This window comes from Rhodamnia argentea, chromosome 7 (genome assembly GCF_020921035.1).
Source record: "Rhodamnia argentea isolate NSW1041297 chromosome 7, ASM2092103v1, whole genome shotgun sequence".
Lineage (NCBI taxonomy): Eukaryota > Viridiplantae > Streptophyta > Magnoliopsida > Myrtales > Myrtaceae > Rhodamnia > Rhodamnia argentea.
This window is the reverse complement of record NC_063156.1, coordinates 28,665,884-28,950,111: the sequence shown is the minus strand read 5'-3', so window position 1 is coordinate 28,950,111 and position 284,228 is coordinate 28,665,884. Positions and strand designations below refer to the sequence as shown.

Genomic DNA, 284,228 nt, shown 5'->3' with positions numbered 1-284,228 from the left:
TCTCACAGGAGCCACTTCTTACTATCCCCAAAGGGTAGTCCGCCAATACCAAGCCCTCCAAGATTTGCCATTTCCTCTCAAGACAGAGTTATTTCAAGTCCGTTTTGACCATCCAGGCTATGATTATCTTGATGAGATAGGTCACATTGATGCCGTATGGGTTGAGTGCCATCCCGAGAAGATCCTCGTGCCTAAAAGGTTGAAGGGGGATGAAGAAATTTATCATGCATCGGCATTCTACATCCAAAAACATCATATCCCGTTTGCCATACGCCCAGTAGTGCTCGACGTGACCAAGAAGCTTACTTGCCAAACACAAATTGAGCATCTTGAAGGGGAGTTGGAAATGAGTAGGAGTCGCACCTCCGGGTTGGCTCGGAAGAATAAGCGGCTCCGCAAGACTATCGCCTCCCTCTGTATAGATCAAGCTAAATAAAAATAGCTTGAATCTTTATTTTATTTTTTCTTTTTGTTCGTTTATGACTACTCGTTTGTTTAAGTTTCTTCTTTTGAGTTGATGAGTTTTGTAAGAACAATTTCTTAAATGAATAAATAGACATTTCAACCCTTGCTGTGGACCAATCTTTGTCGGCTTTTGTACTTACATTTGCTTTACCTGTTTCAACTAGGTTATTACGGAACATCCACGAGCACCAATCATTACTCGGTCCAAGGCAAAACAAATGGCCGAGTAAGCTGAAGTGTTAGCTCAAATGGAACAAAGGATGAAGCAACAAATGGATGAGCAATTAAAAGCGCAACAACCGGATGGCCCAGATGAGACTCATGATGGCTAATTTCATAACTAGCCAACGACAACCGCCACTACTGCCCCAATAACACCTATGTTTCAAGCCCAAACAAGCTTTGATCCTTAGATTATCGCTCAAGGCGATGGGACCTATAATGACTTGGCTCATCTTGAGAATGCTGGAGTTACAAGCACCGTCCCACCCCCCGCGAATGTTATTCCACCTGGAAGTTGTGGCACCACTCAACATTTTGCGTACACTAGCTTGCCCACGGCTTAGATCATTACATCACCCTCGATGACCATCTCACAGCCTAGTGCTCCTGTCGAGCTAACGAATGAAGAATGCACCAAGCTCTTGGCCAAGATGGAGCAAAGGCTGCGAGAAGTTGAGGGGACTCAAAGCATTGCGCTGATCGACTTGTCGGTATTTACTAGGGTACAGGTGCCGGACAAGTTTAAAATGCCGACCTTTGAGAAATATGAGGGTACCGCTAACCCGATCCAACACATCGAGATGTACCAAGGTTTGATGAACAAGTATGTCTCCAATGGTCTGCTTATGGTTCAAATGTTTCAAGCCGGTCTGAAGGGCGCAGCCATGCGGTGGTACACCAACCACAAAATTAATCGCATGGATTTGTGGGAAGATGCAGCAAATGCTTTCATTAAGCATTTTAAATTCAATCTAGATGTCATGATCTCTCGTGAAGACCTTGAGCGGACTGAGCTGAAGAAGGGGGAAACCTTGAAGGAGTACGCTACTCGATGGAGAAATATGGCGGGACAAATTATGCTTGAGCCACCGGAGCGAGACTTGATGAAGCTGTTTGTATCTACTCTTTCGCGGGCAATCCGTTCATGCATGTTGGTTACTGCAGTTCGGACATTCAGTGAGCTCATTTCCATGGGAGAAGAGATTGAGTCTGGATTGAAGAAGGGATGGTATGGCGAAACCACTTCTTCTAGAAAGTGATTTACGAGTAAGAAGGATAAAGAGCATGTCCCCGAAGTCAACATGACTTATGTCCAAAAGGCACCAACCGAAGTCCGGAAGATGCGGTTTGTTCCTCGACAAACATTGAGCTATGGTCAACAGAATCAGAGGACAAACTAACGCAAGAACCGAACGTTTACTCCACTTCCTGGGACACTTTCCCAAGTCTTGATCGTCCTACCCAAGAAGGGTCTATTGTCCTCCGAGCCCCAACATCCCAATCCTACGAGGTATCCTAGGTATGATTCCACAAAGAAGTGTGACTATCATTCGGGAGAGCAAGGTCACTCGGTCGATGATTGTCCCGTACTCAAACACCGTATCCAAGATCTACTTGAGACTGGAGCATTTGTACTTCAACCAACCAGCAAGCCCAATGTGCAGAACAATCCACTCCCTAATCATTCGAGTGGTGTGAATGTTATTTTTGGTTAGGAGGTCAAGCTAGTTCAAGCTTTCAAGGTTCCTTTCGACGATATGTTCGATGCATTGGTACGGGCTGGTTATTTTTTGACCGACGGGGTGGTGTCGTTATCCGAAGTGGAAGAGAAGGTTGATGAGCTGATTAGAGAAGGCATGATCGGAAGGACTGATGAGTTTGGGGTGGTCGCCACTATATCTCAAGTCATTATTGATTGGGATGAAGAGCTAGCCATGTTGACGAATGAGCAAATCAAGCTAGATCCCGAGCTAGCCAACATGCCTCCTCTCGAGGATGCTTCTGATGATGATTTAGGGATTATCGTACCCGATGCTTCTGAAGGGTTAATGCTTGCATTACCCCAATCATATGCTTATGAGAATGACAAGGCAGTCCCTTGGTCTTACGATGTCGATCTAATAACAAGGTCGGAGCGTGCTTATGCAGATAATCAATCAGCCAAGCATGTGGACGAGAAAGAGGTGAAAGAATTCCTGGTTGTATTCAAGGCTAGTGAATACAACGTGGATGATCGATTAAGAAAGTTACCTGCGCGGGTTTCCTTGTTAGAACTCCTTCGGACATCTAACAAGCATCGAGGTGCTCTGATGAAAGTCTTGAGCGAAATTCGTGTGCCCGAGAATATAGAAGAAGATAAGCTTGAAGGCTTTGTTGGGGGCAATCCTTCTTCAGGATCAAGTGGCATTTTCGACGAGGAGATCCCGAGTTGAGGGACGGGGTCACAACAAGGCACTTCATATTTCAGTGAAATACAAGGAGACTCATATGGCAAGGGTACTCGTTGATAACGGGTTAGCTCTAAATATATGTACATTAGCTACCTTGAAGCGTATGGGAATTGATCCATCTACTATGCAAGCGGCCAAGACCTCCATCCGAGCTTTTGATGGAGTGAAGAAGGATGTAATGGGCCAGATTAATTTGGAGCCACAAATCGGACCTTCAATGTTCGTTATTCTTTTTCATGTGTTAGATATCCCTTCTGCTTTCAATTTCTTGTTGGGACGGCCATGGATCTATAATGCGGGTGCGGTGCCCTCCGGTTTGCATCAGAAGATCAAATTTGTGGTTGGGGCAAAGTTAGTTACGCTTTATGGAGAAGAAGATTATCGAATCTCCAATGCGACATCGGTCCCGCATATAGAGCCCGATCACGTCGAGGAGGATAGCTATCATTCGTTCGAGATAGTCCATGTTGTTCAAGCTTCTCCCGATGTGCTATTACCCATTCCGGAGGTCTCCAATACGGTGATTATGGTAGCCAAGATCATGGTTGGTAATGGTTTCAAACCAAACATGGGACTTGGAAAGGAAGGCCAAGGCATCCGAGTCCCGATTCGGACTAGTGGACGATCTCACATAGCTGGTGCGGGTTACCATGGAACAGAAAACCGTGGCGGAGGCCGTGGTCGACATAGAGGACGAGAGAGAGCAGGTCAAAGCCCTTTACCACCTCCCATTGATCACACTTTCTGCTCAGCTAGTAGGGGGTACAAGCACTTAGAACCGAGTCCGACTGAAGATGATCTTGGGCTCATCTTTCCCGAGTGGCCTCAAGCTATGGCTAACCAACCCAAGCACAATGGCAAGGCGATCTTGTTTAGTTTATCCGATGATTCTGACGATGATAGGCCTCCGGGCATTTTCAAGAAGCTTGAACCAGAGATCGTCGGGGTTGATTTCGATGATGGCATCTCGTACCTCATTGGATGGCTTGCTGGGACCTCCATCAATACGGCTATCGAAGAACCACTGCATGGGATGGGTAATGGCCCTCAAGAGTAATTGTTTCTTCTAAGTTTTTCGTGCTCCTCTACGTGGGAATCTTTACAGACTTTTTAAAAAAAGGTGTAATTGATTGATTTAATCAATAAAATAATGCAAGTTTCTTTTATCATTTTGAATCTTGTTGAAGTACCTCAAACTAACCTGATGATGATAACCAACGATCGAATAATATTGTCATCCATGGTAAGAACCGAGGGTTGGGCTTCTCCAAGCAATTCTTGTCTCGAGGTTTTCAAAAAAAAATCTCCAAAAAGGCATATAACTTTTGAAAGTCCAACACATATTAAACCCTGTTTGTTCCTCCGATTCCGTTACTTTGTGTCTCAAGGGCAAACATGAGGAAGGAGATACGATGGATCTAGACATATGCCATGCCGACGATTTGGACGGTCTCCAAGAATCCGATCTTGATGTTGAAGAAGTAAGACTGAATTTTGAAAAGCACGAGACGGCCGAACCTCCGACCGGGGAAGAGACTGTTTTAATTAACCTTGGTAATGCGGAAAACCCTAGAGAAGTTAAGATCGGGGCAAACCTCCCCGATGATATGGTCGAGCATCTGACTAAACTCTTGAAGGATTACCAGGATATCTTCGCTTGGTCCTATGCAGATATGCCTGGTCTCGATCGGCCGATCGTCAAACACTATCTACCGACCGATCTTTCGGCTGAACCCGTCAAGCAAAAGACACGGTGGGATAAGCTAGAGTTGGCACAAAAGATTAAAGAAGAGGTTATGAAGCTTCTCGATGTGGGGTTTATTGAAACTACCCAATACTCTGATTGGGTTGCTAACATAATCCCCGGTACTAAAGAAAAACGGTCGGCTTTGCGTTTGTGTTGACTATTAAGGCTTGAACAAAGCTAGTCCTAAGGATGATTTTCCACTTCTGCACATTGATGTGCTTGTGGATAGCACATCCGAGTTCGAGCTATTTTCATTCATGGATGGCTTCTTAGGGTATAACCAAATCCTTATGAATGTGAACGATAAATTGAAGACTGCATTCACCACCCCGCTAGGGTATTCCATTATAAGGTGATGCCCTTTGGCCTTAAAAATGCTGGTGCAACCTACCAACAAGCCATTGTCACATTATTCCATGATATGATGCACAACGAGATTGAGGTTTATGTCGACGACATGATCGCGAAAAGCAAACGTGGAGAGGATCATGTCAAGACCTTGACAAAGTTGCTCGACGGACTCAGAAAGTTCGGGTTACGCCTCAACCTAGCCAAGTGCGTCTTTGGTGCCAGCTCGGGTAAAATGCTTGGGTTCATTGTCAGCAACAAGGGCATTGAGATTGACCCTTCAAAAGTGAAAGCCATTTGTGAAATAAAATCTCCCTCTTCGGTGAAGGAAGTTCGCGCCCGATAGGCGCGATCGAACTATATAGCTCAATTCATTTCCCAATTATCCGAGACAGCTAAGCCTTTCTTTAAACTTCTCAAGAAGAATGAGTTGGTTAGATGGGATGAGGAGTGTGAACAGGCATTCAACAAGCTTAAACAATACTTGATGAATCCACTGGTGCTTGTTCCGCCGACACGGGGCAGCCTCTAGATCCTCTACCTTACGATTCACGGCGAGTCTCTAAGTGCCATGCTCGCTCAAAAAAGTGAAGAGGACGGAAAAGAGCGTGCGATTTATTATTTGAGCAAGAAATTCACCGCATCCGAGATGAACTATTCTAAAGTAGAAAGAACGTGTGCAGCACTCGTGTGGGTGCTTCACAGGCTTTGGCAATATACCTTGCACTATCAGATACTCCTTGTGACGGAGTGTGATCCTATCAAATATTTGCTCAATCAGCCCACTTTGGTTGGAAAATTGGCAAAATGGCAGATTCTCATTTTGGAGTTCGACGTTCAATTTTTGTCGTAAAAATCAATCAAGGGGCGAGTAATTGCCGATATCCTAGCCAAAAATCCGGGGACAAATGAAGAAACAGATTCTCCAGAAGATTGAATTATGCCAATCGATGATTATGTATGGACCATGTATTTTGATGGAGCTGTAAACTTGTCTAGGTCGGGCATTGGAGCAATTTTGATTTCACCTGGTAGCCAGCATTACCCTATTGTTGCGAAATTAATTTTCCCTTGCACAAACAATATTGCTGAGTATGAGGCGTGCATTCTCGGGTTGCAAGCTGCAATCGAGATGGGGATAACCAGGCTCAAAGTATTCGGAGATTCAGCTTTGATTATTTTTCAGACCGTAGGAAAATGGCAAACTAGAGATGCCAAGCTGCAGCCGTATCACATCTATTTGGAAGAATTGGTAGAGCAATTTGAGGACATTTCCTTTGAGTACTTGTCAAGGACTCAAAATAGGTTCGTTGATGCATTAGCCACGCTATCGGCTATGTTGCAAGTTACTAGTGGACTAGAAGTTGAGCCTTTGAAGTTAGAAGTGTTGCAGAAGTCGGCTTATTGTATGTTCACGATCGAAGAGCCCGATGGAAAGCCATGGTATCATGACATCAAAACTTATATTCAGAAGCGGGAGTTTCTCGAGAAGAGCACGATATCTGATTAAAAGTACATCAGGAAAATGGCATCGAAATTCTTCTTGAATAGAGAATGCTTATATAAGCGATCATACGATTTAATCTTGTTGAGATGTGTTGACTCAACTGAAGCTGTTCGTTTAATGTTAGAAGTTCATGAGAGGATATGCGGTCCACACATGAATGGACATATGCTTGCAAGGAAGATAATGAGGTTGGGCTATTATTGGCTCACACTAGAAAGTGACTGTGTCCAACATGTTCGGATTTTTCACAAATATCAGATTCATGGTGATAAGATTAATATTCCTTCGAACGAGTTGCATCAGATATCCGAACCGTGGCCATTTTCTATGTGGGGTATCGACATAATCGGCCCAATCAATCCTAAAGCATCAAATGGACATCGATTCATTTTGGTTGCTATTGATTATTTTTCGAAGTGGATCGAAGCCATATCCTATAAGACAGTCATGGCGCGGAATGTGGTGAAATTCATCCGCCGTGACATTATTGCTCAATATGGAGCACCGGAGGCCATAATCACCGATAATGGGTCAAATCCGAACAACAAGCTCGTGGATGAACTGCTCAAGGAATTCAAGATCAAACATTTGAATTCATCCCCTTATCGCCCACGAATGAATGGAGCGGTCAAAGTGACCAATAAAAATATCAAGAAGATCTTAACCAAGACAGCTGAGAATTACCGTAATTGGCATTAGAGGTTTACACTTATGGCATATCGAACTTCTATCCGAACGTCTACTAGGGCAACTCCATATTCCCTTGTATATGGCATGGAGGCCGTTCTACCCGTTGAAATCGAAATTCCTTCATTACGTGTTCTTTCGCAAGTACAATTGACAAAAGCTGATTGGATCCAGCAGAGATTAAACCAGTTAAACAAGATTAATGAGAAGAGGCTCAGAGCTTTATGTCATGGCCGGTGCTATCAATAGAGAGTGGCTAAATCCTTCAATAAAAAGGTTAGGCCTCGACATTGTTAGGTGAATGACCTCGTCTTGCGAAAGTTGTTACCAATAGTTTCGTTGCCGGAGGGAAAATTCGCTCCGAACTACAACGGCCCTTATGTCGTAAAGAAAGCACTCCCTGGAGGTGCTTTAATTTTGGCCGAGATGGATGGTCGTGTTTTTTCCAATCCGGTTAATTCCGATTCTGTGAAAAAATATTACACTTGATTTGTACTCATCATTGTTTCTAATCAATCGGTTGGTGATAATTTTCATGAATCATTGATTTTCTATGCTATTAATCTTCGTTAAGAAAAGGATTTGGTCAGGCAATCTGTTTAGTTCTTGTGAAATGATCTTATTGAATGAGAAATGTCAGGATGATAAAAGGCAAGCCCATTTCCATATGCGTCCCAAGTAATAATTCCCGGTGCGAATGGAGTGAAAAATATCCCGTGCTGACAAGGTAAAAGGGTTCTTTCGAGAAAAGTATGCGACCAAAGTGAGGAGAGGCATTCGTTTCCTCTATCCTAAACACTATAGGTTGTCCCTCTTAGCCCCTTTGAGTAGAGCTTTGTTTCTTATCCCTATGAGGAACAACCCACGTTGGGCAATTTCTCATAAAGTTTAGAAATGATTAGGATTTTCTTGCTTTCACTTGCATCAATCTTCAAGCATATTTATTGCATGCAAATTCTTTGTTAACTTGAGTGCCTTAAATATGACGAAGAGCATTTCTTTCCATATTCCTACACACTATATCCTTTGTGTACCCATTTTGAGTGGTAAATTCATTTGCTATAACCCGATTGGTGATCATTCCCACGATGAAACAAACAGAATCATTTCAAAGCAATTTCAAAATGGTTTGGAGAGAATGGAAGGAGAGAGAGAGAGAGAGAGAGAGAGAGAGAGAGAGAGAGAGAGAGAGAGAGAGAGAGAGAGAAAATTTCAGAAAGGATACAAAAGGACTCCATTAAGCGAGGTTCTCTCTCAAAGAAAATCTTTCTCTAAAAAATGAGTTCTCTTGAAAAAAAAAAGAGAAGAAAAGAGAGAGAGTCAATAAAAAATTCTGTCGAAAAAATGGGGGCAAAAGAGAAGAGAAAAATGAGAGAAAGAGAGGCTTCGACAAAAGCAAGAACACTCTTCGGAGGAAAGAGATCACTTGAAGATTCATTAGTGGAACAATTGCCAGAGCAAGATTGATGGCAAAAGTGTGAAGAATGGATGGTCACCAATTCCCCTGACTCATGATACACCCCTTTTGTTATAAATAGGCCATTCATTTCAAGCCTACCCGAGCCCACGTTACAACCCTTACCGAAGTCTCTTCAGATTATGGCACTTGAGTTAACGTAGGGTTTCATATGCTTATAAATGGTGCTCGAAGAAGTGCGAGCAAGACTTTTCTATCTCATTTTGCAGAGTTCTTGGCTCGTAAAACCTAATGCAGCTACATCAATTCTTTCGAATGTTTGACCCTTAGGGGTTCCCATGCTTAAATTTTTATCAAGCCTGTAAAGACCTCTCGGATTGGTTAGGCCATACTAATTTCGAGAACATATGGACCCTTGTCAAGCACGATGAAGTAAGTTGGAGTAGTTCTCAAACCCGTATCAATGGTCGGGTGAAATAGCCTTTTAATGAGAGATTGAGTGGAAGTCCTTTTTAACTGAAATTTCTCATTCAATACCATCAAATTGTCAAAGGGACAAAATAGATTTCCTTGATTGATATTTTGTCTCATTAAAGCCCGATGACATGAGCTAATTTTGTTAAGAAAGCACATTGCGTGAACTTGTCTTGCATATGAAATGAAAAGTCGGGTGTAATGCGATCAGCCAGGCTATTCTTGACCGAAGAGAGAAGAATTCAGGTATGTTCCCTGATTCCCTTTTAAAAAATCTTGCTTTGACGCTTGATTAGCTCAAGCTATCCCCCTTGTGTTCATTTTGATCAGCTTAGGCATCACTTCTCTTTTGTGTTTACACCGATTAGCTCGAGTTTCACATTTTTACCAACTCACGGTTTATAGTCCACATGGTGACTTACCGAGAGACAAAGTGTTCGTACCGATTAGCTCGGGTTTCACATTTTTACCAACTCACGGTTTATAGTCCACATGGTGACTTACCGAAAGACAAAGTGTTCATACTAATTAGCTCGGATGTCACCCTTCTTTAACATCTCTACCGACTCACGGTTTATAGTCCACATGGCGACTTGCCGAGAGACAAACATTAAACTCTTTGAAACCTGATTTTTCATCAAAATGAAAAATGGGGAATTAAAGAGGCCCCTTAGCATTACTAGTTATCAAGGATAAAAACCTAATATTCCGTATGCGATTCATGTGTAGCTACTTTTCTGCTCTGCCGGCTTAGAAGTGGAAGTCACCACGCATGTTAATTTTGTCATTTGCATTTACATTTCATACATCGTTTCTTTTCTCATAGAAAATGGGATTGGTAGTCCCCAAAAAAAAAAAAATTCATCATTTATGGTCAAAATCTAGGTTCCATGAAGTCTTTGAGCGGAACCTCTGCGAGCCTCCACTCAAAGAGGGACAGCTGTTGACATCTAAATTTTGACTACTTTTTTAGGATTCTAATTTTGCATATAAAATTAGAGAATGACATTTATTTTATTTGCATAAATTTCGTATTTAGATCAATCTAATTTCTGCATGCATCACATTTGTATTTGATTGGCGGCGGTGGATATAGTTCTCGTGAACTTAATTGACAAGGTGGACTAAGCCCCAAGTGAGACAAAATTTGATCATGCCCGTGCACGTTGCGAGTGCCGAAATACATATGGGAAAGTGGTCCAATGATGAACTTTGGTTGAAATTCATTGAACGTGTTCACTGCAAGGGGAAGGTTTCGGATGGAAAGTGTATAGTTGAAAAAAAATGATTAGTCGGCATGAGGCTGTAAGTTGATTATTCTTTGAGCAATCGAGGTTCATGCTCATGATTGGTGGGAATCATGAACAAAACAAGGAAGAAATCATAGCATGTACTTTCGCGGCTCAAAAGAAGCAAGTTGAGATCAGAGGAGTCATTGTGGGAAAGAAAAAGGAAGGATATCACCGTATTTCGCTTCAGCAGATGGGCGCAATATATTTTGGGAAGGTCAGCAGTGAAAATATATCTATACGTGTCCATGGGCGTGGATCAAGAAAAGAATAAGAGGAAAGATCAATCAAGATTTCTCTCGAGGGAAGAACTGGCGCGTGAATAAGCAAGAAATGGTCTGATGTGGATAGGTTCAGTCGGTCAAGAAAGGATATTTCCTTGAAGCAAAGGAAAGTCCGATATCAATAAAGAGAGATCCAATCAGCGAGCAAGAAAAGGGGAAATCAGTTCTTTCCATGAGTGAGCCCCATCTCTACGCACAAACGGAAGTCTTGTTCTGCACAAGGGGATTTGGACTGGAAAAAGCTAAAAAACAAAGGATCACGTGAAGTCTAGACAAAGAGGGCTTTTACCATAGTGACTTGCGAGAATCATTAGTCACAGTCCGAGTCATCTACATTGGAAATTAAATTGTTCAACTAGGTGATTACTTGATCTCATTTTAAATTCCATTTTTTTGTACTGATATGGTTTTTACGTGATTTTAGGCATCATACCATCAAGGGTTACCGCACAATAATCAAATTTGATTATTAATTTGAGCCGCGAGACATGGGTCATTTCTCTAAGCAAGCTTGAATTTACCGCGGTCGATACTTTGTCAAGATTATGATATCCATTAATTTATGACACTAGGCACGGATTATTTTTTCGGATATTGTAATCTTTTCCCTAAAATTCCGAAATGTCATGCAATGGATTGAGTTGCATTCTTATCCTATACTGAGCATTTTTTTTAAAAGGCATAAAAGAGAAGGTTACATTACCAATCTGATAAGGTGCATGTCAAATTATGTTGATTGTAGTTGGATAAATTTTTTTTATATACCACGTGACATATTAGAATAGCTGCATTTAATTTTAACCGTGCATCTCATGCATTGCATCTTAGCATAGTCATCACTTAAAAAAAAAACTAAAAAAAATTAATTAATATTGCATTCTTGCATTAACAGTTTAGTTTGCATGTTAAGACCGAACAAAAAAAAAAAAAAAAAGAAACTTGTTTTGCTTGACTTTTTTTTTCTTTTCTCTCTTGCAATTTATCTATCGTTTATTTTTATTGGTTGTATTGCATACCTGCATGGATATTTTCACATGTTAGGAGATAGGTTCTCAAATGAATCCAAACTGCCAGCCAAACATTTTTTTTTAAAAAAAGAGAGGTACCGAAAGAGCGTTAGGATAGTCTACCGTAACCAAGTTCCCAAACTTGTAATCTCCGGTCCATAGGAATAAAGTATTTCTCCCGATACTTTATTTAGGTGTCTAATCAGCCTACCATAAAATGATTAGTGGCGACTCCAATTCGAAATTCTTTTTGCTTAATTATTTGAACAATAAGTTGCGAGTTGGTAGAGTTCGGGAGGGCTCGAGCTAGGTTAGTTAATTTAATTAACCTAGTAATCCATTAACCTAGGAAAATTCTGATTTTTTTAGGTCACGACAACTTAGCGACTCAGCTGGGGAACGTAAGAGGACTTAGGCCTGGAAAATTTCATGAAATTTTTGGTTTGGCAATTTTGGTTGAACGTAAGAGGATTTTTCTGAATTTTGTCAATTTTTTTAGGAGACTATTTGCCGGAAGGGCAAAATCTTCATTTTAAAAAAAAAAAAATCGGAGGGCCAAAATACCTAAATTAGGATTTGGCCAGTTTGGGACTTTTTTGGGAATTTCTCAGAATTTTTTCAAGTTTTTTTGGGAGACAATTTCCCAAAAGGGAAAAATTGTCATTTTCGAAGTAACGGGAAGTCAAATTACCCAAATTAGGATTTGGCCAGTTGATTGTAGCCATTTCCTTTTTTTTTTTTTTTGGGATATTTTACTCTTTCTCAGAATTTTTTCAATTTTTTTTGGGAGACAATTTGCTGGAAGAGCAAAATTGTCATTTTTTTTTAAATCAAGGGCCAAATACTTACAATAGTCCATCACTATTTCCTTTTCTTTTTTTTTTTATTTTTAAAGATATTTTCTGATTTTTTTTTGAAATTTTCTACATTTTTAATCAATTTTCATTTTTCTGATTTTTTTTATTATTCGAATTTCTAAATTATTAAAAAAAATTTCGAACCTAGTCAAACTCGGCCCACGCTTCTCTGGCCATCCGATCACCTTTTTTTTTTTTTTTTTCCTAAAAATTCATTTTAAACTCCTAAAATTATTTTTAATATTTTGAAAATCACTAGATCGTGACACATGACCATAAATATTTTTAAAGAATACCAAAATTCGTAATTATTTTAATGAATACGTAAACATAAATACTTTTAATATTTTGAAAATCGCCGGATCGCAACATGTAATGATTTTTCTCGTTCCCAAAACAGTAAATATTTTTAAAGAATACCTAAATTCGTAAACATTATAACTATTATCAAAACATGAACAAATAATTAAAACATATTATTAACAACCTATAAGTAACATAGATGATTTAGGTATAAATAATAACCAAATAAATAAATCTATATTTACGAAACTGCAAAAAATAACTACAACGAAATTTACCTCAAACTACCGAGGGAGAGCATGCACCGAATGAGAAGCTCAAACTGCCAAGAGAAAGCACCGAGTAAGGAGGTCGACTTTGCTTTTGTGTCAAATTCTGCAAAATAAAAAATTCACAAATTAATTTAAACATTACAAAAATATTAACAATAAAATAAAAACATAGTACTAACAACCTATAATAACATCAATTTACATAAAAATGTAACACTTAGTTGAAAAATTATTTAATACCAATAAAGACGCCCGAGGTGAGGGGGATCTCCTTCAATGAGCAAATGAGGTCGACGAACAAAAAGTATCGAGCGAGGAAAAATGAACGACAGCAACAAAAGAGCTATGCTTTTGATGCGAGGGAGAGTGCGAGGCAAGGGAGAGCCCGAGGCGAGGAGCTTATGAGGCGAGGGAGAGCCTTCAGCGAGGAGCTTATGAGGCGAGGGAGAGAGTTTCTGACCGAGGGTTTCTGAGAACCTTCGACGAAGAGCTTCTGAGGCGAGGGAGAGGATTTCCGAATGAGGGAGGGAGAGCCTTCGACTACGCTTAAAAAAGCAGAGTTGAAGGCTTTGCAGCTCCCGTGAAGGCGCTGTAGCACCTTTAATAGGGCGTTGCAGGTGCTGCTATGCTTGCAAAGGTGCCATAGCACCCATGAAGGGGATAGGGGGGCACTACCCGCGAGCCAATGACCGAGTGAGGCCTAAAATGGTAAAAAAAAAAAATTAACCTATTTTGGTAATTTTTTAATCCTAATTTTGAAAAAAATCCCGAAAATTTCTTGAAGACTATTTGCCCCAACGCAATACCAAACTTCTAGGCCACAAACAACTTCCCTAGTGTCATAATATAACGATCTTGTCTCGACGAGTGATAAAAAATAATAATTTTTATTGAATAAAATTCCAAAAAAAATGCTTAAAATGTGATACGAGATCTAAAACACGTAGGCTCTGATACCACATGTAAATTGCAATTATAAACCTTAAGCGGTGATCCAATATCATCACGTTTAGTTATACGAATCACAAATCATAAAGTAGAGGAATTTACGCACATTATTTCGGATCCATCGTTCTTGATGCAAAATTGCAATGAATCGATGCTCAAGAGCTTCTCTTCTAGAACCCCTTTAGACACTTTCTTCAATGAAACAGCGCCTCACGTATTGCTTCTGACGACTCTTTATGTAAGGTTATGTGAGCATTATATTTTAGAGGAGGAAGTTGAGCTCTATTTATAGAGTTTGTAACTTATCCACGCATTGTAGATAATTTTTAACTCAGCTCATACTATTCAGTCCCATATCCAACTGGATTAGAAAACTTTATATCTTTTCTTTATTAGATCAATAATAATTAATAAAACCCATATAAAATATATTCTAACACTCTCTTTCTCACCTTGAAGTCCTATTTGCCCGATGAACATGGCACTCTTGGAGTCGCCATTGGAAGTCCAAGACATCCATCAAATCATGGAACTCGTGGAGCAGAAATTTTTGAAATTTCCACACCATTCCTTTGACGTTGTCAGATAAAGATACTTCTGGCCTTTTATAGCCCTTGTGATTGCATTGCATCCTTCTTCAGCTAAACTGCTAAGCAGACTTTGAGTTTGAGCCATGTTCTTCAACATTCTTCTTGTGCTCTCTCTGCTGCCAGTTTTGGCTTACGCGCAAGATACCAGGTTTGTGTACAGCGGTTTCCGATCAGCCAATCTGAGCCTTGATGGGATTGCCAGGGTCACCTCCAATGGCCGCCTGAAGCTGACCAACGGCACCACACAGCAGAAGGGCCATGCATTCCATCCCGAGCCGGTCCAGTTCAAGAACTCGCCGAACGGCTCCGTTTTCTCCTTCTCCACCACATTCGTCTTCGTGATTCAACCGCAGTATGCGACTCTAAGCGGCCATGGGATCGTCTTCGTGATCGCGCCCCAAAGAGGCCTCCCTGGGTCCCTGCAGGGCCACTACCTCGGCATGTTCAACGAAACCAACAGTGGCAGCGACACCAATCATGTGTTTGGGGTGGAACTTGACACGATCCAGGACAGCGACTTTCAGGATATTAATGACAATCATGTCGGAATCGACTTGAACGGGTTGATATCAGCAAACTCAACTCCGGCAGGGTATTATGCAGATGGTGGGGAGTTCAAGAATTCAACTCTAATCAGCGGCAAAGCAATGCAAGTTTGGGTGGACTACAATGCAACTGAAACGCGGATCGATGTCACATTGGCTCCGGTCAATGTGCAAAAACCGAAGACTCCCCTTCTCTCTCGTAGGCAGGATCTCTCGTTGACCATCAACCAGAGCATGTATGTTGGCTTCTCGTCATCGACCGGTTCAATCCAAACTTCTCACTATGTTCTGGGCTGGAGCTTCAGGGTAAATGGAGAGGCTCGGGCACTTGTCCTGTCCCAACTTCCTAAGCTTCCTCGGATTGGCAAGAAGACGTCGAGAGTACTGACTATAGGGCTCCCGCTGATGGTCCTTTCGTTGTATCCATGCTGATCTCGAGCGTAGTTTATGTAATAAGAAGGAAAAGGAAATTCGCTGAGGTCCCCGAAGATTGGGAGAGGGACTACAGCCCGCACCGGTTCAAGTACAAGGATCTCTATATCGCGACAAAAGGATTCCAGGAGCAAGAGCTATTAGGGACGGGTGGGTTCGGTCGAGTCTATAGAGGGATCTTACCCACATCGAAGATAGAGATCGCAGTGAAGAGGGTCTCCCATGAATCGAGACAAGGGATGAGGGAATTCATAGCGGAGATCATCAGCATCGGTCGGCTCCGTCACTGCAACATAGTGTTGCTCCTTGGTTACTGCCGCCGGAAAGGGGAGTTGCTCTTGGTATACGACTACATGCCCAATGGGAGCCTCGACAAGTACCTCTATAACCAACCAAAGGTCACCCTCAATTGGAGGCAAAGATTCAGGGTGATCAAAGGAGTGGCATCTGGGCTGCTTTATCTGCACGAAGGGTGGGAGCAGGTGGTGATCCACAGGGATATAAAGGCGAGCAACATCTTGCTAGATGCTGACTTAAATGGAAGACTTGGAGATTTTGGGCTTGCGAGACTATACGACCATGGATCCGACCCTCAATTGACTCACATAGCAGGAACGCTTGGTTATCTCGCCCCTGAGCACATGCGAACCGGCAAGGCCACTAGGAGCACTGACGTGTATGCCTTCGGAGCATTTTTGCTCGAAGTCGCTTGCGGGACAAGGCCGATAGAGCGTCAGGCGGAGGACGTGATACTAGTGGACTCGGTATTTGCTTGCTGGGACCGAGGTGCCATTCTCGAGGCAAGAGATCCGAATTTCGGGGCGGAGTTTGTGGAAGAAGAGATGGAGTTGGTGCTGAAACTCGGATTGACGTGTTCCCACTCGGACCCGTCGATGAGGCCGAGCATGCGTCAAGTTTTGCAGTACCTGGAGGGCGATCTCCCCATGCCGGAATTGTCGTCCGTCGGCCTGTCCTCCGGTGGGCTAACGTTCGCTCATCGTGAAGGTTTTGATGATGTAACCGTGTCTTATCCGTCCACCATGTACAAGGCATTCGCGCATTCCTCTTCTTCTGTCGCAGAATCGCATCTCTCAGGTGGACGATGAGCCTCATGGTTTAGTTCCTAATTTAAATTCTATCCTTTTGTAGAAATCGATCAGGTGTAAGATGAGATCATGTGCAGATGTAGAATACGTAGGGTCTACGAGTCTAGTCTGTGTAAGTATCGCTAAAGTACACGCTCTTATTCTTGATATGGCTCAAATTAGCTTCCGGCGGCAGCCGCCGTTGGCTGCTGCTCCGCAGGTGTAGTTCACTGGTTGGTGTTCTTCGTTTTTGCTCTGCAGAGCTAATCACAATTCCACACATCAATCGGAAATGCTTTTTTATATTTTGTCTCTTTCTCTCTCCTCCTCCTCCTCTGTTTTTCCTTTACTCCGTCTCAGTTTCTTCATTGTTTTGGCCGCCCTGCAACTATCTGGTGTCTCCCTCCTCTGTTACAAGATCGAGTCCCCGTCATAGTCCGCTCGTCTTCGCACTCTCTCACAGCCACGTCGGCCCCCGCCGGCCACCAAGCACCACGACGGCCGAACGTGTTGGGGAGAGAGAGAGAGTAGAGGGCGGTGGTTGTGGGAGGTCTCAAGTTGCAGATCAAGAGCAGAGGTGGAAGACGGAAACGACCGAACAGAGAGAAGAAGAAAGAGAGAGAACAGGTTACGTAACGGCACCGTTGTCTTTTGTTTTTCTCTAACCAGCAACGTTGTAAGCTTACTTGGTTCACTGATGGCATGACGTCTGATCTTTTACGTATTCTCTTGGCCTGTCATCGACGCATTGTACTTCTGTTCTCGAAAATAATTTGATAACATTAAAGGCTAATTTGATAATAATTCTGCCCTCAAAAATAATTTCTGAGCAGAAATTATTTTTTCTAATTCTGTTTTCGAGAATAAAGAAGTAGACTTTTTTTTTCTTCTTATTTTTATTTCCAAATATGTTCCCTAAGCACCGATCTGCTCTCCGGAACAAAAAAATTAACTGACTATCAAACAGATTTCTATTCTTCTTTTTGTTTTTGTTTTCGGAAACAAAAGAATATGAGTTGGAGAAACATGAGCGTTATTAAACAGGCTCTAAACTTCTCAAGGCACATTACTATGTATATAATAGATTAACATAGTCTAAGAGAATGTCTTGTAGCATACGTTTGGGCAAATTCAAATTTCGAAAGCTGAACTTGTGACATCCCCGTCCCACATCGCCTAGGAGGAGAGCCTTGGGTTGCTTTATAAGGCTTGGGTGCCCTTAGACTTGCAAGACGCGTTTTCCGGGCGTTGTATGGGCGACGCTCGGAGGAACAAAACCGTGAGGACTGTGTGTCCAAAGCGGACAATATTTTGCAGAGTGGCGCAGTTGAAGCGCGTGGGGCCCAAGGCCGTTTAGTTGGTATCAGAGCCGACCTCCGACCGCATGTGGGGCCGCAACGGGCGCCAGCGAGGACGCTGTGCCGCTAAGGGGGGGATTATGTGACATCCCCGTCCCACATCGCCTAGGAGGAGAGCCTTGGGTTGCTTTATAAGGCTTGGGTGCCCTTAGACTTGCAAGACGCGTTTTCCGGGCGTTGTATGGGCGACGCTCGGAGGAACAAAACCATGAGGACTGTGTGTCCAAAGCGGACAATATTTTGCGAGTGGCGCAGCTTGAAGCGCGTGGGGCCCAAGGCCGTTACGGAACTCGTGGCGTGAACTTCTAGGAATTAGAAAATGAATGAACCTTCCAATTGTTTGGTAAATAGAGGACAAGTTTGTGGACTTGCTACGGAACGTTTCAGGATTAATTTTTATTTTTCCTGAAAGACAACAAATACCACTATTGTTTGACAATTTTTTTGTTCTTAATTTAAGAAGAGCCTCCTTCTGGGTTCATTTTACCGAGCCAAACAAGCTCCAACCTTCACAAATTAGTCAATGTGGAACAATATGGAGATGGAAGGCATGAAAAGCAATTGCCCCACGTTGCTTACCTAGAATTAGAAGTCTTTCAAAGCTTGAATCTTCTATAAAAAGCAAATTCCTCCCATCCTGGACCCGTCCCCATTAAAATCCTCAACCTTTTTTTTTTTTTTTCTAAAAGTATGTTTAGCCAAATATGTCAAATCTCACCTAGAAGCAAGAAGCAGCAGACAGGTAATAAACCTTCCTCGAGACAACTAAGAAAAATTACCAAAATAATCCTAAATTTATTACACTTACATCAATTTAGTCATAAACCTTTTAATTATCTCGATTGAATCCTAAATATTTTCACGTTTTATCAATTTGAGTCTATCCGGTCAATTTAAACTGGAAATCGCTAAGGTAGATGCTGACTGTCCTACATGGCGGGACCAGTGCCGGTGTAGAGAATTTTTAATATTTTTTCATTAATTTTCTTTTTATTCTAGTTCTTCTTTGCTCCTTTTTTTACTATGGCTAGGGAGGGCTAGGCAAAGGCATTGCTGGGTGAGGATCCGACGACCCTCACTAGCTACGTAAAAAAAAAAATGAAAAAGAGAAGAAAAGGAAAAATAAGTAAAAAAATAAAAAAAAAATTGTCCAGGTCGGCGCGGTCTTGCCACGTTGGTTGGTGGCGTCCGCATCAACAATTTTTGATCAAAATTGGCCCAGTTGACTCAATTGGTAAAACGAGAAAATGTTTAGAACTGCATTGACAAAAGTGCAATGGGTTTAGGATTTTTTGGTAATTTTTTCGGCATTACTATGAATCTAAACCAAATGTCATAACAGTTTGAGTTGTTTGCCAAATATCTGTAAAAGCTGCAATACCCATTTTCACAACTGAAATTGCAGAGGAAAAACTGTACCAAATAATCACTGAGGTTTGTTTTAATTCATTGTGTGGGCTGAAGTGAGTCATTGAGTTGAGTTTATGTGTGAGTGTGGATGTTTTTTTTTTTTTTTAAATTTGAGTTTAAAGTAATTTAGTAAGATATCTATAGACAGGTTTAGAGCCTATTTTACCGGAGAGCCGAACTTAGCCTATTCCCACGTTTTGAACCCATGAATCTACTCTATCCTCTTAGGAATCGGGCTTTGATTGGACCGGACTGGCTGTTACCTGTCAATTCGTGAGTTGAACGGGGATCGTTGCTCAACCCTATCTGTGGATAATATCTCATTGAAATATTATGTTTAAAAATGAGTTGTTTATTACACTGTTTATTTAGTTACTGTTACTTTTCAAAAACTTACACGAAAATCCTTTTCTTTTTAATAATTCACGCACTTAATGGACAGCAACACCAAATACATTATAAACAAAAATACAGATAAAGTTACATGTATCCATACGTGCACTACTTATAAGTGTTGACTCACGAAGATATGTTACAGACTTCTTGAAATACATAAAACTTCGTTCAGCTCAGGCTAGCCTTCTTTCTTATGTTGTCCCATAGAACGTTTAGGCAAATAATTTTTCCATATCAGTCTATACCACGCCTAGCTTAACTCGGGCATCCATTACATCGAGCGAGATGAGCAGACTCCTTTTGGCCCCACAACCGATTTCGGCTTGTCATGGCCTCATCGGGAGAGCGGCATCAGCTACTGACTAGTTTATACACGAGAGGCCAACCCACCTTCAGAAATAGTATAACCACATAAATGGACAAACTTAAGTACCACATTGAATGATGCGAGTTTCTATGCATACTAACGTGGATAAAAATTGATTAGGGCCCATATTTTATTTGAGGCCCGAAACTTCATGGATAAGCCCAACTCAGGCATGATCATATTCTGTTTTTTTCTCTCATCTCACGTATGTCTAACTCAATAATTGGATGGTCCTCCTAAGGAAAAACCCTGGAGGACATTCTCTTTGTGGTGCGCAGGTCCGACCATCAGAGTGCTGAGATGCACGTGTGAGTTGTATTTAAAAAGTCTCACATCGGAGAATTGATGTGATGTTGAGTAGTTAATATATTTTAGTTGACTCATAACTCATTGGCTTAAGCTTTTGAGTGAATGTGGTTCCAACTGGATATGTTGACGAGCTCGAACTTGGGATCCCTCTTGATGATCTCCCCGAGTGAAGATATCGGACTTCTGCTGCGAGCTGCAAACAAATGATATCAGAGCCAATGATTGATTGGTGGTCCACTCCCAATATGTATCGGTGTTTAATAAATATCTCAAGCAAGGAATCTGATGACTCGATTGGTGGCCTACTCCAAATATGTATTGGTGTTTGTTGAATATCTCAAGAAAGGAATCTGGTGATCAACAAGTTTTTCGAGCCAGTGGGCGTTGTGGTGTAGCAACGCGGACCCGATGGGCGTTGATGAAGATTCAAGTTGAGATATGCTGGTGCAGAATGATATTTGAATTAAGGAGGAGCAAACCTAACATTGGAACTCACATGTGAAGGGAATATTGTTGAAATGCACGTGTGAGTTGTGATGGAAAAGTCTCACATCGTAGAATTGATGCGGTGTTAAGCAATTAATATATTCTAGTTGGCCCATAACTCATTGGCTTAAGCTTTTGAGTGAAGGTGGGTCCAATTGGATATATTGACGAGCTCGAACTTGGGCTTCCTCTTAGTGATCTCCCTACGTGAAGATATTGAACTTATGTTGCGTGCTCCTAACATAGAGGAGCTCATCAACGTTGAACACAGACCCGAAAACAATTGGAGCCACCCATCGAAAGATGACGTGGCTAAACTCAACGGGTTTGTTGAAGTATTGTTCCATGTTGTTTGATAACAGATTCTATATGCTCTATATATTCGTGAGTTTTTGGGTTGGACCTTCTAGTATAATATCTTCACCCTCCACTCATTTCATGTCGTTAGTTCGTTCAAACTTCAAGTGTAAGAAATTATGTCCACATTTATCTCACCTCCCTAACAGGATACTTTTATCCAAATTATGTCCCTCCGCTATCCGATCTTATAGTGTCTTATGCAAATCTTTGACTTTTTTCCTAACTACCAAATGTAACCTTAAAATTTCTAAGGTTCCACGTGACTTTGCTGGTCATTGATGTGTTTGGCATTGGAACCGTTAAAATGTCAATTGGTAAAGTTTAAAGTGTAAAAATTTAAAAAAAAATAGAACGAAAAAGAAAAGGAAACCGCCAAAAATTCAAATTATGCTCATTATGACATATTTATCAAAACTTTTATGTACCCCAAACTTATATTAGTGCAACATACTTATCCTCCGTCACGGTTTCGCCCAAAACCGCCGTTAGAAATCTTACGTGGCAGCATACATGGGCAAAAGAAGGCAAAGAGAGTTGACAATCGCTTCATAATGTATGTTTTTCTTTTCATTTTTTCAATTTTCTTTTTCCCCTGCCTTGAGTAAGTCACCGACGCAGGAATTCAAGGGGTATTGCGAGTTTAGAAATAGTTCTGGAATGGCATTTCTTGACACACGGTTTCTTGACTACCAACACGCCCGCATTGGGACAGTCGAAACCACATAAAATGCTAGAACAGTGTTTGTTATCCTATTCACTAATTTCAACACAACTCTTTCAGATCCCCGTCTACTTAATGCCTCGAAAATGCAGCTGAAAATTACTAGAGCACCTCAGACTCCGAGGTTTATTGTAGCAACACTCCACTCATAGATAGTGTACCGGTCCAGAACCTTGCTTTGATGACAAAGCAACACCAGTGGCGTGACGGCTGACCTTGATCTCGAATGAAGAATGATTCGTCAAATCTTAGGTCTTGACATCTTTGATGGATAGCGAGATCAATGGTGAGATCAATGGCTATAGCCGATGAAGCGGGAACAACAGTTTTGTCACCAAGTGCAATCTGTCTCTCTCCTCTGGTTCAAATTTTCTTTTTCCTAGTTATTTTTTGTTAATCTTTCGCGGAGCTTGTGTGGCGACATATTAGCGCCACTTGTCCTTAAATAACATTAATAATGCCACAATTGGATTTGTTTAACGCAACCACCACAAACGGTTTATGTGTCTTATAAGAGTACAAGTTTAGGGCTTTTGATTTCACAAAAAATATGTTTATTAAACGTTTCACAATAGGCATAGCTTTAATTTTCGTGGATTAAATGTTTCACTAATGAACAAATATTTTCTGTACTGAAAAGTGTTTTCTTTGATATATATTGGACGATAATTTTCAAAATTAATAAATTTTACAGAAATCAATGGTTAAGATCATTGAGGCATCACACGTGAGCGTAAATTGAATGGAGGATCTCTTTCCAATATGTAAATAGTTACAGTCAACTTGAGATCTAATGAGAATGCCTCATTCTAGCCTCCCAAAACTTGGGCTATATCTAGAAAACAATCTTAAGATAATATGTTTGGCTTGCAAGATCTTACGGCAAGATAAAGGGTCAATGTGCTGTACTCACATAAAGCAAACGTCGAAGTCGCTGTTGTGTATGCATTAGATGGAAAGACACCAACTTCTATTTTCGTCAGGCCATTGACTTGTGCCTAAGGTAATAAACCAATCAAGAATTCATGATTACTCAAGAAATCCAGGATCGATTTGCAAAATCACCAAACTTTATTGGAAAGATTCACGAGGCGAAGTCATGTTCCCCAGAGACCAACATGGTACTCAAAACAACGCGGAAAAGCTCAGATAAGTTCAGCAATCAACATGACGGATGTCTCCGATATAGACCTAAAAGAAAGTTGAACAATTAATTGACTGTAACCTTGAGGTTTTGTTCAACTGCATCTTGGCCATCCATAGTTTTCAGCTACAAAATAGAGTCCATTGAATTGAGAGGTAGTTGACTTAGGAACGTGTCGCGACCTTCAAAAAATAAACAAGTTAATTTTCGGGCTAATAGATTATCAGGTTAATTAATTAACTAACCTAACTCGGACTCTCCCAAGTCCATACCAAATCGCAACTTAAGGTTCAAATAATTAACATGCAATGTGTTTTGAATTTGGAGTCGCCACTAATCATTTTCGGTAGGTTGATTAGAAACCTAAATAAAATAGCGGGAGAAAACTATTTTATTTCCGCGAACCAGAGATTTTGAATTCGGGGATTTGGTTACATCGGATTTCTCTAACGCCCTTTCGGTACCATTTTCATGAAAAATATTTGATTTGGCAATTTTGATGGATTTTACTTGAAATTCAAAGATGCAATTTTTTTGGTTTTTTCTTCCTTTTTATGGGGATGTAAAACATTGAACTTTGTACGATATACACCATGGGTGATTTAGAAAGAAAGAAAACGCAGCCGATCACGAGTATTTATAAAAATAAATTAACATGTAATAATGCTAAAATTTGGAACACGTGGCATGTCTAAAATAAACAAACAAATGTTCAAACCAAACGATTACATTTTTGTAGATCGAGATGGAAAGGATTACCTTCTATTACACAAAATCTTACTCACATACACGTTATAGTTCCCTTCAAGATCTCGGAGCTGGAAGAACGCGGCTGTCATCGAAAATGGCAAGCAATGGCGTTGTTGGGTGGCGAGAGGCGAAATATGTGTCGGGACTCGTCGAATATGATGCTCGACTAAAACTCTTTTCTTCACTCTCGAATTTTCTCTTCTAATTTTTCTCAAGAACTCTCTTTTTCCTCTCTAAAAATTCCTCTCAAAAACTCTCTCAAAACTCTCTCAATTCTCTTCCACTCTTCCCCCCTCAAACTCTCTCAATTCTCCTCCTCTTTTATAGGCAAAGTTCTCCATCATTCATTCTTCATCTTCACTTTTTCACCTTCCATTTTCATCTTCTCTTCTTCATCTTCATTTCTTCACCTTCCATTTTCATCTTCCCTTCTTCATATTCATCTTCTCTTCTTCATCTTCCCTTTACCATCTTCCTTTCATTATCTTCTCTTCTTTATCTTCTCTTCATCACCTTCCCTTCATCATCTTCCCTTCTTCATCTTCTCTTGGTATTTGCAATGCAGTCCCTGGAGTTTCAAGTATTTGCAATACGATCCCCAAGGTTTTAAGTATTTGCAATACAGTCCCTGAAGTTTCAAATCTTTTCGGTGTATTTTTCCATCCCGTGCCCAGTCTAGACGCATGCTAAATTAAGTGTTCTGCTTGCCCAATTATATGCCAATGCAATGTACGCTAAAAATAAATATGTGAGATGATTTTTTATAATTTTTATGCAAAAAATAGATTAGTCAAAATTTAGGCGTCAACGGAATGGAGAAGATTGTGCGACTTGGCTTAGGAGCCCGCTGTATAACCACCATCCACAGTAATGACCTGCCCCGTGACATATGAAGCCACGGGAAGGCAGAGAAATGCGGCCACGGACGAGATCTCGTCGGGCTCTCTCAACCGACGGATAGGCGTTCGCAAAATCAGCTCCATGAACTTGTCTCTCATTTCTGGCTCCTAAATGGTAAAATGTTCAATGACAGTAAAGTTGATGCATCAGTCCATGATCCTATGATCTCTATTTTGGGTAATCGGGTGTCTAAGAAGGCATTATATAATATATCATGCTTCTCATCTCTGTGCCTGCTTCAGTATTAATCAGTTTCCTATATTTTGTCTCACTAGACCAATATGTCGAGAGTATGATTTATATCTCAGCAGCTTAAGATAAACAAATTTGCAGGGTCATTGTAAAGCACACATGAAATCCAGATAGAGAGAACAGGAAGGCTTTTACGGGGTGTGCGATGGAGGTTTTCACGCCCCACGGAGTGACGGTGTTGACCCGGATATTGTGTTTGGCCCATTCACATGCCAAGTTCTTTGTTAGCCGATTGACAGCACCTGGAATAGTGACATGATTTCATGAGCTTTGTGCAGAGTACGGTGGAGCCTGGACAAAAGCATCATCTTACCTTTGGAAGCGCAGTACATTGAGAGTGCGGGTAGAGATAGATAAACACAATGTTGCCGTCTCCTGAAGCTTTCGGGAGCGGATGTGCGAGTTGGCGCAGATGGTAAGGGGACTCGAGGTTGGCTTTCAACATGTAGGAGCAGTCCTCCGGTGTGTGATCTAGTGCTTTCTTAATAACAAGCGCCGCCGCATTGTTCACCCGCATTAACGGGACCAAGCATCAAAACCGAGTGGGGAACAAGACAACGAGAATATTGAATGAGGGCGAGTAGTAGCGAGAATATCGAATCAAATGTCGAACATCCATTTTCCATTGATTCAAAGACAACCTAAAACAATGTCAATCGGAGATCGGATTTGAGACAGCTATAGGACTTTTCACTATAATATCCGATTAATCTACTGCATCCGGAACCCTTTTCTTTCGGTGGATTCGGTGCCATAAAATAGTACGAATGCGACTAGTGGCGCCCGACTAGTTATGTAATTTCCTATGTTTATGAATGCTTTTCATGAGATCACCGATGTTACTTGAACAGGAGATCGGTTGCCAAGTACAGGACACCATCAAAGCAGTAGATATTAAACGAGAATTTTGCAGAATTGTCCATCTATCTTGTATAGCCAAAACCACAAACCACTCGAAATAAAGAATTCTAGTTCTTGCTAGACTTTAAACAAGAGATGGATAGAGACAAAAGTTGCTTCCATAGCAACTCCTAGACGATGATTATTGAGTGTTACTAACCGGAATGTTCGGTTTGCCATCAAAAACAGGGGAGACAGTCTTAATCGGCTCTTCGTTTTGGGTAATGCCACCGAGGTCGCAAACCGAGCCGCTCACTTGAAGCCCTTTACCCCGCCACTCTGCCACTCGCTCGTTGAGCTCTTTCTCATTGCAAGAACACGGGTGAACGCTCGCGCCGAGCCCCGCCAGCTCTTCTACGATCGCATACCCGATCCACAGACAGATTGATGAAGACTCGAATTGAAATTGGACAAGACAGATTGAAAGTGAAAACCGAGATCGACCCAATCCCTCCGGTTCCCCAAGTGACCAAAGCGGTCTTGCCTTTCAGCGACCACCTTCCACTTTCCATGATTGCTCCCTCCGAGTTTTCATTTCCCTTTGGTGATCTTTATATAGAGGGCCACATGATTCTCGGGTTAAGAAATGGGAATGTGATGCGGAATGTATTAGTAGTGCGTTTACGGATCGATTGGACAGGCAAAAATCCAATTGAAAGATGAATCGGCGATATGCCAAGAATTGGCGGATCGGGTCGACGATATCAGATCGGGCTCAAATTCGGTCGGCTGAAGGGAAACGATGTTCGGATCAATATTCACCGCCTTTGGCTGTGACTAACGATGGATTTTAGAGATTCGGGATTGTCTAGATTGGTTTTCAGATTCATTTTACTATTAACGGCAATTATGTAATTTTGGATTTTGATGTTTAGAATCCTACTAAGGTTAGGATTAGGGTTAACACCTATAAAAGGTGTGTTTTTGACGTTTTGGCAGGAACATTATTATCTTTATTATCAAACTTTTCGAGATTCCTCTCTTAAGCAAAGATTTGCTTGTTATCTTCGCTGAACATTGCGTCGGGTGGTATCAGAGCCTATGGCGACCGGCGGTGGTCTTCGTGACGATGCTCGGGAGACTGGAGCCCCAATTCTTGGGGACGATGCATTGCAACGTTTGGAGCATCGTTTAATGGAAGGCATGGATCAACGATTTGATCAAAGACTTCGTTGTTTCGAAGAGCGATTTGACGAGATAGCAGATCGATTCGAAGGTCTCGACGTTGATGTGAACCGGAATCGGCGGCATGGTAGAAGGCCAGGTGCAGATTTTGCTCGCAGTGACCCCGTTGATATGCCTGTTCCTATCTGCGGGCAGAATAACCCTCTATATTCAGAGAGTTCGGTAGAAGAGAAGAACGAATTTTCGGATGAAGAACGTGCTGATTATGCAAATAGAAATCACTATGGAGGAATTTGAAGGGGACGTTACGACGAACGTGATAGAAGAGATGGCGGACGACGCTACGAGGATTGTCAAGGTAATGACTTTAAACTAAAAGTCGATATACCTTATTTTAATGGAGGTTTAGGGATAGAATATTTTCTGGATTGGATTGTGGATATTGATAAATTCTTCGATTATATGGAGACCCCTAGTGAGAAACGGGTGCGATTAGTAGCCCTGTAGATTGAAGGGGGTGCATATGTATGGTTGGAGAGATTACAGAATAGGAGAGAGCGAGAAGGAAAAGAACGGGTTCGAACTTGGCAGAGGATGAGGAGATTGCTGAAGTAGGAGTTCCTTCCTCCCGATTATGAGCAGATAATGTTCTAGCAATACCAATGTTGCCGGCAGGGCAACCGAACTGTTCATGAGTATACGACGGAATTTATGAGATTGGCGGAACGGAATAATCTATCGGAGATGGATGGGCAATAGGTGGCCAGATATCTTAATGGGTTGAAGCCCTTCATACGAGATGAAATTGGAGTGCAATTCTTGCGAAATTTATCCGAAGCAAAAAACATGGCGATGAAAGCAAAATTGATGCAGCAAGATAGGGGAAAAAGAGGCTACGAAAATTATTGAGATAGCGGTTCGAATAGTTCGATAGAAAAGGGTAGTTTCAACAACCGCTATAACCCAGGGTATAGTCGGGAAGATAAGGCGGCAGAAAAGCGCCCTATGAACGAGTCGAGGGATAAGGGAACGCAAGCACGTAAAACTGCGAACCCTAACCCTTATGCTAAACCAGGGGCAATAAAGTGTTACAGATGTAATCAGCCGGGGTACATATCTAATGAATGTCCTCGGCGAAAGACAATCAATGTGGTAGTGAGAGAAGAGGAGGAAGATGGATATTGTTGTGAACCGGATGGCGACGAAGAAGGTTTTGAGGATGACGAAGAGGAGGAAGTAAATTGTGTGGTGCGTAGGATGATGTTAGCCCCAAAATAGGAGGATGATTCGCAGCGCTATCAATTATTCCGAACCGGATGCACCATTCTGGGAAAGATCTTTGTTGTGGTCATTGACAGTGGGAGCATGGAGGACATTATTGGGAAGGAGGCAATGAAGAAGCTGGGAATATCTCAGGAGAAGCATCCTAACCCATATACGTTAGGATGGATTAAATCTGGAGCGAAAAGCATTCGGTGGACTGAGTGATGTAAAATTCCATTCTCCATTAGAAAATATCACGATGAGTTGTATTGTGATGTGGTAGACATGGATGTATGTCACGTGTTGTTTGGGAGGCCATGGCAATTTGATGTAGATGCTCAGCATTCGGGGAGGAGCAATCGGTATCTCGTGAAGGATGGAGTGAAGTATACATTGCTGCCCTTGAAGAACAAAAGCAAACAGGTTGCCGGCAGTAATTTTCTTACCCTTACAAGGAAATTTGAGTCTGAAATTAAGGAGACCGGGCAAATTCATATTTTCATAGTGAAACAGGCAATTGAGACAGATGCTGAACTACAAGTGGAGGAGCAACCTGAAATAGTTAGGCCTTTAATGAAGGAATTTAGTGAGCTGATGCCCAAAGAGATTCCAGACGGGTTGCCTCCTATACGCGATATTCAACACCATATAGACTTAATTCCTGGAGCTAGTTTGCCTAATCTACCTCACTACAAGATGAGTCCGAAGGACAACAAGATTCTAAATGAGAAGGTAGATGAGTTGCTACGGAAAGGGCATATTCAGAATCGTATGAGCCCATGTGTTGTTCCTGCTTTGTTAACTCCTAAGAAAGATGGAAGTTGGAGGATGTGCGTAGATAGCAGAGCCATCAACAAGATAACTGTGGGTTACAAGTTTCTAATTCCGAGATTGGATGACATGTTGGATAGGTTGCATGGAGCTTTCAGCAGAAATGTAGGCATGTGACATTCTTCTTGACCACGCTTCGGTCCACAAAAGTGAAGATAAGACTATTCCAATTGGAATTGTGATGATTTTTCGTTTCCTTGAATAGACTTTGATTGAGCTGACCCATTGCAATGGGAATGCCATTAATCAACCATTATAGTTTGACTCTTCTACTCCTCTCTCTCTCTCTCTCTCGCAATGTCATAAATCAACCTTTATAGTTTGACTCTTCTACTCCTCCCTCTCTCTCTTAATCAACCATTATAGTTTGACTCTTCTACTCCTCTCTCTCTCTCTCTCTCTCTCTCTCAATGACTAAGGACAGATGCTACAGTCCAATTTACAAAACTCAACCATCACCCTTACTTTTCCTAGAATTAGAGTTCTCTTCAATGGCTACCACAAGTTCGTCTTCCCTTTCAAAGAAATTAAGCAAGTCTCGTACTCTTCTCATCTTCATTAGCTGGTCAAGCCAAGGGCTATGGCCCTCCCTCGAACCGGGGTGAGAGTCGGTGGGGTGAGGGTCAGCGGCCTTCACCCTGGTCCGGCCTAGGGCCACAGCCCTCCCTCGGACCTAGGCGAGGGCCGGCGACCGGCAACCTGGACTCCTTAAATTATTCTTTATCCTAGTTTTTTTTTATATCGTTTATATTTAAACCACCACAAATGATGTATCCGTTAGCACTAGATTAATGTGAATTCGATTGGCCAAAGATATTGATCACGTCGACCTTCCTCACAAGAGAAAAAGTATTCTGTGTGACGGATACATCATGTAACAGTGATGATATTGTGTAAACAATCAATTATTATTAGCTCATACACTGTAAATCGCATCATACTTGGCACTATACGAGTATTTAGTCGCAGACCTAGGGGTTGGTGGTGGCCTCGTCCCCTCGTTCCAAAAGTTTCCTTCATTTTGGGGAAACAATTATCATAAAAGAAACTTACATGTATTATTTTTTATGAGTATTTCGTGTCTCACTCCACTTATATCGAATTCTTGGTTCTTCATTGTCTATATGCATCTTACCTCCGATTGATTGAATACACCACGTGACGGTCCATCACATGAAATGCATTTTCTTCATATGGGGGCCGCACCTTGCAATATGTGATCAACCAATTGCACATACACCCCATTAACAACTTGTATAATTATGAAAACGAGTGAGAGAAAAAAAAAATCAATTTTTTTTATAAATTATTAAAATATTAAAATAAAATTAAAAAATATTCATGTTAATGTCGGTTGTGCCATGTAGGACAATATTCAGCCAAAATTGGTCGGATTGACTCAATTGGCACAAATGCAAAAGGTTTATTACTAAATTTGTACTAATCCAAAAGGTCTAGGATTGAATTGGCATCAATAAAAGATTTAAGACTAAATTGGCACAAATGCAATGGACTTTCTTGATACTTTTCCCTACAATTATGAAAACCAGTGGTTTGTAACTTGCTACCGATTATTGAAACACGAGTTCTCATAGTATCCATCATCACTTCTTTAAATATTTCGATAGTTAACATGGCAATTTGAGTTTATTGGATAATGAAATATCGTGCACATGACAGATTTTCTTACGGAGAAATTATCAAAGACTAGTCTAATTAAACTACTCGACCCAAAAAAAAAAAAAAAACTACACAGATTTGTATCTATGTCTATCTAGGATTACAAATTACTGCAAAATCTGTGTAATTTGTTTTTTCTACAAATCGTGTATCCATTACTATTACTAAAACAACCCACATCAACGATGATTGATGAGAGGTCTAATTCTCTTCCTTGAATCTCCAAAATACCCTTAAAAATATTGTCATACTTTCCCCATTTCTTTGGCGCCACTGATTTGAACAAGGTTGTAAATTATGGGGACGTAGAAACAGATTGTCCACCAATGATCCGACGTCGAAACTATCGTGTTCCTATCTTTGAATTAAGCCGCATAGCTTGTGACATGGATTGGAGTGTCAAAATGAATCTTCGGATCTACACTGACACCATCATGCTCGTTAGAAGAGATTGGGAGGGAAGAAAAAGGGTTCCAAAAGCATAATTGTGCTCGGCTGGAGGAGAAAAGACGGGAGGAAATGATTAGGAGGGATTATGAGGGATTGATCCGATTAATCTCATGTACATCCTAAAATCATATGAAGGGATCCGTAGGTATTTGAACGGATTTATGCGTTACTCACCATCCTTCCTTCCTTTCTTTCTTTCTTTTTTCTCCTAAAATTTATCTAAATCCCAATTTTTTTCTAATCACCTCATTCAAACTAATCCAAATCTAAGAAATACATATAACTTCTCTCGTACCATAAGATGTGCCCATGCCCTTTCTCTCGTTACGTGTACGCAAGAAATTTTTTTGGGAGGCACATCGAGAAGACCAGGAATGAGGCAGCCATTCATTATGGACCACTAAACGCGCAAAAAACGTTTGAACAGGAACTTCTTCTTCTTACCCGAGCTTTACGCATGGTCCAGAAATGGTGACCGGAACGGTGGCCTTTCGGAGTCTTTCCTCCTCCCGCCATGTGTGTTTGTCCTCCATCAAATATTCCTATGGACCCCATGTCTTACAAGTGGCACGATCACATGTTTGTTTTATTAGGGCAAGGTAATTGACAGGCTCTTTGATTCTATCAAACCCACCTTCCTCCCATCTTCTCTCTCCCCGAGATTTTATTTTTGCAAAAAATCTGTTACTTCTTGCTAAGTCCAAAGCAGTCAGATTGCGAACTACTCGGCCGCATCCGGCGGATTTGTTTATTCAGAGTCACCGCAAAGGCAATTGCAATATGAAATCGAAGATCTCTATGTAAGCTGCAGTTATAAATCTTAAGCAGCAATCCAATATCATCACGTTTAGATATGCGAATCACAAATCATAAAGTGGAGGAATTTACGTATTTTGTTTTGGATCTATCGTTCTTGATGAGGAATGAACCGATACTCAAGAGCTTCTCCTCTAGAACCTCGTTTATCTCACTTGGGCCATATTAATTAAAATTGTATTGTATATGCGCATCTTTATGTTGGTTTACATATAATTCATAATAGTCAGTTCGATCCCATAATATCTTAAACACCGAATCATGGCAGTAATTGCATCAGAAGATACAAAGCCATCCATGGTCACAATTGCTCTTAACTTTACTGATATGGATTTGATATGGTAGTTTGGCAAATGGATAACATCTCAAATATTAGAGAAACTTTATATGTTATCCTCCTTGTCAATCACCATTCTCTTACTTTAAGTGTCGCGAAACTTGATGTGTCACTAGAAAATATCCTTATGATTTCAGCGAACCCATATATATCTTACCTTTATAATTAACTGTACTTTATATGTAACAAGACATACGTATATAGCTAAAAAATAAATGCCGCAGCCATCACTCAAGGTTTACACAATACCTTGAGATTTTAAATAGATATGTATTCAGTATGAAAATAACACATTCATAAACACTTCGTTGAATGTAAAAGAGTCAATACATATCAAAACTGTTACTAAATGTAGCATAATACAAATATAAACTTTATTAGAGTAAAAAAATGAAGAACTCCCACTAAATAATAGAATCCCACGATACTTCTAAGCTCATGTTAATGACATGTCATTCAAATACACATGGATGCAAATCTTTAGTTAGTGGATCGGTAATTATATCATCTGTAGAAATATGCTCTACCGCAACGTAACCATTATGTACAGATTCATTTATGGTAGAAAACTTGACCTCCATATGCTTAGACCCCTTCGGACCTCTATTGTTGTTAATGAAAGACACTGCAGAATTATTATGACAATATAATTGTATGGGCATATTGATAAAATCAAATATGGTCAACTCCCTAATAAGATTTCATAGCCACATAGCCCGAGTAGTAGCCGAAAAGTATGCTATAAACTACGCTTGGTAGAGGATGATACCATTTTCTGTTTCTCACTTTTCCATGATATTGCATCACCTTCCAGCATAAAGATGTATCATGTTGTTGACTTCTTGTCATCCCGACAACTAGTATAGTCTGAATCTAAATACCCTACTAGCTACAGGTTTTGAACATATATATAAATCAACATATAGTCTACAGTCTTTTTTAAGTACCTCAAAACCTTCTTGGCAGCAACCCAGTGATTGTATCCTAGGTTTGATCGATATCTGCCTAGAAGTCCTATTGTAAAAGCAATGTCCGGTCTAGTACAAACTTAAGTATACATGATACTACCAAGCGCACTAGCATAAAGTACATTCTTCATACAATCTTTCCCAATATCTGAATGAGGACATTGTTAAAGATTCAATTTATCACCTTTGTAGATAGGAGCAATTATTGACTTGCATTGCTGCATATTGAATCTTTCCAAAATACGATCAATATATGCCTTCCGAGATAAGCCCAAAATGCGGCGAGAACGATCCTTGTGGATCTCAATGCCAAGGACAAAAGATGTCTCACTAAGGTCCTTCATGTCAAAGTTCTCGGACAACATTCGCTTTGTCTCCTATAGTAATTCAATATCGCAGCTTGTAAGTAAGATGTCGTCAACATAAAAAATGAGAAAAATAAATTTCCTCCTACTAACCTTATAGTATGTGTGTGTGTGTGTGTGTGTGTGTGTGTGTGTATGTGTGTGTGTTGATCTAGCTTGTTCTAAATAAACCCAAAAGAAGTAACAACACTATGAAACTTTAAGTACCATTGTTTAGAAGCTGGCTAAAGAACACCAGAAATGTCAAAACTTGTGTACGACGCTCACTTTAGTGCTAAAACTTTCAAAACGATCACTTAAGTGCCAACTTTTTTAAAAAATGATCACTTAAGTGTCAACTTCTTTTCAAAACGACCACTTCGGTGCCAACTCCAATTTGAGTTTGGCACTCAAGTGATCGTTTTTCAAAAAATTTGGCACTTAAGTGATCGTTTTGAAAGTTTTGACACTAAAGTGAGCGTCGTACATAAGTTTTGGCACTTGTAGTATACTTAAACCTTTAGAAGCTTGTTTCAAATCATAAATAGACCTTTTCAATCTACAAACCAGATTAGATGAATCATCTATTGCGAAACCTTTGGGTTATGCCATATAGACTTGTTCATCAAGGTTTTCATTCAAAAATGCAATTGTAACATCCATCCGGTGAAGCTCCATATCAAAATGAGCTACTAAAGTCATTATCACTCTGAAAAAGTCTTTAGAAGAGACTGAAGAAAAAGTTGCCTCATAATCTGCTCCTTCTCTCCGAGTGACTCCCTTTGCTACCGGCCTGGCTTTAAATTTCTCAATCTTTCATTTGGAGTCTTTTAGTCTTATACACCCATTTACAACCGATAGGTTTTTAAACTTCAGGCAATTCAATAAGCTCCCAAACTTCATTATATTTCATAGATAGCATCTCATCTTTCATCGCATCTAACCATAAATTGGACTGAGAACAAGAAACAACTTATGTATAAGTTACCGGATCAACAACACAGCCGATATTATAATCCTGCTCTCCCGGAGATACTATATAGTCTGGTGGTATAGCTGATCGTCTCTTCCCGACAGATCTCATTATAGGAGCATCTTCAACCTCATTCTGTTCTTAAGAGGCTTGATGAATTTCATCGGAAACTGCTTCTATAACAGGTTCCTGAACTTCAACAAGCTCAGTCTATGGTGTAGGGACCTCTACAATTGTCTGTATAGGTAGAGAAAATAACATAGAAGTATCCACCATACTATTATCCTCAATAGTCCGTAAGCAATCACCTTTTTTGGCCACATAAAATTCTAGAAACTCTGTTGTCTATGAATTCACAATTCTTGTGTCTCCGTTGGGATTATAAAATCGATATCCCTTCAAATGATTTGGATAAGACATGAAATAACACCAAATGCTTATAGAGTCCAACTTACTCAAAGTTGGATTATATAATTTTACTTCAGCAGGGCATTCCCAAATCTTTTGATGATTTAGACTAGGCTTATGTCTAGTCCATAATTCGAAAGGAGTAAGTTGCGAAGATTTCGTAGGAACACGATTTAAAATATAAATTGATGTTTTCAAATCTTCACCCCACAGAAATTCAGGTAAATTAGTTTTGCTAATCATGCTCCTCAATATATCCATAAGAGTGTGATTACACCTTTCAGCTACACCGTTCTATTCAGGACTCCTAGGCATAGTAAACTAAGCCACAATCCAAGAATCCTCTAAGTATTTGGTGAATGGCTCTTTAACATGTTCGAAATTGCTATGTCGACCATAATACTTACCATTGCGGTCAGATCTGTCAATTTTTATGATTTTTCCCAGCTGGTTCTCGACTTTAGTTCTAAAAATCTTGAACTTGTCAAGAGATTCAGACTTTTTCTTAATCAAATACTAATAATTATATCGGGAATAATCATCAATAAATGTGATGAAATAAAAATTTCTACACTACATTATTGTATAGGGCCCACTTATATCCGTATGAATGATCTCTAACAAGTGAGAACTTTGGACTGTAATTTCCTTCTTTATTTTAGTCATCTTATCTTTACAGTAGTTTACACATGTGTTTAGGTCACTTTTAAGAGTGGGTAGAATGCATGCATTTATCAGTCTTTCCACTTTTTCCTTAGAGATGTGACCGAGACTTTTGAAAATAACATTTTCAGCTATATAAGAGACATATATTTCGTTGGGAGATAAACATAATCTGTACAATCCATTTGATATAGTGCAATACCCAACTTTATTAGAATTAAAAGTAACAGAAACTTCATTGTTTGAAATCTTAAAAGAGTAACCACACATGTCCAAACTTGATACGAAAATTAAATTCAGTCTAAAAAAAGGTACATAAATTGTATTCCTTGATATCAAATTAAAACCGGAGTCTAGAATTAAAATAATATCTCCCACGAACTCAACGTCGCCTTTATTGTTGTTTCCTACGATGAGCTTTGATTCTTCCTTATTTGTCTTCCTCCAGTTTATGAATCCATATATAGTAAACGCAACATGATTAGTTGCACCACTATCTAGCCACCACAAACAAGATGGGGCTTCTGATAGATTAGATTCACAAATCAATGCCAAAGAATCATTACATTTAGGTTCATGCTTAGACATCCAATTTTTATATTTAATGCAGTCTTTCTTTATGTATCATCTCTTAAACCATCCTTACCATCATTAGCATCCTTTTTAAAGATCGATTTCTTTGGACCCAAGTTATCAAAAGGACTGGAGGGATGAATGAGTTCCTCTATAAGTACGATTTTTGTGTACCTTACCCTTCTTAACACCAGAACCGAAGGAAACATACAGAGCTGTTGAGAAAAAATCCCTAGACGGTTTTGACGTTGACAAAACAATCCTAGTACTCTTGTATTTTGAGATAATGCTGTGATTTACTTGTTTTGCATATTATCCTTTGGTGCGGGGATGCACAGGATTGAATCTAGCAAAAGGATTTGGCTCAGATGTTGTTCCCGAGAGTCTCGGATGCTGGTTCGAGGTCGGACGTTGAGTGAGGATAGCTCGGACGTTGGAATGACGCTCAAGCTCCGAGAGAAGTACTTCACTAACAAGAATCAGAATTTCAAGAGGAATACAAATTGAGCTTAATTGATGCATATCAACGGACGCCATCGAGCTGGATCATCCTTGAAGATTCTCATCGATTGAGATCAATCAAGAATGCAGAACCAAGAAGACAAATCAAGACTTTCTAAATGGAAGAAACCATCTTTGGAAACCCGGGATCATAATTGTATAGGCGATTTGATCCAAACGGGGAAGACTTTCCTTTGGCAATCCCCAACGGCTAAGAGATCTTCTTTTTGCAAACATCTCGTCTAAAAGGGTAGATTTGGAGAGATCTCTTCTGGATGCCTTGCAACGGCTAGATTGGAGGCGGAAGAGTATAAAAGACATCTCGAAGACGAAGGGAAACGTGATCAGCGTAAAGAGGGAAAAATGTTAATAATTCCTAGATAGAGTGTACTCCATTTTAAACACACTTCTTGATTCATCCATTGTAATTGTGAGGAGGTGTACACAAGAGTGTTGAACGCTAGGTGTGAAGTCCCGCGTGTCAAGGAGATCACCGATCCGTAACCTCCGAGCGGATTAATAGTGGAATCCAGCCGATTGGTCGTCGGCCGAAGAAGTGGACGTAGGCTTAACCAAAGCCGAACCACTATAATCCCTCTGTGCAGTTTTCCTTATCTCTTACTCTAATCACTCTAAATACTTTGTGATAGCTAAACTGCACAAGGACAATACGCATCGATCCTATTAGATATCTTGCATCAATTGAATTGCTTGAGCATCCGAGATTTCTGTTTTACACCTCTTGATTTGAATTCCACAATAAAATCTTAAAATCACACGTTATCACCTATTCACCCCCGTCTAGGTGAATTCACTAGCCACCAACAATAGCAATATGCACTTTGCCTTTCTTCATCTTTATCTCCTTTGACACCACCCTTGTAATCAAGTCATTGATGTCAGCTGCGAAATCACTTATAAGATGTTCCTGTGTGGATCGCTTCATAGACAATAAGCAAATCCTATTGCTCTTTTTCCGAGAAGCAAAGTGTGCTTTCTTGGGTTATGCACCGGCTTCAGTGAGAGCTATGTCCTCATTAAAAGCAACATGAACATCCGCTAGTTCCATACCAAATAGAAAATCCTCTCTCCACATCTTAAAATTAAAACTAGTAAGAATCTCAATAGTTATGGAGTTGTCGTTCACAAAAAAGGTAACTAAAAAATAATCAATGCTTATAATTAACATAATGTGAAAATTTACCTTGAGAGTTACATACATCATCATACAATCACCTCCGGGTAGAAAATATGATATGCGGTTGTATACTCTCCGCACTACAACGGCCATAAGAACTTATTTTAATCTTCGTTAAATCACCACCTTTGGGTGTATGAAAATACTTGGATTGGACAATTCTCAACCATAAGCTGTATATGTATCTCTCCATTTAACAATATGCAATTACCTCATTTGGGAGTATGACTACATATTAAAATAGGAGATATCCAAATACTTTATAAGGCGTTATTTATTAAATCCAATCAAGTGTGTCACTTTGACAGTCACAATCCAATTGAATTTACTGAAACTGGAATATAAACTTTATATTTCACATTTACCGTATGTATGTAATTTCAAACTTAAAATTAGGGGCAATTATCCGCAAAAATTACATGTGCTAATTTACATTGATCTACTTAGCGATACATGTTAAACCATATACATGTAGTTGATAAGTTATGCTCCACACAATCAGTATGTGGTCATAAACATGTGAGCTTGTTGTACCTATATCTCAAAAACCAGAGAGAAATATATAGAAAAATACCAACAAAAAAAAAAAAAACCACAATACCCTCAACCTACAGATGTGTTTAGGGTTCTGTATGTATTTTCATTCCATAAAAGCAACAAAAATGTAAAATAAATATACCACTTGGTAGAGGATAAGCATACAAGCATGTTGGTACCTGGAACACCTCATTTGGACCTCTCACGCGCCATCATGCGAGCATTGAAGCCTCTACACGTGGTCCCTACGCGCTGACATGTGCGATGTACGTGTTCGATCCTCAAGCGGTCCTTGAAAACAGTTCGACTGGTTCTCCGATTCGATCGCTACCCCCTTAACCAACCGGCGAACTAGGTCATGCAATCCGATTGGACCGATCAACGACCAATTCGACCGGAGAGCCCGAGTTAATAGTCAACTAGTTAGGTCGGGTCATCCAGGTCAGCCTAGGTCTACCCGGTCTGAGATGACGCCGCTTAACGTCGCTACACGTGTGGGGTCGGGTCTAGCAAGCGTGGGACCTATAGCAGGCACGTGGCCCATACAATCCAAATACATGTCTTTTCCCTTTTTTATTTTCATTTTTATTTTGCTCCTTTTGTCGTTCTCAAGGCCGAACTTTCCTTCATAGCAAACGCGGAAGTCTTGATTTGTTCAGACTTGTTTAGAAGGGGGAAAAAATCATGAGAAAAGTGGATAGCCCACTATGACGGATTCTGTGTGCAGAAAATTCAATGTAGAAGAAAATTCAAAAATCGAAAGAAAATTTCGGGCTTTTTTCCAAAATAGGATTAAAAAAATTTACCAAAATAGGTTAATTTTTTTTTACCATTTTAGGCCTCTCTTGGCATTTCAACTGCCGAGCCCGTCCCACTCGGCAATCCAACAAATTATCCCATACACACTAACAAATTAAAATTATAACTATTAATATATCAAATGAAATAAATGTCCTAGAATAGCCCTAAGGGCTTAGAGAATGTGTGATTAAGGTCCACGGGAAAATCGAGAAAATTTGGGAGGCAATTCGCCAGAAGGGTAAAATCGCCATTTTTGAATGTACAAGAAGTCAAATTACCCAAATTAGGATTTGCCCAGTTGATTGTGGTCGGTTCCTATTTTTCAGGATTTTTTTTAAAAAAAATTCAATTTTTTTGGGAGACAATTTGCCAGAAGGTTGAAATTGTCATTTTTTTAAAATTCGCCGACCAAAATACCCAAAATAGTCCATGGCCAGTTGATTGTGGCTATTTCCTATTTTTTCGAATTTTTAAAAGATTTTTCTGAATTTTTTCAATTTTTTTAGGAGACAATTTGCTAGAAGGGCAAAATCTTCATTTTTTTTGAAAAATAGGGAGGCCAAAATACCCAAATTTGGATTTGGCTAGTTTGGGAATTTTTTTGGGAATTTCTCAGAATTTTTTTTTTATTTTTTTGGGAGACAATTTTGTAGAAGGGCAAAATCGTCATTTTCAAAGTAACGGGAAGTCAAATTACCCAGATTAATATTTTGTCAGTTGATTGTAGCCATTTCCTTTTTTTTTCGGGATTTTTTACTCTTTCTTAGAATTTTTCAATGTTTTTGGGAGACAATTTGCTAGAAGGAAAAAATCGTCATTTTTTTAAATCGGGGGCCAAATACTTACAGTAGTCTATGGCCAGTTGATTGTGGCTATTTCCTATTTTTTCAAAATTTTAAAGAATTTTTCTGAATATTTTTGAAATTTTCTACATTTTTAATTAATTTTCTATTTTCTGATTTTTTTATTATTCGAATTTTTGAAATTATTAAAAAAAAAATTCAGACCAAGTCAAACCCGGCCCGCCCTTCTCGGGCCATCTGATCACCTTTTTTTTTTTTCCTAAAAATTCATTTTAAACTCCTAAAATTATTTTTAATATTTTGAAAATCACCGGATCGCGACACGTAAACAGAAATATTTTTTAAAGAATACCTAAATTCGTAATTATTTTAACGGATACGTAAACATAAATACTTTTAATATTTTGAAAATCGCCGGATCGCGACATGTAATGATTTTTCTCGTTCCCAAAACAGTAAATATTTTTAAAGAATACCTAAATTCGTAAACATTATAACTATTATCAAAACATTAACAAATAATTAAAACATATTATTAAAAACCTATAAGTAACATAGATGATTTAGGTATAAATAATAACCAAATAAATAAATCTCTACTTATGAAACTGCAAAAAATAACTACAATGAAATTTACCTCAAACTACCGAGGGAGAGCGCGCACCGAATGAGGAGCTCAAACCGCCAAGAGAAAGCACCGAGTAAGGAGGTCGACTTTGCTTTTATCTCAAATTCTGCAAAATAAAAAATTCACAAATTAATTTGAACATTACGAAAATATTAACAATAAAATAAAAATATAGTACTAACAACCTAGAATAACATCAATTTACATAAAAATGTAATACTTAATTGAAAAATTATTTAATACCGATAAAAGCACCCGAGGTGAGGAGGATCTCCTTCAATGAGCAAATGAGGTCGACAAATAGAAAGTATCGAGCGAGGAAAAATGAACGACAGTAACGAAAGAGCTATGCTTTTGAGGCGAGGGAGAGGCTTTCTAAGTGAGGTGAGGGAGAGCTTTTGGCGAGGAGCTTATGAGGCGAGGGAGAGAGTTTCCGGGCTGAGGGTTTCGAGAGCGTTCGACGAAGAGCTTCTGAGGCGAGGGAGAGGATTTCCGAGTGAGGGAGGGAGAGCCTTTGGCTCTGCTTAAAAAAGCAGAGCCGAAGGCTTTGCGGCTTCAAAGAAGGCGCCGCAACGCCTTTAATAGGGCGCTGCAGGTGCTGCTGCCCTTGCAAAGGTGCCATAGCGCCCGTGAAGGGGACAAGGGGGCGCTACCCGTGGGCCAACCGCCGAGCGAGGCCTAAAATGGTTTAAAAAAAAAAACTAACTAAAAAAAAAAACTAACCTATTTTGGTAATTTTTTTTAATCCTATTTTGAAAAAAAGCCCGAAATTTCTTGAAGACTATTTGCCCCAACCCAATACTAAACTTCTAGGCCACAAGCAACTTCCCTAGTGTCATAATATAACGATCTTGTCTCCACGGGTGATAAAAAATAATAAATTTTATCCAATAAATTTAAAAAAAAAAAAAACTAAAAACGTGATACGAGATCTAAAACACATAGGCTCTGATACCACATGTAAATTGCAATTATAAACCTTAAGCAATGATCCAATATCATCACGTTTAGATATGCGAATCACAAATCATAAAGTAGAGGAATTTACGCACCTTATTTCGGATCCATCGTTCTTGATGTGAAATTGCAATGAATCGATGCTCAAGAGCTTCTCTTCCGGAACCCCCTTTAGACACTGTATTCAATGAGACAGCGCCTCACGTATTACTTTTGACGATTCTTTATGTGAAGTTATGTGAGCATTATAGTTTAGAGGATGAAATTGAGCTCTATTTATAGAGTTTGTAACTTATCCACTCATTGTAGATAATGTTTAACTCAACCCAGACTATCTAGCCCCATATTCAACTAGAAAACATTATATCTTTTCTTTATTAGATCAATAATAAATTACAATAGTAATTAATAAAACCCCTATAAAATATATTCTAACACTCTCTTTCTCGCCTTGAAGTCCTATTTGTCTGATAAACATGACACTCTTGGAGTCGCCATTGGAAGTCCAAGACATCCATCAATTCATGGGACTCGTGGAGCAGAAATTTTTGAAATTTCCACACCATTCCTTTGACGTTGTCAGATAAAGATACTTCTGGCCTTTTATAGCCCTTGTGATTGCATTGCATCCTTCTTCAGCTAAACTGCTAAGCAGACTTTGAGTTTGAGCCATGATCTTCACCATTCTTGTTGTGCTCTCTCTGCTACCAGTTTTGGCTTACGCGCAAGATACCAGTTTTGTGTACAGCGGTTTCCGATTGGCCAATCTGAGCCTTGATGGGATTGCCAGGGTCACCTCCAATGGCCTCCTGAAGCTGACCAACGGCACCAGACAGCAGAAGGGCCATGCATTCCATCCCGAGCCGGTCCAGTTCAAGAAGTCGCCGAACGGCTCCGTTTTCTCCTTCTCCACCACATTCGTCTTCGTGATTCAACCGCTGTATGCGACTCTAGGCGGCCATGGGATCGTCTTCGTGATCGCACCCCAGAGAGGCTTCCCTGGGTCCCTGCCGAGCCGCTACCTCGGCATGTTCAATGAAACCAACAATGACAACGACACCAATCATGTGTTTGGGGTGGAACTCGACACGATCCTCAGCAGCGAGTTTCAGGACATCAACGACAATCATGTCGGAATCGACTTAAACGGGTTGACATCAGCAAACTCAACTCCGGCAGGGTATTATACAGATGGTGGGGAGTTCAAGAATTTGACTCTAATCAGCAGCAAAGCAATGCAAGTTTGGGTGGAGTACGATGCAACTGAAACGCGGATCGATGTCACATTGGCTCCGGTTGATGTGCAAAAACCGAAGACTCCCCTTCTCTCTCTTAGGCGGGATCTCTCGTTGATCATCAACCAGAGCATGTATGTTGGCTTCTCGTCATCGACCGGTTCAATCCGAACTTCTCACTATGTTCTGGGCTGGAGCTTCAGGGTAAATGGTGAGGCTCAGGCACTGGCCCTGTCCCAACTTCCTAAGCTTCCTCGGATTGGCAAGAAGAAGACGCCTAGAGCACTGACCATAGGGCTCCCACTGATGGTCCTTTTAGTTGTATCCATGCTGATCTCGAGCGTAGTTTATGCAATAAGAAGGAAGAGGAAATTCGCTGAGGTCCTCGAAGATTGGGAGAGGGACTACAGCCCGCACCGGTTCAAGTACAAGGATCTTTATATCGCGACAAAAGGATTCCGGGAGCAAGAGCTATTAGGGACGGGTGGGTTCGGTCACGTCTATAGAGGAATCTTACCCACACCGAAGATAGAGATCGCGGTGAAGAGGGTCTCCCATGAATCGAGACAAGGCATGAGGGAATTCGTAGCAGAGATCATCAGCATCGGTCGGCTCTGTCACCGCAACATAGTGTCGCTCCTCGGTTACTGCCGCAGGAAAGGGGAGTTGCTCTTGGTTTACGACTACATGCCCAATGGGAGCCTCGACAAGTACCTCTATAACCAACCAAAGGTCACCCTCAATTGGAGGCAAAGATTCAGGGTGATCAAAGGAGTGGCATCTGGGCTGCTTTATCTGCACGAAGGGTGGGAGCAGGTGGTGATCCACAGGGATATAAAGGCGAGCAACATCTTGCTAGATGCTGACTTAAATGGAAGACTTGGAGATTTTGGGCTTGCGAGACTATACGACCATGGATCCGACCCTCAATCGACTCGCATAGCAGGAACGCCCGGTTATCTCGCCCCCGAGCACATGCGAACCAGCAAGACCACTAGGAGCACCGACGTGTTTGCCTTCGGAGCTTTTTTGCTCGAGGTCGCTTGCGGGAGAAGGCCAATAGAGCTTCGGGCGAAGGACGTGATACTAGTGGACTGGGTATTTGCTTGCTGGGACCGAGGTGCCATTCTCGAGGCAAGAGATCCGAATTTCGGGGTGGAGTATGTGGAAGAAGAGATGGAGTTGGTGCTGAAACTCGGGTTGATGTGTTCCCACTCCGACCCGTCGATGAGGCTGAGCATGCGTCAAGTTTTGCAGTACTTGGAGGGCGATCTCCCGATGCCGAAATTGTCGTCCATTGGCCTGTCCTCCGGCGGGCTAACATTCGCTCATCGCGAAGGTTTTGATGATGTAGCCATGTCTTATCGGTCCTCCATGTACAAGGCATTCGCGCCCTCCTCTTCTTCTGTCGCAGAATCGCATCTCTCAGGTGGACGATGAGCCTCATGGTTTAGTTCCTAATTTAAATTCTATCCTCCTGTAGAAATCGATCAGGTGTAAGATGAGATCATGTGCAGATGTAGAATACGTAGGGTCTACGAGTCTAGCCCGTGTAAGTATCGCTAAAGTACACGCTCTTATTCTTGATATGGCTCAAATTAGCTTCCGGCGGCAGCCGCCGTTGGCTGCTGCTCCGCAGGTGTTGTTCACTGGTTGGTGTTCTTTGTTTTTGCTCTGCAGAGCTAATCACAATTCCACACATCAATCGGAAATGCTTTTTTTATATTTTGTCTCTCTCTCCTCCTCCTCCTCCTCCTCCTCCTCTGTTTTTCCTTTACTCCGTCTCAGTTTCTTCATTTGTTTTGGCCGCACTACGAGTGTCTGGTGTCTCCCTCCGCTGTTACAAGATCCAGTCCCCGTCATAGTCCGCTCGTCTTCGTGCTCTCTCGCAGCCACGTCGGCCCCCGCCGGCCACCAAGCACCACGATGGCCGAACGTGTCGGGGAGAGAGAGAGAGTAGGGCGGTGGTTGTGGGAGATCTCAAGTTGCAGATCAAGAACAGAGGTGGAAGACGAAAACAAACGAACAGAGAGAAGAAGAAAGAGAGAGAACAGGTTACGTAACGGCACCGTTATCTTTTGTTTTTCTCTAATCAGCAACGTTGTAAGCTTACTTAGTTCACTGATGGCATGACGCCTGATCTTTTACGTATTCTCTTGGCCTGTCATTGACGCAATGTACTTCTGTTCTCGAAAATAATTCGATAACATTAAAGGCTAATTTGATAATAATTCTGCTCTCGAAAATAATTTCTGAGCAGAAATTATTTTTTCTAATTCTGTTTTTCAGAATAAAGAAGTAGACTTTTTTTTCTTCTTATTTTTATTTCCAAATCTGTTCCCTAAGCACCGATCTATTCTCCGGAGCAAAAATATTAACTGACGCTACCAAATAGATTTCTTTTCTTTTTTTGTTTCCGCAAACAAAAGAATATGAGTCAGAGAAACATGGGCGTTACTAAGCAGGCCCTAAACTTTTCAAGGCACATTATTATGCATATAATAGATTAACGTAGTCTAAGAGAATGTCTTGTAGCATACGTTTGCTCAAATTCAAATTTCGAAAACTGAACTCGTGGTGTGAACTAGTAGGAATTATAAGATGAATGAACCTTCAAATTTAGTGGTAAATAGAGGACAAGTTTGTGAACTTTTATTAATTATGGCACGACGAGACCTGCGTGCGCGGGCACATATCAGAATTAATTTTTATTTTTCCTGAAAAACAACAAATACCACTATTGTTTGACAATTATATTTATTTTTTCTTAATTTAAGAAGAGCCTTATGGGTTCATTTTACCGAGCCAAACAAGCTCCAACCTTCACAAATTAGTCAATGTGGAACAATATGGAGATGGAAGACATGAAAAACAATTGTCCCACGTTGCTTACCTAGAATTAGAAGTCTTTCAAAGCTTGAATCTTCTATAAAAAGCAAATTCCTTCCATCCTGGACCCGTCCCCATTGAAATCCCCAACCTTGTTTTCATAAAGTATGTTTAGCCAAATATGTCAAACCTCACCTAGAAGCAAGAAGCAGCAGACCGATAATAAAACCTTCCTCGAGACAACTAAGAAAAATCACCAAAAAAATCCTAAATTTATTACACTTATGTCAATTTAGTCATTGTTGACACCTAAATTTTGACTATCTTTCTAGTCATTTATTTTGCATAAAAATTAGGAATTATTTTTAATTCCTACCAAAAATAATCAAATCATTTTTCATATTTATTTTTAGCATCATATTGCATTACATTGCATTTACATTTAATCGGATGAGCGGTGGAAAATGGATTCCAATCGAAGAGCGGTGGACCAAAGCTCAAAGAACAGAATTCGGCTAGCTAGGGGGCAACCCTGAAAAATTCATTAAGGTCTTGAGGTCTAATTTGAGTTTAAACCAACCCATTTAATGTTTTATTTGGGAAAAAGCCTTTTAATTAAGGATGCTCGTTAATTGAGAAAAAGACTCTATGAAATGGAATATTTTGTCTCTGGATCAAATTGCGATTACCTGAAGTTAAGGGACTACTTGGTAATTAAACGAAAGTCGCGAAACCCTAGTTTGTTCTATAAATAGGGAGCTTGTTCACAACACAAAGGAGGCCAATGGATATGATAATACACGGCATTATCAGGGGGTACTCTTCATTCTTCATCCAGAATTGTGAAGGGAGAGCACAGATTTCTTTTCTTTTTGCAGGTCCCAAGATCTATTGAACAGGGAAGAGTACATGAATCAAAGGCACAAAAAGTCAGAAGAGAAGGTGCAAAAGACACCAAAGAAGAATACACTCGAAGAAGGCCAACGCAAAGGAAAAAGACGTGAACATCCAGAGAGAGAAAAGGCTCCTTTTCTTCTTTCTCTGGAGGAATCACGTTGGGTAAAAGAACCCAAGATAAGAGGCATGTGAGGGGATCCAAAAGGGAAGTAAAAGGAATAAAAAAGGGTTTTCTTATTGGATGTTTTGTTTCTCGTGTCCCAACCTGCAGGTGAATTAGAAAGTCCAAAGGTGATTCAATGGAGAGAGAGGGGTCCAAGAGGAAGAACTCACGTTCGCCATAAAGCCACATCAGAGGGAGTTCTCAATTCTTTAGATAACTTCGTCTACTTTCGTTTCTCTCTCTGAATCACATCTGAGCACTCGAAGACAAAAGAATTAAAAAAAAAAAGTAAAAAAAAAAAAAAAAGAACAACAGAGTAAAGAACAGCCAATTGCCAAACCCGTATATGTCAAATTCTAGCCTGAGGCGTTGATTTGTTTTCTTTTGATTTTTGTCTAGGTGTGGTGAAATCACTCCAACAAGTCCAGCGAAGCAAATCATCTCCCACACCTGCTTCATGGATGTCGCGAAGCTGCAGTCCACCACCCCATAGCAAGACAGCCCCATCGAGAAGCAAAATCTGTCACCGTACCGAGGCTACACGTCCTTACGAGACCAGCCTTGCCATTGTCCAATATCGACCCCGAGCCGATCACCCATCTGCAAAGCTTGATCCGCAAGCCGGTTTAAGATCGAGCCGATTCGATATCGGTTCAAATTTGGAAAGTCGATCTTCGAATAAGGTAAAAATTCTGATTTTTAGAATCAGAATATTTATTTGCCTTATATCATATCTTGTCATATTTTATATATCTTGCATATTTGCATCAAAGTGGATATCTTTTAAAATACAGGTTGATTAGGAATTTTTCCTAATCAGCAACTTGCCAAATGATCGAGAAAGTCCATCTTTAGGATTATTGAAGGAATACTCAATTAGGCAAGGATTTGCGTTCAATCGTTAATCGTAAGATTACGAATTAAATGTTGGATTCAGATATTTGCAAAATCTTTTCAAAAATTGATTGATGTATCCACTTTCTTGATTGAATTGATTGGCATATTCACTTTCCCAAATTGATTTGAATTGCTCGGTTGTCATATCTTTCTTTACAATATATCCGTCGCATGATGTAATCTCGAAAATTCTAAAAAATTTGCATTCATCCATTTTCCATATTTAAAAATTGCATATCTTTTAACAATAGCATCATGTAGATAATTGCATATCTAATATTTTTTGTAAATAATTAGATTAGATTTCATTTTAGGATAGAAATTTCCTTTTTAAATAGAATTTTATGCCTAAAATAATCTATCTTAATATATTAGGGTTTAGGTCAATTTAAACTCCAAAATATGCAAGATAATTATTGTTTTGGCATAGTTCTATTTTAGGAAATTAATTCATCCGAAAATATAAAAAAAATCATTCATCCTTGCCATGTCATCCATGCCACGTCATACATACCATGTCATCCATGCCACGTCATCTTTGCCACGTCAAATTAGGTTGCATTTTAGCTTATATTGCATATTAGAATTACATGTCTAGATTTTAATTAATTTACATGGCACGTAGTTAATTTAATTAAACCATGGTCTCACTTGTATGTTAATTTAATTTAATTTTCATGTCATCTTGTTTAGTCTTGCATTTAATTCATAACATTGCATTGCATATAGCATAGTTTTTCATGCATTCATATAAAAAAAATCGAAAATAAAAGAACTATCTTGTGTGGCGCATGCTCCCTTGATTATATTGATTTCTGGATGTTCATTAATTGATTGCGCACCCGCATGATAACCTTTGTTAGTGACTTAGGTTAAAATCAATTAATGTTGCCTTCTCAAATGATTTTTCATGAAATAAAATGGTATCAAAAGGGCGTTAGAGTAATCTGATGTAATCAAGTCACCGATCTCTTAATCTCTAGTTCGTAGGAATAAAATAGTTCTCCCACTATTTTATTTAGGTTTCTAATCGACCTACCATAAATGATTAGTGGCGGCTCCAAAATTAAAATATATTGCATGTTAATCAATTGAACCTTAAGTTGCGATTTGGTATGGACTTGGGAGAGTCCGAGTTAGGTTAGTTAAATAATTAATCCGATAATCCATTAGCCTGGAAAAATTCTCGAATTTTTTAGGTCGCGACAGTCATAAACCTTTTAATTATCTCGATTGAATCCTAAATATTTTCACGTTTTATCAATTGATTCCATCCAATCAATTTAGCTGGAAATCGCTAACGTAGATGCTGACTGTCCCACATGGCACGGCCCGGTCTGGCGTAGAGAATTTTTAATATTTTTTCATTAATTTTCTTTTTATTCTTTTTCTTCTTTGCTCCTTTTTTTACTGTGGCTAGGGAGGGCTAGGTGAAGGAGTTGCTGGGTGAGGGCCCAACAACTCTCGCTGGCTATAGTAAAAAAAATGAAAAAAAGAAGAAAGGAAAAATAAGTAAAAGAAAAACATATAAAGAAATTCAAAAAAAAAATTGTCCAGGTCGGTGCGGTCTTGCCACGTAGGTTGGTTGGCGTCCGCATCAACGATTTTCGGTCAAAATTGGCCCAGTTGACTCCATTGGTAAAACGCGAAAATGTTTAGGCTGCATTGGCAAAAGTGCAACGGATTTAGGATTTTTTGGTAATTTTTTCGGCATTACTACAAATCTAAGCCAAATGTCATAGCAATTTGAGTTGTTTGCCAAATATCTGTAAAAGCTGCAATACCCATTTTCATAGCTGAAATTGCAGAGGAAAAACTGTACCAAATAATCACTGAGTTTTGTTTTAATTCATTGTGTGGGCTAAGGTGAGTCATTGAGTTGAGTTTATGTGGGTGTGGATTTTTTTTTTTAATTTGAGTTTAAAATAATTTTGTAAGATATCTATAGCCGGTTTAGAGCCTATTTTACCGGAGAGCTAATATGGTCTATTAGGTTTTTAAGTACAATATTGGGTTTGGGTCCTTTGGGATCCAAACTTAGTCTATTCCCACGTTTTGAACCCATGAATCTACCCGATCCTCTTAGGAATCGGGCTTTGATTGGACCGGACAGGCTGTTACCTGTCAATTCGTGAGTTGAACGCGGATCGTTGCTTGGCCCTATCTGTGGATAATATCTCAATGAAATATTATGTTTAAAAATGAGTTGTTTATTGCACTGTTTATGTAGTTATTGTTACTTTTCAAAAACTTACGAGAAAATCCTATTTTTTTTTTCAATAATTTAGGCACTTAATGGACAGCAACACCAAATACATTATAAACAAAAATACAGATAAAGTTACATGTATCTATACGTGCACTACTTATAAGTGTTGACTTACGAAGATATGTTACAGGCTTCTTGAAATACATAAAACTTCGTTCGGGTCAGGCCAGCCTTCTTTCTTATGTTGTCCCATAGAAAACTTAGGCAAATAATTTTTCCATATCAAAACATACTACGCCTAGCTTAACTCGAGCATCCATTACATCAAGCAAGACGAGCAGACTCCTTTAGGCACCACAGCTGATTTCGGCTTGTCATGGCCTCATCGGGAGAGTGACATCGATTCTCGACTAATTTATACACGAGAGGCCAACCCCGCCTTCAGAAATAGTATAATCACATAAATGGACAAACTTAAGTACCACATTGAATGATGCGAGTTTCAATGTATACTAATGTGGATAAAAATTGATTGGGCCCCATATTTTATTTGAGGCCTGAAACTTCAAGGATAAGCCCAACTCATGCATGATCATATTCTGTTTTTCTCTCTCATCTCACGTATGTCTAACTTAATAATCGGATGGTCCTCCTAAGGAAAAATCCAGGAGGACATTCTCTCTTTGTGGTGCGCAAATCCGACCATTAGAGTGTTTAGATGTACGTGTGAGTTGTATTGAAAAAGTCTCACATCGAAGAATTGATGTGGTGTTGAGTAGTTAATATATCATAGTTGGCTCGTAACTTATTGGCTTAAGCTTTTGAGTGAAGGTGGGTCCAACTAGATATGTTGACGGACTCTAACTTGGGCTCCCTCTTGGCGATCTCCCCGAGTGAAGATATCGGACTTTTGCTGCAAGCTCCAAACAAATGATATCAGAGCCAATTGTTGATTGGTGACCCACCCCCAATATGTATCGGTGTTTGGTGAATATCTCAAGGAAGGAATTTGATGACTCGATTGGTGGCCCACTCCAAATATGTATCGGTGTTTGTTGAATATCTCAATGAATGAATTTGGTGACCAACACATTTTCTGAGTTAGTGGGCGTTGTGGTTTAGCAACGTGGGCACGATGGGCGTTGATGGAGATTCAAGTTGAGATATGCTGGTGCAGAATGATACTTGAATTAAGGGAGAACAAACCAAACGTTGGAACTCACACATGAGGAGGATATTGTTGATATGCACGTGTGAGTTGTGTTGGAAAAGTCCCACATCATAGAATTGATGCGGTGTTGAGCAATTAATATATCATAGTTGGCCCATAACTCATTGGCTTAAGTTTTTAAGTGAATATGGGTCCAACTGGATATGTTGAAGGGGTTGAACATGGGCTTCCTCTTGGTGATCTCCCCGGGTGAAGATATCGAACTTCTGCTGCGCACTCCTAATATAGAGGAGCTCATCATCGTCGAACACCGACTCAAAAACAATTAGAGCCAGCCATCGAAAGATGATGTGGCCAAACTCAACGGAATTTGTTGAAGTATTATTCCATGTTGCTTGATAACGGATTTTATATGTTCTTTATATTCGTGAGTTTTTGGGTTGGACCTTCTAGCACAGTATCTTCTCCCTCCACTCATTTCGTGTCTTTAATTTGTTCAAACTTCCAAGATTCATCATATATGGTCATGGCACATCTTGAGCCGTCGATTCTCAATTGAGCTTACAATTGACGAGATGAACGGATAGAAAATTGACGTGATTGCCGTTGAGCTGTTCATCAATATGATGGTCAAGTAAAAAATTGCGCCTAACTATAATTCGTGTCCTAGGTCGTACTCTTTATTATGCACTTAAGCTAGGTTTGGTTTTTGAATTTTTAATTTAGATAGGATATGATAAAACAACTCAGAGATTTTGTATATCTCATCGATTATTTATCGGTGTGTGAAGCCAAAATATTTCATTAAGGGCATTTTTGTCTTTTCTCCTTTTTTTTCTCCTAGGTTAAAAGCTATACCTCTTATATTAGCGATGAAAAGGCAATAGCCATCATAAGAGCAGAGAGAGAGAGAGAGAGAGAGAGAGAGAGAGAAGTGCAAAAGTAGTGAAGCGAAAAGTAGTAAATAAAAAGAAAAAGAAAAGAGAGGCCGTGACGGCATTCTTGAGTATTCTCGATTTCTTTTTGCTCCAATCTTGTGAGAAAATCATCAGTTGTATTCCTACTTTTCTCGAAGATTAGTGGATTTGCAAAGTGCCTCTACGTGGAGACGTAGCCCAAGTTTGGGTGAACTTCGATAACAAATTCTTTGGTGTGTTCTTCTGATTCTGTTCTTTTATTATTACATTCCGCTAGTGTGGATTATTTGCTTGGGTTATTTTTCTGGAATTGAGACGCAATTCCTAACATTATTTAGTGAATCACAATAACAAAGTCATATACTTTCATATCCTACCATGTCGAATGTTTATAAAGGACATTATTTTAAACAAACCTGAAAATGCATAAACAAATCTGAGAAGAATCTCTCATAATTCACTGTTAACCACAAATGCACAAATGGAAATTCGTCAATTAATCTAGGATTGTTATCTTAAATAGCAAATGAGCTCATTCAACATTCCGGAGTCATAAGTTAGATTATAGCAAGAAATGTAAATGAGCATCAGCAACATCGAGAGGTAGATCGGCCAACCAATGATAAATCTATCAAAAGGGAGAAAATATCATCATCTACTTTCGTAATTCCAAAATATATAGTGCTTTTACTTTCTTGCCACTTTCATGAAGCTTCAATGTGAATCATAGAGCTACGGAAGGGAAGGAGTTTTCACATTCTTGCTATTTTTGTGAACTTTTGAGGTGAACCAGAGAGTTATTGAGGAGAAGGTGTTTCGACTCTCTCGCTGTTTTCATGAAACTTTGATGTGAACTAAAAAGCTACGAATGAGTCGTGAAGTTTCAACATGATACGGTGATATGGAGGAAAATGAGAGGAAGAGTGTAATTTTTTTTCTAAGAAATCTCATTATCCCCACTCTTCGAGAATTAGAAAGATCATTTTCAATTTGAGTTTTTCATTTATAATTTGGCTTCTTCTATTTCATTTGTATTCATTGATTTTTTTTTTTATAGTTCTTCACTCTATTTTTTAATCTGTTCTTTTTTTACTTATATCATTCTTCAATAAAATTTTTATTAAATAAAAATTTATACTAATATACCTAAAATATGTAATAAATATCAGCACTAAATATATACATAACATATATATATATATATATATTCTAGAATAAAAAGAAATTCAAATATGTATGAATAAAAATGAAATTTATTCTTTTGTTATTTTGAAGCTTCTTGATTTATATTAAAGTACGATTTATATTTGATTATTCTTTAATAAATAAGTTTTTTATTCGAGAAAAATAGTTTTATATCATGAATTTAAGAAATTATATCCACATTTACCTCACGTCCCTAACGGGATACTTCTATCGAAGTTATATCCCTCCTCTATCCGATCTTATAGTGTCTTATGCAAATCTTTGACTTTTTTTGTAACTACCAAATGTAACCTTAAAATTTCTAAGGTTCCTTGTGATTTTGCTGGTCATTGATGTGTTTGGCATTGGAACCGTTAAAATGTCAATTGGTAAAGTTTAAAGTGTAAAAATTTAAAAAAAAAGAAAGAAAGAAAAAGAAAGGAAACCGTCAAAAATTCAAATTATGCTCATTATGACATATTTATCAAAACTTTTATGTAGCCCAAACTTATATTAATGCAACATATACTTATCCTCTGTCACGGTTTCGCCCAAAACCGCCGTTAGAAATCTTACGTGGCAGCATACATGGGCAAAAGAAGGCAAAGAGCGTTGGCAATCGCTTCAGAATGTATGTTTTTCTTTTCATTTTTTCAATTTTCTTTTTCCCCTGCCTTGAGTAAGTCACCGACGGATGAATTCAGGGGATATTTGCGAGTTCAGAAAGTGTTCTGGAATGGCATTTCTTGACACACGGTTTCTTGACTACCAACACGCCCGCATTGGGACAGTCGAAACCACATAAAATGCTAGAACAATGTTTGTTGAAGGGATTTATCGGAACCGAATCAGACGATCACACAGAGAATTAAGAAAAATTGGAATGATGCACGAGATTACCCAGGTTCACCCCAAGATTAGGGCTACGTCCTGCAAATAGATTTCACTATATTTTTCGGTTTATAGCCAATTCGACTAATACAATGATAAAACCGAGCAAAACATATATGTCCCCAAAACGGGCTAAAAAACCTAAAACCTCTTAATTCCAACCATACGGGCCAGCTTAAATAAAAACCCAAACCCGTCGAGGTTTCGAGGGCGTTGCCCCCGAACCACCGCCCGCTGACCGGCGAGCGGGGCAGCGGAACCCCCGTCGGGAGGCGCTGCCCTCGAACCCCCGCATCCCGCGCGCAGGGGTCACATGATGTTGGGTAACACTTCAGTTTCCCTAAGCTCACGTGGGCGTACCCGGTGTGAGAAAGAAGGGTCCCCGAAGTATTCGCCAACTCCAACATTTGTTACCCTATTCACTAATTTCAACACAACTCTTTCAGATCCCCGTCTACTTAATGCCTCGAAAATGCAGCTGCAAATTACTAGAGCACCTCGGACTCCGGGGTTTATTGTAGCAACACTCCACTCATAGATAGTGTACCGGTCCAGAACCTTGCTTTGATGACAAAGCAACACCAGTGGCGTGACGGCTGACCTTGATCTCGAATGAAGAATGATTCGTCAAATCTAAGGTCTTGACATCTTTGATGGATAGTGAGATCAATGGTGAGATCAATGGCTATAGCCGATGAAGCGGGAACAACAGTTTTGTCACCAAGTGCAATCTGTCTCTCTCCTCTGGTTCAAATTTTCTTTTTCCTAGTTTTTTTTTGTTAATCTTTCGTGGAGCTTGTGTGGCGTCATTTTAGTGCCACTTGTCCTTAAATAACATTAATAATGCCACAATTGGATTTGTTTAACGCAACCACCACAAACCGTTTATGTGTCTCAAAAGAGTACAAATTTAGGGTTTTTGATTTCACAAAAAATATTTTTATTAAACGTTTCACAATACGCATAGCTTGGATTTTCATGGATTAAACGTTTCACTAATGAACAAATATTTTCTGTATTGAAAAGTGTTTTCTTTGATTCTCAATGAATTTCATCCATTAGTATATTGGACAATAATTTTCAAAATTAATAATTTTTACAGAAATCAATGGTTAAGATCATTGAGGCACCTAACGTGAGCGTAAATTGAATGGAGGATCTCTTTCCAATATGTAAATAGTTAGAGTCAACTTGAGATCTAATGAGAATGTTTGATACTAGCCTCCCGAAACTTGGGTTATATCTAGAAAACAATCTTAAGATAATATGTTTGGCTTGCAAGATCATACGGCAAGATAAAGGGTCAATGTGCTGTAATCACATAAAGCAAATGTCGAAGTCGCTGTTGTGTATGCATTAGATGGAAAGACACCAACTTCTATTTTCTTCAGGCCATTGACTTGTGCCTAAGGTAATAAGCCAATCAAGAATTCATGATTACGCAAGAAATCCAGGATCGATTTGCAAAATCACCAAACTTTATTGGAAAGATTCACGAGGCGAAGTCATGTTCGCCAGAGACCAACATGGTGCTTAAAACAACGCGTGAAAGCTCAGATAAGTTCAGCAATCAATATGACGCATGTCTCCGATGTAGACCTAAAAGAAAGTTGAACAATTTATTGACTGTAACCTTGAGGTTTTGTTCAACTGCATCTTGGCCATCCATAGTTTTCAGCTACAAAATAGAGTCCATTGAATTGAGAGGTAGTTGACTTAGGAACGGAGAAGATTGTGCGACTTGGCTTAGGAGCCCGCTGTATAACCACCATCCACAGTAATGACCTGCCCTGTGACATATGAAGCTGCAGGAAAGCAGAGAAATGCCGCCACGGACGAGATCTCGTTAGGCTCTCCCAACCGACGGATAGGCGTTCGCAAAATCAGCTCCATGAACTTGTCTCTCATTTCCGGCTCCTGAATGGTAAAATGTTCAATGATAGTAAAGTTGATGCATCAGTCCATGATCCTATGATCTCTGTTTTGGGTAACTGGGTGTCTAAGAAGGCGTTATATAATATATCATGCTTCTCATCTCTGTGCCTGCTTCAGTATTAATCAGTTTCCTATATTTTGTCTCACTAGGCCGATATGTCGAGAGTATGATTTATATCTCAGCAGCTTAAGATAAACAAATTTGCAGGGTCATTGTAAAGCACACATGAAATCCAGATAGAGAGAACAGGAAAGCTTGTACAGGGTGTGCGACGGAGGTTTTCACGCCCCACGGAGCGATGGTGTTGACCCGGATATTGTGTTTGGCCCATTCACATGCCAAGTTCTTTGTTAGCTGATTGACAGCACCTGGAATAGCGACATGATTTCATGAGCTTTGTGCAGAGTACAGTGGAGCCTGGACAAAAGCATCATCTTACCTTTGGAAGCAGAGTACATTGAGAGTGCAGGTAGAGATACTAGACCAGCAACTGCGGAGATAAACACAATGTTGCCATCTCCTGAAGCTTTCAGGAGCGGATGTGCGAGTTGGCACAGATGGTAAGGGGACTCGAGGTTGGCTTTCAACATGTAGGAGCAGTCCTCCGGTGTGTGATCTAGTGCTTTCTTAATAACAAGCGCCGCCGCATTGTTCACCTGCATTAACAGGACCAGCATCAAAACCGAGCTGGGGAACAAGACAACGAGAATATTGAATGAGGGCAGTAGTCGCAGAATATCGAATCAAATGTCGAACATCCATTGTCCACCATTGATTCAGCACAGCTAAAACAATGTCAATCTGGAGAACGGATTTGAGACAGCTATAGGACTTTTCACTATAATCTCTGATTAATCTACTACATCTGGAACCCTTTTCTTTCAGGTGGATTCAGTGCCATAAAATAGTACGAATGCGACTAGTGGTGCCTGACTAGTTATGTAATTTCCTATGTTTATGAATGCTTTTCATGAGATCACTGATGTTACTTGAACAGGAGATCAGTTGCCAAGTACAGGACACTATCAAAGCAGTAGATATTAAACGAGAATTTTGCAAAATTGTCCATCTATCTTGTATAGCCAAAACCACAAACCACTCGAAATAAAGAATTCTAGTTCTTGCTAGACTTTAAACAAGAGATGGATCGAGACAAAAGTTGCTTCCATAGCAACTCCTAGACGATGATTATTGAGTGTTACTAACCAGAATGTTCAGTTTTCCATAAAAAACAGAGGAGACATTCTTAATCAGCTCTTCGTTTTGGGTAATGCTACTGACGTTGCAAACCGGGCTGCTCACTCGAAGCCCTTTACCCCGCCACTCTGCCACTCGCTCGTTGAGCTCTTTCTCGTTGCGAGAACACAGGTGAACGCTCGCGCTGAGCCCCGCCAGCTCTTCTACGATCGCATACCTGATCCACAGACAGATTGATCAAGACTTGAATTGAAATTGGCCAAGACAGATTGAAAGTGAAAACCGAGACTGACCCCAATCCCTCTGGTTCCCCCAGTGACCAAAGCGGTCTTGCCTTTCAGTGACCACCTTCCACTTTCCATGATTGCTCCCCCCGAGTTTTCGTTTCCCTTTGGTGATCTTTATACAGAGGGCCAAATGATTCTCGGGTTAAGAAATGTGAATGTGATGCGGAATGTATTAGCAGTGCATTTCTGGATCGATTGGACAGGCAGAAATCCAATCGAAAGGCGAAATGGTGATGTGCCAAGAACCGGCGAATCAGGTCGATGACATGGATCGGGCTCAAATTCGATCGGCTAAAGCGAAATGGCATCCTGAACAATATTCACCGCCTTTGGCTGTGACTAACGATGGATTTTAGCGATTCGGGATTGTCTAGATGGGTTTTCCTTTTTTTTTTAGTATTTTCGGGATTTATTTTACTATTAATGGCAGTTATGTAATTTTAGATTTTGATGTTTAGAATCCTACTATGGTTAGGATTAGGGTTAACACCCTATAAAAGGTGTGTTTTTGACGTTTTGGCGGGAACATTATTATCTTTATTATCAAACTTTTTGAGATTCATCTCTTAAGCAAAGATTTACTTGTTATCTTCGCTGAATGCCGCGTCGGGTGGTATCATAGCCTATGGCGACCGGCGGTGGTCTTCGTGACGATGCTCGGGAGACTGGAGCCTCAATCCTTAGGGACGACGGGCTGCAACGTTTGGAGCAGCGTTTAATGGAACGCATGGATCAACGATTTGATCAAAACCCTTCGTCGTTTCGAAGAGCGATTTGACGAGATAGCAGATCAATTCGAAGGTCTCGGCGTTGATGTGAACTGGAATCGGTAGCATGGCAGAAGGCCGGGTGCAGATTTTGCTCACGGTGACCCTGTCGATAGGCACGTTCTTGTCCACAGGCAGAATAACCCTCTATATTTAGAGAGTTTGGAACAAGAGGAGAACGAATTCTCGGATGAAGAACGTGCTAATTATGCAAACAGAAATCACTATGGAGGACTTCGAAGGGGACGTTACGACAAATGTGATAGAAGAGATGGCAGATGATGCTACGACAATCGTGAAGGTAACAACTTTAAACTAAAAGTCGATATACCTTATTTTAATGGAGGTTTAGGGATAGAAGATTTTCTGGATTGGATTGCAGATATTGATAAATTCTTCGATTATATGGAGACCCCTAATGAGAAACGGGTGCGATTAGTAGCCCGTAGATTGAAGGGGGTGCGTGCGCATGGTGGCAGAGATTGCATAATAGGAGAGAGTGAGAAGGAAAAGAAAGGGTTTGAACTTGGCAGAGGATGAGGAGGCATCTGAAGTAGGAGTTCCTTCCTCCCGATTATGAGCAGATATTGTTCCAGCAATACCAACATTGCCAGCGGGGCAATCGGACTGTTCATGAGTATACGACGGAATTTATGAGATTGGAGGAGCGGAATAATCTGCCGGAGACGGAGGGGCAACATGTGGCCGGATATCTCGATGGGTTTAAGCCCTTCACATGAGATAAAATTGGAGTGCAATTCTTGCGAAATTTATCCGAAGCAAAAAACATGGCGATGAAAGCAGAATTGATGCAGCAAGAGAGGGGAAAAAGAGGCTACGAAAATTATCGAGGTAGCGATTCGAATAGTTCGATAGAAAAGGGTAGTTTCAACAACCGCTATAACCCGGGGCATAGTCAAGAAGATAAGGCGGCGGAAAAGCGCCCTATGAACGAGCCGAGGGATAAGGGAATGCAAGCATAGACAACTGCGAACCCTAACCCTTATGCTAAACCAAGGGCGATAAAGTGTTACAGATGTAATCGGTCAGGGCACAGATCTAATGAATGCCCTCAGAGAAAGACAATCAATGTGGTAGCGAGAGAAGAAGAGGAAGATAGATATTGTTGTGAACCGGATGGTGACGAAGAAGGTTTTTAGGATGACGAAGAGGAGGAAGTAAATTGTGTGGTGCGCGGGATGATGTTAGCCCCAAAACAGGAGGATGATTCGCGGCGCCATCAATTATTCCAAACCGGATGCACCATTTTGGGAAAGATATTTGCTATGGTCATTGATAGTGGGAGCGTGGAGCACATTATTGGGAAGGAGGTAGTGAAGAAGCTGGGAATATCTGTAGAGAAGTATCCTAACTCATATACGTTAGGATGGATTAAATCTGGAGCAAAAAGCATTCGGGTGAGCGAGCGATGTAAAATTCCAGGAAAAGTACACTAGAAGTGCAATAACTTTTGTACAGCGTTCACTTGAGTGCCATAACTTTCAAAACGTTCACTTAAGTGCCATAACTTTCAAAAATCGTTCACTTGAGTGCCATGTTGACGTGGACGCCGGAAAAGCTGATTTGGCAGCTGGAAAAGTTCTTGTAACACACCGAAAAAGTTACTGTAGCACGCCGGAATGTTGATGTGGTATACCAGAAAGTTACTGTAGCACGGCGGAAAGGCGACGTGGCACGCGCGGAAAAGTTCTTGTAGCACTCAAGTGAACGATTTTGCTTCGACGTAGCACTCAAGTGAACGATTTTTGAAAGTTATGACACTCAAGTGAACGCCGTACACAAGTTATGGCACTTCTAGTGCACTTTTCCCTAAAATTCCATTATCCATTGGAAAATATCATGATGAGTTGTATTGTGATGTGGTAGGCATTGATGTATGTCACGTGTTGTTTGAGAGGCCGTGGCAATTTGATGTAGATGCTCGGCATTCGGGGAGGAGCAATCGGTATAATCTCGTGATGGATGGAGTGAAGTATACATTACTGCCCTTGAAGAACAAAAGCAAACAGGTTACCGGCAGTAATTTCCTTACACTTACAAGGAAATTTGAGTCCGAAATTAAGGAGACCAGGCAAATTCATGTTTTGATAGTGAAACAGGCAATTGAGACAGAGGCCGAACTACAAGTGGAGGAGCAACCTGAAACAGTTAGGCCTTTATTGAAGGAATTTAGTGAGCTGATGCCCGAAGAGATTCTAGACGAGTTGCCTCCTATGCGCAATAGTCAACACCATATAAACTTAATTCCTGGTGCTAGTCTGCCTAATCTACCGCATTACGGGATGAGTCCGAAAGAGAGTGAGATTCTAAAGGAGAAGGTGGAGGAGTTGCCGTGGAAGGGGCATATTCAGAATAGTATGAGCCCATGTGATGTTCCCGCTTTGTTAACTCCTAAGAAAGATGGGAGTTGGAGGATGTGCGTAGATAGCACGGCCATCAACAAGATAACTGTGAGTTACAAGTTTCCAATTCCGATATTGGATGGCATGCTAGATAGGTTGCATGGAGCTATGTGATTTTCGAAGCTGGATTTGAAGAACGGGTATCATCAAATTCGTATTCGACCTAGAGATGAGTAGAAGACAACTTTCAAGACAAAAGAGAGGTTGTACGAGTGGTTGGTGATGCCATTCGGGCTTTCTAATGCTCCAAGCACTTTTATGAAGCTTATGAATCAGGTTCCGAAATCTTTTATTGGCAAGTTTGTCGTAGTTTATTTTGATGATATCCTGATTTATAACACGACCGAGGAAGATCACTTGATGCACTTGAGGGAGGTTTTGATAGCTTTGCAGATTAATAAGCTGTATGTAAATCTTAAGAAGTGCAGTTTTTTGACTAATAAGTTGCTATTCTTGGGATTTATTATCACCGCTGAGGGAATAGAGGTGGATGAGGCGAAAATAAGAGCAATAAGAGAGTGACCAACTCCTAAAATGATTTCTGAAGTTAGGAGTTTTCATGGGTTGGCTACCTTTTATAAGCAATTTATTAAGAATTTCAGTACTATTGCAGTCTCAATTACATAGTGTATGAAGAAAGGTCGGTTTGTATGGGGGAAGAAGCGAGAGAACGGTTTTGCTATACTAAAAGAAAAATTATGTATTGCACCTGTTCTTGCCTTACCCGATTTTGATAAACTGTTTGAAGTGGACTGTGATGCTAGTGGAGTGGGCATAGGAGCTGTTTTATCTCGGGAGCGCAAACCAATTTGCTATTTCCGTGAGAAGCTTAGTGATGCGAGGCAAAAATGGAGTATTTATGATAAAGAATTTTATTCTGTCATAAGGGGTTTAAAGACTTGGGAGCATTATTTGATTGGGAAAGAATTGGTGCTTTATTCCGATCATGAAGCTTTGAAGTATCCGAATAGTCAGAAGAGGATTAGTAAAGATACGCATGCACAATGGTGTCAATTTTTGCAAAAGTTTCCTTTCAAATTACAGCATAAGTCGGTTGTGCAGAATGTAGTAGGCGATGCGTTGAGCGGGAGAACCGGCTTGTTGATTACGTTGAGCCAAGACATTTTGGGGTTCGAGCAACTGAAAGACTGTTATGTCGATGATGATGACTTTGGGTAGATTTGGGAGTCATGTACTGCTGGTCAACTCGTGTAAGAATTTTATGTGCGGGATGGGTATTTGATGTGTGGCAATCACCTTTGCCTTCCTCGAACATCATTACGAGAGAAGGTAATTCGTGACTTACATGATGGTGGTTTAGCTACACATTTGGGACGCGACAAAACTATTGCTGCGATTAGGGAGCTATTTTATTGGCCCCGATTGCGTACGAGACATCAGCGGTATGTGCAAAAATGTTATTTTTGTCAGATCGCTAAGGGGCAATCTAAGAATATAAGCCTGTACATGCCTTTACCTGTTCCCGACAATATATGGGAAGATCTGTCTATGGATTTTGTTCTTGGTTTGCCACAAACCCAAAGAGGTGTGGATTCTATTTTTGTTGTGGTAGACAAATTTTCCAAGATGGCACACTTCATTCCTTGTAGAAAAACGTCCGATGCAAGAAGTGTGGCGAGATTATTTTTCAAGGAAGTGGTTCGCTTGCATGGAGTGCCTAAATCTATTACTTCGGATAGAGATAACAAATTTCTAGGGCATTTTTGGAGGACTTTGTGGAAGCTGTTTGACTCTTTTTTGAATTTTATTAGCACAACACACCCATAGACTAATGGACGGACAGAGGTGGTCAATAGACCTCTGAGCAACTTGATTCGAAGCATCTGTGGAGACAAGCCGAAGCAATGGTATATTGCTTTATCTCGAGCGGAGTTTGCTTATAATAATGCGGTCCATCGCTCTACTAGCGGATCGCCTTTTTCTGTTGTGTATACAAAGGCGCCTCAGCATACTCTAGATTTGGTTCAATTGCCTAAGCAAGTAAACAAGAGTGTCGCAACGGATCATATGGCTAAACAAGTTGTAAAGGTGCATCATGAAGTCAAACAGAATTTGGAGGAAGCTAATAATAAATATAAGGCAGCTGCAGATAAACACGGACGAAAGCGGGTGTTTGGTGTAGGTGATTAGGTCATGGTATTTTTTCGTAAGGAGCAGTTACCGATTGGATCTTATAGCAAACTACGGCGGAAGAAGTACTGGTCTTACACTGTCGGCAAGAAAATCAACGATAATACTTATGTTATAGACCTTTCACAAAGCATAGGCATATCCAACACTTTCAATGTTGCTGATTTGTCGCCGTTTCATGAGTCCACCGAACCAATGTATCCGGATTCTAATTCTAACTCGAGGTCGAGTTTTTCTCAAGTGGAGCAGAATGATGCGAAATGTATTAGTAGTGCGTTTTTGGATCTATTGGACAGGCAGAAATTCAATAGAAAGATGAAACGGTGATATGCCAAGAACCAGTGGATCGGGTCGACGACATCGGATGGGGACTCAAATTCGGTCGGCTAAAGCGAAACGGCGTACTAATCAATATTCACCGCCTTTAACTGTGACTAATGATGGATTTTAGCGATTCGAGATTGTCTAGATGGGTTTTCCTATTTTTTTTAGTATTTTCGGGATTTATTTTACTATTAATGGCAGTTATGTAATTTTGAATTTTGATGTTTAGAATCCTACTGGGGTTAGGATTAGGGTTAACACCCTATAAAAGGTGTGTTTTTGACGTTTTGGCGGGAATATTATTATCTTTATTATCAAACTTTTTGAGATTCCTCTCTTAACCAAAGATTTGCTTGTTATCTTCGCTGAACGCCGCATCAGAATGTTTATTCGCAAAGCAAGGTTAAAAAAACCTGTGAATGAGTCCAGACATGAAACGACGAAATTGTGGTCAATTTAGGTAACTGTAAAGTGTAAAATAATATTCCGTGGGTAGCCGGTTGTTGATGATGCTGAAGGTCAACCAGCTTCAAAAGTCAAAGGTGCGAAATTCAACCGCCTAAAATGCGACAATCTATGTGTTCCCAAAAAAAAAAAATGAGACAATCTAGAGCAGGGGACTAAGCCAAGGTTGGGTAAAAAAGTCAATAAACTGCTGCACTCTTTGACGTTGGTTGCTCAGCACCAAGTACTTGTTGAACTAAAGATAGGCTGTCAGATTCAACTACCCATTTATGATCAGGCTGAGACAAAGCATACCGAAGACCTTGCAGCGAGTCGAGGGTTTCGGCTTGAAGAGCTGTCCTAGTTTTCACCGCCCGAGCAAATCCCCCGATCAGCTTACCCGTTGAGTCCCGACATACACCAGCGATGGCGCCGGAGTTTGATTCTTCACGGAAAGAGCCATCGGCGTTGAGCTGCAGAGACCCACACACCGGCGGTACCCAATTCGAAGGTAAAATTGCTGCGAACTGTTGGGACTTTCTTTCTCTTTTTAGTTTGGGTGGGGTCTTACGCTGCCAGATTTTGCACCACAGAGAGCGAGGTGTTCGATGAGAGGGTGATGGCTGATGTATGTCTGGTTTATCTTCGATTACCCCGGTTTGGTTATTCTCGCTCTTTACTGTACACCCACCTGTTGTAGTCCCCGTCCACACCACTTTATCTTTCTCATTTGTCAACGAGAGGGGGATAGCAACGATTTCGTTTACTATTGGTTCCTTGAAGAGATTCTGCAGTTGCTGTTCATCCCAGCTGAAAGTGGTTTTGTCCATCAAATCAGCGACCAAACATGGCTCATTCCGATTAGCAGGTCCTCCTTCCACCCCAGATTTTTAACCATTTATCCTTTCGGATTTGATTGTCTTCTCCCTTTCCCACTGCACTGACCATTGAACTGAGTTAATATGATTTCTCTTCCGATCAATAAACTCTGCCATCCCCATGAAGCTCTGTTTCCCATTCCCGCAGGCCACAATTCTGAGTTAGCGTAGTAGTGCCCTTTAAAGAGCTGACTCCACAGTGTTGATGAAGATTGTAGCAACCTCCACGCCTGTTTGCCCAGCATTGCTCTGTTGGAGCGAAGGCAATTAAATCCTTGAAGCCCATACCGCCATTGTCTTTTCTTCTTTTGATCATGCTAGTTTTACCTAACGCCTATTATGGGTATCTTTTTTCGTGCGATCTTTGCAACTCTTGTTCCTGACACGCAAATTTATCGGGCAAAATGAGTACAAGACCTTATTGTTACGCCCCGGTGCAGGACCCTATGAGCATTTTTATAAAGATGAACACTTTAAGGATGCAAAGTAAAACGTGTAAATCACCTAAACTTCTTATGGGAAATGAAAATGTAGATGGAAAGATAGCAACTTCTTTTTTCGTTAGGCCATTGACTTGTGCGTAAGGTAGTACTAACTGATAAGCCAATCAGGAAAGCATGATTAATCCAAAAACAAGGATTGAATTGCATAATCACCATATCTTATGGGCGAAGATGCAATGAGGCGAAGTCACATTCCCCTAGAGACCGACACGGCGGTTAGACTTTTTCTATCGTGACAACGAGGGAAAGTTGAAATAATTTCAGCAATCAATTACGATGACGTCTCGACTTAGACCGCATAACCACCGTCCACGCAAATGACCTGCCCTGTGACATATGAAGCAGCAGGAAGGCAAAGAATGCGACCATGGATAAGATCTCGTTAAGCTCTCTCATTTAGATCGCGTTTGGTTCCGCGTTCCCAAGGAGTTTTGGGGTATAATTAATGAAATTTCGCTAGTTTTCTTTTTTGCCATCAAAAGCTTATTGGAAATCCGATTTTACCCCTTTTGAAAAAAACAAAAACAAAACAAAACCCTAAGTTTTGTTCGGTTCTGTTCGCGTCACTCTCACTCTCTCCTCTTCTCAAATGGCCACCCACAACCGTGCTGTGATACTCCGGAGCTCATCCAGCGGGCGGCCTCCGAGTTCGGGCGACCAGGAGTACGATGTCCACGTCGATTCCGATCTCTGGGACTTGCCCTCTGCTCCGTTGAGGCCCCTCACGGGGACAGCTGGGCGAGCTCCGCATTTGCATCGAAGACGAGGCTGCGTGCTCGGAGAAGGTCGACTTGGGACAATTCGATGTGGATTCTGCCGTCATCGAGGTACTTGATGAACTGGTAGCACTGAGACTGGAATAATTATTGTTATTTTGGTAAAGTGGAGCTGAATTGCTGCACTTTGTGGTCGGATAGGGTCCGGGGTTTGTTGGACTGGAGGTCTCCGATGTGGGTGAGTGGAGGTTCTTCAAGTATGCCAAAGAAGCAGAGTTTGGATCGGGATTACCTGTTAATACGGTCTTCATTGAGGGCAAATTGATCTTCGGGGACTGTAATTCAGTCTGCATATTGTTGCACTCTGCAACCTTGTGATGGACGTTATAAACTCACATGGACTGCGGCATATAATGGGGTTGTTTCAAGTTAGAAGTGCTTGGAATTGTCTTAAAGAGAAATGACGAAAGCTCCGTGTTGGAAAACACCTAGTATCTCAAACACTTATTTATTTCAGGCGTGTTGCATTGTACTTACTAGTACACAGTCTCGCAGATGGATACTTGATATGAGTATTATTGACTGTTTATCTGTGGTAATTTCGTTGATGGCGAGATCCTTAGTTCTTCCAAATGTTAGTCTACTGCAGTTTAGGACACCTGTCAAAATGGCTCCAAAAAATTTATAAGTTAAAAAAATTCATATATTTTTAATAGGTTAGTACCACGAAAAACCCCAAACTAGTATACCTGCGATAAATTTATCCCAAAAAATTTTTTACCATGAAAAATCCCAAATTGGTACATCTATGATAAATTTACTCTCAATTAAATTGAATTAATACCACAAAAAATTCAAAATTGATATACTTGTGACAAACAGAGGGTAAAAATCTCAAATTGGTATACTTGTCAACTGCCACGTATTATCAAACTCAGCAATTTGACCATTAGATTTAATGAAAACTATCATAGGGAAAATTTATTGCAGATGTACCAATTTGGGATAAATTTATCACAAGTGTTTCATGGACAAAAATATAAATTTAGGGTAAATTTGTCACAAGTATATCAGTTTAGGACTTTTTGTGATAAAAAAATAGTTTGGAGTAAATTTATTATAAATATATTAATTTAAGATTTTTCATGATATTAATTCAAAATAGAATAACATATAAATAGAATAATTATCATGTACGCTCTTACTTTTCAGCAAAAACATAGGCGTGTGACACTCTTCTTGACCACGCTTCGGTCCACAAAAGTGAAGATAAGACTATTCCAATTGGAATTGTGATGATTTTTCGTTTCTTTGAATAGACTTTGATTGAGCTGACCCATTACAATGGGAATGCCATTAATCAACCGTTCTAGTTTGAGTCTGACTCTTCTACTCCTCTCTCTCTCTCTCTCTCTCTCTCTCTCTCTCTCTCTCTCTCTCTCTCTCTCTCAACCATTGACTCTTCTACTCCTCTCTCTCTCTCTCGGAATGTCATTAATCAACCATTATAGTTCGACTCTTCTACTCCTCTCTCTCTCAAAGACTAAGGACAGACGATACAGTCCAATTTACAAAACTCAACCATCACCCTTACTTTTCCTAGAATTAGAGTTCTCTTCAATGGCTACCACAAGTTCGTCTTCCCTTTCAAAGAAATTAAGCAAGTCTCGTACTCTTCTCATCTTCATTAGCTGGTCAGGCCAAGGGCTATGGCCCTCCCTCGAACCCGGGTGAGAGCCCGCGGGGCGAGGGTCGGCGGCCTTCGCCCTGGTCCGGCCTAGGGCCACAGCCCTCCCTCCGACCTAGGCGAGGGCCGACGACCAGCAACCTGGACTTCTTAAATTATTCTTTTTCCTAGTTTTGTTTATATCGTTTATATTTAAACCACCGCAAATGATGTATCCGTCAGCATTAGATTAATGTGAATTCAATCGGCCAAAGATATTGATCACGTCGACCTTCCTTACAAGAGAAAAAGTGTTTTGTGTGACGGATACATCATGTAACAATGATAATATTGTGTAAACAATCAGTTATTATTAGCTCATACACTGTAAATCGCATCGTACTTGGCGCTCTACATGTATTCAGTCGCAGACCTAGGGTTTGGTGGTGGCCTCGTCCCCTCGTTCCAAAAGTTTCCTTCATTTTGGGGAAACAATTATCATAAAAGAAACTTACATGTATTATTTTTTATGAGTATTTCGTGTCTCACTCCACTAATATCGAATTCTCGATTCTTCATTGTCTGTATGCATCTTACCACCGATTGATTGAATACACCACGTGACGGTCCATCACATGAAATGCATTTTCTTCATATGGGGGCCGCACCTTGCAATATGTGATCAACCAATTGCACATACACCCCATAACAACTCGTATAATTATGAAAACGAGTGAGAGAAAAAAAAAAAAAAAAAGGAAGAAAAAAACCAATTTTTTTTAAATTATTAAAATAATATTAAAAAACATTTACGTTAATGTCGATCGTGCCACGTAGGACAATATTCAGCCAAAATTGGTCGGATTGACTCAATTGGCATAAATACAAAAAGTTTATTACTAAATTTGTACTAATGCAAAAAGTCTAGGATTGAATTGGCACCAATAAAAGATTTAAGACTGAATTGGTACAAATGCAATGGACTTTCTTGATACTTTTCCCTACAATTATGAAAACGAGTGGTTTGTAACTTGCTACCGATTATTGAAACACGAGTTCTCATAGTATCCATCATCACTTCTTTAAATATTTGGATAGTTAACATGGCAATTTGAGTTTACTAGATAATGAAATATCGTGCGCATGACAGATTTTCTTACTTGGAAATTATCAAGGACTGGTCTAATTAAACTACTCGACCCAAAAAAAAAAAAACTACACAGATTTGTATCTATGTCTATCTAGGATTACAAATTACTGCAAAATCTGCATAATTTGTTTTTTCTACAAATCGCGTATCCATTACTATTACTAAAACAACCCCCATCAACGATGATTGATGAGAGGTCTAATTCTCTTCTTTGAATCTCCAAAATACCCTTAAAAATCTTGTCATACTTTCCCCCATTTCTTTCGCGCCACTGATTTGAACAAGGTTGTAAATTATGGGGACGTAGAAACAGATTGTCCACCAATGATCCGACGTCGAAACTATCGTGTTCCTATCTTTGAATTAAGCCGCATAGCTTGTGACATGCATTGGAGTGTCAAAATGAATCATCGGATCTACACTAACACCATCATGCTTGTTAGAAGAGATTGGGAGGGAAGAAAAAGGGTTCCAAAGACATAATCGTGCTCGGCTGGAGGAGAAAAGACGGGAGGAAATGATTAGGAGGGATTATGAGGGATTATGAGGGATTGATCCAATTAATCTCATGTACATCCTAAAATCATATGAAGGGATCCGTAGGTATTTGAACGGATTTATGCGTTACTCACCATCTTTTCTTTCCTTCTTGTTTCTCCTAAAATTTATCTAAATCCCAATTTTTTTCTAATCACCTCATTCAAACTAATCTAAATCTAAGAAATACATATAACTTCTCTCGTAACATAAGATGTGCCCATGCCCTTTCTCTCGTTACGTGTACACAAGAATTTTTTTTGGGAGGCACATCGAGAAGACCAGGAATGAGGCAGCCATTCATTATGGACCACTAAAGCGCCAAAAGCGTTTGAACAGGAACTTCTTCTTCTTCCCCGAGCTTTACGCATGGCCCAGAAATGGCGACCGGAACGGTGGACTTTCGGAGTCTTTCATCCTCCCGCCATGTGTTTGTCCTCCCTCAAATATTCCTATGGACCCCATGTCTTACAAGTGGCACGATCACATGTTTGTTTTATTAGGGCATGGAAATTGACAGGCTCTTTGATTCTATAAAACCCACCTTCCTCCCATCTTCTCTCTCCCCGAGATTTAACTTTTACAAAAAATCTGTTACTTCTTGCTAAGTCCAAAGCAGTCAGATTGCGAACTACTCGGCCGCATCCGGCGGATTTGTTTATTCAGAGTCACCGCGAAGGCAATTGCAATATGAAATCGAAGATATCTCTGTAAGCTGCAATTATAAATCTTAAGCAGCAATCCATTATCATCACGTTTAAATATGCGAATCACAAATCATAAAGTGGAAAAATTTACGCACCTTATTTTGGATCCATCGTTCTTGATGCGGAATGAACCGATGCTCAAGAGCTTATCCTCTAAAACCTCGTTTATCTCACTTGGGCCATATTAATTAAAATTGTATTGTATATGCACATCTTTATATTGGTTTAGAGATAATTCATAATAGTCAGTTCGATCCCATAAAATCTTAAACCCCGAATCATGGCGAGAATCGCATCAGAAGACACAAAGCCATCCATGGTCACAAATGCTCTTAACTTTACTGATATGGATTTGATATGATAGTATGGCAAATGGATAACATCTCAAATAATAGAGAAACTTTATATGTTATCCTTCTTGTCAATCACCATTCTCTTACTTCAAGTATTGCGAAACCCGATATGTCACTAGAGAATATCCTTATGATTTCAGCGAACCCACATATATCTTACCTTTATAGTTAACTGTACTTTACATGTAACAAGACATACGTATATGGCTAAAAAATAAATGCCATAGCCATCACTCAAGGTTTACACAATACCTTGAGATTTTAAATAGATATGTATTCAGTATGAAAATAACACATTCATAAACACTTCATTGAATGTAAAAGAATCAATATATATATCAAAACTATTACTAAATATAGCATAACACAAATATAAACTTTATTAGAGTAAAAAAAAAAACTGAAGAACTCCCACTAAATAATAGAAACCCATGGTACTTCTAAGCCCATGTTAATGACATGTCGTTCAAATACACATGGATGCAAACCTTTCGTCGGTGGATCGGCAATCATATCATCCGTAGAAATATGCTCTACTGCAACATCACCTTTCTGTACAGATTCATTTATGGTAGAAAACTTAGACCCCTTGAGACCTCTATTGTTGTTAATGAAAGACACTACAGAATTATTATGACAATATAATTGTATGGGCATATTGATAAAATCAAATATGGTCAACTCCCTAATAAAATTTCAGAGCCAAATAGCCCGAGTAGTAACCGAAAAGCATGCTATAAACTCTGCTTGGTAGAGGATGATACCATTTTTTGTTTCTCACTTTTCCATGACACTGCATCACCTTCCAGCATAAAGATGTATCATGTTGTTGACTTCTTGTCATCCCGACAACCGGTATAGTCTAAATCTAAATACCCTACTAGCTGCGGGTTTTGAACATATATATAAATCAACATATAGTCCACAGTCTTTTTTAAGTACCTCAAAACCTTCTTGGCAGCAACCCAATGATTGTATCATGGGTTTGACCGATATCCGCCTAGAAGTCCTATCGTAAAAGCAATGTCCGGCCTAGTACAAACTTAAGTATACATGATACTACCAAGCGCACTAGCATAAAGAACATTCTTCATACAAGCTTTCCCAATATCTAAATGAGGACATTATGAAAGATTCAATTTATCACCTTTGCAGATAGGAGCAATTCCTTATTTGCATTGCTGCATATTGAATCTTTCCAAAATACGATCAATATATGCCTTCCGAGATAAGCCCAAAATGCGGCGAGAACGATCCTTGTGGATCTCAATGCCAAGGACAAAAGACGTCTCACCAAAGCCTTTCATGTCAAAGTTCTGTGACAACATTCGCTTTGTCTCCTATAGTAATTCAATATCGCTGTTTGCAAGTAAGATGTCGTCAACATAAAGAACGATAAAAATAAATTTCCTCCCACTGACCTTATAGTATATATGTATTGATTGATCTAGCTTGTTCTCAATAAACCCAAAAGAAGTAACAACACTATGAAACTTTAAGTACCATTGTTTAGAGAAATATATAGAAAAATACCCAAAAAAAACCCAATACCCCAAACCTATAGACGTGTTTAGGGTTCTGTTCGTATTTTCATTCCATAAAAGCAAAAAAAAAAAGTAAAATAAATATACCACTTGGTAAAGCATAAGCATACAAGCACGCTGGTACCTAGAACACCTCATTTGGACATGTCATGCTCCTTCATGTGAGCATTGAAGCCTCTACGCGTGGTCCCTACGCACCGACACGTGCGATGCACGTGTTCGATCTTCAGCCGGTCCTTGAAAACAGTTTGATTGGTTTTCTGATTCGATCGCTACCCTCTTAACCAACCGGCGAACTAGGTCATGCGATCCGGTTGGACTGATCAACGATCGATTCGATCGGAGAGCCCGAGTTAATAGTCAACTAGTCAAGTTGGGTCATCTAGGTCGGCCTGGGTCCACCCGGTTTGAGATGACGCCAATTAACGTCTCTACACATGCGGGGTCGGGTCTAGCAAGCGTGGGACCTATAGCAGGCGCGTGGCCCATACAATCCAAATACATGTCTTTTCCCTTTTTATTTTGATTTTGATTTTTCTCCTTTTGTCGTTCCCAAGGCCGAACTTTCCTTCATAGCAAACGCGGAAGTCTTGATTTGTTCAAACTTGTTCAGAAGGGGGAAAAAAATCATGAGAAAAGTGGATAGCCCACTGTGACGGATTCTGTGTGCAGAAAATTCAATGCAGTAGAAAATTCCAAAATCGAAAAAAAATTTCAGGCTTTTTTTCAAAATAAGATTAAAAAAATTATCAAAATAGGTTTTTTTTTTTTTTTACCATTTTAGGCCTCGCTTGGCGGTCAAGCTGCTGAGCCCGGCCTGCTCGGTAGTCCAACAAATTATCCCATACACATTAACAAATTAAAATTATAACTATTAATATATCAAATGAAATAAATGTCCTAGTCTAGCCCTAAGGGCTTAGAGAATGTGTGATTAAGGTCCAGGGGCAAATCGAGAAAATTTGGGAGACAATTCGCCAAAAGGGCAAAATCGCCAATTTCAAAGGCACGGGAAGTCAAATTACCCCAATTAGGATTTGGCTAGTTGATTAGGACCATTTCCTATTTTTCGGGATTTTTTTTTTTTAAAAATCAATTTTTTTGGGAGACAATTTGCCAGAAGGTCAAAATCGTCATTTTTTTAAAATTCCCTTGCCAAAATACCCAAAATAGTCTATGGCCAATTGATTGTGGCAATTTCGTATTTTTTTTTTCGAATTTTTAAAGGATTTTTCTAAAGTTTTTCAATTTTCTTAGGAGACAATTTGCCATAAGGGCAAAATCTTCATTTTTTTTTGAAAAATCGGGGGGCCAAAATACCCATATTAGGATTTGGCCAGTTTGGGAATTTTTTTGGGAATTTCTCAGAATTTTTCTATTTTTTTGGGAGACAATTTCCCAGAATGGCAAAATCATCATTTTCGAAGTAACGGGAAGTCAAATTACCCAAATTTGGATTTGGACAGTTGATTGTAGCCATTTCCTTTTTTTCTTTTTGGGATTTTTTACTTTTTCTCAGAAATTTTTCAATTTTTTTGGGAGACAATTTGCAAGAAGGGTAAAATCGTCATTTTAAAAAAAACAATCGAGGGCCAAGTACTTACAATTGTCCATGGCCAGTTGATTGTGGATATTTCCTATTTTTTCGAATTTTTAAAGAATTTTTCTGAATTTTTTTGAAATTTTCTACATTTTTTAATCAACTTTCTATTTTCTGATTTTTTTTATTATTCAAATTTTGAAATTATAAAGAAAAAAATTTCGGACAGGGTCAAACCCGGCCTGCTCTTCTCGGGCCATCCGATCACCCTTTTTTTTTATTTTCCCAAAAATTCATTTTAAACTCCTAAAATTATTTTTAATATTTTGAATATCAGCGGATCGAGGCACGTAAACATAAATATTTTTAAAGAATACCTAAATTCGTAATTATTTTAACGAATACGTAAACATAAATACTTTTAATATTTTGAAAATCGCCGGATCGCGACACTTAATGATTTTTCTCGTTCCCAAAACAGTAAATATTTTTAAGGAATACTGAAATCCGTAAACATTATAACTATTATCAAAACATTAACAAATAATTAAAACATATTATTAACAACCTATAAGTAACATAGATGATTCAGGTATAAATAATAACTAAATAAGTAAATCTATACTTACAAAACTACAAAAAATAACTACAACGAAATTTACCTCAAATTACCGAGGGAGAGCACGCATCGAATCGGGAGCTCAAACTACCAAGAGAAAGCATTGAGTAAGGAGGTCGGCTTTGCTTTTATCTCAAATTTTGCAAAATAAAAAAATCAAAAATTAATTTAAGCATTACGAAAATATTAACAATAAAATAAAAACATAGTACGAACAACCTATAATAACATCTATTTACAAAAAAATGTAATACTTAATTGAAAAATTATTTAATACTGATAAAGACGCTTGAGGTGAGGGGAATCTCCTTCAATGAGGAAATGAGGTCGACGAACAGAAAGTATCGAGCAAGGAAAAATGAACGATAGCAACGAAAGAGCTATGCTTTTGAGGCGAGGGAGAGTGCGAGGCGAGGGAGAGGGTTTCTGAGTGAGGTGAGAGAGAGCCTTTGGCAAGGAGCTTCCGAGGCGAGGGAAAGTACAAAGCGAGGGAGAGAGTTTTTGAGTGAGGATTTCTGAGAGCCTTCGACAAAGAGCTTCTGAGACAAGGGAGATGATTTCCGAGTGAGGGAGGGAGAGCCTTCGGTTTTGCTTAAAAAAACAGAGCCGAAGGCTTTGTAGCTCCCGTGAAGGTGCTGTAGCGCCTTTAATAGGGCGTTGCAGCCGCTGCTATGCCTGCAAAGGTGGTACAGCGCCCGTGAAGGGGGCAAGGGGCGCTACCCGCAAGCCAATTGCCGAGTGAGGCCTAAAATGGTAAAAAAAAAAAAAAACCTATTTTGGTAATTTTTTTTAATCCTATTTTGAAAAAAAGCCCGAAAATTTCCTGAGGATTATTTGCTCCAACGCAATACCAAACTTCTAGGCCACAAGCAACTTCCCTAGTGTCATAATATAACGATCTTGTCTCGACGAGTGATAAAAAATAATAATTTTTATCGAAAAAAATCCAAAAAAAATACTTAAAACGTGATTCGAGATCTAAAACACGTAGGCTCTGATACCACATGTAAATTGCAATTATAAACCTTAAGCAGCGATCCAATATCATCACGTTTAGATATGCGAATCACAATCATAAAACAGAGGAATTTACGCACCTTATTTCGGATCCAACGTTCTTAATGCGAAATTGCAATAAATCGATGCTCAAGAGCTTCTCTTTTGGCACACCCTTTAGACACTGTCTTCAATGAAACAACGCTTCACGTATTGCTTCTGACGACTCTTTATGTGACATTATGTGAGCATTATAGTTTAGAGGAGGGAGTTCAGCTCCATTTATAGAGTTTGTAACTTATCTACTCATTGTAGATAATGTTTAACTCAGCCCATACTATCCAGCCCCATATCCAACTAGGATTAGAAAACCTTATATTTTTTCTTTATTAGATTAATAATCAATTACAATAATAATTAATAAAACCCATATAAAATATATTCTAACACTCTCTTTCTCACCTTGAAGTCCTATTTGCCTGATAAACATGACACTCTTGGAATCGCCATTGGAAGTCCAAGACATCCATCAATTCATGGGACTCGTGGAGCACATATTTTTGAAATTTCTACACCATTCCTTTGACGTTGTCAGATAAAGATACTTCTGGCCTTATATAGCCCTTGTGATTGCATTGCATCCTTCTTCAGCTAGACTGCTAAGCAGACTTTGAGTTTGAGCCATGTTCTTCAACATTCTTGTTGTGCTCTCTCTGCTACCAGTTTTGGCTTACGCGCAAGATACCAGTTTTGTGTACAGCGGTTTCCGATTGGCCAATCTGAGCCTTGATGGGGTTGCCAGGGTCACCTCCAATGGCCTCCTGAAGCTGACCAACGGCACCAGACAGCAGAAGGGTCATGCATTCCATCCTGAGCCGGTCCAGTTCAAGAAGTCGCCGAACGGCTCCGTTTTCTCCTTCTCCACCGCATTCGTCTTCGTGATTCAACAGCAGTATGCGACTCTAGGCGGCCATGGGATCGTCTTCGTGATCGCGCCCCAGAGAGGCCTCCCTGGGTCCCTGCCCAGCCAATACCTCGGCATGTTCAACGAAACCAACAGTGGCAGCGACACCAATCATGTGTTTGGGGTGGAACTCGACACGAACCTCGACAGCGAGTTTCAGGACATTAACGACAATCATGTCGGAATCGACTTGAACGGGTTGACATCAGCAAACTCAGCTCCGGCAGGGTATTATGCAGATGGTGGGGAGTTCAAGAATTTGACTCTATTCAGCGGCAAAGCAATGCAAGTTTGGGTGGACTACGATGCAACTGAAACGCGGATCGATGTCACATTGGCTCCGGTCAATGTGCAAAAACCGAAGACTCCCCTTCTCTCTCTTAGGCGGGATCTCTCGTTGATCCTCAACCAGAGCATGTATGTTGGCTTCTCGTCATCGACCGGTTCAATCCGAACTTCTCACTATGTTCTGGGCTGGAGCTTCAGGGTAAATGGAGAGGCTCAGGCACTTGCCCTGTCCCAACTTCCTAAGCTTCCTCGGATTGGCAAGAAGAAGACGCCTAGAGTACTGACTATCGGGCTCCCACTGATGGTCCTTTCAGTTGTATCCATGCTGATCTCGAGCGTAGTTTATGTAATAAGAAGGAAGAGGAAATTCGCCGAGGTCCTCGAAGATTGGGAGAGGGACTATGGCCCGCACCGGTTCAAGTACAAGGATCTTTATATCGCGACAAAAGGATTCCGGGAGCAAGAGCTATTAGGGACGGGTGGGTTCGGTCACGTCTATAGAGGAATCTTACCAACATCAAAGATAGAGATCGCGGTGAAGAGGGTCTCCCATGAATCGAGACAAGGCATGAGGGAATTCGTAGCGGAGATCATCAGCATCGGTCGGCTCCGTCACCGCAACATAGTGTCGCTCCTCGGTTACTGCCGCCGGAAAGGGGAGTTGCTCTTGGTTTACGACTACATGCCCAATGGGAGCCTCGACAAGTACCTCTATAACCAACCAAAGGTCACCCTCAATTGGAGGCAAAGATTCAGGGTGATCAAAGGAGTGGCATCTGGGCTGCTTTATCTGCACGAAGGGTGGGAGCAGGTGGTGATACACAGGGATATAAAGGCGAGCAACATCTTGCTAGATGCTTACTTAAATGGAAGACTTGGAGATTTTGGGCTTGCGAGACTATACGACCATGGATCCGACCCTCAATCGACTCACATAGCAGGAACGCTCGGTTATCTCGCCCCTGAGCACATGCGAACCGGCAAGGCCACTAGGAGCACCGACGTGTATGCCTTCGGAGCATTTTTGCTCGAGGTCGCTTGTGGGAGAAGGCCGATAGAGCTTCGGGCAGAGGACGTGGTACTAGTGGACTGGGTATTTGCTTGCTGGGACCGAGGTGCCATTCTCGAGGCAAGAGATCCGAATTTCGGGGTGGAGTTTGTGGAAGAAGAGATGGAGTTGGTGCTGAAACTCGGATTGACGTGTTCCCACTCAGACCCATCGATGAGGCCGAGCATGCGTCAAGTTTTGCAGTACCTGGAGGGCGATCTCCCGATGCCGGAATTGTCGTCCGTTGGCCTGTCCTCTGGCGGGCTAACATTCGCTCATCGTGAAGGTTTTGATGATGTCGCCATGTCTTATCCGTCCACCATGTACAAGGCATTCGCGCACTCGTCTTCTTCTGTCGCAGAATCGCATCTCTCAGGTGGACGATGAGCCTCATGGTTTAGTTCCTAATTTAAATTCTATCCTCTTGTAGAAATCGATCAGGTGTAAGATGAGATCATGTGCAGATGTAGAATACGTAGGGTCTACGAGTCTAGTCCGTGTAAGTATCGCTAAAGTACACGCTCTTATTCTTGGTATGGCTCAAATTAGCTTCCAGCGGCAGCCGCCGTTGGCTACTGCTCCGCAGGTGTAGTTCACTGGTTGGTGTTCTTTGTTTTTGCTCTGCAGAGCTAATCACAATTCCACACATCAATCGGAAATGCTTTTTTATATTTTGTCTCTCTCTCCTCCTCTGTTTTTTCTTTACTCCGTCTCAGTTTCTTCATTGTTTTGGCCGCCCTGCAACAATCTGGTGTCTCCCTCCTCTGTTACAAGATCGAGTCCCCGTCATAGTCCGCTCGTCTTCGCACACTCTCGCAGCCACGTCGGCCCCCGCCGGCCACCAAGCACCACGATGGCCAAACATGTCGGGGAGAGAGAGAGAGTACGGCGATGGTTGTGGGAGGTCTCAAGTTGCAGATCAAGAACAGAGGTGGAAGACGGAAACGACCGAATGGAGAGAAGAAGAAAGAGAGAGAACAGGTTACGTAACGGCACCGTTATCTTTTGTTTTTCTCTAACCAGCAACGTTGTAAGCTTACTTAGTTCACTGATGGCATGACGTCTAATCTTTTACGTATTCTCTTGGCCTGTCATGGACGCATTGTACTTCTGTTCTCGAAAATAATTTGATAACATTAAAGGCTAATTTGATAATAATTCTGCTCTCGAAAATAATTTCTGAGCAGAAATTATTTTTTCTAATTCTGTTTTCGAGAATAAAGAAGTTGACTTTTTTTTTCTTCTTATTTTTATTTCCAAATATGTTCCCTAAGTACCGATCTGTTCTCCGAAACAGAAAAATTAACTGACTTTATCAAACAGATTTCTGTTCTTGTTTTGTTTTCGGAAACAAAAGAATATGAGTCAGAGAAATATGAGCGTTATTAAACAGGCCCTAACTTCTCAAGGCATATTATTATGCATATAATAGATTAACATAGTCTAAGAGAATGTCTTGTAGCATGCGTTTGCACAAATTCAAATTTCGAAAACTGAACTCGTGGTGTGAACTACTAGGAATTAGAAGATGAATGAAGCTTCCAATTTAGTGGTAAATAGAGGACAAGTCTGTGAACTTTTATTAATTATGGCACAACGAGACCTGCGTGCGCGCGGATGTATCAGAAGTAATTTTTATTTTTCCTGAAAAACAACAAATACCACTATTGTTTGACAATTTTATTTATTGTTTCTTAATTTACGAAGAGCCTTATGGGTTCATTTTACCGAGCCAAACAAGCTCCAACCTTCACAAATTAGTCAATGGGGAACAATATGGAGATGGAAGACATGAAAAACAATTGTCCCACGTTGCTTACGTAGAATTAGAAGTCTTTCAAAGCTTGAATCTTCTATAAAAAGCAAATTCCTCCCATCCTGGACCCGTCCCCATTAAAATCCTCAACCTTGTTTTCTAAAAGTATGTTTAGCCATATATGTCAAACCTCACCTAGAAGCAAGAAGCAGCAGACAGGTAATAAAACCTTCCTCGAGAAAACTAAGAAAAATTATTAAAAAAATCCTAAATTTATTACACTTATGTCAATTTAGTATAAACCTTTTAATTATCTCGATTGAATCCTAAATATTTTCACGTTTTATCAATTGAGTCCATCCGGTCAATTTAAGTTGGAAATCGCTAACGTAGATGTTGATTGTCTTACATGGCACAGCCTGTGTTGGCGTAAAGAATTTTTAATATTTTTTCATTAATTTTCTTTTTATTCTTTTTCTTCTTTACTCCTTTTTTTACTGTGGCTAGGGAGGGCTAGGCGAAGACGTTGTTGGATGAGGGCCCGACGACCCTCGCTGGCTACGATTAAAAAAAAAGAAAAAGAGAAGAAAAGGAAAATTAAGTAAAAAAATAAAAATATATAAAGAAATTCAAAAAAAATTTGTCCAGGTTAGTACGGTCTTGCCACGTAGGTTGGTTGGCGTCCACATCAACGATTTTCTGCCAAAATTGGCTCAATGGACTCAATTGGTAAAAAGCGAAAATGTTTAGGACTGCATTGGCAAAAGGGTAATGCGTTTAGGATTTTTTGGTAAATTTTTCGGCATTACTACAAATCTAAGCCAACTGTCATAACAGTTTGAGTTGTTTGCCAAATATCTGTAAAAGCTGCAATACCCATTTTTACAGCTGAAATTGCAGAGGAAAAACTGTACCAAATAATCACAGAGTTTTGTTTTAATTCATTGTGTGGGCTGAGGTGAGTCAATGAGTTGAGTTTATGTGGGTGTGGATTTTTTTTTTAATTTGAGTTTAAAGTAATTTTGTAAGATATCTATAGACCGGTTTAGAGCCTATTTTACCGGAGAGCCGATATGGTCAATTAGGTTTTTAAGTACAATATTGGGTTTGGGATCCAAACTTAGTCTATTCCCACATTTTGAACCCATGAATCTACTCGATCCCCTTAGGAATCGGGCTTTGATTGGACCGGATAGGCTGTTACCTGTCAATTCGCGAGTTGAACGTGGATCGTTGCCCAACCCTAGCTATGGATAATATCTCAATGAAATATTATGTTTAAAAATGAGTTGTTTATTGCACTGTTTATGTAGTTACTGTTAGTTTCCAAAAACTCACGAGAAAATCCTTTTCTTTTCAATGATTCAAGCACTTAATGGATAGCAACACCAAATACATTATAAACAAAAATACAGATAAAGTTACATGTATCCATACGTGCACTACTTATAAGTGTTGACTTACGAAGATATGTTACAGGCTTCTTGAAATACATAAAACTTCGTTCTCGTCAGGCCAGCCTTCTTTCTTATGTTGTCCCATAGAAGACTTAGGCAAGTAATTTTTCCATATCGAAACATACCACGCCTAGCTTAACTCGGGTATCCATTACATCGAGCAAGACGAGCAAACTCCTTTAGGCACCACAGCTGATTTCCGCTTGCCATGACCTTATCAGAAGAGCGGCATCAGCTACCGACTAGTTTATACACGAGAGGTGAACCCGCCTTCAGAAATAGTATAATCACATAAATGGACAAACTTAAGTACCACATTGAATGATGCAAGTTTCTATGCATACTAATGTGGATAAAAATTGATTGGGCCCCATATTTTATTTGAGGCCCGAAACTTCATGGATAAGCCCAACTCATGCATGATCATATTATGTTTTTCTCTCTCATCTCACGTATGTCTAACTTAATAATTGGATGGTCCTCCTAAGGAAAAACCCAGGAGGACATTCTCTCTTTGTGGTGCGTAGGTCTGACCACCAGAGTGTGAGTTGTATTGAAAAAGTCCCACATCGAAGAATTGATGTGGTGTTTAGTAGTTAATATATCATAGTTGGCTCATAACTCATTGGCTTAAACTTTTGAGTGAATGTGGATACAACTAGATATATTGACGGGCTCAAACTTGGGCTCTCTCTTGGTGATCTCCTCGAGTTAAGATATCGGTGTTTGGTGAATATCTCGAGGAAGGAATCTAATGACTCGATTTGTGACCCACTCCAAATATGTATCAATGTTTGTTGAATATCTCAAGGAAAGAATTTGGTGACCAGTGAGTTTTCCGAGCCGGTGGGAGTTGTGGTGTATCAACGCGGGCCCGATGGGCGTTGATGGAGATTCAAGTTGAGATATGCTGGTACAGAATGATACTTGAATTAAGGGGGAACAAACCTAACACCGAAACTCACTTGTGAGGGGGAGATTGTTGGGGGGAGCAAATCTAACACTGAAACTCACATGTGAGGGAGAGATTGTTGAGATGCAAAGGAAAAGTCCCGCATCGTAGAATTGATGTTGTATTGAGCAATTAATATATCCTAGTTGGCCCATAACTCATTGGCTTAAACTTTTAAGTGAAGGTGGGTCGAACTGGATATGTTGATGCGTTCGAACATGGGCTCTCTCTTGGTGATCTCTCCGAGTGAAGATATTGGACTTCTGCTGCACGTTCCCAACACAAAGGAGCTCATCATCGTCGAACACCGACCCATTAACAATTGGAGCCACCCATCGAAAGATGATGTGGCTAAACTCAACGGGGTTTGTTGAAGTATTGTTCCATGTTGCTTGATAACATATTATATATGTTTTTTATATTCGTGAGTTTTTGGGTTGGACCTTCAAGTACAGTATCTTCTCCCTCTACTCATTTCATGTCGTTAGTTCGTTCAAACTTCAAAGATTCATCATATATGGTCGTGGCACATCTTGAGCCGTCGATTCTCAATTGAGCCGTCGATTCTCAATTGAGCTTACAATTGACGAGATGAATGGATAGAAAATTGACATAACTGCCTTTGAGCTGTTCATCAATATGGTGGTCAAGTCAAAAATTGCATTTGACTATAATTCGTGTCCTGGGTTGTACTCTTTATTATGCACTTAAGCTAGGTTTGGTTTTCGAATTTTTAATTTAGATAGGATATGATAAAGCAACTCAGAGATTTTGTATATCTCATCGATTATTTATTGGTGTGTGAAGCCAAAATATTTCATTAAGGGTTTTTTTGTCTTTTCTCTATTTTTTGCTCCTAGGTTAAAAGCTATACATCTTATATTAGCGATGAAAAGGCAATAGCCGTCATAAGAGCAAAAAGAGAGAGAGAGAGAAGTGCAAAAGTAGCAAAGCGAAAAGTAGCAAATAGAGAAAAAAAGAAAAAGAGAGGCCGTGACGGCATTCTTGAGTGTTCTCGATTTCTTTTTGCTCCAATCTTGTGAGAAAATCATTAGTTGTATTCCTACTTTTCTCGAAAATTAGTAGATTCGCTAAATACCTCTACGCAGAGACGTAGCCCAAATTTGGGTGAACTTCGATAACAAATTATTTGGCGTATTCTTCTGATTCTATTCTTTTATTATTATATTCTGCTAGTGTGGATTGTTTGTTTGGGTTATTTTTATAGAATTGGGACGCAATTCCTAACATTATTTAGTGAATCACAATAACAAAGTCATATACTTTCATATCCTACCATGTCGAATGTTTATAAAGGACATATTACTATAAACAAACCTAAAAATGCATAAACAAATCTGAGAAGAATCTCTCATAATTCAATATTAACCACAAATGTACAAATGGAAATTCATAAATTAATCTAGGATTGTTATCTTGAATAGCAAATGAGCTCATTCAATATTCCAGAGTCATATGTTCGACTATAACAAGAAATGTAAATGAGCATCAGCAACATCGAGAGGTAGATCGGCCAACCAATGATAAATCTATCAAAAGGGAGAAAATATCATCATCTACTTTCGTAATTCCAAAACGTATAGTGCTTTTACTTTCTTGCCACTTTCATGAAGCTTCAACGTGAACCGCAGAGCTACGGAAGAGAAGGAGTTTCCACATTCTTGCTATTTTTGTGTACTTTTGACGTGAACCGGAGAGTTATTGAGGAGAAGGTGTTTCGACTTTCTCACTGTTTTTGTGAAACTTTGATGTGAACTAAAAAACTACGAATGAGTCGTGAAGTTTCAACATGATACAGTGATATGGAGGAAAACAAGAGGAAGAGTGTAGTTTTTTTTCTGAGAAATCTCATTATCCCCACTCTTCGAGAAATAGAAAGATCATTTTCAATTTGAATTTTTCATTTATAATCTGGTTTCTTTTATTTCATTTGTATTCATTGATTTTTTTTTTAATAGTTCTGCATTCTATTTTTTTAATTTGTTCTTTTTTTACTTATATCATTCTTCAATAAAAATTTTATTAAATAACAATTTATACTAATATACCTAAAATATGTAATAAATATCAGCACTAAATATATACATAATATATATTCTAGAATAGAAAGATATTCAAATATGTATGAATAAAAATGAAAATTTTTCTTTTGTTATATTGAAGCTTCTTGGTTTATATTAAAGTATGATTTATATTTAATTATTCTTTAACAAATAATTTTTTTATTTGAGAAAAATAGTTTTATATCATGAATGTAAGAAATTATATCCACATTTATCTCACGTCCCTAACAGGATACTTTTATCGAAGTTATATCCCTCCTCTATCCGATCTTATAGTGTCTTATGCAAATCTTTGACTTTTTTCCTAACTACCAAATGTAACCTTAAAATTTCTAAGGTTCCTTGTGATTTTGCTGGTCATTGATGTGTTTGGCATTGGAACCGTCAAAATGTCAATTGGTAAAGTTTAAAGCGTAAAAATAAAAAAAATAAAAAAAAAGAAAGGAAACTGTCAAAAATTCAAATTATGCTCATTATGACATATTTATCAAACTTATATTAATGCAACATGTACTTATCCTCCGTCACGGTTTCGCCCAAAACCGCCGTTAGAAATCTTACGTGGCAGCATACACGGGCAAAAGAAGGCAAAGAGAGTTGACAATCGCTTCAGAATGTATGTTTTTCTTTTCATTTTTTCAATTTTCTTTTTCTCCTGCCTTGGGCAAGTCACTGACGCATGAATTCAGGGGGTATTTGCGAGTTCAGAAAGTGTTCTGGAATGGCATTTCTTGACACACGATTTCTTGACTACCAACACGCCCGCATTGAGACAGTCGAAACCACATAAAATGCTAGAACAGTGTTTGTTATCCTATTCACTAATTTCAACACAACTCTTTCAGATCCCCGTCTACTTAATGCCTCGAAAATGCAGCTGCAAATTACTAGAGCACCTCAGACTCCGAGGTTTATTGTAGCAACACTCCACTCATAGATAGTGTACCAGTCCATAACCTTGCTTTGATGACAAAGCAAAACCAGTGGCGTGAAGGCTGACCTTGATCTCGAATGAAGAATGATTCATCAAATCTTAGGTCTTGACATCTTTGATGGATTGTGAGATCAATGGTGAGATCAATGGCTATAGCCGATGAAGCGGGAACAACAGTTTCACTAACGAACAAATATTTTCTGTACTGAAAAGTATTTTCTTTGATATCTCAATGAATTTCATCCATTAGTATATTGGATGATAATTTTCAAAATTAATAATTTTTACAGAAATCAATGGTTAAGATCATTGAGGCACCTAACGTGAGCGTAAATTGAATGGAGGATCTCTTTCCAATATGTAAATAGTTAGAGTCAACTTGAGATCTAATGAGAATGTTTGATACTAGCCTCCCGAAACTTGGGTTATATCTAGAAAACAATATGAAGATAATATCTTTGGCTTGCAAGATCTTACGGCAAGATAAAGGGTCAATGTGCTGTAATCACATAAAGCAAATGTCGAAGTCGCTGTTGTGTATGCATTAGATGGAAAGACACCAACTTCTATTTTCGTCAGGCCATTAACTTGTGCCTAAGGTAATAAGCCAATCAAGAATTCATGATTACTCAAGAAATCCAGGATCGATTTGCAAAGTCACCAAACTTTATTGGAAAGATTCACGAGGCGAAGTCATGTTCGCCAGAGACCAACATGATACTTAAACAACGCGTGAAAGCTCAGATAAGGTCAGCAATCAATACGACGGATGTCTCCGATTTAGACCTAAAAGAAAGTTGAACAATTTATTGACTGTAACCTTCAGGTTTTGTTCAACTGCATCTTGCCCAACCATAGTTTTCCGCTACAGAATAGAGTTTATTGAATTGAGAGGTAGTTGACTTAGGAACGGAGACGATTGTCTGACTTGGCTTAGGAGCCCGCTGTATAACCACCATCCACACTAATGACCTGCCCCGTGACATATGAAGCCGCAGAAAGGCAAAGAAACGCGACCATGGACGAGATCTCCTTAGGCTCTCCCAACCGACGGAGAGGCGTTTGCGCAATCAGCTTCATGAACTCCTCTCTGATTTCCGGATCCTGAATGGTAAATGTTCAATGACAGTAAAGTTGAAGCACTGCAAAAAGAGTTGTGTTGAAACTTTTAACATAATACCATCAGTCCATGATCCTATGATCCCTATTTTGGGTAATTGGATGTCGAAAAAGTCGTTATATCATATGTTATGCTTCTCATTTCAGTGCCTGCTTCAGTGTTAATCAGTTTCCTGTGTTTTGTCTCACTAGGCCAATGTGTCGGGAGGATGAGTTCTATCTCAGCAGCTTAAGATGAACAGAAATATTGGCAGGGTCGTCATTATAAAGCACACATGCAATCCAGAAGGAGAGAACAGGAAGACTTTTACAGGTTTCGCAATGGTTGTTTTCACGCCCCACGGAGCGACGGTGTTGATCCGGATATTGTCTTTGGCCCATTCACATGCCAAGTTCTTTGTTAGCTGATTGATAGCACCTGGAATACCGACGTGATTTCATGAGCTTTGTGCAGAGTAAGGTAGAGCCTGGACGAAAGCATCATCGTACCTTTGGAAGCAGAGTACATTGAGAGTGCAGGCAGAGCTCGTAGACCGGCAACTGAGGAGATAAACACAATGTTGCCGTCTCCTGAAGCTTTCAGGAGCGGATGTGCGAGTTGGCACAGATGGTAAGGGGACTCAAGGTTGGTTTTCAACACGTAAGAGCAGTCCTCCGGTGTGTGATCCAGTGCTCTCTTAAGAACAAGTGTCGCCGCATTGTTCACCTGCATTAGCCGGACTAGCATCACAACAGAGCTCGGTAACAAGACAACGAGTAAATTGAATGAGGGCAGTAGTAGCAGAATATCGAATTAAAGGTTAAACATCCATTGTCTAATGATTCAGCACAGCTAAAACAATGTCAATCTGGAGATTGGATTTGCGTCAGCTACAGGACCTTTCGCTGATTAATCCAATATATCTAGTTTATATCTTAAACCGAATCAGAACAATCACAATATAAAATAGAAAAAGATGACACACGAGTTTACCCAGATTCACCTCAGAAATAGGGTTACGTCCTTCAAAGAGATTCCACTATGATATTTAGGTTTACAATCACAACCACACCTAACAATGATCTCTCGTACAAGTACAATATATAAGACTTAAAATGGGCACAAAGCCCAAGCCTATCCGAATCTCTTTGATCCCACAACAAATGGGCCAACTTAAAACACAAGCCTAAAAACCCGATATTATTTCTGGGGGCGCTGCCCCTGAGCCTCTGCCCGCTCACCGGGGAGCGGAACCCCTGCCTGTCCGAGCAACGGGACTCCCAACATTCCATGCACAGAGATCACATGTCGTCGGTTCATACTTCGATTTCCCTAAGCTCACATGGACGTGGCTTGTATGAGAAATAAGGGTCCCGAAGTATTCACCAACTCTAACATCCAGAACCCATTGCAATAGTACAAATGAGACTGACCTTTCAAACTGAGACCGGATTCTTAAATCAAATGTAAACTTAATTACATTTGATTTGTTATTTAATAAGTAGCGCCTGACTAGTTATGGAATTTCCTATGTTTATGGATGCATTTCATGGGATCACTGACGTTACTTGAACAGGAAACCAGAGCATCAGAAAGAGAAGTTGCCCAGTACACGACACTATCAAAGCAGTAGATATTAAACGAGAATTGGCATAATTGTCCTTCATTGTATAGCCAAAACCACAAACCAATTGAACTAAAGACTTCTAGTACTTGCTAGACTTAAACAAGAGATGGACCGAGACAAAAGTTGCTTCCATAGCAACTCCTAGACGAAGGGTTACCAACCAGAATGTTCAGTTTGCCATCAAAAACAGAGGAGACAGTCTTAATCAGATCTTCCTTTTGGGCACTGCAAGTGAGGTCGCAAACCGAACTGCTCACTAGAAACCCTTTACCCTGCCACTCTTCCACTCGCTCATTGAGCTCTTTCTCGCTGCGAGAGCACGTGTGAACCCTCGCGCCGAGCCCTGCCAGCTCTTCTACGATCGCGTACCTGATCGACAGACAGAGTGATCAACACTTGAAATGAAAACATGCTGGAGTTATACGTAAATGGTGACACAGATTGAAAATAAAAACTGAGATTGACCCAATCCCTCTGGTTCCCCCGGTGACCAAAGCGGTCTTGCCTTTCAGCGACCACCTTCTGTCGTTGAAGCTCGCATCAGCACTTCCCATGATTTCTTCCTCCGTGTTTTCGTCTCCCTTACTAGTGAACTTTATCTAGAGGGCCAAATGATTCTCGGGTCAAGAAATGGGGAAGAGAAAGCAATTCAATGCCCATTGGCAAAGCTAGGCAAAAACCACCTGATGAGTCCAGACATGAAATGACAAAGTCGAGGGTCGAGGCATCAATTTGGGTAAGTGTAAAATAACAATATCGTGAACAGCAGTTTTGTAAATGCTGCTGACAAGGCATCAATTTGGGTAAGTGTAAAATAATATTTCGTGGACAGCTCTGGAGTTTCGTAAATGCTGGAGGACAATCGGCTTCCAAAGGCAAAGATGCAAATGCTAGGAACGAAGGGAGCAACTTCAAGCGGCTAAGAGGTGACTGATGACAGATTCCAAAGAACAGTAACCATAGGCGATGTTTCCTTCCCCTGTTTTTTTGGCGAGAATACCCAAGTCTGATTTGGGATTTGGGTATCTCCATGATTTGTCCATCCGGATTCATATGCGTCTCCATGGATTGGAGCCGGATGGGCTATATCTATCATTGTTCTTCTACTTGTATGCAGAAAATTGACATATGAAAAAAGGGAACAAAACATCGTAAACGTGATGAAGTTTTGACAGTAAAGTGAGTAATCATGTTTGTAGGGAACGGATCCCAATACATATACGTACATATACACAGCAAATTACACTAAATTGCATATCCTAGAATCATCTTGAATCACTGATCGGAGAAGTATATCGCGTAGAATAAACATACCTCGATAGCCACAAATTAAGAGCCCCAATTGTCGGTGAGAAAACGACCCGGATCCACCAATCAATCGTTTTTCAAGAGAGTTTTTCACCGAGAGAGTTTTTGAGAGCGTTTTGTCTGATAATTCGTAGGTTTTGAAGATATTGAGAAGATGCATTGTCTCTCTCAAGGCATTGGATAGGAAATTAAATCTGCCCTTAATTATTGCAATCAATATCACAATAAATGCAGTAATTAATCTTGCCCTTAATGGGCATAATTTCCCAACAATGTCTTCATAGAAGTGGCACTCGAGCGAAATGTTTTGACATTAAAATAAGCGTCGCACGAAATTATGGCATTTCTAATGTCGTTTTCCCTTTGACAATTTACAAAAAAAAAATCATCTAATTGCGTGTAGCCTATATACCAACGTATGTGTAGCGCAATAACTCCTTCGCACTGTCTATCGCCATGTCAACAAGCAAGCATTTCACTGTTTTTTAGCTTTTGATCGCAAGGGGAAAACTATTGATAACTGGCTTGAATGTTAAAGTGTTATTTTGAAAAATGAAAATGAAAATGAAAATGTGAAAGGAAAGAAAAGGGAAACGAGCTAACCAATCCACTATTGGATACAATTCATTTATTCTCACATGGATACTCTCCCCAAAATGAGGTCAACCCCAAGTCAACCCACCGGGTTTTATGTATTTTTTTTTTTTCAAAAGATGCCATTCATATATCAGAATATTTGAAAGGTACATAGAAGCCTTCCAACTCTCAAATAGCTGCGAAACAAAGCAAAAACTTAAAAGCACATAACAAAACATAGTCTACAGCTAACATCATACTCTCATTTTTAAGAACAAAGCTATTATAGCAATCGTTCGACGGTGGGATCATCGATTCGAGTGATAAGCACACCCCAAGCTATTCTGCTCCATTTGCAACGACTTATGTTGTGCATTTAGGATCGAAGTCCTCATCACTGTCACCTTGCAAAGACACTAATATCAATATGTTAAAAAAACATAGATCAAATACATGTAAGGAACTTTGAATTTATATGTGAGTCTAGTTTGAGAGAGTAAAACCCCAAAACTTGACCCAAATCTAAATCAGAAGAGGAGAGCAGCTTAATCTTGAAGACGTTGTGGAACGTGGAGCGACATCGCGAACATCCTCCTCACTGGTTGTTGATCAAACGAATGGCCGAATCAGTCTTCATGTAATACTTGTTTATTTTACTAGGTCAAAAAGGTGGTGGAACCCACCTTTAAAGTAATAATAATAAATAATAAAAAAAAAGGGGCTTCTTGAGTCTTCTGTTCCACGGCTCACGTACATAAAGGAGAAGAAGAAGAAAAAGAAGAAAGAAAGAAGGAGAAGGGGGAGAGGGAAAAAAAATAGGAGAAAGGATCGCGCGTGTGCGCCACTCGCCACGGACACCACGTCGAGCTTGTTCCACTACGTGCCGCCACATTAGGTAAGTGCTCGCACTCCTCGTTTACCTAATCGGAACGGTTTTCGTAGTTATGGCTCAAATTTGGATTTATAGAAAAATTGAACCACGAAGTCAGATTTTGGAGTCGTTAAGTCGAGATTCTTTGGGGGAATGATAGTTTAGGGTGTTGTGAAACTGTGGGACTTTACAGAACTCGATTTGGACTTACGATTTGCCCGAAACAAGTTTTTCAAATCTGGTGTGGTACAGTACACTGCGAACAGCAGACTTTGAAGGCTGATTTCTTTAGTTTCTGATCATCGGTGGGGTTGGCCATGTTAGGGATCTTGTAGTACATCGAATAAGCTTCGTGTGGACTATAAGATCACTTAAATCGGAGCTCGGTGGAGGAAGATATGACTCGAGAGATTTCGACGCGTGCAGTGAACAGTACGCGACCAGAACTGTTGTGGCCATTTTTGCTAATTTTCGAATAGATTCTAGCCAAGCCATGTTGGGGCTTTTGTAGTACATTAAAAGATTTTTCTTTAGACTACAAGTTTGTCTAAATCGGAGCTTGGGTGAGGGAGTTACGGTCCGTTTAAGTTAGTTGCGCAAGCTGCGCATAACGGACAACATGCGTGTCTGCTATAGGAGATCGTTTTGTTGATGCGTGGGTGTCGCTTTAGCGACAAATAGGCCTCTTTCATTCGAGTTATGCTTTTGGGTAGCATATTACTTAGTTTTTAATACCATTTTTCATATATTTGATAGGATTTCGAACGTGTTGATCCAAGTAAGCTTTATATTTTGCTCCTTGCATTGTCGGGTGAGTGATATCATTTCTTCTTTGTATTTGTAAACTCATATTTCAAAAATAATAATACTAAGTATGTTATGATTGGAGAAAATAGCATTATTCGTTGCATAAAACAGAATCGAACATTTACTGTTGTTTTGTTCTAATTGATACGGTTTGCAAACGATTTGTGCTACTGGTTTTGAGTTGATTCTGCTATATTCTGGTGATGAGGAGGATGTTGTTGTTTGATCTTGTGTTGCTCAAGATAGCCGTGAACCCGGTTGAAGGGTTTGTGGGTACGCACATACTAGTTAGGATATCCTTGTGGGCCGAGCCACCGGCATTGTAGGTGGAGACCTTGCCGAGGGGGGAATCTTGGTCGTCTTTTGTCACGGGCGTTATACGTGACCATGGTTAGAATCTTGAGCATGAGATTGGCCAATGGATAGACCATTGGCATATGATTTGATGATATTAGTCAATGGAAAGACCATTGATATGTGTTTTGACGAGATTGATCAGTGGAATTAGACCATTGATATATGCTTCGATGTTATTATCTGATACGACTACTTTTGCTATAAATATATTATGTTAAAATAATATATAACTTGTTTTCATCATAAATGTTTGATATATTTCGAGCTTGATGTAAATACCTTACATTTTGAACATTAAGTGTACATAGTGATTGTTCGATCCGCTTCAAAGAAATGTATTACTTATCGAGCCGTGTTAGCTCACTCCTCCCATTTCATTTTGTTTTCGGGTTCAGCGAGTCGCCGGTAGGACATGAGAATAACGTTAGCCGAAGGATTTTTGGGGTAGGGGAATTTTTGCTACGAAGTGTACGTAGGTGTGTTGAGCTTTGGAGATAGCTCTTTTGATGAATATATGTATAAGTCTGTTTGAAGATTATAGGAAGCTCATATCATGTAACCGCATGACCTTTTTATCGTATATATGTGAATATATATATTAATATCAGGTTGAGCAGTTTTACATTTTGAGGCTGCATCCTTTGAGAGAAAGGATGGCCGTGTCATTGCCCTATTCTTATAAGAACTGGGGTGTGACACTTTACGTTCACTCAAGATCAGCCACAGGAGTTTATTCACAAATGCAAACTCCCAGTACATATCGGGAGACAAAAGAGAGACAAACAAAAGAAAATCAAACACAAAATATGCTACAAAAAAGGAAGGAAGAAAGGCGAGAGAAGAGAAGGAGGCAGGGATGGAGAGAGCTCTCACTCCCTCCCTCCCTCATGGGTAGCTCAAAAAGCTAAGTGGTGGTGGCTAGAAAGAGAGAAAACCCTAGCAGAAAGAGAGAGAAAGAGAGGACAGGAGAGGTTTTGGAAAATGCTTATGATCGGATCAATCCAATCTCAAACTAACACGAAATCCTCTAAAGAAGTGAGAGCAGTGGATCATAGCGATTTAATATTTCCTTCTTCAAAGAAGGAAATCAGATAATCATTCACGAAAAAGATTCCCTTCGATTATGCAGATAGTTCTTCTTAATATTCACACCAGAGAATAATGTTCTCTAACTTGATTTTTGCAGCAAGCAAAATCAATGCTAAGGTTATGAGCAAATAAATTAGAAGATCCTTATTTTTATGCAAACTAATTTTTGAGCTCATATCAGGTTGATTTTCTTTAAATATGAGAGTAGAATAATATAGCATAATATGTGATACTAAACTTTCGAATAGGGTCAGCTGTGATATGACGTCAAATATTAAACTACACATTCACCTAACAACTTAAGTTTTTAAAAGAGTTGACGATTGTCTCACAAAATCTCACATGGTATCAAAGTCTTAGTTGGCAATGATCCCGCAACACGAAGACTGCTCCCTCTATCTCTAGAAAGATGGAGATCCTTCCTCTTCTTGATCCTACCAGTACTCATGCTCATGTCCCCTTCCATGGAGGTAGGCCAAAGTGGAAGGAGAAAATCTGTGGCGAAACTGGATTGATGGTTCTGGTGGAGCCGGGGAAAGCTTTAAACCCTGACCTCACACCAGTTGAGTTCCCCAGAAGCCTCCATTTTTTTTTCACTTCTTTTCTAGAATTTGTGCAGAGAAATCTTCAATATCCAAAGCCAACGTCAATGTCGCCCACTGCCACGTGAAAACAGGCCAAAAATCCCAACTTGTGGCCGCTGGGAACTTAGCAACCTCGTCCACAGACAGGATTTCATCTCTCTGTCTCTCTCTCTCTCTCTCTCTCTCTCTATAAAGCTCCTCTTCTCTTTCTCCGTCCAAGAACAGTACGCTCGACTTCTTCGTCTTCTACTTCCTAATCCTAAGCTTTGTTGACTTTCCCTTTTGATCGTAGCCGTTCCATCGGCGCGGATCTATGGCTGCCCCCGTGCCAGCTGCCGCAGCTGTCCACACCGCATCGGTACTCTGTTTTTCCCGCCAATTCCTGTCTTTGTGCGTAGTTTCAGACTCGAGTTCATCAAACGTGCCGAACCCACTTCGTCCTTTCTTCTCTTTTTCATCGTCTTTGCTTGATCATAGTGGTCATTCAACTGTTCAAGCATGCGCCCGAAAAGCACACTCTGTTCTCCTGAAGAAAATTTGCCTTTTTTTGTTCATCTTTCCGGAAGTTATGAGATCACGCGTAGCGAGTTAAGCTTCCATAGCTAGGGAATTCATACTGTATTCACAAGATCTACAAATGTCTCTGTTTGAGTCTCCTGCTTTAGTGGGACTTAGTATTAACAAGGGCCTGACCTTGATTCAGCTAAATTCGAGCTGCGCCAACCCGAGAAATTCGGGTCCTAGCTCTCTGTTCTTGGGGAGGAGCTTGAACAAACCGTGCTCTAGGATCAACCACCCGAAAGTGTTGTCCAAGAGCCTGAAGGCGGTGGCAGAATATGATGAGGAGAAACAGACATCTAAGGACAGATGGAGGGGGCTCGTGACCGACACCTCGGCTGACCAGCAAGACATAACCAGAGGAAAAGGGATGGTTGACACGCTCTTTCAAGCGCCGATGGGGACCGGAACTCACTATGCCGTCATGAGCTCGTACGACTACATCAGCACCGGTCTTCGCCAGTGAGTAACGTACATCGTAACATCGCCACGTCTTTCAATTAGTTATGGAAGTGAAGGACAAACAATTGATTTGAGTACTGAACTCCTCACGGTAGGTACGCATTTGATAACACCATGGATGGTTTCTACATTGCTCCTGCATTTATGGACAAAGTTGTGGTTCACATAACCAAGAACTTCTTGAATCTCCCAAACATCAAGGTTAGTTTAACATATTTGAAGAGGAAAGAAATTCTATCCATGATTAACTCTATTGATGACAGGTCCCTCTCATTTTGGGTATTTGGGGTGGCAAAGGCCAGGGAAAATCATTCCAATGCGAGCTCGTGTTCGCCAAAATGGGAATCAAGTGAGTCTCATCAATTCCCTTTTCGCTCGATAAAACTGAGAGATACCTAAACATTGACGACTATGTGGAAATGGATTTTCAGCCCCATAATGATGAGTGCGGGTGAACTAGAGAGCAGGAACGCCGGTTAGCCCGCAAAGCTGATCAGACAGAGGTATCGGGAGGCAGCAGACATCATCAGGAAAGGGAAGATGTGCTGCCTCTTTATCAACGATCTTGACGCAGGAGCGGGAAGACTAGGTGGGACCACGCAATACACAGTGAGCAACCAGATGGTGAACGCGACCCTCATGAACATCGCCGACAATCCTACCAACGTTCAACTTCCCGGCATGTATAACAAAGAGGAGAACCCCCGAGTTCCCATCATAGTCACCGGGAATGACTTCTCCGCATTGTACGCCCCGCTCATTCGCGATGGCCGGATGGAGAAGTTTTACTGGTCGCCCACACGGGAAGACAGGATCGGCGTATGCACTGGGATTTTCAGGACCGACAATGTCCCGAAGGAAGATATAGTCAAGCTTGTCGACACATTCCCTGGTCAATCAATCGGTAAGCTTTCTTCTTAATCTTAACATGGCTTTCCTCAATTCTAGTCTTCTTATCATTTGTGCGACATAGCAAGCGAACTGACATTCCTGGATGATTATCCTATTTGGTATGGCAATCTTCGATTATTGTTGGAAGAGATTTCTTACTTTTGACAGTAGATGAATGGAGGATGTAAATTGGGAAGGTGGAACTAATATCAGCTTCCGCTCTGCAGATTTCTTTGGAGCACTCAGGGCAAGAGTGTATGACGATGAAGTGAGGAAATGGGTTGCAGAGATTGGAGTTGAAAGCGTTGGAAAAAGGCTCGTGAACTCCAAAGAGGGACCCCCGACCTTCGAGCAGCCGAGGATGACTCTGGACAAGCTACTCGAGTACGGGAACATGCTCGTACAGGAGCAAGAGAATGTGAAGAGAGTGCAGTTGTCCGACAAGTACTTGAAGGAGGCCGCCCTTGGGGATGCGAACGAGGATGCCGTTCAGAACGGGAGTTTCTATGGTTAGATCCTCTTTATCCTAGAAGGACATGGTCGAAGATTTGGCTCTGGATGTAGGATGACAGCAGCAATGAAGATTTGGGAAGAACAATAACTTAAAGCGTTCAATTGTTCTTGCTTTCGGTGCAGGGAAAGCGGCGCAACAAATTAATCTTCCGGTTCCCGAAGGATGCACCGACCCATCTGCTGCGAACTACGATCCTACTGCTCGAAGCGATGATGGAAGCTGTGAGTATCGCTTTTAGATCCGTTGCAAGCCATTAACGATCGTTAAATGGGGCTTACACCCCAAAGATTCTCCCTACCGTAACTGTAATATTTGAGTTTTTTTGACTAGGTCAAAACAAGTGGTAGGACCCACTAGTAAAAAAATAAAAAAAATAAATAAAAAATAAGAGAGCAGATGGTTTCTCCAAAAAGAGGCATCGGGAGTCTTCCATCTATAAAGAGAAGAAAGAAAGAAAACAGAAAGGGGAAAAGGGAGAGAAAGAAGAGAAGAAAAAAGGAGAAAGGAGGAAAGGAAAAAGAAAGAACTCACGTGCGCGCGCCACCCACCACGAACTCCTCGCCGCATTCATTTCACTACGTGTCGCAGCGCTAGGTAAGGGCTCGCACCTCTCGTCCCTCCTATTTGAGTGATTTTTCGGATTTAGGGCAAGATTGGGATTTTTGGGGAAACTGAGCTGTTGTGTCTGATCTCATCGATGATTGGCTGCGTTTTTGCTTGGGAATGAAACTTTAGGATGTTACGGACCCGTAGGATTCGACAGATCTTAATTTGACACTACGGTTTACTCGGAACAAGATTTTCATTTCTGGTGCGCTACAGTACAGCGCGAACAGTAGACTTCGAGGCCTGATTTCGCTAGTTTCTAGTTATCGGCTGAGGTTGGCTATGTTGAGACTTTTGTAGTACGTTGAACAAGCTTCGCGTGGACAGTAAGATGGTTTGAAACGGAGTTCGGTGGAGGAAGTTATGGCCCGAGAGATTTCGACGCGCGCAGTAAACAGTACGCGACCAGAACTGTTGCGGCCATTTTTGCTAATTTTCGAATAGATTCTAGTCAAGCCGTGTTGGGGCTTTTGTAGTACATTAAAAGACCTTTCTTTAGACTGCAAGTTTGTCTAAATCGGAGCTCGGGTGAGGGAGTTACGGTCCATTTAAGTTAGTAGCGCAAGCTGCGCATGTAGGACAACATGCATGTCCGCTATAGGAGATCGTTTTGTTGGTGCGTGGGTGTCGCTTTAGCGACAAATAAGCCTCTTTCTTTCGAGTTATGCTTTTGGGTAGCATATTACTTAGTTTTAATACCATTTTTCATATATTTGATAGGATTTCGAACGTGTCGATCCGAGTAAGCTTTATATTTTGCTCTTGGCATTGTCGGGTGAGTGATACCATTTTTTCTTTGTATTTGTACTCATATTTTAAAAATGATAATACTAAGTATGTTATGATTGGAGAAAATAGCATTATTCGTTGCATAAAACAGGATCGAACATTTACTGTTGTTTTGTTCTAATTGATACGGTTTGCAAACGATTTGTGCTACTGGTTTTGAGTTGATTCTGCTATATTCTGGTGATGAGGAGGATGTTGTTGTTTGATTTTGTGGTGCTCAAGATAACCGTGGACCCGGTTGAAGGGTTTGTGGGTATGCGCATACTAGTTAGGATATCCTTGTGGGCCGAGCCACCGGCATTGTAGGTGGAGACCTTGCCAAGGGGGGAATCTTGGTCGTCTTTTGTCACGGGCGTTATACGTGACCATGGTTAGAATCTTGAGCATGAGATTGGCCAATGGATAGACCATTGGCATATGATTTAATGAGATTAGTCGATGGATAGACCATCGATATGTGTTTTGACGAGATTGATCAGTGAAATTAGACCATTGATGTATGCTTCGATGTTATTATCCGATACGAATACTTTTGCTATGAATATATTATGTTAAGATAATATATAACTGGTTTTCATCATAAAGGTTTGATATGTTTCGAACTTGATGTAATATCTTACATTTTGAATATTAAGTATGCATAGTGATTGTTCGATCCGCTTAGAAGAAATGTATTACTCATCGAGCCGTGTTAGCTCACTCCTTCCATTTCATTTGTTTTCGGGTTCGGCGAGTCGCCGGTAGAACGCGAAAATAACGTTAGCTGAAGGATTTTTGGGTAGGGGAATTTTTGCTACAAAGTGTACGTAGGTGTGTTGAGCTTTAGAGATAGCTCTTTTGATGAATGTATGTATAGGTCTGTTTGAAGATTTTTAGAAAGCTCTATTACTATAACCGCAAGACCTTTTTATCGTATATATGTGAATGTATATATATCGATATCGGGTTGAGCAGTGTTATTTTTGAGGCTGCATCCTTTGAGAGAAAGGATGGCCGTGTCATTGCCTTGTTCTTGTAGGATCAAGGGTGTGACAAGAACATCTTCCACTGAGATTCTCTCTACCTCTATGCCAAATACAGCAATTCCAAACCTAAGACTAAACTATCTATGAACTCAATTGGTGTCGCATAGCTCACGGAGGATCTTTCTGATAACCGACATGCCTCACCACCCCGACACCGTCCAGAAAGCAAGAGTGGGAAACTATCAACAAAATACCAACGGATTTTATAAACTTGGCTCTTCCAAATGATTGAGAAAAGACATACTCTTCCATCTTGACTAATTAATGAAGAAAGTAAAATATCGATATTTTCAATGATTTAAATAAGAAACGCTTACAGTAAAACGAGATAGCTAGCTAATATCATAAATTTAGTTAAATTATCAATTTACTTTTCATACATGTATGTAATCTTGTAAGTTGAATTGATTTCGTATTTCAGGTTAAAGAATCATGAAGCTACCATCGAATCATATTTCAAAAAGTATGCTCTTTGCGAACCATGATACTTTTAAAAAAAAAAAAATACTTAGCTATTGGCGACTTTCCGACCGAAGGAAGTGAACTTACCTGGCAACATTATCGCAATAAAGTAATTTCGTACAAGGACACTTGCATTAAGATATTCAATTGTGTTATCGAAATTCACGAAAATCTACATTTGCAAAACATGTGATTCGGTCGGAGCACCGGCTTGCCAGCTAGTTGTGCAAGAAAATCCAAGTAAAACTAAGTAACGCGTGGAGCGGAATCCTCCTGAGCAAAGAACAATGTATAAATGATTCTCAATTTTGCAACTCGATCAATAGAAAAATCTAGACAGCATTGAAAATATGTGAGGCAGGACAAAACAGGCAACCAAAAAAAAGTGCCCTACCACCAGGGTTAATAAATTAGTTATATTGAAGCATGAAAATTTAAATATTACATCACACTTTTATATATTAATTTAAAGTTTTAGAACAGTTAATGGTGGTCTTACCAATTTCATATTCTTGACCCCTATCTAGTTTTGTTCAAAGTGAATAGCTGGCAGTAACCTTATAAAATCTCGAGATCTTACGTCGAGGAAGACTCGAACATTTTCTTCAGAAATTATTGATAGGAGTGGCTGCTTTCAAAATTTCAGTACATTCCAAAGATTGAGACGGAAGTGGGCGACTGTAAAGTCACCGCGCATTATAAAAGAAAACCAGCCAAGTTTGACCATTGGACCGCATTATGGGTTTATACGAGAAGAGTTTAATGATTAATTTCCTCGTTTGTGGAGTTTGAAATCTCTCTATGGTCTGCTTCTGGCGACTTTTCAAGCTAATGTCGGTCGAACATGGGGTTGTTCCTGCTATGCCTTACTTTAACTTGGATACCGGGCAACGGCCGAGGCCCCTATCTCTCTCTATCTCGAGCTGTATCGGATGCACTCAGTTAATGTGAATTCGATTCGCCGAAGATATTGATCACGCCAACCTTCCTTATAAGAAAAAAAGTATTTTGTGTGACGAATACATCATGTAACAGCGATGACATTGTGTAAATAATCAATTATTATTGGCTTGTGTGCTATAAATGGCATCATACTTGGCGCTATACATATATCCATTCGCGGACTAGGGGTTGGTGGTGGCTCTAGTCCCCTCGTTCCAAAAATTCCCTATCATTTGGGCAAACAATTATAAAAATAAAAATAAAAATGCTTGTATATATAGTTTTTATGAGAATTTTGTGTCTCGCTCCACTAATATCGAATTCTCGATTTGTCATTATCCGTTATTTTTCCATAATAGTCCATCGCATTTTTTTTCGTATGGGGGACACGCCATGCACATACGCCCCCATAATAACTTGTACAACTATTTTGACCTCCCCCCCTAAAAAAAAACCAACTTGTACAATTATGAAAACGAGTGGATTGTAACCCACCGATCGGTGGCCGAGTTGGTTTGAGTTCGGTTCCTTTCACGAGAGGTCCTAGGTTCAAAACTCCTTGACGCCGGTATCTTAAGTGGGGGGTCGTGGTGGTGGGCTCCTGCGCTAGCCCCTCCCAAGGACTAGTCGTGCTCCACCGCCGTGTTGAGCGAAGCTCGCCGGCCGCGCGGAACCTCAATCATAAGAAAAAAAAAAAAAAAAAAAAAAAAAACGAGTGGATTGTAACTTTCTACTGGTTATTCAAACCCAAGTTCGTGGTATCGGTCAAGATAATGAAATGTTGTTTTGCTCATGAAGGACTTTCTTGGGGGGAAATTATCACAAACGTCCAATCAATTAGAGTTTACTAAAATTTCTAGACGACCAATCATTCTTTGAAGAATATTTTCCACATCTTGAGTGCTATGTGAAAAAAAAAAGAAAAAAGAGCACTATATGTAACTTTTGAAATACACATATATTCTTGCGGAAAGTGTGACTGTGAATATTCTTATTTTATCTAGATCATTAGGTTTGAATCCCTTGATTTTCCATCCAACCTAATCAGCTATTCCTAGCAATGTACAAAAATTAATTAATTCCTACTATTGTTGATTCCATTATGGCCCTTCATGTATGTATTTATGCAGGCATAGAAAGTAGGACTGAGTGGTTTGTTAAGAACCCTTTTGCAGGTGTACATCCTTATTTTATCTAGATCATTAGGTTTGAACCCATTAAATTTTTCCGCCAAACCTAATCACCTATCCCTATATTATATTCATAAGCAACGTTGAGAGGAGTAATTACTTACTGTTAAAGTCCTATTATTCCATTGCTGTTCTTGATAGACACCCATCACCCGCCAGATGAGATGACAATTAACAACCCTTGTCGCTTTTGCTACTTAAACAAATGACGAGGCTTGCGTCACAAGTTAGCAACTTCCTTTCCTGACCGCTGCCAAGACGAAGGGAGAAACGGGGAAGAAACGCCAGTCCCGTCCATGGAGTCCCGTGAGATCATCGGATCGCTCAATTGGCTGGCTTGTTCATCCTGTTTCTGGAAAATGAGAAATTGTGAAAACCAATTTATTCTTCCTATGCTGCTCTGCATAAAGGGCAAGTGATGTCGAGGAAGGAAGTGAATTTATAGGGGCGGAAGCCTCAAATCTTTCCTTCTTTCATTTACTTTTTTTCGGCCAATATGATCCCTCAACTACGTTTATTATGTTCAAATTAGTCTCTATGTTAGAAAGTTGCCTCCAATCGAAGTACACAAGCACCCAAAGATAGAAAGTGAAAATCAGATAAAGAGAGAGTTAAAGAGAGATGGCCGGCTGAAGCGGGTCGAGCAACCTCGAGCCAATCGTTGCTAGGGCTGCGCGACAATAGCAATATTTGGCTCACCTTGGATCGCACTAGCCCAGCCAACCATCACCATGGTCATGGCCACCCTTAGCCACCATCGGACTATGATAGCTGGCCCTTGCAAGGGACCTCGGTTCTTGCTGGGTACAACGTGCCTCTTTCTTCTTCTTTTTTTAATGCAAACTTTTTTCATTTTGTTTTCTATTTTTAAAAAATATATATTTTCTCTTTCTTCTATTGCTTAAATAAAACTTACAAGCAGCTTAGGATGCCACGTCAGCACCACCTCACTATTTCATGGTGACTAAACTTAGCAAACCGTAGTAATCCATTCACTGCAAAGTCAACTAAAGAATAATGCTAAGCAAACTTCGTGTTCAAATTCTGGAGAATTGATACATGCTAGCATCTCTAAGAAAGTATGATCTAATACTGGCCTGATTAAGCTACAAGATTTGTATCTATGTCTATATAGGATTACAAATTACTGCAAAATCTATGTAGTTTGTTTTTTTTTTTTTGTATGCATCGCGTATCCATTACTATTACTAAAACAACCCACATCAACGGTGATTGACGAGAGTTCTAACTCTCTTCTTTAAAAATCTTGCCGCACTTTCTCCATTTCTCTTGCACCATATTTTTGAACAGGGATGTAGATTACGGGGACGGAGAAACGAATTTTCCATCAATTATCCGATGTCGAAACTGTCGTGTTCCTATCTTTGAGATATGCCGCGTAGCTTGTGGCATGCACTGGAGTGTCGAAAATGAACCGTCGGATCTACACTGACGCCACCATGCTTGTTAGAAGAGATTGGGAGGGAAGAAAAAGGGTTCCCAAAAACATAATCGTGCTCGGCTGGAGGAGAAAAGACAGGAGGAAATGATCAGGAGGGATAGATCCGGTTAATTTCACGCACATTCTAAAACCAAATGAAGGGATTCGTAGGTATTTGAACGGATTTGTGCGTTACTCGTCATCCTTCCTTCCTTCCTTCCTTTCTTTCTTTCTTTTTTATCCTATAATTTATCTAAACCCCAATTTTTTTTTTGTAATCACCTCATTTAAACTAATCTAAATATAATATATAAGAAATTTTTTTTGGGAAGCGAATCGAGAAGACCAGGAATGAGGCAGCCATTAATTATGGACCACTAAAGCACCAAAAACGTTTGAACAGAAACTTCTTCTTCTTCTTCCCCGAACCTTAATGGACCACGCGTAGACCAGTCCAGAAATGGCGACGGGAACTGTGGACTTTCGGAGTCCATCATCCTCCCACCATGTGTGGTTGTCCTCCCTCAAATATTCCCATCATCCCATGGACCCCATTTCTTACAAGTGGCACGATCAAATGTTTGTTTTGTTAGGGCAAAGGAAATTGACAGGCTTCTCGATTCTATCGCACCCACCTTCCTCCCATCTTCTCTCTCCCCGAGATTTAATTTTCACAAAAAATCTGTCATCTGATCCGGAGGCTGCGACTTCTTGCGATGTCCAAAGCAGTCAGATTGCGAACTACCCGGCAGCATCCGGCAGATTTGTTTATTCAGAGCCATCGCGCGATGAAATTGGAAAATTTTTCCTTTCTCACCTTGAAATACTGTTTGCCTTATAAACAGGACACTATTGGATTCCTCCATTGAAAGTCCAAGACATTCATCAGCTCATTGGACTCACGTGGAGCAGAAATCTTTGAAATTTGCGCACCATTCGTTTGACGTTGTATGATAAAGATTCTTCTGCCCTTTTATAGCCCTTGTAATAGCAATCCTTCTTTGTCTAAATTGCTAAGCAGACTTTGAGAGTTGGAGCCATGTTCTTCAACATTCTTGCTGTGCTCTCTCTGCTACCAGTTTTGGCTTACGCGCAAGATGCCAGTTTTGTGCACAGCGGTTTCCGATCGGCCAAACTGAGCCTCGATGGGATCGCCGGGGTCACCTCCAATGGCCTCCTGAAGCTGACCAACGACACCAGACAGCAGAAGGGCCATGCCTTCCATCCCGAGCCGGTCCAGTTCAAGAACTCGCCGAACGGCTCTGTTTTCTCCTTCTCCACCGCATTCGTCTTTGCGATTCAACCGCAGTACGCGACTCTGAGCGGCCATGGGATCGTCTTTGTGGTCGCGCCCCAGAGAGGCCTCCCCGGGTCCCTGCCCAGCCAATACCTCGGCATGTTCAACGAAACCAACAACGGCAACGACACCAATCATGTGTTTGGGGTGGAACTTGACACGATCCTCAGCAGCGAGTTTCAGGACATCAACGACAATCATGTCGGAATCGACTTGAACGGGTTGAAATCAGCAAACTCAACTCCGGCAGGGTATTATGCAGATGGTGGGGCGTTCAAGAATTTGACTCTAATCAGCAGCAAAGCAATGCAAGTTTGGGTGGACTACGATGCAACTGAAACGCGGATCGATGTCACATTGGCTCCGGTCGATGTGCAAAAACCGAAGACTCCCCTTCTCTCTCTGAGGCAGGATCTCTCATCCATCATCAACCAGAGCATGTATGTCGGCTTCTCGTCATCGACCGGTTCAGTCCTAACTTCTCACTATGTTCTGGGCTGGAGCTTCAGGGTAAATGGAGAGGCACAGGCACTTGCCCTGTCCCAACTTCCTAAGCTTCCTCGGATTGGTAAGAAGAAGACGTCGGAAGTGCTGACTATAGGGCTACCACTGATGGTCCTTTTCGTTATATCGATGCTGATCTCGAGCGTAGTTTATGTAATAAGAAGGAAAAGGAAATTCGCAGAGGTCCTCGAAGATTGGGAGAGGGATTACGGCCCACACCGGTTCAAATACAAGGATCTCTATATCGCAACAAAAGGATTCCGGGAGCAAGAGCTATTAGGGACGGGTGGGTTCGGTCGAGTCTACAGAGGGATCTTACCCACATCGAAGATAGAGATCGCGGTGAAGAGGGTCTCCCATGAATCGAGACAAGGCATGAGGGAATTCGTAGCGGAGATCGTCAGCATCGGTCGGCTTCGTCACCGCAACATAGTCTCGCTTCTCGGTTACTGCCGCCGGAAAGGGGAGTTGCTCTTGGTGTACGACTACATGCCCAATGGGAGCCTCGACAAGTACCTCTATAGCCAACCAAAGGTCACCCTCAATTGGGGGCAAAGATTCAGGGTGATCAAAGGAGTGGCGTCTGGGCTGCTCTATCTGCACGAAGGGTGGGAGCAAGTGGTGATCCACAGGGATATAAAGGCAAGTAACATCTTGCTGGATGCCGACTTAAATGGAAGACTCGGAGATTTCGGGCTGGCGAGACTGTACGACCACGGATCTGACCCGCAAACGACTCACGTGGTAGGAACGCTCGGTTATCTCGCCCCTGAGCACACGCGAACCGGCAAGGCCACTAGGAACACGGACGTGTATGCCTTTGGCGCGTTTTTGCTCGAGGTCGCCTGCGGGAGAAGGCCTATAGAGCTTCGGGAGGCGGAGGACGTGATACTAGTGGACTGGGTATTTGCTTGCTGGGACCGAGGTGCCATTCTCGAGGCAAGAGATCCGAACTTGGGGGTGGAGTTTGTGGAAGAAGAGATGGAGTTGGTGCTGAAACTCGGGTTGACGTGTTCCCACTCCGACCCGTTGATGAGGCCGAGCATGCGTCTAGTGTTGCAGTACTTGGAGGGTGATCTCCCGATGCCGGAATTGTCGTCCGTCGGCCTTTCCTCCGGCGGGCTAACGTACGCTCATCGCGAAGGTTTTGATGATGTGGCCATGTCTTATCCGTCCTCCATGTACAAGGCATTCGCGCACTCGTCTTCTTCTGTCGCAGAATCGCATCTCTCAGGTGGACGATGAGCCTCATGGTTTAGTTCCTAATTTAAATTCTATCCTCTTGTAGAAATCGATTAGCTGTAAGATGAGATCATGTGCAGATCTAGAATACGTAGGGTCTACGAGTCATTCGGGTACTTAGTCCACGTAAGTATCGCTAAAATACACGCTGTCATTTGTGATACGGTTCGATTTAGCTGCCGGCGCGGCAGCCGCCGTTGTCTGCTGCTCCTCTGGTGCCGTTCACTGGTTGGTGTTCTTTGTTATTCCTCTGCAGAGCTAATCACAATTCCACACATCAATTGGAAATACATTTTATATTTTGTCTGTCTCTCCTCGTCCTCTGTTTTTCCTTTTACTCCGTCTCAGTTTCTTCATTTATTTTGGCCGCACTGCAAGTATCTGGTGTCTCCCCCCTCTGTTACAAGATGGAGTCCCATCACAGTCCACTCGTCTTCGCACTCTCTCGCAGCCGCGTCGGCCCCCGCCGTCCACCAAGCACCACGATGGGCGAACGTGTCGGAGAGAGAGAGAGAGAGAGAGAGAGAGAGTAGGGCGGTGGCTATGGGAGGTATCAAGTTGCAGATCAAGAAGAGAGGTGGAAGATGTGGAAGACGAAAACGACCGTACTGAGAGAAGAAGAAAGAGATGGAAACGCTTACGTAACGGCACCGTTATCTTTTGTCTTTCTCTAACGAGCAACGTTGTAAGCTTTTTTTTTTTTTTTTATCAAACGTTGTAAGCTTGACTTAGTTAGTTTTTTTTTTTTTCATTTTTTGTGTGTGTGCCAGAAAGCTTTACTAAGTTTTTTTTTTCTTTTTTTTTGGGTCGGAAAGCTTTACTTAGTTTAGTGATGACATGATGTCCGATCATTTATGTAATGAAAATACTTCCCCGACAGTTTGATAGTACTTATACGATCACCGCTTATTTTGCATAAAGTATTTATTAATTGAAATATCGTGGGGTCAGAAATAATTGTTGACGCCTAAATTTTGATTAATCTATTTTTTGCATAAAAATTATAAAAAATCATCTCACATATTTATTTTTAGCGTACATTGCATTGGCATATAATCGGACAAGCGTAACACTTAATTTAGCATGCGTCTAGACTAGGCACGGGATGGAAAAATACACCGAGAAGATTTGAAACTTCAAGGACTGTATTGCAAATACTTAAAATTTCGGGGACCGTATTGCAAATACTTGGAACTTCGGGGACCGTATTGCAAATACCAAAAGAAGATGAAGAAGGGAAGATGATGAAGGGAAGATAATGAAAAGAAGATGAAGAAGGGAAGATGATGAAGGGAAGATGATGAAGGGAAGATGAAAATGGAAGGTGAAGAAATGAAGATGAAGAAGGGAAGATGAAAATGGAAGGTGAAGAAATGAAGATGAAGAAGAGAAGATGAAGATGGAAGGTGAAGAAATGAAGGTGAAGAATGAAGGATGAAGAACTTTGCCTATAAAAGAGAGAGCTCTTGAGAAGAGTTTTAGAAGGGGGAAGTGGAAGAGAATTGAGAGAGAGAGTAGAAGAGAATTGAGAGAGTTTTTTAGGAAGAGTGGAAGAGAATTGAGAGAGTTTTGAGAGAGTTTTTGAGAGGAATTTTTAGAGAGGAAAAAGAGAGTTCTTGAGAAAAATCAGAAGAGAAAATTCGAGAGTGAAGAAAAGTGTTTTAGTCGAGCATCATCTTCGACGAGTCCCGACACATATTTCGCCCCTCGCAACCCAACAAGGCCATTGCTTGCCATTTTCGACGACAGCCGCGTTCTTCCAACCGAGATCTTGAAGGGAACTATAACGTGTATGTGAGTAAGATTTTGTGTAATAGAAGGTAATCCTTTCCATCTCGATCTACAAAAATGTAATCGTTTGGTTTGAATATTTGTTTGTTTATTTTAGACATGCCACGTGTTTCAAATTTTAACATTATTACATGTTAATTTATTTTTATAAATACTCGTGATCGGCTGCGTTTTCTTTCTTTCTAAATCACCCATGGTGTATATCGTACAAAGTTCAATGTTTTACATCCCCATAAAAAAGAAGAAAAAACCAAAAAAATTGCATCTTTGAATTTCAAGCAAAATCCATCAAAATAGCCAAATCAAATATTTTTCATGAAAATGGTACCGAAAGGGCGTTAGAGAAATCGACGTAACCAAATCCCCGAATTCAAAATCTCCGTTCCAGGAAATAAGATAGTTTTCTCCCGCTATTTTATTTAGGTTTCTAATCAACCTACCAAAAATGATTAGTGGCGGCTCCAAAAAATGAAAAATCTTTTGCAAGATAATCACATGAACCATAAGTTGCGATTTGGTATGGACTTGGGAGAGTCCGAGTTAGGTTAGTTAATTAATTAACCTGATAATCCATTAGCCCGAAAATTAACGTGTTTATTTTTTTTTAGGTCGCGACAGCTTGGCGACTCACTGGGGACCCAAAGAGGACTTAGGCCAGATAATTTCATGAAAAAGAAATCACTTGATTTGGTAAACTTTGGTTGAATTCTCATTCTTAGGTGTTAAATGTTTTTGCAGATTGGGAGTTATAAGGGGAGGAGTGATCGGCTAACCCTTTGTTTTGCAGGCTTGGTGAATTGGAATTGTGATTTAACTTTTGAATCATGGAAGCGGTGTTTGCCTTTAATTGTTGTGCATGATTTATCGTATTTGCACTACACTGCACACAACCCGTGACCGGACCCGGGTCACACTAATAGTTTTAAGATGGTATTTAGATGGTGCTTTAACCTTGGCGGTAAGGTTTCGCTAAAGGTTATCCCATCTGGATCCCGAAAATTTTTCCAAAAAATGGCTCAAGGGTCGTTCTCATACACGTGAGGCTACGATGCATGAGAATTGCCCTTGTCGACCGAACCAAGCCGAAGTGATTGGACCTGACTAGTCATGACTATTGTACGCGAGGTTGCGACTAGTCATGATGATTGCGCGCGAGGCTGCGACATGTCATTTCGTTCATCATTTCACTTTGCAAAAGCCTTTTGGATAGATAGAATAAGATTTAAATTCACAATTCATGCGCATGTCTTTGTGATTGGCATTTTCTTCATATGAGAGGTAATTTCTTGTCTCTTGTACCCTGTTATCTCATTTTTATTTTGGGCCGGTCCATGGTTTAGGTTGATTGTTTAGAAGTTTCATTGTCTTATTTTCAATTTCGCACTTTGCTTCCGTAGCTTTTACAATTTCATCGCTTGTCCTCAATTTTGATTTGGCTTATTCCTGTTGTGCGATTTTTACTAAATTCTACGATCGAGCTTTGAGTAAGTGCCAAACACGAAAGTTGTAGACCTATGTTTCAACTAATATCTTGCAAAATTTCAGAATTAAATTCATAATTTAAGATGGCCCTTCGTTTTTTCAACAACATGCGGTTATAACAGTTTTCTGAATGTGATTTTTTTGGAAAAACACATTAAACTGATTTGATCCGTGCATTTCTAGTCCGATTGGCCAACATAAAAGTTGTTCATCATCTTCTCAACTACAAGCTCGTAAAATTTGGACATGTTTTGATCAACGTACGAATTAATACGAATTTTTTCGTAAAAGCGGACAAACTGAAAATTACATGTTTCAATCATTTGGTCATAATCATTTTGTTCGTTTGAGTCTAGAGGGATGCCATGGGCCGGCTCGCTATTCTTGCTCCCCGTACTCATTTTGGGTTTGTTACTGCGTACAGGTAATTTATCGTGGATCCTCCACATATCACCCGATCGCAGCAAAAAGGATGACCGACATCAACGCCACCGTTAGTGCTGCCCCGGATGAGAAACTTGGCTCCTTGACCGAGCGCTTTGAAGGGATGATGTCCCGAAAGATGGAGGAAATGATGGCCGCCTTTGCCGCCAAACTTCAATCATCCACCTCCAGCCCGCCGCTAACCATTCCTGCTCTAATTCCTCCTACGGACAACGTCGGTAAAGCCCTAGAAGCTACTCCATATCCGACAATGCCGCTAGAGGATGTGATCATCACAGGCGTGAACTCGAGCACGCCGCCCGTAGTCCCAATCCCTCAAGCCAACCCCGTGGCCCCTGGGTTGAATGGTGATACGGTCAAACTGTTGGCCCAAATGGAACAGAGGATCCGAGAGGTTGAGGGGACTCACAACATACCCCGTATTGACCCGTCTGTCTTTTCAAAGGTCACGGTGCCGTAGAAGTTCAAGATGCCCGACTTTGAGAAGTATGATGGAACTTCCAACCCAGGTTCAGCACGTCCGGATGTACCAGGCAAGAATGAATAAGCATGCGACCAACGGTCCCTTAATGGTTCGACCTTCCAGGCTAGTTTAAAAGAAGCCGCCATGAGATGGTATACGTACTACGAGATCTACCGGATGGATGATTGGGAGAAGGCAGCTAATGCTTTCATCAAACATTTCAGCTTTAACTTGGACGTGCTCACCACCAGAGAGGACCTTGAGCAGCTTGAGATGAAAAAGGAAGAAACAATCAAGCAATATGCCACCAGGTGGAGGAACGTGGCATCTCAAACGAAACCAGTCCCTCCCGAAAGGGAACTCATGAAATTGTTTGTTTCCACCCCGCCGCCGCTATGAGAACTCGAATTTTGGGATCTGTCGCCACGTCATTCAGCCATCTCATCGCAATGGCTGAAGAAATCGAGAACGGCATGAAGAAAGGATGGTACGGTGATGTCGCCATGACAACTAAGAGGTTTGTGGTAAGGAAAGACAAGGAGCCGGCCCCACAGGTCAACATGACCTACAGCCAAAAACCCACGACCCGGATGCCGGGCCGTACGCATTCCTAATCAGCAAGATGCTAATTTCGGCATGCAACGACAAAGAGGGAATCAACGGTTTCCTCGGCGGTTACCCCTCTACCAGGAACCCCGTCGCAGTACTTGCGGTTCTCGCGTAAGAGAGGTTTACCGACTTCCGAGCCTCTACGACCCGGTGACACGAGCTCGCCGAGATATGATCCATCAAAGAAATGTGATTACCATTGCGGGGAGCTCGGACATGACACCGACGGCTGTTTCATGCATCAAGCATCGGATTCAAGATCTTCTCGATTCTAAAGCATTCTCGTTCCAAGACAACAAACAGCCAAATGTCCAGAATAATCCTTTGCCGGATCATTCGGTAAAATTAGTGCTTGTATTCGGGCTGGGAATCGACAGGGTTGGTGCTAGTAAGGATGAAGGAGTCTTCGATATCGCCGGTTGTTTTGATGATGTAACCATTGCTGCTATATCCGAAGACGGAGCGCATAAGGAGGAACCTTACCCGGCACCTAAACCTTCCAAATCATTCATTAATGCCATATGTGATGATCCACTGGAGGGTTTAGATTCAGAGTAACATCATTATGTTTATGCAATCCCCTATGTGGGACATTTTCTGTTTCCTTTAGATTTTGGATTGCATTTGGATTTCTATTATGTCTTGCACTCTTGGATTTTCTCTCCTAGAAGATGTAATTTCATATCAATAAAATTGCACCATTTTTCGAATCTTGTTGAAGTATCCCAAACCAACCCGATGACGATAACCAACGACCAACAAGTTTGTCATCATGGTAAGAACCGAGGGTTGGGCTTCTTCAAGAATTCATGTCCCACGGTTTTGAAAAAAAAAATAACAAAAATAAATAAAGTTCTTCAAAAAAAAAATCACACCGCAATTAAACCCCGTTTGTTTTTCTGATTTTGTTACTTTATGTTTCAGGGGGATACATGAGGAGGGAAACCTAGTGGATTTAGAAGTATACGACCTAGATGAGTCCAATCCAGATTATGAGGAAATTCGTCGGGATTTCGAACGACATGAGGAGATCAAGCCCTTGACAGGTGAACAAACTATCTCGGTCAACCTAGGCGATGTGGAAAACCCTAAAGAAGTTAAGATCGGGGCAAACCTTTCCAAAGAGATGACCGAGCGCTTGATTAAGCTCTTGAAGGATTACCGGGACATTTTCGCCTTGGTCCTAGGCGATATGCCCGGTCTTGACCGTTCCATTGTCGAACATTGTTTGCCAATCAATCCTTCGGCTAAGCCAGTAGTGCAAAAATCAAGGCGACCGGACCAAAGTTGACTGGAAGATCAATACCGGGAAAACCTACCGAGCAAAAGGTACCCGGTCACTTCCCAATCAAGAATACAGGCCATACCAACCTTCCGCTGGTGGTTCTAGCAGCAGACAGCTTGATCATCCCTACAAGTTTCCGAGCAACGGCGGAAGCTCAAGCTTAAGGAGTCAGACTGCTCACGGTGAAAACAAAGTGGGAAATCCGTCGCTAGTGTTAGCAAGTAACACTACCCAATTCGAGTATCAATCAGAAGATTACTTTGATGATGAGCTCACCACCTTGATCAACCGGTTCGAGTCAAGGACCTCCGGAGTTGTGATCCGAAGCAAGTGATTATGGATCCTTGAACAACGATCGTTGGTGCATGATCCAAGACAAAATTAGTCGATCATTGGAATGGCCAGCAAGAGAGGTGGAACCAATCTCGCATGAATACTTCTTTAATTCCATGTATAGTTCCCCCGTGTGGGATATTTTTTACTTTCTAGCTGTCTAGAATTTGCCTAGAGTTAAAGGACGAATTTTCTCCTCCCTTATCAAATGCGTGAGTTCCTTGTTAAGCTAGGCCCGTAGCAAATCAATTTGTGGACGACGCCCCTGAACGCCCGTAAAGAGAGATTCCGAATAGCCTTACTTGGGAGAATACGAGTAAAAGGCCAAGCGGGCTCAAAGATGGGTAACTTCGTATCGTCCCAATTGGCTCTCAGTCATTTCAAACTCTAAATTATGCTTATTTTATTCTCGACAGGGGATTGCCAACCTGTTTTGAGAACAATATAGCAAAAAGCGAACCAACCGTGGACGCCAACATCACCACGGCCTGGGTGGTTGGGGGAATGACAAGTGGTCCGAGGCATCCCGGTTCAATGCCGATTGAAGTTCAGCCAAGATGGTTACGTAACCCGGAGAGATAACATCCCGGACATACGGTCTGATCCAGATGAATTGATCTTTTCAATTCAAAGTTCACAAGAAATTCGTACAAGGGTAAAGCGGTATCGTTTCAACTCGTTTAGAATATGAGAACGTACATTGATGCTTTCCCTTTTGATTTTTACAGGGGTCACTGCCTTTCCAGATAGGGAAGTATCCCTTCTCCCGAAAAATTAATGAAATGAGAAATTCCCGGAGCCTTTGACAATCTCATGTCTCAAACTAGATAATGAAGTTTTGCAACTCATTTGCATGAGCAGGGGCAACTCACAATTCACGCCCTTAAGAATTTTCTTACGTGCTTGCACCAAGATAAAAAGTTGCTACATTTTATATGCTCAAAAACACTCATACATTGCATAGTTTGCGCATGACTGTTCCTCATGTTTAATTTACCAACTCGAATAAGGAACATGAACTACATAAGATACATCGAATGTATGGAATGGGGCGGGCGGGATGATGAAAGGCAATCCTTTCCCAAACACGTCCAATTTTTTCAGGCGAGATGAACGGTGGCAAAATTCCGCATTCCCCGAGGTAAAGAGTTTTCTCGCGAAAGGTACGATAGCCGAAATGACAGAGGCATTCAGTTCTCTATCCCAAACACTACGGGTGATCCATTGATTACCCCTTTTGAGCGGTGGTTTCATTTCTTTACCCCTGTCAAGAACCACCCCACACCGGAGTCCAGACGAGTTAATTCCAGCAGCAACACGAGGTAAATGGTTAGAAATTTTCTTGCTCGGACTAACATTAATCTTCGGGTGTTTCTTTGCATTTATACTCGAATTTTAATTCAAGTGCCTTAGGATGATGAAGAGCATTCACTTCTCTATCCTATACACTTCATTCTTTGCATAGCCCACTTGAGCCTGCAAATTCATTTCTTAAACCCTTGTTGGTGATCATTTGCTCATTCCAAAGACGAAGATAGCATTTTCCCAAGGATTAGAATTGGAGATGGTCGGGTCAACAGAGAATTCCCGAATGGACTCATTTCTTGTATGCTAGATTTTTTATGTTTACATAATTTTTCTTTGTAAATGTTTATGTTTGTTGTAATTCCCGGTTCAAAATCATGGGATTGTAAAAAAAAAGGAGAGGCAAACTCAGCTTAAAGGAGAAGGGCCCGCTCTCGAAAAAAAAAAAAAAAAAAAAAAAAGCAAAATAAAGAGATGTCGAAGAGCTCTCAAAGAAAAAGGAAAAGAAATCTCTTCTCGAAAAAAAGAAGAAAAAAAGAAAAATGAGAGTCGGGAGTAAGAAAAGCAAAGGCTGATCTCATATGAAAATTTCAAGTATAGGAAAAGCAAAGTGCCTACCAAAAAGTAAGGCCAATGCACATTCATTTGTAAAGTACTTCTGAATTTTGAATGTACATTTTTGCATGTTAAGTTGTAAATTCCATGTACATATTTGCATTGTGTCTCTTGCAAATCCTCGACAGACACTTGTTGTGAAGAAGACTCCCCAAGAAGTCAATTTGCAAAGTGCAATTTTCAGTAGAAAATTACCATCCCTCATTCAATGATGGAATTCTTTCCGAAGACATTTCCGGAAGACCATGATCGGTGACTAGTCGGCGACGATCACCAACGTCAAGCCCCTTCTAATTTAATTTCCGAGCCAAAACGAGCATTTTCGTTCCTCGGTCCCCAATCCTAGCCTACGTTATAACCCTCCAAAGTCTCTTCTGATTAGGGCACTTGAGTTAACGTAGAGTTAAATGATTTTAAGCATCACTCGAAGAAGTTCGAGCAAGATTATTTCTCTCTCATTTTTGCAGGATTCTTGACTTGTAAATCCGGAGCAGATGATGAAGAAATTCATTTCAGCAGCCTTGACTCAACTAGAGTCCCCTTTGTAAAACCTTTGACCTAGCCCTCATTACGGTCCTAATCAAGACCTCCAGATCGGCTCGGTCGTATCAATTGCGAGATTACTTGGATCCTTATCGAATGCGATGATGGAAAGATTGAGTGATTTCTCTTGAATCCTGCAGACAAGATAAATAGCTTTTCTCGAGAGTGAGAGAAAGCCCTTTCGGACTAAAGTCCCCCAATTCAGCTCACATTCGAGGTATTCGTAATGTGAGAACCTCTCTGGACAAAATTGGTAATGCAAACTTGACAGAATGGTTATGCATGAACCATAGTATGAGTGATTGCATTATACTCATTGTTGAATATGTTTGTGTGTGTTACCTCTGACATTCTATGATAGGTAATACATTACCGATGTTCGAGTTCCCTCCCGAGGTCTCGAAATTCATCCAAGGATTATTGAATGAGCAAGTTTTGCTGGCAAATGCCTACCAGGTACGATACGATGATCTGCTTCGTTCCTTGATTAATCGTTTGGAGAACCCGGGTAAGTTTTCTGAACCCCTTTTCAAATTAACAACTCTTCTCATGATAGTTGTTATGATTCAATTCGGGCAATATGCCCCTTTTGTACTTATCGATTCCATTCAATGGTGCTCCTATCAAATATTGTTCAATTCGGGCAATATGCCTCTTCCGTCAAGTCGTGTAGACATATGCACCGGCGATCTTGACATCTTATCAAATCATAACGACGTAGCTCTTATGGTTTCAATCTCGGGACGTGAAGACATATGCACTGGCGATCTTGACATCTTATCAAATCATAACGACGTAACTCTTATGGTTTCAATCTCGGGACGTGAAGACATATGCACCGGCGATCTTGACATCTTATCAAATCATAACGACGTAGCTCTTATGGTTTCAATCTCGGGACGTGAAGACATATGCACCGGCGATCTTGACATCTCTTCAAATCATAACGACGTAGCTCTTATGATTTCAGTATCGAATCACGAAGACGTATGCACCGGTGATCTTGACCTTTAGTCGGCTCATAATGACATAGCTCTTATGATTTTCGGCTCCTTTATCAAATCATGAACACATAAGCACCCATATTTTTGATCCAAACCAAACCATAACGACGTAGCTCTTATGATTTTGGTTCCCCTTTATCGAATCGTGAAGACATATGCACTGGCGATTTCGACATTTAATCAACTCACAACGACGTAGCTCTTGTGAACTTGATCCCACTTCTTTCGACTCACAACGACGTAGCTCTTGTGATCTCAAACGACACACATATCTTGCGCTGTCTTGCATTAGGGAGAAGTCTCCGATAACGGATAGGCCAAATACCTTAAAATCCTTGCATCCGCAAAAAGAAGCTTGGAAATTAAGAGAACCATTAGCTTACGAGAAATTTGGTAAAACAGGTATTCTTGTATGCGATCCATGTGCAGGTTTCTCTAACATGAAAAAGGGAAATTATGACACGTGTTATTTACAGTCTTGCATATCATGCATCACTTCATTACATAAAAAATGGGATTAAAACTCCCGCCAAAAAGTTCATCCATAATTTGCACCGTCAAAATTTAGGATTCAATTTTGTCTTTGAGCGGAACCTCTACGAGCCTCCACTCAAAGAGGGGCAGCTGTTGACGCCTAAATTTTGATTAATCTATTTTTTGCATAAAAATTATAAAAAATCATCTCACATATTTATTTTTAGCGTACATTGCATTGGCATATAATCGGACAAGCAGAACACTTAATTTAGCATGCGTCTAGACTAGGCACGGGATGGAAAAATACACCGAGAAGATTTGAAACTTCAAGGACTGTATTGCAAATACTTAAAATTTCGGGGACTGTATTGCAAATACTTGGAACTTCGGGGACTGTATTGCAAATACCAAAAGAAGATGAAGAAGGGAAGATGATGAAGGGAAGATAATGAAAAGAAGATGAAGAAGGGAAGATGATGAAGGGAAGATGATGAAGGGAAGATGAAAATGGAAGGTGAAGAAATGAAGATGAAGAAGGGAAGATGAAAATGGAAGGTGAAGAAATGAAGATGAAGAAGAGAAGATGAAGATGGAAGGTGAAGAAATGAAGGTGAAGAATGAAGGATGAAGAACTTTGCCTATAAAAGAGAGAGCTCTTGAGAAGAGTTTTAGAAGGGGGAAGTGGAAGAGAATTGAGAGAGAGAGTAGAAGAGAATTGAGAGAGTTTTTTAGGAAGAGTGGAAGAGAATTGAGAGAGTTTTGAGAGAGTTTTTGAGAGGAATTTTTAGAGAGGAAAAAGAGAGTTCTTGAGAAAAATCAGAAGAGAAAATTCGAGAGTGAAGAAAAGTGTTTTAGTCGAGCATCATCTTCGACGAGTCCCGACACATATTTCGCCCCTCGCAACCCAACAAGGCCATTGCTTGCCATTTTCGACGACAGCCGCGTTCTTCCACTCCGAGATCTTGAAGGGAACTATAACGTGTATGTGAGTAAGATTTTGTGTAATAGAAGGTAATCCTTTCCATCTCGATCTACAAAAATGTAATCGTTTGGTTTGAATATTTGTTTGTTTATTTTAGACATGCCACGTGTTTCAAATTTTAACATTATTACATGTTAATTTATTTTTATAAATACTCGTGATCGGCTGCGTTTTCTTTCTTTCTAAATCACCCATGGTGTATATCGTACAAAGTTCAATGTTTTACATCCCCATAAAAAAGAAGAAAAAACCAAAAAAATTGCATCTTTGAATTTCAAGCAAAATCCATCAAAATAGCCAAATCAAATATTTTTCATGAAAATGGTACCGAAAGGGCGTTAGAGAAATCTGACGTAACCAAATCCCCGAATTCAAAATCTCCGGTTCGCGGAAATAAGATAGTTTTCTCCCGCTATTTTATTTAGGTTTCTAATCAACCTACCAAAAATGATTAGTGGCGGCTCCAAAAAATGAAAAATCTTTTGCAAGATAATCACATGAACCATAAGTTGCGATTTGGTATGGACTTGGGAGAGTCCGAGTTAGGTTAGTTAATTAATTAACCTGATAATCCATTAGCCCGAAAATTAACGTGTTTATTTTTTTTAGGTCGCGACAATAATAACAATACCATCAATCGATCTGTCGGGCTAGCGACTTCCTTTAAGTAATACGCATTCTCTTGGCCTGTCATTGATGCAATGTATTTTGTGGCCCTCCGAAATGACGGCCTAGAGTCAAGGGAACATTAAAACACCTATTTGATATCAATCCTATTCTCGAAAATAATTTATAAATAAAAAATAATTTTTTCTAATTCTATTCTCTAAAATAAAGAAGTAGATTTCTTTTTTCATTTTAGTTCTGTTCCATGACCACTAATCTATTCTCGAGAACAAAAAAAATAAAATAACGGATGTTACCAAACATATTTCTATTTTTTTTTTCCCGAAAACAAAAGAATATGAATAAGAGAAGCATGAGCGTTATTAAAGAGGCCCTAAACTTCTCAAGGCATATAATAGATTAACATAGTCTGAGAGAATGTCTTGTGCCAGACGTTTGCGCAAATTCAAATTTTGAAAACTGAACTCGCGGTATACACTACTAGAAATTTGAAGATGAATGAACCTTCCAATTTAGTGGTAAATAGAGGACAAGTATGCGAACTCTTATCTCAATGAAATCTAATGATGGCACGACGGGAGCAGAGAGAACGTATCAGAATTGATTTTTTATTTTTCCTGAAAAACGACAAATACCACTATTGCTTGACAATTTGATTTTTTTTTTCTTAATTTAAGAAGAGCCTCCTTATGGGTTCATTTTACCGAGCCAAAGAAGCTCCAACCTTCACAAATTGGTCAATGGGGAACAATATGGAGATGGAAGACATGGAAAACAATTGTCCCACGTTACCTCCCTAGAATTAGAAGTCTTCTATGAAGAGCAAATTCCTCCCACCCTGGGCCCGTCCCTATTAAAATCCTCAACCTTGTTTTGCAAAGGTATGTTTGGCCAAATATGTCAAACCTCACCTAGTAAGCAAGAAGCAACATACGGGGTCAATTTTAAATTTATTGCACTTATGCCAATATAGTCATAAACCTTTTAATTATCCCAATTGAATCATAAACAATTTCAAATTTTATCAATTGAGTCCATTCGGTTAATTTTAGCTGAAAATCGCCGGCGTGGACGCCAATCATCTTACGTGGTATGGCCAATGCTGGCATGGAGAATTTTTAATGTCTTTTTCAAAGATTTTCTTTTTATTCTTTTCCTTCTTTACTCCTTTTTTTATTGTGGCAAGGGAGAACCCCGTGAAGGCGTTGCTGGGTGAGGGCTCGGCGACCCTCGACGACTACGATAAACAAAATAGAAAAGAGAATAAAAGAAAAAATAAGTAAAAATTCAATAAATATTAAAAAAAAAATTGTATGGATTAGTGCGGTCGTGCCACATAGGATGGTTAGTGTCCACATCAACGATTTTCAGTCAAAATTGACCGAGTGGACTCAATTGGTAAAACACGTAAATATTTAGGACTAAATTGATAAAATTATAATGGGTTTAGATTTTTTTGGTAATTCTATCGGCATTACTGCAAATCGAAGCCCAATGTCATAACATTTTGAGTTGTTTGCCAAATGCCTGTAAAAGCTGCAGTACCCAATTGCACGGCTGAAATTTCAGAGGAAAATTGTACCAAATAATCACTGAGTTTTGTTTTAGTTCATTGTGTGGGCTGAGATGAGTCATTGAGTTGAGTTTATATGCGAGTGTAGATTTATTTTTTTTAATTTGAGTTTAAAGTAATTTGGTAAGGTGTCTATAGACCTGTTTAGATCCTTTTTTACCGGAGAGCCGATGTGGACAACTAGGGTTTTAAGTAGAATTCTTGGGTTTGGGATCCGAACCTAGTATGTTCCCATGTTTTGAACCCATGAATCTACTCGATCCTCTTAGGAATCGGGCTTTGATTGGACCGGGCAGGCTATTATCTATCGATTCGCGAGTTGAACGTGGATCGTTGCTCAGCCCTATTTGTGGATAATATGTCAATTTAATATTATGTTTGGAAATGAGTTGTTTATTGCACTGTTTATGTACTTACTGTTACTTTTGAAAAACTTACAAGAAATTCCTTTTCTTTTCAATAATTCACCGCACTTAATGGACAGCAACACCGAATACATTATAAACAAAAATACAGATAAAGTTACATGTATCCATACATGCACTACTTATAAGTTGTTGTCTTACGTTGATATGTTACAAACTTCTTGATGGCACAAACCTCAACAATGGCCGTGCAAGTTCTCTTTTCGGTCAATGTCGTACCCGAATTTAGATGGCACAAACATTTGCTCAACAATAACTAGCTTATCAGAACTCATAACTGAATAATTTCTAAAGTATTCTAATGTCCAAGCAAAACAAAGTCGATTTCATCTCAGTCTTGCCTCTACTTATCCGACTTTATATTTGCAATTTACCAAACAATAGATAGGATATGGCAAAATTCTTGGATTTCTCACATATCATATCCAATCATCTCTTGACTCGAAATTCGGACGATCAAAGGCAGTTTAATAGTATAATCGCATAAATTGACCAACTTAAGTATCACATTGAATGATGTGAGTTTCTATGCATACCAACGTGGATAAAAATTGATTGGGCCCCATATTTTGTTCGAGGCCCAAAACTTCACAAATAAGCCCAATTCATGCATTATCATATTTTGTTTTTCTCTCTTATCTCACATATGTTCGTCTAACTCAATAATTGGATGATCCTCCTGAGGAAAAACCCGGGAGGACATTCTCTCTTTGTGATGCGCTGGTCCAACCATCAGAGGAGCTTATCATCGTCGATCATCGACCCGAAAACAATTGGAGCCATCCATTGAAAGCTAATGTGGCTGAACTCAATGGGTTTGTTGAAGTATTAATCCACGTCATTTGATAACCGATTCTATATATTCTTTATATTTATGAATCTTTGGGTCGGACATTCTAACACAATATCTTCTCCCTCCACTTATAGCTTAAGTTTTTGAGTTGGAAAGTTTAACATGGTATCATAAATAGTGCTATCACTTTCAAATATGCGTCCACCCCCATATGGTCAAAATTTCATGTGCTGCTAGTAATTCGTCTTGCACATGTAATGGGATGTTGAATTATTGTCCCACATTGTTTGATAACGTATCACGTATGCTTTTTATATTCATGTGGTCTCCTTTAACTAATTAGCTTAAGTGTTTGGATTGGACATTCTAATGAAAAAAAATTGCCAAAAAAGCCCTAAATCTATTGTAATTGTGCTAATTCAATCCTATATGTATGTATATATATATATATATATATATATATGGATCTTTGGATGGACTAATATTAGCGCAAATGCAAAATGTTTAGAATTTAATTGGGAAAAAAAATTCATAACTGAATTGACATAATTGCAATAGTTTTAGGACTCTTTTGGTACTTTTTCTTTTGAAATTGAGCTAAAAACAGAAATGACCAGGTATTGCAAGGCATTGGTTCGACTCCATAATGTTTAAAAAAGGTCAGGTTTCAAGTGTAGAGGTGGCAAACTTCAATCAAACGGGGCAAAATCAAAGAAAAGAGTAGTACACATTGCTTTAAACCTTATTACATGGCTTTGAAGTCCACAGCAAGCGGATACTGATGCAGATGTAGCGTTTCCCTTTCCACAGGCTCAAACCAAGAGGAAGCCTTTCTCCATCAGGCTTTCGATGGTGTCTCATGGGCTGACCTCCAAAGGAATGGACGTCGCGCCCAAACCTTCCACTTTTTCCCTTGATACCCGATGAGCCGACACAAGAGGTCCGTCGTCATCACATCTGTACACATTCCAAATGATTCGGGCATGTCGGCTAAGTCAATGAGAATGAGATATGACCTATTCTCGTGTTGCTCATAGGATAGAAAGAACTACTTTGTGAAGTTGAAGAAAAATAAGGACTCACCTTTCGGGGATGGGCAATGCAGGACAAAGTTTGCGCAGGAGCTTCAAGACGTCGGGATGGTGAATGGTTTCTCCTACTAGACAGTACCTGCCACTAGCTGAAGGTTTTTTTTTTTTTTGGTCGAAAGCTGAAGGGCTTTCAAGAGCTAGAATATGGACGTCGGCAACATCTAGGACGTCGACAAAATCGAAATACTCGAAAGGAAATTTAGGTCCTGCATTACATAAGCCTCAATTACTCTGAAATCAGAATTGGTGAGGCGCTCTGCATTAGGAGAATCACTTATCACATGTAGATCGTGTTTATTGTCGCATTCATAGGATGGGATTATCAATAAATGGGTTATTTATTGCTCACCATATTTCACTTCATGGCAAAAGACACGATAGATCAACATCAAAATGAATACCCTTGACGAGGTTCGGTATGTACCTTGCTGAGAGATTGATAGTAGGCTGCAAGAGAGGGCCGATTACATGTCCCGGATTTATCACGACCAGATCGATCCCGCTCTCTTTAAGGAAATCCCAAGCTGCCTTCTCCGCCAAGGTTTTGGCAAGCATGTACCACTGCTGCAAACAAAGCAAAACCACATCACTGCAATGAAAGAACTCTTGCTCCACTCGCGGACCTAGGGTGCGCATGGAATCACTTCTGATTTCTCATTTCTCTGCCAGAAGCCCATCCGGCAAAGAAATGTGTTTGATAAAAACCTGATCGAAATAGAAATCCGTTCGATAAAAAAATTGACTTTTGATAGGATTTTTCACTTCTGGCAAGATTTTTCACTTCTAATAGGATTTTTGGCCAACTTTGAGAAGTAAAAAATTTTGACTTCTCGGCTCCGAAATCACTTCTTGGATCACACTCGCCTCCATCGACCACTGTTCTTTGCCGCGATCGCCACCGCCGACCACAATGCTGCAGCCGCCAACCACCGCCTACCCACCACCACGGGCCACCGACGGCCGCCGCCGCCGCCGCCTGCCGCCACGGGCCACCGTCGTCCGCAGCCGTGGGGCCGGGCGTATCCCGCCGTCGCCGTCACCCACCGTCGATCGCCATTGCCATGGGCCGCCGTCGACCGCAGCCGCCGTGGGCCGCCGCCGCCGCCCTCCGACCGTTGCTGCCACCCACCGATCGCCACCACCGACTATTGACGTCAAAAATTTTGTTAATAATATTTCAAAATAGAAATTTTTAACCGTTACCAAACGGATTTTTCTGATCAGAAGTCAATCTGGAGCAGAATTAGAAAAATCAACTTATACTTTTGAGGAGAAGTAGAGAAATCAACTTCTGATCAGAAGTTGATTTCTCAGAGAGAAGTGTTTTCACGCGCACTCTTAGTTGACTCCAACCCGACAACGATTTTGCTCTGCCTCGTTTGGCATTCCACATAAAAAACTTCAAAATACCAGAGCTTCTTTCTCTTCAAGGTATCCGTTGGAGATCTTCAGGGAAGGTCAACTAGCCATTTGGGGTTGATGGGAGACCGGCCGAGAGAAATAAGGACTACCGCTGCACTATACTTCTTTGTCAGCGTAGGTTTCCAAATATAGGATCTGCTGCACCTGTCCACGGTCAGAGAACTGACATTTGCTTTTGCGACTGCTTTCTCGATTTTTTTGCTACAGAACCCGGACCTGTAACGGCTATATTCTAAGTCATCAACGGTCACAAAACGATGTGTATCTCACTATCATCAAATTCGATACATCGTGCTTCAATCTATCAAGTATTACCACCGGTGAAGATTGCAAGTGACCAGGTTGGACATCTTCGGTAAAGATACCATCTTCATGTCACAAGATGCTGAGATCAATATCGGCATCAAAATATGTGATGATACTTCCTCGACTGGTATTACCAAGCTGCTATGAGTTCACATTGTCACAGGTGCTGGTTTACCGAAGTGCCAGAGATAAAATACATGGTCTTAACTAATGAATAGGATCATTGATGATGGTAACATTTCACTATCTGAATTGGATAATTTTAAATAGGGTTAATACCATGAAAAATCATAAACCGGTACACCCGTGACAAATTTATCCCAAATTATTTTTTTGACAACAAAAAACCTCAAATTGGTACATATGTGACAAATTTACTCCAAACTATTTTTTTGACTACCAAAAATCCTAAACCGGTATATTTGTGACAAATTTACCCTAAACTAATTCTTTTGACCAAGAAATACCCCAAACCGGTACACATGTGACAAATTTACCCCCCGTTAAATTGATTTAATATTACGAAAAATCTCAAATTGATAAACCCGTGACAAATAGAGAGTTGAAACCCCATATTGGTATACCTATCAACCGTCACGTGTCACCAAATCAGCAATTTAACAGTTAAATTTAACGAAAATTAACGGAGGGTAAATTTGTCACATGTGTACCAGCTTAGGGTAAATTTGTCACAGGTATACCGGTTTAGGATTTTTTGTGGTAAAAAAAATAGTCTGAGGTAAATTTGTCACAAGTGTACCAGTTTAAGGTTTTCCGTGATATTAACCCTTTTTAAATATTAGTATCAAAGATATATTGATAATCATCAAAATACCATAGATGTTTTCCAACATCCTCAAATCATTCACAAATACTATAAGGCACTAAATGCATGAGCCATTACTTAACTCCTATATAACTAAACCAAAAAATATGAGTTCGCAAAGTCGAAGAAAAAATAGCACCACTCACTTGAGAATGCCCAAAACTAACAACACGCAGCTAAACGAGCCGAATATCTCGTAATCCTAACAATTAAATGAGAATCGACATCAAAATTGAGTAAAATGCTACAACAATTACGAATAGGCTAAAGTACACTTAAACGCTATCAAAATAACTCTTACGCATCAACAAATCGCACACCCAAAGCAATTATTTAAGCCGTTAGCAACTCGCGTACAAAACCATTAAATTCTCACTCCCACTAAACCGTTGCTTCAAAACGAGTCTCGCTCAAACCCGCAGCTCTACAATATCATAATTTACCATTTTCATGAAATTCCAAAGCTCAACAACTCAAATATCGGAGTTTTCTCTCTTTTCTTCTTATTCTTCTTTCCCTTCTTTTTCTTCTTTTTTCCTCCGCGTTGGACGAGCTCTCGGTTTAAAAAGAGCCGAGTTGCCCAGTGTTCTCTTTTGGCTTTTCTTGTTGACTTTGTCAACTTTCCTTTTTAAATGGATCCCACCACTATTTTGACCTCGTCAAAAAAAGCAAATCATAAGGTTTCTTGCGGAATTTTGTAGTCTTTGTAACAGCAATTGCTAAGCAGCCTTTGAGTTTGAGCCATGTTCTTCAAGATTCTTGTTCTGGTCTCTCTGCTAGCAGTTTCGGCTTACGCTCGAGAGACCAGCTTCGCGTACAACGGTTTCCAATTAGCTGATCTGACCGTCGATGGGACGGCAGGGATCACCCCCGATGGCCTCTTGAAACTGGGCTACGACCTCCAAACGCAGCAGGGCCACGCCTTCCATCCCTACCCAGTCCAGTTCAAGAACTCGCCGAGCGGCTCCGTCTTCTCCTTCTCCACCACGTTCATCTTTGCAATCCGAAGTCAGTTTCATACTCTGAGCGGCCACGGGATTGTCTTCGTGGTTGCGCCCCAGAGCGGCCTCCCTTGGTCGTTGCCGAGCCAATACCTCGGCATGTTCAACGAAACCAACAACGGCAACACCACCAATCATGTGGTTGGGGTGGAACTCGACACAATCCTGAGCAGCGAGTTTCAGGACATTAACGATAATCACGTTGGGATCGACTTGAACGGGTTGACATCAGCAATGTCAGCTCCAGCGGGGTATTATGCACATAGGGGCAAGTTCAAGAACTTGACTCTAATCAGCGGTAAGGCAATGCAAGTTTGGGTGGACTACGATGGCGTGGAAAAGCAAATCAATGTCACATTGGCTCCGATCAACGTGCGAAAGCCAGACACTCCCCTTCTGTCTCTTACACGGGATCTCGCGTCAATTATCAACGAGAACATGTATGTTGGCTTCTCGTCGTCGACCGGTTCAGTCCTAACTTCTCACTATGTTCTGGGTTGGAGCTTCGGGGTACATAGAGAGGCTCCGGCACTTGCCCTGCACCAACTTCCTAAGCTTCCTCAGATCGCTAAAAAGGAAACGTCGAAAGTTCTGACTATTGGCCTACCTTGGGTTGTTCTTTTCGTCATATCAATGCTGATCTTAAGCGTCGTTTCCGTGATAAGAAGGAAACGGAAATTTGCTGAGGTCCTCGAAGATTGGGAGAGGGAGTACGGCCCACACCGGTTCAACTACAAAGATCTTTACATTGCTACGAAAGGATTCCGCAACCAAGAGCTATTAGGGAAAGGTGGGTTCGGCCGGGTCTATAGAGGAATCTTACCGACATCGAAAATAGAGATCGCGGTAAAGAGGGTCTCCCACGAGTCGAGACAAGGCATGAGAGAATTCGTGGCAGAGATCATCAGCATGGGTCGGCTCCGTCACCGCAACATCGTGTCACTCCTTGGTTACTGCCGTCGGAAAGGGGAGTTGCTCTTGGTTTACGACTACATGCCCAATGGGAGCCTGGACAAGTACCTTTATAACCAACCAAAGATCACCCTCAATTGGAGGCAAAGATTTAGGGTGATAAAAGGAGTGGCATCTGGGCTGCTTTATCTGCACGAAGGGTGGGAGCAAGTGGTGATCCACAGGGATATAAAGGCGAGTAACATCTTGCTAGACGCTGATTTCAATGGAAGACTCGGAGATTTTGGGCTTGCAAGACTCTATGACCATGGAACCGACCCTCAAACGACTCACGTTGCAGGAACGCTCGGTTATCTCGCCCCTGAGCATGTGCGAACCGGCAAGGCATCTAGGAGCACCGACGTGTTCGCATTTGGAGTGTTTTTGCTCGAGGTCGCCTGCGGGAGAAGGCCGACAGAGATTCGGGACGCGGAGGATGTGATATTAGTGGACCGGGTATTCTCTTGCTGGGACAGAGGTGCAATTCTGGAGGCAAGAGATCCGAAGTTGGGGGCGGAGTTTGTGGAAGAAGATATGGAGTTGGTGCTGAAACTCGGGTTGATGTGTTCCCACTCGGACCCGTTGATGAGGCCGAGCATGCGTCAAGTTTTGCATTACTTGGAGGGCGACATTCCGACGCCAGAGTTTTCGTCCATCGGCAGCAGGTTAACATTCGGTCATCACCAAGGTTTTGATGATTTGGCCATGTGTCCGTCCTCCATGGACAAGGCATTTCCGCAATCATCTTCTGTCGCAGAATCGATTCTCTCAGGGGGGCGATGAGCCTCGTGATTTAGGTTCTAATTTTACTCCCTCTCAGTTCTTTTTCTTTTTTTTTTTACAAATTTTTTTTGCACCGTAAGGCAACTATCTCGTTTCTCTCCCTTGTTACAAATCCGAGTCCCGTCAAAGTCCTCGCCTCTTTCGCCATCTCTCGAAGCCGCGTCGACAGTCGCCATCGCCAAGGACCAAGATTGGCACGCCTTTGACTTTTGTTTCCACCGCGAAATTGTAGCCAGAGAGAGAGAAAGAGGACAGATCAAGAAAAGAGGGGGGTGGTGGCCATGGTCCCAAGTTGTAGATCAAGAAGAGAGGGGGAAGAGGTGGAAGACCCGAACGACCAAACAGAGAGAAGAAAGAGAGAGACATGAGGTTAGAAAATCAAGATAAGCATGTCAAGTACTCTTTGTTAACTCAAACATGGGCATAGAGTGACTATGTGAGTCTTAAATAAATACTTAAAGTGACTATGTCAATTTCAAATAAGCGTGTCGGCCAGCTAAATATATGGGCCAATCAATGATATTTTCGTCAAAAGATAATTTAATTTTAAATTCTTTTATTTATTTCTCATTTCTTTTTTTCTTTGTTGCGGCCCGTGAGACAACTCTCCCTTGCCTTTCTCTTGAGAAACTGTTTCGGCGGAATTGTTACAAAAACATGCTCTTTCTCGCTTTGCTATACACAAGTATATCATCAACGTATCCACAACAAAGTGGCCAATATAAGAACGAAAGACTTCATTCATCAGCCTCATGAAAGCACTCAGAACATTAGAAAGTTCGAATGGCATCACCAGCTACTCATAGGGGTCTCCTTTAATCTTGAAAGCTAATTTCCATTCATCATTTTCTCGCATTCGAATATGGTGATAACCACTTCACGAATCTATCTTGAAAAACACAGTAGAACCATGCAATTCATCAAGCATATCATCAAGTCTAGGTATAGGGTACCTATACTTAATGGTGATTTTGTTGATGGCTTGACTATCCATGCACATTCTAAATGAGCCATCCCGCTTTGGTACGAATAGAATCAGAACAAAACATGGGCTCATACTTTCTCGGACATATCATTTGTCGATAAGTTCATCGACTTGTCTTTGTAACTCCTTTGTCTCCTCTTGATTGCATCAATACACCGCTTTGTTTGGTAATGAAGCATCGAGAAGCAACGATTTGGCGTTCAATACCTTATTGGAGGTCATCCAAGTGGCAAATCCTCCGTGAACACACCCGTAAATTCTTTCAACAAGGAATGCATTCGTGGATGCCGAGGTCTATCAATCTCACTTTTCTTTTTAACCATAAGCAAAGCATATACATTCTTTTGTTTGTTAATGGCTCTCTCAACCCGAGTTTCATTTAAGAACAGATTTAGATTTCGAGTGTTTCGCTCCCCAAGTTAATTTGTATGTATCATGACTGGATTCAAGGATACAAGAGTAATGCATTTTTGCTCCTTAGGAAACAAATGTGTTTTTACGCCCATCATGCACAATCTTTCTTTCATATATAACCAAGGTCTTCCCAGTAATAAGTGGCATGCATCTATAGGAATAATATCACATAAAACCTCATCTTGGTCATTTTTATCAATTGAAAATGAAATCAAGGCTCGTTTACCTTAAGATCACTTCCTTTGTTGAGCCATTGGAGTTTGTATGATTGAAGATGTTTAGTTATTGAAACCTTCGGTTTATCAACCAAAGTTCTCGACTAAATATTGGTGCAGCTTCCTCCATCAATAGTAATCGTACACACACCTTCCCATTAATGGTGCAGCGGGTGCGGAAGATGTTCTCCCTTTGCTCATCAAATTCCGGAGAAATGATAGAATGTTAGGCTCTTCGAATAACCAAGAGCTCGCCATCATCAGCTTTCTCTATGACCTCCTCTTATTTTTCGGACTCGGAACTATTGTGGTCATATTCATTTGATTCCTCTTGAAGTTTCGAATCGATCCTCTCAGCTTCTTGAAGGGTCATAACCCTCTTATTTTGACAATTAGCTTGAAAATGCCCATAGCCAAGGCACTTGAAGCATTTCCCGTTGTCACCTTCAGGTTTCTTGTTAAGCACTTTGGGTTCAGCAGCCTTCTCCTTGGCTTTGTATTTAGTAGACAAACCCTCAGCCTTGCTAGAAAAAACACCCTTAAGGAAAGATGTTCCTCTTATTGTTCTTCACTTGCTTCTCAACCTTCATTGCTAGCTTACATACATCTTCGAAGGACCAATAAGGTTGAAGCTCAACCAAATCAGCAATCTCTCAATTCATTCCTCTAAGGAATCGAGCTATGGCTTGCTCATGTGATTTTGGACATCTCATTTCATCATGAGTTGCTCAAACTCCTTGATGTATGCTTCAATGCTCATCCCGTGTTGCTCGAGTGATTTCAGTTTTAGGAACAGGTTTTACTTGTAGTTAACTAGCAAGAACCTCTTTTTCATCAACTTCTTGAGCTTTTCCCAAGAACGGGTCTGTCTCTTCCCATCCCTTGTTCGTTGATTCTTTAAGTTCTCCCACCATAGAGAAGCCTACTTTATCAATTTCAGGATATCGACCTTACATTTCTTTTTATCTAAGTATGACTTGAAGTTAAAAACTCGTTCGGTCACATGAAGCCAATCCGCAAAATCATCGGGATTGAGACTTCCTTCAAACTTAGGGGCCCCAACTTTAACATCATGATCGTTCTCCTTGTGCCTCCCTCTTCTCCTCCGGACTTGGTATTCAAAAGCACTAGAGTTATCTCCACTAGAATCAGAACCGTCGGTAAAGCTTCGACGAGAATCTAAATCTCCACATCGGCGTCGATCATCGGAATGTCTTGCTGGTTGCTTAAAGTATTCGAGCATATACTCCATTTGCCTTTGGAGATTTTCAATGGTATGATCTCGTCTTTCATTGTGCGCCTATTCCAAAGTCAAGCCTCTTGGAGCAGGATCATCCATGTTGAGTAAAAATGGATAACATAAAAGGAATTACTCGAGATGAGTTCAACCTTGAACTTTGATACCAACTTGATGCTTGCATGGGCGAGCGATTTCACCTGTAGCTTTTTCTCGGAGTTTAGTGATGCAATAGTATCGATAGAGTGAAGTGTATGGATTGTGTATGGGGAATTTGGGATAAGTGTATGGGAACATCAAAGAACCAACAGAAAACGAACTATACCAAGGCATAAAGGAAAAACCACCAACCAACGATACATAATGAAATCATAGAACGACCAACACCAAGGCCTAAAGATAACACCAGCCAAGATTAAAGATCGGGATTGGATAAAAGCTCATCACCAGGATATAAAGGCTACGCTACCAACCAAGGATGAAGAGCTTTTGGCTCACCATCAAGGAGTAATCCACTCTCCAAAAGTAAAGATGCCGAAGGTTTATAATTCAACTTACACGGAGGAATTCTCATTCATTCACAATGGTTTGCCTTACAATGGAGAATTCTTCCTCTATTTAAAGAGGGACTCAAACATGGGGACTAGATAAACATTAAATACATGGGTAGAACTACTCGAACCGGAAAGCATAATAAAGTTCTAGTAACTAGAGAAGGCATTAAAAGACATAGGAACTAAAAGAACAATGAAGACATGGAGACTTGTAACTTGGACTCTTTAGCCTTGTATTACAATTTTCGTCCATCAACCCATTTTAGTATAACCACCTTGGGATAACCCCAAATACGCAAGGAAATGATTCAAATTAGTCCCCCATCGATATGTTGTTGATCCGCACAAAAAGCAGCAACTATCTTAGTGAAAATAGTACATAATCACCAATGGAAGGATCAATAACTGTCTGGCCATCATTCATTAACACCGGGACCATCAATCCAATGTAACAAGTTGTAATCGTCAAGCCCCGATCCTCGAGCGCGCGGCATCCCGGTCATCTCGTCCCTTGGGTTAAGAGGATAGCATCCTAGACACGTTACCAACCCATGAGATTAACTATGTATGCGGAAACGTACAATATTCTCGGACAAAATATAAGATAGGGATAGGTAAGTAGGAAAACGCATTAATTCAAAAACATGATTTTATTTATAGTCACATCATAGGTTAACCGAGATGACTTGTTAATCGGGCCCATACTTCGGGGCGGGGTAGGATCAACTTCGTATCTACTCCAAATAGGGCTACGTCACTCTCGTCCTTATCAGCTTTTCAAGAACTACTAGCTCCATCACTTAGAACCCGAAAATGGTTTAACAACGATGGGGTGAGATATAAATCTCGGTGAGTCAACACCTAAACCCGACTAGATCGTTGATTCGTCCGTAGAGTCCTATCACTCAATCACATATTGACATACAAATATCCCAATCACATGCAGCTCACCTACTGAAAATCACACAACATGCAGTACTCGACATATATGTCACACATAACAATCCATAAATATCACGTCAATCACACACGCAAACACCACATGTGGTCCGAATACTAACCGCCATCCGGCCCAATTACACACGACCGGTGTAACTTTACACAACGACCGGCAATATCTACCGGCGGGACCAAGCTTCATCCCTTACTTTCGGTAACGGCATCCGATAGCCCGTGTGATTCCGATCGACACGGCACGGAACTACCGTAAATCCCAAGAAGGGCTTCGATCCGTCACAAGCTGCGACCGGCATCCGCTCAATCCAACGACACGGAAAGGCGTGCATCCGACAAGTCATGGAATTCCGAGCAACACGGCACGACATTATCAAGAAAAATCCATTATATGACCATTCAAACACACTTGGCAATCCATCGGTTCATAATTCCATTTTTAGCCATATGCTCACACGATATGCTTGTGATCGGGCCCAAGGCCGTTTTCATGCTAATACATGAAATTGATGCTAGATGTGATCATACGAATGCACGAAATTATGTATTGAGCTTTGCATGCATCACGGGGTAATTTTCCCCCAAATCGAACATCCAATCCGTCAATGGCCAATCAAAGTATTCAATCGGACAATCGATACAGGCAATCAATTCAAGTAGGTCAATCAATTCAATCATGAATATTTGATCGAATTATGCACATTTAAGCTCAATTCAAGAGACAATTTAAAATTAGCCGATTCGATCGGTCTATCGATCGTACGCTCGTCTCTAATCCATCTCTCACTCCCGATCAATCAATAACGATCATTCAATCAATCGATCTCATCCAATTAGCCATAGAATCCTAGCTAATTAGACTAACTTAACCAATTAGGGCCATTGAAATTAAACCGAGTTTCTTACCTAAATCGGTCCTAATTAAGCTACCTAAACACTTAATAATCTAAATAAATTAATCCGAACGTGATTAATGACCTAACCAAGGATTAGAGGTCGACTCACCGTCAATTACTCGAGGCGAGACGAGCGACGATCCACGGGAATTCCTCGGCACGAACGTCGGGCGTGACCCGGACTTTTGCCCCATGAACTTGGCCGTTCGGCCCAAATACTCGGTCACACGGGCCAAAATTTTCGGCCAACTTGGCCCATGAGCCTGGCTCACGGCCCGGGCTCTCGGCCAACCTGTCCGGTCCACTTGGCCCAGAATCCCGGCTCATGGCCCGAGTGGACTGGCTCACGGCCCAGCTCGTTGGCCGGCCAAACAGGCACACCCGACGGGAACAGGGCAGGTGAGCAGGAGCTATTCCGCGACTGTGGGGGCTGGATGGAGGCAGTGCAAGGCTGGGCGGTGGAGGTCAATGGTTGGGCGACGTCCGGGGACGGCTGTGGTGGTTGGACGTTGGCTGAGCTGGCCGGAGGGCGGCTGAACAGTAGGCAAATAGAAACTGGAGCAGAGCAGGAAAAACAGGGGAACCAGAACTGTGCAGGGCTGTTTGTGGCTGTTCCGGCGTACTATGGCGGCGACTTGACTTGGTGATGGCTGGATAATGTCAAGGGAGGTCTGTGGAGGTTTGAGGATGGTCGGAGCTGTCGCGGCAAGGGCAGAGCAGCCATGACAGAATAGGGAAACAGAGCAGAAAACAGGGCGTCAAGAGCAGAGCAGGGGGTCTGGTTCGGTTCGGTGAGGCGTAGAGGCGGTCCAGTGAGGCGTCGAGGCGACAGAAACGATGAGGGGATAGCTGGTGTGGGTCGGAGGTGGCTAGAGAGGAAGAACGAAGCAAAACAGCAGCAGTAGAAGCAGACGTAGCAGGGGTCAGAACAGGGGAACTGGGGTTCCCGGCGGCTGTTTGAACTTGTTGCGGCTGTCCGGCAGCTCGCTGGCGTTTGGTGGTGGCGCGGCGACAACTAGAGGAGGGGGAGGAGGTGTCTAGGTGGTTCGGTGGCTTTCCAGGGCTTTCGTTTGATTCCCCCAAATAAAAGAAAATAAAGAAGGGAAAGAAGAAGAAAAAGAAGAGGGGGCAGGGAAGAATCGGCAGAGCAGCTAACGTGGGGAGAGAGAGAGAGAAAAATCCAGAATTTTTTTTTTATTTGGGTTTTGGGCGGGGGGGCGGGGGGGGCTGAATTAATAAGGTGGGTCCACTTTCATCATTTCCCTTATCTTGTAGTTCATAAATCCTAGGGCGTCACAGTAACCATAATTTGTCTTAGCCCGAATGAACATAGATGTGTTGCATGTGTTGATGGGGCCAAGTTGATACGTGTTGATGACACCATATCGGAACTCAAAGATTGTTCCGATGAGTTGGATGCTCCTGCATCACTTCCTTTAACTAGCTACATTCTAAGCTTAATTCAGTGATCGTGATTATTAGCAATATTAGGATATTTAGTTGATTCGGTATATCTTGAAATCTTTGATTGACTATATTTGATATCATCTTTATCTTATTACTTTATTTAGTCTTACAATAAAGCCTATAAATAGGCTCCATGTAGTCTTTTCTAGACACATCAAAGATACAAGAATTCCTCTCTTCCACTTTACATTCTTTAACTTGGTCTCGGAACCTCAACCCTAATGCAACCCATGCAGCCATAGAAACATAAATCTATCCCGCCTCTAGATAGTGTTCACCCGAGTGACTCATTCTTGTTTGAGTAAGCGCCACGGTGGTTGTGTTACGCCATCGCCGACATCTCGCCTTGTCCAGTCTTTTCTATAGATATGGCTTTTCTTTTGATGCCAGCCATACATGTCATATCGCTCAATAACTATTTTCCCAAGCCAATTGTATAGACCGCGTTACTCGGTTACTATTTCGCAACCGCTTGTTATTTCCCCGCCGATTCTCGAAGTTTTGTATGTCATTTCGAGAAACAGACACTACTATTAGACTCGCCATCATTAAGCGTAGAGCCACCATAGGCACCCCACGCACAACCGTGCCCCAAATCCATCATGCCTGGCGCTATGTAGTGCGAGTTTCGACCATATCCACTATGTGATTACATGGTGATCGAGTAGCGATCAAAGATTTGTTGGACACTATTTGGATTATTTATTAAACTCAAGTTGATTTGTTTCAACTCACTTGCGTTTGAGGGGGGATGTTGGCAATATTACGATTTTTAGTTGATTTAACATATCTTTCAGGATTATGCATTTATCTCCCTTAATAGTGCAAATCTCCGATTGATAATATTTGATATTATCTTTATCCTTTTTCCTTAGTTAGTCTTCCAATAAAGCTTATAAATATGCTTCATGTACTATTTTCTAGATACATCGAAATATATAAGAATTTCTCTCTTCCGCTTTACATTCTTTAAGTGTGATGCCTAATCTTTTACGTATTATCTTGGAGTCATTGAGACGATGTAACTAGGGGCCCTCGAATTTGACTAGCTTGAAGCAAGTGACCATTAAGGGTGCGAATGATAACCATTCTATTCCCGAGAGCTATTTCTAATTAGAAATAAAGTTATGTATTTCTATCCCCTAGACAAGTTTATGAGCAGAGAAATATATTTGACAACGACACTGAATTTTTGTTCCCCAAACAAAATTTTTTTTTATAGCAATGTAAAATTTAGACGGTTGCCAGCCACCGGCAACAGGGACGCGAGAGTGAAAGAGAAAGCGATGAGAAGAATTTTTATTTCTTTTAGAGATAGAAAAGTAGAAAATTTCTACTTCTCATTTTTGTTCCAAACTTATTTCTAGATGAAATTGTGTTACCATTTCTATTCCAAACCTATTATCGAAAATTGAAAACAAAAAAAAAAAATAGAGAAATTGAATGGTTATCATGCGCGCCCTAACCTTCCCATGCCGCATTATTATGCTTACAGTGGTGCAATTCCTTTCTTGAAAGCTGAACAGATAGATTAACATAGCCTCGGAGTCTAAGAGAATGTCTTGTAGCAGAAGTTTCAAGTTTGGAGATGGCAAACTTCAATCAAGAAGCGAGTGATGCATTGTATCCTCATCCAAACGGGGCAAAATCAAAGAACGATAACATTGCTTTGTCGGAAACCTTATTACATGGCTTTGAAGTCCATAGCAAGCGGACACTGATGCAGATGTAGCGTTTCCCTTTCCACAAGCTCAAACCAAGGGGCAGCCTTTCTCCATGAGGCTTTCGATGGTGTCTCGTAGGCTGACCTCCAAAGGAATGAACGTCGCGCCCAAACCTTCCACTTTTTCCCTTGATACCCGATGAGCCAATGCAAGAGGTCCGTCATCCTCACATCTGTACACATTCCAAATGATTCGGGCATGTCGGCTAAGTCAATGAGAGTGAACTATGACCTATTCTCGTGTTGCTCATAGGATCGAATGAGCTTTTCTTGTGAAGTTGAAGAAAAATTAGGACTAACCTTTCGGGGATGGGCAATGCAGGACAAAGTTTGCCCAGGAGCTTCAAGACGTCGCCAGTGTGAATGGTTTCTCCTGCTAGACAGTATCTGCCACTAGCTGAAGGGTTTTCAAGAGCTAGAATATGGACATCTGCAACGTCTCGGACGCCAACAAAATTGAAATCCTCAAAGGGATATTTAGATCCTGCATTATGTAAGCCTCAATCACTCTGTGAAATCAGAATTGGTGAAGCGCTCTGCATTAGGAGAATCACTTATCACATGCGGATTGTGTTTACTAACTAGCATATGTGAAATGGGACTATGATTAAATGGCTATTGATTGTTCACCATATTTCGCTTCATGGCAAAAGACACCATAGATTGACATCAAAATGAATACCCTTGATGAGTCCCGGTATGACCGTTGATGTGAAATTGATAGTAGGCTGCAAGAGAGGGCCGATTACATGTCCCGGATATATCACGACCAGGTCGATCCCGCTCTCTTTAGTGAAATCCCAAGCTGCCTTCTCCGCCAAGGTTTTGGCAAGCATGTACCATTGCTGGAAACAAAGCAAAACCACATAACTACAATGAAAGAACTCTTGCTCCAGTCACGGAGTTAATTGACTCCAACCCGACTCCAATTTTGCTCTGCCTCGTCTGGCATTCCACAGAAACAACTTCAAAGGACTAGAGAATGTAACTATTCATGACACATAGATTACTTATATCTCATACACGAGAAGCTCCCAATTGATGCGCCAATTTTGGAAAAATAGGGTGCAGGCGAGTGTGAGAAAGGTCGAGGACTAGATCAAATAGGCCAACAATAAACAGTAAGGCGAGGGAGACAGACAGCTTACTTACAGACCTTTGATTCCTCACAGATGGCCGGACTAGAGAACCATGTCTCATCGACTAACACACCACCGGTCAGGGGCCGTCCAGGGTACGCAACTGCAGCCATGGAGGACGTAATGACCACTCTCTTGATAGAAGCGAACTTTGCACATGATCTGAGGGCATTTAGCGTCCCTCCGACTGCTGGATCGATTATTTCGGCCTACAATATATAAGGAACGGAATCCCATAAGAACCCTCTTCTGTCAAGTCATCCAAGAATTACTAGATCAGTCCAATCTTACGAATGTTACCTGAAAGGGACAAAATGAAACAAACTACAATTTCGGAAAATCTAGTAGCACTCCATCAACTGAAACCCCATAGAAGAACGACAGACAGACGACTACAATGTACAAGCACCTGGGGATCAGAAGCTGAGAGAAGCACGGGCGATGCCGTATGGAAAACAGCTTTGCACCCATCGACAGCCGAGTCGAAGGACCCTTCTTCCAGCAAATCCGCTTTGAATAAACGCAGTCTATCCTTAGCGCCTTCGAGAGCTCAAAGGTGTCGCGTCTTCGTCAGATCATCCGTTTACGCGCGTGCAGCAACGGGAAGTAGATTTGGTGCATAGAATCGTAAGAACTCAGAGTCAAACTTACAATTGAACGGCATCCATGGATGAGAAGAGTTCCAATTAGTATGCTATGATGCTTAGATGCATTCGTTAGTTAATCCAAAAAGGGCAAGAGCCGATTAGAAACGGCATCTCTACAATGCTTCAACTAAGAAATCGATGTACTATTCCGAACATCGCTCCTAAAATGAACACTACAGAGAACAGAACACGAAAATGAAGTTTTAGAAACATACGGGGATTGCGTACAGTCGCGTTAACTCTGTAGCCACGCTGAAGCAACGACTTGACGAGCCAGGATGCGGTGCAACCGGACCCCGCGGTCACGCACACCACCTTCTCCTCTGCACTCATCTCTCCTCTCGTTGGAGTTTGAGGTTGTTGTGATCAGTGAGTACAACATGTAAATAAGGGGAAAACCGATTCTCTTCATGGGCGTGCAGAATACACTTAAATTTTGCAAGCTGTCCTCGTCATTTAACCGACCAATTTGTCTGATGAGGCGTTGACTTTTTGCATGCTAAAGCACATGGGTGGGGAAACACTTAATGACTACTTAAATCTCTTATTCTAAACTTGGACAGGTCATATTGAGGTCTATTGTTTATATTCTATATATCTTAGTATGATTTAAGGTTCGTATGTTTCGCGAAAAAATATGACACTGAGTCATTTTCAAAGGAAAAGACAACATCTTTTCGGTGTTAAGCTGAAAAGCGAAAATAAACTGAAAAATATTTTCCGCCGTTTGACATAGAAAATCTAATTTCATTCTTCTAAATAGACATGCACTATTCGGGCGCTAGTAACATATGCATGGATAGTCAAGGAACCGGGTATGAGCACTAGCGTCCAGGTTCGGCCTCAAGGCCTCGACCGGAGTGCCGAGATCAAAGCACGGGCACCTGGGTCCGGGGCCCGGCCTTGATGTACTGAGGTTACTAGCTCTAACATCACTGTGAATCACTTCTTGCTACCATCATCCTTCATGGAGATGATAGAGGCCATGTGCAGCACCTCTAATCACACTAAATCTTAGGTTTCAAGTGATGTTGGCCTTTGGTTCGTTATCATGGCACCAGCCCAGCCTAGGCTTCCATTCCACTGGGCTTGTAGCCATACACGAACCGCAGCAGCTCACGCTTCGAAGAGGCAGTGACCGAGAAGCGTGACAATGTTCCAGCGACAAAGGCCGCCAGTTCTCACGATCTCCGCAATGAATTGCCTCATTCCTTGCCTGGATTCATGCCAGCCTCTGAGCTTGTCCATTTACATCAAACCTCCATCCGAGGATGAAATGAGAAGTTACTAACGAGCTGGTTGAGGACGAGAACCCCGGGTGGACAGATCCATTGAATGAGTTCTTGAACTTCATTAGGGTAGGGTAGAAGGCATGACTCTGATTTCTGTATGGTTGTGTTGGTTTACTTTAGGAGGCCAATGCCCATGATGCGGCTAAACAATCTAGGCTAGGATTCACCGACCGGAAACCATTGTACCTGAAATTGCAGGTACAGTAAGCGAGTGCAAAGTTTGCCAGTGAAGAAACCGCCAGAACAATCGCGGAGAACATTTCCAGAAACTGGAGAAATTCGCTGAATACACTACACAGAAGATATCCTTTGAATCTCCTAGGATCAACTTGAATCCAATGTAATTTCAGCTGTCAGTGCCCTGACTTGGGTCACAACACATGCACCATTAACTCGTTGAATTTTCTATTTACATGGACCGTAACTTTAAATCATGCAAGGATTCAAGCAAACAAGTAATGATCCTTATAAAAAAGAAGGCAATTAAGCTAATGCAGACATTAATCCTTATGAAAAAGAAGGCAATTATGCTAATGCAGACATTCCCAAGAACATGTGAACGTATTGTAGAAATTGGTTGATCCATAGCATCCCAAAATTACAGTTCACACATACTCTCAGAGTTGCAAACTACGAATACTTGATGTATAAGAACACTAGTTTGGTAATTACATTGGATCTATGAAACGTGCTTTCAATTTAATATACCAAGCTTAAGAGTCATCTTCCACCAGAGAGGAGAGAGTCTGGGACAGGAGATGTCTGTGAAAATCCCTTGTCTGCGGAAGATGGATAAGACATGCTAAGACCTTCATGACCTGCAAATGTCAATCCACTTGTTGAAGTACCAAGAGATGATAACTCCTGCATTGTGACATCCCCTTCTAGGTACTGCACTACGTGACGCATTCTTGGTCTCGCTGTTCGCTCCGAATTGGAGCACATCAATCCAAGTTTCAACACTAGCTCCACTTCCTTCGCCACAAAGTCTGTCCCTAAATTGGGATCTCTTGCCTCTAGAATGTCACCCTTATCCCAGCACGAAAACACCCACTCCACCAATATTACATCCTCCTTCTCCCGAGCCTCAATCGGCCTTCTTCCGCAAGCAACCTCGAGCAAAAATGCCCCAAATGCAAAAACATCCGTGCTCGTAGTGGCCCTGGCGGTTCGAGTGTTCTCCGGGGCCAAATATCCAAGAGTTCCCACCACATGGGTGGTTTGAGGATCTGTGCCATGATCGTATATTCTGGCCAGCCCGAAATCTCCTAACCTCCCATTTAGTTCTGAATCTAGCAAGATGTTGCTAGCTTTGATATCCCTGTGAATCACAACTCGTTCCCATCCTTCATGGAGATAAGAGAGGCCATATGCAACACCTTTGATCACTCTAAATCTTTGGCTCCAATTGAGGGTCACCTTTGGTTGGTTATAGAGGTACTTGTCTAGGCTTCCATGTGGCATGTAGTCATAGACCAACAGCAGCTCACCCTTTCGACGGCAGTAACCGAGAAGCGTTACGATGTTCCGATGACGAAGTCGGCCGATGCTAATAATCTCTGCAACGAACTCTCTCATCCCTTGCCTCGATTCGTGAGTAACCCTCTTCACGGCAATCTCAGTTTTTGTGGTGGGTAACACCCCTCTATAAACCCTACCAAATCCGCCAGCTCCTAACAGCTCCTGATCTCTGAACCCCTTCGTGGCAACATAGAGATCTTTGTACTCAAACCTATGAGGACCGTAGTCGCGCTCCCAATCCTCTAGAACCTCTGCGAATTTTCTCTTTCGTCTTATCAGATAAACCATAGCAAAGATTAGCATTGACAGAAAAGACAACACCATGAAAGGCACTCCAACAGTAAGCAGGTATGATTTCTCCTCCTTTCTCACACGGGGTAGTCTAGGAAGCTGAGACAAAACCAGTCCCTGAGCTTCTCCATTTACCTTAAAGCTCCATCCAACGATGTAATGAGAAGTTACTAACGAGCCGGTTGAGGACGAGAAACCAACGTACATGGTCTCCATGATGATCGGCGAGAGATCAATGGACAGAGATAGGAGGGGAGTCTTCGGCTTCTCAACATCGATAGGAGATAATGTGACATTGAATTGCTTTTGCGAGCCATCGTAATGCACCCAAACTTGCATTGCTTTACCACTCATCAGGCTCAAGTTTGTGAAGACCGCACCTGGACTTGCGGTGTATCCTGCCAGGGCAGATTTTACAGAGGTCAGCCCATTGACGTCGATCCCAACGTGGTTGTCGTTGATATCATTGAACTCATGGTTCTGGATTGTGTCAAATTCTACTGCAACAATATGGTTCGAGGAATTGCCATTGTCGGTTTCGTTGAAGAGGCCAAAGTAATAACTAGGCAGAGCTCCGGGAAACTCTCTACGAGGAGCTAGAACGAAAGCGAACCCGTAGCCGCCCAGAGGCGGATACTCGTAAACCATACCAAAGACGAACATCGTGGAGAAAGAGTAGACAGATCCATTGGCCGAGCTCTTAAACTTAATTGGGTCAGGGTAGAAGGCATGACTCTGCTTCTGTTTGGTTGCGTTGGTTAACTTGAGGAGGCCATTGCCGGTGAATGCGGCTAAACCATCCAGGCTAAGATTCGCCGACCGGAAGCCGTTGTACGTGAAACTGCTGGTGTCCTGAGCGAGCGCAAAGTTCACCAGGCGAGAAGCCACCAGAACAATCAGGAAGAACATGTCCAGAAGCAGGGGAAATTTAGCTGAATACACAACTGAGAAGATATCGAGTGAATCTCCCCCTATGATCAAAATTGAATCTAATGCAACTTCAGCTAGTGACCCTGCCGTTAAATCATGTAAGTATTGAAACGTGGTGTGCAACCCAAGTCGTCCTCGACCTCTATTATTATTGTTTTCCAGACAATGGTCTTGAGAATGCTCATTTCTGTGGTTGGCTGAAAGTCTTAAATTATTGCCTGTCTCCACCGGCATTTTCCACGTGTGCGGCCGAAATAGAGTAAAGCGTCAGTGTCCAGACACATGACTATTGACTCCTGTTTAAGGTTATGTCGCCTTCGGGTACTCGTCGGCGACCGGATGCGTACGCAGAGTGCCAGATGTTACGGGGAAGTTTCACTGCCACAAACCAACCTTTCTGCTGTGAAATAAAGAAGGAAATTAATAGATCTTGCCAATCAAATCTGACTTGTTACTAGAAAAATCAACGAGAACAATATGGCCCACCACGGTCCGAGTGTCGTACCTACTTCACGGGGAGAGCAGGCCAAAAAGAATCCATTGTCAATCGAAAATCTACGGTCTCTCTAATGCTTTTTTTTTTAACCCCAAGACAGAAAATCCTCAACAAGAACTCGTGCTTCTTTCACCTAGTTTTGCTAGGAAACCCTAGGAGACACTCTAAACAGCTTATGTTCATGTTCAATTTTAAATAGGAGAGATAACACACCTAAGAATGGAAGAATCGTGCCGTAAGACTTCCCCACCGAGTACCCGGCCAAGGCGCAGATTGCGGGAATCCGGCCTGATTGTGGCCAGCTCGCTCGACCAGCTTTTGATCCGGGAATCCTTAGGGAGTCCTTTCTCAACGATGGACGCCCGCACTCAACCAATCCTCTTGAGCTTAGATCCTAACTCTGAAATGACGAATTCAGCAAGAAATTGAGCCACAAAACTCAACAATTCTTCACCTTGATTCAATGTTCGCAGCGTAGCTATAGTGCTCAACATTCATGCCAGCTCCCCCCAACGTTTTGATGAACGTTCGTGCTCCACAAAGGGCCAATCGAGGTCCGGCAAAGCTTGAGCTTCACCGAAGGAACGGGCTGGTCATCCATGTCTATCGGGTTCTCCGCTATTGCAATCTCTCTTATAACAATCTTACCCTTCGCCACGACATCTCCTACTTAATGTCATTGAACAGAACAAATAGCTGCACGAGGTTCGTAATTAAATGGGAATGAGTGGTTCATGCACACTAGATGGCTTAACTGAGAGACCCTCTTCACACACATATATAAGGGCCCGTGCTTACCAAGCTGTCTAAGATGACTGACCTCAACGGAAAATTGAAAAGTAACGGTAGCAAGTAATTGAGCTCAATAGTTCCTCATATAAAATTATTGACTCTAGAGTTATAATATTAATAATACTATTCCCTCATCCAATTCTACTTCTTTATTCCAGAAAAAATCACGTAAATACATTTTGAATATTTTATTTTTCTTTCCCTTTTTATTAAGAGAAAAACGCTATGTAATTATATTAAGGCTCTCCCGGCCCGCACCGAAACAGTGTTTTATCCCTAGATGTCCAACCCCTATGTCTTGGTACTCTACCCTCCCATTCACAATAGAATGATAGCTATCACCGGAAGCAGGTTAAAGCGGTGAGTTGAGTAAATCTTGTCAACAAGGCTTCGCACGTTGACGAACGAGCCGGCAATTCATAGACAGTGGCTTTCTTTGATTGTTCGTATGCACCTACTAATTATGAAATTTGTCTTGGTGTCGTGCTCATACCGTCGTATTAAATGACCTTGGCATTTTTCAGCCCCCAACCTTTAAACTTAGGAAAATACTTGTACCTTACATCTATTTAAGAAAATCCTACAGAAATTGGTTAAAACATCGATTCTTACATTAAAGTTCACAGATACTTGCAGAAAAGCAAATTACAAATACTTGATGTATTAGAAGTTAGAACACTAGTTTGGTAATTACATTGGATCTATGAAATATGCTTTCAATTTAATATACCAAGCTTGAGACTCATCGTCCGCCAGATAAGTAAGAGTTTGCAACAGAAGATGTCTGAGAAAATGCCTTGTCTATGGAAGATGGATAACACAAGCCAGACACACGAAAACCTTCGTGAAATGCAAATGCCAATCCACTTTTGGAAATACCAAGAGATGATAACTCCTCCATTGCGAGATCTCCTTCCAAGTACTGCACTACTTGACGCATGCATGGTCTCGCATTCGGCTCGGACTGGGAGCACAACAACCCGAGTCGCAACACTAGTTCCACCTCCTTCGCCGCAAAGTCCGTCCCTAGATTCGGATCTCTTGCCTCCAGAATGTCACCCTTATCCCAGCAAGAAAACACCCAGTCCACCAATATCACATCCTCCTCCTCCTGAACCTCAACCGGTCTTCTTCCGCAGGCAACCTCGAGCAAAAATGCCCCGAACGCGAAAACGTCCGTGCTAGTAGTGGCCCTGGCTGTTCGAGTGTTCTCCGGGGCCATATATCCAAGAGTTCCCGCCACATGGGTGGTTTGGGGATCGGTACCGTGATCGTATAGTTTTGCAAGCCCGAAATCTCCTAACCTCCCATTTAGTTCCGAGTCTAGCATGACGTTGCTAGCTTTGATATCCCTGTGAATCACAACTTGTTCCCATCCTTCGTGGAGATAAGAGAGGCCATATGCAACACCTTTGATCACTCTAAATCTTTGGCTCCAATTGAGGGTCACCTTTGGTTGGTTATAGAGGTACTTGTCCAGGCTTCCATTTGGCATATAGTCATAGACCAACAGCAGCTCGCCCTTCCGACGGCAGTAACCGAGAAGCGTTACGATGTTCCGATGACTCAGCCGACCGATACTAATGATTTCCGAAATGAACTCTCTCATCCCTTGCCTCGATTCATGGGAAACTCTCTTAACTGCAACCTCAGTTTTTGAGGTGGGTAATACCCCTCTGTAAACCCTACCAAATCCACCAGCTCCTAATAGCTCCTGATCTCTGAACCCCTTTGTGGCAACATAGAGATCTTTGTACTTGAACCTATGCGGACTGTAGTCGCGCTCCCAGTCCTCAAGAACCTCTGCGAATTTCCTTCGTTTTCTTACCGCGTAAGCCACAGCAAAGATTAGAAGGGACACAATGAACAAACACATGAAAGGCAGTCCAGTGGTGAGAAGATTGGATTTCTGCTTCCGTTTCATATGGGGTAATCTAGGAAGTTGAGACAAATCAAGCCTTTGAGCTTGTCCATTTACCTTAAAGCTCCATCCGAGGATATAATGAGAAGTTAAGAGCGAGCCGGTCGCGGACGAGAACCCAACGTACATGGTCTCCTTGAGAATTGGCGAGAGATTGAAGGACAGAGACAAAAGGGGAGTGCTCGGTTTGTCGACATTGATAGGAGCTAATGTGACACTGATTTGTTGCTGCACACCATCATAATCCACCCAAGCTTGCATTGCTTTACCACTAATCAGAGTCAGGTTTTTGAAGCCTTGAACGTTGTTTTCAGTGTATCCAGCCGGGGAAGATTTTACAGAGGTCAGCCCATTCACATCGATCCCAACATGATTGTCATTGATGTCGCGGAATTCGTAGTTTTGAACCGTGTCGAACTCTACAGCAAAAATGTTGTTGGCGGCATTGCCATTGTTGGTTTCGTTGAAGAGGCCCAAAAAAATATTCGGCTGAGCTCCAGGAATTCCTCTACGAGGAGCTATCACAAAGGCGAACCCGTGACCGCCCTGAGGTGGATATTCGGGAGCTATAGCGAAGATGAATGTGGTGGAGAACGAGTGGACAGCGCCGGTGGATGAGTTCTTGAATTCAATGGGGTCGGGATAGAAGGCATGACTCACCTTCTGTTTGGTCACGTTGGTTAACCTCAGGAGGCCATTGCCGGTGAGTACAGCTAAACCATCGAGGCTAAGATTCGCAGACTTGAAACCACTGTACGCGAAATCGCCGGTTTCACGACTCGGCGCTGTGTTTGCCAGGAGAGAAACCGCCAGAGCAATCGCTAGGAACATGGCCAGAGGCTTTGAAGTTCCTATGATGATGATCCAGAAGACTTTGCACAGCATCTGAGTCGAAACTCAGGGAATTTCGATCATCAGTGCCCCAACTTGTGCACCCCTCACGAACATACAACCGGCCTTCAGAATGAATCCGCAGTCGTATGATCCACGGGTCAGTCCGAGGCATACTATGCCTCCGTCATGGGAGTAACTGATTGTTCCGACCTTCATCAGCAAATTAAATTTCTTCTGGACTCACCTGTCTCTGCACGGCATTTAAAGTTTAAACATTTGAGGGAGTCCCCAAAGTCGACTAAGGCCTCCGTCAACGTCAGTCGATGCCTTGGGTTTGCCCAGAGTCATCGGTGAGTCAGTAACCGATGGCGCATGAGGTCGAGGCGTGGAAAAATGACGTCCAAGGAAGCTCACGACAAGCATGCATAGAACGACAAGGTCCCCACAAATTTTAACTCTTGTGTTTAATGTCATTATGGCTCTCTTACGACAATGAGAGGATTAGTACATAAGATTAGGCAAGCCTCGTAAAATCCTATCTCTGACATTAACCCGGAACTCAATGTGTTGAGGCGCACGTGCGAGAGATCCTATGTCAGAGAGTTAGGGTCTGTTTGGCGGTGATTCCGATCCTCTGTTTCCGTTCCCAGAAACAAAAAAGGATCAGAAACTTGTTTGGTAATGAAAAAAAAATGATTTTGATTCTGGTCCCGGGAACACTTTTGGACCACTTTTCAGAAACAAAAAAAAGATGATTCCGGTGTTTTGGAACACTTTTGGGGATCACTTTTTTACACAATATACTTATGACTTATCCCTCATACTTATAATTAAATTTTTAATATAAAATGGTATTATTTTAAAAAAAAAAGTCCAAGTGGATTTTCAACTTTACATAAATTAAAATAAATTAAAATTCAATTTTAAAAATTGCTAAAAACTAATTTTCTTAAATTAAAAATTTTATTTAAGGAAAACTTAATAAAAAAATTTAAAAATTTTAAGAAATGGGGGAAATAAAAAAATATTTATATTTTTAATTTAATAATTAAAAAATAATTAAAAATTTTAAGATTGAAAATAGCTAAAATTTTGAAAAAAAAATCTCGTCACCAGATTCTTCCCTTCCCCCCCTTTTTAAAAAAAAAATTAGTTTTTTTCGTAAAATTTTAAGCCTGTTTTTAAATTCAATTTAAATTTATATTTATATTTAAAAAATTATTTTTTAGAAAATTTTTAAATCTAATATATTTTTTATATTAAGGGACCTCTAATACACATTTTGTTTTTCAAATTTTTAGCTATTTTATTTTTTATTCTAATTAAGTTTGTATTTTTTATTTGCTATTATGTTTTTTCAACTTTTATCTGTTTTATTATTATTAAAGACTAGACCCAACCCTCCGCGTCGCGAACTAAATCTCCATTTTTTCTCCATTTTTCGACCCGCACAAAAATTTTGTCGAGTCGAGTGAAGAAAAAATCAATGTAGTTGAGTTGCGGGTCTTGTAAGCTTGTACGATGTGTAATTACAAGAGTGCAAATAATAACAAATAAATGATTTAGACAAATTCCGTAAATGTAATACGAATTACTTTTCAAACAATATAAACGATTGCATACTCATGAAAAATCGACAAACGAATTGGGAACGGAAATTTTGTTACTTTTTTTTTTTTTTTTTTTTGCTCCATAATCACTATTTGATTATTTTCCCTCTTTGCCATCAAATGTGATTATATAATTATTTGATTTAAATGACAAATTGGGAACGGAAATTTTGTGCAGCTACCAAACGCGTTTTCGTTCCAGGAACAAAATTTTTAAACGATTACCAAACGCGTTTTGATTCTCAAAAAATCATCCAGGGAACGTAATCAAAAAAAGTGATTTTGATCGGAATCATTTTTTGGGAACAGAATCACCGCCAAACAGAGCCTTAGTGAATTCAATTCAAAATTTGTCATCTCTCCGCCGTTTAACTATCTTTTCCAACTAAATTTGCATATTTATCACTCTCTCCACACAGATTTAATTTTGTAATCTGTTTTCCTTTAAACCACACGTGTGCAAATTTTGCTTAGTTTCTAGAAGAAAGAATTCATTTCTCCCAATTGTTCCTCGGATGTATGGCGAAATGAAATTTCGAGGGACTGGCACACAAGCAATTAAAGTCTATGTATTAGTATGATAATAGGCTAATCAACTGCCACTTAGACTTTTCAACCTTTCATTCTATGGCTTTTTACTTTCGCTTAGTGATTTTGTGGTCCACAAACCTGGGCCAAGATTGAGGACATCTCTCAATTGGATCTCCTTATCCAAGTCGGGACCCACGGTCACATGTCAAATCCATTGGCGAATCTACCGCTCACAAGCTTCCACGTCACGCATTCATTTATTTAAGTCCAGCAGAATCATACAACGACCAATATGATCACGCCATGAACTTTTATTAATGATGCAACATATCAAGAAAATCGTTCAATTTTCATGTTGCGCTAATTGCCGCGGTAACAAGGTAGGTGGAGTATATTTAGAATCGCTGAACTAAGCAATGACTTTTTAATATGATCCTCGAACTGATAATTTAGGTAATCTAGATCTTGAGCTTGTAAGATTTTTCTGATCCGCTTCATCTTCCACCCCCGGCAAACTCAAGCCAATTTTGTGGGCAAAAATTTGATGTAAAAATAATCAGTAGCGCTACAAAACCGAAAGCCCAATTAGAATTTGTTTAGTAGCTTTTCGAACCGTCATATATGCATTTTGGTCGGGGCAAATTGATTGTCCATGGCGACACCGACTTTAATTTTTAACATATGAAAAAAATTTGACGAGGACTGACGGACACATCGAGCTCGATTTGCCGGAATTGGCGACCGAAAGACTTAAGTAGGAAACATTTACGCATGTGGGGACGCGATTGCGAAAAATTAGGAATGTGAGGGCCACATTGGAGAAATCGGTGTGCATTCAGGGACTGATCGTCCACATTTTCTGTTAGATAATAGGGGGGGATGTGAGAGAGAGAGAGAGAGAGAGAAAGGAAGCGGCCAACAAACCAGAAGTTCTTGGAGGACCCAAGGAGAGAGAAAAATGGCTGCTTCTTTTGCCATCCACTCAGCTTCTTCTCTTGTTCCCACGACCAGAGCTTCGAAGAGCTTCCATGGAGGCCTCCACCATAGCCAGTTCCTCACCTTCCACAGCCCCAACCAAGCCTCCAGAAAGCCCCTCTCTCTCAGGGTCCGAGCTGCCAAACTTCCCTCTGGGGTACCATCATCATCATCATCATCATCTCTCTCTCTGTCTCTCTCTAGAATTTCAGCTCACTTTGGACTTTACTGGAAGCGCAGGTGGAAGTGCCGAAAGTAGAGCCCAAGTTCGAGGCTCCATTTCTTGGATTCACAACAACTGCCGAGGTTTGGAACTCCAGAGCTTGCATGATTGGCCTCATCGGGACATTCATCGTCGAACTGGTTAGCCTCCTTTCTGTTTACCTTAATTTTCCGGCTCCTCCTATTTCAAGGGCGTTCTGGTATTATGGTTACTAAATTTAGTGGCGCTAGATTACATTGATTGATAAAAATTCGCTCTTGCTAACGTGTCCTCTTTAGCTGCTTTAAACATGTTTAATTAGGAACATTTCGATCTTCATGATATCGATTATGCATAACGTGAGTCAACAAGTTCTTTTGGGGAGCACTCTCGTCCGCAGAAATCTATTTATAAGTGACGTTTATGTTCATGGAGACATCTAAACACCCGGCAAGATTCGGTAGTATTACTTTGCGTATCGAAAATTAATATCCGGTCTTAATCGCTATGGCATTTTTTGGCACGACTGACAATGGTTTTTCTGGATTTTGGTCAGATAGTGAACAAAGGGATTCTTCAGGTGATTGGAGTGGACGTGGGCAAGGGCCTCGATCTTCCTCTCTGAGAAATTTCAGCTCCCCTCATATTTTGAAATCTCTCTCTTTAGAGGAGAGTGAAATACAGTTTAGACTTCATGTTGGTGACAACTCTCTTGCCTCTACCCTTGCTGCATTAGCGAGTATCCCCTGTGCTGCTCCACTGGCTTTTCTTGTTGAACAGCTTGCATAGTTGATTCCAAAGGTTATAAATTTTGCTTGCAAATGACACTAACGCCCTTTTTCTTTTGACCATCAAGAAGACAATACAGCAACAACATAAAAAAAGAGTATGAATTTGATCCTTCTGAATGAACAGCCATTTTGGATGTCTTTGAAACAGAAGGTTGGCGCATGTTCTACAGTTAATTTTTACGAACCACTACCAGGTTTCGCTTCCTGAACACTTGATCACATCGACATCGCAACAAAGGAAGCATCAGCCTTCAAACCTAGAGGAAACCGGATTTGACATTTCTTGCTAATAGCAAGGGCTAATAAACTATAAGCTGTATGCACAAATTGCACATAAGCAGTTGAACTAAAAGGGACTAAATTTGAGACCTCACAATGCTTCGGCTAACCTTCCTGGTGTTCACAATCGGCTCATCAGAAAATGGTAGAGCGCAATCCGAACAGACGAAATTTGCAAACTGTAGCAAGATTTCAACTGTATCAATAATTTTCCGAACCCAATGCAGTTTGACAAACTTATTCATATCACACTTCACTCTATTTGAAAAAGTTGCATGGGGCTCATAAGTTGAAAATCATTTTTCCTGGGCTTAGATGCCTCGTGATCCGCTGATACATTCTCTGTTAATACTACAGCTGCTCGAACTTACACCAAGTAACAAAAAAACACAGCTTACAGAACCTGGCAGATCCGAGAATCTACAATTGGCACTTGGGAAGAGGACTCGGAACAATCAAGCGCCTCGGATAGTGACATGCGACGATTCCTCCATGCAGACTCTGCCCAGCTCTTCAGTCTCTCTCCCTCACCCTTTCTATTCTCCTGAACGCAGAGGATCTCTGCATGCGCACCTACGTTCAGGCATGTAGATTGTCAACTGACAAAGGCTATTTAGAGCTGTAAGCCAGCATATCCACAACAGGTCCTGTTGCATGTGTGACAAGTGGGATACGATGTATCTCTAACAGGAATGACAAATATGTTCTTACAAACCATGAGACCAAAGCAATGTAGACAGCTATAGCAAGAGAAAAGATGACAGTATTGACTAGAAACATGTGGACCTTATCGTTTTCCTCCATAAAAAACCTGATTAGATCTTTTAGTTGGAAGCTATCCTTGTAAATCTGGCAAATTAATTTTACAACAACCATCGAGACAAACTAGAGACATTAGCAAACAGGACTAGGATGCAGAATTGCCATAGTTGGACACTAATATATAATCCTCACAAGTACAAACTGTAATACTCAAACACTCATACATACCCCTCGCAAGGGCAACAACATCTCTTCTATCAACCTTTGCTTCCATTCCTATACCACAAAGACACCAACAAGCATTAGGAATCAATATAGCATGCAACGTCTTGAAAGAGGATATACACAATTTCTCCATATACCTGCACTCTCCAATGCAGGAGCTTTAAGCAATTCCGTGGCCTTTCTAAGAAGTCCCTATAAAGATGCATCCAGATATGGACATAAATACATCAAGCTTACACTGGACATGTCAGATTAGAGCTTTGACAACGACACATTTACTATTTACCTCTTGAACCAAAAGAAAACTTGAATGCTCTTGAATTGCTTTCCATCGAAACATGAGCGCTATGCAAGTTAAGATGATGCCAACCTTGGGGTGATGTGATCCTGAATCCAATTCATAGCAGGCAGGCAAATATGTCAAAATACTTGCTAATATTCAATTCAGCAAAGATAATGAGTCCATTCAAAAGGAACAAAAAAAAATATATTGCAATTCTAGCATACCAAAGTGTTCCTCTGTTTTAGTTAAAGCCTTTGTCAATATCTCCTCAGCATCACTGAAATTTCTGAAAGCAGACAGGTTTATAACTGGTAACCAGTCTGAAGAGCAATTACATTACATGGAAGATGTCCACATCAATATGACCTACCCCAAATGTGATTCAAGCTGTCCCAAAGCACAGGTAGCTGCCAACAGAACTTCCTGAGAAGCCATATTACAAGCTCCTAAAGTGGTTTCAGCAAATTCGACCTTCTCAGAAGTCCCCTGAATCACCTTCTGGTAGACCTCCTTTGCCAATGAAAAGTTGCGTGATGAATGCAAGAATTCTCCATAAGATAGAGCCACATTACCATTTGTTAAAGCAACACTGCCTGTATGTAAAAATATAAAATAAGTTTTTAAAATCAATTCTTGACTCACTCGTGATACATCAGTTACCAAGAAATTCACAAAACCTTAATAATATGTGCAATACTTATAATGACACATTTAGTATCTGACTGCAAAAGATTCAAACAGGAAAACATCCCATAAAAATAATGTCCACCAAATTATTCAGATGTCCATGGAGACAATAATCTACTCTAATGCTTTTACAGCTTCATCCCCTGTAACCAAATCCTCTTTTGAGCACAGAAGCTTGTTATACAAGTCTGTCCTCCATGCTTCCACAAGGAGAATCCCAGTATACTTTTTCTGTTTTCACAGATAGCAGGAGTAACATTTAATATAATTTACAGGAGCTAAGTATTAAATAAGCACTCACAGATATCATAAGAAACCATCTCAAGCACCCATAAAGAAAGCTCTAAAGATGTATGTACTGAGCTAGATAGCTCGGAGTCAATTTAATTTTGGTCATTTTCCAGAATGGAACAGAAGAAGATTTTTCAAAAATATAAGAGGGTCATTGTTAATCAGCACACAAATATGTCGTCGTGCAATAGGGAGTGCTAGCCTGCCAGGTAAAAGTAAAAGTAAAACCTCACCAGCCAGGGCCCTAATTATAACACAAAATCTCATATAGAATTCAAAAGAAAAGTTCCACACATCACATGAGTACTTGTTAGAGATGACCAACCAAGAAAAGAGCAAAGTACGAAGATCAAATATCTGAATCCCTAAAAATGCAGCCTATTTTGTTCAAGGTATATATCAGCGACTACAGTTGCAAGAATTGAGTGCAGGCCTATATAGCAGCAATCTCGAGCTGTGATTACTCCGCATACACCCAAACGCAAAAATCCGTTTATTGGAGTGAACAAATGAGTACAGGGTAAGGAAATGAAACTAACCAGTGGAATACTTGTCATCATTACTCCCTTGAAAGAAGGGCTCCACTGCAAAGTAGTGAAACATTCAGTCGCAACAAAAAGAAAATATTAAACATCTTACAAATATGGCAAAGTTTCAGTGAGGCATACCAGAACGGAAACTTCCACGGACTAGCTCAACCAACCCTTTCGCTGCTTTCGCACGAGCATTAATTATTGAAGATCCTGAGCCAGCTGTTTGTGCTGATTCTCTTTCCAAGAGCTTTAAGCATTTATCTGCGACCACTGATGAAGTATCATCCTATATAGGGAGATCATCTCCAGATAAATTGAGAGCGAACAGGAAGGAACTGTATTGCAAAGCACAAACGTAAGCAAGTCACTTACTTGCCCCATTTCCAAGTGCAGTCCAACAAGAGCCTCCATTGCAGCAACTACAAAAAAGCAAAGTGCAAACCAATATCGCCATGCTTTTGGACATAAATCTACTCTTATCAAAAGTTGATCTCTCTTAAAACGACACAAGAAGGAAGAAATTTACCTTTGACACCCAAAGAAGGATTGCTTGAATCCGCAACACCCTGCAGCTTATGAATAGCTTCATCCAAATTACCCCTGAAACAAGATAGGTATTTAAGCAACTTCTGGCTTTATCTTTGAATGATACTCTCATTTCCCCGTTGATCAAATGACAGAATCAAGATTACAATTGTAACACGACCTCTCATACAAAAGGGTGGACATGGCAAGCAAGACTATCGATCTCGTGTTCTCAGCAACTTGGCCCTCACTGTGTTGAGTGGACAGACACTGCTCGAGCACAAGCATGCCCTGAGAATACGATTCATCTACACAAGCACATTACGCATGCCCCCATTATAGAACAAGAAGAAAGAAAGAAAACCAATATTAGCCATAAATTGAAAACTCAAAGAACATGAAGAACCTGGGAAATTCACTAACTTTGAGGGCTTGAATGAATCGGATAAGTACCTGATTTCTGGGACCTAGCGAGGGAGACGGCGTAATCGATCATCTGAGACGCAACCGGGTTCAAGTCTTGACCTTGGATGCGGTCGTGCAATAACCTGGAGGGTGGCGACGGCGGACGGCTCACGGAAGCGAGGCTCACCACCCTCGCGAGGCCGGCGCGTGGTCCCAACAGCTTCGACGCGACACCCATCATCGCCGAAACCGCCAGCTTCAGCGCGCTGCAGATTGTTGTGGGTTCTCCCCAGGGAAAATGGCGAGAGGCAAAACCTCCGATCAAGAATCGGAAGGGGTTTATCGTGGGGACAATACGACACGTCGTTTTTCGCTTGTGGCAGTCAAATGTCACTACCGTATGGGGCAGCGGCTTTCTTTTCACGGCGGAGGACCTTATAATAATTTATATAAGTACGTGGCATGAGAGGAGTAACTACAATAAAAAAACAAAGACGTCCTAAAATTTTCTCTCCTTGTGATCCCATCTCGATTCTCGACCAAGGAGATCCTCTGTATTTGCCACTCCTCTGGTCAAACCCCTTTACCAGTTTACCATCCACCACCACCATGTCGTCGTCCCCGGAGCAGATCATCGAGCACGTCGTCCTCTTCAAGGTCAAGGACGGCACCGACCCCTCCCGGGTCAACGCCATGGTCGATGGTCTCAACGCCCTCATCTCCCTCGATTCGGTCCTCCACCTCGCCGCCGGCCTTGTCCTCCGCACCCGATCCTCATCCTCCCCCTCGACTTTCACCATCATGCTCCACGGTCGCTACCGGACCAAGGACGACTTGGCCGCCTACGCTCACCACCAGGACCACATGCGCGTGGTCAAGGAGCTCGGCTCGCCCATCTGCGAGGACATCATGGCCGTCGACTGGGTCACTGACCGCGTCCCCGTGGGCGCCGTCGCGCTGCTCCCGGGGTCCCCCATCAGGGTGAGCCTCCTCAAACTGAAGGAGGGATCGGGGGAGGAGGCCAAGGGCGAGGTGCTATCCGCAGTGGCCGAGGGGATTAGGGACGGGCTCGGCGGGATGGAGCATGCGACTTGGGGCGAGAACTTCTCCCCTTCGCGCTCCAAGGGGTTCTCGATCGCGTCGCTCGCGGTGTTCAAGGGCATCGAGGAGATGGAGGCTGCGGCGGCAGGCCCACGGCAGGAGAAGGTTGAGAAGTATGTGGACGGCATGATCACGGTGGATTACGCGGTGCCGCATCCGCAGCCGGCGGGTCTGAGCCTTTGATGGGAACGTCATGTGTTTTGATGTATGAATCACCCAAAAGGTAGTCGTTCTTGTTTTGATACTCGAATTTTCCATGGTATTTGGGATAGATGGATAGATTAAGATCGAATGCAGTACCGTGCCATCTCTTTCGCGCTTCTTATTTTATTCCTTGCTGTCTGTTTTTGAGTGCTTAATTTGTCCGCCAATTATTGTGCTAACAACCATGGCATCCGGCAACGAGCTAGTAAGAAGGATGGTTGGTCGCCGACGGTCTTGGTGGTGGCGGTGGTGACACCGGCAGCCACACGGCACGGTGGCTATAGGTGGCAAATGCAGAGGGAGCAGGATGAGAGCTTTACAACAAATTAGACTCTTATAATCAAATTGTAACTATTAATTGATCGTACCGTTTCCCGTTCACGACAAGCATCAGATTCCTAGCTTGTGGAGAACGATTATTTCAGGCAGAGCAGAATCTTAGTACTAGTGTGTTAAAGCCACTAAATACGTCGAAAAGGGAACCTAAGATCCATTCGATGTCGTCGAGTCTATCATGTACAAATTTCTCTGCATTCCTTCTAAGCCGGGATGGACATACATTTTAATCTCATTCTGAACTGCATAACAGAGGAGGAAGAAAAACTAACTTCCGATTCCATTGCCATCTCTAGTTCGCATCAAATTGTTCGTGACAAAGAGGAGACTAATCTAATTGAAGGAAACACACTAATATTTCTCTAGAACAAGACCCAACTTACAATTGTACGACTCAACTTAGCACTCATGGCTGCGCTTCCCCTGTTCGCTCCTTATCAAATCGGTGGGCAAAATGTGATCACATACCTCGAAGCCCTGCACTTATTGAGACTAGAGGCGTCATCGAAAGCATAACTATAGGCTTTGGGACAAGCGGCCTTGAACAGATGCGCAAATATGGTCGGCTTGCAGGTGTTTGGATTCGAGTACATGCCGGTGCAACAGTACTTGGCCGATTGCATCGCCAAGCAGGCGCTCTTGCACCCGACCACCTTGTCCCCTTTCTTCACCTCCAGCGCCGAGGGGCAGCACACGTTCAGATCAACCTCGCACGAGGCCATGCCGCATCCCACCCCGCCCCCGACCGGCCTCATCGACACCGGCAGGTTGAACCCGTCCACCAGGCTGACGTCGTAGAAATGCAGGGGCGAGCTGGCGGATCCGAGCGTCATCTCCACGACCGTCGCCGGAGGGGATCCGCCCGTGCCCTGGCAATGCAGCAGGCCGGAGCAGTCCCCTGTGTCGCACGACCCCTTCCCAGCCCCGTCGAAGCAGCAGCCCTGCCTGCCCCAGATCCTGCCCGACCACTTATCAGGCACGTCGACCACGACCTCCTCGCCGCTGCTGAGGACGAAGCCGCCATCCCGGGGGGAGGGGTGGCCCGCGCCGCCGAGGATGCCGGGCCATACGGTCTCCTTGCAGTTGTTGACTAGTATTAGCTGCTCCCCATCTGCGAAAAAAAAAAAACCCAAGAAAAGAGAGCACGTCGGTTATACTCACCCTAGCGCGGGGAATCATCTCCGACTAAGTCTGTCTTTCAGATGAGAAGTAAGAGAAGAGAAGATAAAACGCACTTGAAACAGAGAGGGAAGTCAGCAAATGGAGGAGGATTGGTATGAAAGCCGATATCGACATCTTTCTTTCTCAGTCTTTCTCAGCAACCGGAGCTGTGCTTGTGATCCAACAATGGCCGATGCAACAAAAAAGGCGAAGACAGTTAGTGGGAGTGGCTTGAAAACCGCAAAGGTCATGGGGGGTCGGTGAATAGATAGTGGAACTGGAAACGGTCCATGTCAGTCAAGTGGGATTAGATTTAAGGAGCAGAGAAAGTGGCGGCAGAGAGAGCGGGAGGAGCGGCGGTTGCCCCCTCCCAACTTTTCTTTCGGGTTTCCCTCAGACATTCTTTATAGTTTCTTAGGTTTCGCTTTGGCGGGCATATATTCATTGCTTGGGACGTGGGGCACCCTTTCTCTCTTTACTCTTTCACGTTGGATAAAATCTCAAAGAAGAGGAGAAAAAGGGCAGACAAGCACGTTGGATCGAATGATGATTTGGGTCGCTGCTAAACCCTATGCAATGTATGCATGCGTACTTGCACAAAAAGAAGGGTGAGGATGGCGATGGTACGTGAACTGAGGAGGGATTAGTGGAAAAAGTGGACGCCCGTGGTTCTTATTTAATTGCCACGTTCACCTTTAATCATACTTAGCCCTCCATACTAGTCATGCATCCGCCGGTAGGAAAGGAGATTAGAGCATGCATTACCACCGCGAGGTCTTGCTTAGCGTTGCACAAGATTATCTTAAGACTTACGTGTAAGTTAATCGATGAAACAGTTGACTATGGAAGAACGCATTTACTATCGAGAACTTCATATGTGCACGCTGAAATCTTTCGCCCTAATAAGGTTCATGAATGTATAGGTAAGTGGATGACGAAAACATGATTTTTTTCTCCAGAATTGTGATGAGCGGTCCATGAAGAGACGGAATCTTTGTATATAGATTTGCAAAATTTATGGGTCGGAATATTGCATGAATTGAGAAGAGCTTAAAAAATGTACATGTTTCAAGGATTGCAGTACCTAAAATATTAAAGGGACACCTGCAACAATAATTTTGAGTGTTTTGTCTGACGTGCAATTGAGCCTAAATGTTTGAAAATGTGCAATCCAATCGTAGACATTTTGTGTCCGATTCAATCAAGTCCTTCCAGCAATCGCTTGAGCTAATTTTTTGACATGGCAAGTTTAAAATTCAACGTGGTAAGCGTTTATGAATGTTTTTTTAGCCTATGTGGAGCAGGAAAAAGTCAAAATTTTGAAGAAGTTCCAAAAGAAAATTGGACAATGTTCCGATAACTGGTGTTTAAGGTTGGTGTTACTGAGACGGCCAACAGTACGGGACAATTGGACAATGACCTGCCATGCCAAAGGATCTTGAGCTCGCTGACGGGGCCCCATCCACCAAGCAACGACCAAATCCAGTTCGATTCTCCAATCTGCGAATCTACAAAGCCCACATTTTCCTGAGTCCCTATTTCACATTCGAAAAACACCCACCATAACATGGCGTCCACCGCTCCCCCAGCCGACGATTTTTCGCGCTAATACGCTCTTTCGGTCGGCGAGAACGGCTCGCATCTCACCGCCGTCCTCCGTCGGCGGATAGTGGGCCAATCGGACATCAATAATCGGCGGGACGGTGGCGAAGAAGAGGAGGAGGAGCCTAACGATGGTTGCGACAGTCGGAGGCATCTCGACCGATGGCACGACGTACCTGATTGCCAGCGTGGCCGCGGTGGCTCTGGTCGGAACCGCATTCTCCATTCTCTTCTCCCGCAAGGACACTTCAGCATTCCAATTCTCCCACGCTGTCTGTGGATTCTCGAGCTCGCTCCTTTCTTACGAGTTCTTCTTGCATTGCATGTAACTTTTGTACATCAATTAATATTCAAGCTATAAGGTTATAACGAGGATGTATAGATTCTGCATTTACAGGACGGAAATAGTAATTAAGACGAAAATCGAGGACAGTTTTTCTATTTCTCATGTATCCTTCTTTATTTTTATGTACATCAACCGATTTCATGAGCCTGCCCGTGAATTTGGCGCGCAAGAGTTGTTTTGTTAGGGTTTAACTTTATTTTAGTTGATTCGTTATTGAAATTGAGTTTTACTTGATTTTAACGTTGTTCCTCACTTATTTGTTAGGATCGCGAGTTCGACGATTCGAGTATTGTTTGTTATTTGGTCGTAGACGATCCCAAGTAAGTGGTACTATCTCTTCTTCGAGTTTGTAAAACTCATTATCGAAAGCGATATGGATTATGTAGGTATGAGTTACGAAATGACATTGTTATGGAATAAAAAGCGAGATTGAACATTAACTACTTCTTGATTATTAAGGAATGTTTTAGAACATGTATTATGCAAGGTATTATGAGGACACATATCGCTCTGCGAAATAGTCTATGAATGGATTTCTAAATGGTATGAGAAATGCTTTGAGACCGGTATTTCTAGCGGATGAAATGTGTTGTGAAAATGTCATGATTTTCCGTGTTTTTCAAATTCCTCGGTTAGTTCCCCTTAATATGAGGGCGTTATCACGGGAACCTTTGGGAGTTGTGCTTTGCGTGTGTATCAAGACTGCGTCCTTCAGAAGGAAGGATGACCGTGTCATTCCCATATTCTGCTTAGAATCGAGGTGCGACATAAGCAGTGAGCGCGGTGCTGGGCGTCAAGGCGATTCTGAGTTTGACAGATGAGGGAGAGGGTTCTCGCCACCTCTGCCGATCGGAGATCGTTGGTCGCGAAGGACGGCGGTGATTGGGCGGTGTCATTTGCGAAACCTGCGCGCTCACGAGAGGGTTGTGGATTCGAAAATCCTCGGCGTTGTCCGAAATAGAGATTAATCAAACGGGTGGAACTGGCTCCTGGGCAATCCAAGGATGGCTAACAGGCATGCACAGCATTGATTACGGAGTCAATAATGCTCTTGGTCTTCTGTTGTTTTTTCTTCCATCTCTGGTACTCATATGCACATAATTCCTCGAGTCCTACACCCTTCTTTCTTGAATCCTCCAGTTGAAGGCAGCACATGAGCGATACAAAACGACGGTTTACACTTAGCTGTGCACCGACGCCTCTCCGCGGTATGAAACGAGATTAGACCATGCGTTACGATTAGGTTTTAGAAAGTATCGGGCGAGATGTCTTGGAACTTACATGCATATTTAGCCCATGAAATGATCGATCATGGAAGAACAAGATTTACTATAAAGAACTACGTAGGGACGCAAAAATCTCTCGTACTGATAAAGTCGATGCATGCGTTATTGGATGACAACAACATGCGTCTTTCGGAGCCATCCATGAATAGCGATGGAACTCTGGGCAAAGTTCCCTCCCGTGGCATGAGTTACCATTTTTTTTCCATAAAGAGAGGGGGATCTTTTTCGTATGGATTTGCAAAATTCGTGGGTTAAAATACTGCAAAAATAGATGAAACCTTTGAATTGTATATGTTTTGAGGACAGCAGTACCTGAAAATTAGATGTAACAAGGTTTTAGGTTATTTCTTTTTTTCAACTCTTTCCTAGGGAAATACTTGTCTGCTGTCCGAACATGACAGTATCCATTTTTCACTTAACGAAACACTTGCATCATCAACTTTTATGCAAACTGCAAACAAAGATGAGAGAGTTTGAAATGTCTACGCCACATAAACTCAAAGCTTAAAAAAGGGAAAAAAATAATATGTAAAATGAGGAGTTAGATAGAAATTAGAGGGAAAAAAGAGAACCCCTCAATACATCGGACTTTGGTTAGTAACGAAATCTACCCTTCCTTTTTTCTCATCCGACCTTATGCGGAGAGAAAAGAGAAATTAAAGGAAAAATTGCAACAACAATTTTAAGCGTCTTGCCTAACTTACAATCGAGTCCTAAAAAGGTTTAAAATGTGTAATTTTGGGTCCGATTAAATCAAGTCCGCTGGAGCCAATCTGCTGACGTGGCGTGTTTGAATTCTACGTGGCAAGCGTTTTTTTAGAAATTTTCTATTTTATGTGGAGCAGAAAAAGGGTCAAAATTTCGAAAAAGTTGTGAAAGAAATTGGACAATGATCAAACTGGCGTTGAATGTTTAGTATTACCGACAAGAGTGCGGCACAATTGGACGATGACCGTGGTGGGCCAGGGCTTATCCAGAAGACTTGTCAGGGATGTTGAGATCCCCGACGTGGCCTTATCCACGAATCAGCGACCAAATCCACTTCGATTCTTCAATCTGTGAATCTACAAAGCCCACGTTTTCCGGAGTCACAGTTCCACGTTACGAAACCACACCCACCAAAAGAATGGCGTCCACCGCTCCTCCGCCGACGATTTTTCGCGCTAGTCCGCTGTTTCAGCCGGCGAGAGCGGCTCGCATCTCACTGCCGTCCTCCGTCGGGGCATCGTTGGCCAATCGGGCATCAATAGCCGGCAGGACGGCAGCGAAGAAGAAGAAGAAGGGGAGGAGCCTGACGGTGGTTGCGGCGGTCGGAGACGTCTCGGCCGATGGCACGACATACCTGATTGCCGGCGCGGCCGTGGTGGCTCTGGTCGGGACCGCGTTCCCCATTCTCTTCTCCCGCAAGGACACGTCAGTATTCCAATTCCCCCACGCTCTCTCTGGTTTCTCCAGCTCGCTCCTTTCTTACAAATTCTCCTTGCATTGCATATAACTTTAGCACATCAATCAAAATTCAAGCTAAGGCTATAACGAGGATGGATAGATTCTGAATTTAGAGGACGGAAGTAGTAATTAAGTCGAAAATCAAGGATAGTTTTTTTTTCTATTCTCGTGTATCCTTCTTCCTTTTTTATGTACATCAACCGATTTCATTATCTTGCTCGTGAATTTGACTCACGGGGAGAGATGACTGTGATGCTGTTAACAGGTGTCCCGAATGCGACGGCGCCGGCTTCGTCCGGCAATCGGCGGCAACATTGAGAGCCAACGCGGCGAGGAAGGACCAATCTCAGATCGTGTGCCAACGTTGCAACGGCCTCGGCAAGCTCAACCAAATCGACAAATGAGCGGAGAGATTTCTAAGATTTGTGCTTCTGCGGGTAATACTGCAATCACCATATTCGGAACAAGACATACTTTCTAGCCGTAATACTCTACATCAGGAAGTAGAGTATAGCCGTAATTACTATATTCAGAACAGATTTGTGTTTGCTATTTCTTTGTTGAATTAGAGCAAGTTAGAGTTTGGCAAATGGGTGGCTCGGGTGGTGACGAAAGTCGCATTTAATTGGTGACATAACATCGGAGTGGAGAGAGTGACGGGTTTTATTCTAGTTCTATAAGTGGGGAAATACTTAATAAAAAACGCAATTAATGGGGCTTATAAAGATTTGAACTCAAGAACAACTGATTTCGCTAACTTGTGATAAGATCTAACGTGACTAGATCAAAAGAAAGTTTGGCTTGATTGGTTAATAAGGAAAATGAGATAATGTCTCTCCCTGCTTATCCACAATGGACGGGATACTGGTGTTGTTTTTGTTTCAAAAGCCAAGTGTGGGAGCCTTAACGGTAATTTAACTTTTGTGGTCACTACAACAAATGCCTAATCTTAGCACAAGTTTCATTTGCATCCCAATTCCAATATGATCCCCATATCTCATTAGCCCATTTGCGGAGACCTATTTTATGATAAACAGTCGCCCGAGCTTGGCCTTTCTTTATGAAATGGTCGAATTAGTCGAATCTTCAAAAAAATATTTGAAATGGAAATCGAATTTTTTAATGTTAAAAAATATTCGCATCAATGAGAGAGTTCAATTCATTGCCATGGCGGTTGGGGCGTGGACATAAAGGTCTTTATGACATAATCAATCGTCTTCCGAAAAGAGACGCAGCTATGTTGAAGATCATACATATTGACATTGGAAGCCCCAAAAAATTCTTCCCAGAAGGGAGCAATCCCAGCTATGTTGGCAATAAAGGCAGCTTTTTCCATGGACTAGATAAGAAAAAAGCTTATGTCAAGGAAGACTTAGGTTAGTCCGAAATTCGGAAGTTTTCATTTTTTTTTTTTAATTATTACTTTCTAGGTAGGAGCGTCGACAAACGTTGAACGATCGCCCTTCCACTCGACACCATTTGGCTAGGTTCTCTTGTGCAGAGGCTTTCTCGATCAATTAATGACATAAGTATATAGTGAATATGTGGGAATAATATGCTTCCTAAGAGTTGAATCGCATAGAAACATCTATAACAACATGGTAGTCCACATTTGACGAATAGAAAATCGATAAAAAAAAATTTTAGATGAAATGATAGCCCATATTTAACGAAAAATGGTATCCATAAGTATCAATTTTATCCTAGATAAGTTGCTCACTAAGAGTTGAACATTGTCGAAACACCTGTAATAACATAATAGTCTGTAATCGAAAAATGAATTGTAAAGGTGGACTAATAGAAGAATTATCTATCATGAAAATACTGTATTCCATGCTCTATAGATAAATGAATATTAGACAACAAATAGAACAACTATTAGCAAATAAATAGATAAAGTCAAACCATCATTATGAAAAGTGTATACTAAGGAAATGACATATGTTTAGAGCTTTATATTATATAGTTTTACAAGTTTCATAAATAAATATACATGATAAGTGCACTTGAAATCCTAAAACTTATCATAAAAGTGTGATTGAATCCTAAAAATTTCAAAAAGTGCAATCAATGGAATGATTTGATTTCACCAATCTTACAAATTTCATGACTTGATTGCACTTTTTGATAGTTTTGTAGGACTCGATTACACTTTCTAATAAATTTAGAACTTTCGATGCACTTATCCCTAAATATCTTGATGCCTTTTATGATTAAAATCTTTCGTCTGGTATATAAAAAAAATCCTCTTTGAAAGTTTACCAACTTCTTGAGAAATAAATCAAAGAAATTCCAGACATGCGTTATCGGGGAATGAAATATTACCAACTTCTCTAAAAATTCAAATCGAATATTGCATATTTTCGCACGATATCCGATAATTCTCTTTGCCATACATTGTCGTGGAGGATGAGATATGCATCAACTCTTATAGAAACCAAAGATAAAGCATTAAATGATTACCGAAATTAGACCCAAAAAAATGATTACCGAAAAGAAAAGGGAGAATTTGGTAATAAATGAAATTGAAGATAGTTTTGAAGAATTCGCCTATAACTCTCTTTCTAAATAGAGGAGCAAATGGAGGAGAGAAAAGAAGCCATTTTGCTGTTGAGAAAATTCTCACACTTATAAACTTTATGTCTCACATTTAAAATTTATTATACTTTGAATATTTATTTTATGACAGTATTGTATTTTTATTTTTGCATAGTATTACCTTTCTTTTGCAAAAAATTCACATCAGCACAACATTTATAACAATATAAGGAACATATTCTTAAACCTATACAATGCAAGGGCATCTTGCTAGTAGAAGCAATATCATATTGTCACATCCGAAAGGCAAGTGCTAAACTCTAGATTGGATCATGCATATATCATAACGACTCTTATCTTCGATCTAAGATTATTCACACTCATTAAGACTCTATTTATTTCGTGGAAAAATCAATTATTTGAAAAATACTATCCTAGAAACGCTTGCATGTGTCGCTCGAAATAATCAGTCAATGAAAAAAAAATTCATTGTCAACAATAATTTGTGTCTAAACATTCGCGTAAACGATCAAAATATTTTTTGTTCATATTTTTTAGTAAGCGATATGTGCGATTATTTTTTGAAAAATATTTTTCAAACCATTCGTATTCCTAGAAGGAACCTAAATCATATCTAAAAATTTCTTGCCTCAGTGACGTCTCTCCTTTTGGAAGGAGAGATTTGCAGGATAAGCGTTCCACGTTTATTCAGTGTCCTCCGCGAAAGGAAAATAGCATGGACCGACAGCCATCAACAGCAATAATCTCTGAACTCGGAATACGTTAGGGAGACTTATCCTAGGAAACAGCATTGACGGCAGAAACATGCCCGGACAGGATGCTATTTCATCCTGAGCATCCGAGAGAGGGAGAGAGAGAGAGAGAGAGAAGCTGTCACCTTCCCCCGCGTTTCGGGTTCAATGCCAACGCTGAAAATCAGACTTTTATTTGTCAGAATTGGTGTTTGCCTTTTTCAGCATCGAGCAAAAGAGAGAACAAACACAACCCTTCAACGCCATCTAGTCTTTCACCTTTGATCCACGAGAAGGCACAAGGTAGCATTGATTCGAGGGTCTGTACCGGCTGCGATAATGAAACTCGACGAGGATCTAGGACCTGACCGGCAAGACGAGTTCCAGACGGACGACGAAGAAAACCAAGCCGAGCGGAACTGTGGTTACGACGATGACGAGGACGTTAGCCAGTCCGATGATCTCTCACCCACCTCGCAAAACTCGTTCGATGATTGCAATGACGTCAATCCTCCGTCCTGGCCTCAGAGCTACAGGTCCCTTCCCTTTTCCCCTGTCTCTGTGGCTTACGACAGATTGTTAAATTCTCAGAGTTTTCGTCGTTTCCTTTCTCTATAGTATGTTCATGCAAGAGACCGGCAGATTGATATGAACCGGCTATCACAAATCGTGTACGATATATTTCTCAAGGGTTGAATTTTTCTGATGCGTCCCATGTTTTCAGGGAAAAAGAAACAGAAAATGTAATGTATAAAGACAAGACCTCCACCATAAGATCCTTCAATCCCTTGTATAGAACATGTAGTTGATTTAAAATTGCACGAAGTTCTTTCCTGGAGGATTTTCCGATTGAAGTTAGATCGAATTTGTGCTGCTGATGAATCTTGTCATTTTATCTGTACTCGATCTGTTTGCAACGTGAATGGTGACTAACACTTAATCAAGGAGATCACATTGATTTTGGCAAAGCCAACAAATCGAAATTGCTTTATTATTTTTTTCTTGCCTCGGAGCTTGTCCTGAATTTGCTTACATTGCAGGCAGTCTATGGACATGTTCACCAGCGTTACTCCTCCTTCGATAAGTTTCTTAAAAGGCTCTAGCTTGACACATAGAAGACTGCCACCTTCCTACTCCGAATCCTCCCTGCACAAGCCACTAGTTTCGTCGACAAATTTCGACAAGGAAGTACTTCCGCAAACTACTTCTTTTCAATCATTCACATCTTTGTACAGTATACTTTCTGTGCCTGAACTGCCGCCTCCAAGAGAACAGTGCTCGGTTGCTCAAGCCGCACTAAATGGTAATACATAAAAACGAATCAGGATTTCCTAAATGCTTGTATCGTAGAAGTTTTTGCTCAGGCCATTCATTCCTAGGTCCTTTCAATCTTCGAAAGATGACTATGGTTTTGTATCTTCTTCATGTACCAGGAATAAATGTGATTTGTGGCATGGGAACTCTAGCTGTTCCATATGCAGTCCATGAAGGAGGATGGTTAAGTCTGCTACTGCTTCTTCTCTTCTGTATTATCTCCTTCTACACTGGAATCTTATTGCAACGCTGTTTGGAAGGTTCTCCGGGACTCAAGACTTACCCCGACATTGGACAGGCCGCCTTCGGTGTGTCAGGTCGCCTAGTAATAGCTGTGAGTACAGAAACCAACAATGACACCCTGCTGGTTTTTACTTTACTTTTGAGTATTTCCAATTCTGCATGACCATTAGCATAAAGTAATATTGGGACTGAAAGAAGTACTGACATGTACGTTTTGCTCCAATGCAGATAATACTCTACATGGAACTGTATGTAAGTCATATAAATTCAATCTAGTCCCTACTTTCTCCGAGATTAGGTGTCGGTTTCTTTGTTTTTTTTTTTTTTTTCTTATTCAACCACACGCAATCATCTCTTCTTTCATAGGCTTCTTGCATAGAGTATACAATCATGATGAGCGATAACTTGGCCAAAATGTTCCCAAAAGCCCATATGTACATCGGAGGCATGTATTTGACGTCGCATCAATTCTTTGCCATTACGACAACTCTTGTCGTTCTCCCAACTGTTTGGCTGCGGAATTTTGGCATACTTTCTTACCTTTCAGGTTTGCAATTCTCGTCTCAGTAATTGGTGTTCCTGAACCACACTCTACTTTGATGCTCACTTGTTGAAGACCTGCTAATCCGAAAAGTGGCTACCTTTCAGCTGGAGGAGTCGTCGCATCGATTTTGTTGGTGATTTGCTTATTATGGTTAGGAGTGGTGGACCAAGTGGGGTTCCACCCAAGCGGGACCATCATAGATCTTGCGAACCTACCATTTACACTAGGAATATACGGTTTCTGCTACGCAGGACATTCGGTTTTCCCAAATATATACTCCTCCATGAAGGAGCCGTCGAAATTTCCAGGGGTTTTAGTGGCGACGTAATTTCACTTAATCTGTTATTCCATTCTTTTTTGTCAATAATTGTGACCTGTTAGTTATGTTCTTCTCACAATTTATGCAGCATGGGTTTTCCTTCTGTCATTTACATCGGTGTATCAGTATGCGGATTCCTGATGTTCGGGGATAATATCAAATCTCAGTTCACCTTAAACATGCCCCAACAATATATGGCAACAAAAGTAGCGATTTGGACGGCGGTAAGTTCAGGAATCCTTCAATGAAGAAGGTCCTGCAAATGCACAACCTAGTAACAACAGGACAATGACGTTCAGATAATATAAAATTTAATTGTTACCTTAGTTTCTTTCAAATTTTCCTGTCTTTTGCAGGTTCTGAACCCAATGACAAAGTATGCTTTGACAATTATGCCAGTGGCATTGAGTTTGGAGGAACTCTTGCCCTCATCACATCGTAAATCTTACAGCATAGCATTGATCATCAGGAGTGTCCTAGTAATGTCGATTTTGATCGTAGCACTGGCAGTTCCATTCTTTGGTAGGAACCTCATTACTCTTGATGGGCATATTGTTTTCCTGCTTGTCTTGCGTCTGCTCATTTGCTTGACCGAATATAATAAACCAAGGAAAGTAGCAAATTTAACTTGACAAACTATGAGAAAGTTCCGCTGTTGCTGCAGGTCTTGTGATGGCCCTGATGGGATCTCTTCTTGCAATGTTAGGGGTGAGTTGACTCTCCTTCCTGCAGTATCAATCACAATTTACACAAAAATGAGTTTCTAGGAACTCAAGATGTGCTCATAGACCTCTGAAAACAGGCAATCATCTTCCCCTGCGCATGTTATCTCAAGATGCTTAAGGGTAGACTGACCAAGTGGGAGGTAATAGCCCCGCTCTTCCCAAAATTTCATCAACCTCCCTTCTGAGTGAGACGGCAAAATTATTGTCAATGAGATTATCCATTCTTCCATGCAGATTGCAGCTTGCGGATCCATCATTACTTTCGGCCTCTTTTGCTCTTGTATCGGCACATACTCAGCATTCGCAAATTTGGTGAACAAGATGGTCTAATTTGAAGGGTTTGGCATGGTTTTATCAGTAGTTCAATTGGAAGACTTGATAGCACCCCTAAGCATTTTTAGCTTCAACACCAAGTGGAAGGCAAGTTACAGGCATTGTATGGCTTTGAGTGAAGAAAGAAGGCAGCGGTTGGAAATTCAGGACAAGTCCAGAGTGACTCCATGAGAGAAGTTATGTTCTCGGCAAGATGCAGGGCAAAGATCCAAGATATACTTGTAGTGACGCAAAATGCGTGTAAAGCATCAGTTGACTGAAGTTTCTCATTAGGAAAACTCTGAAGGTTAGGCAGATAAATTAAAGACTGAGCTAGGTCTCCGCTTCTGTGGACCTCTGGCCGTAAGCATCCGTTTAATGAATGATGGACGATGCTAGGAATAGTTGAGGTCATATTGCAAGTATGTAAGTTTGTATTAACTAGCTTAGAGGAAAATCTTATCCTGAAGGAGAAGAAAAGATCCTGTTAATTCTTATACATGGTGAACCTGAATTAGTTGGAACCGGGGTTATCTCAAATCTCAAATTAAAGCCGGTGTCGATCTAGTAGTTGCCACATCAGTATACATACCTGAACCAAAAGTAGCTACTCATCAGAATTTGTACGGGGAGGTTTCTGTCATGAACTACTGAAGAATTAGAGAGATTTCTTTCATAAATCGAGGCCAAGCATCCGAAAGTTGGTAAAGAGAGGAGTTCGATGGACCCTGAAAAAATAAATTTAAATAAAGAAGTTATTGTCAATATTTTCTTCAAATCTTTATTCTTAGGAACCGATGTGCATATAACCATTTTCCTTTGTGGGTAAGTTTTCTGGTGTATTGCTCAAAACCAAAAAGATATGGAGCACTACTTCCACTACAAGTCAAAAAGCACCTGTGCTCGGCAATGGCTGTACAATTTCACATCTATGTCTTTACACTCACTTATCTATGTCACCCATACCAAATACCAAGTAACTATTAAATTGCAGCAAGAACCCGGAAACTAGTACGGCACTAGCAATAGTAGCAAACCCAATAATTGCAGCAACATTATGTCCTCAGTCCTGCCTAAACCATATTCTCCATTTGGTTCATAATTCCTTCTCGGCACTAAGATGTGCTCAACCTTATCTCCTTAATGTAAGCAACCATTTGAACTCTTACTGAAAACGAAACGAAGATTAAGCAGTGATGACCACACAGCCGTAGAGAAGGTCCGTTCGAAAAATAAACGATCCCTGATTTCGGATGTCTGAGCCACATAGAAGACAAGTATCTGGACCCTGATCACACGGCTGCCTTGTTGAGAAGCCTGTCCAAAATAGGGATATCTGGTTTGAAATAAATGAGCCTATGCCAAGGCACCTTAACATTCCTACTTCTCACCAATTGCCAACCATTTGCATGAGTAAATTGTCAACCTTCAAGAACCAGTGTAGTCTATTCTATCTGCCGCTTGAGAGAAAGTTTGAACTGAGCTACGTAAAATGGCTTGAGTTTCCACCAGATCTTCAGATCTCGCAGGTGGCCACACCCACATCCAACCACTCCCTTGTATAACCTCTGCCACTTTGGCATGTAGATCTAGGGCAGAATCATAAACAACCCAGCAAAACACCCGTGGGATGAGGATTTGTCATGCCAAAGAGAAGTAGAATGCACGTCACCAATTACGCGTCCAAACCACATGAACACTTCTGTTACTGTAAGAAGGAAAAACACATGGTATGTTCAACTTTTGACGCATATGACCAGGTCCCATCAGTCCTAGAAATGGGACGTATGTCCAACACCATCATAGTAACCACAGAGCTGATCACGATCTCTTGCTGTTAAATGGTTCGACACCGCATGTGCGAGTTTCCAACATGAGTGTTTTCATAGGGGGAACACTCGTCGTCCTGGTTAGCAAATTGGGTTCAACACTCTCAAGGCATGGATAGAACAGCAAGAGAAATGGCCCGGCTGGACTTTTTTTCAGTATTTACATTTACAATTCTGCCTTAAGCATTTTCACAATTTTTCAATAAAGTCAATTTGGTCAATTTTGACCGAAAATCACTAATGCGAATGTTAGCCATTCATAATTTTTATGAACTTTTGTTTTTGTTCTTTATTGGTGCCAACGAGGGACTAGAAGCCCTCGTCGTCCGTTGGTGAGGGTTGCAGCCCTAGCCTAGGCCCTCGTCATCCGTTGGCGAGGGTTCTGCCCTCGCCACCAGCGGGAGAGGCAAACGTCACCCGGATTCGGCAAGGGCCGGCCATCAATGAAAAGGAAAGAAAAAACATAAAAATAAAACAAAGCAAAAAGTTCTAAAAAAAACTAAAAAAATTATCTACATCAAGACTGGATATGTCACACGGGATTATCAGCGATGATTGGACCACCACGTCAGTTTTTTTTTTATTATTTATCAAAATTGGGCGGAACGACTATATTGACACATTATCAAAAGATTTAGGACCGAATTGGTGTTGGAAGCGTGCGGCAGAAGTCCAATACATTCACCTGGGGAAATCATCAAGAGGGAGTCCAAGTCCAAGCCCATCAACATATCCAATTAGACCTGGCTTTACTTAAAAACTTAAGCTAATGAGTTATGGGCCAATTAATATATATTAACTACTCCACACCACATCAATTCTCCAATGTTAAATTTTTCTAACACAACTCACACGTACATCTTAACTATCTTCCCCTCACGTGAGAGCTCAATGTTAGTCTGCTCCCCCTCAATTCGGGTTTCCTTCTGCACCAATTTATCTCAACTTGAACCTTCAACACCCACCTTCATCCTTGGTCTCTTTTTCTGGATTGAACCATGAAGGCTGCCATCGGAACCCTCATTGCAACATCATAACGCCCACTTGCCCAAGAACTGTGTTGGTCACTAGATTCTTTCCTTGGGATATTCACTCAACACCGAAATAGATTGGGGCTTATCAATCTACCATCAGCTCTAATACCATTTGTTGGAAAAGTGGAATCTCTAATAACTTAGAGATTTCACTTGCAAGTTAAGTGATATAATAGAGAAGTGTGAGGTGCTAATTATAATGAAATCTTCCGCTAGATGTAACCCTAGTTTAAGGGTGAACCTTGATAAATATTATGTTTTGATTTCTCTTTCTCGCTTTTACGCTCTATTTCATTATGACTGTGCGCTGAATTCTAACACCGGCATCATAGCCTAAATCGAGGTTAGGATTTTCTTGGTGAAGAGACATTCAAAAAATCGAATATTGGGAAGATATCGGCTGATCAATCACGAATTGAAGTAGAGAAATTCGGAGGGAAGGGTTTCGAGTTATGGAAATTGAAGAATGAGGCCTTGCTTGTGGACAGAGATTTGTAGCAAATGATAAACTTGAGGTGAATTCCAAGGAGCAATCAAAGGAGGGCGAGACAAAAGAATCCACATCCAATGGATTGAAGGAGTGAATTAGCAACGATCGGAAGATGCAAAGCATGAACTGGTTATGTATGACCAATAGCATCCTGGTGAACATTTATTTCGTTGTGATTGTGCGCCGAATTCTAACACTAGCATCAGAGCATCGAGGTTAGGATTTTCTTGGTGAAGAGACATTCGAAAAATCGTATCTTGGGAAGATATCGGCTAATCAATCACAAATTGAAGTAGAGAAATTCAGAGGAAAGGGTTTCGAGTTATGAAAATTGAAGATGGAGGCTTTGCTTGTGGACAGAGGTCTGTAGCATATGGTAAACTTGAGGTGAATTCCAAGGAGAAGTCAAAGGAGGACGAGACAAAAGAATCCACATCCAATGGACTGAAGGAGTGAATTAGCAAAGATTGGAAGATGCAAAGCATGAACTACTTATGTATGACCAATAGCGTTCTGGTGAACGTAACCTCTGAGAAAATAGCGAAGGATCTCTATGTGAAGCTAGAAGCCTTTATCGGAGCAAGTTGCTCATGCACCGATTTTTTTCGCAAAAGTGATTTTACAACCTTCGAACGAGTGAAAGTGATTCTTTTTATGCACACTTAAACGAGTTTAACACTATTTGTGGCCAACTTGTATCTATTGATGTTAATTCGAAAGACAAAGATAAAGCACGTGCTTTGTTGTATTCACTGCAGAATTCATGGGAACAATTGTTTCAATTGGCACTGGGGTTAGTGTGCTGTCATTGAGAACATTGTATCTGTTTTATTATTTGAGGAGATGTTAATAGTGCAACGAATGCATCTCTTCCCGTAATAAAAATGAACAATTGTTAAGATACACATGTGAATTATATTAAGGAATCGGAGAATTGATGTGGTATTTAGCGGTTAATATATCATGGTTGGCCCATAACTCATTAACTTAAGCTTTTGAGTGAAGATGGCTCCAACTAGATATGTTGATGGTCTTAAAATTGAGCTCCCTCTTGGTTATCTCCCAAAGTAAAAGTATCAAACTTCTACTACGCGCTCTAAATAATTGGCACGATCGAAAGATTCAGGGCTGAATCAATAAAAGTGCAATATATTTATGACTTTTTTTAATAGTTTTTCCAACTATACAGATTTACATCGAAGACACGTGACTTGACTTGCATCTATCCACATTTTTTATTAGTAAATAACTTAAATTTTCAATAAATTCCGGTCTTCCGCCGTTTGCCCGGGGCCTATCTCATCTCAAGTGCTTGGACCCCGTGCCTAGCTGACATACCTAGGAACTCGCGCCCGAACCAGAGTCACGGCGGCCCACGTAGACAAGCTTCGGATCCGAGGTTCGGTGACTGGGTCTCGGGTCTGGGCCCCGTGTCCGCGTACAAGCTTCTCCAAGGCGGGAGCCACTCGAAGTCAAATCTCTCACCCGTCAACCAACCAACACGGCAAAAGCTTTTAAATGCGTGGCCACCAGAAACGACGTCGTTTCGCTGCTTAGATAATCTTTTAGATTGCATTAGATCTCACCTTCCTCTTCCTCGAGTTATGAACAAACTGTTATCCTTCTTCTTCTCCCCAAAACAAAAGAATCTTTTCCTGTTTCATCCAGTCAGACTCAGATTTGGCTTCCATCTCCATTTCGTTTCAGTACAGGTTTGCTCAGATCCCTCACGCTGCCTGCCCCACGCATCACCCGACACCCACATTCCCCTCCAAACTCCCAACCTCGATCCCTTTTCACTTCTTCTTCTTCTTCTTCACATGTTCTTCTCCTCCTCCTCCTCCTCGTCTGTGACAGCGTCGATATCTCCGAAGCGACGATGAATGACCGGCGCATCTCTCTCCTCTTCTTCTCCGCCGCCCTTCTCTTCCCCGTTCAGGCTCAGTCCCAGGAGGCTCTGATCCTGCCCCTCCAGACCCAGGAAGTCCCGCCCGGGTCTGTCCCCACGCCCCCCAACAAGCTCGCCTTCCGCCACAACATCAGCCTCACCGTCTCCCTCACCGTCGGCACTCCCCCCCAGAACGTCTCCATGGTCATCGACACCGGCAGCGAGCTCTCCTGGCTCCACTGCAACCGCACCCCCGACTACCCCCTCTCCTTCGACCCGACCCGCTCCGCCTCCTACGCCCCCATCCCCTGCTCCTCACCAACCTGCACCGCCCGCACCCGCGACTTCCAGATCCCCGCCTCCTGCGACGCCGGTAACCTCTGCCACGCCACTCTGTCCTACGCCGACGCATCCTCCAGCGAGGGCAACCTCGCCGCCGACACTTTCTCCATCGGGTCGGGCCGCATGCCGGGCCTGGTTTTCGGGTGCATGCGCACCGCCTCCAGCTCCAACCCGGAGGAGGATGCCCGGAACACCGGGCTCATGGGCATGAACCTCGGGTCGCTCTCCTTCGTCTCCCAGATGGGCTTCCCCAAGTTCTCCTACTGCATCTCCGGGTCGGACTTCTCGGGCCTCCTGCTGCTCGGCGATGGCGGCAGCGAGGCGAACCTCTCCTCGTGGCTCGCGCCGCTAAACTACACCCCTTTGGTCCGGGTGTCGACCCCGCTGCCGTACTTCGACCGGGTGGCGTACACCGTCCAGCTGGAGGGGATCCGGGTGTCGGACGTGATGCTCCCGCTGCCCGAGTCCGCCTTCCTGCCCGATCACACGGGGGCGGGTCAGACGATGGTAGACTCGGGCACCCAGTTCACCTTTCTTCTCGGGCCGGTTTATGACGCCTTGAGAGCCGAGTTTCTGAAGCAAACTGGTGAGTAAAACGCCGCCCAAACACGTCGCCAAAGCAATCATATCGACAACTATATTGAATCCGAGCTCCCATGACACTTCTTTTCCAAACAGGAGGCGTCTTGCAGCAATTGGATGATCCGAACTTCGTGTTCCAAGGAGCCATGGATCTGTGCTACTGCGTCCCGCTGGGTCAGGCGAATCTACCGCCCCTGCCCTCGGTGAGCCTGGTGTTTCGGGGCGCAGAGATGACCATACCGGGCGACCGGGCACTGTACCGGGTCCCGGGTCAAGTGAGGGGGAACGACTCGGTTCATTGCCTGACTTTCGGGAACGCCGACTTGCTGGGGGTGGAGGCATTCGTGATCGGCCACCACCATCAGCAAAACGTGTGGATGGAGTTCGATCTCGAGAAATCTAGGATCGGTCTCGCGCACGTGCGTTGCGACCTAGTCGGTCAGAGATTCGGTCTCGGCCTGCAGGGTGAACTCCGACGCGGCTGATCGGAACCAACTACAGTTATAGTAGTCCTCTTGGTATCACTATGTTGTACATACGAGATTTCATGCCAGTTTTGTAGAAGTATTACCTATTAGGGTTTGCTTGTATCACGGATAAGGTAGCTCTGAACTAAAGTAAAGATTGCAAATGGCATTTAATTGATCCCGGTAGCTTTTTCCGGATCTATCTTTTGGTGTTGGACCGACATCCCCCATCGTGGCTCTTTTATGACAAAGCAGTTGAAAAAGCACGATTGCAGGCCAATGGAGCACGTGTGGGCGGCATTTAAATGGGAATTCTAATTCTTTGTGCTGATTTTGTTGTTTCATTAAGGAAAAAAAAAACATTATAGCATGTTGTAGGAAGCGCTGATACACATTTAGGGGTGCGTCACCAATAAACTATCTGCTTAGAAGTACGCATAAAAAATCTGATACCTTCATTTAGGAGGATTTCTAAGAAAGAACCTAGTCGGAGCCCGTCCACATATCTCATTTTCACTTTAAAATTAAAGCCAATAAGTTATAGACCAACCAAATCATCTTGACCGTTGCACCCCACATCAATTCTTTAATGTAGGACTTTTCTAATATTATCACACGTGCATCTCACGAGTACACCAATTAAATGATACTAATCGACTGACAAGATAATAAGTTGACAAATCTCGGTTGTCAAATGACGATAATGTATGGTATTATCGACAATTGAAAATGGCCAAAAATAGGTACAGGTAAATTTGAGAGAGTAATCACCTTTGTGAGAGTAGATCATATTAAGCCAATCGACTAGATGTTATGGAGATTACGCGATCAAGTTATGTTTCACATGAGTTAGTCCATCAGAGAATTTGATATGTGCGAAATTGGCATTGGTGCCAACATGGAAAGAAAAAGTAAAAGGCAATTAGGCCATGACCTCAAAGTGCGAGAAAAGTGTAGGAATTTAAATTTCCTGGTCAAAAGTCATCCCTAATATATAATGAGTAATGGAGATTGTGTCTAAAGACGTGGTAGAATTGGTTTGGCATTCATGGCGTCACAGTTGGCATAATTCCAGACTGGTTAAAGTCTGAGTGAAGAGCAATTACGGTTATTTCCTAGTCAAACGTCGTCCCAAAAAATATAGATGTGGTGCAGATTGTAACTTGGCATATGGTGTTGGGTGGCCTAGGGCTTAGCACTCTAAAAGCTAGCTCAAAGGATGATTTTCTCTCACACTTATAAATTGACTATCAGCCCGTTCTACAATCGATGTGAGATAATCACAACAATCTCTTCATCACACATCGTGCTAAGGTCGGAGCAGCAATAACCCTCTCCGACTAACTATTGAGTTCGGACTAGTGGATAACCTCGGCTCTTATACCGGTGTTACGTTATCCCACATCACCTGTGAAAGGAATTGGTGGTCGGTTTATATGAGTGAAAAAAAAAAAAAAAAACTCATCTTTTGAGATAGTTTTTGAGTTGAGATAGTCCTAAGACCACTCAATATTGGTATCGTAGTCTAGGTTACCAACAAGTATTTGTTAGATTCATAATTGGAGAAAGTGACATTCCCGACTCATCATTCACGACCTAAGCCCGTTGTGAGAAGAGAGATTGTTTCAATCATCCCATATCGATTATTGTTTCGATCATCCCATATCGATTATGAAAGGGGTTGGTGGTCGGTTTATAAATGTTATGACTAGCTTTTGGGATGAGAAAAGTCCAATATCACTCAGCACATGATAGAAGTGGATTGGCATACATGAAGAAGCTATTGACAGAAGATCAAATTTGTTACTAGAAATTGATACATGGATGGTTGAGTTGAAACCGAATTGATCCGACCCAACCTTAAAATTATGTGAACAATTGTCAAGATAATCGGATTCGTCCAGTAAAATAATTTACCAAGTGAGCCTATTATGAACACCTAAGAAAATTCTACCACCCCACTTAACATCATGTCTACTTTTACGAGCCCAACCAAGTCTAGCATTGTTCAAATTATTTTTTATCGGCAATTAAATATTAGAGATCAGATGAATCTATATTACTACAGTATATTGCACGTATCTTAGCTAATGACGCAAAAAGTTGTGCTATTTTGACTATTCGAAAAATCGAACTATCATTCAAACACCAAAAAGAAGATTGCTCGCATGCCCGATCCCAAAACTTTCGGGACCATGTCAGGTTGATCCAGTTCTTCACCGGTTTAATAAAATTCCACTTGTACCCTACACTTTCAGAGCGAATTATCGGGTCCAGGTTCGTTTTGGCCGGCTCTACATCCGTGAATTTTATCTCGCCGATTCTCCAAACTTTCTTTCTGGCTCATCGACTAGTGAAAAGCGATGAGTTCTCTTATTACCTCATTTCTTACACTGTTTATGAACCCTCCAAAGAATTGCTTGTCGCTGAGATTGATTCCCATAACGAAACGGACAGCGACATGATTTGGTCAAAAATTTAACTTCCGATCGATGAGAAAAGGACGCAAACCGAGCGGGCAACAGCGAAAGGACAAACCCATCCCCATCTAAAACCAAGAATCAAAGAACCGGTAACATCAAATGTCGTTGCTCTAAGCATTAAGGTACAACCGACAATTACCAAGATGTTCTCGCAACGCCCTCCAACGATCTGTTTCTTCTGAGACTTCATTGACAAGCCTTCACGGTAGGAGGTTGAAGGCTACCACGCAACCACGCTCATTTGCCATTTTATATCATTCTTTTTTTTTTTTTTTCATTTTGTATGACATACTATACCCACCATCAAGTAAATTAAGATATATTGGGAATTGAATTTCATAGTTTATCCATTTTGTCATTCGAGATTTAGGTTTTTAAACATGTTTCAGCAAATTTTCCTACTTTTAAGGCTCCTTTTCTTTTGCGAAAGTCCAAGGATTTTGAGAATATTTTTCTAAAAATAATCGGTTAGTCAATGAAAAATGTTTCGTCGTCGATAACAACTTGTGTCTATATATTTTCACGGACAATGGGTTTGTGGTTTTTCATCATTTGTTCATTTCTGTTAGCTATATAATCGATCATTGCTAGGAAAATATTTTTCGAATTACTCATTTTTTGTGAAATAAGCATGCTTTAGAGTCACTTTCCTTTCGAACCCTAGCCCTGGGAGCAACCACGTTTGCAGGTGATGTACATGGACTTCGTTTCATTTTCATGCTACTTTCACAATAACGAGCTTATTCTCCCGTTCCTGCAAACCCCTTTTGGCGACTCACCAGCTGTTTCAACGAACCTGACGGTCGATTCTTGAGAAAATCTCGACCATGACATTATAACATGTCAGAGGGAAAAATTCAAGAAAAGCAAAGAAATCCAGCGGTCATTATATTGGGACGGACACATTACACACCGCCACAAGCGAAAACGAAATTCAACTGAACATCACTAACGTCGACCAACCTCACTCGAGAACAAAACTTGGATTGCCCTCGCTAGACGCAGCTCGTGGTTCAGCCCTAGACCCATTAGCCTCTCGGGTTTGAAGATGTGATGTTTTGTTGGGCCTAATCACCTAATTAACGAACCACCTTCTTCTCCTTCCCTCCCTCTGTATAAAAACCCTCGAAGCCATTCCTTTCCTCCATCGCATTCAAGAAACAAAAAAACCATCTCATTGTGTTTTAGTCTCCAAGTAACATCTGATCTTGAGAAAGACGAGGAGCGGAAATGGGCTCTGCTAGTGCTGCTGCTGGTGCCTCGGCTTCATGGACGGTGATTCTGACGAGAGCCGCATTCCTCGCGCTGTGCGCTCTCGCGGTTTTGCCACCTCTCGCTCAGGCGAAGCATGGAGGCGCCACTAGGCATTACAAGTTCGATGTGAGCAAAAAGTTTTTTCATTAACAAGTGTCTGAAGCTTTAGTTAAGCCATGGCAAAGTTGATGATCGTTCTTCGTTACAGATCAAGATGCAGAATGTGACGAGGTTGTGCCAGACGAAGAGCATTGTCACGGTCAATGGCCAGTTCCCGGGGCCTCGAATCGTCGCAAGAGAAGGTGACCGGCTTTTAATCAAAGTGGTTAACCACGTCCAGTACAATGTCACCATCCACTGGTACGCAAATCCAGCAGCTCCATTCATTATAGCTCCTCTTAATTCCCACGTTAGGAAGATAAATTACGAGTCCGTACCATAAACACTGATATAATGAGTAGGGTAAGATTCATTTTAGGCGGTTGCTGATCTCTGGATCACTATCATTGCGCTTGCGAGGACAGCGAGTTTATTATCCGATTCCGCATTTAAGTAGTCGTCCTTATCCGTCGACAGGCATGGAGTCCGACAGCTCAGGAGCGGATGGGCGGATGGGCCGGCGTACGTCACACAGTGCCCGATTCAAACTGGCCAAACCTATGTCTACAACTTCACCGTGACTGGCCAAAGGGGAACACTGTTTTGGCATGCCCACATATCATGGCTCAGGGCGACGGTGTACGGCCCGATCGTGATCCTCCCGAAGAAACATGCTTCTTACCCTTTTCCCCAACCTTTCAAAGAAGTTCCCATAGTTTTCGGTAAGCTGATATCGTAACTCTCGATGCTAGGGAGATCGAGAATAGGTCAAATTGATCCGAGCATCGGCGATGAGTTATTTCGATGGTTTAAGTTTCGAGGTTTTCTTTCGGATATTGTAGGAGAATGGTGGAAAGCCGACACAGAAACCATCATAAACCAGGCCTTGACGACCGGAGGCGCGCCAAACCTCTCCGACGCCTACACGATGAATGGCTTTCCAGGGCCCCTATACAATTGTTCGGCCAAAGGTAGGACTCCTTAGAGGTGTACGCCTAGATTAAATTGTTCAACTAATCCACCTTATTAAGAGAAATTACACATCAAGACCGCTATTAGAGGTGCTTATCGCTCAAGTATCTTGATTTTACATGTATGAGCCCCAATTATGCTAACGATTTGTCTGAAAAAAAAATTGTGCCATCTTGTTCAGATACGTTCAAGCTCAAAGTTAAGCCCGGAAAGACCTACCTCCTTCGCCTCATCAACGCCGCCCTCAACGACGAGCTCTTCTTCAGCGTCGCCAACCACACGCTCAGCATCGTAGAAGCCGATGCAGTTTACGTGAAGCCCTTCAAGACCCACACTGTGCTAATTACCCCAGGACAGACCACCAACGTCCTGCTCCGAGCAAAATCTAAGGCCCCGAATGCCACATTCGTCATGGCGGCTAGGCCCTATGCCACTGGTCCCGGCGCCTTCGACAACACCACCGTCACTGGATTCCTCGAATACGCCAAACCCTCTTCACCCTCAAAACCTAAGGCATCCAAACTCCCTATCCTCAAGCCAACCCTACCGAAGTTCAACGACACGGCATTCGCCACGAAATTCTCCCTAAAGCTACGTAGCTTAAACACCGCTCAGTTCCCCGCAAAGGTACCCCGAACCGTGGACAAGAAGTTCTTCTTCACCGTCGGCCTAGGGTTGAACTCATGCCCGAAAAACCAAACCTGCCAAGGTCCTAACAACGCAATGCTGGCGGCCTCAATAAACAACGTCTCCTTCGTGCTGCCGACCACGGCCTTACTCCAAGCTCACTTCTTCAAGCAGTCCAAGGGGGTTTACACCACTGATTTCCCCGCCAACCCTCCTTTCAAGTTCAACTACACGGGTACCCCGCTGAGCAACATCATGGTGACTAGCGGCACGAAGGTGGCGGTCCTGCCGTTCAACACGACCGTGGAGCTGGTGATGCAGGATACGAGCATCATCGGTTTGGAGAGCCACCCTCTTCACCTCCATGGATTCAACTTCTTCGTGGTGGGTCAGGGTTTTGGGAACTTCAACCCGAAGAAGGACCCCAAGAATTTTAATCTGGTCGACCCGGCAGAGAGGAACACGGTCAGTGTCCCGTCCGGTGGGTGGGTGGCCATCCGGTTTCTCGCGGACAATCCAGGTGAATATACTCTCTTCCATGCACAATGCTAGTACGTAGCTCATAAAGGTTTTTGTAACTATAGAAAGCAATGTTTACAGATACGCAACTTTTACGAACAGTGATGCACAAAAAATAAAGGTGATCAGCTATTATTTGTCATCTCTGCATTAATAGAAACATGGCTCATATAATTGCAACCCAACTATGGGAATTCATGTAAACACAACTATCTCATATCTCCAGCATTAATCTTGTTAAATGCGTAAAAGTTACAGTTACGTCTAACGATGGAATCATATGCGAATGTGTAGGGGTGTGGTTCATGCACTGTCACTTGGAGGTTCACACGAGCTGGGGACTGAAGATGGCATGGATTGTCATGGACGGAAAGGGTTGGAAGCAAAAGTTGCCGCCGCCGCCAGCCGATCTTCCTAAGTGTTGATTTTCCGATTTTGTTTTCCCTTCCCAAGAGCAATTTTTTTATTAGCTTTTGCATTGTTCTTTGATTCATTCTTTCTTTCCAAGTTCCTTTTTCTCCTCGGATATCACAATACAAGATGTAATAATGCAATCCCAAATCTCAACAAAGTAAAATGGGCAACCTTCGATACTCTTCTCCTAAATTACTCATCTTTTCGCCGTCTCTTCTTCGTTTCTCTTTAATGCAGTTCTTTAAAGAAAAAACAAAGTACGATATCTTATCAGTGTGAGTGGTGTTGCAAGCGCCTGTGACCAATTTGTTGGATTTCTAACACATTATCGTTATGGCTCTAATTGAACATTTTCATATCACGTGCGAGAACTTATGACAACAAACGGGAGCGATTATTGCAACCGATCACCTCTCTCACTCTTTTTATTTTTATAAAATATTGCCGTTTAATCACTGAGACACAGCATACACTACAAGCATCAAATTATTTGGCTTTTGTCATCTTTTTTTTTTTATTTCTATTGTAATGGCAAAGCTATACAAAATTCCCACTACAATAAATTATAGATTTATGGAATTTTTTTTTTAAATAACCTGGGCGCACGAGCTGCGCCGCTACAACGTTTTCGAGAATGACCGACGGCGGAGACGAGCTTCGCCGAGGATCGCGAATCCCCGAGCGAGGCAGACCAAATCCGTCTAATCGCAACCGGTCGTGCCGACACGGTCCGTCCGGCCACGTAGCTCGCGTCGTCTTTGTAATAAGAATGACACCTGACAAGCAGAAAGAAACGGGCCTAAAGTTAAAAGACACGAGACGCCCCCTGCATAGTCCAGTAGCGGCCGCCCTTGTTCATCTTGCTTCGTCGCCTGGTATTCTTTCGGTGCATGTTTCGTGTCGCGATGGAGGGAGGGAAGGCGAGCCCGTCAGATTCAAGCAGGTTTGGTCGCTACGATTTTGCCTTCTCTGTTTTGGGGGATTACTCCTGTGGGTCGTAGTTGAGTTTCTGGTGGGAGGGGAAGTGATATTTCCCTGTTTTGGGGGATTACTCATGTGGGTCGCTGTTGAGTTTCTGGTGGCAGGGCAAGTGGTATCTGTTTGATTTACTTGAGGCTGTTAATTCCTGCTGCGGTTAGTTTTCAGTTGCTCTGCTTAAAAATGGGGAGTTCTTAACTTGAGCTGGATCCAAAAATGCCTAAAATAGGCGTTTTGGGAGTGGACTGGAGAGAGGGTTTTACTGCGTACAGCTTGTTATGGGGCTAGAATTCAAATTTCCAATTGTTTTGATCGGGAAACATTTCGGCCGACTTTTTCTTTTGGGTTACTAGGAATTTGTTATCGAAGATGCGGTCGCTTTGCATTGGCCGAAGGCTATCGATGATGCCTTTGACTGCTTCTTTGCTTTTCGGGTTGTGAGCGGATCCTTGTTCTCGTACCCATCTGTTCCTAAGTGATTGGTTTTGTTCCAGATGGGAATAAATTTGGTTGAGCGACGGTCTTAGATTGTTGAGCGTCATGTCGGAAATGATTTTGGTGTACGAGGTTACATACAGGTGCGCGCGCTCGCGTGCGTAGCGCGAGCAAGTGAAATGACCTGAAATCATTATCTTCAAAGAGCAAGTGCACTGTCCATAAAACACTTTGAGAACTCATTTTCTGCTTACTTTTGGACGAACTCTGCCAAGTCCTTTGCTGCAGAATTGCTCTTAGTCTTGCAGATTGACCACCTTATCAGTGCAGAGTCCAGCATGTATTTTCCCCCAATTTCTTTCATATAGATATTCAAACCCTAGAAAGTTAACCATGTAAGAGGTTGGGAGAACAGGGTGTATCGTCCATTTTCCTCCAATGGAGGTTTTCCCCTCCTCAAACTTTAACTTATTGCAATGGAAAAAACTCATGATATCTTATCTTAAATACTCGTTTATTAACTGAGCACCATGATTAGGTATCAGTGCAATCTCACTTTGATTTACCTCTATGCCAATACCTTAGTCTTTTCGTAACTGAAGAAAAAGCCATTTTTTTCTTCATCTTCACTTCACTCAAGATTTTTCTTTTCGTTAGAGAGCTAATTATTTCGATTAACATGAGTATGTTTCTTGGGGATTAGTTGAGCCAAAGGTTTGCCCATTTGATCCAATAAGAAATATAAGATTTCTCCTGATTGTCAGATATCTGGTGAATTAAATGACACCTGGTCAAAGGAAAACATTTTCCTAGGCTAAACTTTCTAGTCTGAACCAAGTTGTAGGAAAGCTGTGGCAACCGTTTGATTGGTTTTGGCTAAACCAATTCAAGTCCATCTCTTACCATAGCGCTCGTTCTGTGGTTGCCATCGACTAGCACCATTGCCTTTAGCGGTGGAAGTGCACGGTCCCCACCACCATCAACTGACCAGTCCATTTCCTTCAGCACTTTTGACTCTTTATCACTGCTAGTATAACAACCCACTGGTAGATGACCGGTGACATCTCCAACACCACAAACATAGACCCCTAGACTCTAGTCATACCGGTGCTGCTGCTGCCACTTCTAAGCAAGTTCGCTGTCTACCTCTCAAAGCTTTCAAAAGGAGGAAGAAGTGCATGAAATATTGTAAGTTTCTGGTGAAATATTTACATGAAACAAAGAGGCTCTACTTACCCTGCCCAAATAGTTGCAAAATAAAAATTGCAAAGCTAACATTAGAAGCCTTTACGAGTTCTAGTGTTGTACGAACATCCAAGTTCTATACTTGCAATATGGCTTTGCTTTGTTCTTCTTTATAAATAATTTACTTTTAAGTTTCGGGGCAAGTGTTCAGGAATTCTGTCCTAAGAAAAGGGAACTTTAGGGAATATCCTTTTTTTTTAACTTTGAATTTTTGTTTGTGGTTGTAATCAAGGTGCACAGCTTTTGTTTAACATAAACTCTTTTCTTCTTGGTCATTTTACATCCTTGCACTGCTTACAGCTTTGAAGCAATAAAAGCTCCAAATATTGTTGACTTGAGCAAGAAAAGGAAGATTTTATCTGAGCATTTTGATTTGCCTTTACCAAAGCACAAGTGCTTGGATGGAGGCTTTGATCCAGTTCTGCTCTTTGGGTATGATGGAAACCCAGATATTGAGGACTTGCCTGCATCCAAAATCAAGAGGCCGATTGAGGGATGTTGCAGTTGCAATGAATTACAACCTGAATCAGCAAAAGACAGCAACTGCTTTGCTGAAGATTCCGACATTGCTATGTCTGCTTATGGCGGGTGTAATTTAGGCCCAGATGTTGCTGTGATAACCAGTGGAGCTTCCACTTCTTCTGTCAAATGGGCCTGGAACAGTTCACAAGACATGCCTCATTCCTCTGGTGCTGAAAAGGCTGTAACAAGAGTTGATAACAACGATGGAGTTGGGAAGCATGATCCTCCCGATCAAGACAATGACTTTCAAATGTTACTTGAAGAGCAGCTTTTAGAATTTGGATGCCATGGGGGATACACATGTGAATATGCAAATGACTGCCTGGAGACATGTGCAACTAAAGAAGTGGAAGACAGTATTTACTCCAATGCTTCAAATCCAGATAATTTTGTCCTTTCATCAGGAAGATGGAGTACTAACCATGGTAAAGCTTTGTATCTCTTTTTAAAGTTAGAAGGTCATCATGACCCATAAATCTTCTTCAACATTAATCTTGCAATGTGATTTCTGTAAGCTAGACCTGGATTTCTTGGATCTGGGATTGTTTGGTTTTCATTTAAATAGAGGCATAGCTTGCAGACACTTAAGATTGCATCAGGAGGCGAATATTTAAGCATTTATAGATAAACGTAGGCGTCTAAGGGACTTAAATGCTCCGTAGAAAAATTACTAAATGAGAATATTACATTGGAGGTTCCACGTAGCTAATATAATAGAGGAGGGAGTCTATGCCTTTCATGTTTTCTTTCCCTTTCTTGTGATGTGAGGCGTGAAACCTGTAATTATAGCTTTTCTACTTCGTTTTTTGTAATGTACCGACTGATAAGTATCTAACTCTTCATTGCAGATACTCTCCTCGGGACTAGAAAACCAACGATTGATCAAGAATTTGAAGATTACTTCTCCACGCTCATGATGTAGAGAATCTTTGAACTTGTAAATATGCAGAACTGATTGATTGACTTGGTTGATTGAAGAGACGATGCTCCTCATATACAATTTCATTTGCTTGTGCCCTTTTGCTATTTATATTCCGTGATTAGGTGCATGTTCTGCATTCTTCTGTTTCCTCGCATCTTGCTGGGCTTTTATTGTTTGCCTTTCCATGTTAGGCATACATCTTCTTTCTGTGAATTCAAAATATCACAACATAAATAAGCGGTGACGGGGTATAAGATTGAATGTTCGCTCCCATATCCTCAGCTACTGTGCAAGTGATCTCAGTGAAGTGAAATATCATCAGCTTGTTTAATTCTCCTTTATTATGTTTCTACTTCAAATTCGTATCACTAAGATGCATGGTTTACTAAATTGCTCATGAGCATTTTCTAGATTTTCTGTGTCTAACCAGTTTGCGGTTCAACTTTTACACTCTCTGGACATTCGGTACTCAGAGCAAACTCTGGACATTCCTGCTGCAGTGTTCTCCTAAAAGGGGATCCAACATCAATCTGACCAAGAAATGCTTCTTTGAGATTATTTGGTGTTGACAAGTTAAGGTCATCTTTTGTAGCTTTGAAGCGAGGAAGATGTTGAGGCAGAATTGCCTCTGATAGGATACTTCAGAGGCACGTATGAATCCATCCGGAGCTGTAGATTACAGATGCTGGTAACGTGTATCATGTTTGTGTCATTTTCCACTCTGAACAGAGATAGGTTTACATGAGTAGAACATCTTTTAGGAGCATTACATCTTTATGAAGTCGTCGAAGAAATTTCCGCGGTAACAGGGCAGACGCCAGCAGAAACTTGCAACCACGGCAAATATGCGTGGCAACAGGGGAACGCCCAATTTATGTACCGACTGTACGGACATCGAGTGCATCCATGTCTCGGCTCGCCTTTTGAATTTCTACTTGTCAGAATGCCCACGAAACCTTGATCAGTCCGCAATGGCGTTAGCGTTGGACATCGAGTGCATCCATGTCTCGGCTTGCCTTTTGAATTTCTACTTGTCAGAATGCTCACGAAACCTTGATCAGTCCGCAATGGCGTTAGCGTTCGTCAGAATTAGGATCTAACTTATTTTCATATCTAAAGAGCATCATCCACGCAAAACGAACGTCTCCTGCGAATTGCAATACAAAGATCAATTACTAATGAAAGCTGCTTACATTTGGGCGTCGAATCAAGGAATTTCTCTTCGAGAATTCCACGCGATCCTTTTCGTTTTTACAATTATCCCAATCGAGAAAAAGAAAAATCCACTGCCGCTAATCTAACAACTAAACTAATCAAGACACCATAATTCAATACAAACTAAGCACAAGCTTCTCTCCTCGGAGGCACAGAGAACAGAGCATCGAGATCCGGCGGCTGGAAGTACCCGTTCTTCGGCGCGTCCCTCATCTTCCCGCTGGCCGGCTTCTTCTTCTTCGGCGGTGGGGGGCAGATGCTGGGCGGCGGAATTCTGTACTCCTCGTGCTTGGGCGTCGTGCAGCCTTCCTCCTCTGCCATTACCGTCGGTTCCGAACCCAAAACGAGCTTCGAATTTCAAGATCTTCGAAACAAAGGAAGAAACGGAAAACTGGAGAGAGGGAGAGAAAAACAGAGGACTTCGCTGCAGGTGGCGAAGGATAACGAGATTTTGAAAATCGTAGCTTGCAATCTTCGGGGGAGGTGCGGCTTCTGCGATTGGAATCGTGGGCTGATGGTGGGCGACAGCTATGCGGAGCTTACGGATAGCTGACGTGGCGGGGGAAGACGTGGCCCCATGTTGCCTCCGCGTCTTCATCGCCATTCAAATGCGGCGGCGCCTACCTCTTTTGCGCGGGAAAACTCTGCCGTTTTTGAAGCACGTGTTTGTTGTCGTGTTTTACGGGGAGAAGCTAATTTGCAGGGCCAGACGGTCGTGGTGTCCGGATTGCCGGTCGCTGCTGTCCACGGGCCCAAGGCGACAACCGACCCCGAGGATCGACCTCAAGTTTTAGTATTTGGAGATCAAAAGTTGACTTATAAATCACTCAACATGACATTTTTCCAAATCAATATGAGACTTGAGATGTCACAATTGGAGTAAAATCCTTCGAAATTTTGAATTTCGATTTTATCGATGGGAGATAATCATTTATCCTATATGAAAGATTTCATTCCCGTTGTTCATACGCATTACAAATAATCACCCAGATTTCGACGGAATTTGTTGAAAACCAAAAAGTTTCCATAGTAGATGCGAAAGGCAAGATTGGTCTTCACTCTGTCAAGATCAATAATTTTTATTTTTGCGTGGTTCACTTGTAATTGTACATTTTATACGGTCAACATACTAATACATAAAAAGATTTTCTGTTTAGAGAAGTTATCATATTTGGGATGGCAACAATCCCTCTCTTTCTCTCTCTCTATCTAATTGGACCCCGGCCGCTCAACGGGGTCTAGATGTCAGATCTGGGTGAGAAGCGAGTTGCAAGATCCGGAGGGAGAGACATAGCGAAGCGATCAACAGCAATGGCATGACCAGACCATTGTTGACCCATGAGATCCAAAGGAAAAGATCCCGAGAGGCAACGGCAGTGTGGGCAGAGAGAGAGAGAGAGAGAGAGAGAGAGAGAGAGCAGTAATCTGGTGGCTGCCCATAGAAGAAGATAGCAAAGGAGCTGGAATTGGTTGGGACGCGGTTCATGATTCATACTGCCATTATAGAAAAAGCATGGGATCCCGCTCGGTGGCTTTTATAATTTGAATTAATATTTTATTAGTCGTTGATAGTTACTGCTTATAAATATATATATGCATACTTTTTTCGCTTGTGATTGAGTGATTAACAGAAAATTGTGAAGTGATAATTATAGTGAAATCATTTACTAAATGTAACCCTAATTTAAACATGAACCCGAATAAAACCTTGTGTCTCAATTTTTCTTTTTCGCTTTCTTTTTCTTTTTTTTTTCTCCATATTCTTTCATTCTTTTTATTATTTATCTTCTTCCCTCCACCGATTGTGAGAGCCTTCAAGATGGCCAACGAAGGTCACCTGCCACAGGCAAGGGCTCACGCGCGCTCTCCCAAATGTGGTCGGCAAGGACTGCGATGCCGTTGCCCAATGTGGTTGGCAAGGGCGTGGGCCTTGCCTAATTTGGGCTAGGACTGAGCATGCAAGCCGTCACCTATAGCCGTTGAGGGCTTGTTGGAGGGTCACATCTAGGCGAGGGTGTTTGAACCCTTGCATGTAGTCGGCAGTTAGCAAAATGGGCTACATGGAGAAATTGTTAAAATATTTAGAACTATCTAAATTAAATTGATGGTCATACAATAGGTTTATGGCTTTTTAAATAAATTTTCCAAAAAATTAGAGGGATACATGACTAAGAAGTGTATTTCTTGCTTTTTTTTGTGGAACTGGTGATTATGCACCCCTTCCTTGTCAGTTCTTGGTTTGTTCTGAGCCTCCTTGAGTCAGTTTCCGAGATTCCCTGTAACGTATGGGCAATTAGGACGTCCCCTGATATGTGCTTATGTATTTTAGGGTTTGTTATCGATTGAACGGACGACATCGAGGATTAACCCAGGTCCGACACGTGTTTTGTTCATGAAATCTCGAGTTGTTTTGCATCGATTTTCGACGAGCTTCACTTTGTCGATGCTTTTGATGTCTGTTAACAAAACTTCGGTCTTTGTTTTGAGTCCTAAATATACGTCTTGCAGGAGACCACATATGTCAATAGAATCACTTTCATCGGTCCGCGTGATTCATGTTTTGTTGAAGCATCTAATTGGAATTTACTATGAATCTAAACTTTGGGTACAATCATCTGAACTTTTCTAATATTAGGTATAATCATCCGATTGGTAGAGTTTGAGAGAAATCACGCAAAATGCAACCCTTACTTTGCGATAGAATTATTGACAACCATTTATCAATCCGTTAAACTTTTAAAGTTTACTTTAGGAGGAGGAGCGATCGATATGTTCGATTTAAGTTATTGCTATCTCCAATCCGCTCGAATTACGAAAGATTGGAGCCCTACATGCTTGTTGCTCTAAGCCCCCGGGTTGGCCGAAGTCTAAGAATCTGTCCACACAAGTTAACAGATGTCAAAGGCACAAATTGGGTGAACGATGTGCCTCGAATTTACAAAGTCGAGTCCTTCACTCGCCATGGTTTGACTTCCGTTTCCCTTTGGGCTCCCCCCAACAGCTCCATTCTGCACACGTGACACACGGCGCGGCCGCCACACGTGTCTCCCAGCCGCTGGCCCCCTCGGCCCACCCGGACGGAGGGGTTGACTCTTTCTGATCGATCACCCGCATGGGAACGAAACGAGGGGGAGTTTCCCGCAGCCAAAGCAGCAGCTAAACCTACGCCCACTCTGAGAGTCAACGCCCCTTGTCCTCACGTGCAAGACACCGGGGGGGCCCACCTGGAAAACGCCCAGACCCCCCTCCCCAAAAGTCAAAGCCCACATGCGAACAAAACCTCTACCTTCCCTCACTGCCAAGGCAATCGACTTGCGGTGGGGAGGGATTAGGAACCGTCGTCGTCGGCTTGTGCAGGAGATGGGGTCTTCTGTGGCGCACACTTCGGTCGGCTGGCTGGGGCAGAGTAAGTAGATTCATGATTAAGCTTGTTAATTGGAAGAGATAGACAGAGAGGGGACTAACATGTTTGGCTTCGTCTATCTATCTCCTTATCCATCGATTTGTGGTACAAGTTCGAGATCTCGTTGCGAGGAGATTCGATAGATCTTACGATGGGCGAGGTAGGCCGAGGATTGCATTCATCGTGAACAATGTCTCGTCCTATCCCCATTCTGGAAATCACATGAGTTACCACTGCCGATTGCCTCACATCTCATGAATTGAATTAGTATATCTCCAATTGAAAGGATAAACCCAAAAAGCCACTTTTGATTTAGATCGAACATAACTAGATACGACTATAGCAGAATTTCTTCTACAACACATTCGAAAGTGGATTGTTATCCTCGCAGCTAAGAGAGTTAAGCGCACTTACTTTAACTCCTCAAGATCATGAAAACTAGAAAGGACGATTCTCCTTTGAATGCATTTCAATCACACAAACGATGTAGTTTCAAACAATGACGTATCTAATCTCGGTTAGGAGTGTAAATTAAGTCGATCACTCGAGCGAGAATCAAGATGTTAGGATATGCGAGAATAACATTTATGAGGAGTGAATATGACTAGACTATAGTCCTAAGAGATGTGTCGATAAAGATACATAGTAGCTCAATTAATGCTGCGAAACCACCACTACAATCAGAGTCCCTGCCCACGTGGGAACAATCACTTCCCAAGCAGAAACTTCAAACGTAGGTTCCGTGAAGTGGTCTCCTCATCATGGATACCAAATAATACAGAGAAAATTATCAAGAAAGCCTCAAACCTATTGTAATTATACGAATTCAGTCCTAAACTTTTATTTTTTGTCAATTGAGTTATAAACCTTTTATATTTGGACCAATTCAATCAATTTGGCCGGCTGGCTCTGACGTAGACTATTTTTAATAAAAATTTTTGTTTTTCGTTTTATTTTTTTTTCTCTTTCTTCCTACTAGGGCCAACGAAAGAAAAAAAATAAAAAAGAATATTAAAATATTATTAAAAATTATCTATGTCGGCGTTAATGACCAAATAGACTCAATTGGCATAAATGCAAGAAGTTTAGAACTTAACCGGCAAAAAATAAAAGTTTAGGACCGAATTCGCATAGATTCTGTACATTTAGAACTTTTTTGGTAATTTTTCAAATAACACGCTGGGGGGTTTAGCACCAAGAAAGAAATTTGTAGGACTAATTCCAATATTTCGATTCATAATCTATATAGTTCCTAGGCAATTAATTCGTGCATGCATTATTTGCTTGCGTGCAAGGGAGAGGTTAAGTGCTGAGTATATACCGTGCGTGGCAGTAGGCAGTAGGCACCATCATCACTATTCAATGAGATTGCAATTGAGAATTGGGATGAAAAGAGAACGGGGATTTAGTAAAGTCGAAGGACATAGTTGAAACTTAGAAAGTGAGTACAACTAATGTGGAAAATAGTGGGGTCCACGATAGGTAACATTATATGGGCGTTCTCTCGGATTTATATGCTTTGGGATTGACTTTGTTTAAGACGTAGTAACGCATAGAGTCAGTTTATTGTTTCGATAAATAATGTTATCCCACATCAGGTGAACCAGAACATGCTCATAATATAGATTACGCTAAATCGACTCGCATTGTGCCGTTAACTTTCGAATTCCTGACAATCGACGGACGGACATACTCAAAATTCTAACACGTTTGCCGGTCGAATTATCCTCCATCAATAAGTTTAATTTTCGAACCATTTAAATAACTAGACCTTTCGCAACATAGGACAATATTCTCACAAAACTTTTCATAGGGTCAAAGGAGAGAGGCATGTTCGGGGCTTTGAAGTGTCTGTCCGCCTCCTTAATTATATATTTCCACGCTCCAATCTTAGGTCAAGTCCCAACCTGAGCGTGGGACGAGTGTTGACATCAGCCTGACAAGATTTTTCACAGTGGAATTTCCTTTTTGTTCTCTATAAAGCATTTCTTGCTAAATTTGTAACTGAATCGGCATCGTCAGATCACCTTCACTCAATAATTTACGATAAGGAGGAAGGCACCATGCAATTTCCGAGGGTGTTATCGGTGTTTCTTTAGTGGTTGACTCTTCTTTTGGTGGAAATGGGTCCCCGGATGAGCTAGCTTTCGTCCACCTCCATGCATCCATCCATGGCATGCACAGACAAACACGCACCGAACACCAGAACCAGAAGTCAGTACTCTCTGAAACAGTGAAACATTTGTCTATCTATCTATCTATCGATGTTACACACCAGAGTACTTTAATGCACAATATTGAAGTTAGGGTTTGCATGTAAATTTATTTTACATGAATTAACTCGATCAAATGGTATGTGTTCTTTACATACTCACCTCATCGTTCGAGCACAAAATGTGTAATGATAATACCACATTTATATTCCTTAACAGGAAAGATCCCGCCACCGAAATGATTTAATCAAGAAGATACTTGCAGACGCGTCCACACTCTGACATATGAAAATCCATGATGGAGAAAGAAAACTATCGGGTTTCCATAGAAAGTACTCGGTAAATCGCACTCGTCGGTGTAAGTAATCAGCACCGGCTATCTTTGTTTTTCTCAATAAATTCGAGTTAGGTAGGCTTGATCGCTGCACTAAATATAGCGTGCAAATTCTCGAAATATAGCTTGTTGTCTACTCATCTGGACGTGATGGAATGAAAGCACTTGCTAATTGTCTATTGGGATCTGAGTCATCGGATAGAAAGAAACTTAAGAGTTTATTTATAGCATCATCGTAATTGTGGGAGTTACCTAAGTTCAGGATCCTCAACAGTCCCACGTACGAAGAGATGCTTTCTAAGATTGACCCACCGCGAAGGCCAATCCACAGTGCAGAAAAGTTGGCAGGCGTGGAATTCTCGAAGAAGTCAATTTCGAGTGCGTACAAGAGAGACTCTCGTGTCCGCCTTTCGCTTCAAAAAAGTCAATATATATGTTACATTTAATGTGACTATAGTAAGGCCGGGATGAACACGTAGACGCCACAACAACTTTCTCTTCCCTTCTCTTCATCTGCTCCACTCCATCCCCTTTTTCTTAAGCTTCTCCCATCATCTCCTCGCTCTCGCTTCTCATCTCCATCTCCCTATCTCTTTCTCTCTCTTAATTTGATGTAACCCTAGTATTTTGCGTGAAGAGCTTGAAGTTATAATGGAGGACGGCATGGTTTTCGGTGACGACGAGGAAGAGCTTGTGAGGGAGCTTCTCAACGTGGAGTCTCCCCTCTTCATGACGATGGACCCGTCGACGGAGTCGTCTGATCAAGAGGCCGCCATCAAGAGGCTCATGTCCAACGTCTATTCGGGCCCCACGATCCAGGACATCGAGAGCGCCTTGTTCTTGAGCACCCACCACATGGATGCTCAACCACCACGAGATTATTCACCAGCCAGGTTTATTTCCGATTTTTTTTCCGGTCTGATCATGTAGTATCAGGTGGACTAGGACTGCCATTGTGCTTTGTGTGATTAGTGGTTCATGGCATGTTCTTCTTGTGGCTCAGGGTTCAAACTTCGTCGTTTCAGAGGGGGCTCAATAAGATCGAGCACAAGTATACGCTTAAGATAAAGAGTTGTGGAAATGGGGTGACCGATGACGGATACAAATGGAGGAAATACGGCCAAAAGTCTATCAAGAACAGTGCCAATCCGAGGTAACTATGCTTTCTTCTCTTCAAACCACATTATATCAACTTATGTTGTAATAGCTCGAAGCTCTCTGATATGAGGAATTTGATAACGTCTCGTTCTTCAACGTCATGGCAGAAAATACTACTCTTGCTTGAAAGTTTGATCTTTGTTCTTTTTTTTTTTTTGGGTTCTTGTTTTGGTTTATTGGACTGTATGAAACAGAAGCTACTACAAGTGCACGAACCCAAGGTGCAACGCCAAGAAGCAGGTGGAGCGATCCAGCGACGACCCGGACACGCTCATCGTCACCTATGAAGGTCTCCACCTCCACTTCGCGTACCCTTACTTCCCCCTCGACCAGGCCCACCAATTGGACCCGCCAGTCAAGAAGCCCAGGAATGACGCTTCGTCGACCGACGCCCAAGCCCACGATAAGGCCAATCAAGTCCAGGAAGCGGAAGGAAGCGCCGCAGCCTTCACGACCCGGCCAGCCCAAACTGCGATCGAAGACTGTCCTCTTGGCTCGACCCAAGAAGCGATCGGCCGCCAAGGGCTTGGGCTTCTCGAAGACGTGGTGCCCTTCATGATTAGGAACCCAACGAGGAGCAACGTCGTCTTGGCCCATTCGTCGTCTTCGTCTTCTTCGTCGTACAACCACGTCTCGCCTCCAAATTCGCCTTCTTATCAGTCAAGCTCCCCGAGTTATGCACCGCCGTACTATGGCATAGGGCTTGGTCCATGCATCAAGTGAACATGCGCGCACATGCGTTAAAGTCGTGTATAGTTTAAGAAGGCGAATAATTAGGCAATGTTTCCAAGGTTTCTTTGCATGTGACAGGAACGTACCGGTTCATCTATATATATAGCTGTAATACGCGATAGTGATATTATTATTATGGTAAAGTCCAGCTTGTGAATTGTTATTCAATTTTATGGTGCTTTTGAGTCGTTTCGACAAGCGGATCGCTCTAATTTAGGCCTAAACAAAGTGGAAATGAAGTCCCAATATGGGCCCTGATATGTGCAATGGAGCTTACTACCTTCTTGGCTTGTGGACCTACTCATCGGCAAGACTTGGGCTGTTCACGATTGACTCCAAGGCTATGTTTAGCGGGCCCATTAGGGCTATTAAACATCGATCGGGTGTTTCTCTCCATTCCACAAAATGGGATTGTTTTGCGTTTAGGATTGGATAACCCGTCATGGGGTTCTGGTTTTGGTGGTCTCGCTCATTCATCATCTATTCCATTTATAGATTAAATGGGAGATGGAGACGTTTAGGAATCGAACTCAAGGCCTCTTGGATCTCTACGAGGTAAGACTCTCTTGGGCTGCCTTTGGTCGTTCGGTTAAGGTTTGGGATAGGATAATATATTGTTAATGTGGACATATCTAATCCTATAAAGTATTTGGTGTGCTTTAAATATGGTTAAACAAATTAAAAAAATCAATTAATTTACTGAAAAGGGCAAAGAAAAAAGAAAAGTTGATAGAAAAATGAGAGAGAGAGAGAGAACAACACATAGATTAGGGGAGGATGGTGGCCACTATAATAGTGGCCCCTCGGGGAATGCAACCCATTTCGATGGTGAGCCCAAGGATATATTCCACCGTCTCATTTTCCTAAGCGATTCAAACCTCGAAAAATGAAGAAATTATTTTCTCAAAAAATATTTTCTGTGAAACATACGGAGCCTTAATAAAAGAATGAGGGGTTGGCATGGCGCCACTCTTGAAGCCGCCTCATTTTTTTTTTTTTTGTAATTCCTATTCTATTTGGGTCTATTCCACTCCTAACCAAACAAGTAATTAGGCCTTTTTTTTTTTTTTTTTTGGATGTGGACTTAGTCAGGTGTAATCCATTGAAAAATATATCACCAAACGGCAAATAGGATATACTTCCCATCCTATCCGGACTAAAACCGAACTACCAAACAGAACGTTTCTCATTTTCTACTGCTATTACTGAGATGGTTGAATTCTCAATTTTCGTTTGCCTTCATCCTATCGAAGATTCGGAAGCGAAGTACTCATTGCTGATCTCTCGGCATTTTAAGCTCACCCTGTTCTCACTTTCTGACAAGTCGCAAGCCTCTTCTCACGGGCTGATATACTGAGAGTGAGTAGAGGCATCGAACCGGCGAGCTTGGGCAGCTCGGGTCAAGTCAAGCCTCGTGGAAGGCTCTGCGTGTTTTTCTCCTATCGAAGCAAAAGATCGAACAAATCTTCTGGTAACCCCTCAGATGCGGACCCCATCTCCGTCGTGGGACAAAGCATGTGGTTCGGAGTCGATTGGCAGCGTACGACATTTTCGCAAAAATAGGAGAACACGGAGAGCCTCGAGCTCCTGCAACTTGAACCTTGGATCCAACACATAGGACACCAAACCAACTTCAATGGAAGTCGATCAAAGTCCCCTGTTTCGATTTTATCTTCGCTCGAACTCAATCATCTAACTGAGGTTATCATTATATTAGCAGAAACACTCTCCTAGATAAAGAAATTTATAAAGAATTGCAAAGATTATTTATGCCAACATCGGCCGTACCACATAAAATGATCGGACATCCACGTCGTCTATTTCCTATCAAAATTTTTCGAATAGAACTTGTCAGGCTCGGGTCGGACTCTTTTGCCTAAGCCCATCCGCATGTCCAGCCATTTTTTTGGCGTTATTTGTATGAATTTGGTGATAAATGTTAAGTTTTTGGCAACCCAAAAAGGAAAAAAAAATCATGCTAGCTGTTGCTCGGTTTCATATCCATCATATTCAGAACAGAGGAAATCTCCAGAGATTTCTCAAGTAGGTGAGGGCAGATGCCACCTGAAGGATGATGTTAATCAAGTCCCAAAAGAAGTTGATTGCCAACCGAAGTATGATGGTATATTACTGATTAAAGATCACGAGACAACTAGCAATCAAATGATTAGAGTTGCGTCGGGATTAATTTCGGGACCATCCACTTTCGAAAGATTCTTACGTTGAAATTTCTGTCCTCACATCCATTCAGACCTCATATGTCCACTCTTCCCCCTTTTTTTTATCAGACGACAGACACGTAACGAAATGTGAACGAATGTACAGCTGGATGATCGCCTTGGCACTCGAGCGAGCGAAGTGCCTTCCTCATGTAATTTGCCTTCTAGCCAGGAAAGGTCCAAGGTGGGGAGGGGGACCTCCCCCATGGGGGTCCTAACTATCGAATGGCTCCTGGTTGTAAAGCAAAATAGCAAAAGGGATAGTCCCCATCAAAGGGTGTACTGGTTCATCACCAATCATTTGATGTGTCTCGTTCATTTGATTCTCCCAGCTCTCTCAATTATTTATTATGAGGAAGTTAGATACGAAACCGTTCAATTATTGATTGACTATGGTTGGGAGCACAATGCTGATGACTTCATTGGTCGGATCTTGCGTTGGAGGTCGGAACATATTTGTAGTGTGCGGCTGGAAAGAGATCCTAATCGATGGTGTAATTTCAAAGGACACCCAAGATCATCACTTTGGTTTTTTTTTTAAAATGGGGTTCTAAGTATGGGCAGTTGGCTGACCCTTAGCTGGAGAGATTAGTTTATCAGTAGCAATCTCTTCTCTCGTAGCATGACTTTGTGGTTAGTATAAATTAGGGCCTAAACCTACTGAACTTTTACCAATTTAATCCTAAATATCTCAATTTCATCAATTGACCCTTAAACCTCTTGATACCTTATCAATTGAGTCTATCCAACCAATTTTACCCGAAAATCGCTAGTGCAGACGCCGATTGTCCTATGTGGCACAACCACGTGAATAATATCTAGTAATATGTCAATATTTATTTTCAATTTTTTTTATTATTCGTTTCTTTTCATTTTCCTTTTCTTAGTTTTTCTTTCTGCATTGGCCAGCAAGGGTTGTCAAACCCTTGACGGCAAATGGGTATAGCCTGGCCCTCACCTATTTATTGCTGAGGGGCCAGCGAGCTAAAGTAAAAGAGGACAAAAAAAAGGAAAAAGAAAAGAAAGCATTATAAATAAAAATTTTGAAAAATATTATTAAAAATTGTTCACGTTAGTGCGACCCACGCCACGTAAGACTGTTGGCTTCCACACTAGCGATTTTTAGCCAAACTTGGCTGGATGGACTCAATTGGTAAAATGTGAAAAGACTTAGAACTAAATTGGCAAAACTAAAAAGCTAAAGAACTGAATTGGTAAAAATGTAATAAGTTTATGAGTTTTTGGATAATCATGGAGCTTGCATTCTTTCACATATTCCCCAGGCACTGGAACCGATGTGGGGATCGCCAAGAGAGAGCCTAAATTCGAGCCCATCAACATATCTAATTGGACCCATATTTACTCAAAAGCTTAAACTAATGAGTTATGGGCTAATTATAATATAGTACATGCTCAACACCACATCAATTCTCCGAAATGTGAGATTTTTTTAACACAACTCGCACATACATCCTAACAATATTTAGTGCTGGATATCTTTATGGCAAACCAAGTCTTGATTAGTCTTTATATAAGTTGTCACTTCCTTAAGTTCAACTCTTTGGTGAATCAAATTAAGACAGAAAAACTAATGCTGCAGATAATACTTCAAAGCTAATTTTGCCTCTTCTTGTATGCAATCCTTAGTTATAAAATATCTCTCTCAAGTAATGAAATATTTTCACTATTTGGGTTTAACTCAGTTCCACCATTATCCGCTTGAAAGCATTTTTCTCATTGGTAGATTATTGACCAAGTCCGGCACTAGGGTTTACTAGAAAATCATGTTAAGTGTATTGTACCACGCCTTCTTCTAATTGTTTAAACTTTTAAAACAGTTGAGGATAATCCCACAAAATCTCACAAACCATAGCAGACATGTAAAATACAAAATAAACAATTTCGACGAAATAATTATATTCTGTTGATAGTATCATAACTTTCATTATATTAAAGACTATTCGTATTATACTTAGCATGACATTAGTTTCCTAATATTAGGTACAATCATCAAAACTTTTGTAACCACATATTATAGTCCTCTTGGTACAAGGCGAGGTGATATCATCACACTTAGGGTTTGCATGTACACTCGGATCACGATTTTTTTTATGTCTCCATCTCAAATCATGCTTTACGCGTCATGGTTTCCGATAAAATGGTAATGGAGCGAATGTAGGTTTATGACTCGTTAGTTGCAAGTAAATTTATATCTCAAGTATGTAAAAATGGATGATTTTTGTGATATTACCCCCTATTAAAAGGTGTGAATTAGACGGACATCGAGGAGGAGCGATTGATCATCATAGTGTGGTCGCACAAGCATCATCTTCCAACCGAGCACGATGAAAACCATCGTAGGAATATGTCGTGTTGCCACTTATCTTGCTGTACTCCAAAAGGGACGATGTTCAACCACCCCACTTTATTATATTTATGTGCCCATCTGTAGTTCGTCTTCTTATGGCAACTATATAGCGTCAATCAGGAGACTTCCTTAACGACAAGCTATTGTTGTCGGTGGTCTCGACATCGATACGTCTGAGATCGTCAGGGCTTAGCAATTGGGTCTCCTTCCAAACTTACGTCATGCGCTCCTTGAGCAAGTCTAGATGGAGATGAAGGCCATCCATTGGAACCCAATGTTGATGCCGACCGAGCAGAGACTTTTCTGCGCACGTAATGGGCTCCATGTGGTCAAAACTAGGTACCCAAATGCACTTAAAAAACATCTCTATATATGTATATGGTATATTGGATTTCTACGAAAGGTGTTATTGAAGTTTGCACGGACGATGTCGTAGATCCTCCAACGAGTTTGGTAATTTGATTTGCACACACAACTAAATGGTCCGGTTGACAAAGTTGGGGACTGAAATTGAACTCTTGTGCGTCGTAGACCAGACATTACAATTTTTACATAATGGAGGGAAAATTGTCCAAAATATCCTAAACCAATTGCACTTTCATGTATTTAGTCATAAACTTTTTAATCGTGCCAATTGAGTCCTAAATCTTTTCACATTTTTCCAATTGAATCCGTTTGGCCAATTTGGACTGGAAATTGCTGATGTGAACACCTTCGTCTTAAGTGGCATAGCCAACGCTAAAATAAATATTTTTTTTCCTTTTTTCATTAATATGTGGCTGGCCATGGTTGCTGGGCCCTCACTGGCCACTAGGCGAGGGCGGCGAAGCCCTTGCCGACAGCTAGTGAGGGCCACGATACCCTTGCCGGCTGCGGGCGAGGGTCATGGCCCTCGTCCTACCTCGCCTAAACCATTGTGGCGGCCTAAACTTTTCATTTTGCCAATAGAGGACTAAACATGTTTATGAAATTCTAATGTAATCTTTCTTGCCAATTTTGATGAGATATTGTTGATGTTATGTCAAAGCATCGCCGGTCATCCGACGTCACACGACCGACGATCCGAATAGGACAACCATGTGAACTACCACGTCGGGCATTTCTGGCAACAATGGGTTGAAAAGACTATGTTAGGGCTACATTAGCAAAATTGTAATGTTTAGGATTAAACTGGCATCCTCAAAATAAATTTAGGATTGAATTGCCAATTTTCCCAATTTTTTTGTACACTAGATTTTAATGAATTTATATATAGTATAGTGTATAGTAGTTATCAATGAGCTTAAATAAATACAAAGTTCAAAGTCGTCCTCTTGAACCTTTCTATGTGAATCTAAATAATTTGTGGACTAGATAGGTTTCTTCCTTGACGACGACTCCTTATTTAATTAAGGAAAAATCTTTTTCAATAAATATTCAGTCAACGTTGACTTCACCCTCATTTATATAATTCTGCTTTACGGAATGGGAAAAATTCCACCTAAACAACATAGATTACGGTACTTGCGAAGGCGTATACATAATGTCAACAGAAAATCATAATTTCTTACGAGGAACATAACATGTAGGAAAAGATTGCAGAATAGAATTGTCAATACACATAAAGTAAGATGTAAGAGAGTACAATGTTAAATAATAACTTTACTAAGACATGACAAATGCAATTTGAGTTCACCATTTGATTTGCCATCTTAAAAAAAATAGAAGAAGATCAATATATTTTATCGTGGCTTCTTAATCTGTTCTATGTAGATTAGATATAGCAAATAACTATTCTAGCACATTGTTTTAAACCTTCAAAACTAGGAAAAGAGGCACACACACAACTGTGTGCGCCTTAAAAAAGAAAGGGGGACAATTACAGTATAAGTCTTAATATTGGTCACTCCAATGCACTATAAGTCATGTAAAGCGCGTCCACTTTAGTCCTTTCCGTTAGCTCCGTCAGATTTTAGTGAACAGAAAATTTGCATAGTAGTTTATACCTACCACCACGTAAAATTGGAAAAAAGAAGAAAAAAGCTCCATAGCATTTTTCATCCGCTTGAAATTGACGGAAGGATGGACTCAAGCACATTGAAATCGCAAGCACTAGACTTAGATGCACAAAAATGAATGATTTTAGAATTAAAGCGCATTGTCGCAACAAGATTTAGGACGTACAATGTAATTAGAATAAGGGTTTTCAAAACTTCAATTTCGCCATGTAATTATTATATTTCAGAGATTTCATTTACCTATTTGAGCATTACAACATAGGATTGCAATTCGTCTCAGTTAGATTAACATGAGTTAAATGTACTTTTTTTTTTTTATCTATTTCAAAGATATTGAGCTTGAAACTAGTGACGATATTCGTCTCCTCGTAGATGAATCGATATTTCTGAAATCTAATTTATCGATTATCGTACAACACAAAGTCCAAATATTATTTTCATCCGGTTCTATTCATGCATCCAAAACTCGAATCATTCGCGCCCCATCTCTTCCAAAGAAGGAAGATGCCCTCGAACCAACCTTCCAAGATGGTTCGCATTGCCCATGCTTTTTACAGCTATCATGGAAAGCATCACCACCAATTTGACCAGCGACTCTGCAAAAAGATCTCAAATTTTGCTTCCACACTCCTCTTTTTTCTTTAAACAAGGCAAAAAGGACAATGAATCAAAGGCGTGCCCCATCCAAATTATGGTGTAAATTACTCCAATCTTGACAACTTTATGTTAGCCGGTGGCAATTGACCACTCCTCCACGTCTGTGCCTTCGCATGTGGCCTCACGATTTGGCATCGAACTTCAGATCCGAATCTTGGCAACCAATTATACCTCAAAGGAAAATATAATATTTTATCAATCGGTCAACCACATTTTTCTTCAGCGGTCTAAGTTGAATTTCAATGCTTCTTCCTTGCTCTAGACATTCACGGCTCCTCTCAAGTTGATAACACAAACATGTCACCACAGACAAATAATATTTTAGCCATAAATAAATGACATGTTACCACAGATAAATAGCCCCATACATGTTTTGCGATGAGGGCTAAATTGCTAATCTTCGTTTCATTATGAAGAAGGGAAAAAAAAAAAAAAAGGAGCCATTTGATATACCCAAAAAAAAAAATAGTAAATTTACTAGCAATTTGCCATTTTTATAAGCAAGGTAAAAAAAAAAATACCCAATAACTTTTGACCCAAAAAAAAAAGGTCTAAATAACTTTGCCATATCCTTAGGAATTTCTCCTGTGCCGAAAGCAACCCAATTGGAAAGAGTCCATTAAGTTACTTGCCTTCAAGAACACGTTGGAAGACCCCAAGGGAGGGAGAGCATGAATGGGGGACCAACAAATTTTTTTAGTAGCGCTTGGGACCAATAATTGAGTGGATTGTGGACTGAGAAAATTATATTAAAAGTCCTAAATTTATTGCACTTTTGCTAATTCAGACATAAATATTTTAAGTTTGCTGATTGAGTCATAAACCTTTTTCACATTTTGCCAATTCAGTCATATTGGTAAGAAATCGTTAACTTGGACGCCGATCGTCCTATGTGGCACCAACGACGCTAATATGGACAATTTTAAATAATATTTTAATATTTTTTAGAATATCGATATTTATTTTTAAATATTTTCTCTTTTTTTTTTTCTTTTTTCTGTTCTTTTTTCCTCCGGTCATTGGCCACCTCAATCTCCGTCAACGTTAGACGAGGGTTTCCCTTGCCTAGGTAGGCGAGGGCCGCCCTCACCAGCCATTGGCGAAGACTACCCTTGTTGTCCCCTGCAAGGGTTGTCCTCACAGATCTAGCAACTAGCCACCCATTCTTTTTCAATGTTTACAAAAAGAGTACACGAGCCTATTTATAGGTTTTATTAGATGATTTTTAAAGAAAATCAAATGAGATATGTATAATAAAAAAATATATTAAGATTAGAGCAATTATATTTAATATCTCTAACACATCATTTGCCCATAATTGCCCATCGTTTTGGAAATAATCCCACGAGATTCTGTACCATATGGACTGGACCTCATCACAATGAGTGAATAAGTTGATCAAAAGGATGCCTAAAATTAGGACCGAGTATAATGGACTGATCAAACAGGAAAGTGCTCGGATTGTCTTATTTGGTACAATTCCTAAGGGCTCCGGTTCGGTTCTCGGTTCCATAAAATTGGGCCCAGTTCTTGTTGGTCCGGTTCTCGGTTTCAAGGGTATCGGATCGAATAATATTTTTTTTAGAAAAAAATTTTCTAAATGCTTAGGATGCTCAATTTGACTTTCAAGTTCAGCGACAAAACTTTTTCAATTGAAGAGAGGTAATCCAGCGAGTATATCGTTAGCGAGAAAATTTCAACAACAAATCACAAAAAAAATTGCGACCGATCCAATGATTGGACCGCTCAAGAACCTAATCGGACCTGTCGATCCGATTTGGTCCAATTCTTAGACCATGAAACTAGGAACTGGTCCTCTCGGTCCGATTTCCCGATTCCAAGATGGGATCGGACCGGACTTGGAATCGATCACCCCTACCCAAATTTTTTTTTTTAGGAATTGACCTCATAGATGTGAATACAACGTGCATATAACTCTATGTTTCGGCTTGACCACCCCCCATCTTCTTCCTTTATCATACGACCTATAAAAAAAATTAAGGTTATATTTATTGGCTCAAATTTAATAGGTTAAAATAGACTCTCTTCCCCAAAAAAAAGGCCTCAAGTGCATTTAGTTTCTCAAATAAGGGCTCAATGTAGAATTTGTTTCAAAAAAGGGCTTGAAGTGCATTTTTTGTTTCAAAGAAGGACCTGAACAGCTTAATTGGCACGATTTCTCAAATAAGGGCAACCGTCTCCTTCTTCTCCTGCACTTCCACCCCCTCCTCCTCTTCCAGGTATTGCACATGTCTCGCTCTCGTCTCAATTTGTGGATCCCATGCTTTCCTTTCATGCTGCAAATCGAATTCGTAGCTTTGAATTGCGGAGTTTATGTTTGTGGTGGTGGTGATGTTTAGAGAAGTTCCTATGTTCCGTTTGGAGTTATACTGGGTCGGTTAGGTTTTTTGGATGCTCCGATTGATCCTTGTTCTTGGCGAATTCGGGGCTGCGGGTCTATTGCCTCAAAGCTTTCTTATGTAGGAAAGCTCACAGCAATGTGTCACTAGGATGTGCTCATCCTAGCGACACCACTGAAGCTGTAAAGTGGAGGTGTGCTGTCCCAGGTTGTCGTTTAGGGAGGTGTAAGGGACGAATCCATCCGGCCCCGCACAGAACGGGGACTCGCGTGCAACAAACCTCGATTTGACCAATCCGATTTCACAGTCGGATGAGCTCGCGAGAACGAAATCTTGGCACGTTTGTTGAATTGGTAAAAGGGAATAAAGGCGGATCACGTGATATTTTTGGATTAATTCATTGAATTTATTGTCCGCTTTGCCCCGTCCCATATCGAGTCTCACGATTTTATTATCATTGTTTCAAAAGAAAAGCTTGTTGTTACATCAAAAGGCGTCTCTACAAGTTAATTTCGATTTTGACATACATATCTCAAACACGCTCTTTCCCACTTCGATGTGCAATTCGGTTCATTCACGACCCTTCGCCATCCTAAAAGCACATTAGGAGCGACTTCTTATCCGAGCCCTCCGGCTCCGGCGATCACTCTTCGCCCTCGTCAAATCGGGTAGTCGGAAGCAAGACTTGCTCAGTGCAAGAACCGCCTCCGTTTAGGTAACCGAGTCCGGTTTTGCTAGGTATATGAAGTGAGGCCGGCAAGCACGCCCGGATTGAATTGTCTTATTTGGCACAATTCCCGAGGGCTTCGGTTCGGTTCTCGGTTCCATAAAATTGGAACCGGTTCTTGTTGGTCCGGTTCTCGGTTTCGGGGGTATCGGACCGAATAATATTTTTTTTAGAAAAAATTTTCTAAATGTTTAGGATGCTCAATTTGACTTTCAAGTTTAGTGACAAAGCAATGCAATTAAATAGGGGTGATACGGTGAGTATATCGTTAACGAGAAAATTTCAACGACAAATCACAAAAAAAAATTGCGATCGATCGAATGATTGGACCACTTAGGAACTTAATCGGACCTGTAGATCCGATTTGGTCCAATTCCCAATCCATTAAACTGGGAACTGGTATTCCCAATTCCAGGATGGGATTGGACCAGACTTGGAATCGATCACCTCTACTTAAAATCTTTATTTTTTATTTTATTTTTTGGGGAATTGACCTCATAGATGTGAATACAACGTGCGTATAACTCTATGTTTCGGCTTGACCACCCCTCATCTTCTTCTTTTATCATACGACCTATAAAAAAAAATTAAGGTTATATCTATTGGCTCAAATTTAATAGGTTAAAATAGACTCCCCTCCCCAATTTAAAAAGAATGAACAAGGGGATCCAACTCCAAGGACTACACATTTTGTTTGTGGAATTGAATAGACGAGCCAGAAAGAGTCCGGAAAGTGCAGCTCGTCTTGGTACTCTCGTTCAAGTTTTTCTAATGCCAATCTTGATGGGCTCTTTTTTTTTTTTTTTTTTTTGGTTCATTTCCTGTCAACTTCGTTTACGCTACTAATTAATTATTTAATCATCTAAACGTGAACAGAATTAAAACTATAGATTATTTCGTGCGAAAGCGACTCGGGACAATGAACCAAAAGGCCCTCTGGTTTTCTGCCTATATATACTCCGTCTCTGCCTCCCCTTCTTCCTCCCCCGCTCTCTCTCTCGCTTCTCTCTCCTCTTTCGCATTGACCCACATTCGTTCATCTCTCTCTCTCTCTGTTTCTCTCTGTTTCTTGCTAGAAATACCTGCATTGCCCATCGTCAACTGGTACGTTAAGTTTCCTCAGATGAAGCTCAATCCGGTTCTTTTGTTCGAGTCCGTATTTCGTTAAGACAAAGTTGTGGAGTTGAGGGGGCTTCTTCTTGTTGTTGGAAGCAATTCTTTGCAGCAGACGCTCTGAAAGGGCGTCTTTTTCTGTAAATGAAACTCCAAACGGACGGTTACTGGTGGCTCGTCGTCGTCAAGAGTAGTGTCGTCCATACATAAGTACGTCTGAAATTAGAAATGCCATGCAATTGAAAAAGCACCAATTTTTGGAAAAAAAAATGACATGATTTCTCTTTGCCGACTTCATCCGATGTCGTTTCATCATGCTCGTTTGTCTTCTGGATTTCATGACAAGTGGTTTACAAGTAACTCCGTTTCTTTAAAGGAGTATTTTCTTTTTCTTTATTATTTCAAGATACTGTACAATTTTGTTTTACTAAAGTAAAATTCATTTTGCAAAAATTGTTTTGCATGTGGCTCAATGCTATTTTTAAAATCAAAACCAATTTTCTAAGTCAGGCGCCTAAGTGAGCTAAATCGACCACTAGTTTTTTTTGGGTCAAAAGATGGACCACCAGTTCAGTCGATGGAAAATCCAGCAGTCCAACCGTTCTTCCACCTCCACCACACGGTGGTGGTGGTGGTTGTTCGTGGCTTGTTTTCTCAACAAAACCAAGCCATCCATCTGTTAATGGCCACTCGTCTTCTTTTAACTGTTTCCTTTGTCTGGCTGTCATCTGAGCGACGACCCTTGCCTCCATACCAGCCATGAAGTTCCTGACTCTAAAACTCAGACTGCACTTTCGGATAACTTTAAGGGACTTGAGACTTCAATGGAACGTAGTGCTCATGCCTGTTCGTTTTCTTTTCAAGGTTCCGTGACGGAGATGGAGTTCCAGGACCAGTTTTGCCCATCTCAGAGCCCCAAATATGACTGCCTTCTCTTTGGTAATCTGAACCTCTCCCGCCCCGTGTTTTTGGATCTCTCTTTTGTATGTATGTTCCCTCAAATCTTTGCATTCTTCAGTTGAGAATAGGAGGATTAATGAAAAAGTACTCTCTTTGCCATGCATTTTGCAGATTTAGATGACACCCTTTATCCGCTCAGTTCTGGCATTGCCAAGGGATGCCTTAAGAATATTCAAGGTAAATTGGCCATGTCTCGCCTCAACTCTCTGTCTTCTCTATTCGAACTGTACTTGTGTGCTGAGTCGGAGGTAAATTTGTTAGCGCAATTTCTGATGATGGCCCTCTTCTTCTTTTTTCTGTAGATTATATGGTTGAAAAGCTCAGCATAGATAGGAGCAAACTGGATGCTCTGTGCAACCTGCTGTACAAAAATTATGGGACAACAATGGCTGGTCTCAGGGTATGATTCTGGTCAAAAGTTATGGGACAACAATGGCTGCTCGTGGATTGTATTGATTTGTTTTTTTTTTTTTTTTCCTTTTGCCTTTTCCTGAGCAGGGGATTGGCTATGACTTCGATTATGACCAATACCATAGGTGAGACAAAGTGAAATTACCCTTGATTAAAATCTGTATTGACTAGATGAAGAATTTTTTTCTATGTTATTGATGATATGAATGTGGCTAAAAGCATTATGGGGTCTGCAGTTTCGTCCATGGAAGATTGCCCTATGAAAACTTGAAACCAGACCCGGTGCTTAGGAGTCTCTTGCTCAGCCTGCCTTTCCGCAAGATTGTACGTGCCTCACCATCTATATTCCAGCCTAATGACACTGTTATTGATGAGTAACCTTGAAACACCTCTGACATCATTCTGTGAATTGGCCAGATATTCACTAATGCGGATAAGATCCATGCCGCAAAAGTCTTGAGCAGGCTCGGTCTAGAAGACTGCTTTGAAGGGATCATTTGCTTTGAGACGCTAAATACTGTTCATGGCAGTGTTGCATCTGGCGATAAGAACGATGTCGAGTTTGTGGAATCACCTAGCACTGCTAACAGTGGGAGTTCAGAGATTTTTGACATAGTCGGGCATTTCTCAGGACCTGATCTGGGTTTGGGATTACCAAAGACGCCAGTTGTATGTAAACCATCCATGGAAGCCATAGAGCAAGCACTTGGGATTGCTGAAATTAATCCTCACAGAACGGTGAGATTATGTTTAACAGCCATTTTGGCAGCTGGCCTGCTCTTATGTTACGATACCGAATAATATTTCTTGTCTTGTTCTTGTGTCTCAGATATTCTTCGATGATAGCGTTCGCAACATACAGGCAGGGAAAAGAGTTGGACTTCACACTGTGCTGGTGAGTCAAAACTGGATTCCTGTACCGAAATCATTTCTCTACTGAAACTGAAGAAGATTGTAAAACATGTGCAGGTTGGAACTTCTCAACGATGTAAAGGCGCAGACTACTCATTGGAAAGCATCCACAACCTGAGGGAAGCATTGCCTGAGCTATGGGAAGCTGATTTGAAGTCGGAAGTTGGTTACTCTGGTGCGGTCCCGGTCGAGACTTCTGTGACAGCTTAGATAGGTGTTAATATAATCTCTTAATTGAAGAATTGGAATGTTGTTTCTCGAAATCTGCATTCGATGCTCAAGTTTTTATTCAGTAGATGAAGCACAAGTTCAGCTGTAAGCTTTGATTGTATATTAAAATGGTCTTTTTTGTACCTTTTCTCATTTTCGGTCTAGGATGTTCACAATTGCAATCAGTTACGTTTCCTGTTCCAGTTAAGTCAGGATCGAATTCTGCAGCTGCATATTGTCTGACAAGACATGGCATTGAACTGTGGAAACTTAATCATCCCGGAAAATCCCTTTTTATAGATTTGCAATGTGGAAACGAGCGCACCTCAAATCCAGTCCGTCCCCGGAATGTCCGATTTACTGACTGATTGATCTATTATGAAATCCTGGAGCAACTCTATCAATTGCAGTCATCATCAAGCCTTTTATAGTGCAAGGGCTTGCTGCACAAATAAGGCCCTTGAAATAGTTTCCAATCTTTTTGCTCTTCCCATTTCTCACAAGCTAAGCGAGCCAGTACCTCCGCCCCTAGAACGACCTTTTCATTTACCTCCTTTGGTGTTTTCTCAGGACAAGGTAATTCCTCTGGATGATTGTGTCTCCTCCCTCACAGCCTCTACATGTTTGGACCTCAAAAAGTACTCGACTGGCCAAAAGAATTGTGGAGGTTTTGCTATTTTTGGGAGATTCACCATAGAAGTAGATAGCAAGTCTTATTGAAAATTACAACTGGATCCTCGCATTTGCGCCTAATGATATGCTCCTGTTAGTAACGATCAACTTTTTTAGACATAACATAGTGTCTTGAGTTCATTTTGGCAGTTCCATTCACATGGAGAGAACGAGACAGAGACGACAGATCTTGAAGTCATCACTCTCCTCCCATCTGGTGCAAATTAATTCATTACCTTGTACCTCTTTTCCAGTTCTGCAGTCAATGTCGAGCATCTCCGCATTATCCGTATTGGTTTGGTTCAAATTCCAAGCAATTATGGTACATTGAGCTTCAAAAGAGATATTAGTCCGTTGGCGTTTCAACCTCATTGTGCGGGTAACGAGCAGATGCTCAACTTTTGTGGTGAGCGCCATTTCGTTCGGCAGTTCAGGATGGCGGTCGAGGAATCCAGCAAGTTTCTTCCTAATCAAGCAACTACCAAACTTCTATCTCCGGAACTAAATGGACAGATTGACAAAACGGACCGCCTCAGTGCATTGAAGAGAAAAGAGAGTCTCCATAGGGACGAAAGAAACATGGGAGAGAGAAGTAGCAAGCAGGCTTTTGTTCATGAAGAATCTGTAATTCGCTCAGAAACTTTCGATGTCACATCCCAATTCCTACAAGAATAGGGCAATGACATAGTCATCTTTTCACTCAAAGGACGCAACATCAAAATGTAACATGTTTAACCTGATATCAATTTATATATACACATACGTTTAGATATATATAAAAATGTCATGCGGTTACGGTAATAGAGCCTTTTATAAACAAACAAAAAGATACGCGTAATCACCAAATATTTCAGAAGCTCATCGGTTGTATGTACAACTTATACAAAAAAAAATCCCCTATCAAAAGTCCCCCCGCTAACGAAGCGCTCTCCTACTTGTGTATCACCGATGAACCCGAAAAACAAGTAAGATAAAAGGAGTGAGCTAACACGGCTCGATTAGTAATACATTTCTTCTAAGCGAAACAAACAATCATTATGCACATTTATAAAAAATAATATATTTCCGGTAAATCTTTCTATATATAGGGTTAACAACACTAATAACTTATAATCATAGATCAACAATCAATGGTCAATCCATTGAGTAATCCCAAACCAAGTATCAATGGTCTATCCACCGATTAATCTCAATCAAAGCAAAAGACAATAGTCCACTCTATCGACTACGAGAATGCTCTATATCGGACTATGGTCACGTTTAGCGCCACGACAAAGGCGGCCAAGTTTACCCCTCTTAACTAGGTCTACCACCTATATCGGCCCGTGGTGCGGCCCGGAAGGACGTCCCGATACTATGCATACCTCTCCCACTCAATCTTAACATAGCGATATGAGCATAGAACATAAAGCACAATCTCCAATAATCCAATCAAAATCAGAACCATCTCAAAACAACTCAAAACTCCACAATAAAATTTATCGACAAAATGCATTTCATAAACCATATATATAGCTTTCAGATATTCCCTTCGCAAAGTATTTATTCAAGGCATTTTGAACGATTTTCTTTCCAAAACTACTACAAACAATACCTTTCAAAGCTTCGTCAATCAATGACAAAATGTAGTAAAGAGTCGATCCAATTATGCAAGAAATATACTCTTTTCTTATTTCATAATATATATAGTATTCTTTTTAGTCTCAAAACATGAGTTTACAAACTCAAAGAAGAAAAGTACTACTTACCCGACAAAGCCAAAATCCAACTAGAAAGGTCACTCGAATTGACTCATCCGAATCCTTATCCAATATATAGAAAAACGGATCAAATCGAGTAACAAGTCATCCTAACGTACGACTTAGCTAAACTACACTTATTTAGTGAAAAAACAACAATTACGCGCCAACGGGAACTTATCCCTAACAGAAATGCAATGCTGTCTGCTATAGACAGCTCACGCGCCAAAACCGTTAAGGCCATAACTTCCTCCATCGAACTCCGTTTCAAGCCATCTTACTGTCAACGCGAAGCTTGTTTAACGTACTACAAAAGTCTCAACATAGCCAACCTCAGCCAATAACTGGAAACTAGCAAAATCAGACCTCGAAGTTTACTGTTCGCGCTGTACTGTAGCGCACCAGAATTGAAAATCTTGTTCCGGGCAAACCGTAGTGTCAAATTAAAATCCGTCGAATCCTACGGGTCCATAACATCCTAAAGTTTCTTTTTCAAGCAAAAACGCAGCCAATCGCCCATGAGATTGACACAGCAACTCATTTTCCTCAAAAATCCGAATTTTGCCCTAATTCCGAAAAAATCACTTCAATAGAAGAGACGAGAGGTGCGAGCCCTTACCTAGCGCTGCGACACGTAGTAAAACGAATTCGGCAAGGCGTTCGTGGTGGGTGGCGCGCGCACGTGACTTTTTTTTTCCTTCTTTTTTCCTTTCTTCTCTCTCCTTTCCCTTTCTCTTCTTTTCTTCCTTTCCTCTTTCTATTCCGGTCGTGCAGCTTGAAAGGGGTGGCCGACTGCCCTCTTTTAATTTTTCTTCTTCTCTATTTTTTTTTTTTTTTAGTAGTGGGTCCACCACCTTGGTTGACCTGGTCAAAACAAAGGCCAAATATTACATTCGATGTCATTCTGCTTAGCAGCCAAGGCGAGGGCCTGGCACGTCTCATGAGTCTCCGTGCATCGTTGACCAACAGAGTGAACGACATTGCGCACAAAGTCGAAGAGCCCAAAGTTGGGAGAGGCCGTGGCAAGAAGAAAAGAGGGAAAGTGGAGCTAGTCGATGTGAGGGCGCTCCTCATCCGATGTGCACAAGCCGTGGCATCAAATGATCAAAGGAGCGCAAACGCTCTGCTGAATGAGATAAGGAAACACGCTTCGCCTTTTGGGAATGGGACACAGAGACTCACTCACTACTTCGCCAATGGGCTGGGTTTGTGCAGGTGCCTTTATGCAGGGAGGTAGTGCGGTTCGTGATCCACCAGGTCGTTTCGTGCTACCACAAAGATTTCGTCATAGACGAAGTCAGCAAGTGGCTGTTGCTAGGATGGAAGGGACGGTTTCTATGCGCCCTTTCTACGTGGAAACCGGCATAGCGAGATCGATATGCTCATAGCTAAAGGAGCAAAAATGAGGCAGTCCCTAACAGCAGCTGTCAAAAGCTAAAAGATGACCGGGGACATCAGAATCACGTTCGTGATTCTCCTTAACATGTAGATAGTTGGATTTTACCAGATGAGTGAATGGCTTTTGTTTGAAAATCCCCTCGTTTAACACTCTGTTTCCCGACCATCTGATCTCATTGACCTTTTGTGTGGTGATTCTTTCACGTCTCCTTTTTCCGGCGACGAAGAAGCATGGTTTAGATCACGTGATACCATATAATTAGGAGAATCCAGCACCTGAACAATTTCCAATATCAGCTGTTCACATAGATACATATCCATGCGAAGGGTAAGCATAGCCGAAATTTCAAGGATCTCGTACCTTGAATGCATTTTCGACAAAGACACGGTAGTAATATTCCAGGATGGACGGGTTGGGTCTAAGGAGGGAACTGCTTTCACTTAAAATTCATGTAAATTCATTTTTTGAAAATTGTCTCGAATGTATCTCACACTTACTCCTAATTATGCTATGTTTAATTCAAAGCCGATTTTCTAAGTACATACGCCTAAGTGAGTTGGATGGACCACTTGTTCAGTTGATGTAAATCCAGTGGTCCAATCATTCTTCCACCTCCACCATACGGTGGTGGAGGTGATGGTGGTGGTTGTTCATGGCTTGTTTTCTGGACAGAACCGAGCCAACCATCTGTTAATGGCCACTCATCTTCTCTGACTGTTTACTTTCTCTGGCTGTCATCAGAGAAAGGACTCTTGGCTTCATACCAGCCATCAAGTTCCTCACTTTCAATCTCAGACTGAACTTTCAGATTACCTTAGGGGACTTGAGACTTCAATGGAATGGAGTGCTCATGCCTCTTCGTTTTCTTTTCAAGGTTCGGTGACAGAGATGGAGTTCCAGGACCTGTTTTGCCCATCTCTTGGTAATCTCAACTCTCTGTCTTCTCTATTTGAACTTTAATTGTGTGCTGAGGAGGAGATAAATTTGTTAGTGCAGTTTCTGATGTGGATCCTCTTATTTGTTATTTTCCTTTCTGAAGATTATATGGTTGAAAAGCTTGGCATAGATGACGGCAAATCGGATTCTCTGTGCAACCTGCTTCACAAAAATTATGGGACATCAATGGCTGGCAGTGTTGCATGTGGCTATGAGGATGACCTTTAGTTTGAGGAATCACCTAGAACTGCTAACAGGGGGAGTTCAGAGATGTTTTACATTGCCGGGCATTTCTGGGGACCCAATCTTGGTTTGGTGTCAAGGAAGCCTTAGAGCAAGCAGTTAGGATTGCCGATGTCAATCCTCACAAAACAGTGGGATTATCTTCAACAGCCATTTTGGCAGCTGCCCCGCTCGTATTTCATAATACTCTTGTGTCTCGGATATTCTTCGATGACAGCATTCGCCACATACAGGCAGGGAAAAGAGTTGGACTTCACACTGTGCCGGTGAGTCAAACCAGAGTCCTGTATCAAAATCTTCACTCTACTGAAACGAAGAAGATTATAAACCATTTGCAGGTTGGAACTTCTCAATGGTGTAAAGGCGCAGAGTATGCATTTGAAAGCATCCACAACCTAAAGGAAGCATTGCCTGAACTATGGGAAGCTGATTTGAAGCCGGAAGTCGGTTACTCCGGTGCAGTCACGGTCGAGACTTCTGTGACAGCTTAGACAGATGTCAATGTGATCCCTTAATTGAAGAATTGGAATGTTGTTCTGGAAATCTGCAGTCCAAGCTCAACTTTTTATTCTGTAGATGAAGCACATGTTCAGCTGTAAACTTTGATTGTACATTAAAATGGTCTTCTTCTTCTTCTTTTTTTGGCCTTCTCCCGTTTTCGGTCTAGGATGCTCACAATTGCAATCAGTTACGTTTCCTGTTCTAGTTAAGTCAGGATCGAATTCTGCAGCTGCATATCGTCTGACAAGACATGGCACTGAACTGTTGAAACTTACTCATCCTGGAAAATCCCTTTTTTTTTTTTTCCTTACCAAAAAAAAAAACGAGCGCACCTCGGTCCGTCCTTGTTATTTGTTACACAAATTTACCAACTGATTGATTTATTATGAATTTGTTTTCACCAAAGAGTGATCAGGTCGTCGGCATGTGAAAATAACAAATATTGCTAAGCACGTGACCTATTGTCAACTATTGATATCGGAATTGATTCTGACATATGCCGACAATTTACACAAATCTGTTGTCAATATATGACGACGAACGGTGGATCGGTAAAGGTACCGTTTGGTAAGGATTTGCTGACAAGGGAACCAATTGGCAAGGATCGACGAGATACCGATGTATTAGAAGACGAATGAATGCATCAAGATATAGTTACAAGTTTGAAATCTCTAGAGGATGGAATGACTGCGATCGTGGGCAGTTGACATGCATTTTTAGGGGAACAACCGCTTGGGAACAATATCATGACATCATGGGCACAAGATTTTCGAAATGGAAGAACATGGGCACAACCACTTTGACTACCGTCGCTTAACCACAGGAATGCCCCCTTGCAAAAATCAAGAAAACTCTATTATTTTTTGTATACTTAATTTCCTACGCTGTACTTTTAGTCTATGTTACATGGACACTCTCTGAAAGCCTCTGTGTCGTGTCGTGTCGTGTCGTGTCGTGTCGGATACTCTCCGACACTCCGACACTCTCTGACATGTGACCAACATGTGGTTAGCGCTCCAAACACACCCGCAACGCGAGTCCAACATCTCGACATGTCATTTCTACACGTATTGGGTCAATTTTAAGCATTCTTAATAAATTAGGTTTCAAAATATAAATCTATAAAAAAAATTATTTACTTAAGTCATATATCCATTCATTCCAAAATTAATATACCCCATCAGCCCCAAAAAACCTAGTTGTGAATCCCTAATAGAAGAAGAAGGAAAAACTCACTACTAATATTTTTGTACATACATGATAAATATCATGTATATAAAAAATATATACATTTAATATATAACGTGTTCCAACGTATTAAAATTCTCTATTTTTTAAGAAATCATGTGTCGTCGTGCCTCGTGTCGCATGTCTTGTCGGTGCAACATAGCTTTTAGTTCCCAAACTCACTTCGTCGATTAAATCATGGCTTCTTTTTTGGCTTGTTTCTAAGCCGTAGTTTCTAGATTCGCGTCATTGATTAAATTCCGGTATTTATCTCTATCATAGGTGTTGCATCGTGGGTTCAATGCCAACATAATATTTTATCATTTTCAGGTTTTATCTTCGATCAAATTGTGGAATAATTTATTTATGCTTAGTCATGTTGCGAAGAGCGGAGGTCATACTAGCGTTTTCCCAATAGGAGGAATCCGATCATCGACCATCATCCTCAAGTACCATCCGTAAAAATCCACGTCCAAAGAAGGAAAACCCATGAATCATGAAAGGTCAGGGGTCCAGACATCTGCAATGGAAGGTCTTTGCATTGGAAGTAACTCTCCATTTTTTCAAGGCAAGGGCCAAGAACGGTCTCATTGGGATAGTCATCGACCTTATTTGGAAGATCAAGGTAACAAGGCTTAGGAGGATTAGGAGCCATGGAGAACAGCGAAAGTGAAGGCATGCACTGAGAGAGGCCAAGGGCTTTAGACCGAACAAAGGATTAGGGTTTAAGGACGAAGACAAAGAGAGTACGAAAATCAAATCTTTATTTGGAATATATACTTTCTTGGAATAGACAGAGACTTAGAAGATGGAGATTCCTAAAGATACAATCTATACTGATAATGATCCGTTGGTCGAGTCGGTCAAGAGAATGTGTCGGGACACTGCGAGCTAGCTGACTGCGCGAAGAGTACGTAGTTAGGGACAATATGCACCCTACCATTGTTCATGAAGCAGAAGTTCGTACATCAAAAGTATTTCTTTAAAAGAAATTAAAGTCACCTTTAATTCTTTTAAAATGGAGCATATGTTTGCACCAAAAAGTGACCAGGTTGTCGACATATTATTAATATAACAAATATTGCTAAGCATGTGACATATTGTGAACGATTGATATCGGCATCGATGCTGACATATACAAGTAATTTACATCAATATGTTGTCAATATACGATGAAAAATGGTCAATTAATAGGGGTACCGATTGGTAAGGGCTAATTGATAAGGGAACCTATTGGTAAGGATCGATAAAATACCGAGTTATTAGAAGAGGGATGAACGCATAAAGATGTGGTTACAAGTTTTAAGCCAATGGAGATTGGAATGACTGCAATGGTTGGATAGTCGGCATACTTTTTTAAGGGAACAACCGCTTGGGAACATTATCATGACATCATGAGCACAAGATTTTGGGTGTGATGCCCTGGAAATTCGAAATTTGTAAATTGCCCGAATTCTATAAAAGGAAGAATTATTATTGAATTCTAGTTGGAAAAATTTCGGATCGTAAGAACGTAAGTGACGAAGTTTGGACGATTACCGAGATGTCGATCGATTTAGATTAGATCTCGAAATCTCAGTCCTCGCGATTTAGGATTTTTAATCCTCGCGCCCGAGCCTAATTCCGACCGAGCCCGATCTGTGAAAAGATCAAAACTGTTTTCTGTCAATTGAGCCAAATGTCCAACCAGTCTTATATTACCTGATATTTGAATTTTTCCTTCAGGTGTTTGTGTACAAAGAGACAAAAGGGTTGATGGTGACGAGACACCACTTGTCCCATCACCACCCACCCACTCACTCACTCTCTCTCTCTCTCTCTCTCTCTCTCTCTCTCTCTCCTGCTTGCGATCAGACACCCCCTCCCCCACGTGATTTCTTCTTCTTCTTCTTCTTCTTTTTCTTCTTCTTCCTTTCCTTCTCTGGTCTTCTTTTTTTTGGGCGACGCCCCCTAAACCGAAGCTGCTGGTCCTCCGCCAACCACCACCGCACCACCTCGCCACCTTCGCGCCACCCTCCGCCTGGCCGTCGCTCAACTCGTGGCCGAGTTGCCCCACGGACGAGCCGTCTTCTGACTCTGGTACCTGAGGCTCGCAACTCGTTACCCTGACTCCGGCTCGAGCCTCCGCGCGTCACCAGCCACCAGTCACCGCCCCAGCTCGCCTGTCACCGCGCCACCACAGCTCGGCCTCGCGTCGCCGCCCCACCAGCAGCCGAGCCAGACGCTGCGACAGCCACACCACCACGACCCCTCGACCTCAGCCCCTCCTTTCCGCCTTAGCCCCAACAGCCCCCAAGGCCACCAACGCCCAGCCTCAGCCATCGAAACCCCCAGATCTGGCCTCTGCCCAGCCATGTCGCCATCGGAAATCAGCGACCCGAAGCCCCGACGCCCGAGATCCCTCACCCGCCCGTGACTCGCGCCACCCCAACTATCGCCCGGATGCCCAAGACCCACCAAATCTAGGTGTGCCGGCCACCGAATCGCAGCCCCGTCGTTGTCCCGAGCGCATGCCGCCGAAATTTCTATTCTGTGAACAATACCGGCCATGAACAGTGCAATGAACAGCATCACCGTGAACAGTACCGGCGTGAATAGTATCGGAGTGAACAGTACCGATCGTGAATAGTATCGATCGTGAACAGTACTGTCGTGAACAATACCCCCCTCAAAAATAGTATTTTGAAATCTCAACCCGATCCAAAAGTCCATGCCCGACCCGACACCGACTACCCTCAATCAAGTTTGGAGCCCGAAGACCGTGGTTGACCGTGAAAGCATCGGGAGTCGCCGACCCGTTTCGTCGTCACCGCTCGTGTCGAGACCGCCCGAGCTAGTTTAAATTGTGAGTTAGTCCCTAACTCTCGGTTAGGACGCTAATTGTGTTCGGAATTAGATTAATTGGCTAATTAGGATGTTTAGGTAGTTTAATTACTGTCGGATTTGATAGAAACATGGTTTAGACTAAATGACCGTAATTAGTTAAGTTAGTTGATTAGTTAGGTTGTCTGTGGCTAATTGATGATTGGAATTGACTGATTGTGCTTGAATGATTGCGAGAGCGATAGGCTAGAGACAAGTGCACGATTGATCATCAATTGGAATTGAAATTGTGACTAAAATCGATTGATCGCAATTGATTAATTGATTCTTGAATTATTGGATGCAAATGCTAAAATTGACTGTTGATTGCCGTTGGGGTTTGATTAGAGGCTAATCGCCTCGGTTTGCTCAATTGGTCGGTTGACGAAATTGTGCGTTCATGTGACCACGTATGAGATCAAGTTGCATGTGTTGACCTAAAAATGGTTTTGGGTAGAGTCTTTATACACATTGGTGCGAGAACTCGCTTATATGGAAAAATGATAAACCGACGGGATTGATTAACATCGATTAGCACACTTGTTTGGTCATATGATGATTATCGTCGGCCCGGGGGTACCAGGGGACGATACCTAATGCACCTAATGTATCCGTCCCAAGAGTACTAGGGGATCATTATCGTCAACCGGGGGGTACCAGGGGACGATACCTAATACACATAATGTATCCGTCCTGGGGGTACTAGGACGATCATTAGCATCGGCCCGGGGGTACCAGGGGACGATATCAAATATGTTCGTCCCGAGGGGTACTAGGGGGACTATCGATTGCCATGACCGAAAGAAATGGAACGATACATTGTCTTGCCAGAAAGAGCACCTCTTGACTAGAGCACTAGCATCCACCGACTAGTGTGCCCGATCGAATGGTCTTAATTACGTCGATCGAACCGTGTGTGATATCCTGTGGATTGGCATCTATAAGATATGTTTGATTGGTAGGACGTTCAAGACGAATCAACGCCCTAGCCGGGCTTAGGCGTTGACTCACCGGGATTTATCTCTCACCCCGCCGTGGTTAACCTTTTTCGGGTCTAAAATGATGGAGTTTAGGGTTCCGTTGGAATTGATGCTGAGAGCTATGTTGACGTAACCTTTTACTTGAAGTAGGTACGAGTCGACCCTACCCACTTCGAAGTATGGAGCTATTAGTGTATTGTCTCGATTGGTTAAGACAAGTCCGTCAATAAAATGATGTTTTTTCGTTAACATGTTTCCCGCTTTTCTATCCTTGTGATATGATATTGTCTGGGAGTGTTGTACGTTTCCGATGCGTAGATGATCTCAAGGGTTGGTAGCGTATCCGGGACACTATCCTTTACGACTCGAGGGATGAGTTGGTAGGGATGCCATGTAGTCGAGGATCAGGGCGTGACATCCCCACCCAAAGTGGTATCAGAGCAAGATCGACCCGATCCATCCGGTCATTGGCCCGGAGTGATAAGGATCATTGGGAAAATGGGATAGCTAGTAGGATTACGAGTTTTATGCATGTGATCGCTGCTTATGCCTTGGTATTATTGGTTTGCCTTCTTATCGTACTTCACTATGGGGTGAGCAAGACTCAGTACAATACCCGCAAGATAAGCGAACATGATGGAAGAGCACCCCGAGCTAGGAATGTTAGGGTGAATCCAACTACGCCCGTAGGATAGGATCCAACAATTACCGAGATCTTGGAAGGTGAAAGGGTATCCCGAGTTAGGCATGCCGGGCGGGACCCAAGGATCAATGAGATCCTCGAGGCGTTGGGAATGATGAGTGACTTGATGGGGCGGCGGTTAGGAAACTAGAATGCGGCCATCGCTACCGAAGCCCCATCGGGGAATCCACCGATTGGAATTATGAATGATGGGTACCGAGCGCAAAGGTTGGTGGAACAGTTCTTGAAGCCGAGGCCGCCCAAGTTCACAGATAGTGGAGACCCTAAGGTCGCTACCTCATGGATCGAGGAACTTGAAAAAGCATTTGACCCGCTGAGGTATACCGATGTGGATAAGGTCGTTCTGGCCGTGTATCACCTGCATGGAAATGCGAGTACTTAGTGGAGAGCCACTAGGGTTAGGATCTTTCTCGAAGGTACCGTTCTTGAATGGAACGTGTTTGTGGAAGCTTTCAATAACAAGTATTTCTCCGATACTGTGAGGGAACAAAAAATGGCAGAGTTCCTTCGCCTGCGCTAGAACCAATTGTCGGTAGACGAATACGAGGCCAGGTTTATCGAACTCACAAAATATGCCCCGAGAATGATTAAGGATCCTGTCGATAGGGCAAGGAGATTCAGGGACGGACTAAAACTCGAAATCAAGAGTGTCCTAGTGCCGCCGAACCCGAAGGATTATGATGACCTATACGAGCGAGCTCGGATGGTGGAGCGAGATTAGTCAGAAAGGGCGGCCGCATCTGCGTTGCGATTCACGCCCTCTAGAAAAAGTGATCGTCGGAATGGAAAGAGGCCAACATTAGGAGAAAAATACCCTATCCAAATCGACCGTAGGAACGCCGTAAGGAAGCCGGCGCATAACCCCGTCAATGAGTGTCGATTACGTAAATAGAGGCATGGAACGACTCCGTGTCCCTTTAGGATGGGGGCTTGCTTTGGGTGTGGTCGGTACAATTACCAAGCGAAGGATTGTCCGCAAAGCAAAAAAGGAATGCAAGCACAACCACCACCAGGGAGGACAATTGCGAGGAACAATTCGTAGGGCAACCTGAACCGATCCCGCTAAAGGATAGTGAATTGTCTCCGGCATGATATTTTGGTTGTAAATTGCTCGTAGATAATCGTAGTGGAGAATACCTATCGATAGACTTCACTTGTGAATATGAGTTGTAATAAGGTAATTGGTGCTTTTGTGGATTATGTAAGCTTGAACTGGTGTTGTGCTTTGATGGTTTAGTTACCGACTTTCGTTAATACTCCCGACTGGTGAAACTATTAAGCTACGCAAGAAAGCTAGCGAGAATCGGGGAGTTCTAAGTTTCGATTTGAATTGGTAGAAGCATTTAGGTTGAACGGGTCTCTTGTGGATGAAGAATAGATGGATAGTATGACTGTGATGCTAGGGTGTTATAAACCAAGCCTCGAAAGGCAAAGATTCAGCTTGAATCGTTTGGGTCAACGAGTAACCCATTTGAAGGGATTGTTGATATGGAATTGTAGTAATCGACACTGGAAAACATAAGTTTGAAATTGGGTATCACTTTAACAAGTTTAAGTTATTAATTTTGTCGACAACCCCGATTGTCGAGGCAAGTATCGCAAAGACATCTCGAGATATCGATACACGCTATGAGATTGGTAAAGAGCCATCAATTACAGTTACCAAAGCATAGTTTAAGGAAATGAGGACACTATTTACCAGAAAAGGCTTAGGATTTTCCTTCTCGCAGCATGATCACTGGCGATGCCTTTGAGAAGGTCGGCATTTATTGCATGAATTATTCGTAAATTTGGTCGATAAGAAGTTAAGTAGTGAGTATTGAATAGTGGGGACAATCTTGACCCCACACATTTATAACAATGAAGTTGGTTCTCAAAATGTGATATTTTCAAAGAGTGCATGATATTGCATCTTGAGTGGCAGACAGAAGGTGAATGGATTGGGATGCGTAGCTAAGCGATGCTATAGTACCTCTGAATTTAAGACCATGTGAGCTAGTTGTAAGGCGACTCAATAAAGTCATGGTGAAGTGTATTTCGCTAAAAGATTGTAACTATTGGAACTTTAGGTCAGAATGGGGAACAAAAGACTGTGGAGACAAACGAGGGAAGTTACGATGGTAAGTTATGAGTAGATGGTACAGTGAGGCTCGTCAGCTGGCTCTATAAATCGTTAGGATCTCTGTCGACCTAGTATAAGGTTAAGATTGCGAGATATGGCAAATAAAAAAAAAGGGACAAGTGATCAAAGGGCGCAGCGAAAGCTTGGTAAGACTACGGAAGAGCTAAGTGAGATAATGCCCATAAGAGTATTACCGAGGACTCGGACCATCCACGCGTGACGACTAAGTTGAGGAGGTCACCAAGAGATTAGAAGTCACCTTTGACCCGAACCGTGGCTTGACTTGCCGGTCGATGGTGTTGTTGATCGAGGTGACGACCTTAAATCAAGCATGAATTGGCAAACAAGTCGGCCGTGGATCCAGTGAGGGATGATTGGTACTAGAACCCTATACCAACTACGCACTAGTCGAGGACTAATCACCCCGGATCATGTGACGTGTTGTTGGAAGAATGCGGGTCGAGACGAACCAATCCCGCATCAACTTGAGTTGGTCATGAGAGGTGACCTCGATAGTGTTCGATTGTGCCATCGGTTTAGGGACAGGTGGTTCCAACCCTACATCGAGATAATCAAGGTGGCCCTCGACTCGTCAATTGTCCGTGAGCCGAGCCGTCTTGGCAGAATGAGTGGTCCGACCGTCGCCTTGATTAAGCACTCGAGTCGATGATTCCATGGGAATCCCAGTGGTTGCCAAGTGACAGTCCCAATCTTGGAGTATTGAGGGAGGAACCAATCACCAATTGATATTGCCCATTTAATTAGAATGCTCAAATTGCCGTTAATGTTGATCGTAATTGGCATCTATGCAACGAGAAGGGAAACATTGACAAGTCTTGTATGATGGTCGTATGATGGCGGTTCGGAAGTGGCCGATCAGTACTTAAGCATGACCAACCTTAGAATTGATCGTGGTTCTTGTATGACCTTCGATCCTTGGATTGGATGGTAAGTTCAGATAGTGACAATTTACGGGAGAGTCATTGGAGTTGGATGACCCAAATGGTTGGAACAATATGTGGATGTGGAAGAACAAATTGGAACTCGGAAAATGCACTTGAACATGATGGGGACATTAATGGTCAAATTGTGGTCCTAGTACACTGAATGGAGATGAAGGTTCACTTGAAGCAAGTGTGGTATGATAAGCAGAAAGGACGTTATAAGGCGTCAATGACCTCATCGTATAAATTGGTATAGTGGTATAAATTTCGAGAACGAAATTTCCTAAGGTGGGGAGAGTTGTGACGCCCTAGAAATTTGGAATCCGTAAATTGCCCGAATTCAATAAAAGGAAGAATTATTATTGAATTCTAGTTGGAAAAATTTCGGATCGTAATGACGTAAGTGACGAATTTTGGACGATTCCCGAGATGTCGATCGATTTAGATTAGGTCTTGAAATCTCAGTCCTCGCGATTTAGGATTTTTAATCCTCGCGCCCGAGCCTAATTCCAACCAAGCCCGATCTGTGAAAAGATCAAAACTGTTTTCTATCAATTAAGCCAAATGTCCAACCGGTCTTATATTACCTGATATTTGAATTTTTCCTTCAGATGTTTGTGTACAAAGAGACAAAAGGGTTGATGGTGATGAGACACCACTTGTCCTATCACCACCCACCCACTCTCTCTCTCTCTCTCTCTCTCTCTCTCTCTCTCTCTCTCTCTCTCCTGCTTGCGATCAAACCCCCACTCCCCCACGTGATTTCTTCTTCTTCTTCTTCCTTTCCTTCTCTAGTCTTCTTTTTTTTAGGCGACGCCCCCCCCAAACCGAAGCTGTTGGTCCTCCGCCACCGCACCACCTCGCCACCGTCGCGCCACCCTCCGCCTGGCCATCGCTCAACTCGTGGCCGAGCTACCCCGCGGACGAGCTGTCTTCATACTCCAGCGCCCGAGGCCCGCAACCCGTTACCCCCACTCCGGCTCGAGCCTCCGCACATCCCCAGCCACCAGTCACCGCCCCAGCTCGCCGGTCACCGTGCCACCACAACTCGGCCTCCCGTTGCCGCCCCACAAGCAATCGAGCCCAACACCGCGACAGCCAGACCACCAAGACCCCTCGACCTCTACCCATCCTTTCCACCTCAGCCCCAACAGCCCCCGAGACCACCAACACCCAGCCTCAGCCGCCGAAACCCCCAGATCTGGCCATTGCCCAGCCGTGTCGCCATAGGAAATCAGCGACCCGAAGCCCCGGCGCCTAACATCCCTCACCCGCCCGTGACTCGCGCCACCCCAACTGTCGCCCGGATGCCCAAGACCCACCAGATCTGGGTGTTCCAACCACCGAATAGCAGCCCCGTCATCGTCCCAAGCACGTGCCGTCGAAATTTCTATTCTGTGAACAGTACCGGCCGTGAACAGTGCAGTGAATAGTGCCGGCGTGAACAGTATTGCCGTGAATAGTACCGACGTGAATAGTACCAGAGTGAACAGTACCGATCGTGAATAGTGCCAATCGTGAATAGTACCGGTCGTGAACAGTACTACCGTGAATAGTACTCCGCCCAAAAATAGTATTTTGAAATCTCAACCCGATCCAAAAGTTCGTGTCCGACCCAACACCGACCACGCTCAATCAAGTTTGGAGCCCGAAGACCGTGGTTGACTGTGAGAGCATTGGGAGTCGTCGACCCGTTTCGTCGTCACCGCTCATGTCGAGACCGCCCGAGCTAGTTTAAATTGTGAGTTAGCCCCTAACTCTCGGTTAAGATGCTAATTGCGTTCGGAATTAGATTAATTAGCCAATTAGGATGTTTAGATAGTTTAATTACGGTCGGATTTAATAGAAACATGGTTTAAGCTAAATGAACGTAATTATTTAAGTTAGTTGATTAGCTAGATTGTCTGTGGTTAATTGATGATTGGAATTGACTGATTGTGCTTGAATGATTACGAGAGCGATAGGCCAGAGACAAGTGTACGATTGACTGTCAATTGTAATTGAAATTGTGACTAAAATCGACCGGCCGCAATTGATTAATTGGTTCTTGAATTATTGGATGCAAATGCCGAAATTGATTGTTGATTGCCGTTGGGGTCTTATTAGAGGCTAATCGCCTCGGTTTGCTCAATTGGTCAATCGATAGAATTGTGCATTCATGTGACCACGTATGAGATCAAGTTACATGTGTTAGCCTCGAAACGGTTTTGGGTCAAGTCTTTATATACATTGGTGCGAGAACCCGCTTATATGGAAAGATTATAAACCGACGGGATTGATTGACATCGATTAGCACACTTGTTTGGTCATATGATGGTTATCGTCGGCCCGGGAGTACCAGGGGACGATACCTAATCCACTTAATGTATCTGTCCCAAGGGTACTAGGGGGATCATTATCGTTGGCCCGAGGGTACCGGGGAACGATACCTAATACACCTAATGTATCCATCCCGGGGGTACCTAGGGGATCATTATCGTCGACCCGGAGATACCAGGGGGCGATATCATATATGTCCATTCTCGGGGGTATCGGGGAGACTATCAATTGCCATGACCGAAAGAAATGGAACGATACATTGTCTTGCCGGAAAAAGCACCTATCGACTAGAGCACTAGCATCCACCGACTAGTGTGCCCGATCGAATGGTCTTAATTATGTCGACTAAACCGTGTGTGGTATTCCGTGGATTGGCATCTGTAAGATATGTTTGATTGGTAGGATGTTACGGACGAATCAACGCCCTAGCCGGGCTTAAGCGTTGACTCACTGGGATTTATTTCTCACCCCATCATGGTTAACCTTTTTCGGGTCTAAAATGATGGAGTTTAGGGTTCTGTTGGAATTGATGCTGATGGCTATATTGACGTAGCCTTTTACCTAGAGTAGGTACGAGTCGACCCTACCCGCTCCGAAGCATGGAGCTATTAGTGTATTATCTCGATTGGTTAAGACAAGTCTATCAATAAAATGATGTTTTTGCGTTAACATGTTTTCTGCTTTTCTATCCTTGTGATATGATATTGTCCGGGAGTGTTGCACGTTTCGGCATGCGTAGATGATCTCAAGGGTCGGTAGCGTGTCCGGGACGCTATCCTTTACGACTCGAGGGATGAGTTGGTAGGGATGCCGCGTGCTCGAGGATCAGGGCGTGACATTGGGACTGGAAGAACGTGGGCATATTTAAATTCCGCCATAGTTTGTTTGAGCTTATTCCTGTTGTGAAGTTAGTATTTATCAGGCTTTGTCCAAATGAGGCCCCTGAACTAGTTTCCAATCTCTTTCACTCCCAAAGCTAAGCGATCCAGCACCTCCATCCCCATAACAACCTTTTAATTTACCTCTCCTTTGTTGTTTTCGTAGGGCAAGGTAACTCCTCTAGATGACATTGTGTCTCGACCCTTACAGCTTGTGCATATTTGTATTGAAATAAAACTCCTAATAGATTTTGATAAGTAACAAAGCAATCCTCATCATTTGAAGTTGATAAATACATCTAAGTATTTGTATGTAAGCAATAACTTCATAAGAAAGATAAATATCGATGCTGTCTAAGACTTTAGATTTTGTGAGTTGTACAACTATGGACCATAGCAGATATTATTGTATATCACGAGGATGGTTTTATAAGTGTTCCTGGATATGCTTAGAAGCCGAGATATGCATATTCTCGAGGCATTTGAGTCAGGAAGCTATCAGATTCAGACTCAGATCTAAAGTCTAACTTATGTTGAGACTCAAACGCTAAAGGCTAGTGGTCTAACTTGGATTCTGCACATTGGAAAGGATCAATATAGATAGTCTCGCTAATTAAATATTATAGCAAGATTGTCCAACAAGTGGATTGGAAGTGGACGATTGTAAAAGAAATCAAGATGTTGGAGAGAAGAGAGTATTAAGGGTCTAAAATTTCAAAGTCTTGAAGAGAGTTTCGATCCTATAGTTGTCTCTGTTGAGCTTCAAGCTGTAATCTTTGAAATATACTTGTTAGAGTGACAGTGTGAGATAGTGTGATTTCTCAACCAGAGTGTCATCACTCATTGTAGCATCTGAAAAATTGAATAGTGGAATCTAGACTGTAAAGTGGACGTAGGCTTGATCTAAAGCCAAACTACTATAAACGTTGTGTGTAAGTTTCTCTGCCTTTGAACTTTCGCATATTGCATATTGTTAATTATGTCTCGAGTTTGAACCGTTTGCGGAATCCAAACAGATTGAAGAATGTATATCGTTTTCGTAAATGGATATATTTGTGAAGAAAAGAAATCTTGGATTAGAATTTAAAAAAAAAATCTCATCAAATCACCTGAAGATTTGTTATTCTGTTAAAGGAAGGTTATCCAAGATTGCCACCCAAGAGAATGACTCCTTTGCTCGTATAGTGGACTCGACCTTTAGCTGTGATTGGTCGGTCAATGAAGAAAGAAGTTGTTTTGACTTCTTAAAGCTGCACAAACAAAGGAAATAAAATATAGGGCTTTTATTTCCAAGTTCCTTTTGCAGTAGAGAGCAGCGGCCGCCGCACGAAGAGAAAAAAAAAAGGTGAGCACGTACAGTGTTCTGGTTTTGAAGGTCGTGCGTGAGAGTTTTCGTTCAAGCTCGAACATTCGTCGTTTTGTTCTTCGTGAGTTTTATTATATTCAATTATGAGTTATTTTATTTATAACTACTTAGGATTTGGATATAATATAAGTGTGGGAAACACGAGCGTATTAAGCGATTGTAATTCCGATTCTCCGATTATAGTGAATTATTCGTATCGGCTCTCCCGTGGATGTAGGTATCAATATTCGGACCGAATCACGTAATTTATGGTGTCCTTTATCGTTCCTCGTTAATTTTTCTGTGCTTTTGCATTGACTTATTTACAAGATCCTGATTAGTTTCTGCGTGTTATATTTCAACACATATGATGATTCTTGCAAACACGGGATTTTGGATATATTCATGCTCATATACTAATTCGAACTTTATTGTTTAAATTCCGCTATAATTTATCAAAGTCTTTGAAGTCACCTATTCATCCCCTCCAGGCGATTCTACTAATTCGAACTTGGTTGTATAAATCCTTTCGTGGGAGATTGACGGGGCTGGGGACCATCTTTATTTCGACATTGATTCCTGCAATGAGTATGTACGGTCCATTATAGTATTAGCAATTGCTGCAGACTAGACACACAAATGAAAACGATGAATTTGTTCACGTGTTGCCGGTCAAGTACATAATACGAACCGACACACATAATATTTTAGTGTGAGGCAGATTCCATTACATTATTAAATTGTCCACGCTTGACAAGGTGGTCAGCATGTGAAGAAAGTTTTTGCTCTTTGACTAATTGTCTTTGGCTGGAGGCAGTAATTTGCTGCTATTCTTCAGGCGCATGAAGAAGGCTGGGCTTGGCTTCTGCATCTCTTTCTCTCTAGAACAGGGATATCCTTCAGGTACGCTTTCGAACTTCCTGTCAAAATCCGATGCAAAGGAAATTATTAGCAGAGATAAGGTGGATTGAAGTCAAACGAGTATCGTAGAGGACATGGTGAGTTTCGGAAATTCATATGAAAGCGGTAAAAGGGTATCTGCAAATTATGGTGGGCTTGGTTACTTGATCTACTTGTCACCGGCAACATTGATCGGCATCGAGAAACTGTCGCCTTTTCAAATATTACTGGAAAAATTCCAGAACTTGTGCAGATTGATTCTTTTAAGGTTCAGGTTGGCAATGTCCGTCTGAGGTTACAATAGAATTAAGTCAGGCAGCGGAGAATGTTCTTTTTGTTTCGTTGGGAGCAACGAAACCACGAACTTTGCGCTAAGATAACCATTCTATTGCAGGGAAGCTGGTATTTTCATGCTCTATTACCGTCAGAGTGAGAACGCAAACGATGGATCCGCTGATGGGAGCCTTGTATCCTTCTACTGGGCTCCGCTCGGACGATCAGTCAAAATCTGCTGTCGTAGATCGTAGTTTTGTTTCGGGTCCGACTTTCCAAAGCGCACCCGACAAATGTGGAGAGATGCATCATTTGGTTGATGTTGCCCCATTTTCAAATGATTGTCGCGATGCGCCATACACCGAAGAGACCGAATGCTCCGATGCAGTCTTCGGATACATAAGTCGCATACTCATGGAAGAAGACATAGCAGAGAAGACATGCATGCTTCAAGATTCTTTGGATCTATTGTCAGCTGAAAGATCCTTTTACGAGGTCCTTGGCGAGACATACCCGCCGTCACCCGAGCCAAGTCGCGGGAATTGCATCACCTACAAGGATCAACACTCGAATGACAGTCTCCTAGACAGCACTAGATATACTAGCACTAACGGCATTAGGAAACATGGATACTTCGCCGGTAATGGCTGGGTTCAGAATCCGAACGATTATGGTACATTGAGTTTTGCAAGAGATATTAGTTCGGCCGCGGTTCAACCTAATCGAGCGGATAATGTGCTGATGCTTGACTTGTGCAGTGAGAACCAATTCGTTCGGCAGTTTAGGTTGGGGGTCGAAGAATCCAGCAAGTTTCTTCCTAATCAAGCAACTACCGAATTTGTATCTCCGAAACCGTGTGGAAGGATTGACAACCCAGACCGCATTGGTGCATCGAAGAGAAAAGAGAGTCTCCATAGGGAGGAAGGAAACATGGAAGAGAGAAGTAGCAAGCAGGCTTTTGTTCAGGAAGAATCCTTACTTCGCTCGGAGACTTTCGACATCATTCTGCTTAACAGCGAAGGGGAGGGCCTGGCGCGTCTCTTGAGTCTCCGTGCATCGTTGAACAACGGAGTGAACGAAATCACACGCAAGATCGAAGAGCCCAAAGGCAGTAGACATCGCGGCAAGAAGAAAAGAGGGAAAGTGGAGGTGGTGGATGTGAGGGCGCTCCTCATCCGATGTGCACAAGCCGTGGCATCAGGTGATCATAGGAGCGCTAACGCTCTGCTGAATGAGATCAGGAAACACGCCTCGCCTTTTGGGAACGGGACCCAGAGACTCGCTCACTACTTCGCCAATGGTCTCGAGGCACGGTTGGCCGGCACAGGCAGCCAGATATATAGAGGCCTCCTCAATAAGAAAACAACCGCCGCCGATATGCTGAATGCGTACCAGCTATATCTTGCAGCTTGTCCATTCCAAAGGTATTCTAATGTCGTCTCTATCACGACAATATTGGATGCAGCGGCGGATAAGATGAGTATTCACGTCATCGATTTTGGCATTCTTTATGGATTCCAATGGCCAACTCTGATTCAGCGCCTTTCCAGGAGACCTTATCCAACGAAACTCCGGATCACTGGCATAGACTTGCCTCAACCCGGGTTCAGGCCCGCAGAAAGAGTCGAGGAGACGGGCCGGCGCTTGGCAAATTATGCTGAAGGTTTCAACGTGCCGTTTGAGTACAACGCCATTGCGAAGAGGTGGGAGTTCATTAAACTAGAGGAACTCAAGATCGATAGGGACGAAGTGACTATAGTCAACTGCATGTACCGGTTCAAGAACTTGTTCGACGAGACCATCACGGAAGAAAGTTCGCAAGACATTGTCCTCAACCTGATAACAAGAGCCAAGCCGGATCTCTTCATCCACGGTGTTGTCAACGCGACCCACAACGCCCCGTTCTTCGTCACCCGGTTTCGGGAGGCTTTGAATCACTTCTCTTCTCTATTCGATATGCTCGACACCATAGTACCCCGCGAAAACCAGGAGAGGATGCTGATCGAGAAGGATATGTTGGGGAGGGAGGCACTGAATTCGATAGCCTGTGAGGGATGGGAGAGAGTGGAGAGACCGGAGACGTACAAGCAGTGGCAATTACGCAACATGAGGGCCGGGTTTGTGCAGGTGCCCTTAGGCAGGAAGGTAGTGCAGTTCGTGATCCAGCAGATGGTTTCGAGATACCACAAAGATTTCGTCATAGACGAAGTCAGCAAGTGGCTGTTGCTAGGATGGAAGGGACGGTTTCTATGCGCCCTTTCGACTTGGAAACCGGCATAGCGAGATCGATATGCGCATGCTTCAAGTAGCTAAAACGAGGCCGTCTCAAACAGCAGCTTTCAAAAATCAAAAGATGACCAGTGGACATCTGATTCACGTTCTTGATTCTCCTCAACATGTATCTATTTACCAGATGAGTGAATGGCTTTTGTTGGAAAATCCACCCCGTTTAACACACTGTGTCGCGACTATCTGATCTCACTGCCCTCGTGTGTGGCGATTCTTTCGCGTCTCATTTTTCCGGCGAGGAAGAAGCATTGTTTTGATCATGCGATATCCATCTGATTGTTGCTGAGGCCTAAGGGATAGCAGAATCCAGCACCTGAACAGTTTCCTTAGCAAGGCCAAGGCCATTTAGATACGAGTGAAGGATTTCTATGGTAGTGAGCTAGAAATTTCAAAAGTATACGATATGATGGTGCTAGGAAATTTGGAAGAACCAGACCAAAAAACAGTCTGTAGACTCTATGGTCCTATCGCGACTTAAAATTTCCGTTTAGGCTGATCGATTACTAAGTTTTTAAATCTAGTTCGAACTCTCCCAGGCCCATACCAATTCACAACTTATGGTTCAATAGTGACATGTAAAAGATATAATCTTCGAGTCACCACTAATCTATTTACGATAGGTCGATGAGATACCTAAGTAAAATAACGGGATAATTATTCTGCTTTTACAAGCCAGAAATTTTGAGCGCGGAGATTTGATTACGCTAGAGTAATCTAACGCGCTTACCATACCTTTCATTTTTTTTTTTTTTTTTTTTTTACAAAACCATCTAAGAAGGCAGCTTGAATTGATTTTGCCCGAGTCACTAACATGCCAAGAGTTATCATGCGAGTGCACAATCAAGTGATTAAACACCCAGTATACCGAAGAAGGAAAATGAATTGCAGGGAACTAAATCAAGCAAAACAAACCACCATTTTTGGGTTTTATTACGATCCTCACATGCAAATTAACTATGTATTACAAGAATGTGAGTTTAACCATCTTTTTGGGTTTTCTTGCTTTAAATGAAAACTATACTAAGATGGAATGCATGGAATGCAAACTTAAGACTACGTGCAACTATTCTAAAATGATTCGTGGCATGCAAAAAAATAACTATAAAGACATGCAATTTTAATTAAACTAAACTACCATGCAAACCATATGGCATAATAATGTGAACGACGCAAGAGTCAAACTTACCGACTCGTACTATTTTCAATTCGAGATTGGGACACAAGAGTTGAACTATCTACCACAGACATGGTGTCCTAAGAAGACTCACGGGATACCCAAAAAACTAGAGAAAATGTATCTATGAATGATGCAAGAGTCTCTCCTCCAAGAATATGAGACCTAATGGTGTCATGGTATAGACCGAGGCTTCCTAGGAATCCCATTACGGCCAATTGTTCCCTCCAAAGTTGCATTTGTCGGAAGAAGAGCATTTGATTCCTCATACGTTCTCTTGACATAAGCAAAGTGATGTGTAATAGAACACCTCTTTCCCTCAAATCGGTAAAACTCCTGTGATAGTTCATAAATTCGTGAAAGGTTATTTTGGCCAGAAGACAATACATCCAAAAACTCCCACAGTTCTTTGATTGTGCCAATGTGAGTTACTGAATCAACGATATTACTTTCCATAGAGTTCGGCATATGATAAAAAATACATGCATCAACAACATCCCAATTTTCATTATTATTTAGACCCAATCAAGTGTATATGTTCATTCCCTCCTGTCAAAGTTAACTTCACAATTTTCTTCTATTGTTAAAAGTTCGGACTACCCTCAAGCTTCTTATCGGTAATTCGATTAGAAGAAGAAGAAACCACCTCGGTTAGGACATTACTCTTCTCGTGATCACCAATTATCCAATAATAATAAGAAAACTACCACACTATAATAACCAGCACAATTGAAATATATCACATCAATAAAAGTTAATATATGTACAAAATAAGTCATAAAGCTCGAAAGACTACTTTACCCTATGGATTCCTCTAACACAACCAATGTCACAACATATTCACCATGGGCGGTCATTCTCCTGGTTTCAGGTCTCTTGTTTCAAGCAGAGCTAACTAGGTTTCTTTTACTTCTTTTCGGATAATTATAAAAAAAATTATAAATCTATTATAATTGTGCCAATTCAGTTCTAAACCTTTTGCATCTATGCCAATTCAGTCCATCCGGCCAATTTTGATTGAAAATTGCTGTCGTGGATGTCGATCATCCTACATAGCGCGGTCGGTATTGACGTGGATAAATTTTTTTTAAAAAATTTTTTGGCATTTCTATTCATTTTTTTTTTTTCTTTGCTTTTTTTTCCTTCCTTCCTCTGTTTCTCGCTATAGCTGGCAAGGGTTGCCAAAGCTTGTTGGCCACTAGGCGAGGGCTGCGAAGCCCTCTCGGCGAGCGAGGGTTCTCGCCCCCTCTTGGCAAGTCCATGGCCATCTTTGCCTGCGGCCAGCATCCACGTCAATAATTTCCAGCCAATCTTGATCGGATACACTGAATAGACGTAAATGCAAAAGGTTTATGACTCAATTAGCATAAAAAAAAGATTTAGTAATGAATTGACATAGTTACAATAAGTTTAAGACTTTTTTGGTAGTTTTCCCTCCCACTTTTCCAAGCCCCGTGAGCTCCTATCATCCCTAACCTAACAACTTCCAGTCACAACCAACCCTAAACTTCTCATTTCAAGATTTAACAGAATTTTGTAGACTTTCATGAACACAATCATTCGAGAGTCACGATTCGATCGACATCTACATGTTTTTCGGAAAATCGACTCGAGTTTCCTCCATGTTAAGCGGACAAAGAGGCTAGAACAGGATTCGCTTCTAATCTTCACAAATTTTTTCTTGGGGTCAAAGCAATCTTGTAAATTAAACAAGGCCCTGTCGGCACAACCAGAGGCGGGGGCGACGGGAAGCTGTGGCCAGAGGAAGGCGCGATGGATCCGCTCTGAGGTTGACAGTCCTTCCACGCCTCGTTCCCGTCAAACCTGGTTCTGGATTCTTAGACTTCAAGCACCCTCGTGGCCCTCATCGTTCCTAAGCCACTCTTTCCATGTCGTCCTCGCTAAGTTGATTAAACCGACGCTAAAGTAGAGAACACGTTGACATGGAAGGCTTTCCGGTCCAGTCATGAATCCTGATTTTCTCCTAGTTTGGTTTTTACATCTCTCCTCTGTGTACTGTTTATCAGGTAATCTGGCAACCAACCTTTGCAGAGTCAAACCGTGGTTAATACTAGGAAAATATCAACAGAAATTATGTTGCTACGCATAGTATTGTCAGAAAAGAATAGAGTCATGTGCTCTTGAATATCAAACCAACTCAACTTAGATAAACAACACCCCACGATAAGCAGTCAAGTTTTTCTGTGAACCGTTGACCAACCGCTTTTTTTCGATCATCGCCATCATCATCATCACATTCCCTGCCGTACAAGTTACAGCTTGCAACTCCATTTACCTTGACGGAGTATCTGCTTCAACCTGCATTCATGACATGAACTCATAGTTTTTCTCTCTTCCTCCCATGGCTAGCGGAGAACATCATCCATCAACCTCATCTTCCTCCGAGATCAAACCCAGAGTTAGCTCATGGCGAGGCAACAATGTAGTACACCCGGTGGACATCGACATCGATGCTGATGCGGCCGTGTCTGCTCCGAGTTCCGTGGTGTACAGAGAAGTCAAGCATTTCAAGAAATGGAAGCCCCTGCTCGTGCCCTGCTTCATTCTTGCGAACGCTGTCGTGTTTGTGATCACTATGTACGTCAACAATTGTCCTGAGAAATCCGTGTCCTGTGTCGCCAAGTTCTTGGGCAGATTCTCCTTTCAGCCCTTCAAGGAGAACCCACTTCTTGGCCCTTCATCATCAACGTGAGTCTCATTCCTCTCTGATTTTCCCCTGTTTTTCAGCTCTTTTCGGTTCTGTAACTTGGCAGAACTTATTTGCTGGATTTGAGTTTCACGACAATGAGCCTCCGGAAGATGATGGAAATCCAGCTTCATGCTTTATTCTTAATGGAGTCCTACATGACTAACCACTTATTACAGACGTCTTGTTTGTCCTGAAATTTCCCACTTTGTGGTCTTAGGCTTCAGAAAATGGGTGCTCTGGAAGTTAGCAGGGTAGTTGACAGACACCAAGTGTGGCTCCTGATAACCTGCATCTGGTTGCATGGAGGAGTGTTCCATCTATTAGCGAACATGTTGAGTTTTTTAGTCATTGGAATTCGGCTGGAGCAAGAATTTGGGTTCGGTACGTATGTATCTCAATTTAATGTCCTGCGTCTCAAATTTGTCTAATGTCGCCCTGTCAATTGTCGTCCGTATCATCAACTCCAATTTGTTAAAATGTGAGTATCTCAGTAAATTTTGGCGCGTAACCTCTGTTTTCTCTTTTCTACGTGCAGTGCGGATCGGATCGCTCTACGTCATCTCGGGACTTGGAGGAAGTCTGATGTCATCCCTCTTCATCCAGTCAAGTATATCTGTTGGTGCTTCTGGTGCACTTTTCGGGTTACTGGGAGGGATGCTCTCCGAACTCATCACTAATTGGTCTATCTATGCTAACAAGGTACCTATCTGCATCCCGTCGAAATGTGAACGTTCAAATCAGGGATTCAGCTTGGAAGTGAATTCTGTAGTAGTTTCTCATGAGACAAGCGATTCAATTCTATGTGCTTTCTTCAGGTAGCATCCTTCTTGACCCTCCTAATCATCACCGCGATCAATTTGGCGGTCGGGATTCTCCCGCACGTCGATAACTTTGCTCACATGGGAGGATTCCTGGCAGGCTTCCTGCTTGGATTTGTGCTTCTCATCCGACCCCAGTATAGCTGGATCACGCAGAAGTATACTCCTCCAGGATATGCATCCGCTCCTGTGAAGCCTAAATTCAAGACATATCAGTGCGCATTGTGGGTCATTTCTCTGACTGCCTTGATTGTCGGGTAATCTTTCGACAAAACTGACCACCTATCATCTCATGACATTGCATAATCTACATTCTGTATTACATTCTTGCTGGGGATTTCAATGCTAGGCCCTAAATTCAAATGCTGCAGGTTCATTCTCGGTATGGTGATGCTTCTGGGGGGCGTGAACGCGAATGATTATTGTTCCTGGTGCCACTACATGTCTTGTGTTCCGACTTCTAGATGGAGCTGCAAGGCCGGGCCGGCCTCATGCTCGGTAGTCATCTCTCTCTCACACTCTCACTCTCATTTGCCCAAATGATTTCGCTAATGATGAATTGGATTACCTTCTGTTGTAGTCTGACCAACTAGGAAGCCAGCTGAACTTGACTTGCTCAAGCAATGGAAAATCAAGAACATACACATTGCCTGGTGCTACCACTTCCCAGATTCAGGGTCTCTGCACTCAGCTTTGCAATTGAAGATCACACGACGATGTCCATCGGATTGTTGTTAGAGCCCAAGAATTCGTTTCAACGGGCAATTTCTCGTTTCTCGGTACTGAGTATTCACTTACCATCTATTCGTAAAAACTCGTCTCTCCTGGAGATTCCGCTTCGAACTGGGAAGTCTGCGAAGCTGTATGTCTCTGTAGGTTGAGTTTAGCTTAGGTTTCCATTGAATCCCATGGCAGATGGGTCAATACCCAAGAGAGAGGATGGTTTGTCTTTTGAAAGTGATTGACTTCAGTAAAAGGCCATGCTTTTGGCGTTTCCAGTCATGAATCAGCATAGATAGCTATTTCCTTATGGTCATAACTCAAGATTTGACTTGATGGTTATATAGCATGAATTGTTTTCTGCCAAAAAGAGTGTGATTAACGTCTTAGAAGACGCCGTCCGTGGGAATCGAACCCACGACCACATGGTTAAAAGCCATGCGCTCTGCCGGCTGAGCTAAGACGGCACACAATCCTAAAAGAAGTGCCAACAGATTAATTCTTTATACTTGGAATTAAATCTCTACTTCACACCTCACTTCGAACCGAAGATAGCTAATGAAAAGCGGGGCTCCCAAGGTTGACCTTATTGAGAACATGATCGAGATTGAGCATGTGAATGCCAATAGCCTATACTCGAGAATCTCTATCGATCCGACTTACGCACGAAACGTGTGTAGACAGGGGAAGAAGGCCATTTCCGTCAGACTAGACTTAAATGTCCAATCCACCCTAGGGTGTGCCCTTTGCTGTTGCTTCTTGTACAGGTGAACCAACCAAGATTGACAGCAACACAGCTTTGGCCTCGAGCGGTCGTTTTTACTCCTGAGTACGTGTAGAGGTTGATCTTACTCAGCCTTCGGTGGCTCAACTGTGGCTGAATGAAAGACGACATCAAGTTGAATACGAGGGACTAGATACGATCTGCTTGCTTCTCTTGCGGTTGGAAAAGCCCCAGCAGTCCCGTCTCGACTTCCATGATCTGCCCACCGCCGGCATGGATGCTCACCAACTTTGTCCTTCGCGTGCATGAGGATGCTGAGTCGAACCCACCAAATTTCCAGACTTATGGCCACCGTCTTTCAAGCCAACCTCATGAAGCACGATTCGATGTGCCTGACAAACGACACAGGACAAAATTCTTTATCTTTCCGTGTTTGGAACTGTAATCTATGAGTTGGACCTTCTCTTTCTGCTGCTTGCCACTCCGAAGAAAAGGAAGAAAAACCTCCTATTGATTTTGAGTCGGACCCGTATGAGATCTCTAAATGTTCGGGAGTTTCTCCAATCATCTTTAAGAAAAATAAATCACAGGATCAAATTGTGATATGATCATATCCACCATAGTTGATCAAGTCTCGCCTATTTCGTCACGTGTTGGCAAATGAGGTAGATCCTTAGAGTGAAGTAGAAGTCGAAGTCCGCCAAAGCAAGGGAATGCTCGAAAGGCCACACCAGATAGCTTGATGAGTATCGATGGTCTGAGTAAGACAATGTGCGTGCTTATATCCTTTCTCTTTTCCGCCTATTTCTCATATGAGAAATGGACAGAAATGACTGTGTTAATTCACTGTGAAATTTACAGTTTATTCTTACGGATAATTAAAAATTGTTATGGGATTCACTCCTTCAATAATTTGTAGCTTACAATATAGTATAATTCTCACATAGTAGCCCAAAAAGGAAAAATGACACAAATAGTTACTGAACTTTGATCCAATATATAATGTGATCTCCGAATTCTTAATTTAATCAATATGGTTTCCAAATTTTAGCCTAATATACAATGTGGTGCCTAAACCTTTAATTTGACCAATAGGATCCACAAGCTTTTGAAACATGTTCAACTTAGCCCCCGACTATAAGAAAATGTTCAAAGTCGTCCTTGAACTTGAATTAATAGAAGAATTGTGTTGAATATCTTTCTATATTTCAGGTACTGAGTTAAACATGTTTTAAAAGTTCATGGACCATATTGGTCAAATTAAAAGTTCGAGGATCACAATGCATATTAGGCTAAAGTTCGAAGACCATATTAATCAAATTAAAAATTAAGAGATCACGTTGGTCAAATTAAAAATTCAGAGACCACATTGCATAGCGTATCAAAGTTTAAGGACTATTTTTGTCATTATTCCACTCAAAAAAACTGTTATGCACGAGACCGGGCAAAAAAAAAGGTTTGGCAGGATGGTCTGCAGCTGGGCCTGAAAGTGGTAACTTGTCGGCAGTGTTGCAAAGGCAGAAAGGCCCGATAATGTCTTCAGGCCCACTTTCTGATTCTTATCTCCAGACGGATTTTTGTTTTCAACATACTTAATCATGCCCAAAAAAAAAATTTGATTCTCGATTGCCATGGCACAAAATTATTTAAAAAAAAAACTTATAGTTTGCTAATCACGGGCCATCATTAGTCAAATGCTAGGCTTTGGATTTGGTAGATTTCTGGTGGGCAAAACTACCTAGAAAGGAATTAAAAAAAATGAAGAAAAGAATCCATAAATAATTAAGTACGATAAACTTTGCTACCTTATACTGGCTTCTAAAGCTGTGCCTTGCCTGGACCATCTTTGTTTATCTCATTGTCCTCGTTGGATATGTTAGAAAGAGTCAAAGTTGTTTTTTAATGTTTTCGATAAAATATGTAGTCATGTGTGTTGTCCTATTCAATAGGAAGTTTCTGTTACTAAAACTTAGTGGATCCTAGTTTTTAGGAATGGGTTGCAGCATGATGCTGCACATGGGTCAAGTTAGTTGCTATTTTTTTTTGCTATTGTTAGCCTTTTCGTTGTAGTACAGTCTTTTATGGAGACTAGTTGATCATTGAATAAAGTAGAGTGCAAAAGCATTCTTTTCCATAGTGTGCTCATCTCTCTCTTTTAACAGTGGTATTAGAGCTAGCATAGCAAAAGAAAGTGAGGGTTGAGAGTAAAACACGTGAGGAAAGAGAGTCTTGCAGCAAGCTTTTTTTTCTTTGCAACGGCAGTCATGGCCACAGAATCCAATTTTGTCCGACCGGCAATCCCTCGCTTTGATGGTCATTATGACCATTGGAGCATGTTGATGGAAAATTTTCTAAGGTCCAAGGAATATTGGGAGGTTGTTTCTTCTGGAATTGCAAAACCAGAAGGAGCAACTTTAACAGCAACACAACAAACAACTCATGAAGCGGCAAAGTTGAAGGACCTCAAAGCAAAGAACTATTTGTTTCAAGCAATAGACGGGTCCATCATGGAGACGATCCTTTGCAAGGATACTTCCAAGCAAATATGGGATTCCATGAAGAAGAAGTATCAAGGCTCTGCAAGAGCAAAGAGGCAACAACTACAAGCTCTTCGTACGGAGTTCGAAACACTACGCATGAAATCAGGGGAGTCGGTTACTGATTATTTTTCAAGAACAATGGCAATTGTCAATAAGATGCGCATCCACGGTGACAAGACGGAGGACGTCACCATTGTCGAAAAAATTCTTCGATCCTTGACACCAAAATTCAATTTTGTTGTTTGTGCCATAGAAGAAGCTAAGGATATTGAAGAACTTTCAATTGACGAACTGCAAAGTTCTTTATTGGTTCACGAACAGAAAGTCCAACACCAAGATATGGAAGAACAAGCCTTGAAAACCTCTACTAATTTTCATCATTCTTCAGCAATAAGAATGAATAATGGTAGAGGGAGAGGAAGAGGATTCCACCAACGCAGCAGCACCATCAATCCAAGAATTAAAGGCTCTTCCTCCGATGATGCACGAAATAGAGGTCGAGGACGGTATCCAACTGGTTTCAAGCCAAAACCAACAGATAAATCTAAAGTTGAATGCTTTAGATGCCACAAGTATGGACACTACAAGTCCGAATGTAGAACCAATCTCGGTCAACATGTGGAGGCAACGAATTTTGCTGCAGCAAATGAAGAAGAAGGAGAAACACTCCTAATGACATGTCAAGAGAAGGAGATGACTTCACCAAATTTATGGTACCTTGACACTGGCTGTAGTAATCATATGTGTGGCAACAAGGATGCATTTTCTTCAATCGATGATACCCACAGCACCAAAGTGAAGCTTGGAGATGATTCTACCATTTCGGACATGGGAAAAGGTATTGTTCAAATCTCTTCAAAGGGGAAAACGCGGACCATTAATGATGTTTTCTATGTTCCCGAATTGAAGACAAACCTCATGAGTGCCGGCCAATTACTTGAGAAGGGGTATGAAATTGTATTTAAAGGTGGAGTTTGCAAGATTTATGATCGGTAGCAAAACTTGCTTGTTCAAGTTGATATGACACCAAACAGAATGTTTCCTCTTCATCTTCATGATTCTGCTCATGCTTGCTACACGGCAAAATTAAAGGAGGAAGCATGGATTTGGCATTTTAGATATGGGCATCTTAATTTTGGTGGCTTGCGGACACTTCATCAAAAGCAGATGGTGGAAGGACTTCCTCCAATTACAATCCCATCGGGAGTTTGCGAAGACCGTGTTGTCAGCAAACAACATCGAGCTCGGTTTCCACAAGGCAAGGCGTGGAAGGCTAAGAAGCGACTTGAGCTGGTCCATTCAGATCTTTGTGGTCCAATCACACCAATTTCTAATGGAGGTAAACGATATCTAATCACATTCATTGATGATTTCAATCGAAAAGTGTGGGTGTATTTCTTGCAAGAAAAATCTGAAGCCTTTGAAGCATTCAAGAATTTCAAAAGTCTTGTTGAAAAGGAAAGTGGCAATCAAATCAAAGTTCTTCGTACTGATCATGGAGGGGAGTACAAGTCTCTTGAGTTTGATGTTTTTTGTACGAAGCATGGAATTCGTAGGCAACTTACTGCAGCCTATACACCACAACAAAATGGTGTATGTGAGAGGAAGAATCGAACCATCCTCAACATGGTTCGAAGTCTACTGCGAAGAAGTGGAATTCCAAAGAAGTTCTGGCCGGAGGCGATAAATTGGAGCGTCCATCTCTTGAATAGAAGCCCCACACTTGCTGTTCTAAATATGACTCCTCAAGAAGCTTGGAATGGACGAAGGCCAACAGTTGATTACTTCAAAATTTTTGGGTGTATTGCATATGCCCACGTTCCAGATCAAAAAAGGAAAAAGCTTGATGATAAGGGAGTAAAATGCGTCTTTCTTGGTGTAAGTGATCAAACAAAAGCTTACAAGCTGTATGATCCTGTGACCAAGAAGATAATAATCAGCCGTGATGTGGTGTTTGATGAAGAAAGATTCTGGCCTTGGAATGATCAATCTAAAAGTGTTGCACCAGTTGTAGCTAATTTTGAAGAAATTGGCGAAGAAGACCAACAACACAATTTGACCTCGATTAGTAACAATTCTGACCCTATTGAAGAGGAGGAGGAGCAGCCCAATTCCGAAGCTGGCGCAACACATGGTGAACGCCCCCAACATCACCAACAAAGGCCAGCATGGATGAGAGATTATGAGGTCTCCGGAGTCGAACAAAGTGAAGACCCATTAACTCATTTTGCTTTGTTTGCAAATAGTGATCCAACTATTTTTGATGAAGCGATAAAACATCAAAAGTGGAGAGATGCAATGGATGCTGAAATTGAAGCAATTGAGAAAAACAACACTTGGGAATTAACAAATCTTCCCAAAGGCCACAACACTATTGGTGTCAAGTGGGTCTACAAGACAAAGCTGAACAAGGATGGTGGCATTGACAAATACAAGGCGCGTCCGGTGGCAAAAGGCTACAAGCAAGAATTCGACGTGGACTACAAAGAGGTGTTCGCGCCTATTGCGAGACTTGACACAATTCGGTTGGTGATTGCATTAGCAACACAAAAATCGTGGTCCATCCATCGCTTAGATGTGAAGTCCGCCTTTTTACATGGCGATCTCCAAGAACAAGTATTTATTGATCGACCTCCTGATATGTGAAGCCTTATTGTGAGCATAAAGTATACAAATTAAAGAAGGCTTTATATGGATTAAAGCAAGCTCCTCGAGCTTGGTACAATAGGATTGAAGCTTATTTTTTTGAAGGAAGGGTTTGCCAAGTGTCCCTATGAACATATTTTGTTTATTAAGGTTGGCCATGGTGGAAAACTACTTACGGTATGCTTGTATGTAGATGATCTCATTTACACAGGGAATGATGGTGCCATGATGGAGACATTTAAGCAATCCATGATGCATGAATTTGAGATGACAGATCTCGGGTTAATGCACTATTTCTTAGGCATTGAAGTTAATCGATCTGCTGCTGGTACATTTGTCTGCCAAAAGAAATATGTGCGGGAGATTTTGGAGAAGTTTCGGTTGAAGGATTGCAATTCGGTTGCCACACCAACGGAGGTTGGATTAAAGCTCACCAAAGATCCTAGTGGAAGGAAAGTGAACAGCACCATGTACAAGCAAATTGTAGGGAGTCCGATGTACTTAAGAGCAACAAGGCCGGACATCATGTATGGCATTAGTCTCATTAGTAGATACATGGAGAGTCCCACCGAAAAACACCTTTAGGCTGCTAAGCGTATTTTACGCTATTTGAAAGGGACTGCATCTCTTGGGTTGTTTTATAAGAAAGGAGAAAGTTCATATTTACTTGGTTTTACTAACGGTGATTATGCAAGTGATATTGAGGATAGAAAAAGCACCTCATGCTATGTATTTATGCTTGGTTCAGCAAGTGTCTCGTGGTCTTCAAAGAAACAACCCTTAGTCACTCTTTCAACAATAGAAGCCGAATTTGTGGCTACCACATCAAGTGCTTGTTAGGCTATTTGGTTGAAGAAGATTCTTGGACAACTTCAATTCGAACAACATGAACCAACAATGATTTTTTGTGACAACCATTCAGCCATTAAATTGTCAAAGAATCCAGTTCTACATGGGAGGAGCAAGCATATAGATGTGAAGTATCATTTCTTGAGGGATCTTACAAAAGATGGTGTGATTGATCTTGCTTTCTGCAGAAGTGAAGATCAAGTTGATGATGTGTTCACAAAACCCCTCAAAATTTCCAAATTTCAGAAGTTAAGGAAGCTCCTTGGAGTTTGTTCGATGGATGCCTCGGATTAAAGGAGAGCTTGTTCCTACGCCTTTAAACCGATCACTTGCAGTATCAGTTTAAGGGAGGGCATGTTAGAAAGAGTCAAAGTTGTTTTTTCATGTTTTCGATAAAATATCTAGTCATGTGTGTTGTCCTATTCAATAGGAAGTTTCTGTTACTAAAACTTAGTGGATCCTAGTTTTTAGGAATGGGTCGCAGCATGATGCTGCATATGGGTCAAGTTAGTTGCTATTTTTTTGGCTATTGTTAGCATTTTCGTTGTAGTAGAGTCTTTTATGGAGACTAGTTGATCATTGAATAAAGTAAAGTGCAGAAGCATTCTTTCCCATAGTGTGCTCATCTCTCTCTTTTAACAGGATAATGTTAACTTGCGCCCCCCAAAAATTATTGTGAAAAAAAAAGAGCAACTCGACCGGGTAGACTCAGGTGAGTTCACCTGTCCACGAGCGCGCAGGCTTTTCTATCAGTTCACTCGGGCATTCAGCAGATATGTCCTTGAAGGTTCTTACGTTGTCGCACTGCATTGCATTGCTGCTCGAAGCTTTTTGTGCTGGACCATTTTCTTGAGAATCATCTCCATGAAGAGGAGAGGAAGAGAGAGAGAGAGAGAGAAACATGGGAGAGGTTATGAGGACAAGAGGATGGAGACGAAGGAACTGCAAAACATGGGTGGGAGGTGAGAGTTTAAATTACGAAAGGAAATGTCCGGACGATTTGATTTCTTTTGTTGACTCAGAACAATGAATTTGTTCGACAATGTCGATATTGGAATTTGAAAAGGTGAGATGCGACCGTCGCTTCTCGCCAGGGCGCGGAGGCCTCCGCCATGTAAGTCCGCGCGAAGACGATTCGATGATGATGGATTCGAGCTGGGCATGTAAGCATGGAATCGAAGCAACACCGCCACTTAATTATATAGTATAAATAAAAAAAATACAATTATCACACTAGAAAAAGAAAATTCGCATGGTACGACATATAGTTAAACGAATTTATATCGTATATAATACGTGGAAAAGTCCGTGCCTTTTACAGAATGACCGATTTATAACCCATTTAAACAAATTAACATGTTCCGTTTAATTTATTTACGTGTGTTTTGTTAAGCACGAGTAATATTTAATCGGACTACACATCGAGTAGAAGGAGAATGGCATTAGCTTGTATATATTCGGAATTGGTATCGACCCCGAAGAGACATTTTCATGTGGCCGTGCATGCACTTGAATGTTAAGCACTAGAATAGGAGCGCCGTCCGGATGAATGGCCTCTTCGAGAATTCTTTATGGAACGGACTATGCACAAAAGGAAAATATCACGAGCCTCATTCTCATGGGGGCCAAAACAAATGTTACCTAAAGTGAGTAAGGTCGGGATATTGCAATATGTCCACATCGAACGATTGCAATTAGGGGCCGATCCCTCAAAATGAGCTTTATCACGACCAATTGAAATGAGAGTTAGAAGCGAACATGAGGGTAAGATGAATTGGACAAGGTGTTAGACTCTCGACACCAATTTGAGGAGTATGAATGAACCAATTACAAAACAAACAAAGGAAAATCTTGTTGGGCTATGAATATCAGTTGAATTAATTCATAAGAAGCGTCTTGGTGGTAACGGGTTAGTTTAGCTTCTTTGATAGCGCTATCAAAAAAATGTGTTCTTAGAGAGGTTTTACCCCGTAGCATTGAGAGCGCTATCAAGAGAGGTGTTCTTAGAAAGTTTTTAACCGCACATGAAGTCCCAGAACGCGAGGGTCGAATGGATAAAGCAAAACGGATCAATACCTTCAAAAAACCTGTGGCCAATGTAACACGACGTCCCATTCTACCGAATCGAGATATCTTAATGTTTAATAATGTGAATAGACTAGTTTAGATCCGAGCCAAAAACATATAAACATTGATTTTCACCCGGCGAGAAACTCAGAATGGAGGCCGGAGGCGGGGAGAAGTGCACTGAGCCTAGACGAGAGGTTGGAGGTGGGTCGGGTCTGACTGACTCCGGGTGGTAAATACCATGCAATTTTGTACTGCCTTTTTTCAACCCTACAAACAATATAGAGCAAAAAAAAAAAACAAAGATTAATGAGCTTTGAATAATAATATCCTCAAAAAAGGCTAAGAAAATTGGCAATTATTTTATTCCAAAATAGGGTAAAAATGAAAAGAAAAGGAGGGAAAGTGGGGGAAAAAAATGATAAAAAAGAAAACCAAACTGACGTGGACGTGTCACTGACATATCTGAGAGATTTTTTGGCAGTGAGGGTGAGGTCGAGTCTTCTTTTACCGTGAAACCCGGACTCCAGTCCCCCGCCCCGCCCCGCCCCGATGGCCCGCCCACTTCCTGCCACGTGGCGCTCCCTAATTACTGATCACGGACCCACAATCCTCACCAAGGACACATTTATTTTAGGGTCTATATAACCAAAAATAAATCTGAATCTGATATTAATTTGCGTAAAATATTGTCGATAATTTACTGAATTGAATGACACGTGACAGTTTGTGGATATATCGATACGGGATCGTGACGCTCAGTTTGTCACATGTGTATCGGTTTGAAATTTTTCTTTCTTAAAAATAACCATTTATATCATTTGAAATAGTTAGGTAATGAAAAATAATTTCGTTATTTGCAATAATTTATACCCGAATGTTTTTCACGAACTATGAAAAGATATTTCATTCATTTATTTTTATATGCGGTATAAGCAATATTTTTAGAAAATTATTTTCGAAATTATTCATTTCTAGATAAATAAATCCACCCCAAGTTCATCTTCAATTTTAGTTTTCCTCTATCAAAGACGAAATGTTTGTTAATAACGTGCACCATCAAGTAAGCGCCGTGTTAACACGGTAAGTAAAATTTTGGTACGTAAGATCTTAATGACGAGAGCATAATTCACGAACGACAATCGATTGAATAGTTCAATTTGTGGACTTGATTACGCGAGAAGGAATCAAATGGCCAAACAGTACAAATGGCAAAATTTAGAAGGCATCAAATTATATTCAAATTCGAAAGGGGTAATTACGTGAGAGTTCCACGAACGCTTCTTCATAGTTCATTGTCTTCCCTAAATCTTTTTTCATTCAATTTAAGGTATGCATGGCAATGATTCCAATTCTCCGATTCCATTTCCAGAACAAAAAAATATGAGAAATCTATTTGACAAAGTGAATAGTTCCGATTCTGTTCCTGGAAACAGTTTTGGAGTAAAAATAAGGATAAAAAAAATTTGATTTTGAAAAAAGAATTACTTCTCATAAACTTTATCTTTGTGTTTTAAATGCAGGGACTAAACATGCTATTAGCACTTATAATCAACATCCCTATTTAAGCTCTATACTAGAACTGATATTCTTTTTTTTTTTTTACCGAAAGAAAGATATCGTTCATATTATAATAATAGTTCGAGAGTTATATCCTTCAAATCTAGCAAATTCCAAACAACTTTTAAGTAAAACAAAAGCTAGAAACAGATAACAAAGCACAATCCGTAGTTAGAAGCACACTCATCTCTTTGGAACAAATCCGTTAATGAAGAACTTCGGCTGACGATATCTAATGATGAGTACATGCCAAAATATCTCACTTTATTTGCAATGGCTTGCAATGCGCTAGATTTGACGTCCCTATTACCTTCGCCGTACAGAGAAACCAACATCAATATGTTGAAAAAAATACAAACCTAATATCTGCAGATCTATATTTAGATCTAGTATGTGAGAGTAAAATTTTCAATTCTTGACTTAAATTTAAATTGAAGAGAAGAGCAGCTAATCTTAGAAAGATTGTGGAGCCACATCTTAAAAATCCTCCTCGGTGGATGTCTACAAGATGGATGGCTGAACTAACCTCGACATTCACTCAAGATCAACAGCACAAAGTTATTCACGGAAGCGAAATGAAAGCTTCAAAAAAGGAAAAGGAAACCATTAAAGGAAAGGGAGGGAGGGAGGGAGACTCCTCCCTCAAAGAAAAAATGAGCAGCGGCTCTTTCTTAAAAAAACAGGAGAAAGGAGAAACTTTAGTAGAGAGAAAAAAGAGGGGTGAGAATTATGACCCATCGACCTATTTATTGTAGCTACATTCAACAATAGATCATTGCACCATACTAAAATTACTTATAAGGGCCTAAAATCTATTTGGATAAATTAGAATTAAAAAGTAACTAATTAAACTAGTCTGAAATCACATACTAACTCAACATGAACTCTCCATTTTTAAGCTTAAAATGACTCATTATAATGAAAAAATTAGATGGAATAACATGAAAAAAATGTTATATGCAATATGCAATATATTATATAAGAGAATCAATATGAATTAATGTTCAATTAATTTCAAATGTAGGATGAAAATTCACAAAGTAATTTCGTAATTATTTGACTTAAATGACAAAAATTAGTAAGAGAAATGGTTTCCGAGAACAAAAATTTTATGCGGTTATCAAATGCGTTCTTGTTCCAGGAATATATATATATATATATATATATATATATATATATATATATATATTACGCTTATCAAACACGTTTTGATTCTATGAAACTCATCCAAAGAGCGGAATCAGAAAAACGAATTAATTCTAATCAGAATCACCTTTTCAAATCAGAATCGTAGTTACGTAGATCCTTAATATATGAATTGTACGAATTTGTTTCAATATAGTTCTCACTATAAATAAGGATAGTTAGGTGACATAGGATATGACCCAATTAATTGATGAGGACAATGTTGGCATCCACGCGAAGTCCATGCGTAATATCCCTGTCCATGACCACCGAATCGAACACCGCCTATCATCGTGGCCAGCCGCTGCTTTCGTTGCAATCAAACCACCACTAAACTCGGTTGCGCGACTGCTAACGATATTGGACGGCCACTGTCGGCAGCAGTCACCAGCGCGGCGACGATCCAAGATCAAAGATAAGAAGTTACGCAAAGATAGGATCAATTAGGGTTGGGAAATTCTTGAGCGAGGACTCGGCTAGAGCTAACGAGGAGCCTCGTATTAATACACATGGTAAATCCCTTTTCAGTATACATGGAAGAGACAAGCCAGTAAGTAAATTTCTCATGATCAATTCCTTCACTCCCACTCCCACTCCCACTCCCACTTTTTACTTCCTCTCTTTAATTTCATCATGACCAACACAGTCCCTTCCGACTTTTTTCTTGTTTTGCTCGGCTCTCAGCTCGAGATGAACCAGCAGGGAAACATTCGTAAAGCAGATCATCGTACGTTGAACGGGGGGCGACGGATCTGTAAGACGTGGCACCGCCAAGAGAGACGGATGGATCTGGGTCGGAGCCAAAATATTCGTCTGCCCGAGAAAATATGAAAAGCCCAGAGACGAGAGAGAATTCGCTAATGTACACGAGCGGCGACGACGACGACGACGCGCGGAGGTGGGCCGGAGAACGAAACAGCAGACGAACTCGGAATTCGCGAGCCAGGATCTCGCCGGCCGGCGGAGTCCAAGTGTGCGGCGAGATGGAGAGAGAGAGAGAGAGAGAGATGAATGGAGAATGAGAGATGCGGAGGGAGTTTAATGCGAGGATTAAAAAAAATAAAAAAACTTTGGGGGGAGCTGAATGTCGTAAGGCAATGGCTTTGACGTTGACAGGACTGGGAGGGCCGATGTTGACAAGACCTCTTTGAAGAATAGGGAGAGAGAGAGAGAGAGAAATGGGAAATTGTGAATATCTTTTTTTTTTTTTTTTAGAATCCTACAAACATAAAACAATTTCTTCCAAAATTACTTTTTTTTTTTCTCTATCACAAGTTGTTTACTAAAGATAAATATGCTGACTAAATATATTAAACGACACCCATTTGTTGTGAATAGTTACTGTTTGTAAAAAGATAAAAATAAACGAGATACGAATTAAATTTGTCCTGCACGCGAAATTGTAAATTTATCCTGTATTCATCTCGCTACGTGAAAAATATATGAAAATTGAACCGAGGTCACACGATCTTGGTATCGCCTCACTTGGGGGCTGCGTGATCTCGATGTCGATGGATGTCGTTTGACCTGTCCTCTTCACTTAAGTTCATCCATTCTCTCTCTCTTTTTTTCTCTCTCTAACAAATTTCTTTACAAGCATAGACATGAGAGAATCGAGGAGACTCGAGCATTTTCATAATGCTACTTTAGGGGGTTATGGATTTTTTTTTTCTTTCCAACTTTACCCTCGATAAACTATCTGAATTTTCGATTTCATCCTCGCTCTCACTTTACCGTGCGCATCCGACAGCCGTCGAGATGAGATCCGACGCCTGCGGCTTTTGCGCGAGGTCGCGTGACCTTAGCATCGCCTCGGTTGGGGTCGCCGGAACTCGGCGGCTCGTCGCTCCGAGTTGTCCTCCATTCGCTCGAGCTATTCATCCACACTTTTTTTTTTTTTTTTATCTCACAATTCAAGATGCATAATGTCTAAAGTAGAAATTGCAATTGAAAGCTTCAAAAATCTAAAGAGGGGTAGAAAGGAAAATACCATGAAAAATTCTGGGGCAACGCTGACGGTGGGGGCGTCGGAAAGGGGATGGAGTAATCATAACGGCCTCAGCCTTGAATGGGGAAATCCAAGGTGAAAAGCAAAAGACAAAATGCTCAGGCTTGGGCCGGGGAGGTGGGACCCAATTCGAAAGGAGAGAAATTGAAAATCTCCCGAGCTGCAGGTGGAAATTGCCCCCAAAGTGTATATAACTGTCACGTCCTTTCGTTTTGTCCTTATTTTCCAATGACATCGTGCTTTGGCGAATCCTAGACCTTCCCCTCATTATGAACAACTTGGAGCTATAGCCCTTTAATATTAAAAAGAAAAATTGATATAAATCATCGTTAAATTTTGACCGAACGTATAATGTGACTGTTAAATTTTTAATTCGTTCGATTGTAGTCCCCGAACAGCCTCATGCGCAACATTGTTTAATTTGTTCAATGCGGTTCCCCGAGCTTTCGGTACATGTTCGAACCGGTCCTTGAACTATACAAAAGCGCTTGATGATGTCCTGAAAGTTAAATTAATGAAATGATGAGATCGAGCATTTATCGAAAATTTAGGTACCGATTAAATGGATTAATAATTCGGAGACGACATTGTCCGTCGAGCTAAAATTCAATTATCGAGTAGAATATATTAGGTTAAAGTTCAAGAATCGCTTGCGTCGATGTATAGCTTCACGAAAAACGGTGAAAAGAAATAAGGATTCAAGAAAGAAAGAAGAGCAGAAATCAGAAAGCTCTCCACAAATCGGGACACGAATCGTCAGCCGAGGTTTGATGAGGGGGATACACCGCGATTTAATTAGAGAATATCCCGAACACTCTCCAGGTTGATAAGGAAGGTGTTTCTCCGATTATCATCCATCGAACTATTTTCCGCTCCATCCGTATTTCTTACGACCATAACCCGAGTTGATCAGAAGTATAACAAGATAATACGGGAGGCCGCCCGCTTCTTAATTGAGATAAGCTCGATGCGGCTAATGTCTATAACTCGTAACTCATCGATTCGAGTTATACTAAGAGAAAATGTACGAAAGTATCTGTCTTTGGTTATAAAAAAAAAGAAAAAAAAAAAGAGGCGGAAATAGAGAGAGGTGGCCGAGGGTCCGAGCATTGTTTTTATTTTTAGGTGCGTTTGTTTCGCGATAAAAATTTTCTTAAAATAAATTTGGTGAGAATCATAAATGTTTTTTTTTTTTTTTGGAGTTAATTTCGGTGCATGAATGGAGATATTGTATGGCATACGGAGGAGGGATGGAGAGGAGGCAGGCAATGGTCTTTTCCTTCATAATTCGGGCATCATGCAGGTGGCCAGTGCCAGTGGGGTCCTCAATAATGTAAAAATGTCTTCTCTCCTCCGCACGATCCGACCAATCCGACGGTCCCTGATTTCCCAATGCGAAATCAAGACTTTACCCCCGAAACGTATCGTTTCATATGGGTAGTAAAGGTGGGGGACGATGGTGCGACTGCAGAAATCGCAAAAACTAAATAAATAAAGGAAACTAAGAGAAGGAGCTTACGAGATCAAATTCCCTAGTACACGTCAGCCTCCGTGGGGACCACCTCTTCTTTTGTCCTTTCTTCCTACTCGAGCATGCTCTGCTTTCTCTCTCTATCCTTTGCTTTGCTCTCTCTTGTCACTTCCTGTCAAAGTGTTTTTTTTTTTTCCTCTCTCTCTCTCTAGCTTAGCTTGGAGCTACCTACTGTACTCTGCTTTTTCCCTCTCTCTCTCTCCCTCTCCCTCGCTCGCTCTGAACGTTTTGCAGTCATTGAGCCGAGCATTAGCCAAACTGCTCTCTCTCTGTTTTTCCTTTTCTCTTCGCCTTCATCTGAGTGAAAGAGGACGCCGAGGTTGTCGTCCGAGATGCGTCGGAGAAGAACCCCTCTCCCGATTACATGAGATCCACCAGGGAGTCAAGCTCGCTCCAATGATAGGTAGATAGGAGCTTCCTCTGACCTTCCCCCCCTTTTTCTTTTGGTGCCGAACTTGTTTAGTGTCTTAACTGTCGTCAATTATAAACGTTTCGCGTGAGCTTTGCTTGCTGTCTTTGTGCTGTGTGTGACTCGACTCGTTTAAGCCCCCCAAATGATGGACCCTTCTTATCTTTACTAGCAGAAGACCTAAAATGGAGGAGGTTTTGATTTCTTTTTCATTTTGCCTCACGGTCCCAATGAGTGATTGGCTTCAGTTTTTGGAAAGATGGTATTTCTTTTTTCTCGAAAGAACAAAATCTGGTGAATATTTTATTGTCGGCTCATGCCTAGAAAGGTTCTTCTTCTTCTTTTTTATTTCTTTTTCGTTCTGGGAAAGGGTTCCGGATTCCCTTGAATCTGATTACTTAGCTGCATATTCGATCTCGCATATTCTTAATGCAGACTCATTCGCTTTTTGGAGCTTTTATTTGGTCTCTCTTTCTGCATGATACTCTTGCATTGGTTGGTCCCCGTAGACTCACAATTGGATCCTTTTTGGGTGCATAATTTCTATCAGATGCTTGTAGAGATGGATTCCTTTTGGTTTTTTTGTTTTTTTTTTGGGGGGGTGTTTCACCCTCCTGGATCTTCTTTGGGGGCTCTACTATGCTGTATTCTGCGAGGTTTTGAGCTGTACTGGGATTTAATGTCCTTACTCTCGTGGGGTTGGGTTGATGATGCGGATGATAAAACTCGGTACTCGTCATTGAGACTTTCATTTGTTGATTTCAAGACCCATTATCGGAAAGGAAAATTCGACGCAATGTCACGTTCAATTAGCTTCTTACTCCACTTAAATAGCGGGTGCAGTTCAGGGGTCGATTTAGATTCTCTCCTTCAATAGATTTAGACGGGTAATCTCTTGATAATGTGTTGGAGATCCTGGAAGAAGCATCTAGAAGTTAATGCAACACTAGCAGCATCTGTCGTAGTGATCTCCATCTGTTTGGCATGGTATATTTGATAATAGATTATTCATAGGGGTTTTCTGGATTTTTCGGGATAGTTAGATTTGCCTAGAAGGCACTCGTGGTTGAATCTTGAGTGGAATCAATTGACATTAGATTTCAATGTATTTTTGGCTGAGCTGAAATTCCTTCTTTCAACGCATTTTTAATGTAGTTATGGTACTAGTTTTCTTTCCTTGGCCGAGTATATGTGAATATCGCTCTTTTCTTAAAGATCATCGAATCAGAGAAGTGCATTTACGCATAGTGTTCTGTGCTTCAGGAATTGAAGAATACTACTGGACCAGTCCGGTCATGTAGTGACTGGAAGTTTGCCTATCGTAGTATCATTTAGCTTACAAAACCTAAAGCAGATGAACGCAGGGCTCTCTATCTTTCTGTTCTTGTACCATTCCATTGGTCATGAGGGTTGATCTCGCGGACATAGATTTCACTTTTCAGTTTTTATTTTTCTTGGATTTGGTATAATTAGAGAAATTGAGCATCATCCTGCTCATGTCCTCATAAAATGTTCTCCACTTCTCTTCTTGAAAATGACCCGCCCACCTAGACACTCTATGAATTTGTGGAGGCTAAGTGACGACCGCGGCTGTAGATGTAAAATTTATGTGACATGTTTTGCTCCATCAAAATGTTGTGACACAATTGTTATCTTCTATGATGCTTGTGAGAGATCACCTCTCTTTTTTTCTTGCTTGCCTCATTAATTGTCCGTTTTCTTTTATAGTTTCCCCTAGGTCTGCTTTCATTTCATTGGATAAACCTATCTCCCTCTTGGGATTCTTTTCCTTTCTCAGAACAGTTAGCTAGAAATGTTGCGTTTTGTATCGTGATGTGATATATTACTACTGATTTGTATTAGTGCCATCTTCTTCTGTAGCCACACTATGAAAGATCTAAGGTCGAGGAAATGGGAAGTGGTGTCTACACCTGGAAATGAAGGAAAGACAGCGTTGGAGAGCTGAAGAGGACGCCTTGTTACGTGCATATGTAAAACAGTATGGCCCAAGGGAGTGGCACCTTGTGTCTCAGCGCATGAACACACCCCTTAACCGTGATGCCAAGTCCTGCTTAGAGAGGTGGAAGAACTACCTGAAACCAGGTATAAAGAAGGGATCCCTGAGTGAGGAAGAACAGCATCTTGTCATACAGCTTCAGGCGAAACACGGCAACAAATGGAAGAAAATTGCTGCTGAGATCCCAGGCCGTACGGCTAAGAGATTGGGGAAGTGGTGGGAGGTATTTAAAGAGAAACAGCAAAGGGAGCAAAAGGAGAACAAAGGTGCTTTACCAATCGACGAGGGGAAATACGATCATATATTAGAAAACTTCGCCGAGAAGCTAGTGAAGGAGCGATCTACCCCGGCACTTCTCATGGCCACAGCAAACAGTGGCTTCATTCACACCGATTCACCTGCTCTTGCTCCAGCTCTTCTACCTCCATGGCTTTCGAATTCTAATAGCACCCGGACTCTGAGGCCTCCTTCACCATCAGTAACCCTAAGTCTCTCCCCTGCGACAGTTCCAGCATCTCAACCGATCCCGTGGCTGCAGGCAGATAGAGGACTTGATAATGGTTCTCTCTCACTGACCGGTTTGCCTAACCACGTTCCACCCCCTACTTCCGGAGAAAATATGTTAATGTCTGAACTTGCTGAGTGCTGCAAGGAATTGGAAGAAGGGCACCGTGCTTGGGCAGCACACAAGAAGGAAGCGGCATGGAGGTTGAAACGACTGGAGTTGCAGTTGGAGTCGGAGAAGGCGTGCAGGAGGAGGGAGAAAATGGAAGAGATAGAGGCGAAGATCAACACTCTCAGGGAAGAGCAGAAAGCTTCTTTGGATAAGATTGAAACAGAATACAGAGAGCAGCTGGCAGGATTGAGGAAAGATGCAGAATCCAAGGAGCAGAAGCTGGCTGAACAGTGGGCAGCGAAACATATGCAGCTCTCTAAGTTGGTTGAGCAAATCGGGTTTAAGCCCCGTATTGCTGACCACAACAGGCAGTGAGTTTTACCGTGATCGGTAGTCCTTTATAGACACGTTTCTTTCTTATGCCAATCATGTTATTCAAGTCTGCTTATTAAAATTCTGAGACTCCCTTTTCCTACCCGACAAACACCCACCTTTACGTATATTTCAATAACATTAAAGAGCTTTCCATCCTCAGCGAAGTCCTCTGAGACCTCTGTATGGAAATATACCGGGCAAACTGCCTTCATAAGTATTTATCACTTTGTTGTCCTCCTGGTCAGCGGCTTGCATGGTTTATCTTTATCGGTCATTGCCATGGGAGACTTTGTTCCAGGGTTGCAGCAGAACATAGAAGGAAGTCGAGATGTGCACATGTAACTGTTGAGGTAAATCTTGTAGTAGCTCTGAAATTGATGCCTGACATTCTACATGGTCCAAGGATGCTTCTTGGGTGTTATTGCAGTTTCAGATTCGTGATGCGATCGAGTATTGTGATGGCATGTATCGCAGTCGTGTTTTTGCATGATCAGCCCAGCGGTATATTTGGTTCGCAGGGGTTAGTTCCGGCTTCTGGTTCAATCAAGTTTCAGGGGTCATTGCTGTCGTCTTGTCTGCTTGCATGCCCTTGCTAGCTTTTCTGTTTCTTTGTTTCCCGGGCTACGTACTTCCTCTGACCGGTCCTTACGGGCATGCGTCCATGCCTCTCCTCGAGAGAAACTATGAAACTGGAATATGATATTTAGGAAGGAAGACAGAAGTTTATGTCCGTACACTTAAATATGCATTTCCTGCTGAATTTTGACAAAATTCAGAATACCAGTAATCTGAAGCTCATGCTTGCTCAATGCTCGATCACACCGCGAACTTGAGGCTTCGTTCTCACAAGCTGCTCTGGGAAAAACTGAATGCAAAGATGGGCTTGTCGTTGCCTCTCGATTTCTTCATACGATCAGCATCTTCTTGCAGGGAGTACATACACCACAGTGAATTTAGATTGTCAGATCTGATAAAATTCACGTGGGATCCATCGATTCTAATGATCTGGATTTAGTTTAGCATGCATGTTATGCTCATGTAATAGTTCTCATTAAGAGCATAATAATCACCCAAGTAGAAGTACATGTAAGTGACATCACCGGGGGATTTGAAGTGCGCATGGATCGGCATCATCAACAATATCAGTCTCAATGCAATTTTCCATTTATCTTAGAAAACAGACCGGTCCATAAGCCGGTTTCCCACGCAGAACCGGCATTTCATGAAATGCCTTAAATCGCGATTCCGACCCTCCTGGCTCTTAGGAGAACCAACTGGTTGGGATCATTTCTCGGATTGAGCCGGGGTCGATGCTCAGTCTTAGGATCCTAATATGAGCCAATTAGATGTTTGGACATGGTTCATACTTATCATCAACAAGAAAGTACGGAGTCTCGCTCTCCGATTGGTCACCCTATACCTAAATCCAGTGTCGATTTTTTTTTTTATTTTCTCTTTTTTTTTCGGTCGAATTATTTTCTCGTTCAATTGTTTGTTTTCGCAGTGTTCCACATTCACCAACCCTCGCGAGGCCGACATCGGAAAGAAAACAGAAAAAGAAAAAGAAAGAAAAGACAGATTAGCTTAAAACGATTGAAAATTAATGAAACGAAAATTAAAGCGAGCAACAACAAAGAATCTCAGTTTGGAAAGGCGTGAGGCGGTCATCCACTGACCCACGTGCTCTTTGTCCTCGACCTGACAAAAGCGACAGTGCTTAAGACAGCACGTGCCGTATGTGCCAATAGTGCCATCTTTCTTTCGGTGGGGCTTTATATGCGCTTTAAATCTTCTATTATTTCTAGAAAATAAATATTCTAAAAATAAATAACCATTCGCATTACTTAAAATAAGTACTTAATAAAAAAATATTTTTATTATCGTACTGATATATATATTTAAAATTTTTCATAAATAACAAAAACATCATGCGTTCATTTATTTTCGTATGCGATGTAAATCATTATTTTTCGAAAATTTTTTTTCAAATTATTCATTAAAAACTAAATCTAAACCTTTTTTGTTACACCATATGTCGATCTTCCAAGCGAAAGAGACGATTTACTCTCTCATCCCATGTTCTTCTCTATTTGTCTAATTTAAATTGCTATAATTTCATTTGCCTCTTACTTTGAACATATATTATGCGTGCAAATATATCGCTTGTTCATCTCGGTATGACTTAAGACTTAGACTTCGTATTCGTTCACAACATACCTCGAGAAAAAAGATGCCATGAGCATATGAGTTTCGAAATGTGCGATATCACCCGCATGGATTCTCGTATTCGATTACGGTAATTGATAAGTGAATTAGATATATCTAATTTTCTCGTTGTTTAACTTGACGTGATGAAGGAAAAAAGAGCTTGAAGTGATGAGAAAAATGCCATGCGATTATTTCCAATGCCATAATCGAGAAAAAAATGTGTAAATATTATCTTGATTTTATCGGTTAAGTTAATAAAATCAAAATTTGTAGGGCAAGATTATAACAAAAAATAACAGAAAATTGGGACCCACATGAAGAAAAGAAAGAGGAGGGATATTAAATAATTTTCGTGTAAGTTATTTCTTATTTTGGCAATGAGCTTAATAGAAAGTAGAATATAAGCAATCTAAACGCGCTGCCGTTTCCCTTAATCAAAGCAACACGCAAAGCCACGTGATCTTCCCCTCATCTCTTCGCAAGCCAACCGCCCAACCAAATCGCATTCCCCGCCGTCCACAGGTCCGACCCGATTCGATCGCTCCGATGGGCGTCCCCGGCACGGACACGGAGTCTTCACTCCTCCTCCCCAGCGCCGGCGGCGCGTCCGCCGTCCCGTCGCGGAAGGCTCCCGACGACACATTCCACTTCGCCTACGTCATCTTCTTCACCGTCGGCCTAGGGTTCCTCCTCCCGTGGAACGCCTTCATCACCGCCGTCGACTACTTCACCTACCTCTACCCCGACGCCAGCGTCGACCGCGTCTTCGCCGTCGTCTACATGCTCGTCGCTTTGGCCTCCCTCCTCGTCGTCATCTTCTACTCCCGCAAGTCCGACGCCGCTGTGAGGATCAACCTGGGGCTCGCGCTCTTCATCGTGGCTCTGCTGGTGGTCCCTGTAATGGACGTCACGTACATCAAGGGTCGGGTCGGGCTGTACGACGGCTTCTACGTCACGGTCGCCGCAATCGGGTTGTGCGGCCTGGCGGACGCGCTCGTCCAGGGCGGAATCATTGGCTCCGCCGGCGAGATGCCGGAGAGATACATGCAGGCGGTCGTCGCCGGCACTGCAGCTTCTGGTGAGTGATGTCCTGATGGTTCAGTTTTGGCTTTTGCAAGCATTTGATCTTCGGATTATCTAACTGAGCTGCTTAACTATGGAGATATGTCTTCTTGTTTTGCTGATTGTGTTGCTTACTTTAATTTGCTCAGAATCATGTGGTTCATCAAGTTTACCATATGTCAATAGCTCTGGCTTTTGTGCTGATTAGAAAAACTAATCACAAGGTCCAATTTTCAAATGTTGCTTTTACAAATGTAAGCTTCTCTTGTAAATTGGCGATATACATAGGGCGAATTCTTTTGGTTCATTTGTGACTTAATCAAGCATCGATTGACAGGTATTCTTCCATGAACTAATGTAAAATTTCGGAGATTAAGTCTTAGGGATAATTCCAGTTAAATTGGTGCATCGCAGCTGCGAGGTCAGAGCTAGATAGATGGGTAAACCAGATTAGATTCAAGTATGATTGCTGCAAGTACTTTATGTAATATCATTTGCCAGCCATCTGGCATGTTGCAATTAACTTGTATATGCCTCCTTGAAGTGGCAGATATTCTGGCTTTATCATACTTAGATGGTTGTTTGGATGCTTCATGAAGTCCTCCATCCATCGCAAAGTAAAAAACTAGTAGCTAGGAAAGCCCTGAATCTTGGACTATGAATCTAGTGGTCTAAGAGGTGCAATGTGAAATGTTGGTTCTTCAGAATTTGTGAAAAAAGATGCAATTTCTGAGCTATCTGGCCCCAAAGAACTAGATTTTCACGCGATTATTTTATCTCTGATCTACGCTACACTACAGATGTACAATCTTAAATTTTCATTTGGACCGACCGAATCCTAAGTTGGGACAACGATCAATGCAGGGGTCCTGATTTCCCTCCTAAGGGTTATTACAAAAGCTGCGTACACCCAAGATGATAGTGGTTTGAGAAGAAGTGCAAACCTCTACTTTGCTGTTGGCATTGTGATCATGGTTGTGTGTCTCGTCTTTTACAATGTCGCACATAGGCTTCCTGTCGTGAAGTACTACAAGGAATTGAAGATGCAAGCCATGATCGAGGAGAAAGAAGAAAAGGGCTCCTTAATTGAATCTGCTTGCAGTTCAACTCTATGGGACACTGTTGGGAGAATCAAGTGGTATGGATTAGGGATTATTCTCATTTACATTGTGACTTTGGCAATTTTCCCAGGATATATCACCGAGGACGTGCACTCTGAACTATTAAAGGACTGGTATGCTATAATTCTAATCACGGGCTACAATGTGTTCGACCTTGTTGGGAAATCCTTGACAGCATTCTATCTTCTTGAGAATGCAAAGATTGTGATCTGGTGTTGCGTGGGGAGACTGGTGTTCTTCCCACTCTTCTATGGCTGTTTGCACGGACCTGAGTTCCTCAGGACGGAGATTCCTGTTACTATATTGACTTGCCTGTTGGGGCTAACCAACGGGTACTTGACAAGTGTGTTGATGATTTTGGCTCCCAAAGTTGTGCAACTACAGCATGCAGAAACAGCAGGAATTGTGGTTGTTTTGTTCTTGGTTATTGGCCTGGCTATAGGTTCAGTTGTTGCTTGGTTTTGGGTCATTTAAGGAGGGCTCATGGTATGCAAGCATGGAGAATCGCTGAAAGTCTGGGACACTCTCTAGGCCAATCACTGGGATCTGTAGTCTATCGATGCTTCCTTCTTGTATTGCTTCCCATTCTGTATAGTATTGTAAACAGAATTGTTCATAAGAATGGTATTGTTGCATTGAAATGTTAATTGGAACTTGGCAGGCACAAATGATCAGCATTTGGTTTAAAGTTCTCCTCTTTTTCCCTTTCCATTTACATGGGCTTATTCTTGATCAAATAAAGTGTTTCATGCGTAGAGGAGGGGAGATGAGTGCACGAGATGTCGAGGTGTGTTGGATGTGTTTCTGCTATCTTACTTTGTTAAAGGAGTAACATCTCCAAGTTTCGCCTGCCTAGGCAGTTAGCGTTCTGTTTTTGGTCATTGTGACATGGTGGTACTTACTTTGTTTTAGTAGGTGCAGGTATGTCCAGTTAACGCCTGATTGTCTAAAGGGTAAGCTTCAGCTACAGTCCAGCAGGAGCATTAACGCTACTGTCGGTCATGTGGCTCGCATTGACAGTGCTCTTCTATCACCATCACGGGAATGTAATACCCGGTCTGAAAGTCTCAACTCTAAACCTCCTTTGCCTGAAGAACCAAAATCCCTCAAATTCAGACGGCCCATATCACATCTCACCAATATATAATTTTTTGAACACACTCTTCGGACTTTAGGGCATTCCTTCTTTGGTGCCCTCATGATAATATGCCCAGATTCTGTCTTTTGGGAAACTGCAAATTCTTGAAAGAGATTTTTCTTACCACCGGTTAAGTTTGAACTTGAGATCATTAACGATCGGGAATAGCCTGCAGCGGGTTCTTCAGGTTGCTGCAGAGGAGGAGATCTAATGATCGTTTTGTTTTGTAGTAAATCCGACGGTTAAATTATCTGGAGCATGGTACACCTGGAGTACTATTAGTCTCACAAGTATACATCTATTCATCTCCATGTTTGAATATACGGTTGGTGAAGGATTATCTTAATCAAGCATGGGTTTTTTGGTTGTATGAGTGGCTAGACTTTTTGCTTGAATACAGCATACTTACGTGGGTCGCAGAAGAAGATAATGTTAACTTCCAGAGAACAAAGGCAATCTCTCCACACAAGTCCTGGTTCACACTCTTTGCAAGTTTCTGTGAATTCCTTGTTTGCGCTTTGTTATAAGAATAACAGGGAAAGAATCTTGGAATAGGGCTCAAGATTCATTTTGTGCTTGTGCTATTGTGAAGGCAAGTTTAAATGAGTGTAATCCTGTTTAGTCTATTTTGAATTCCAACTGTTTCGGGAAGAGAAAATATTAGGTAGGTCTGTCTTGCCATCACTTATTAATTGTCACGTGTCTATAATGGGCCAACTTGTTAGATATTTCTCTTTATCTCTATCTTCTGTTACAATGGAGCCTCTCTTTCCTCCTCTCTTTGGCGCTCTTCTCTCTTTTTCTCCCTCACTTGCACGCCTCCGGTATCTCTTGCTCGAATCTGGCCATCCCCTCCCTCTGAGCCCGATCGCCATGTCTCCCCCATTGACAGAGCCGACCGAATTTGGCTGAATGATGATGTCGGCAGCCATAGATGGGTGTCAGCGTTGCTCGTAAGCTTGGCTAGTCGATAACTGATGACGCTATTGTCCATGGCTGGTTGGTGACGTTGCTATCCACAGCCCTCTAAGGCAAAAAGAAATGCGGAAGAAAATAGCGAGGGAAGAGAGGGTCATCAAGGAGAAAGGAAAAAATTTGAAACGTGGGCCCCACTCGGACACATGGCGATAAACAAGTGGAGCGACACATGTTTCATACTAATATTTCCCTTTCTATGTCAAGCCCACGTGGGATATCTCCTATCTAATCTGTCATTAGGATTTTTTATAATCGTCTTAAGTGGATTCTGATTCCACCTTGAGATCTAAACCACCTCCTGCACGAAATATTACACAAATGTTGGATTTTATGGGTAAATTTGCCTGGGAATAGTATTACTGCTCAAAGGACCGCGGGACTCCTACCTTATCACTCTTATTTTCAGAGCCCTAGAAATTTCATTTACAGTCATACTAGAATATAATAACAGGCAATAGATTGGGTGTTCAAGGATGTGTTTATGAAAAGGTGGCCAAGTTTATCTTTTCTGGGTTCATTTTGGTCTACTCTCCCCTGCTTACATACAACTAGTAGCATACCTGTACTTTTTACGGGCGTGAATTTTTTCATTTGTGTAAAATCGGAATGTATAATTTAATACAGATTATTGTTAAACCGTATCCTATAGAATCTTCCTTTTTTCAGCACAATAAAGATGGAATCCTTATTTCGAATGATATATGGGGCCTCCATAGCAGTTAGAAAATTTCTAAACGTCGGTGTTATATGATATACGGAGTTTTATATGTGGTCGACGACATTATTGTAATTTTGAGAGAAATAAGAAAAATCTTTGAAGGAAATACTTAAAAGGAAGAGTTACACAAAAAGTGCTGAAATTTTCAATAATTGCTGATTTGACCCCCTACTAATTTGCAGCATGGAAGTCATTGACCATAACATACTTATTTTATAATGAAGAAAAGCAATGACTATTGATATTGAATAACCCAAGCACAAATCTTAGGCAATAGCAACATGAGTTGGAGAGTGCAAGAAAAGTAAGAGGGTGTCCAAAAACGTTGTCCACATCCCAAGTCTCTCCTAACATAGAATTTCATATAGCAGTTCAGCAAGGTAACTTCTCTAGCCACATGTGGATACAAAGTTCGGTTTCCCCAATTCTTGTTTGCTTATGTCGGCAAAATATTTCCCAATTCTGAGCTCCTGTTCACCGACAAATCTGCAGGCCAAACATTTTGGGGACAAGAAGAGAATGTGGGGAAAGAAAAAGCCTCATTGCCTGCCTTATCCCTCTCCTATTGCTACTCCTAGCCTCCACAGAACACTAGCTACCGCTATCTTGGGATGCCTTTCGGATCGAGAAGAAGGAAAAGAAAAAAGAGGGGAACGGAACGCTTTTCAGCAATCATTTCAGATCGAGAAAGTCCGGTATCAAACTTGATCAGCCATTAACGGATGCCAAACAGTAGTATCATCTACTTCGTCCCAGGTGGATTGGTTTCCTGGTTATGGTTGTCGGGCTTGAGGAACATGTCCATCCATCGCTTCTGCACAGCATCTGGAACCTTGACATACAAATCCCAACTATTTTCTTCGCCATTTATGAGTTGCCATCGGACCCTCTTAGCGATCTTGTCAAAATGCTGATAATGCTCTTCATCTTTGCCCTCCTCAGCAACCTTACTGCTTGCGCCAACTTTGTCCTTCTCATCAACATTCTTGTCAAAATAATGAAATGGTTGCAAGTCAATCACCATTAAGAATTGTGCCACGGCTCTTAAAAAAGGAAAAAAGAAAAAGAAAAATGTACTTTTATACATTAGAATGACCAATTGATCATTGATCTTCTAATTCAAAAATTACCTCGGACTGACCAGCCGCTCTCCATTCAAACTTGTCCTTCTCATTAAGATTCTAGTAAAAAATAATTAAAAGGTGCCAAGTCAATTGCAAGTATTTTCGACCAAAAAAAAAACCGCAAGTATGAATTGTCCTGCTGATTATAAAAAAAGAAAAAGAAATTGTACTTATATACATTACAAGAAATAATGAATCACATTTTTCTTGTGACTTAAAAATTACCTCGGACTGACCGGCAACTTTCGATTCAAACTTGTCCTTCTCATTAAGATTCTAGTCAAAACAATTAAAAGGCTGCAAGTCAGTTACAAGTATGAATTGCTGTAGTGATTCTAAAAGAAGAAAAAGAAAAAGGAAATGTACTTATATACATTACAAGAAATGATGAATCTTAGTTTTCTTGTAATTCAAAAATTACCTCGGATTGACTGGCCGCTTTTGATCCCTTCGATTTTCTCTGGCGACTAGCTAATGCCACGTCAAGACCCAGATGCTTCTTCGCCGCTTTGAGTGATCGAAATTGTCTTTTTGTTCCTGGCTCATAGAAGAACTTCAAAAGAAAGATAGCGTATCATTGTAATCCCCTATTACTTGAGATTGATACCAATGAAAATTATGCTAGCTATAAAGAAACATCTTTAGAGAAAAATGAAACACGACACTTTCTTCGTTCAGTCGAATCAAGCAGCATCAAGCAAGGGTTAAACTTTTCAATTGAATCAAGCAAACAGCAAACAAGGTTTAGACTTCTCTTCTTTCGATGGAATCAAGCAGCAAACAAGGGTTAGGTCAAAATACAAGATTCCGGGGTAAGTTATTGAAACTGCATTATCACAACTGATGTCTCAATAAGTTGTCTTCAATCTGCAACGGATGGTGAATTCTCATCAGAATGAGTGATTCTGAACAAAGAATCCATCCTCTATGCATAGCTAGGTTTCCTAAACATTTGAGTCGGAAGTAAAATGATGAAGAAGAAGAAGAAGAGGAGAAATCTGGGACACCAAGACAGAATGTTATAGAGATAAAAAAAACAAAGTAATGCCAAGAAAATCAGCTTAAACTCTATCCTTCATTCAATCATGACAACCTAAAGAACTTTCAAAGTGTAAGTTCCTTATTTATTGCACCACTTTTGTAATTTTGAAATCATACAAGAACTACAACGTGATTCCTAAATGCAAGCCAAGTTTTGTTGCACTTGCGGTTTTAAAAGCATTTAATTATTGCCGTACTCCGATTTCTAGAAACGATCCGTACTTATGAGCTTTTTAGGTAATCGAAATCAACTAAGAAAGCAATCATAAAAGCGCCGCCTCGCCGTTTCCTGCCGATTAGCACGGAAGTTTTCCGTTATTCTCCAAGTATCGACAATGCCCTCGTGTCTTTCCGTTTTGTTAGTTTATTATCGTTAAAGTAAACTCCTATTACATGTACGATCTCAAATAACCGTACTAGAAACTACAACGTGATTGCCAAAAACACAAGCTAAGCTTAATCATGTATGCGATCTAGAACCCAATTAAGGGTTATCAAAATGCAAGATCTCATAACTGTATCCTTTGACCCACCAAAAGAAATGCTGATCTTAGTTATCAAAGGGAAGAATAGCAGAAACCCTAACATTACCTGATCCACTTTACCAGCGTATTTGGAAGAGGCCTTTCGTGGCCTGATTTCTGCCGTCCACTCCTTGGGCAGCCCGAACATCGTCCCTTCATAATATCGAGGTTCTGCATTTTTTGGTGTCTGTTCCCCGATCACCATAGCAAGATTTTCTCCTTCCACTTCCATTTGACTAGCCAGATTTTCTCGTTCCACTTCCATTGGACTGTTTTCATCCGCCATTGGTTTTCTGCCTTCAGCTCCCAAAGTTCTTTTCAAGAACAAAGAAGACTATACTCTCAGAATTTGAGCTGTCTGAGAGAGAGAGAGAGAGAGAGAGAGAGAGGACGACAGAAATGTTCTTAAAATCAGGAGAAAAATCAAACCCTCGTCTAATTTTTAAAGATCGAGCCAAGTACCGTGATATATTTATTAGCTTGTGGTATTTCGAATTGTTTTCTGAACTAAGATTTGCTGCCCGTGTCGTAAATTGCAACTATAGAATGTAACAGCTATACTTGGTTTGTGGCTTTTAGGAAGTCTCATTACTAGGGCCTTATTCTCCTGATTCTATTAGCAAATGCGTGCAATAATTGGTGGCATCCAGCATTCCAAGCAGTACGTCATAAATGTCTGCTTGCTTATTAAGGAATGAAATCCCCGGCTTCTTAAGTGATTTTGACTAGGACAAAGCTAATATCTGACGTGGATCTTGTAAGTGATGGTGGACGACCAAGGGTTTCTGTTGCAAGGTCCAAACGTTAGGTCATAATTAGCGTCCTTAGTGGCTAATCACAAATTAATCATGTGTATTCACGAAGCATAAGCTTGCGCACACTCATATTGCTCTAAGAATTCTTGAGCCTGGGATAAGGTTCGGGCAATTCTTTGCTAAATGCGTTTATTGAGTCAAATCCGTGGGATCGAGCTGAGCTGTTCTTCGCCTACTTCGAAACGGCGGCATTAGCGCCAAATTTTGTGGACATTAGAAAGTTTTGATCAAGATATCGCGTAAAAAAGACCCATTTTGGGAGGCGTCTGTATTAATTTTTGTTTTGCGGATAGGCGTTAAGGATGTATGGTATAATTTGGACAATTTTGTAGTGGTGTCTGCATTGATGTATCATGTAGTACTCGCTTACACACTGCACCTCTGCACACACACGTCCCGCGACCCAAAACCCGGGATCGCACTTTAGAAAGCCAACTAGGAGATATATCTAAGGGGAAAATTACTAGTTCAATCCTATACCTTCTGTACGAATATGAATTCGTTCCTAAACTTTTTATAATTTTGCTATTGCAATCCTTAATCTTTATGCGAAGTACCTATGTAATCCTTTTGGCCAATTGATATTGGAAACGTCGACTTGGCAATCCACATAGGACGTCGGTTCGAGTAAAGATCCACGTTAGCATGCCATGTAGGATGGTCGGCGATGGCTGGATGTCGCGTCGGCAAGAATTTCGCATAAAGTTAATAATTACATTAGTAAAATTGAATAACTTACAACTGAATTGACATCCATACAATAGATTTATGACTAGCTAGGTAAGTTTCCCTAATCAAATGAACACTTCTCTCTCTCTTTTGCATATCGAGTGTTCAATCAGTTGCTTTATTCATTGTTGTTAACTTGCTTTTGAATAAATGAGTTGTGTAGCCAATTCACAAAGTTTGGACCACCAGTTAGTGAATCACGTCGTTAGGTTTACATGATTTTTTTCTCCTTAAAAAAAAAGTAAAGCAACGGTTAATGCGAGCAAAATTTTGAATATTGCGATCATTTTCAACATTTTCAACCATTTTCGAGATTTGCCCAAAAAAAAAAACCATTTTCAAGAAACCCGTCATTACCTTATATGTCTTATGTTGTTTGTTCTCGAAAAAGTTTTATCCACTAAAGAACGCAGAGGATTAAGAATTCTAATTTGTTTCAATACATTCTGTTCGATCGCTCCATTAAACTTTAGATGTTCTTACTTATCGAGAAAAGTTATAGCACCCACAATCAGAAATAATACAAAAACTTCTTTTTACCGCACAAATTCGCACGGTGCTATATATCTCATAGGTGGAAAATAATAAAAAAAAATATTTACGTAAGTTCTGCAAGTCTACAACGTAATTAAAGAGCAAGTGAGAGAACGTAACCTGGTTCAGGGCAATTGTTGATGATGTTCTACTCTTTACTCCGAAGACATTTGAAACACTTAGGATTCTAACGGGGTACTCGAATCGAAAAGCCGATGAACTCCTGAATCTTTCGATCCGTCTTCCTTCAAGTGCGAAAAACCAATGGATTTAGGGATTGTACTGAACAAAGAACAAACGAACTCGAGTGTTTCGAGTGTTTAAAAATAGAGAAGAATTTGATTTTTTGGGGGACCCCTAGTGTAAAATGAGCAAGTCTAAAGGGCGTCAAAGGTAACCTTTCAAATGCATCTCTTCGGGGAACGTTCGTTTGTACTAGTTCACGGAAACACACCTCTTTATTAGACTTAAACAACATCTCCTACTACAAAAAGACAAATTTATATGAACGGACGCACTATGTCATTAGTAGATATGACTTTTGACTTAAAGACGCCGCTCTTCTAACCATTTTCCTAATTATCTTTGAATTACATTAGTGAAAATGCAACGGGAAAATTACAAAAAAAAAAAAAAAACAACCTAAATATATTGTACGAATGCCGATCGATTATAAACATTTCAATTTGACCAATTTAGTCCTAAAACCTTTTAACAATTTACCAGTATAGTCATTCCTACCAACTTTGGCTAGAAATCAATAATGTGACTCCGATAGTCCTAGATGGCATGACCGCCATTGACGTAGACAATTTTCGCAATTTAAGAAAAATCTGAATTTTTTGCTGCTTTGTGATTGTTTTGTTCTTTTTTATTTCCTTGTTCTTTTCTTTTTATTTTCATTTTGGCTGGGGAGGGCTTGGCCACAATGGGCAAAAAGAAAAAGAAAAACATGCAGAAATTTTCTTAAAAATTTCAAAAATTATAAACGTCGGCGAGCAACTGTACCACGCAGGATAGTAGGCATTCACGTCAGCAGGCCAAAATTGGCCGAAAGAACTACATTGACAAATTCTCAAAAAGTTTAGAATTAAATTAACCAAATTAAAAAGTTTAGGACTGAATATGCAATAAAAAGATTTATGGCTTTTTTGAGTAATTATCTCAAAATGAAACAATATCTCGTGCCTTAAAGCAGTGTGATCAGGTGCACCTTACACGGCCTGTATCAAGTGATCTCTCTAACATCATTCAAAATAATCTAAGCTATAATCTCACTAAGCAATAATCAGTCAAACTTGTTTATGAACTTAATGTACTATCTACTTCGAATAAGCATAGGTTTCCCAATTAGAACAGCAGTAATTCTCTTCATATAAACTAGCCGTTTACAAATTGAGAACGCTGTAAGACTTCAATGGACAGAATAAAACTTGGAACCAATTGAGGGTTAAGTCTATTCCTCTTCTTTTTTTTTTTTTAATGGTTAGGGGCAATTTCTCTATCCCTTCTTACCCTGAAAAGCATGAATCCCACAAATCTAGAACAAAAGGACTTGATTGCATAACATAAATGTTAGAAAATCAAATTGCACACATACCAAAACTTAAGACGACAGTTTTAACTGGTCATCTTCCCTTAGTTATCCGACCTGCCACTAACACGCACAGGAATATCTGTGTTAGGCCTACTTCCCCTCGACCTAAGTATCCTTCCTACAGCAATGCCTCCGACCAACACGGAAAGGGAGAGAGAGAAGAAACAAATAGGGTCAATCTTGACCACACGATCAAAGCCTTTAATAGAGTGGGCCTTCACCAGAACCACTATATCAGTAATTAAGGTTCATGCGATCCACATTTGCCGGTCTTAAGCAAGAATCTCCCTGCCTAATCACTGTTGTTTCCTAGCAAAAGGGACAATCTCATACGAGATGTCTGTTTCAATCATCATATTCAGGCAAACTAGTCACCCCAGCCATGTCGTTATTGTGCTTCCAGAGATATAATGACATGCTAGGGGAAGAAAACTGAAAGAAAACAGATGTAACCCATTCTCTCCAGCCAAAATGATGTGGCCGACTCATATCCAAAGGATTGTAGCAAATGTGCATTGACAGCGACTCATATTACGAACCTGGCACGAGTGCGCACTTGTCCACATAATACACAGATAGGAAAGGCTCGCCAATCAAGCAAATATTTGAAACTGCTACCGACACCAAAACAGCTACCACTTGTAATTGACCATGCACTCGCACCAGTGGTCAGGACCAAACCAGCATTATTATTCAAGCAGAAAAATGAAATGTCTGAACCACATCCAAAGACGATCATCCTACTCTACTAGTGACCGAGTAGAGTGATGTTCAGGGAAAAAGTGGATTAATCAAGTGCTACTTGAGAAAATCAGAAGTCAGACATTTGCACAGCAGATACCTAGCAACACCCTGTTGGGAGAACAATGACTTGAGTTAACTTGGAACAGCAAGCATGAGGAATCGATCAGTAACATAGCATCATCCATGAGACTGTACCAACGTTTCCAAACTTCAACACTTGAGCGAATTAGAAGCTGTAACATTGAACTAGTAGAGAATGTACAATTGGAAGCATAGCAAAAGGTACAGTTGAATCTGATAAAATCCAATAAAAGGGATGACAGCCTTCTTAAATTACAAGTGGGGAAGCACTGTGCTAATGGATCTGTTAGTAAGATATTGACAGCCGAAGGTGAACAAAAATGTATTGAAAAGGAAAAATCATCGTATAACCCTGGATGTAATACCAACCAAATTTCCATTTATCAAATGATTTCTGTACAGACTTGGATTGCCCCATCTTCTACCGTGGGTTTATTTTTAAAAGAGCATCTACTTCTGAGTTTCTTCTATCGTGGTAAGCATCTGATGGGAACAAATCTCCCAAGCCAAGCCATCTTTGTGACAACAAAGTGAAGCATTGAAGAAAGATTACCAGATCTCCAATGCACATGGTCGCTTGTCATCAACCGCCTGGCAGATGTTTACCATTTATCACCACTTGAAGCAACTTCGAGAATGCTTCCACTATTAGTCCCTGATGAAATTGCAGACAAGGTAAACTTTTAAGTCCTTGTGAGTCAATAACAAACAGAGCATTAATGTCTATTCTAGAAGCAACGAATGGGGGAGAAAACGAAAACCTTTTTATACAGCATCCTTGGCCATCTTGATGTACTGCCTAAGAATCAGTGAATTTACTCGACTCTATTTAAGAGCTAAAGAGGTCATTCATTTTTGTGTCAACTGACCGCTTCATATGATTGCCATTTACGTATTTCCCAATATTACCGATGCTGCAATACTCTTAAATACTCAAATGCCAACGGTTTTGTTTCCATATCCTTTTGATCAATCCTCTTTCTTCTTTTTTCCTTTTGGCGTGGTATTACAAATTTATAAGTAACATGCACGTCCTTTCGCAAGATGCTCATATAAAACCTTAAATCATTCAGACTCCACTCAGAAGACAACAGTTGGACATGTTTAATACTCTTCGCACTTCCAAAAGTCACATTTATGCATCATAGTAGCAGCAGATGAATCAGGAGGTGCTTGCAACTATGATAAACACTTACTTCATCTAAGATTAAAATTCAAATTCAATAAGCTTAGAACTTTTTCCCCAGCCAAAAAAAGTTACAAATAAAAAACTGACGGTGGATAAAAGACGAAAGAAAGTCCAATTCCCAAAGCAGCACGTCAACTAATTTAAAGAGGTCGTTCATGGCTGACAACATCCCAATGTCTCAAATAGCTGGACCACAGTTCTAACATTTTCCCATGGGGCATAATAGGTTCTCCCTGAACATATGCAGATACCTTTTCCCGTTTGCTTAAAAATATTTCATCACTTGAAAAAACCATTAATGGGATGTTCAGGAATGGTTATAATCTTCCATATTTATACTTATATAATGACTAGATTCATGCATGCCAAACACACAAGCCCAAGGCAAAAATAAAAAGAACATCTAGGGGCTGTGTAATCCCAGAAAGCATTTTCAGTTTCATCTTCTCAACAAAATAGTTTCTGTTTTCATTTTTTAGTCTTCTTGAGAACATTTTTTACAAATGAAAACGAAACATTTCAACAGATGTGAACACAGTTAAATAACTTTGGGGTGTTAATGAGAAACTGAAACCGATATACTGAGCCGAACAAAACGGATAAGTTTGGTTTAACAATATATTGTTATAGTTTTAGTCTTGACTTTTTGGTTATTGGTTTATTAGTTTGGATTGGGCTTATAACTTTGGAAACCAACAAGTTTAAAAAACAAAATTATTTTCCTTTTGACTAGTAAAGCTTGTAGTTTAGCCTAACCAAGGAAGTTCTTCCTATCTAAGATTCTCCTCTCTGCTATTAAATAAAAGATTCTTACTTCTCAAGTTGGCCATGGTAAAGAATTTTTTATCTCAAATAATATTTACCAGAGAGTTTTCTATGATCTTTTATGCTTTCCTTATTTGGAAAAACGATATTTTGATAATTTCATTTCATTTAAGTGTCAATATATTCCTTTCTGTTTTGCAGAAAGACTTCAACAGAAAACTGAAGAGCAACGGCAGCAAGTGATCGAGTTCAGTAGTTCCTCATATAAAATTGTTTATATTATATCAATTTATTATTGCATGTTCAAGTATGTATTAACTTCGTACTTGTAAATCAATTTTGTTTAGGCTTTAGGTAGGGATCCAAACCAGTAAGTTCTGTTTGGGCCGGAAATACCTCCAGACCAAATCAAACCAAATAACGAACATCCCTAAAAAAAAGTTTAGTGTGCCTCCAAGTTAAAGCAGAATTCAGCCTAGAACTCAACACTACCACTACAACCCTCACTTCCAATATGAATTGAGAACGGAAGAGTGAAATAATTCAACGCACAATCATATATTCTTGAAAAAGAAGACAAAAATGAACAGTGAATTCTGAAGCACTAATCTAGATGAAACAGTGTAATTTACATAAAGAGTGCAAGAAGTTAGAGTAGTAAAAAAAAAAAAAACTTAACTAAACAGAAGCTATTACGCTAATTACTCACACTTTCAATTCCTGGATCGAAACCATCTTTGTAATGTGCGAAGAAGGATCTTCTGCATTATGAACATTCTCCTTGATAGGTACATCGACCGATTTTGTACTGCCATCCAACTTCATTTCCTCAAAGGTGAAATCAAGCTGCTTCTCCACAGACTTGAGAAGTGCAGTCCGTTTGGATCTCAACCGATATGGTGGAGATGCACTAAAAGCACCACCATTGCACATAGTAGCACTGGCACCATTACTGAGGCAAGGACTATCACAGACACTTGTATTCTGAGACGTGGACTTATCCAAACTACCATTACTCCCTACATCAGGAGAATCAAGCTTGTGTTTCACAATCTCCCCATCTACCTTAGTAGTTTTATTCGAAAACAAGTGCTTTGCAACCTGAGTTTTTCTCTTCCGCAATATAGATGGAGTATTAGGGAAGGTCTCAGCGGCAAGCCTGAGGATAGATTCGGGACTTTGTGAGCAAAAAAAATCATTTCTCTCCCAAGGTGGAGTGAGAAAATTAACAGGACTTGCAGGACTCGAGTTGCAAGTTTGCTTCAGAAGATGAACATTCATCTCAGAATCAAGAGGGATGCAACTTTCCAGAGGAGGTGGCTCATAGCACAGACAACCATAAACCAGAGCTTGCTCTGGTGGTGTTGTTCCAACATCTCTGTCATCCCTTTTACAATAGGTTCCACTATCCTCACTCTGGGCCAATACTTCTAAATTGCTGGAAACATCTATTCTAGATTTAAACTCTGCACTACCCGAATTAGCAGATTCACTAGGAAGAAAACTTGGTGACCCACATGCTTCTTGATGCTGAGCCATAAGTTCCAACTTATCCTGATTCTCTTCTTCTAATTTGCATGTGCCGGCATTTCCTAATGAAGTTTGAGGGTTCAACTTTACTCCTTTATTACCACCAAGTAATCTTTTAGCTGAAGTGGGTTTGCTTGCATCCTTGCAGCCATTTTGTAAACCGCTTTTTGCTCCTGGTGGGAGATTACCAGTGGCTAAATAGAAGTCTAACTTTTTCTTCAAGGAACTATTCCAATGATTCTTTATTGAGTTGTCAGTCCTGCATAACAAAAGAGATCATTCACCAATATAGCTTAAAGGTAGATTCAAGCAAATTCGACAATTTTTGCAGAAATAAAGCATGCATATCCAGAATTACAATAGAACGGATGAAGCACCTTTTCAGTGATATTGTTGCTAAAAATTTGAACAAATACATCAACTTTATATACTCATAAGTTCCTAATGCTATTGTAAGCAAAACAAAAGCCAAGAACTTATTAGATATAGAAAATCTTCTCAGATATTCTTCATTAGTCGAAGAGAAGGGCAGAAGAAACGCTGTTTATGACATTATATGAAAAAAGAGAAAAAACACTTGATGGGATAGGTAACCCACAGCCTCTTCATCCATCATTTTGGGGGACAAGGCCCCAAAAAGAAATCCGTTAGTCATAGTCAACTGATCAAATCAGCATCTTCAAAACTCAAATCAAAGAAGAGAGAGCAATGATACATATAGCCAGTCCAGAATAATAACAATCCAAAACATTTTAAAAACAATTGGTACCGTCTGTTTACCTGTACCAAACCAAATTATTCAATACCATCATAAACCAGAAGACACAGGATTGACAGAAAGGCAGGGACCTAGGACTTAAGCAATCATAGAGCAAATCTGAATTTACTCCGAAAATTGGCTAAAAACAACTGATATTTTTAGTTACAAACACCAAACAAATCATTCAAATCCCTCAAAAGAATCAGAAGACAGAAGAGTGGCTAAAAGATCGGGACGTAGGACTCAAGCAATCATAAAGCAATGTGCTTTTACTCCCCCACTGGTCTATTGCATGTCTAGAATAGTTAATCCCTTCAACAGAATTTTTTTAAAGTCATAATATATAGTGAAGAACTGCCATACCTTCCAGGTAAAACCTTAGCAATTTCAGCCCACTTATTCCCATGTACCCGATGGGCATTCATAAGGGATAGTTCTTCCTCCAACGTCCAAGCTTCTTTTTTGATATCTGGATTCAAATGATTGTGCCATCTGAAATTTACAGAGGCATTTCCCTATCAGTAGATGACAAAACAGAAAACTTGCCCTTACGAATCTATTTAGAGGCATTGCACTATCTGAAATTTACAGAACAGTCAAGAAACTACACAGATGTCTGGCAAAAAGTTGAAAAGTATATCATCTCATGAAAAGATAAAGAAACCGAAATCCAGAAAGCAGATAGAAACCCATACAGTATTAGAAGTAAAAGGCTCTCATAGCAACAGATTATCACCCATAGAATAACAATCCATCTCGATCAGATAAAGATCATGATCATGAAACCTACCTCTCTCGGCACTGTTTCCCTATACGACCAGGCAGAGACTTTGCTATGAGAGACCATTTTGTGGGACCATATCTTGATACCAAATCAATGATCTTATCATCCTCCTATATGCCAAAATAAAGCCGGGAGTTAAATAAAATAGTTTACATAGTAATTTAACCAAAAAGAAAGAAACTAAGTCCAACCTCTTGGGTCCAAGGTCCCTTAACAAGATCAGGATTAAGAACTTTCTGCCACCTGTGCAAACATTGGACTTCAGACCTATCAGGAAAGTGCTCAGCTGCAACCAAACAAGATCACCAAATAAGTCAAAGAGCTGTTCATCCTCTCTAAGAAGCAGATTTCATATAGATACTTTATACAGGTATATATCTGAATAATTCAAGCAACCAACTAACTTGTCCACAGACTCCTCACATTACCCAATGAAAGAAAATGAGAGCTTGAGCATTTTCAATAAATTTAGGAGAGAGAGCCAATGCCGGAATGAAGCAAAAGGATTATAAATAGCAGCAAACACAAGGGAAAATATTACATAGTGATGATCATCTATACTGCTTTAACCGTTTGGACATGGCATTTTATCTGTTTCTTTTCAAAAAGCACAAGTGTGCACCAGTTCAATGTAGATATTCTCTGAAAGAAAGCATTTGGAAACTCTATCTTTGTGTTGTAAACCCACGAAAAGGTGACGAACCGTACCATCTCTTCCTTTATAAAACCAATTCTATTAAAATGAAGCCATAAAAAAACCAGTCAAACTAAGAATTTGAGAATTATTGCTGTGTTTATAGAAATTTGAAGTGTTCTTCCTCACGAGTAATAGCAAACAATATATTTTCCTTCTCGAATGGACATAGCGCTCAATTGGTTAACATAGAATACATATGCATTCAATCTAACGTTTTAACAGAACAAGACTCAGCTGTATCAGAAAATAATAGACCACAGATTATTCTTGGATAATTGAATCGGACTCCCAAAAGCAACTGATATTTAGTAAATTCTGGGTCTCAAGAATGGCATGATTGAAAGCACAGGCAGAACTTTGAGAAAGTCTGTCAGGAGAAAGAGAGCTACCTATTTTCTTCCAATTCTTGCCATTATAAACTGCAACAGCATTTCTCAATGTCTCATCCTGAATAAGGTAGACAATGGTTAGAAACTGCTACTCCCTGGACAGAAACAAGCAAATATGCTCTACAATGAGGTACAGGCTCTGCAATTCGCAAGATGGAGTTTCAGAGGTTCTAGGTAATGCTAGTTTCGTACTTCTTTTGACTAGAAAAAATTCTGCTCAGCTCTCTCCTTTGACATATGAAAACATAATGGCATAAAATGACCTCGGATGTAAAGTTCCAACAATCAAACAGAAAGAGCCCATGCAGAACAAAACATTCACTTGAGTAGCAGAAATTTAACCTCCTCTGGGGTCCAACCACCCTTTGCCCGCCTGATAGGTCCCGTCGTCCTCCTGAAGATAAAATTTCAAAATTAGCCTACAAGAAACATTACTCCAGTGTAGTGATTTCCACCAGCAGGACACAAGCATGTAAATCTCCTCAATTAAATCAGCATCGAAGGGATGCAATTACAATAGAAAGCAACAAGAGCAAAGAAACAAGGAAACAAAGGGCTGCAAAGAGAACAACTTGACAATTACGCAGAAGAGTAGCAAGGCGTAAGAAAGTCGCTGTCCGCAGCAATTGCTCTTTAGCAAGCCATACCGGTGAGAGGGAGAAGTAGTTGCCGGGCTGGACACTGCAGGAGATTTGAGAGTAGCACTGGCACTGCCTTCAGATAAAGAGGAGTTGGAGGCGGCAGTCAATTGTTTGTTCTCGAGACAACAATCCTCTATTTTCAACTCAGCCATTCCTGCCACAGTCATCTCCTACGCCCAAAGTCCTGCACCATCAACCACAGACAAAGCCAAAACCAATCAGCAACCAGAACTGATCCATATCCACCATAAACCTCCATAGCTGTTACAGGGGCGGACCTCCTCTCTACACTCAAACCAAATCCACAAGCGCCACGGCAACCAAGAAAGAAACGGGGAAGAAAACAAGGCAGAACCCAGATCTCAGAATCACTAGTCCAACGGAAAGGAAACGCCAAAAAAACCCAAAGCAACGGCCAATTCTAGGGTTTCCAGTCGCGTAATTTCCAATCAGACCCCATCCAAGAACCGCAGCCGCGAAGCCGATCGCGAAGAGCGATTAAGCAAAAGCAGCAGAACAAGAGCGATTAACCCGGCAGGAGTAAAAAAAAAAACCGAAAATTTCGCAATCTGCCAGGGTCAAACACTTTACCTCTTCTTGACGAGAAGTGGCGGGAATCGAAGTCGAGCTCATCCAGAGAGAACTATAAATTCAAGCCTGAAAAGAAGAGAGAGAGAGCTCCTCCTCCTAGAGAGAGAGAGAGAGAGAGAGATGCAACAAGAGCTTTCGTTTCGAAAAATCCTCGCCCGTTGAAACAAGGAGAGAGAAAAGAGAGAGGAAGAGAGAGAGAGAGAGAGAAAGAAATATAAATATATGTGCGCAAGCAAGGAACAGTAACATTCCAGGTCTCTTCCTTTTTTCGTATTTAACGAATATGTGCGCGACACCTGACTCCGCCGTTAGCCGCCGTCAGGTCGACCAGCCGCCAAAGCCGAGGCATCGAGAGTTGACGGCGGTTCACGCCTCCGTGAAAACGTTGGCCGGGGTAAATACGTTTGAACCTCAAACGGCACTCTGTTGTTCTTTGCTCCATTTTGGCACGAAATCTGAAAAGTCGCACGGGGTTTGGAGGGTCCAGATGACTGGATGAGGCTCGTGGATGGTTTTGGGCCGTTGGATCTGCGAGTACGGGGGAAGGAAAGATACGTTGCAACTGAATCGATCGGGGGCGGGGGCGGGGCGAGGGAGCCGCCTCTGTGAATTCGTGGATGTCGGTGACCTGACCCCCCCAACCCCCCAAAAAGCTCTAGAGTCCTTCTTACTTTTTTTTCCATTTCTGTCCTTTAGGCATTGTGTTATTAAGTGACATTAATTATGGCCTTGAACCAACCTTTTGATATGGAATTATCAATTTTCGAGATGACATAAGGTCTGAATATTTCGCGTCGAGAGCAGAGCAAAATATCGCAAAGGCAACATAAAATATCGCCTATCGCGAATCTTAAATTACCCTGAAACGCATATAAACGATAGAAGCTTTTGTTTGGTAATTAATATGTGAATATTTCAAATCGTGTTCTAAAAAAAAAATCTAACTATCAATTGGTTGCAATTATATGGAATTTGTTTCAGCGGGGGTCAATAGTGGAAAATAGTTACCGGTGCAACTATCCCTTTAGGCGTTACTATAAAAGTCTCCCGCTCAATCTAATTTGAGCGGGGAGATGCTAACTGGATCTTTCTAATGATTAACGTCACAATTACTCTACGGTCTCATCAAATGTGACCACAATGTTCCTATATCAAATGAAAGAACCATTCACAATTAGCTTAAATAGATTAACATAATGATAAATTGATATAAGTAGTTAATGAATTCTAATTTATACAGGATAAAAGTTTGTGGTAAATATATAATTGAAAAATAAGGATACAAGTTTATAATAATAAGGTCTTATTGACGAATGTTCTTGGGCCACCTCTTAAACACACTTAACGAGAATATTTCATTTTTATTAACTTAAATAATCAGGAGTACAATTTGTGAATTGGAAATCGCAGTACTCGATATATGGTTCCTCAACAAGTGTCTCGGAATACCTTTTAACAGAATCCATGATAAATATATGGATGGCTTTATTTCCACACCTTTTGGCTAAAGCATGCAATATGTATGTCAACTGATGAGATTACCCTCCGATCACAATATTTGTTCAAATTATTATAAATAACATCGCCCTTCCCTAAAAAATATCTCATCAGCTCCCTCCTTCATGTACCATATTTGTTCTAGGTTTTAAAAAATATATGTTTAACTTATCTTCGTTGTCCTCCTGTCATGTATCCTTGATTAATGCAATCTCGGATGCTTCAATTGTCGATTCTGAAATGACCAATACTTGTTCATGCAATTTGGAATAGAATATAAAATAATGATTTATTATAATGTCGGATCGCTCATTGGTTGTTATGTCTAGATTTTAAGCTATTTTGATAAAAGTCCAAATGTAAGTACAACTTCTTCGCATTCAATTATTGTTATTAGGACATGATTCATGAGAATATCGATAACTTTCTTCACGGTTAAACCAAAAAAAAAATGTAATCTTATCTCTCTCTCTCTCTTTCCCTTTTCTTTTCTTTTTTATCCCTTTCCAGTCTTTTTTTTTTTTTTGTAAAAATCCTTTTCAAGTCTTTTTTTTTTTTAATAACCGAGGTGTCCGAGCCAGCTTGCACGCACCGTCATGCCCTCCCACTTAAATCACGGATGCTCGGTTAGGAAATCGAACCTAGGACCGGTGCGCCTAATTACACAATCGCAAGTGCTCCCTAACCAACTAAGCCACCCATGGGTGGGTAATCCTTTTCTAGTCTTTATCTTCAAGGATTAGAAGAAACAGATGAATTGAAATCTCGAATTGAGATGTTTAGCGGAATACACATTCGTATCTTGTTTTTGCTATTGCGGAGTGGAAAGTAAATTGTTCTTTCCAAGGTTGGTCCAAGAAAGAATAAAAAGGGAAATTTTTGAATGGAACGATATGTGAAAATAGCAGCTCAGAGATCATTAATTTGCCCAAAAAGGGCGTTTAGTAAATATTATACGTGCTTAATAAAGTTGAAGACTGATTTGGTTGTCACACAAAGCACCAATCTTCTGTACGTGTCATATTTAAAAATATATTTAAATATACACTGACATATCTAAATAGATCCATACCTAGCGTGTCGACACGAATGTCATGAGGTATATTAACACGATTAATTATTCATGACATGAGGTATTTTAAACTCAACCTTGAACACGCGTAGCTATGAACTGTATAGGTCCCATGTGGACTAATGTGTCGAGAATTATGAACTAAGTTTTTTTTTTATGTCAATACCAGAAAAAATCTCAAATTGATACATATATGATAAATTTATCCAAAATTAATTCTTTGACCTCAAGAAGTCTCAAACTAATTGCACTTGTCAAAAGTTTACCCCAAATCAAATTTTAACCACCAAAAACCCCAAACTCCAATATACCCGTAACAAATTTACACAATGTCAATTTCCGTTAAATTATATTAATACCACGAAAAACTCAAACCGATACACATGTGACCTTGACCACCAAAAACCCCCAAACTCCAATATACCTATAACAAATTTACAAAATGTCAATTTCTGTTAAATTAGGTTAATACTACGAAAAACTCAAACCGTTACACATGTGACCCCTCTTCTTCTCATCATATTAAAAGAGCGTGCCCAAATTAGTACACATGTCAATTTTCACGTGTCATCTAACTCAGCAATTTGACGTTAAAATTTAACGAAAATGAATAGAAAATAATTTTTTCAAGGATATACCAATTTAATATTTTTGGTGGACAAAAATTACTAGGGAAATTTCAAAAAAGGGCCCAAAGTTCTTTCATTTTCTCAAAGAATGATCTAAAGTGAATATTGTTTTAAATAAGGGCATGAAGCGCCCTTTTTGTTTTAAAAAAGGGCATGGCTAGGAGTGTTGTGGTCTTTGCACATTTTCTAATTTATTTTCTTTTTTTCCCTGTTTTTTCGTTTTCCTTTTTCCCTTTCCCCTCCTCTGCAGCCATGGGCTAGCAGCCTCGTCGGCGGCCGCAAGGGCTCGCCTCGCCTCACCCAGCCGAGGGCAGGCCTTGCGGTCGCCGGCAAGGGGAACCCTCGCCGGATCGGGCGAAGGGCAATGAAGCAGAATGAGGTTATTGTCGATAAGAACCACGTTCACCGACGTGGTATAGGTAAGTTCCAACAAAGTGAGCCACAAGAGCATGCCCAGCACTCTAGGGCGTTCGAAATCACCATGGATGATGATCAATTGAGACCTGAAGAAGGAGAGAAGACCCGGAGCTGCAAAACACTAACTTCCCACAAGGAAAAGGCAGACAGAGTGGATGGGGAGTGGGATAATCACATCAGCTTTCATGAGATTAACAATTCGAGAAGGGGAATAGTTAAATCTTTTGATTCTCTGCGAGGCAGGCCCTCGCTCAATTTGGCGAGGGCTCCCTTGTTGGCAGCTGCGAAGCTGGTGAGGTGAGCCCTCGCGGCCACTAGTGAGGGGAAAAAAGAAAAGAAAAGGAAAATGGGAAAAAATCATAGAACGTAGAAAGACAATAATACCCTTACTGAAGCCCTTCTTTGAAGCAAAAAGGACACTTTAGCCCCTTATTTGAAATAAAGTACACTTTGGACTCTTATTTAAGAAAATGAGGCAACTTGGGGCCCTTTTCTGAAAATTTCTCAAAATTAATTTGAGATAAATTTATCATAAAGGAAAAATTACAAAAAAAGTCCTAAATATTTTGTAATTGTGCCAATTCGGTCCTAAACCTGTTTTTTCTCGATTCACCCTAAATCTTTTGTAATTGCACCAATTCGCCTCGTCCGACCAATTTGGACCGATCGGCACTAGCGTGAACTCCAGCTTGCACCATACTATTTTAATATTTGTTCGATTTTTTATTTTCTTTATTGCTTTTTTTACTTTTTCTTTCTTCTTTATTTTTTTGCCATCATCTTCCTTTGGCCAGCCGGTGAGGTCACCTCGCTAGGGGCCGGCGACGGCCACCTCCCGCAACCATGGCGAGGCCGAGCCTTGCCGTTGCGGGGCCAATGTCACCTCAAACCCGTCTCCCTTCACATAACCATTGCCTTCGTCTTCCACACTCTTTCAATCTTTGCCCTCTCAAATCGAACGCCATGGCCAATCAAGCTTAATTCTCCAATGTGTGAGTCTAGACCTCTCTCAAAGAGCTGTTTCCTCCTCTCTATCTCCGGTTGTGGTTTCTTCAATCTGACCTCGTCGATCGATTTTGCTTATTGTTTTTTTTGTTTTTTTGTTATGTGGTTTTGGCGTAGCAAGGGGACGAAGAGGGACTTCAGGACCGCGAGAGAAAAAACATGGAAGAAAATAAAGAAGATAGAAAAGGAAAAGAAAAGAATAAAAAATAAAAACAATATATTGCTAGATGACTAATGTCCATGTCAGAGCCCGCCGGTCAAAATTGGTTAGAGACCAAATTTTTTTTTTTTTTTTTTTTTTGTAAAAGTAAGATATATATAGATTGGAAAAGCGCTAATTACAAACTAAACCTCCGATGCACACTACCATAGTGGGCAACTCGAGTTAGTAGAAACATAAAAACAAAGAGCTACAAAAGGTAGCGGCAACAAAACACAAAGCGGAGCCTGTATAACCTATACATGCAGCTATACAAGAAAAATAGTGGCCAAACAAAGTGGCCAACAGCAGCAACGAGTTTAGAACTTAATCAGCAAAAAAAACTCATGACTGAATTGGTATAAGTGCAATAAATTTAGAACTCTTTTGATAATTTTTTCCGACATAAACGTACTAATTTAAAAATTTTCATGTTATTATATTATACCCTCACTAAATTTTAAATTTTTAGAGAAAATTCCACATACGTGCCTTATACCTCAATTTTCATCGGACGAGAATAATACTTTTAGTTTGGAACTAATATCACGAAAAATCCAAAATGATACATTTTTGATAAATTTATCTTTTTTATCACAAAAAATCGTAAGTTGATGCACGTATGAAAAATTTACCCCAAATTAATGTTTTGACCACAAAAAAATTTTAAACTAATACATTGTGACGAATTCACCCCCAAATTAATATATTTATGATAAATTTACATTATTAATTTTTTGTTAAATTTTACTATTAAATTGTTGAATTGAATGATATGTAGTAATTTACTAATTTGAAATTTTTACTCTTTTGTCATAATTATATCCGTTCCAAATTTTTTATGGTAAAAAAATTTACTTTCGAGTAAATTTATCAATTTTTGAGTCAAAAAAATAATTTGAATTAAATTTATTACATAAATATCAATGTAAATTTTTTTATTACACCTACCAATTAGAATTTTTTTGTGACATCCCCCTTTAGTCCACGCCGGTGCCTGCTTTTAGAAAAACCAATTTGCCCCTTCCACAAGAAAACGTCTCCCACCGGACCTCCTCCATCTTCCAAGTTCCACCACAAATCACTGTCCGACACCGCATCAGCATCCCCTTCCCTGCCCGTTGACCCCTTCTCTTCCCTCGCCGCTTGATCCAGATTTGCACGATGGCCACGAGCTTCGAGCTCAGCTTTAGAGCAGCCATAGCCGTGCGCTTCAACCTCCAACGATCATTCCATATTTCCTTTTTTAGAGGACAAATTTTCACATTTAGATTATGTGTTGGATGTAATAATGTCCTATCACATCCATCTAGAAATCTTGGTTCAAACCCTTTGCTACTGGGTGGGTGAAAGATGCCTCTTCTTTGCATTTATTACGTTTCTTTCTTCACGAGTATTGGAATAATCTTATTATTCCAAAGAAACATATTCCCATTTTTTCGAAAGGGAATCCAAGATTATTCTTGTTCCTATATAATTCTCATATGTGTGAATACGAATCTATCTTTCTTTTTCTCCGTAATCAATCTTCACAGAGTCGTGAGGCTCGGGCTATGATCCGGTGCTACCATGGGCACAAGCTCCGAGCTTCATCACCATGGCTGACAACCTGAGCGCGCGATGTTTGAGCTTTCATCGAATTTGCAGGCGGAGGAGATAAACGAGGAATGGGAAGACGGTGATGGCAAAGCAGTGTGTGTGGACCATCTTATTGAAGGTTATAGTCCTATTTCTTTCATAATTCCAGAGCCATCTGCAGTTCCTATAAACCCTCGACAGAGGCAGGCCCTTCGAATGTTTAATGCGTTGCCGGCGTGAACTCTATCCTTCTACACTCTTCTTCAATGGGGATGTGGAGTGATAATCTCTCCGTCACCACCCTAAAATGTAGCAGCAACGCTTGAACAGAAAGAGGACGCGCACTACACAGCGTTTCGACTCTGCCTCGGTCGTTTATCTTATGCAAGAGAAATATTTGCAGAAGAGAATAGAGGAAGAGAAGCAGAAGAGCAGAGAATAGAGGAACTAAGTCGGCTAAAACAGACAGATACGCACTAGTTATGCATTTACACAAACAAGATACACCTCCCCTTTACAGCTGAGTTACAGAGGTCGCGACACGATAACTACAACAAACACAAAGCTGCTTCTTATTTCTCCCTCTTTCTTCTTGTCTAGCTTCCGGGATTAGGGCCAGGTGGGCGGCGGCCGCGGTGGCAGCGGCTCAGAGACTTTCATTTGCAGGTGCAGGGGTCGCAGGTGCAGGGGTCGCACTTGCACCCGTTCTCCTCTCCCGCGCCGCCCATCTCTCCTCCCTCCATCTTCTCACTGCATCGGGCAAGAAAAAGTTCACAAATTGATGTCTCTCCCTCTTAAGATGGGATTAACTAAGAAAAAGAACAGAGGAGGAAGATCTGGAGCACATACGTTATCTCAGTGTCGCAGGTGCAGGGGTCGCAGGTGCAGTTGGACCCGCACTTGCACCCGTTCTCCGCTCCCGCGAAGCCCACCTCTCCTCCCTCCATCTTTTCACTGCATCGGGCAAGAAAAAGTTCGCAAATTGATGTCTCTCCCTCTTAAGATGGGATTAACTAAGAAAAAGAACAGAGAAGGAAGATCAGGAGCACATACGTTGTCTCAGGCGCAGCGACGCCCATGACGAGGGTCTCGCTGCTGCTGTTCTCGGCGTAGCTCATGTCCGGATACATCTTGCACCTGCTTCACCATCACCATTCCCTTAATTAGATGGCTAATAAATAGTTAACTAGGACCACCCAATCATCATCACGCAAGCAGCTGCTCTGTTCATCCGCCTCGCATCGAATTCGAGCGGCGAAATCCTACGATCTAAAAGCGCCAGAATTTCCGTCGACAGCGTGTAAGAAGAACCCAACCATCACAAATTTGAGATCTGTTTGCATCATTTCAGAAGTCTACCAACGCATCATCTACATCCGTTCCCGAGAGAGAGAGAGAGAGAGACTCACCCTCCACAGCACGACGACATGTTTTCCAGATCTCAGATTCGCAAAGCAAACGACCAAACGGAGATTGAGCACGCTTACGATCAAAGCTATGGAATCTTCCAGACGAGACGACGAAGCTCAGCAAAGGGCAGCGACGGTATTTATAGCGCAGGGAGTGGGGAGAGGAGCGAAACGGGAGATCCGCCGTCCACTTGTCCGGATCTCTCCCCCCAACCCAGTCCACGTTGCCTGGCGTCCCTATCCCTCGTCTTCCTCTATCGTGTCGCTTTTTGCCGATTTCTCGAGACCTGTGCTTTCCGGAGCTCTCCAGCGCCTTCGATCAAAGTCGGTCCCGCAATGTCCGCAATCTCGACGGCTCCGACGATTTCGCAGTGGCAGATTTTTCACCGTCGTCAAAAGCGGCAAAAAATATCCGCCACATACCTGTCGTTAATCATGCGCAACCTTATCCCGACGCATTCCAATCAATCTATGAAGTTGTCGATTAATGTCACCTCATTATAGAAACGCTATTTTTAAACCGCGAACAACTAATGAATTTATCAAAAACTTTCTTGAAAAAAACAAATTTTAGATTATACAAAAACCGACTTTCTTATCCGACAAGAAAGAAAACATGATCTCTAAATCATCAAGCAAATGAAGGCGAATTCATGGAGGGTCATCATTGGCTCGTTTTCAGAGTAGTCGTTTTTCAGTTTAGCCCAGTTTAGCCACAGATGTTTTGTGGGAATCCTCGTTGCGAATGGACCGGAGAAGAGGAGTCTGGCTGCGTTTGAGTGATGAAAAAACCAAACTTGGAGGAGGAATTTGCAGAAAGAGCTCTATCAAGGAGTCTTGCTAAAGTGGGCATATCTCCACTATCAAATTCCTTGGACACTCGCTAGGTTCCTTCTAATTATCATGGTTCTATCCCTCCTACATAATCGCTGACTGATATGACAGCTGAAGAAGAAAGGCGAATCTCATTTACTTGAACGACAAATGTTTTATTTCTATGAAGTTTTCTTATGCTGTGTATGTTTGGCTTCAAAATGCCGCATGTGTTTCCCTTGGAGATAACTTCGCTTTTAATCAACGCAGATCATACTTTATCAGAGGCATGAGAAGATCGAATTTTTCCAGTATCAATTTGAAAAACGTCTCTCTTACGTACACTCTGTTTTTCGCGGACTGTCACTATCTAGTTGGAAATTACTTTGGACATTTTCTCTTTGTTGACACCTAAATTTTGATTTTTAGAAAATCATTCATATAAGCATAAAATGAGAGTTATTCATAATTCTCACAAAAAATAAATTTTCAATGCATTGCATATTTAATTTTCGTCAGTCAAGTGTACTTCATGTCAACTAGGGCCTGAGTCAATTGAGCATGATTCCAACGGACGACCGAGTTAAAATCGATTCGAAAGTCACCAAAGAGGGTGCATATTTTTTTTACTATAATTTTGGACTCAAAACAGGCCGTTTGAGCTCTTAAAATTGCAAAAAGGCCTTAATTAATGACTCATTTTATTAGTTAAGGTCAAAGTGAGTCCGGAATCACAAAACGAGCTCATAAAACATTGAAAAATAGCTCATTTCTCCCTCCTCATTCATTTGGCCGAAAATTGCAAGAGTCTAAGTCCGATAGGACTCCTCAAGATCAGAATTTTCGATCTAACGATCGATATCTAATTGGAGCTTTTGATCTAACGGTTTAAATAAACCCTACAACTCAAAACCCTAGTTTTCTCTATAAATACA

The 284,228-nt window shown here is 41.3% G+C and overlaps 23 protein-coding genes, 2 long non-coding RNA genes, 1 other non-coding gene and 5 pseudogenes across 37 annotated transcripts; 21 read left to right on the top strand and 10 right to left on the bottom strand.

The window, feature by feature from the left end:
• The first annotated feature begins 14,552 nt into the window (after nt 1-14,552).
• LOC115749533 lies at nt 14,553-17,012 on the top strand (annotated as a pseudogene).
• Nucleotides 17,013-23,292: 6,280 nt separating this feature from the next.
• On the bottom strand, nt 23,293-25,674 carry LOC125315923 (annotated as a pseudogene).
• Nucleotides 25,675-42,503: 16,829 nt separating this feature from the next.
• On the top strand, nt 42,504-44,876 carry LOC115728422 (L-type lectin-domain containing receptor kinase IV.1-like). Its single transcript, XM_048282323.1, has 2 exons — nt 42,504-44,690; nt 44,761-44,876. Exon 1 carries the CDS (start codon nt 42,591-42,593, stop codon nt 44,592-44,594), a length of 2,004 nt encoding a protein of 667 aa, XP_048138280.1. The 5' UTR covers nt 42,504-42,590; the 3' UTR covers nt 44,595-44,690; nt 44,761-44,876.
• Nucleotides 44,877-55,773: 10,897 nt separating this feature from the next.
• Nucleotides 55,774-87,965, bottom strand: LOC115728424 (tropinone reductase 1-like). 3 transcript variants are annotated; one of them, XM_030658756.2, is made up of 5 exons: nt 87,726-87,948; nt 57,456-57,663; nt 56,689-56,905; nt 56,511-56,617; nt 55,774-56,230 (listed from the first exon to the last, which is right to left on the bottom strand). In XM_030658756.2, exons 1-5 carry the CDS (start codon nt 87,812-87,814, stop codon nt 56,060-56,062), a joined length of 792 nt encoding a protein of 263 aa, XP_030514616.1. In that variant the 5' UTR covers nt 87,815-87,948; the 3' UTR covers nt 55,774-56,059. The 3 variants fall into 3 exon arrangements, with proteins under 3 accessions (XP_030514616.1, XP_030514617.1, XP_030514615.1); XM_030658757.2 differs by lacking the exon at nt 57,456-57,663 and adding an exon at nt 87,422-87,629 and having other exon boundaries at nt 87,726-87,942; XM_030658755.2 differs by lacking the exons at nt 55,774-56,230; nt 56,511-56,617; nt 56,689-56,905; nt 57,456-57,663 and adding exons at nt 85,285-85,638; nt 85,965-86,071; nt 86,143-86,359; nt 87,422-87,629 and having other exon boundaries at nt 87,726-87,965.
• Nucleotides 75,651-77,834, top strand: LOC115728421 (L-type lectin-domain containing receptor kinase IV.1-like). The gene has a single exon (XM_048282324.1). It carries the CDS (start codon nt 75,735-75,737, stop codon nt 77,736-77,738), a length of 2,004 nt encoding a protein of 667 aa, XP_048138281.1. The 5' UTR covers nt 75,651-75,734; the 3' UTR covers nt 77,739-77,834.
• A 5,111-nt stretch (nt 87,966-93,076) lies between the features above and the next one.
• LOC115728425 lies at nt 93,077-95,557 on the top strand (annotated as a pseudogene).
• Nucleotides 95,558-102,455: 6,898 nt separating this feature from the next.
• LOC115732471 (L-type lectin-domain containing receptor kinase IV.1-like) lies at nt 102,456-104,938 on the top strand. Its single transcript, XM_048282322.1, has one exon. The coding sequence runs from the start codon at nt 102,772-102,774 to the stop codon at nt 104,776-104,778; it is 2,007 nt and encodes a 668-aa protein (XP_048138279.1). The 5' UTR covers nt 102,456-102,771; the 3' UTR covers nt 104,779-104,938.
• A 15,435-nt stretch (nt 104,939-120,373) lies between these two features.
• On the top strand, nt 120,374-121,177 carry LOC125316060. Its single transcript, XR_007199371.1, has 3 exons — nt 120,374-120,466; nt 120,632-120,712; nt 120,743-121,177. It is a non-coding gene; the product is annotated as an uncharacterized LOC125316060 (long non-coding RNA).
• Nucleotides 121,178-123,324: 2,147 nt separating this feature from the next.
• LOC115749783 (L-type lectin-domain containing receptor kinase IV.1-like) lies at nt 123,325-125,936 on the top strand. The gene has a single exon (XM_048283050.1). It carries the CDS (start codon nt 123,915-123,917, stop codon nt 125,904-125,906), a length of 1,992 nt encoding a protein of 663 aa, XP_048139007.1. The 5' UTR covers nt 123,325-123,914; the 3' UTR covers nt 125,907-125,936.
• Nucleotides 125,937-134,207: 8,271 nt separating this feature from the next.
• LOC115749700 lies at nt 134,208-136,470 on the bottom strand (annotated as a pseudogene).
• Nucleotides 136,471-138,011: 1,541 nt separating this feature from the next.
• On the bottom strand, nt 138,012-144,529 carry LOC115749671 (L-type lectin-domain containing receptor kinase IV.1-like). 2 transcript variants are annotated; one of them, XM_030686585.2, is made up of 2 exons: nt 142,283-144,529; nt 138,012-138,230 (listed from the first exon to the last, which is right to left on the bottom strand). In XM_030686585.2, exons 1-2 carry the CDS (start codon nt 144,263-144,265, stop codon nt 138,150-138,152), a joined length of 2,064 nt encoding a protein of 687 aa, XP_030542445.2. In that variant the 5' UTR covers nt 144,266-144,529; the 3' UTR covers nt 138,012-138,149. The 2 variants fall into 2 exon arrangements, with proteins under 2 accessions (XP_030542445.2, XP_030542446.2); XM_030686586.2 differs by lacking the exon at nt 142,283-144,529 and having other exon boundaries at nt 138,012-140,420.
• Nucleotides 144,530-147,252: 2,723 nt separating this feature from the next.
• On the top strand, nt 147,253-148,291 carry LOC115749674 (light-harvesting complex-like protein OHP1, chloroplastic). Its single transcript, XM_048282208.1, has 3 exons — nt 147,253-147,487; nt 147,571-147,693; nt 148,089-148,291. Exons 1-3 carry the CDS (start codon nt 147,314-147,316, stop codon nt 148,155-148,157), a joined length of 366 nt encoding a protein of 121 aa, XP_048138165.1. The 5' UTR covers nt 147,253-147,313; the 3' UTR covers nt 148,158-148,291.
• Nucleotides 148,292-148,796: 505 nt separating this feature from the next.
• LOC115749673 lies at nt 148,797-152,716 on the bottom strand. The gene is made up of 12 exons (XM_030686587.2): nt 152,362-152,716; nt 152,090-152,216; nt 151,910-151,983; nt 151,756-151,802; nt 151,519-151,669; nt 151,390-151,434; nt 150,243-150,465; nt 150,097-150,158; nt 149,876-149,976; nt 149,727-149,781; nt 149,593-149,640; nt 148,797-149,175 (listed from the first exon to the last, which is right to left on the bottom strand). The coding sequence occupies exons 1-12, from the start codon at nt 152,552-152,554 to the stop codon at nt 148,997-148,999; spliced, it is 1,305 nt and encodes a 434-aa protein (XP_030542447.1). The 5' UTR covers nt 152,555-152,716; the 3' UTR covers nt 148,797-148,996.
• A 94-nt stretch (nt 152,717-152,810) lies between these two features.
• LOC115749778 (stress-response A/B barrel domain-containing protein UP3-like) lies at nt 152,811-154,307 on the top strand. The gene has a single exon (XM_030686752.2). It carries the CDS (start codon nt 152,923-152,925, stop codon nt 153,595-153,597), a length of 675 nt encoding a protein of 224 aa, XP_030542612.1. The 5' UTR covers nt 152,811-152,922; the 3' UTR covers nt 153,598-154,307.
• LOC115749777 (thaumatin-like protein) lies at nt 154,206-155,489 on the bottom strand. The gene is made up of 2 exons (XM_030686751.2): nt 155,190-155,489; nt 154,206-155,065 (listed from the first exon to the last, which is right to left on the bottom strand). The coding sequence occupies exons 1-2, from the start codon at nt 155,248-155,250 to the stop codon at nt 154,392-154,394; spliced, it is 735 nt and encodes a 244-aa protein (XP_030542611.1). The 5' UTR covers nt 155,251-155,489; the 3' UTR covers nt 154,206-154,391.
• A 3,905-nt stretch (nt 155,490-159,394) lies between these two features.
• LOC115749779 lies at nt 159,395-160,326 on the top strand. Its single transcript, XM_030686753.2, has 2 exons — nt 159,395-159,762; nt 160,061-160,326. Exons 1-2 carry the CDS (start codon nt 159,476-159,478, stop codon nt 160,197-160,199), a joined length of 426 nt encoding a protein of 141 aa, XP_030542613.2. The 5' UTR covers nt 159,395-159,475; the 3' UTR covers nt 160,200-160,326.
• A 2,892-nt stretch (nt 160,327-163,218) lies between these two features.
• LOC115749776 (amino acid transporter AVT1E) lies at nt 163,219-167,063 on the top strand. Its single transcript, XM_030686750.2, has 11 exons — nt 163,219-163,621; nt 164,126-164,388; nt 164,519-164,733; nt 164,871-164,894; nt 165,009-165,189; nt 165,291-165,510; nt 165,594-165,729; nt 165,862-166,027; nt 166,170-166,213; nt 166,308-166,370; nt 166,465-167,063. The coding sequence occupies exons 1-11, from the start codon at nt 163,425-163,427 to the stop codon at nt 166,558-166,560; spliced, it is 1,605 nt and encodes a 534-aa protein (XP_030542610.1). The 5' UTR covers nt 163,219-163,424; the 3' UTR covers nt 166,561-167,063.
• Nucleotides 167,064-171,477: 4,414 nt separating this feature from the next.
• LOC115749726 (aspartic proteinase PCS1) lies at nt 171,478-173,372 on the top strand. Its single transcript, XM_030686664.2, has 2 exons — nt 171,478-172,711; nt 172,804-173,372. Exons 1-2 carry the CDS (start codon nt 171,775-171,777, stop codon nt 173,190-173,192), a joined length of 1,326 nt encoding a protein of 441 aa, XP_030542524.2. The 5' UTR covers nt 171,478-171,774; the 3' UTR covers nt 173,193-173,372.
• A 3,425-nt stretch (nt 173,373-176,797) lies between these two features.
• LOC115749725 (laccase-17-like) lies at nt 176,798-179,734 on the top strand. The gene is made up of 6 exons (XM_030686663.2): nt 176,798-177,037; nt 177,120-177,271; nt 177,488-177,732; nt 177,853-177,981; nt 178,164-179,129; nt 179,423-179,734. The coding sequence occupies exons 1-6, from the start codon at nt 176,888-176,890 to the stop codon at nt 179,551-179,553; spliced, it is 1,773 nt and encodes a 590-aa protein (XP_030542523.1). The 5' UTR covers nt 176,798-176,887; the 3' UTR covers nt 179,554-179,734.
• A 392-nt stretch (nt 179,735-180,126) lies between these two features.
• Nucleotides 180,127-183,888, top strand: LOC115749731 (protein FAR-RED-ELONGATED HYPOCOTYL 1-LIKE). 4 transcript variants are annotated; one of them, XM_048282269.1, is made up of 4 exons: nt 180,127-180,481; nt 182,501-183,147; nt 183,242-183,364; nt 183,568-183,888. In XM_048282269.1, the coding sequence occupies exons 1-3, from the start codon at nt 180,177-180,179 to the stop codon at nt 183,334-183,336; spliced, it is 1,047 nt and encodes a 348-aa protein (XP_048138226.1). In that variant the 5' UTR covers nt 180,127-180,176; the 3' UTR covers nt 183,337-183,364; nt 183,568-183,888. The 4 variants fall into 4 exon arrangements, with proteins under 4 accessions (XP_048138226.1, XP_030542535.1, XP_048138227.1 ...); XM_030686675.2 differs by having other exon boundaries at nt 180,129-180,485; XM_048282270.1 differs by lacking the exon at nt 183,242-183,364 and having other exon boundaries at nt 180,129-180,481; nt 183,571-183,888.
• An 889-nt stretch (nt 183,889-184,777) lies between these two features.
• LOC115749733 (cyclin-dependent protein kinase inhibitor SMR4) lies at nt 184,778-185,372 on the bottom strand. Its single transcript, XM_030686678.2, has one exon. It carries the CDS (start codon nt 185,178-185,180, stop codon nt 184,983-184,985), a length of 198 nt encoding a protein of 65 aa, XP_030542538.1. The 5' UTR covers nt 185,181-185,372; the 3' UTR covers nt 184,778-184,982.
• A 5,993-nt stretch (nt 185,373-191,365) lies between these two features.
• LOC115749699 (probable WRKY transcription factor 49) lies at nt 191,366-192,889 on the top strand. 2 transcript variants are annotated; one of them, XM_048282437.1, is made up of 3 exons: nt 191,366-191,702; nt 191,813-191,962; nt 192,165-192,889. In XM_048282437.1, exons 1-3 carry the CDS (start codon nt 191,461-191,463, stop codon nt 192,688-192,690), a joined length of 918 nt encoding a protein of 305 aa, XP_048138394.1. In that variant the 5' UTR covers nt 191,366-191,460; the 3' UTR covers nt 192,691-192,889. The 2 variants fall into 2 exon arrangements, with proteins under 2 accessions (XP_048138394.1, XP_030542492.2); XM_030686632.2 differs by having other exon boundaries at nt 192,162-192,889.
• Nucleotides 192,890-204,029: 11,140 nt separating this feature from the next.
• Nucleotides 204,030-206,816, top strand: LOC115749730. 3 transcript variants are annotated; one of them, XM_030686673.2, is made up of 9 exons: nt 204,030-204,131; nt 205,005-205,079; nt 205,212-205,277; nt 205,403-205,500; nt 205,599-205,636; nt 205,748-205,835; nt 205,929-206,249; nt 206,341-206,406; nt 206,481-206,816. In XM_030686673.2, the coding sequence occupies exons 2-9, from the start codon at nt 205,019-205,021 to the stop codon at nt 206,631-206,633; spliced, it is 891 nt and encodes a 296-aa protein (XP_030542533.1). In that variant the 5' UTR covers nt 204,030-204,131; nt 205,005-205,018; the 3' UTR covers nt 206,634-206,816. The 3 variants fall into 3 exon arrangements, with proteins under 3 accessions (XP_030542533.1, XP_030542534.1, XP_030542531.1); XM_030686674.2 differs by lacking the exon at nt 204,030-204,131 and adding an exon at nt 204,682-204,904; XM_030686671.2 differs by lacking the exon at nt 204,030-204,131 and having other exon boundaries at nt 204,683-205,079.
• Nucleotides 206,817-210,673: 3,857 nt separating this feature from the next.
• Nucleotides 210,674-212,212, top strand: LOC125315936 (annotated as a pseudogene).
• A 14,294-nt stretch (nt 212,213-226,506) lies between these two features.
• LOC115749724 (scarecrow-like protein 9) lies at nt 226,507-229,057 on the top strand. Its single transcript, XM_030686662.2, has one exon. It carries the CDS (start codon nt 226,848-226,850, stop codon nt 228,954-228,956), a length of 2,109 nt encoding a protein of 702 aa, XP_030542522.1. The 5' UTR covers nt 226,507-226,847; the 3' UTR covers nt 228,957-229,057.
• Nucleotides 229,058-232,390: 3,333 nt separating this feature from the next.
• On the top strand, nt 232,391-234,652 carry LOC115749728 (RHOMBOID-like protein 1). The gene is made up of 6 exons (XM_030686668.2): nt 232,391-232,848; nt 233,067-233,230; nt 233,385-233,548; nt 233,665-233,924; nt 234,039-234,165; nt 234,248-234,652. The coding sequence occupies exons 1-6, from the start codon at nt 232,502-232,504 to the stop codon at nt 234,368-234,370; spliced, it is 1,185 nt and encodes a 394-aa protein (XP_030542528.1). The 5' UTR covers nt 232,391-232,501; the 3' UTR covers nt 234,371-234,652.
• Nucleotides 234,653-234,781: 129 nt separating this feature from the next.
• TRNAK-UUU lies at nt 234,782-234,854 on the bottom strand. Its single transcript has one exon. It is a non-coding gene; the product is annotated as a tRNA-Lys (tRNA).
• A 14,877-nt stretch (nt 234,855-249,731) lies between these two features.
• Nucleotides 249,732-253,148, top strand: LOC115749729 (transcription factor AS1). 2 transcript variants are annotated; one of them, XM_030686669.2, is made up of 2 exons: nt 249,732-249,900; nt 251,788-253,148. In XM_030686669.2, exon 2 carries the CDS (start codon nt 251,844-251,846, stop codon nt 252,912-252,914), a length of 1,071 nt encoding a protein of 356 aa, XP_030542529.1. In that variant the 5' UTR covers nt 249,732-249,900; nt 251,788-251,843; the 3' UTR covers nt 252,915-253,148. The 2 variants fall into 2 exon arrangements, with proteins under 2 accessions (XP_030542529.1, XP_048138358.1); XM_048282401.1 differs by lacking the exon at nt 249,732-249,900 and adding an exon at nt 250,531-250,793.
• A 2,406-nt stretch (nt 253,149-255,554) lies between these two features.
• Nucleotides 255,555-258,016, top strand: LOC115749727 (equilibrative nucleotide transporter 1). The gene is made up of 2 exons (XM_030686666.2): nt 255,555-256,200; nt 257,049-258,016. Exons 1-2 carry the CDS (start codon nt 255,669-255,671, stop codon nt 257,777-257,779), a joined length of 1,263 nt encoding a protein of 420 aa, XP_030542526.1. The 5' UTR covers nt 255,555-255,668; the 3' UTR covers nt 257,780-258,016.
• Nucleotides 258,017-267,459: 9,443 nt separating this feature from the next.
• Nucleotides 267,460-274,868, bottom strand: LOC115749665 (transcription factor MYB3R-3-like). 2 transcript variants are annotated; one of them, XM_048282400.1, is made up of 9 exons: nt 274,675-274,868; nt 274,090-274,267; nt 273,785-273,836; nt 273,443-273,500; nt 272,548-272,642; nt 272,363-272,466; nt 271,936-272,064; nt 269,962-271,071; nt 267,460-267,983 (listed from the first exon to the last, which is right to left on the bottom strand). In XM_048282400.1, the coding sequence occupies exons 2-8, from the start codon at nt 274,248-274,250 to the stop codon at nt 269,988-269,990; spliced, it is 1,683 nt and encodes a 560-aa protein (XP_048138357.1). In that variant the 5' UTR covers nt 274,251-274,267; nt 274,675-274,868; the 3' UTR covers nt 267,460-267,983; nt 269,962-269,987. The 2 variants fall into 2 exon arrangements, with proteins under 2 accessions (XP_048138357.1, XP_030542439.1); XM_030686579.2 differs by having other exon boundaries at nt 269,992-271,071; nt 274,675-274,867.
• A 7,062-nt stretch (nt 274,869-281,930) lies between these two features.
• LOC115749668 lies at nt 281,931-282,486 on the bottom strand. The gene is made up of 2 exons (XR_007199248.1): nt 282,125-282,486; nt 281,931-282,025 (listed from the first exon to the last, which is right to left on the bottom strand). It is a non-coding gene; the product is annotated as an uncharacterized LOC115749668 (long non-coding RNA).
• Between the last annotated feature and the right edge of the window lie 1,742 nt (nt 282,487-284,228).

What these genes read in the sequence shown, in the direction of transcription:
- LOC115749671 (XM_030686586.2), bottom strand. Translation starts at nt 140,405, where the DNA reads ATGCCGGTGGAGACAGGCAATAATTTAAGACTTTCAGCCAACCACAGA.
- LOC115728424 (XM_030658755.2), bottom strand. Translation starts at nt 87,814, where the DNA reads ATGGGAAGTGCTGATGCGAGCTTCAACGACAGAAGGTGGTCGCTGAAA. An exon ending in GGGGGAACCAGAGGGATTGG is followed by an intron (nt 87,630 to 87,725) that starts GTCAATCTCAGT and finishes TCTGTCGATCAG; the next exon opens with GTACGCGATCGTAGAAGAGC. An exon ending in ATGGCAAACTGAACATTCTG is followed by an intron (nt 86,360 to 87,421) that starts GTTGGTAACCCT and finishes CGGCTAATGCAG; the next exon opens with GTGAACAATGCGGCGACACT.
- LOC115749726 (XM_030686664.2), top strand. Translation starts at nt 171,775, where the DNA reads ATGAATGACCGGCGCATCTCTCTCCTCTTCTTCTCCGCCGCCCTTCTC. An exon ending in CGAGTTTCTGAAGCAAACTG is followed by an intron (nt 172,712 to 172,803) that starts GTGAGTAAAACG and finishes TTTTCCAAACAG; the next exon opens with GAGGCGTCTTGCAGCAATTG.
- LOC115749665 (XM_030686579.2), bottom strand. Translation starts at nt 274,250, where the DNA reads ATGACTGTGGCAGGAATGGCTGAGTTGAAAATAGAGGATTGTTGTCTC. An exon ending in GGGAAACAGTGCCGAGAGAG is followed by an intron (nt 272,065 to 272,362) that starts GTAGGTTTCATG and finishes TGTAAATTTCAG; the next exon opens with ATGGCACAATCATTTGAATC. An exon ending in GCTAAGGTTTTACCTGGAAG is followed by an intron (nt 271,072 to 271,935) that starts GTATGGCAGTTC and finishes TTTGTTATGCAG; the next exon opens with GACTGACAACTCAATAAAGA.
- LOC115749729 (XM_030686669.2), top strand. Translation starts at nt 251,844, where the DNA reads ATGAAGGAAAGACAGCGTTGGAGAGCTGAAGAGGACGCCTTGTTACGT.
- LOC115749727 (XM_030686666.2), top strand. Translation starts at nt 255,669, where the DNA reads ATGGGCGTCCCCGGCACGGACACGGAGTCTTCACTCCTCCTCCCCAGC. An exon ending in CGCCGGCACTGCAGCTTCTG is followed by an intron (nt 256,201 to 257,048) that starts GTGAGTGATGTC and finishes CGATCAATGCAG; the next exon opens with GGGTCCTGATTTCCCTCCTA.
- LOC115749783 (XM_048283050.1), top strand. Translation starts at nt 123,915, where the DNA reads ATGTTCTTCAAGATTCTTGTTCTGGTCTCTCTGCTAGCAGTTTCGGCT.
- LOC115749728 (XM_030686668.2), top strand. Translation starts at nt 232,502, where the DNA reads ATGGCTAGCGGAGAACATCATCCATCAACCTCATCTTCCTCCGAGATC. An exon ending in CTTGGCCCTTCATCATCAAC is followed by an intron (nt 232,849 to 233,066) that starts GTGAGTCTCATT and finishes TTGTGGTCTTAG; the next exon opens with GCTTCAGAAAATGGGTGCTC. An exon ending in GGTCTATCTATGCTAACAAG is followed by an intron (nt 233,549 to 233,664) that starts GTACCTATCTGC and finishes TGCTTTCTTCAG; the next exon opens with GTAGCATCCTTCTTGACCCT.
- LOC115749776 (XM_030686750.2), top strand. Translation starts at nt 163,425, where the DNA reads ATGAAACTCGACGAGGATCTAGGACCTGACCGGCAAGACGAGTTCCAG. An exon ending in TCCTGGCCTCAGAGCTACAG is followed by an intron (nt 163,622 to 164,125) that starts GTCCCTTCCCTT and finishes CTTACATTGCAG; the next exon opens with GCAGTCTATGGACATGTTCA. An exon ending in TGCTCAAGCCGCACTAAATG is followed by an intron (nt 164,389 to 164,518) that starts GTAATACATAAA and finishes TTCATGTACCAG; the next exon opens with GAATAAATGTGATTTGTGGC.
- LOC115728422 (XM_048282323.1), top strand. Translation starts at nt 42,591, where the DNA reads ATGATCTTCACCATTCTTGTTGTGCTCTCTCTGCTACCAGTTTTGGCT.
- LOC115728421 (XM_048282324.1), top strand. Translation starts at nt 75,735, where the DNA reads ATGTTCTTCAACATTCTTGTTGTGCTCTCTCTGCTACCAGTTTTGGCT.
- LOC115749731 (XM_048282269.1), top strand. Translation starts at nt 180,177, where the DNA reads ATGACCGACGGCGGAGACGAGCTTCGCCGAGGATCGCGAATCCCCGAG. An exon ending in GGCGAGCCCGTCAGATTCAA is followed by an intron (nt 180,482 to 182,500) that starts GCAGGTTTGGTC and finishes CACTGCTTACAG; the next exon opens with CTTTGAAGCAATAAAAGCTC. An exon ending in AAGATGGAGTACTAACCATG is followed by an intron (nt 183,148 to 183,241) that starts GTAAAGCTTTGT and finishes TCTGTAAGCTAG; the next exon opens with ACCTGGATTTCTTGGATCTG.
- LOC115749699 (XM_030686632.2), top strand. Translation starts at nt 191,461, where the DNA reads ATGGAGGACGGCATGGTTTTCGGTGACGACGAGGAAGAGCTTGTGAGG. An exon ending in CGAGATTATTCACCAGCCAG is followed by an intron (nt 191,703 to 191,812) that starts GTTTATTTCCGA and finishes CTTGTGGCTCAG; the next exon opens with GGTTCAAACTTCGTCGTTTC. An exon ending in AAGAACAGTGCCAATCCGAG is followed by an intron (nt 191,963 to 192,161) that starts GTAACTATGCTT and finishes TGTATGAAACAG; the next exon opens with AAGCTACTACAAGTGCACGA.
- LOC115749778 (XM_030686752.2), top strand. Translation starts at nt 152,923, where the DNA reads ATGTCGTCGTCCCCGGAGCAGATCATCGAGCACGTCGTCCTCTTCAAG.
- LOC115749730 (XM_030686671.2), top strand. Translation starts at nt 204,965, where the DNA reads ATGGAACGTAGTGCTCATGCCTGTTCGTTTTCTTTTCAAGGTTCCGTG. An exon ending in GATTATGACCAATACCATAG is followed by an intron (nt 205,637 to 205,747) that starts GTGAGACAAAGT and finishes TGGGGTCTGCAG; the next exon opens with TTTCGTCCATGGAAGATTGC. An exon ending in TTGGACTTCACACTGTGCTG is followed by an intron (nt 206,407 to 206,480) that starts GTGAGTCAAAAC and finishes AAACATGTGCAG; the next exon opens with GTTGGAACTTCTCAACGATG.
- LOC115749724 (XM_030686662.2), top strand. Translation starts at nt 226,848, where the DNA reads ATGGATCCGCTGATGGGAGCCTTGTATCCTTCTACTGGGCTCCGCTCG.
- LOC115749777 (XM_030686751.2), bottom strand. Translation starts at nt 155,250, where the DNA reads ATGTCGATATCGGCTTTCATACCAATCCTCCTCCATTTGCTGACTTCC. An exon ending in GACTTCCCTCTCTGTTTCAA is followed by an intron (nt 155,066 to 155,189) that starts GTGCGTTTTATC and finishes TTTTTTTCGCAG; the next exon opens with ATGGGGAGCAGCTAATACTA.
- LOC115749725 (XM_030686663.2), top strand. Translation starts at nt 176,888, where the DNA reads ATGGGCTCTGCTAGTGCTGCTGCTGGTGCCTCGGCTTCATGGACGGTG. An exon ending in TACAATGTCACCATCCACTG is followed by an intron (nt 177,272 to 177,487) that starts GTACGCAAATCC and finishes ATCCGTCGACAG; the next exon opens with GCATGGAGTCCGACAGCTCA. An exon ending in AGAAGTTCCCATAGTTTTCG is followed by an intron (nt 177,733 to 177,852) that starts GTAAGCTGATAT and finishes CGGATATTGTAG; the next exon opens with GAGAATGGTGGAAAGCCGAC.
- LOC115749779 (XM_030686753.2), top strand. Translation starts at nt 159,476, where the DNA reads ATGGCGTCCACCGCTCCTCCGCCGACGATTTTTCGCGCTAGTCCGCTG. An exon ending in CTCTTCTCCCGCAAGGACAC is followed by an intron (nt 159,763 to 160,060) that starts GTCAGTATTCCA and finishes TGCTGTTAACAG; the next exon opens with GTGTCCCGAATGCGACGGCG.
- LOC115749673 (XM_030686587.2), bottom strand. Translation starts at nt 152,554, where the DNA reads ATGATGGGTGTCGCGTCGAAGCTGTTGGGACCACGCGCCGGCCTCGCG. An exon ending in CGCTAGGTCCCAGAAATCAG is followed by an intron (nt 152,217 to 152,361) that starts GTACTTATCCGA and finishes GTGCTTGTGTAG; the next exon opens with ATGAATCGTATTCTCAGGGC. An exon ending in TGTTGTTGCCCTTGCGAGGG is followed by an intron (nt 149,176 to 149,592) that starts GTATGTATGAGT and finishes GCCTGAACGTAG; the next exon opens with GTGCGCATGCAGAGATCCTC.
- LOC115749674 (XM_048282208.1), top strand. Translation starts at nt 147,314, where the DNA reads ATGGCTGCTTCTTTTGCCATCCACTCAGCTTCTTCTCTTGTTCCCACG. An exon ending in CTGCCAAACTTCCCTCTGGG is followed by an intron (nt 147,488 to 147,570) that starts GTACCATCATCA and finishes CTGGAAGCGCAG; the next exon opens with GTGGAAGTGCCGAAAGTAGA. An exon ending in GGACATTCATCGTCGAACTG is followed by an intron (nt 147,694 to 148,088) that starts GTTAGCCTCCTT and finishes GATTTTGGTCAG; the next exon opens with ATAGTGAACAAAGGGATTCT.
- LOC115749733 (XM_030686678.2), bottom strand. Translation starts at nt 185,180, where the DNA reads ATGGCAGAGGAGGAAGGCTGCACGACGCCCAAGCACGAGGAGTACAGA.
- LOC115732471 (XM_048282322.1), top strand. Translation starts at nt 102,772, where the DNA reads ATGTTCTTCAACATTCTTGCTGTGCTCTCTCTGCTACCAGTTTTGGCT.